The sequence below is a fragment of the Hyperolius riggenbachi genome, chromosome 1, assembly GCF_040937935.1.
Source record: "Hyperolius riggenbachi isolate aHypRig1 chromosome 1, aHypRig1.pri, whole genome shotgun sequence".
In the NCBI taxonomy this organism is placed as follows: Eukaryota; Metazoa; Chordata; class Amphibia; order Anura; family Hyperoliidae; genus Hyperolius; species Hyperolius riggenbachi.
The window spans coordinates 616,185,203-616,473,560 of record NC_090646.1 but is presented as its reverse complement, the minus strand read 5'-3'; the positions used below and the strand labels follow the sequence as shown (position 1 = coordinate 616,473,560).

Genomic DNA, 288,358 nt, shown 5'->3' with positions numbered 1-288,358 from the left:
ACTTAAGGACCAGGGGATTTTCTTCTGATCGTTGCCGCGTGGACTCTCCAGCCCGCAGCACCGATCAGGAAATAGCCAGGGCGATCAGACTTCCCCACTAGGGGGATGTCCTGCTGAGGGGGTCTGATCGCTGCCGGCTACCCGCGCTTTCCGGGGGGGCTCTTCAAAGCATCGCTTTCCGCCCTCCCCGGCTTTCCCTCCCTCTCCCTTACCATCGGAGCGGCGCAGGACGGATATCCATCCTGCACCGCCTATCATATGCCGGCGATCCCCGGCCAATCAGAGGCCGGGGATCGCCGATCTGCTTTACGGCGCTGCTGCGTAGCAGCGCCGTATGATGTAAACAGCAGGGATTTCTTCCCCGCGTGTTTACATTACGTGTGCAAGCCGCCATGGGCGACTCGCACACTGTTCATGGAGACAACCTCCGTGAACTGGCATGGAAAGGCCGTTTCCATGCAAAACCACTAACGACCCGCCGACACCTGTCGGTGTTAGCTGGTCGTTAAGTGGTTAAAGGATACCCAGGTTCTTACCAACTAGTCTATAAGTCTCCGCCAGTGTGATTGTAATGAAATCATTAGGGTGGTTTCCTACTTTGTTGTCAATTAACAAATATAAGAAGTAAGTGGATAATATAAAAGATTATGACCGCATGGGATGGCGTGATCTGCTGGTGACAAGCATGTGTTTTTATTGCAGGGGGGATTTACTCAAATAAAGTGTAATCCTGACATTTACGTTGGTGGAGTACCGGATTATGACGCGGTGAAGAAGAACTCTGGAGTCCTGCGACCGTTCAGCGGCAGCATTCAGAAAGTGAGTGAAGCACCTGCCTTCTAGAGTTAGTGTCTAACTTTAGAACATTTTCACTTCCTCCCCCGGCAGCCAAGCATTTTCTCCATTTCTATATTTGAACATACCGTCACCAGGAGCGTTGCTAGGATCCTAATAGATCTGGGGCACTTTTGGGCACTCCAGTCAGAAAATGGGGGTGGCCACGCACAGGGATGTGGGTGTGGTCATGGGTAGAGCCAAATTTACATGAACTTAACAGCGATCTAAGTAGGCCTGCCCAGCAAAATGTTGGATGAAACCCCCCTCTCCATTAATACAAAAATAACCCTCCAAAATGCAGCATATCACATAAATAGGCAGTGTCATTTAAACATTACTAGGCAGAGTTACCTGGCTTCTGTGCTGGCTGGTCTGGCTTTCTGCTGGGCGGGCTGGCCTGCTGCCAGGTCATCTGGCGGTTCCACCATAGTATTCCCTGACTGTCTAGTGGACCCCCTCCCATGATCCCACAGGCCTCCTATTGAGGCACCACAACTCCCAACTTTCCCCCATAGAAGAGCCACAGCTCCCTGCATGCTCCCATAAAGGCATCACAGCACCAAGCATGATACCACAGAACCCAGTATGCCCACATAGAGGCACCACAGCACCCAGCATACCCCTGATTGATGCACCACAGCTGCACCACAGCTCCCAGCATGCCCGCCATTGAGGCACCACAGCTGACTCTGCCTAGGGGACATCCGGGGCACCCCAGAATAGATCCGGGGCACGTGCCACTGATCTCTGGGGCTAGCAACGCCGAGCAGCAGTCCAAAATATAGCAACGGTGCAAATCTCATACACTCTCTCCTGACCTTGCGCTGCACACAGAGAAAATCACCATAGCAGGCAAAACATGCTTCCATCCTCATCCTGCAAAACAAGGCTCAAAAACCTGAAATTGTTCACGACAATACACCACTCCCGTCTGCAAAATAGGAAAATGGCTACATCTGATCTACCCTTACAAGGCCGGATTTATACTTTTTCTGCCTCTAGGCCAATTGGGTGATGACTCCCCTTCCTTGTGCGGAAGCACCTCTCCCATTCCATGTGCAGTGGCCTCTTCCATGTGTATCCATGTACAGCAGCCCCTCTCTTTCTTGAACAGCTTCCTTGGGCATCAGCCTCCCATTTCCCTGTGTTGATCCCCATTTGCAGCCTCCTCTTTCCCCAGGCCTTTGTGGCCTTTCCAGAAATCCGGCCCTGTACGCTTATTTTCACTTTTTTTCACTCACTATACACAAGGGTGTTTTTAGGCATAGCCATTCCAAGTCATTGCCTGGAGGGCCATTGGTCCTGAGGGGTGCCATGCTACTGGATTAAGCCCTGTCCCCTGAATGTAGCCCTGATTCCAGATTAAGCCGTACCCCCACAGGTGTTCTGTTCTGTGTCCTGAGGAGCAGCAACTTCCCAGGTCCCAAGTTGCCAGCAACCACCACTGTGCCCCTCTGTGTCATCTCTGCTCCCCACAGCTCTGCATCCTTCTGTCCCCCTTCGTACCTCTTTCTGTCCCCTTTGCCACCTCTCTCCCCCTGTGCCTCCTTCTGTCCCCCTGTGCCTCCTTCTGTCTACCTGTGCTTCCTTCAGTCCCCCTGTGCCTCCCTGTGTGCCTCCTTTGGTCCCCCGTGCCTCCTTATGTCCCCCTGTGCATCCTTCTGTCCTCCTGTGCCTTTTTTTGTCCCCCTTTGTGCCTCCATCTGTCTCCTTGTGCCTCTTTCAGCCCCCCTTTGTGACTCCTTCTGTCCATGTGTGCTTCTTTCTGTCCCCCTGTGTGCCTCCTTCTGTCCCCTTGTGCTACCACTGCCCTCCCATGCATCCATTTGTCCCACTGTGCCTAGGCTCCTCCTGTCCCAGGCGGAAGCACAGCACTTGTGAGGGCACAGGTTCTGCTGTGCTATACTCTGCATTTGCACACTCAGGCCCAGTGCCCACCAAAAACCTCTAGCAGATCTGCAAAATGCTAGAGGTTTTTGAAGCAGATTTCAGAGCGATTCTAGGCCTGTTAGAGGTTTTCTAAACATGCCTAGCATTTTTTGGAGCGTTTTTGTAGCAGATTACAAATATTGTTACAGTAAAGCTGTTACTAGACAGCTTCTGTAAAAAAAACGCTTGGAAAACCGCTCTGATATAGCGTTTTTCAGAGCGGTTTTCCACTTTAACATGGAGGCAGAAACGCCTCAGAAATCTAAAAAATTCTGCAGGACAGGAGTTTGCGTTTGGGGAAAAACGAACTGCTCTGGTGTGCACCATCCCATTCACTTTCATTAGCCAAGCGGTTTTCCCCCTGCAAGCATTTTAAAAAATGCTCCAGAACCGCTCCAGTGTGCACCAGCCCTAAGCTGAGAGAATGCAGGAAGGCTTTGTGCAATGAAATGCAACTAGGATCTGTGGGTTTTTTGTATCTCGAGGACTCCCTGTATTAAGCATCCACCTTATACGGCACATGGTTCATATAGTCTTTAGTGTGTGCATTGTTTTATTGCGGGGGTGGGGGGGGAACACAGGACTTCTTGCCTGGAGTGAGAAAAAGACTAGAAACGACTATACAGCTGTCATTGGATTTGCCATTTCTTTGTACACAAGCAAGTTCTGTTTAACACTTATGACTTGTACAATTGAATCAGGCCCTATTTCTCAAAACTTCTGCACACCACTGGTCAAAATTTGTGGGCCAAAGCAGGTTAAATAGGCTTCTATTGTAGATCATAATCAGGGCTGGCTCACTCAAACAGCGCTTTTCAAAGCACCAGCATTTCGAGAAGTGCTTGGAGGCTAATGTAACCCTATGAGGGTGTTCCCACAGCAGAGTTGCGATTTTATTAAAATCACAAACACGCTCCATGTAGAATTTGTTTGGGGAGCGATACAGCTTAAATTAATGTGCAAAAATGCACACATTCATTCAAAAATCACTCTGAAAATTGCTTTGCAAAATCACAGCAGCTAAGGGATTGCGTTTTGTGGTATGATGCAGGCCTCAGCCTATTAATGATGTCTGATAGCAGGCTAGACATAGCTGCTTACCAGCCTACAGGTGGCAACACATGATACAATTTTTAAATCTTTTCAATTCAAGGTTTGCAATTTACAAAAAGATTGAAAACTCAGATAAAATTGCTTGGGAATCCTCTATAATAATCCCTAACTGTCCCTGCGTCATCCTCCTCATGGTTGTGTGTCCTTGGGGTTTTTTGCACTGCGCATGTGCGCAGTACAGACAACCGTTGGGACGGGAGGCCAGGCAGCAGGGCGGTGGGTGCGCGCGCGGCGGGTGGGTGACTGGCGGTGGTGGCACGGTAATTTCACTACCTAGAGCCCCTTTTTAAACGGGTTTAGGTAGACTAGTATATTTAGAAATTCACAATCTACCCTACACCATAACATTTTCATAAAAATCTGAAAAATCCACCACTCCCAATCTACTTATATCACACAAAAAAACAAAAACAAAACAAGGAAATCTGGTTGGATTCCATGCTCGAATAAAAAAAAAATTAAAAGCTTTAGTGAAACTTTGATTAGCGCCCCCCCCCCCATGTTCATACCCCTTCCCTTGCCTCCCCATGGTACCCTTATGGCCTTGGAGACCATCTCACAAGAGTCATTAAACAAGTGTGGCCATCATATTCTTCACAACCAAGCAGCCACAAAAACAGCTGATCTGAAGTACAATCTCCTAGAAGGGAAAGTTAGTAGCTGGGCTCCCCACCACCACCACAGCTCTAGGCCCCCTGCAATTGCAGGGGCTTCTCCCCTTTAGTTACGCCCCTGACTCATTTTATTGTATCGTGTGTGGCCACCTTACCAATTGCAGACTAAAATTGCTGGCCTATATTCATGTGAATTCATGTGATTTGTATTATGTATTTTGTACCAGTGCTATAATAATAATAATAATAATAATAATAATAATAATAATAATAATGTTTTCATACACTTGTGTATGCTGTTATCACATCAGTGGATTTTCCTTCTCATGCAGGTTCCCCACACATCGTCTATATGGACTAATAAATGTCATGAATAGTCACTAGAAGTTGACAATACACTGTAATGGTGCCCATACACTGTACAATCAAAACGGTCAATTCTCCCGTTTCTTTGACCAAAACAATCGAATTAATGGAAAGTCTAAAAGAATCCTTTTTTTTTCGATTAAGAAAAACGAACGATTGTCCCGTTTTTTCAATAAAAATCTGATCGCACAAAATTATCTAATAAAAAAATGAAAAAATTGTACCATGTATGGGCACCATAAGGCAGAATGACTTTTCAAATTACATTTATTTTGATTTTGTATCAGCATGATGAGTGCTTCTGTGAATGAGAGAATGGTCTGAGATGAAAGTAGTATTAATGGTAACTGTATTGTCCGTCTTCTTCTGTTTCAGCTTATAGTGAATGACCGGATCATGAATCTGGTGCACGGCTTGGTTTCTGGGGTGAACCTTGTGAACGCCGTCCACCCGTGTGCCAGCGCACCATGTGCCAATGGGGGGAGCTGCAGACCCCGACATGACAGCTATGAATGTGACTGTCCTTTGGGCTATGATGGGAAGAACTGTCAGAAAGGTAACAAAAATATTCTCCACAGTGTAAATAGGAAACAAACAGACCCTGAACTGCAGTGTAGCATGATGAGCTGAACTTAATTCGGACTTTCCTGAAATACCATTTTGTTTTAGGTATTAAAATCCATTTCAGATTAGACTTTCTCACAGGTGTTCGTACCTGTTCTGTATGACTGCTGTGATTTCCTGATGAATTTTACTCCTGACTCCCTGCTCCTTTCCTCCTGACAAGCGCTTCTTTCACAGTCACACAGATATTTTGTGAACTCTTATCAGGCAGGTATCAGGAAGAGAACAATCAAGGTATAAACAGGGCCGGATTTGTACGCTTTACCGCCCAAGGCCACTGTCAGCAGCCGCCCCCTTCAGTATAGGTAGCCAGATGACCCCTCCAGTGTAGGTAGTCTGATAACCCCTTCCAGCTAGTATAAGAATCCAGATGACCCTCCCCCCTTCCATATAAATAGCCTGATTACCCCCTTCCTCCAGTATAGGTAGCCAGGGGATCCTTCCCCCATACAGATTTCTGCCCACCCGCCCTTGATCCTGTGGTGCCCTAGGCCATGGCCAATGTGGCCTTGCCTTAAATCCGGCCCATACATGCAGGAAGTCTCTGTCCGCTGGGGATGGACTGGGATTTATAACGCAGGGTTATTGACCCTTGGGGCCACATAGGAAAAGAGAAAAGTAGGCAAGTTGAATTCTAACACTATGGAGCATGTGCACAAATGTGTAAGAAGTGCACTGTAATTTTATTGTTACTTGCAGCTACAAGGTAGCATGTGTTGCGCCATTAGTGTGACCCACATTACCTAGTTGATGCAAGCATTGTTAGAGTAATTCTAGCATGTGGTTTGCGCTTATAGTGCAACGCACTACTTTGTCACCATAAGTTACTGTAAGACTGAGTGCACTGCAACTTTCCCATACATAGGTGCATATGCGCCTTTATAACATGTTTATCTTGCCATGCTACGTGCCACTACAGGGTCATTTTCAATAGTCGCAATATTCACATACTGATTTACAGTATGTTTTTTGCAATCTTAATGATATGTGTACTGCATCAGCTGTTTTATTATGCTAGTGATAGTATGTAAAATCAGCTGCAATTGTTACCCAAACATTACCACCAGGTGGCAGCAGTACTTTAAATTAGCTGGAGGGAGTTTATTACATAAACTGTCCTTACCTTTCTTAAAGAGACACTAAAGTGAATTTTTTTTTATGCTATATTTGATTATATATGATTTGTATGTGTAGTACAGCTAAGTATTAAAACATTAGGAGCTGAGACATAAGTCTAATATTGTTTCCAGTACAGGAAGTATTAAGAAACTCCAGTTGTTATTTATGCAAAAGAGCCATTGAGCTTCATGGGCTTGATTCACAAAAGAGTGCTAACTGTTAGCACGGCCGTTTTCGCGCGAATTTTCGCATTGCGCGCGATCGCGAATTTTCACGCGAAACGATAACGTTTCCGCGCGCAGACGCGAATTTTACCGCAAATTCGATACCGTTTTCGCGCGAAAATTCATGTTTGCGCGCAAAAATGTTATCGTTTCATGCGGAAATTCGCGATCGCGCGCAATGCGAAAATTCGCGCAAAAACGGCCGTGCTAACAGTTAGCACTCTTTTGTGAATCAAGCCCCATGACTTTCAAAGTCCCAGAGAGCTCTGTCCTCTTAAGCTTGTTATCTCAACTGTCAGTCATTGTCAATTCTTTTTCTCTGCAGAGGACAGTTCAAAAGCTCACAAGACTGCTCTGTAAAATCATTTACAATGCTGAGTAGTGTGTAAACTGCAAATATTAGAGAATGATGCAATGTTATAAAAAAAACACTATATAACTGAAATTAAAAATATGAGAATATTTTCTTTGCTTCTAATATTCTAGTAATTCTATGTACTACACAACCAATTCATTATATCATGATTTTTTTCGCTCCAGTGTCTCTTTAAATTGTATCTGCGAGTTAAAAAAAGTGAAAGAGTTAGATAACTTAGTGGAAGGAAGCCACTGGATAATCGGTAGGCTTCCCTAGTTATCCCTCCTTGAGCTTGCCGCTCCACCGCTGGGACACTTTGGCATCTATCTGACAAGGACGTTTTTTAATAGGTCTGCATGGGCACGCTCCTACATTACTGCTGCGCAGGAGTGGGCCATCCGTGTGACTATCTATAACTTGTTTCCTTTTACAAGTAACAGGTTTGCTTTACTACACTAAATAGGGAAGCTCTCCCAACGTACTTCCTGCTTCCGATATCAGCAAGTGAGGTGGTGGGGGGACACTAGACACCAGGGAACAATATGGGGACCAGTAGACACCAGATAAGAGGATATGTAGAGAACCTCTAAACACCAAGGAAATGAATAAGGAAATACTAAACACCAGGGAAGCATATAGGGGACCACTAGACACCAGGGAAATACACGGAGGCTCCTAGACACGATTGAAATGTATGGGGACTAGACTCTGGGTAAATGTATAGGGGACTACTAGACACTGGGGAAACAAGCACAGGGAAATATATGGAGGGGGCCGCTAGACAACAGGAAAATGTAAAGGGGACCACTAGACACCTGAGAAACATATGAGGGGGGGGGGGGGGGGGGGGGGGTGCACTAGACACCAGGCAAAAGTATGGGGGACAATTAAACCACCAGGGAAGAATATAGCACTAGACCACCAGGGAAACATTTGGGGGGTAATAATGGGGTACACTAGCAAAAACCCACTTTGATTTCAAAGTCAAATATAATCATTGTAAATTGTGACAGGAATATAATTTTAATTTACCTTCAGTGATGAACAGGAAGAAGAGTCAAATAAACTTCTGTTAATATATAGAAAAAGCAGAACTATTGCCAGGGCCAGATTTACATCTCGGGAGCCTAAACTCCACCAAACCCACAAATCCCCGCACAAATGCAGGTTTACCTGCCCAACTTAATTGCACCGCTGGTGTGCTGGCTGTCCCTGTTCAACCCAGCTATCCCCTCCCCCCCCCCCCTTTCTCTTGCCTGAGGTGCCCCCACTCACCATCCTGGTGCTGATATCACCGGGTCCAGTTAAAAATGGAGCAGGGTAAAAAATGGCACACCATTCCGCCGATAAATGTATCATAAAACGCTATTTACCATTTTACTGTTAACACATTAAAACGGTAAATAACGTTTTATGATGCATTTATCGGCGGAACGGTGCGCCATTAAAAAATTCGGCTGGGGGCCCGATGGCGAATCCTATCACGAATGCAGGTTTGCAGCGGGACACTAGTGTTTGGCAGCGGTGTGAAGAGAGTAGGATTAGGTGGAGGGAGGATGTGTGCATATACATACATTACCTTGTCCCGGCGATCGCTCCTTCACTTCCTTGTTAGTTTTTAGGAGTCCTGCAGCCAGCCAATCACCATGCGGGGACTGAAGCCACAGGGAGATTAGTTGGATGCAGGACTACAGCAAACTAACAGAAGAAGTGAAGGAGCGACCGCCGGCCGGGACAAGGTTATGTAAGCCTATGTACACATTCCCCCTCCACCCCGCTGCCTAACACCAGTGTCCAGCTGCAAACCTGCATTTGTGATGGGATTTGCGCGATTTGTAGTTACACCCCTATTTGAGCTGTCTTATTGAATACAAGTATCAGTGCTTTTTAAATCTACTATAGGATAATTTCTTATTGTCTCTGTCCATTTTTTTTTGTGCTGACTTGTTCCAGAATGTGGAAATTACTGCATAAACAGTAAGTATTGTTCTAGCTGAACATTTGGTCTTAGTTATATAAACATGGGCGTCCGCAGTTAGGGACAAGTGAGGTGCATGAGGGTGTAAGTAAGAGAAACCTATATCGATCTAAATAATCAGGCCGAGGAGGTAGGCCTGACAATAAACACTAATAAGACAAAATTTCTAATGCTAGGTACACACCATACAATTTTCGGGCAGATTTTCCTGCCAGATCGATTATTTCCAACATGACCGATCTGAATTTCGATAGATTTTCTTCTGATTTTTTTTAATTGTTTTTCCGATCATTTTTTTAATAGATTTTCATAGAACTGAATGAAAATCGATTGGAAAATCTATCGGAAAAACTATTTAAAAAAATCGAAAAATAGATTGTCAATAGTTGTCATTAAATCCTCCCTCCCTGTGTCCTGATGCTTGCTATGCCACCTATTCAGCCTGACCCCATCAGCGATCACTGTGCAGGAGAGTGCAAGGCAGCTATCCCGCTACTTACGAATACTCACGTTAGAAACGAAGATGTCCTTGTGTACAAGATGTACTCTACTGTTTTTGTTTATAGAGGTTATTGTAGAAGCTGCTGTAAGGTGGTTAAAAGGAACTGTGCACCAGGAGAAATGTTTTTAATGAGAGTCTGAAGCCCCCCAAAAAAACCTGTTTTTACTGGCCATTTATGTTAAGCAATAAGATCCTAGCTGAAACACCGCATTCCTGCGGCAGAACAATGTATTTATACCCCCGAAATCTGAGGGGCAAAATTCGGGGCTCCTTCCTGGTAGAGGCAGAACTTTGCGCTGTAGCTCTGCCTATGCGCACGTCAATCTCCACCTCTCCCTGACGCTCTCAGTCTTCTTTCACTGAGACGGGCGGGGATAGGCGGAAATTGACTGGACTGGAGGCAAAGCTACAGCGCAAAGCTCTGCCTCCGCTGGGCAGCAAAATCCATGACCTGGAAAGTTGTGGTATTTTGCCCTGGGATTTGGGGGTATAAACATCTCGTTATGCCACTGGGATGCAGCATTTCAGCCTCACTACTTACCTATGGGGTGCTGCTCCTCTGGCGCACGGCCTGTATAGAATTCACCATGTTCTCCACCGAGAGATTGCATATGCTAAATTTTGTAGTTCCCAGCAATATAGCGCCAGGAGATGTAGTCCATGGATTCCAGAACATCCCCGTACTCATATCCACAGTCTACATCTACTGGCATGCATTGCACATGCCGTGCTAGAGACTACAACATTTGTAGGATGCCACCTGTCCATGGAGAACATGGCGGATCCTATACAGGCTGGGGGCAAGATGAGCAGCGCCCCATAGGTAAGTAGTAATGAACTTTACTTATGGGAGGGTTCATTAAAAAAGAAAAAGACATTAAAGCACATTAAAAACAAAAAAAAAATTGTTTATACTGGGGCTGCACATGGAGTGGGTGGAGCTCTTGTTGCACATAGATAAAAGGCAATAAAAAAAGCTTGCCTCGGGGAAGAAAAAGTATAAATCTTGACTTGTGTCTGTCCAAATCCAAACTCGTCTGAAAGTAAATAATTCATCCACACACACCACTCTGTATAATACATGACTGGAACTCTTTCCCACCTTGCTTGCTATATAACTCTTTTTAGCACCATAAGCAAAAAAAAAACAACAAACACTTAAAATAGCCTGGCCCGATTAAGTGTAAGATAATTCTAACACCCTTCCCAGTTCTTCATAGCTGATTATATAAAGGAAGAAAATGTAGCAAGTTACATCATGTTTCTCAAGTTTTTGTGAGACTGTGTTTGCTTTCCAGAGACTGAAACTGTATTATATATTGAAAGTTGTTAGGGATCAAAAAAGTTCTGATCCAGGAATAGTATTTTTAACCTAAGCCCTCCAGTTCCCTCACCCCTTAAAGGACAACTGAAGTGAGAGGGATATGGAGGCTGTCATGTTTATTTCAATACCAGTTGCCTGGCAGCCCTACTGATCTATTTGGCTGCAGTAGCATCTGTATAATAATGCAGCTAATCTTGCTAGATCTGACAATAATAATGTCAGAAACACCTGATCTGCTGCATGCTTGTTCAGGAACTATGGCTAAACGTATTAGAGGCCGAGGATCAGAAGGACTGCCAGGCAACTGGTATTGTTTAAAAGGAAATAAATATGGCAGCCTCCATATTTTACTTGCCCTGTAACCCCCCCCCCCCCCCATATTAACCTACACATGAATCCTTTCCACAGCACCCGGATTAAACTGTCCTGCCCACAATGCCCTGCACTGCATCCATTTAAAGTACACCTGAAGTGAGAAGGATATGGAGGCTGCCATATGTATTTCTTTTTAAACAATACCAGTTGCCTAACAGCCCTGCTGATCTATTTGCCTGCAGTAGTGTCTGAAGCACACCAGAAACAAGCATGCAACTATTCTTGTCAGATCTGACAATAATGTCAGAAACACCTGATCTGCTGTATGCTTGTTCAGGGTCTATGGCTAAAAGTATTATCAGCAGGGGATCAGCAGGGCAGCCAGGCAACTGGTATTACTTAAAAGGAAATAAATATAGCAACCTCCATATCCCTCTCACTTCAGGTCCTTTTCCACTATTTAAGGCCCGGTTCACACTTGCGGTTCTCTGCCAAACGGACCGGATGACCTGACCGGATCCGGATCGGAACCGTATGGTTCTGATCCGGATCCGATCCGGATCCGGTCAGGTTGCATCAGGTGTTCATCAGGATGCGATCCGGATCCGTTTGGAAAAAGAGAGTAGAAATAAAATAAAATGTTGGGGTCTGGGAGGTCAGCAGAAGGTGGACCTGTGGAATCAGGCCCTCCGCTGTTTAGCACTCACCTCCACCTCCGACATACTGCCAACATCTCCAGCACGTTTAAAGTCACTGCTGCTCCACTCCAAAATGCTTGCCCATGTGTCCCCATCCAAAATCGCCGCCACAATACGCATAGGAAGTGGGGTAGAACATCCGGATTTTATAGCCAGTGTGTTGTGCGCTCTCCGGTTCTCATTGGTTTGTATTGGCCGGATGGTGCAGTCCGGCTCCGCTCCGGATACGTCTGCCGGAGGAGCCGGACCAAAAAATAGCGCATGTTGGGTCTTATGCCGGAGTCCGGATCCGGTCCGGATCCGGTCCGGACGAAACGGACGCATGTGAACGGACGCATAGACTTTAATTGCTATGCTGTGCGTCCGTTCCGCATGCGGTCCGGCTCCGGCACGGCGATTCCGGACGGCCACCGCTAATGTGAACCGGGCCTTAGTGTTAAATAAAGCCACAGATGCTATTACTTATCCTGAACACCTTTTCTTTTGTCATATCCAGCCATACAAAAATCTTGCAGGTCAGTGAAGCCTGTTGCCAACTCCCATGCCACTCCTCAACCCCTCCCCAATGATTACTCATGCTGTCTTCTTGTCCAGTTTAGAGACCTGACAGTATGAATCATCAGAAGGGAGAAATGGTGGAAGTCAGAAAACTCATCTGTGACTTGATTAATCAGTAGGTGATTTGAGAATTTTCATAAGGCTGGATAACACAGAAAACCTGATGTTCAGGGTAAGGAACAGAGTATGCCCTTTTATTTCGGGATGTAAGGGCCCAGGCTTGATCAGTCTGCTATGTGTAGTCAGGGAGGGGAGATGTTCAGGAACAAAATGTGTCATAATCGCCCCTCAGGGGCTTTGTTTTGTGTATTGCTGGATAAAAACCTGCCAGGCTTTATGATATACCTGATGGACACGTGTAACTTACCAATCTAATTATGTCGTTGTAAACATTATTGTTTCTCTTAGTTATTACAGAGGCCATTGAAATCCCTCAGTTTATCGGGCGCAGCTATCTTACATATGACAACCGAGAGATTCTGAAACGGTAAGTACCGTATTGTTCGGCATGTAAGATGCTCCGGACTAAAAGACTCACCTACGTTTAGAGTGCAAAAACCAGGGGAACAAATATACTGAATCTGATGCGTCCATGGTCCAGGAGCGTCTTGTAGATGTTCTCCCCAATAATTTGTCCTCCTGTGTTCTTCTGCCCCCGTTTGTCCTCCTCTGGCCCCCATTTGTCCTCCACAACGCACGGGGCGTGTCAGTGGGCATTCGTAAGTCAGGTACTTCCTGTATTTGGCATAGAAGACACAGTGACTTATAACCTCAGGTTCCTTTTAAGTTTGAGGTAACAGGATGACATGAATATAGAAACAGCAGATAGAATACCGTGTGTGTCAGGCAATCACAAATGTTTTTCTATTATACCTTAACACAAACTCCATTTCTCTCCAGGGTGTCGGGATCTCGTACCAACATCTTCATGAGATTTAAGACAACTGTGAAGGACGGCCTCCTGCTGTGGAGAGGCGACAGCCCCATGAGGCCAAACAGTGACTTCATTTCTCTCGGCCTGCAGGAAGGCAATCTTGTTTTTAGGTAATTATTAACTCCCCAAAAATATAAGAGACCCAAACAAACACTGAGCTGTTATCTTTATCCTCTGTGGCTGAAGCCATGTTCTCACCCAAGATCTCTGTCACCCAAAATGATAATTTGTGATTGTTCCTGTTGGTGATCCAGTGAATCGTAAAGTAATCTTTAGTCAGGGTATGCTCAATAGATCAGAGTACAATTAGTATTATGCCTCGTATACAAACACGAGGACCCCCAATTTGGGTCAAGGACTGTACAGACGTAATGCTAGCTTATAAGATAGAGTGGCACAGAGCAGGTGGGATGATTAAGAGAACAATACCCTAGGCAGTGCCGTCTCAACCGCCAGGCAAGTACAAATGTTTGCCTGGAGCGCAGGAGGAGGGAGGGGTGCAGCTTGCACTGGGTAGTGAGAGAAGAAATGCCTCTCAGCTCACTTAGGGATCAGATTACAGAAGCAGCAGCAACAGCAGTGCCTGACTCGACTCATAACTGATTCACTGATTCATTCAGTTTCTTCGGCTCAATGATTCAAAGGAGCACAGTAATGAGTCAGTGAGAGAAGGAACTCCTCTCAGCTCACTCAGTGATCAGATTACAGCAGCAGCTCCTGAGTCCGGACTCTTCACTCATACCTGATTCACTAATTCATTCAGTTCCTTCAGCTCAATGATTCAAAGAAGGTAAGTAAGTCTTGACTCATAACTGATTCATTCATTCTGAACATTTCCTTCAAGCAAGTAACTGGTACCTAGTATTCACAGGAACAGAGGCAGAGCTGTCAGACAGCTAGAGATGTAGCGAACGGTTCCCGAACCGTTTGCCGGCGAACATCTCTGAATACATGGGGCATTTACTACTTCCGGGTCGCTCTGACCCGGAGTAGTACGCCTGCGCTGCCCGGCGAAGCGCGTCCTAGATCGCGCTCCTGTTGCCGGGCACTCTCTGCGCATGTGCGTGACGTCATGAACGACGTCACGCACATGCGCAGAGAGTGCCCGGCAACAGGAGCGCGATCTAGGACGCGCTTCGCCGGGCAGCGCAGGCGTACTACTCCGGGTCAGAGCGACCCGGAAGTAGTAAAAGCCCCAGAGATGTTCGCCGAGCGAACAGTTCGCAACATCTCTACAGACAGCTAGCCTGGTTGCATGCACTTCGCCCACTCTAATTGCTGGCATGTCTAAACTCCCCCTCTCTCCGCTACTGGTAGCTGCATGGATGTAGAGACTGAGTGTAGCAGCATAGTGTTTGCGTGTGTATAGTGTGTGTGTATAGTGTGTGTGTACTGTGTTTGTGCGTGTGTATAGTGTGTGTGTACTGTGTTTGTGCGTGTGTATAGTGTGTGTGTGTATAGTGTGTGTGTGTTAGTGTGTGTGTGTATAGTGTATGTGTACTGTGTGCGTGTGTATAGTGTGGTGTGTGCGATGTAGTGTGTATAGTGTGCGCTTGTATAGTGTGTGTGCATGTATAGTGTGGTGTGTGTAGTGTGTGTACTGTGCGTGTGTATAGCGTGTTTGTACTGTGTGTGTATGGTGTGTGTGCGGTGTGTGTGCGGTGTGTGTGTGTGTGTGTGTGTGTATGTATGTATGTGTGTATGTGTGTATGTGTGTATGTATGTATGTATATATATATATATATATATATATATAGTGTGTACTGTGTGTGTGTGTAGTGTGGTGTGTAGTGTGGTGTGTACTGTGTGTGGTGTGTGTGAGTGCATGCCGCAATAAGTGTATTTTCTGATTTTCTGGTGAAACACTGCTGCATTATGATTATTTTCGGGGGGGGGGGGGGGGCTTTGGGGTGGAGTTCACCACGGGGGTGGGGGGTATGGGGCTGGGGGCAACCACGGTGGGGGGGGGGAATGCGCCACAGGATTTCTCGCCTGGAGTGACAAAATGGCTAGAGGGGCCCCTGACCCTAGGCTCTTTACACACACTAGATTCTCAGCACGAGTGATCCTGACTGGTCAACTCAGTCGAGAAAGATTTCGCATTTCTCTACAATGTGGCCCGCTGCAACTTTCTCTCACTCCCTCTTGTGCTCCTTTCAGACAGAGGGTGATTGGTTTTAAAGAGACACTGAAGCGAAAAAAAAAATTATGGTATGATTTGTATGTGTAGTACAGCTTAGAAATACTGTAAAACATTAGGAACAGAGACATGAGTGTTATATAGTTTCCAGTACAGGAAGAGTTAAGAAACTCTAGTTGTTATCTATGCAACAGAGCTCCATGACGTTCAAAGTCCCAGAGAGCTCTGTCTTCTGAAGCTTGTTATCTCAACTGTCAGTCATTGTAATTTCTGTTTCTCTGCAGAAAAGGGTTCAAAAGTTCACTGGCCTGCTCTGTAAAATAATTTAGAATGCTGAGTAGTGTGTAAACTGCAAACATCAGGGAATGATGCAATGTTATAAAAAAACACTATCTAACTGAAAATAAAAATATGAGAATATTTTATTTGCTACAAATCTTCTAGTAATTATCCGTACTACACAACCAATTCATTATATCATCATTTTTTTTTTCGCTTCAGTGTCTCTTTAACTCACCCAATCCTTCATTCCAGCGGCAGTCTCCATGGTGACGGCAGCGTCATGTGACACGCTGGTACATAATGGCGGCATGCATGTATGTCACATGACGCGGCCATTGCCATGGAGATTGCAGCTGAAATTAGTAATTCGGTGCGTTCTCTGTGGTGTAGCGTGCTGCATACAACTTTTAAAGGATGGCGGGATGGAGACGATGGAGGGAGAAGGTTCCGGCCCGCCTATATAACGGATTTGGCCCGCAGGGCCGTACTTTGCACAGCCCTGCTCTAGCATTGTACAAGGTTTAAAGGGGAACTGCAGAGAGAGGTATGTGAAGGCTGCCATGTTTATTTCCTTTTAAGCAATACCAGTTGCCTGGAAGCCCTGCTGATCCTCTGCCTCTAATACTATTAGCCATAGCACCTGAACAAGCATGCAGCAGATCAGGCGTTTCTGACTTTAAAGTTAGATCTGACCAGATTAGCTGCATGCTTGTTTCTGGTGTTATTCAGATACTACTGCAGAGAAATAGACCAGCAGGGCTGCCAGGCAACTGGTATTGATTAAAAGGAAATAAATATGGCAGCCTCCGTATACCTCTTACTTCAGTTCCCCTTTAAGTTGGTGATATACACTTATGTTTAGATGTCTCCCATATTTTGTAATTCATTCCTAACATTAGAAAACAACGTTTCCCATAATAATGTATGTTAATAATAGTGTTGTGGCATGTCCTCCTGCCATAATTAGTCATGCATAAAAGTAATTAGTAACATGTCTGCCATAATTACTAATGAACAGGTTTGCTTAGTGATATCCTCCCATCAGCTATAATGTGTACCTATTACTAGCAGTCGTATAGACACTGATTGATAATTAGACTGCTATAATTACTAATATAGAACGTATAATAAGCAGTGTGCCTTTGTAATTAGTAATGCAGGTCGATGATTATTATTCTTTATTTAATTAGTAACATATATCTATGTATTGTAAGGGCTTTCTTCCTACAAAGGCAGAGAGAAAATACATAGGGCCTGATCCATTTCACCTTTTCTCCTGAGTTTTCTCCTAGGAGATCATTTTTCTTCTTCTATTTAAAATGCCTTTTAAGCCACCAGGAAGCAAAAAATACTCAAAGTAATTTTGATTGTACTTTTTTAGTTGTAAAGTGCTGGAAAGTTAATTTCAATAGAAGATGAAAAATTATCCCCCCAGGAGAAAACTCAGGAGAAAAAGGGAATTGCATATGGGCCCGAGGTGTGAAAATATCTCCTAGGAGAAAACGTAGGAGAAAAGGTGAATTGGATCTTGACCATTGTGCTGTAACGTGGTAAACCTTAATTTTTGGGCTGCAAGTTAATTCCGTTAAAGTATGCTTTTTCACATTAATGTGTGTGTGGGGCGGGGGGTTGCTTAAATGCAGGGAGTGTCAGTGCATTTTCCTTTTATTTTTGTTTTCAAACTCAACTCGTCAAACTAATAGGAAACTACATTAATATGTGGAAAAGAGGAACAGTATCTGGCACCAAATGCAGCAAGGCAGATCCACTGGAGGTGGGACAAGGAGCGTGCTCATCCACAACGCTTGTCAGATTCAGCAGAATAGAGAAAAGCGGGCCACCACTTCCTCATAAAAATCCCTTTATTTTCCAGTTGGGCATACAGTGGGTTGCAAAAGTATTCGGCCCCTTGAAGTTTTCCACATTTTGTCACATTACTGCCACAAACATGAATCAATTTTATTGGAATTCCACGTGAAAGACCAATACAAAGTGGTGTACACATGAGAAGTGGAACGAAAATCATACATCATACCAAACATTTTTTTAACTGCAAAGTGGGGTGTGCGTATTTATTCAGACCCGTTTGGTCTGAGTGCAGTCAGTTGCCCATAGACATTGAGTGATGAGTGCTAATGACTAAATAGAGTGCACCTGTGTGTAATCTAATGTTAGTATAAATACAGCTGCTCTGTGAGGGCCTCAGAGGTTGTCTAGGAGAATATTGGGAGCAACAACACCATGAATTCAATAGAACACACCAGACAGGTCAGGGATAAAGTTATTGAGAAATTTAAAGCAGGCTTAGGCTACAAAAATATTTCCAAAGCCTTGAACATCCCACGGAGCACTGTTCAAGCGATCATTCAGAAATGGAAGGAGTATGGCACAACTGTAAACCTACCAAGACAAGGCCATCCACCTAAACTCACAGGCCAAACAATGAGAGCGCTGATTAGAAATGCAGTCAAGAGGCCCATGGTGACTCTGGACGAGGTGCAGAGATCTACAGCTCAGGTGGGAGACTCTGTCCATAGAGCAACTATTAGTCATGCACTGTACAAAGTTGGCCTTTATGGAAGAGTGGCAAGAAAAAAGCCATTGTTAACAGAAAAGCATAAGAAGCCCCATTTGCAGTTTGCCACAAGCCATGTGGGGGACACATCAAACATGTGGAAGAAGGTGCTCTGGTCAGATGAGACCAAAATTTAACTTTTTGGCCAAAATGGAAAACGCTATGTGTGATGGAAAACTAACACTGCACATCACTCAGAACACACCATCCCCACTGTCAAATATGGTGGTGGCAGCATCATGCTCTGGGAGTGCTTCTCTTCAGCAGGGACAGGGAAGCTGGTCAGAGTTGATGGGAAGATGGATGGAGACAAATACAGGGCAATCTTGGAAGAAAACCTCTTGGAGTCTGCAAAAGACTTGGAGACTGGGGCAGAGGTTCACCTTCCAGCAGGACAATGACCCTAAACATAAAGCCAGGGCAACATGGAATGGTTTAAAACAAAACATATTCATGTGTTAGAATGGCCCAGTCAAAGTCCAGATCTACATCCAATCGAGAATCTGTGGCAAGATCTGAAAACTGCTGTTCACAAACGCTGTCCATCTAATCTGACTGAGCTGGAGCTGTTTTGCAAAGAAGAATGGGCAAGGATTTCAGTCTCTAGATGTATAAAGCTGGTAGAGACATGCCCTAAAGACTGGCAGCTTTAATTGCAGCAAAAGGTGGTTCTACAAAGTATTGACTCAGGGGGGCTGAATAATTACACACACCCCACTTTGCAGTTATTTCTTTTAAAAAATGTTTGGAATGATGTATGAGTTTCGATCCACTTCTCACGTGTACACCACTTTGTATTGGTCTTTCACGTGGAATTCCAATAAAATTGATTCATGTTTGTGGCAGTAATGTGACAAAATGTGGAAAACTTCAAGGGGCTGAATACTTTTGCAACCCACTGTAAGCAGGTACAAAAGGCACTTGACATCCCCACTGCTTTTTGTACCTGCTTATGCCCAGCTGGAAAATAAAGAGATTTTTATGAGGAAGTGGTGCCCCGCTTTTCTCTGTTCTGCTTACAAGGAAGCTACACCGTACCGTACAAAATGCTGCTTTCTTTAAATTCCCTTTAAACAATCAGTACCAAATTTTGATCTACCTTCCATTCTAGTTGTGGTTTATATAAATGTGAACTGCACCCAGAGCCGTGACAAGGTCATCCAGCACCCAAGGCTGAGACACCAAAGTGCGCCCCTCCATCCCTTCCACCCCAGCTGTCACACACTGATTACTACTAGACTAAGAAGCGCCACAGGCCCCCTAACACCTCCCCCCCCCCCCGCACCAACACCTTTCTCTCTAGTTATCTGGCCTGCAGTCACTGCCATGTATCTTCAAACACAATAGGGGAGTGATAGCTGAGTGAGTTGTGCGCTCCCTCCTACACTGCGCCCTGAGGCTGGAGCCTCTCTTGCCTCTGCCTCGGCCCGGCCCTGACTGCGCCCACTCCTCTCCACTTTGTTTCTTTGTGACCGTAAGGAAATTACCTAACAGGAAGCCCCAGGTGGTTATGGGTGATAAGCTGGGATGATACATGTAAATGCTTTTTTTGTATTTTCTTGCAGTCCATTATTATGACCGTGAGAATGGGTGGGAATTACAGCGGGCCGATCTATGGGAAAGTAAATGACCATGTGAACTGCAAGAACCATGCATCCTGCAAAAACCTACATTAGACACATAGTGGATAGAGATCCTCATATATTGTCATTTTACATACATGATCAAATATTCATTTTAAGCCTCATCTACACAGTACAATTTTCCGTCAGATCGGATCTATTAGATAATTTCCAACCGGTCCAGAGTCGGATGGCGTTAGATTTTGGGTACTTATCAAAGCAAAATCTTTCGCAGAATTGATCTGAAACAATTTGGACTTCTACACACGATGCAATTTCCTAGTATATCCATCTAATAGAGCCGTCTATCTGATGGAAAATTGTACCGCGTAGATGAGGCTTAACATACAGTATTATAGATTACGGTACATTTATCATACATTAATGTATACAGTAGATAGCAATTGCATGGTATTTCCTTACTGTATGCTGCCATCTTGTGGATGTGTCGGTTACTACAAACAGACTATTGCAGAATGTTCAAATGACAAGCAGTGACATTGTGATACAGTCTATCTGTACTCTCTCCATCACTAACTGGCCAGGTTTCAATGTCTGTCTCAGAAGAGAGTACCAACATTTAGATGAGCTGAATGAAACCATTTTTGTAACCCTACCTGTTCACAAGATTGGTTCCTAAACTCTATCTCGTGGAGCTGGGGGGCTACAATTCAGCACATATGTAGTTCAGGGGTCCCTTTCCCTACCCTCCAAATATGAAGTGTATAGGTGGTATAACTGCGATATCATCACCTGCCGTAGTATTGAATGTGAATTATGGCAGCACAATCAGACAGAATTCCACACAAAGTGCTGTTAAAAAAAAAAAAAAAGCTGCCCACAGAAGATCCCCTCACGGGATGATGGAGAGGACATCGCTACCCAGAAGGCTAAGCGCACAAGCCTACAGCCAAGGACCAATGTCAGGTAGGCAGGGCTTGTGCCTTAAGGGGTGAAATATCAGGAAATGCTGGATTTCAACCTTTACCTGGTAAAGTGGACATAAGCTAGCCACTGGTGGCGAGTTATTTTTTAGCTTACAGTTGCTGTTTAACCTATTCAGAGTGCTCCCCTCCACTCTGGCCGGCATCCCCGCTTGCTCTGACGTGTCGGGTCCCGGCTTGATGACGTCATCAAGCAGCGACCCGGAACTTAACGTCAGTGTGAGCCAGGATGCCGGCGAGAGTGGAGGGGAGCACAGCGGCTCATTGCTGGAGCCTGGGAGGTGAGTAAAAGCTGCTGGCTACACAGGGGACACACAGCCCAGCAAGCCACACTCGGGATCTGGCTGCCTGACCCCCCCACCCCCCATGCAAAATCGTCTCGTCCTTAAGGGGGGTCAGGCAGCGGGTCCCGAAAGGGTTAAACACACATGCAAAGTAAGTGTAAAGTGACATTTTTGAGGTGATGATTTCTGGGGGAGTTTTTGCAGTAAAACTTGAGCCAGGTACCTGCTCTTGTTTAATATAATGTAATTGTATTTTTCCCATTCTTTTCCCCTCTGCAGCTACAACCTGGGTAGCGGAATGGTTGCCATAATGGTGAATGGAACGTTCAGTGATGGAAGGTGGCACCGGGTAAAGGCTGTACGGTGAGAACAATGCACCAAGTTGTAACAAAGGGGGGCATAAACTCAAATGGAAAAGGGATCATCAGCTCTGGAGATTTACCAATACAGTTTTTAGGTGACCGTAACAAAAAAAAAAAGCCAGAGTTTAAAGAAAAACTCCAGTGAAAATAATGTAACAAAAAAGTGCTTCCTTTTTACAATAATTATGTATAAATGATTAAGTTAGTGTTTGCCCATTGTAAAAGCTTTCCTCTCCCTGATTTACATTCTGACATTTACCATATGGTGACATTTATACTGCTGGCAGGGGATGTCAGTGGAAGGAGATGATGCTCGTTTTTTTTGCATTTCAAAGTTCTTTATTGGCAGTAAACCTAAACATTGCCAACAATTATGTATACATATAGCAAATTAAATCATGTAATACATAACAATTGATTGTCATAACAAATAGACAATCAAACAAACATTGACCGATATATGTCAAAACATTAATATCAAGAAGATAAAGCATGAAAAATAAAATAATGGTTAATAAATACTAGATTAAAGAAATTATAGTATTGTTAGGCCCGGTTCACATTAGCGTTCGCTATCCGGATTTTCCGGATCTGATCCGGACCGCATACTGTGCAAACGGAACGTACGTTCCGCATAGCAATGTAAAGTCTATGCGGACGTTCACACGTGTCCGTTCCGTACAGTACGGAGCCGGATCGGATCCAGACTCTTTTCCAACATGCGCTATTTTTTGGGTCCGGATCTCCGGCCCACGCCCCCGGACCGGAGCCGGACCTGAGCCTGACAGCACCATCAGGAACACAGAAACCAATGGGGAACGGAAGGCACAGAACACACTACCTACAAAAACCTGACGTTCTACCCCACTTCCTATGCGTATGCAAGTGGCCATTTCGGATGGGGACACATGGGCCAAGCATGTCTGGAGTGGAGCAGCAGTGACAGACGTGCTGGAGCTGTTTGGCAGTATGTCGGAGGTGGAGGTGAGGCCTACAGCGGAGGAACCTGATTCTACAGGTGCACCTTCTGCTGACCCCAACATTTTTTTTTTAAATTTCGCTATTTTTTGCCCACGGATCCGGATGGCAGCCTGATGCATGCCTGATACAAAAGGACCGGATCCGGATCGGAACCGTACGGTTCTGATCAGGATCAGGTCAAGATCCGATCAGGATCCGGTCCGTTTATTTGCCAAAACGCAAGTGTGAACGGGGCCTTAGGGTATAGTAGAGACCACTGACTTTTAGATCATCAATCCATCCTGACCAGATACTATTAAATTTGGGCATACTATCATTTAGCATCGCATTTATTCTCTCACTAATCATAATATTAGATATTTGTGTAAAAGTTTCAGAAACATGGATACGGGGAGACCTCCATCTTCTTGCTATTGTAATTCTAGCTGTACAAGATGTGCTGAACTAATTTCTGTTCACATTTTAAAATGTGTTGAATTTGAAAACCTAAAAGAAAGGTCCAAGGGTCCTTTTTAATACGAATTTTTAAAAGCTTATTAATTTTTTTTATTGATTTCATTCCAAAATTTTGCAATTCTTGGACATGACCACCAAACATGAATGAGGTCTCCCCTTACTCCACAATTCCTGAAACACCGATCAGAGTTGCTATTACTAAAACGATGCATCATATGTGGCGTTATGTATGCTCTATGAAGTAATTTAAGGGATGTTTCTAAAATTGAATAATATAAACTATTGTTAGATAATAAAGTACATGCATCAAACCATTCTATAGAAGATTTTTCCATCCCTAAATCTTCTTCCCATCTAATCATAAGTTTGTGTTTAAAGTCAGGTCTAGGATTGATCATGCTAGAATATATAAATGAGATCTTTCCTTTCCTTAACCCATTCGCGTTCCGTCGTTTTCACTTGAGAAATGTTCACCTCCCATTCATTAGCCTATAACTTTATCACTACTTATCACAATGAACTGATCTATATCTTGTTTTTTCCGCCACCAATTAGGCTTTCTTTGGGGGGTACATTTTGCTAAGAGCCACTTTACTGTAAATGCATTTTAACAGGAAGAATAAGAAAAAAACTGAAAAAATCATTATTTCTCAGTTTTCAGCCATTATAGTTTTAAAATAATACATGCCTCCATAATTAAAACTCACGTATTGTATTTGCCCATATGTCCCGGTTATTACACCGTTAAAATTATGTCCCTATCACAATGTATGGCGACAATATTTTATTTGGAAATAAAGGTGCATTTTTTCCGTTTTGCATCTATCACTATTTACAAGTTTAAAATGAAAAAAATATAGAAATATTTCATCTTTACATTGATATTTAAAAAGTTTAGACCCTTAGGTAAATATTTACATGTTTTTTTTTATTGTAATGTTTTTTTTTTTATATTAAACATTTTATTTGGGTATTTTTGGGAGGGTGGGATGTAAACTATAGTTTTATAATGTAATTGTGTGTCGTTTTTAATTTTTTTTACTTTTAGTTGTTTTACTTTTTGGCCACAAGATGGCGGCCATGAGTTTGTTTACATGACGTCACTCTAAGCGTAACACACACTTAGAGTGATGCAGGGGGGAGGCAACGGCCAGAAAAAGCACAGCTTCCGAGAGAAGCTGTCGCTTTTTCAGCGGGGGAGAGGAATCAGTGATCGGGCACCATAGCCTGATACATTGATTCCGTGGCTACCAAATCCGCGGCCGGGAGTGTGCGCGCATGCACGCGATCGGGCGCGGGAGCACGCATGGTTCCTGGACGTAGTTTCTACGTCCAGGAACCAAAATAGGTTAAAGGTTGTAACATACAAACCCTCTCAAATTGAGTTGGTTCCTGTAAATTTCTAGTTTTCAGATATCGATTCCAAAAATTATAAAAGGCGAAAATTCCAAAAAATTTTCGAAAGACAATGACCACTTTTTCTGTATATTTCTCAATGTAAGCAATTTTCCAAATTTACAGAAATGACGCAATTTCGAGAAAGAAGTTTGTAGATCCAACCTCCATAAGAGATTTTTCAACCAAAGTTTCTTTGGGAGATCTGGGCATCCGGTAATTTTAATTAGTGGGGATACTTTATTTTGTAGATTAAATCTAAACCTATTTGCCCTCCATAAAATCAGAGAGTGTTGAGTACTAGACAAAATATTTATTGAATTTTTTGGGCTATTGGCCCACATTAAACCTTGCCAAGTAAAAGGCGATAATAAAGAAGATTCCATTTCAACTCATCTAGGGGAGTCCACATTAGCTTCTATAGCAGACAATTGAGAAATTTGACATGCTAAATAATATTTTTTCAGGTTGGGAACAGATAATCCTCCAAAGTTTTGTGATAAAATGTTACATTAATATTAATCCTAGGTTTTTTATCTTTCCAAATAAATCTACTCAAAGCATTCTGAAGATCCTTAAGATCTGTATCTTTAATAGGAATATGTAAGGATCGAAATAAATACAATATCTGAGGCAATGAAATCATTTTAAATGCATTCATCCTACCTGTCCAAGATAAACACATTGCTGCCCAATTTTTCATATTCTCTTTAATTTTTTTAAACAAATTTGGATAATTATATCTATATAGGCTATACCTATTATTAGTTAGGTTTATACCCAGATTCTCGCTTTTTTTGGCAGTTGGAAACCGCTGCAAACAGCGATTTCCCACAATGCAATGAGGTTCACAGATGGGAAACTTTCAGGACCATGGTCCTGACATCACACTGTGGGAGGGGTTTCACCACAATATCAGCCATAGAGAGCCCCTGATGTTCCGTTTGTGAAAAGGAAAAGATTTCTCCTAGGAAAGGGGGTATCAGCTACTGATTGGGATGAAGTTCAATTCTTGGTTACGTTTTCTCTTTAAAGCAGCACTGTAGTGTAGTGGTTAGCACTCTCACCTTGCAGCTGTGGGGCCCTAGTGATTTGTAATCCTTCCAGGACACCTGCAAGGAGTTTGTATGTTCTCCACGTGTCTGCATGGGTTTCCTCCGGGCACCCCACTTTCCTCCCACAACCCAAAAACATTCAGAATCATGTTTATTTCGCCAAGTGCAACAAGAGTTGTGCCCGGAATCGATTTGGGCAAAACAGGGTCAGTGGATGCATACAGTAGATACATTAACCTCCTTGCCGGTTTTCCCGACTTGAGCTCGGGGTAGAAAAAATAAGCTGTTAGCGGTGATCCCGAGCTCAGGTAGGGGTAGGCATTGCAGAGCTTTACCTGTAGTTTTGGAGTCCCGCACGCGATCTCGCTGCGCAGCGGGACTCCAGCCTCTCTCCCCGGCAGTGTGGGGTCTTTCCCTGGCCGCCGGGATCCCCCATGTCCCCGCTATTCTTCCGGGGACCCGGCAGCCAGTTGGAGCAGCGCAGCCGTGGTGGCAGCAGCAGAGCGGTGGTGGCAGCGTGACGTTATCGGGGGCGGGGCTAATATTGAAAACGAACTTCTCTATATTAGAGAAATATAGAGAAGTTCGTTTATATGTATATTAGCGCCATCTTGTGGGCAAAGAGAAAACTGCAGCACAGGAGCCCAGGAAGGTACTTTTTTTTTTTTTTTTTGCTGCAGATCTCCCTGCCAGAATGATTTTTTTCAGGTTTCAGGGTCTGAAAGAGTGGAAAAAAATTGCACCGCTTTTAGACCCTAAAATCTGGAAAGAATCAGACCGCCAAGGAGGTTAAGTATACAAGGTATAGAATATAGAGCATAAACAGGAGTATGAAAAGGTGGACCCAGAAGAAGGACCGGGGGGGGGGTTCGTCAGCTGCCATGTAAGGCACACAAGATGCTTCTGCAGCGATACTTTGAATCAGATGCCCCACAGTCGATCCCTGGGGAAGACAGAGAAATAGAGAGAGAAAGATAAAGGAGAGAGAGAGAGGTGAGGACAGTGAAAACAAGAAAGTGAGTACTCTTTTGCCGGGCAGCCATCAGATGGACCAGGCGTCGAAGTGACGAAGGTCGATGTGACTCCAGAAAGGCGGGTGTGGATCACACGGCGAGCCAGGCTGGGGCAGTGAGCCAGAGTGACTTACCCAATTAGTTTATTGGCTCCGCTCTAAATTGAGCCTAGACTATGATGGACATGTGACTGTGGTAGGGACTAGATTGTGGGCCCCTCTTGGTGACAAGACAATATACTCTGTACAGCGCTGCAGAGGATGTCAGCGCTATATGAATACTTATTAATAATAATAAACGTGCTAAAACACTGTCATTGATTATAGATAGCAACTAAAAAAAAAAAAAAAAAAAAAAAAAAAAAGCATTATATTTATTTTTTTTGACTACTATTATTATAAGTGACTTTTGTGTTGCAGGGATGTTCAGTCAGGAAAAGTGACGGTGGATGACTATGGTGCCAAGACAGGGAAATCGCCGGGGATGATGCGGCAACTGAACATTAATGGTGACCTCTATGTTGGTGAGTTCTCCTGGGTAGTAGCTAGAATGTGAGATATGTATTTTAGATCATACGTTCCATATGATGGGAATTCTCAGAGTATTAAGAAGCAATAAGATCTACACAGGCTGCACATCATTATACTGTATAGTCCCATAACTTATGAATCCTTATGTGCTTTAAAGAGAACCAGAGGTGTGTTTGTCAGATCATGTTAGGACACGAGCTGGGTGAGTAACCTCATTTACGATCAGCTCGAGACTCTGCATAAGGAAGGAGGCATTAGATGAGGGGATTGAGCTGCCTTTCCATCATCAGGCCCCTGTAGGCACGTGCCTACAGAGCCTTATGGTAAATCCGGCCTTGGTGGTGCCTAATGTAGTGATCGGGCTGTGCGCCCACATCACCTGTTCTACTGAAATTTGCAGCTGGTTAATTAATTGGCAGCTAGCAAATTTTAGTCCCCCTACAAAGTTTGAGTACAATTCCCAGATCTTCCAGTTACTATGAAGCTAAAACTTTCTCTTCACACAATTATTATTGCTTGACAGAGGTCCAGATTGAGCTTTTCTATTCCAAACTCTTCTCTTGTAGGTGGAATGAAGGAGATTGCTCTACACACTAACAGGCAGTATGTTGGAGGCCTCATTGGCTGCATCTCCCACTTCACCCTCTCCACAGACTACCATGTGTCTTTGGTGGAAGACGCATCGGATGGGAAGAACATTAACACTTGTGGAACTAAATAGGAATGGCCTTTGACATTCCACCTGGCACTCCCAAAACAAAAGGAAGACTTTGCACTGTACGGACAATTTGTAAACTGTGTCATTCCAAATATGCTTTAAGAGGACAACCAAAAAAAAAAATCTTCTACCAGATGTTTCCTTTACCAGGAAGAGAAAACTTGAACTTTTTTGTAAACTCTCCTACAGGTGGGATTCAGAGGATGTGCGACTAAGATGAGATGTGCTTGCCTTCTCCCTTACTTCAGCCACGAAGGTCTAAAATAGTTCCAGACAAAATAGAAGAGCCTAGTGGATCAGTTGGCCCCTCACTACGTCAGTCATTGGGAGGAGTATATGTATAGGATGAAAGGGGATATCAACGTTCTTGTTGATCACCAGTCAACCTCCAGTAAGCTCATTCTTTCCCTCATCAAAATATGCTGAACATGGTTTAGATAACTTGGTGAAGAACAGCGCTTTATAGCTGCCTGGTAAACAGGGCGATATTCAGTATAAATCCTTATGGTCAATGTATTTTGTGGCCTAAAAGCATCTACCTAGTGTTGGGTGCCCATGTCTGGAACCCTTATTAAGAGTCTCTTCATTGTAGTATTTAGTAAAATAAAGCAGTGATTCCTGCTAAGAGAATATCTTAAAGGATAACTGTATTGTGAAAATTTGATTTTTTTTTTTTAAAGTCAGTTTAGCGGTTTTAAAGTACGCCTGAACTGGCTTACAAGCTGTGAAGTAAAACCCATGGTGGGCTAAACTACCTATTAGCCAATGTGGTGCTGCTTGTTATCAATGTGGTCACCCATCCGTCCATGGTCCTCTGCACTCCACAGCCATTCGGAAGATCCTCCTAGTGGTGCAGAGCAATGAATTAACTGTGCAGGTGCAAGTTCAGGACTGTGTCTGTGCAGTTCTGATTCGCTCGCTGAATGGAAAGTTTCTTCAAATGAAGATCCCGTAGAAGAAGAGGACCAGGTAGAGGTGGAGACCTCGAAGACAATGAGCAGCAGCAGCACATTGACTAACAGGTAATCTAGTCCACCATGGGCTTTACCGCACAATTATTTTAATGTAGGGTACTTTAACATACACAAAAAGTCAAAGTACCTTTTTGAAGAGATCTCAAAAGTTTTGGGTCCTAAAACCTATAGCAACCCATAGTTGACTTGACTTTATTTTAGAGCCTGTTTTCTCCAGCCACTAGAGATTGTTGTTTGGAAATAGGAGACAGGAGGCTTATTAGCTCATTGGTTCATCAACAGGGACATCTAGTGGCCGGCTGCTACAGAAAAGGTATTTGGTCCTATGGACAGTTTTAAAGATTCTGCTATGCTTATTATGTGACAAAAAATAGAAATTTTTTACAGTTGTCCTAAAGGCAGATTATTTCAACATGACAAAGACAGCGTACCCAGAAAAAGCATTCAAAAAGATTATGTTCAGTTAGAGACTGCCAGTAATTTTCCCACCTTACATTTCAACTTAGTCCCCTCATACCTCAAAAAACATTTCCCAGTAATGCCCCAGGGCTAAGTCAATAATCTGTGGTGTAGATGGATATAGAAATAGGAGCAGTCAGTTAAGCCATGCTCGGCCAATCAGTGCGCCCTGGGCATCACAGGCGTGGGTTAGTAGGAGGAATCCACAGAGTGCCCCATCTATCGTTGGCGCCTGTCAGCCAATCTGCAGCCACGGGCGGATTTTGTGTAGCCCTCGACATGTGCGGTGAGGGCAGCTGGCATGCGGAGCTTAATGTGCGACGTGCTGGCGGCAGTGGTTGCCTCTGTGGCTCCCCAGGGAGTGCAGCAGCCTGAGCATGCAGTGAATGTATACAGAGGGCAGCTGGGTTGGTGGGCAGGTGCCGGGAATGCTCCGGAGTGGAGAAAGGCGCTGGGGATTGTGTGGGGGACTGAGGAGCCTCATCTGCTACATGGGGATCTGAGCCCAGACATGGGAAGGAAGGCTTCTGCCTATAATGTGTCACTTGTCACTAGCCCAGCGCCAGCCAAGCTATCACCAAGCTAGCCAATCACAACCTCTGCCTGCTGGCTGTGTGTAAAGGGGCATTCCACACAGGTGTGTATGTCCAGTCACAGGAGTAGGACTGTATTGACTCTGTGTCACTAGCCCAGCTCCAGCCATTAGTAGGCCAGCCAATCACAACCTCTGCAGTGTTCTCTCCAGGCTCGTGAGCACCCTGTTGTCAACTGCTCGTCGCCTCATGCTCTTCCTATGCTGTAAGCAGAGTTGCGTAGCCCAGCGTTCCTCTCGTCACGCCCCACCCAGCTACTTTTTTATGCCAACCAGCTGGAAAAAAATTCTGGGGAGAACACTGCATACCCTTTAAACAATGCCTACCCTTGAACATAGCCAAATCAGCTGTTACTTGGTCCTAACTGACAACCAAAACCCTAAGGTTGTGTTGCAAACCCAACGACAGCAGGGTCGCAACAGGGGAAAGTTGAATCGCACGTTATACCTGTGGTGCAACACATACAGTGAAGCATACAGTGCATGCATATAAGTATGCTTCACTGCAGCTGTTAACATGCGCGTTATGGGTTAACATGTTCTGCATGCATCTCGGTATGCCAGCGGTTACTAACGCGCCGATGTGAACATACCATTACAATATAAGTGAATCACATTAGCAATGCGATATTATTGTGCAACGCAATGCACTGCTGCAAACGTAAACCATCTTAGGAAGGTCCCCAAAACATTGCAATATGTCTTGGCATCATGTGCCTCCTGACACCGGCACCCAAATGTGCAGCTTTTTGTATGGTCTATGGCCTGGTACACACCTTACATTTTTTATTGCCCAATCAATGACCAACCTACACAATCTTTTCATAGTATTTAAAGTAGTGTGAAACTCAGCATTTCCTCTTTGCTCTAAAAGGTTATCTACAGCATAAAACCTATAACCACAAAAAAATTGTAGCAGAACCACATTCAAACAGTTAAACACAACACTTTGTTCTTCAGTGGAAAGCTCCTTGCTTCAGTGGGCAGCTTCTGGTCGCATCCTAGAGGTGATAACATAATATATAAACCAGGCGAGGGGCTGTTATCCTATGACCTAATTTTTAATAAAACCAGAGTCACAAGATTTCATAGGATTTCTTACCATCCCTATAAAATCAATAAACCAGGCCCTGCGGATTGATCAAGAAATTCTACCTCGGTCAGAGAACAGTATGTGCAAGATTATTTCCTCATTACCAAAGGCCCAGTATTCAGTGTTCTTTTGCATTCCTTCCGATAAGAGACAGCTGATAAACACACCTGACTTTTATATTGCAGTCTGATCCCTTGACCACTTTGTAGAGTTGACCTAGGACGTTTTCTACCTGTATATATTTTTATAGAACCACATATAGAGACATGACCAAACCCAACGTAAAGATTTAGATGTAACAACTTTTTGCACAATTCCCCGATATGTTTGTTACATGGTTTTGTGTCTTGTCCATCTGACTCCTCCCCTTCCCCATCTAATGCTTTTGTACATTTTTGGTCTATTCATTTTGTTTGTTTTTCAACAGAATAAATAATGTTAATAAGTAATCTTGTGTATCTGGAACTTTTTGTGGTAAATCACCGATATTCGTTATTTTATTAAAGTGGTCTAACACCCAGCATTTCAACTTTGCTTTAAAACATTGCTTACAGCTTAGAAACGATTATGCCAGATTTTTTTTTTTAGCAGAAATTCACTGAATGGATTAAACATGACATTCTAGTGCTGCATTTAGCTAGAAATCCTCCTCCGTGCTTAGGTTTAGTTACAACTATTCACTCCTGCCAGCTCCAATTCTTCAGTTTTAGTTTTTTTATTTCACTTGGTAGACCTTTACGATTGGGCATGACTGTTCCAGTTATGTGAATTTTTTCTTTTAGTAACTCTTGAGCCAATATGTGAGTGGTATAAAATCGATCTGTAAATAAATGGTATCCATGTCCAGCAGTGGCTTGTTTCAGATTTGTACAAAGATGAAGGACAATGCGAGCTGAAAATGGCAAGTCTGGCCTTGGCAAGCTTTCCGTAGTAGCAGATCCATAATACAGCTCAAACGCAAGGAGGTATCCAGTCTCACAATCAGCCATAGAAAACACTAATAGCCCCCACTTGCTTGGTTTCTGAGGATTGTACATCTTGTACTTTGATCTTCCTTTGAAACTAATTGTGCTTTTGTCAATCACTACATTCCTATGGGGTATAAACAGACTTCTGCATCTTTCTTTCATATGTTCTGTCAAGTTCCTGACCTTCCAACCCCTAGTTTGAGGGCCTTCATGACCACTGATGGGTGGAGAAACATGTAGCATCCAATGGATCCGACTAAATGGCTCACAAGAAAAAAATATCTCCAAAAAAGGGGGTATAATTGATCCACCGAGTTGAGAAAAAATCCTGGATAGATCCCCTTTCTTGCAGTGCCAGCTTAAGAATGACTCCAAAGTATGCCTTTATTTCCTGCATAGTAACATCAGTCCAGCTCCTCCAGATGGATCTAGGTGAAGGAGGGTTATTTTCTAACTTCCTTTTGGCATAATCATTTATTTCATTAATCATTTATTCTAAAAGGGCCGGTGTAAAAAAAAAAACCTCAAAAAACCCACTGACAGTTTCTGGAACATTAGCGACAGGCAGTTGTAACCCTGCATTACACACAGTAAAGGGAAAATTATGCAGCAAGCAGTCACTGGTAGGAGAGAAGCTTGCCCATTTTCTGTGATCACCATCACCCTCCCCACTTTCATCAGCTTGCCCACTTTCATCAGCCTCGTCAATATCAGTGTCATCACTGTAGCAATAATCCTCATCAGTGACAGTATAGTCACTGTCATCACCAGAATCCTGCACATCTGATTCTGAGCTGCTCTCATTCATAATCCGCTGTGCCACCTCAAACGCTGTCATTTTTCTTTTACGTGCTGCAGAGGATGCCATTGCTCCGCTCTGTAAGGAATTTGCAAGGAATCTTCAAAAAAATAAACGGAAGGGATCTGCAAGAAAGAACCTGCAAGGGATCATCCAGGAATCCACCAGAAGTAATTTGCCAGGAATCTGCTAAAATGGCCATGCAGAAAAGCAGGAACAATCAGCAACAACAAAGCAGAGTTGATGCTGCTACTTCCTGCCAGTGGTGATCGCCCACTTCCTGTGTGGGGGAGGGGGTTACCACCTGTGTGGGCATGTAGTTTTACATGCCCACTAAGTATAGGGACAGAGATCGGGCTTTCCATGCGGACAGATGCACCACAAACCGCTGCTAAAAAAATGTCCTGCATAGCGGGACATACGACTGGAATGCGGATTTCGTGATGTCCCGCTATGCGAGACATACGAGTGGAAAGGGTTAACAATTTTTGAGGGAAAGTTGGGGGTGTGAGCTTAACAGTGGATGGGCCTATATGCTAGTATATACAGCAAGTCATAAATTGTGTTCATGAATATATCAGCTGTTGTGAATCCACTGAGAATGTTATGCACATTGAACACAGAAGTCTTAGGATTGAGCATGAAGAATGTGTAATAGAGGGAGAATCCCTTCATTCTCCTGCAGATCACTCTTAAGTTATACAATACAAGTCTATACAATTTTGTAAATATCTGTTCAATTCAAGAATAGCAATCAATGTTTCTGACTGATTGTAATAATTAAAAAATCTGACCAATGTACCACACACCTATGTTCAATTTTTCCCCAATCTTAAAGAGAATCTGTATTGTTAAAATCGCACAAAAGTAAACATACCAGTGTGTTAGGGGACATCTCCTATTACCGTCTGTCACAATTTCGCCGCTCCTCGCCGCATTAAAAGTAGACAAAAACAGTTTTAAAAAGTTTGTTTATAAACAAACAAAATGGCCACCATAACAGGAAGTAGGTTGATGTACAATATGTCCACACATAGAAAATACATCCATACACAAGCAGGCTGTATACAGATTTCCTTTTGAATCTCAAAAGATCATTTGTGTGTTTACCTTCTGTCCCCTTCTTCTCTCATGCACTGAACATTACAGGCTTCCTGCAGACAGCTCTGCCTGTGTTTGTAATTCCTCAGTATGTGTCAGCCAGCTACTTTCACAGCCAGCCAACAACAGAGGAGGATTTTTATCCAGCTCTCTTCTACCACTGATAAGATAGAGACACTGCACACACACTGCAGTGTGCATAGAGGGGCCTGGAGACTGTGCATAAACAGATCAGCACGGAAGAGTTGGCAGGCTTCCAGACACAGGCAGACAAGTCTGACAGGGGAAAGATACATTGATTTATTACAGAGACAGTGAGAGTAGAAAGTGCTGCAGTAAGGCAGAGCACATTAGACCAACTTTAGGAACTTGTAGGATGGTAGAAAAAACGTTGTAATTTTTGGTACAGAGTCTCTTTAATTGAAAGTGCAGAAAATAATTGATTGGAACTGTACACCAAGCAATTGACAATCTATCACACACCATACAATTCTTGATAACGTTAGTCTGAAATTTCCAACATGTCCAAAAAATTGAATTGGATCTTTTAATTGTATGGTGTGTGGCCACCTTTAGATGTACCCACAGTTAGATTGCCTAGGGCCCGATCTATATTCTTTGTTCCTGTCTGCACCCTCTACATGTACTTCTACCAAGGGCAGCAATGAAATGCCTTTTTATGTTACATACTTTCAATTCAAAGATGTTTTCCAATTGGAAAAAGAAAACCTTTTTAATAGTAAATATATAGAACGCAAAAAGAAAATCTGCTAAAAACAAAATACACTTTAAAATGAAATATGTATAGAGAGAGCGAGTGTGTGGTGTGTGTGTTTTAGCAAAAAAAACAAAAAACAACAAAAAAAAAACTTAATATTAGAGTGGTTTTCCATGTGTTTTATTGTACTTCTATTGGGAGAATATATCTATACATACATCATACATATATAAACAACTATGTACAGTGCATTTCTCAGGTCACAGAAGAGAAGCACTAAAACAAGTCAGTAGACAAACAACACAATCATAACATAACAATATCAGCAGACTGTGTTTTTAATGCATTGCAAAAAATAAAAAATATAACTTTACATCTAATTAAAAAAAAATAAAATTCTTAATACCTGAATGATTTTAACAAAGTGAAATATAATGGGAATTAATACATGTTGCATATTACACATCTCATTTACAGCAATATTTCCTCCCTTTTGGAGAACAGGCACATTTTATTCTCTTTTTATAAAGGCTAACATGAGCTTTATGCATCATTCAGCTGCTTCTTTATAACCCTGTAATGCTAGACTATGACGCAGCTTATATAACCCCCAAGTTTATTTAGGAACGTCTGACGCAATGACTTGCTTCCAAGCAAATACAATGTAGTAATCCATAATTTGGAATGGTCAATAAGATGGTAATAAGTCATGGTAAATGCTGAATTTACCGCGAGCAGCTGACAGGCTGTGAATTCACCACCTGTGAGCTGCTCCCACCCACTGGCCGGGCGCTTGCTAGCACTGGACACAGGCGGCAGACAGCTCCCACCCCCAAGGAGTTGCTTCTGAGCACAGCGGTTGCATTGCTCAGACGTGACATGAGACTTTTTTTGCTGCCAGGTAACGCTGCTGCATCTCATCGCTTGACACGCAGTGTTCCAAGCGATGCCATTCAACTGCATTTTAATTCAACCCAAATGGCAGTTGGGGGGGGGGGGGGGGAGGCCTTGTCTATCTTGGAACTAGACCAGTTCATTCCCATGCTGCATAAATTTGTATCAACTCTACATTATTCTTATTTCATTGACCATCCCATAATGTTTAATCAGACTCCACTTCATTGTAGTGAAAAATTGTTTAGTTACTGATGGGAAAAAAGTGCCTAGTTTCAGCAGAAACTGAAAGAGAAAAAACTAAAACACTATAAAAAAAAAAAGACATAACGAAACAAACACACTGTCAGTACTCTGCAGTTGCCACTTCATTAGACCCACCATTTCCTGGAATCCACTATAGTGTTGGTGTCCAGAATCGGCAATGTGTGGTTCGGAACCCGAACGCATATGTTCTGCAACCATAACTCCTCCTACTGCTGTTCCATACAGAAATGGTGCTGAAAGCCCAAGTTTGGGTTTTGAACCACGCATTGCAGAATTCGAAAACCAACACTATCCTCCAGAAAGTGAATGGGATTTACTGCAGGTGCTTTACCCAACACTGCACCCGCGTCCTAATTATAGTGCAGCCTTCACTTTCAGATCACATGTTGGTTGAATGGTAGCCAAATGGTGGATGCGCCAAGTATTGAACCACTGGTTTTAAGTGTTCCATTGAAATAAATACTGCATATGTGCGCTATTAATATACATGTGCCTGTGAATATGTAGGAAGTGTGTGGAAGAGTGAAGACCACCCAGCAGTCAATAACTACCAAGGAATAACAAGGATTTGCAGATTCAGAAGTACTCTCCACACAGCTTTTCCAAAAAGGAAAATATTTACCTGAACCTAAGAGATCACATAACGGCACTACAGGTACATTAACACCAGTGTCTGAAAAAGTTTTTTCTAAGGCCTACATATCCCATACTGACATAACAAAACCTATAGGAAGCACTGTCTGTAATAAACACAACCGTAGAAATGCCCCCGTTTCCCATCAGCAAAAACTGAGTATTACATCCATGTGAAATACATTAGTGCTATATGAAAGAATAGTAATAGTATTTTTTTTTTACATTTTCTCTTCAGCCACGCCATTAGCCATTTACTGTGTGAGACACCACACAGCACACCCCCTACCAACACACTTCACAAAGGCTTAAAATAACACTGAAGCAAAATTACATTTATGACATAATGAACTGTATATGCAGTACGTATAATTAAAGGGATACTTAAAGAGAACCAGAGATGAAGCAAACTCATGTATTTTACCTCATAAATCAGTGGGAACATGACAGTAAACACCTAATCTGCTCTTTGTTACATTGTTCTCTGTTTAATTTGCCTGTTATCACCTCTAAGATAAGAATCCCGACTAAGCAGTCGGTCTGGCTTTGCTACAGAATAATTATAGCTGAGACTGTGTTCTTTGCTGTCTTCAAGTCCAAGCCTGCCCCCTGCTGGCTTTGCTCAGGAATCATTATAGCTGAGTCATTATAGCAAAGCCAGACTCAATGCTCAGTCCGGGATTCTTATCTCAGCTAGATAACAGACACTTTTAGCAGTGAGGATGGAACAGAGAGCATGGTAAATGTTTTCTCTAATGTTCCCACTGATTTCTATGGTAAAATACACAAGGGTGCTTCGTCTCTGGTTCACTTTAAGTCTGATGAAAAAAAATACTTTTACTCACCTGGGGCTCCCCTCAGCCCCCTGCAGCTGAACGGTGTCCTCGCCGGGTCCCTCCGATGCACCTGGTCTCGCCGGCGGCCACTTCCAGTTTGGCCGTCACCGGCCAACAGGCTGGGAACGCGGCTGATTATCCGCGTCCCCAGCCGCAATAGCGCCCTCTACAATGCTATTGCGGCCGGGGGCCTGTCGGCCGGTGACGGCCAAACCGGAAGTGGCCACCGGCGAGACCAGGTGCATCGGAGGGACCCGGCGAGGGCACCGTTCAGCTGCAGGGGGCTGAGGGGAGCCCCGGGTGAGTAAAAGTATTTTTTTTCATCAGACTTAAGTATCCCTTTAATAGACCATTAGTAGCAAAGAAAAGACTAATTTTTATTTTCTGTCACATAGCTTTATTTATAAGATTGCATCATTCCGTCATATTCGCAGCTTAGAAACCACACTCTGTATTTTAAGCTGTAAAACAAAGCACAGCGAATGACCCTTTAAACTTTCCTGCATTAAAGGGAAGGTCCAAGCAAAATAAAAAAATGAGTTTCACTTACCTGGGGCTTCTACCAACCCCATGCAGCCATCCTGTGCCCTCGTAGTCACACACTGCTGCTCCAGTCCCCCGCTGGCAGCTTGCCGACCTCGGAGGTCAGCGGGCCGCATTGCGTACGTTTTTACGCATTCCCACTAGGGCAGGAACATTAACACATACGTTTTTACGCATTACTGGTTCAATGCGTAAAAATTTACGCATTGAACCAGTAACGCGTAAAAACGTATGTGTTAATGTTCTTGCACTAGCGGGAATGCGTAAAAACGTACGCAATGCGCCCCGCCGACCTCCGAGGTCAGAAAGCTGCCAGCGGGGGACTGGAGCAGCAGTGAGTGACTACGAGGGCACAGGATGGCTGCATGGGGCTGGTAGAAGCCCCAGGTAAGTGAAACTCATTTTTTTATTTTGCTTGAACCTTCCCTTTAAAGGACAGCTGAAGTGAGAGGTATATGGAGGCTGCCATATGTATTTCCTTTTAAACAATACCAGTTGCCTGGCAGCCCTGCTGATCTATTTGGCTGCAGTAGTGTCCATAGAACACCAGAAACGAGAATGCAACTTATCTTCTCAGACCTGACAAAGTCAGAAACCTCTAATCTGCTGCATTGTTCAGGGTCTATGGCTAAAAGTATTGGAGGCAGAGGATCAGCAGGGCTGCCAGGCAACTGGTATTGCTTAAAAGGAAATAAATATGGCAGCCTCCATATCCCTCTCACTTCAGTTGTCTTTTAAAACCTTATCCCAAGAGGTCTCTCACTATTTCTAAGCCATTTAGAAAACAGGACTGAGTTTGACCAAGTTGGTGTAATAGCTCAGAGAAGCTCTTTTGCATAGATAACAACTCAAGTGTTTAACTCTTCCTGTACTGGAAACAATATGAGACTCTTTTCTTTGGCACGAATGTTCTTTTTGTTATCTGCACTACACAGTTCATTATCTCCTACGTTAATTTTGGCTTCAAATTTGCTTTAAAGACTAATCTGAAGGTATATTCAACATAAAACAGACAATTTTATTACAAATATAAAAGTGAAAAAAAAACTCAACTTCATGAGTCAAATTTAGTGTTCATCAACAATAAGAAAAAAAAAATCATACATTCATAAAATCTCCTGAGAAAAACACAGGAAGACCCATTGTATTTTCACAGAAAAAAAAAGAAGACGCTGAGAATTCAAAACATGTGAAATAGTGTTTTGCAATATAAAAATAAAAACACATGTTCAGGACAGAATGCTACATTACAATCACATTAGGATGGTCACAGCTTGCCTATAGACCTGAATACAACTAACCTCTTCCACTGGCAGGAAACGTGGCTTATTCAGTAAGGCAAAGGAGGAAGCATTATGGGAAGCTTAGGTGCCCACCATCAACAATTCTACACTCCACAGACATTATAAAATGTGTCTTTTTAATTCTGTTTTTTTTTTTTTTGGTTTTTTAAAGGGGAACTGAAGTAAGTATTTTTTTCCTTTTTAATCAATACCAGTTGCCTGGCAGCCCTGCTGGTCTATTTCTCTGCAGTAGTATCTGAATAACACCCGAAACAAGCATGCAGCTAGTCTTGTCAGATCTGACTAAAGTCTGAAACACCTGATCTGCTGCATGCTTGTTCAGGGGCTATGGCTAATAGTATTAGAGGCAGAGGATCAGCAGGGCTGCCAGGCAACTGGTATTGCCTAAAAGAAAATAAGCATGGCAGCCTCCATATACCTCTCTCTTCAGTTCCCCTTCAAAGAGGCCAAACCTTCTCTTCTTCATAGACCAAATTTGAATTAAGTGTGGCAGAAAAAGCATTTTAAATGTTCAAAAAAATGGACATGCAGTCCAAGTATCACGTGATTTGAAACCACAACCCAGCATATAAAATTCACCTCACGTAGCTGCTCCTTCATGTACTCGGCATAGACAAATGTTCATACAATGTATCTATGGACATTACTAGGGTGGGGTCCATCACGGCCCATATTTGAGGTGTTCCTATTCACTTTGCCAGATGCACTATACAGAACTGTATCATTGCCTGGAGAAGAAACAAAGTTTCTAAAGCCTGCAATAAACCATGTACAGTAAGCCATTAAAAATTATAGTTAAAAAAAAAAAAAAAAAAAAAGATATCAGCGGAATCAATGTTTGTTGGTTTGATGTCTGCACTCCCACTCATAAGGGAATTAATAAATGAATCAATCTGGGGAGAGAGCTAAAGGGGTGTGGCCAAACTCCCCAAAGAACAAGTTGTTAGCCGCTATTACACGGTTATCCACATGTGCTTATGTATTGTGTCTATGACGTAAATGGTGCATATGTATTGCCCCTGAAAAAGTGGCAAATATACACACGTTTGATTCCCTGTTCTAAGTTAAAGCATACCTGAAGTGAATTAAAAATTAAAAAAAAAAAAAAATCAAAAATATTTGACGTTAATGCACGAGCTCAGCCGCACTGCAAAGGCTTGTTACTGCGCAGGCGCCTACACAGTGCTGCTACAATGGAACATGCATTATTGAACAAGCAAGGAAGGCCATTCTGGAAGACAGGAACCTCTTATGGCCGCATATACAGCCATAAGCAGTTTTGGGGAAAGGACTACCAGTATCCGTGTAGCCTGAGGGCCTTCTTACCTAGTTTAAAATGATCTTTAGCCTGGCTGCCCCTCATGCTACACAGTCTTTGGTAAGAATGCATGGAAGTTCTTTTTTTACAAAGTGTGTAACCAGAATCAAATGAGAAAATCAATGAGTGTCTGGCCACTCTTAGAATCATAATGACAGACCCATTGTCCTATCATGTATGGGTTTGAAACTAACAATTTTAACCTTTTAAAACCTCTAGTTTGAAAAATAGTTTGAAGGGAATGTAAAGTGAATTTCCATTTTTTTTTTTAATTAAGTAGGCTTAGTGTTACAATATAGATTTATTTTTTCAAAATTTGTTTCCTGCATTTTATAAGCAGAAAAATATGAATTACAATTTTTTTATTTTTAATTCTTGCAGTGTGAAATTTTATTTTGACATTAAGTCTACAAGAATCTGTACTGCTTACAAACGAGCAGGTGGAGCTTAAAGGATACCCGAGGTGATGTGTGACTTGATGAGATAAACATGGGTATGTACAGTGCCTAGCACACAAATATCTAGGCTGTGATAAAAATCACGTATGTAAGTGACAGTTTCTGTCCGGGTCGGGACCAAGTGGGAACCTGGTCGGACTATAGTGTAACCCTCACTGATAATGAATTACAACTATAAAACACTTTCCTAGCAGAAAATGGTTTCTGAAAGCAGGAAAGAGATAAAAAGGGTTCATAGATTTCAGCTCTGGCATACCTCAATGAATGTGCCATTGAGCAGGGACAATGAAACAGTAGAAACTTAAAAAGTAGATTAAAATATAAAATAAGACTGTGGAATATCTTAGAAAAAGTAAATTGTAGGAGAAGGAGGATAGGTACAATTGTTTATCTCAGTTTAATTTCACCTTGTGTGTCCTTTAAGAACCCCCCCACCCCCCTTTCCCCCTTTTCAGGGGAAAAAAATTGCTTGCATATAAATACAATTAAGATATTTAAAAACATTATACATTTCTATATACATTTCTATAAACCGCTCACTAAGCATTTCTAATAAATGTACTGCATACCTTGCAGTAATAAAGGCATATACAGCATAGCCTACAGAAATCACTATTGGGGTTTTCCTACAGGCTTATTTAGAAAAGTATAGCGATACAGGACACTTCATTGTATTATAGCTTGTGGTTGTTAAAGAGAATCTGTATTGTTAAAATCGCACAAAAGTAAACATACCAGTGCGTTAGGGGACATCTCCTATTACCCTCTGTCACAATTTCGCCGCTCCTCGCCGCATTAAAAGTGGTTAAAAACAGTTTTAAAAAGTTTGTTTATAAACAAACAAAATGGCCACCAAAACAGGAAGTAGATTGATGTACAGTATGTCCACACATAGAAAATACATCCATACACAAGCAGGCTGTATACAGCCATCCTTTTGAATCTCAAGAGATCATTTGTGTGTTTCTTTCCCCCTGCAGCTATCTTCCACTGAAGTGTCAGGCTATTTCTTCCTGCAGAGTGCAGACAGCTGTGCCTCTATGTAATTCCTCAGTATGTGAAAGCCCAGCCAGCTCAGAGGAGGATTTATCCAGCTTGTAAAAGATAATAGAACAGAGAGAAGCTGCACTAATCTAAATATCACACAGACAGTGTGCAGAGAGGGGCCTGGATGGGGGAGTTCATAGCAGAACCACAACACTGAAGAACTTGGCAGCCTTCCAGACACAGGCCTGACAAGTCTGACAAGAGAGAGATAAGTTGATTTATTACAGAGATGGTGATAGTAGAACGTGCTGCAGTAAGCCAGAACACATTAGAATAGCTTTTGGAACTTGTAGGATGATAAAAAACAGGATGCAATTTTTGTTACGGAGTCTCTTTAAAGTAAATTGTACCATTAGGGTTAATTGCTTTGCCTTAATTAATAAGACTAACACGTTTTCTAAATGAAGCCTCGGAAAATTTGAGAGGCAAATCTAAAGAGGAACTGTAGTGAAAATAACATAATAAAATAGCTTTTTTTTTCAATATCCTTTCCTACATTATTTAGTCAGTGTTTGTCCGCTGTAAAAGCTTTCCTCTCCCTGATTTACATTCTAAAATATATTACAAGTCAAAATAACCCTAACCTCTCTGTGTACGTTTAAAAGGCCAGTAAAATACAACTACAATTTGCATAAAGATCTAAAGTGGTGTTCATTAAAAAAAAATTGCTATATGTATACAGAAATGTTGGGAACAATTTTAGAAGCTCAATATTACTTTTGACAATAACAGATATGCAGTTTCTATTTTAAATCCCATCTCTGGGCAGAGACTGAAATATACCATCAAATAATCTAATGCAGTAGTCAAAGTGCTGAAATGTTACCTTCATTGTGTGAAAAATGGATGACATGATCATAATCAGCTAAGATGATAAAATGTCTGCTTGGATTGCATCATCCTGCTACTAAAGGTATATACACACACGTCTGATTTTTCCAAACGACCGGTCGTTCGGACGTCAAATCGGGCATGTGTGATTTTGACAGGTCAAAACCAGCCTTATCAGCCGAACGATCGTTTGCACACAAGCCCAATTTGATCTCCAAATGACCGGCTCAAACGACCGGTCGTTTGGAAAAATCAGATGTGTGTACGTACCTTTAAACTGCAAGGGGGAAGGGCACAGACTGAACTTCCTGAGAAGAATACAGTCTACAACAATGGAAGTCTGTGGTGCAGCAAATGGCCAGAGTCTGGGCTGTTGACCTCACACTTTAAAGGTAATGTGATTTATTTGACATCAGATAAACAATGAGTTCCAACGCAGATAAAAAAAAATATTCAGATCTTTCCATTTCTCCTCTTCCTCCCCAATGTTTGTTTTGTATCATCACAGCCATTCACCCTGCTATTTATGCATGAGCAAATCATTTACCTGAGTCACATGATTAGGAGTAAAGGTGCGTACACACGCACTACTGTAATGAACGATGGGTCCGTCAGACCCTCCCGCTCAGCGGATCATTCAGAAACAGTCTTATCAGTCTGCCGACAGACTGTACACACGCTCTGCTGTCGGCAGAACGGCCGCCCAGCGGGAGGGTCTGATGGACCCATCGTTAATTACAGTAGTGCGTGTGTACGCACCTTAAAAAGAACTGTTTAACTACTAGATTAAAAACTAGATAACACCATTATGTATTAACAGATAAGTCTAGATGAATGTTCTACCCCACTCAACTAATATGAGGCTGGAAGAAGAAGAATGCAGGTTAGGTCAGACAGGAAATGACATGCTTAAAGGACACCTCCAAGCAATTTTTAAAAAATACTTACCCGGGGCTTCATCCAGCACCAGGCAGCTATGTCCCTCGCCACAGCTCCAGTGTCCCGGGATCCCCTCCGTTGGAGTTGCCTCTGCGCCTACGTGAGTGAGTGCGCTGCTGTGAAGCTCGCGATCGCACTCGTGGTTTGAGTAGTTCTGTGTCTGCAGTAGTTCTGTGTCTGCGCAGAACGTTCCAGGCCACGTGAGCGTCATCACTAGCAGCACAGCCGTACACAGGCACAGAAGATGCCAACCTGCCGAGGTCGGGATCTTCAACAGAGGTGATCCCAGGACACCTGAGCTGTGGCGAGGAACATATCGGCTGCCAGGGGGCAAGTAGATTTTTTTTTTTAAATAACTCGGACCTGTCCTTTAAAGTAATATGTTTAGATATAATGAAAACCATTTCTAATGCATTTCAACCTGAATACATGGAAACAGATGTCAACGCTGGACATAAGGCAGCCAATTCTTTTAACATGATTTTAAACCACCAATCAGAATAGATAATGACAATGTCTATGGGAACTTAACAAATCAGAAAAAAATAGTTACTGTTAGTATACTGGCCATTTAAAGCGGACCTGAACTCTTGCACAGCAGAGAAGGAAAAAACAGAGAAATCCACCTTGTTTATTTTTATAGAGAACAGCCTGTCTAATTCTACCTTATATGGAATGAATGAGCCAGTGTAATTTGAGCTGTCAGCTGTCTAGCAGATTCTGAGTTTATGTGTAAACACGAGGTTAACTCTTTCTGTGCTCCCTGCAGCACCTCTGTAGGAGACCTATATGATGTAATAAGGAAGCATTTTTAATTAAAGGTATTATGCTGTTGCTTATCTTTTAGAGCAGAGAGGAAGTTCTGAGTTCAGGTCTACTTTAAAAAGGTACTTTCTAAAGAAAGTATCCATGATGGATATATTCAATTTACTCCGTTAATCTAGTTGCTTCAGGTATCTACGGATTAAGACCTGGGGAATAGTAGTGCTCTAATTGTGACGCCAAGTTCTATATACACAAGTTTTTTTTTAGTAAAGTACAAAGATCATGCGGTAAAATGACCTATAGTATATACAATTAAAGCTATGTACTACAGACATAATATATATATCACACAGTGCATATCTGATGGTGCAGGACAGACATGGACAACATCAGAACGTCCAAAGATGGCATTGTCATTCCACTGAGAAGCATTGACATGACTCTCTACAATACTGGGAAGTGCCAGCAGCACAATGGTTGTAGCTTGCTTGAAGGAACAGTCCCAGTGGAAGCTGTACACTGGAGAAGAAAGAGGAGCAGGGGGTGCAGTTCTTACACCTCCAGGCCCTGATCTCATGATGCGGGAGATAGATCTCTTTCAGGGACATCTAAACATAGGCTACAACCTTTGCAAAGCAGCCATAGTTGCATAGTTAAAGGATAACTCTAAGATGTGTTCTAAAATTACATTTTAACGCATATTTCTTTCTTTATTACAATTAGAGTCAAAAGATTGGTAAAATCAATCTTTTTCGCCAATAAAGACTGTAAAAATGTACTTTCAAAAGGGCTTTTGGACTTTTTGCCCTATTAACAATGTAAAGCAATTTCCTCTAGGGATAGCCCAGTATAATCTTTGGAGCTGTTAATCAAGCAATCTGTTCAATGGATCAATTTTTGCAACTAATTAAAAAAGCCAACAGAAAACATAAAGCCACTTGAGTAACTTTAGCCAATTCTGTGCTACAATAGGAAGAAAAGTATAAATATATATATATATATATATATATATATATATAGGTACAAGAGGTTGATCCTTGATTATCCAGGGCTTCTTTGAGATAATAATTAAGAAAGAAACTTGGAATTAAAGCCAAACTAAATTAGATGGTCCATTTGTGGTAAGCAAATAGACATTTATATCTCCATTAAAGGTAAAACTTTTGTTCAACTGCAAGGGTTTCTTCTATATACACACTACAACTCTTTTTTTTTTTTTGCTGGTCTATTAATTTTTTTTCTACTATGATAAAAGAGGCTGTCCTATTTAAACTAAGAGGATTTATTAACCTCCCGGGCGTTCAATTTCCCCAGGATTTCTTTGCAAAACGTGATAAAATTAATTTTTATAACTTTTTTTTCCTGTAACTTGCCAAAATGTGTCAAGCAAGGGTCTAGTATACAGTGCAGGAGAGTTTTGATGTGTATGCACATTTATACTGTTCACAGCATGTTTTGAATGGACGGATAATCTGTCAGTACCGCTAGGGAGGTTAATGGATTAGATCTAAAAAATTGAAAACAAAAATCAGATACAGCATTTTGAATTTCCTGCTGGTCTTTGGTGGGTTTTCTTTGGTAGATCCCCTTTTCTAATGGTTCCAGCACAAAGGGTACATTTTTTCCCTTTTTTAAAAACGGTCCAGGAAAATTTTGGGAGGCATAAAGGTAAATTGGTAACATCGCCCACAGCTCCCTGAAAAATACACTCCAGCAAACAAGGTTCATTAAGACGTTTCCTTTAGCCCACAGGTGTCTAACTCCAGGCCTGGAGGACCAGATCCATGCCAGTGTTTAGGATGGACCGAGAAAGAGAGGAATGTGTTCTGATGGACCTCACCTTTCCGGATCAGACCCATCAATTAGTGCTGTGTCAAAAATGTGTGAGGACTTCAGCCCTCTAAGGACCAGTTTGATATCCCTGCTTTAGCCAAATCAGGCTTTGGAAGCAAAAACTAATTAACACAGTCATGTGTATCAACCAGTCTGGTCCATGAGAAGTAACAGTTATCTTTCACCCTGAAAATGTTTTCATGCCACCGGCCCAACAGCCTTCACTTGTATATCGTCCTATAAACTTTACAGCCCCATATACAATTCGCTCCAAAAATACTGTTCTTTCAAGTCTTGAAAGACTTGACCAAAAAAAAAAAAATAGCTTTAAAAGCTTTAGCCATACTAAGCCACGATTTGCAATGTGGAGCTGGATTTTCGACGGAACATTTATATTTTTATATACATGAATAAGCAATCTCTTAAATTACTTTGCCATTGCATTTGTAGGCATAACTACTAGTAATTTCACATTTTCACCAAAATTGCACCTGCCCACCTGATGTAGTTCCTCTCTGAACCTTTTAAGATGCATGCTGAATATTCATGTTAGATTATATTGCTAACACTTTACAGCATATTTACCAGTGGTTACATTAATGCCTCAAAATAAGAGTTGGATGCTGAGAGATATCTAACACAAGTTAGATAGTTTTTGTCCAGAAGACACCTCATCTCTCACTCTCAATCCCCTTTCACAGCAGAGTCAGTACAAAACACTTAGCAAGAGAAGACCAACTTGCTCGATAGCTTGAGGGACATGCTTGATGATTTACACAGAAGACAGCTTGCTACTCCATGCTCAGTCATCCTGTTTGTTCTGAAAGAGAGAAGATATCGACCATCCTGCATGGGTAGGTTTAAGGGAGTCTTTGTTGTCCACGGATGGAATCAAAAAATGTCTGGAATTAGTAGAGCAAGGGCTCCCAAAAGAAGCATTTTCGCTTCCTATGGATGTAGGAGAACCCGGGGAATCTATAGCCCAGGTGTTAGGATGTCCCTGAGGTCTATAGCCTGCAGTTTCCGCTAAGGTTTCCTCTGAAATAGCTTCAGTGTCCGTGGTCACAGAATTGATAGGTAGCTGCATTTGTGGCTTATAACCACCAACATCTAGTAAGTCATTTTCCGTTTCTTCTTCTGAGTTGGCCTGTGGTTGGTACATAGATTGAATGTCAATGTATATCACCTGGGAAGGAGTGGCTGACTCATCTAGCACAGGATTAGATGTATCATCTTGAGCTGTAGGTTGGTAATAGGAAATAACTATGTGATTATCCTCTGGAGCTTCAGAACCATCTTCAGGAAGATGATCACCTTCCGATGGAGAATTGAGTTCCGTATCCAGTACTTTAGGAACAGCATAAAAGGATTCTACAACTTCAACGTTGTTGGGGGTGCATGGATTCATCTCCAGTGTTTTAATGGTTTTCGTGCCCTAAAAAATAAAATTTAACAATGTAAATGATTGCTTTGGTATTTTCTGAAGCTCGATCAAGAATAAATTCATCATCAAGCAAATTGTGGAGTATTAGTTCTAATTATTGCCATTTACTGGTAGTAATTTCATTTATATAATGCACTCCAAATAAAATAGATAAAGTTACAAAATCAGATTCCTAATTTGAAACCCAAACCGTCAACCCAAAAGTAATATCGACACATGGGTGAAATGCCGCTGGCTCATTCACCCACGATAACTCTTGAAAACTGTAGAATTAACATTTTCCTGTAAAAGCGCCCGACCACCTTGCAGTTTTACCATTCCTACTTTATTTGCCACCATTTATACTAAGAAATATCTAAAAGGAATAAAACCCTTAAGTGAGTGCCACAGCAGACGTGAAAGTCCTGGGGTTCAACATGGCGATCTCACCAGTTGAATTCACAAGACTTGATGAATTATCATCTTTGGATGAATTGCCCTTAAAGCGGTAAAAAACCCTGACATAATATTCAATAAAAACATGTTTTCCTACTTTTTATATGCCATACGGTTATCATATTTGCTTTTGTGCATTATTCATTTCGAAATTATACGTTATCAAAGTACACTTTTTTTCTCAGAGAACTGACTTTGCATTTTAAGTTATAACTGCTTTATCCATGTTCTTTCGGATTGTCTGACTTTGTTCAGCAGAGCCTGCAGTGTCAGAGAAGTGTTTATTTACATTCCTCACGTAATACAATTAAATACAAGATAATATTATCTCCACTTTGGATGCGTCTAGCTTTGTTGGCAGGGAACTGTAGTCCTGTGTGTAACCCTTTGAATGCTGTTCTAGTAAATTAAAAAATGCTGGTTATATATAATATGATGTAAATCTTAGAGCAAAGAAAAAATGCTGGGTTTCAATCCGCTTTAAAAGGAGTCACCAGGCAATAATATATATTCCCTATTTACTTGGGGATTCCTCCAGCCCCTTGCAGCAGTTTTCCCCACCCCGATAGCTCCGTTCGCAGCCGCCAGCCTAAGGGTCCCCACATGGTGCAGAGGACGACCTTGAGGTTGTCCTTACTGTGCCTGCTGAAGCGCCGCTGTCAATCAAGCACACGTTGTCCAAGGCGTACTGCACCTGCGCAGTATGCCGCGGACAACGTGGACTTGATTGACAGCGGCGCTTCAGCAGGCACAGTAAAGGAGGTCGGCCTCTGCACCATGTGGGGACCCCGGGTCCCGGCGGCTGCGAACGGAGCTGTCAAGGTGGCACAAACAGCTGCAAGGGCTGGAGGAAGCCCCAGGTAAGTAAATGCGAGATATATATTATTGCCTGATGACTTCTTTAAAGGGTATGGAAATGGTCTATTTATGCTCCACTTCCTCAACAAGACAAATACAGAGGCTGCCATCTCAATTGTCTAATAGCCAGTGGCCTAACTTCTTAGCTGAAGATCTGCCTCTAATACTGTAAATCACTGGCTCAGAATGAGCATGCAGATCAGATGCTTTGACTCAGGTCTGACTCCACTGGCTGCATGCTCGTTGCATGTGTGTGACGGAAACATCTGAAGCCAAAAAGCTCAACATGACAGCCAGGCAACCGCCATTGTTTATAAGGGAATAACGATAGCAGCCTCCATGTTCCTCTTCCTTCAGATTCCCCCTGATGACGCTCATAGGACCATCTAAATTGGAGTGTCTTCTTTATGCTCCACCTCCCAAATGACTGTTTCTTTCTTGGGTTCTCTAAAGGTAGCCACTAACGATCCAATTTCTACTGAAAAATAGTTTGAGCGATCAGAAAATTCTGATTGGAAGAAAAATCGTTCACTACACCATCAACGAACCAATATTTGCTTCCTATCTATCACAACCAACAAGAAAATCTAAATTCTGATTTGATGAAAATCCAATCGGATGACTATTTTTTATAATAGTTTGTATTCGATTTTGCCTATCAACGGAGATTATTTACAACCAATCAGATCAGAATTGGTGATCGCTCTAACGATTGTTTACTAGAAATTTGACAGTTAGTGGCCAATCTCCAGCCATTTATCGCAGGCCCTGTAGACGAGAAGCAGCGAAAGCTATTTAGACATAAGGGATAACCGCCAGAGACGCAGCTAGCAGAGCATCTCTTTTGCTGGGAATACACAGCTAGATTCTGAGCTGATTAGATGGTTAGACAGATCATTTCTTCTGACATGTCCGATCACCGTTCGATCATTTTGTTGCTCAATTTGTCATTGAAGTGAATTGAAAAAGAGATCAGAAAAACGAGCGGAAGATAAGAGGATCAAGTGGACAAAACGATCGGGCGCAGAATCGAGCCGTGTATTCCCAGCATTTGACCTGATCTTTTCTAAATGGGGCAACGTCATATACAATGTCAGGTTCAGTATTCAGCAGATTTAGGATTAGCATTTCATAACCCTCCCCCCACCAAGTCCTCGCCAAACGTCTAATATCTCGATAATATTAATGAATAGATTTATTCAATCCAATGTTTTCAAATGTCTAGATTACCCATTCTATCAGCTGGATTTATGTAACCTTCATAAATTAGAACATTAGTAACATGGGTCTAAATGGGAACAAACTGAACAGGAGATAGTCTCCAAGCTCTAGCTATCATTTCTTAAACAGCTACCATTATAAAATGAAATTGTTTCAATAGATTTTTGTTGAGAGGAAAGTTGAAAATGTAATAATGCAGACCAAGGGCCTCTATGTAAAATAATCCAAATAATGAGGTGAATGATGATGCCTCTTTTACGCAACATCAAAGTCACACACTTCCCGTAAACATATACAGCAAAGTCCCTGTTATCCGGTACTCAGGCAACCGGAAGCCTCAAATAACCGGAATAACGGAGGGGATAATGGGGACCTTTTTTTTTTTTTTTTTTTTTTGGGGGGGGGGGGTGGCGGGAGGATGGGTTTAGCCGGTCACAGAATACTCACAGGGCCTCCAGTGACGTCAAGTAGCTACTAGCGGCTTCCGTGCAATGCTCCCAGCGTGTCACATGACCTGATGCAGGTCAGGTGACACGCTGGCTTCTGTGCACGAGGGAAGCCAGAAAGCCACTAGGCGTTACAGGAAGTCTCTGGAGGCTCGGTGAGTATTCTGTCCCGCACCTGAGGGGCGATATGTGCTTTTTTGGCTGGTTGCTTAAGCAATCGGCAAGCACATGTAGCGGCATCAGGCGATCCCAGTCGGTGCCAGATACCAGGGACTATGCTGTACATCTATTTTGTGCTACATTCAGTCGAGCAGTTTGCAGCCACAGCGGGGCAACGGCTGAACAGCTTGCAATGGTAAAGGACTTACCTCACTGACGCTCTTTTGAAACTGAAGCGCTTTGCTGTTTTCTGGGTTCGGGATATCTGGATAGAAGGTTTCTTTGATCCTGCATAGAAAGATAGTTAATTGGCTTTACTTAGGAAGGATACACTGCACAGTTCCAAAACCATCTTTAGTGTAACAGCCTACATAAGCTACAGTATCTGTTATAACACGATCGTTAACGTAGCTGCACCTCACACAAGCACAGTTCATGGTGAGTTTGCTCAAGCATCCATGGCCAGAATAATGCATGGACCTCAGCTCAGCTCAGACTGAAGTATTGCGAAAAGTCACCGAGACATGGACCATCTGCTCAGGTGAACCTATTTTCACATTAGGACTTCTAACTACTAACAATCCAGCAGGAGCCCAGAAAGGTCTGAGGAGGCTTGCAGATAACTACGGTACAAGAGTATCTTAGAAGGCCCAAAACCAGAGGCATTCCTTTATGTGGACATCTGCTTTTAAGAAGAATCCCAGAGAGACTAGTCAAATCAACAGCTCCTGAACATTAATATTTAATTGTGAGTCTTTCCATTCCAATGATGGAATAGTAAAGTGTGGAAGGAAAAGTGGGTGGAATTAGGATGACTTCAGGAACAACTTTTGATAAAACTCCATTAGGGCTCTGAAAGTTGTTTGCAAATTCAATCCGGTATCTCTTGCTGTCTTCTGATGACCCAGTGCCTTAAATCCCTCACTAGATCACTTTTAATTTAAATTCTTACAGTTTTATACCTAAAAAAATATATCTGTCTGGCACTTTAACCACTTCACCACTAGAAATAATTTCTTTGGGTGGTATGCTTTGCCAAGAATTACGGTATTTATGCTGTGCTCATTAGTAGCAGTAGATAAAACTCATGCCCGAGGATTTAGATTAAAGCGGAACTGTAGATTCCTATTAAACACATTGTTTCACTTACCTGGGGCTTCCCCAAGCTCCCAGCAGCCGTTCTGTCCCGCGCCGCTCCTCAACGACCCTCCGTTCGCCCGCCGCCAACTACTTTGTTTCGCCGCCGGGTCACTGCGCGGCTCTGGCCACGCGTATCCTTTCTTCGCGTTCCCCGCTATTGCAGAGGGGAACGCGAAGAAAGGATACACTTGGCCAGAGCTGCGCTGGCATCGACTTACAAGTCGAGATACGGGACCGAGCGGCGGCGGGGGAACGGAGACTCAGTGAGGAGCGGCGCGGGACAGGACAACTGCTGGGAGCTTGGGGAAGTCCCAGGTAAGTGAAACACTGTTTATTTTAAATCTACAGTTCCGCTTTAAGTTTGAGAGGACATAAATACACTGTCTTTTTAAATACAGCAAGTGGCTAAAGTGAACTGAGCTCTTGTATTTTTTTTTCTTTAACTGAACCTCCACATAAGGGAGATTTGTAATAGTGTGCCATTGGGAAGAGCGTGGAAGTTGTGGTGAGCGTTATTACTTACCTACGGGGTGCTGCTCCTCTGGCCCTAGGTCCATATGGGATCCACCTTCTTCTCCATGGATAGCCCGCCCTGTACCGCATTTTTGTTTTCCCACATTGAAGTCATGCACTCATGCCTGTCCCAATACATGCCAGGAGATGTACTCCATGTATGCAAGAAGATCTCTGTACTCACATCCATTGAGTACTTCTCCTTGCATGCATTGCTGCGGGTGCACACACACTACTTCATCGGGAAAATGAAAATACAGCACCAGTACGGAAGATGGTGGCTTCCATAAGGACCTGCAGCACCCCGTAGGTAAGTGATAATTCTCACTCCAAACACCCACCCTCAGGCACACTCTCAGGTACTCCTTTGCCTTGAGTATATGAAAACTGTATGCTTTTCGGTTCTTCGAATCCTACTAAACAGTGGATAATAAGCAGATGAGAGAATGGGGGATGGAGGGGGGGAAGTGACATATGTTGTGAGCTCAGCACAGGGTGAGCTGAATCTCTGGCGGCGTACAATATTATTCCCCCTCCAAGGTTTTCGCAACTTGGAGGGAGATGTAGTTTGAGCCAGGGCTGTGGAGTCGGTACAAAAACCATCCGACTCCAATTCTGAATCCTCATTTTGTGAAACCACTGACTCCAGGTTACCCAAAATGGCTCCGACTCCTCAACTCCGACTCCTTAGTCTAATACTTACCAGAGCTGTGGATTTGAAACAAAAATCAACTGACTCCGACTCTCGAGTCTATGAAACAGACTCCCACTCTGACTCCAGGTAGCCAAAATTGCCCCGACTCCAAAGCCCTGGTTTGAGCCATGAATTACCCTTATGCTCCCTGCTCAGTATAACATTACTGTTACAGCGGTGCCTAGCTTCGCTGCTCGACACTAAGCGCCGAAACCACCTGCTCAAGGAAAGTGAAATGCTGAATTTTGAGTGAATTTTCAACTGAGTTAAGGGTTTCAATTGAATCAAATGTCTAATCTGGTAAAACACAAATCTTCTATGGTCAAGCTTTACCTCTGTACTGAGCAGGTTCAAGCCACTTCCTACTTACCATTCTCTTTTTTGGTAGCATATGGTACTTGTCACTATACCAAGCACAACCGCCACTACGATGGGGATCAGGATGGCGAGGATCAAGCCGACAGCTTCAAACGGAGAAAAAAAATAAATTAACTTCATGTCTTTCTAGGATACAGGTCCAAAGATCTTTCTCAAAAACTACACTTGTTACATAAAACGTCACAAAAATGACATTCTTATAGTAAATTATTGCATAGTAATTTGTTTCAGCAATGTTTTCTTAGGCCTCGTTCACATTGCGTTCCGATCGCGTTTGCGTTCACAGAGGACTTTTTTTTAAGCAATTTTTTTCCCTTTCTGTTCTTTGGACGTTTTTGGTAAGCGTTTTTGTATGTGTTTTTGCAGAGCAATTCCGTTTTTTCACTTCCTGACATCAGTCAGGAAGTGAACTCTTTGATCCGGAAAAGAATAAATACAATTTATTTTCTTAAAAACGCAATCGCTGCACAACGATTTTGTGAGTGCTTTTCCTATACCTTCTATTGTAGCAAAATTTCCCAGAAAATGGCCCATGCAGCGCTAATATGAGCGGAAAGCGGATGGATCCCCCTAATCTGAACTAGCGCATAGGATAGCATGGTGTAAACGCTTTCAGGGCGATTTTGAAAAATCGCTGTCGCTTAAAAAAAAAATCCAAAAACGCCTTAAGTGTGAATGACACTGATAATTTATTATCATTACAATTAGTTTTGCCCAAATATAGTCAGACTGCAATTGAAATACATGAACTTCTGACCTAACAAATCGAGGGCACATACTCCATTTATGTCTTTGGAAGTATCAAAAGAACAGAAAAGTTTATCAAACAAGAAAAAAAAAAAAAGGTCAAGTACCCCTTTACTGGAGGTCTGATTATTTTAGTATTTCTAAATGTAAATTCTAAATGTAAAGTGGTGCATTGTTTACTGCTGTACACTTAGAAACAGGGCTGCTCAAATCTGGAACCGGAAGACATCCGGATAGTTGCTATCCGGCTATCTCCCAGTAAACCTGTGCGGGGTGGGGGAGGTCAATCTTACCTGTGACATCTTCTTCGTCCATCCCTCGGCACCTCCCCTGATGCGCCCCACGTGATTACAAACACTTCCTCCTTCAACCCGGAAGGAGGAAGTGTTTGTAATCACGTGGCCACTGCTTGGACCGCATCGTGGGAGGCGCCGAGGGACGGACGAAGAAGACGTCAGACAGGTAATATTGACCCCCGCCCACCCCGCACAGGTTTACTGGGAGACATCTGGATAGAACTATCCAGATGTCTCACGGTTCCGGATTTGAGCAGCCCTGCTTAGAAATACTAAAATAATCATACTGCCATTATAGGTAGCCAGAGAGGAAACCCTGTTATGGGTAGCAAGAAAGGCCCCCCAAGCATAGGTAGCCAGAGAGTGTCCCCCAACCTCATGCAGAATGAGAAGCAGAGGGGTGAACAACTTACCTCTCCTGTATCTGGCAGACACAAGTTACCTGTCTTCATCCTCTTCTCCTAGGTGCTCCATCTCTCTTCATCTGTCATGTGACAGACGGCGCTCGCACCATAGAGATGGAGCACCTAGGAGGAGAAGATGAAGACAGACTGCATGTGTCCAGATCCTGAGGAGGCGAGATGTACACCCCTCTGCGACGCTCTCTGCATATGGCCCCGCCCACTGATCTCTCCGAGTGTGGCTCGGGGTTACCGCTTCTAACACTTTAAATTAACCCAGAGCTACACAGGGGATTACCATCGGGGACGTTAAATATTTCACCATTAATATAAGTGTCTTCACAGGATCCTTTCCCTCCATTATACAATCGGTGGCACAGAGAAGTCTGACTGATCTAACTAGTAGTCCTGTAGAAAGTTCAAGAGGTTTGGTTGGCCCACACCTGCACATCTAACCATTTTCTCCTGTCACTAGTAAGCTTGCAATTAAAAATACTGTAATAATAAAAAAAAAAGTGCAAGTAGTACATACCATTGTCTTTGGTCACGACGCTGAATGCATTAACTGGGCCTTGTCCTCCTCCAGTATAGGCCTGTACTCCTAGCTGGTAGCTTGTTCCACTCTGAAGATCTTCGATCTTTAAAGCCCTCACAGATGGGTCAGTGATATTCTTAACTTTTTTATCTGGGTGATGAGCTTGGATAAGAAAAAAATAAAATAAAGATTGGAAAATGCAATGTTGAGTTAAAAAGTTAAATTGTTGCAGTGCTAAAAGTGAAGCTACTAGTTGATGTGTCCTAGACCAGCACATGAGGTTTCAGAAAGTGACGTTTCAGGCTGCTACATCTAAACGTTACAGCAATTACGAGATTATCTTTGATGACTGTACACGATTTCGTTGCAAGGCTTCAAAACTTTAACCATTTAAAGGGATACTTAAGATTTTTACTCCCCTGGGGCATCCCTCAGCCCCCTGAAGCTGTATGGTGCCCTCGCAGCCTCACTCTGATCCTCCTGTCTCCACTGGCGGCTACTTCCGGGTTCGGCGATAGCCGTCGACAGGCTGGGAACGCGAGTGATTCTCCGCGTTCCCAGCCGCTATATCATCCTCTATGCTGCTATAGCGTATATACGCTATAGCAGCATAGAGGGTGATATAGCGGCTGGGAACGCGGAGAATCACTCGCGTTCCCAGCCTGTCGGCGGCTGTCGCCGAACCCGGAAGTAGCCGCCGGCGGGGACAGGAGGATCGGAGCGGGGCTGCGAGGGCCCCATACAGCTTCAGGGGGCTGAGGGATGCCCCAGGGGAGTAAAAATCTTTTTTTTTTTACTTAAGTATCCCTTTAAGGACCACGGGCTTAAAGGGACTCCGAGCACCTCTTATGGGCATGTCTTAAAGACAGACGACATCCAACAAAGTCGTGCTATGACCCCACTGGAGGAGCCTCTTGCAATGGCCATGCGTGTCACTTCCTCTTCCTGCTTCATTCAGTGATGCACTTCTCTAACAGAGAAGACAGGGGTGACCCGGAAATTATAACATAGCCAAGATGGCAGCCACCATTTTTAAATTGAAATCGAATGAAAATGATTTGGCGTAGAATGGCGATTCAGGCATCAAATGATATAGGAGGACACAAGCTATAGAAAGGTATGCTTCTTTAAGTACTTTGCAGTACTGAGTCTTAAAGGCATGCCCATGAGAGGTGCTCGGAGTCCCTTTAAACCTCCCTAGTGACCAGGCCATTTTTTACAAAATAGGCCACTGCAGCTTTAAGGCTTCGCTGCAGGGCCGTACAACTCAGCACACAAGTGATTCCCCCCCTTTTCTGCCCACCAACAGAGCTCTCTGTTGGTGGGCTGTGATGGCTCCCAGGATGTTTGTTTATTGTTTTGTAAATATTCTTATTTTTTAATAAATTTCTCTTTTTTTTTTCTTTACAACCCTCCCACAACCCCGCCAGCCAATCAGTGTGATCGGCTGTCATAGGCTTTAGTCCTCAATTTGGCTTTAAAGCAAACCTGAACTGAAAATAATTTATAAGACGCAATTATATCCATCAACCTGCCCCTCAATAAGACATTTCAAGAAACCAAAAGTTGTATTCTGTGTTTACTAAAAACTGTTATTGTCTCAGCAAAGGAGTCTTTTAGTATTCCAGAACCACATTTGTGAACTACTGACCTATTTATCCATCCCTCATATTCAAAAGTTGATTTCTGTCAAGCAAGAGTTATACGGATTAAAGTGAACCTGAGGTGTGAGTGATATGGAGGCTGCCATACTTGTTTCCTTTTAGGCAATACCAGTTGCCTGGCATCCCTGCTGATCATCTGCCTCTAATGCTTTTAGCCATAAAACCTGAACAAGCATGCAGCAGATCAGCCATTTCAGACATCATTGTTAAGGTGGCCACACACCATACAATTTTTTAAATATCTGTTCAATTTAAGAATTGCAATAAATTTTTCTGACTGATTGTAACATTTCAAAAATATGACCAATGTACCACACACATATGTTACATTTTTTCCCCAATTATGATAAAAATGATTGGAAACTAACAACATTGCTAGGGTGTGTATATTAATAAATTGACAATCCAACACACACCATACAATCTTTAGAAAGATTGAAGAAAAATATCTGGCAGTCCGGATCGATTAAAATCGAAGAAAACGGGAAATCCGCTTTCGATTTTTTTCGGGAGATACGATAGTTTTTATCGAATTACTGTAAAATCGGATCATTTTATTGCATCGTGTGTGGCCACCTTTAGTTCTGACAAGATTGGCTGCATGCTTGTTTCTAGGTGATACAACGGTGGCGCAGTGGTTAGAACTCTCGCCTTGCTGGGTCCCCGGTTCGAATCCCAGCCAGGTCAACATCTGCAAGGAGTTTGTAGGCTCTCCCCGTGTCTGTGTGGGTTTCCTCCGGGTACTCTGGTATCCTCCCACATCCCAAAAACATACAGATAAGTTAATTGGCTTCCCCCTAAATTGGCCATAGACTGCAACGCATACACTACATGATACATACATAGAACATAGGACTATGGTGGGGATTAGATTGTGGGCCCCTCTGAGGGACAGTTAGTGACAAGACAATATACTCTGTACGGCGCTGCGGAAGATATAGGCGCTATATAAATACTAAATAATAATAATTCAGACACTACTGTAGCCAAATAGATCAGCAGAGCTGGCAGGCAACTAGTATTGTTTAAAAGGAAATAAATATGGCAGCGTTCATGTCACTCTTACCTCGTGTTCACTTTAAGTTATAGTTATCAATGAGAGTTTCCTCCCACATACATACGGTACTTTTCTTTTTACAATCTAGAGCTGTGGCCAATAAAATATCACGAGTCCTCCTTTAACCAGTTCTATATCTGAGCCTGTATGCAGTCCGCAGTTGCAGTGCAGCCGTGTGTGCAGGTCTTACCTAGCTCCAGGAATCTGGTTACCGATGAATCGTTGTGATACTTCACTACGTAGACCAGATAGCCCTGCAGGAAGCCTCGCAGTTCCTCCTCTGGAATCGCTTCCCACTTCAAGACTATAGAGTGGGACGTGGTTTCCTGTATGGTAAAATTTGGTGCTGCTTTGGGAGCTATTAATAGAAAAAAAAAATAAGAATGTCACCACAAAAAATTAAAAATACAAAAAAATTTAGAAAAATAAAAAACCACAATCAATCGAAGCTGAAAATCAAATCGCTAAGGATATCAAATCTAACCCAAAAAAGATTTACAAGTACATCAACTCTAAAAAAAGAAAGGTTGACTGTATAGGACTCCTAAAGGATGAGGGTGGGAACCCAATGGTGGATGACCAAGGTAAGGCAGAGTTATTAAATGCTTTCTTTGCTTCTGTCTTCACAAAGGAAACAGCACTGTTGCAAATTACAGAGGCAGAAGAGTCTCAATCTTCTAAATGTAATATTAAATACTTAACGCAGGGAGAGGTGAAGGCAAGACTAAATAAATTAAATATAGACAAGGCACCAGGCCCGGATGGCATGCATCCTTGGGTCCTAAGGGAATTAAGTTTAGTTATAGATAAACCCCTTTATCTTATCTTTTGTGACTCTCTTTCAACTGGCAGAGTCCCAGTGGACTGGCGTACAGCCCACGTTTTCCCATTATTTAAGAAGGGCAAAAAATCTGATCCAGGAAATTATAGACCTGTAAGTTTAACATCAGTTGTATGCAAACTATTTGAGGGGTTACTAAGACATACTATACATGACTTCATAGTAAAAAATAATCTTATTTCTCAGCATCAACATGGGTTTACTAAAGATAGGTCCTGTTTGACGAACATGCTCAGCTTTTATGAGGTAGTGAAGTCTAATATGGATATTGGGAATGCTGTAGATGTGATATACTTGGACTTTGCAAAGGCCTTCGACACTGTTCCCCACAAAAGTCTGGTGCAAAAGTTGAGGATGCAAGGACTGGGTGTAACATATGCTGAAAAGGCAGCTGCGGTGAACAGCGCTATCACTGCAGCTGCCTCCAGCGCTCTGACCAGCAACGTTTCCGGGCTTCAGGCGTCTAGCACGCCGAGGACGGAACTGTCAGTTGCACATAGGGTTGCCCTGTCGCGTGCGTGCAGGACCTTTATTTGGGGTGGAGGCGCGTCAGCTGACCGGCTGGTCGGCTGACGGCAGAGGAGTCGCTCGCCGCTCCCCATTGGTTGATCGCTGGGGGCGTACCTGGAGGGTCTCCCTCTGCTTCATAAGCCTTGCCATGTCACTCGCAACTTGTCTGCTGTTGCGAATACTTCGTGTTCCGGTGTGCTTTGATCCGGGAGGAAACCGGGGATTTCACACAAGATAGGAATTGTTTGCTAACTTTAAGTATTACCTTACTGTTTATTATTTGTATATGACTCCGGCTCGTTCTGACCACTCTCTTGCTCAGTGACTCTGTACCTTTGCACATCTGATCTTGTTGCCTACTCTGCCTGTTTATATCTGTCTGTCTGTTGCCAAACCCGATCTGTCTGACCACTCTACTCTCACCAGAGGGCCCTTGTCTCTGGTGAGAGGCTCTACACTGATAGTACTCACCAGCTCCTCTGGTGAGGTACAGATCTTATCAGTAATACTGTTGCACCAAACACTATCTGTATTTGTTGTCACATCAGCTTCTGATATACCGTACCAGCATTATAGGTGATTCTGCAGATCACCTTATAATCAGGTATATATCTGCATTATAGGTGATACTGCAGATCACCTAATAATCAGAATTCTGTTCTTTACTGACACAAATCGTTACACTGGGGAAGAGTCTGTGTGCATGGATAGGGAACTGGCTAATGGACAGAAAAAGAGTTGTGGTCAATGGATCGTACTCAAAATGGGAGACTGTTAGCAGTGGGGTCCCACAGGGGTCTGTTCTGGGTCCAGTGCTCTTCAATTTATTTATTAATTACCTAGTAGATGCAGTAGTGAGCAATGTTGCTATTTTTGCAGATGATACAACATTGTGCAGAATCATCAACGCTCAGGAAGATAGTGTCATATTGCAACAGGATCTGGATAGGATGGCTATATGGGCACATACATGGCAGATGAAATTCAATGTTGACAAATGTAAAGTCATGCATTTTGGTCGTACCAATGGTCTAGCACCATACAAAATAAATGGGATACAGTTGGGGACATCAAACTTGGAGAAGGACTTAGGAATACTCATCGACAACAAGTTAAATAATTGTACTCAATGCCAAGCCTTGCATTAAAAGGGAAATAAAAACTCGAGATGCTAGCATAATATTGCCCCTGTTTAACTCTCTAGTAAGGCCACATCTGGAATATGGAATTCAGTTCTGGGCACCACATTACAAAAAAGGATATTGCAGTTTTAGAGCTAGAGAAAAGACGCCTTAGAGGGGATCTAATTAACATGTATAAATACATCAGAGGGCAATATAATACCTTGGCGGATGAGCTTTTTGTCCCTAGGCCTTCTCAGAGGACTAGAGGACATGATCTGCGCATGCAGCAAAAACGTTTTAGCCATTTATTTAGGAAAGGGTTCTTTACAGCAAGAGTGATTAAGATGTGGAATGCATTGCCACAGAAAGATGTTATGGCAAACTCTATACCAGCATTTAAAGGGGGCTTAGATGCTTTCCTTGCGTTGAAAGACATCCATGGCTACAATTACTAGGTAATGCCTAATGATGTTGATCCGGGGATTTTATCTGATTGCCATCTGGAGTCGGGAAGGAATTTTTCCCTTTTGGGGCCAATTGGACCATGCCTTGTAAGGGTTTTTTCGCCTTCCTCTGGATCAACAGGAATATGTGAGGGAGCAGGCTGGTGTTGTACTTTATACTGGTTGAACTTGATTGACGTATGTCTTTTTTCAACCAAAGTAACTATGTAACAAAACACTATAATAAGGTTTTTATGTTTTATATTCTAGAATTTTCAACAAAGGTGCTAAATAGTTGCTGGAAGCTATTTTCACTTGATAAACAATCAAAAAGCTAATTTCTACTTACGTGGGGTTTCCTCCAGCCCCTGGCAGCTTATGTGTCCCTCGCCACAGCAGCGTCCTAGACAGTGGCTCAGGCTCCCCTCCGTTGCAGCAGCTGACCTGGCAAAGTTGGCAGCCTCTTCGCCTGCCTGAGCCCGTGCCTGGGAGTGTTCTGTACCTGGGCAGAACGTTCCCGGGCTACATGAGCGCGGACAGTGCGGCCGTGCGCTTGCGCAGACGCAGAGGCTGCAGACCTCGCCAGGTCAGCTGCTGCAACAGAGATATGTGGCTGAGAGATCCATGAGCATTGTTCGCCTAACCTCTCTTACTCCATTGTGTGCCTTGTGGCATCCTTCTCTGCATTCTGGAGCAAAATAATTCAGCTCATGAGTATACTGTGTAGTATCAAAAAAAGTGTTTTCAATTTGCTTTCAATGTGTTTTTGACTACTTACTGTTTATACAATACTGTAACATGTAACCAAAAAAAAGCAGAGTCCTGGTTAACCGGAGCTATCAAGTAACTTATTTTTGACCCACTTCCACTATGTTGCATGTTGTGACCCAAATCCTAAAGGATCCCAAAACAACCGTTTTGGGATCCTTTAGGATTTCCATAAGTGCGATCTGATTGTAGTGCGATTTCTTTCCCTATTGTATATGGCCACCATCAGGCAGGTGCAGTACACTGCATTGATAACTTACACAGCTCCTTCATGTAGGCAGTCAGACGCTTTGTCAGCTGATACTGGTTCTCGCTGCAGCCGTACACAGACACGTTGTACCGAACACCACCTTGGTTGTGTTCTGAGGAAGAAATCACAGCAACAATAAGTTACAGGATGCTCAGCCTCCTAACATGACATATACAAAGGTATTACTACTACCATTCAAAAAGGAGCAACAGTCTGACAGAACATACTAGAAAAACATCTGCAAAGTCCAATGCCTTGTTAACTATACAAACTTCCTTTGGCTCAAAGGAATGTAATCTGCATTGAAAATTACAATTTCCCCTGGATACATCCAGCAAGTATTGCAAGCAGCCATTTTGTATTATAGTGTAATATCCAGTTCAATCTGTAAGCACCCCACAGTTTTTTTTCCCTCCAGTCAGTTGGTCTTTGTAGCTTGCACTCTGAAGTATCACCTCCTGCATTAGGGGATAAAAGAACAACCTCACCAGCCTGGAGGGATCAGTGTTGTGGCCCAGCACCACACAACTCAATGACTAATAAGACTGGAGGAAAATATGAAAATAAAATTAAACCTCTCAAGACTTTTTTTTTTTATACTTTTAAACAAGAAATGATTCTTAGCACATCAGGTGTGTACACACATACAATTTTGATTTTACCACTTTCATGTAGTAAAGGAGTTTACCTGCACAATATGTTCATAGTATCAAACATCTGTTGGTCCTCAAACTACATGGAAGTGGTAAAATTGTTCCAATCATTAGCCAATCAAAATTGGATGTGTGTACCCACCCCAAGAATAATATGTTGTAGCCTAGAGGAGGCTTAAAAAAATAAAAATCCCTTTAGGAAGGGGCAGAGGTGGTAACTGTCCTAGTGACAATAAGACCAAGGGGTCCAACCACAAACACGTCCGTGCTGAGTAGACACAGCCTCACATGCAGTTCTACCAGCGTGCGTGCGCAGGATGTTCCAGAGGCCGCCGTGAGCGAAGACGCAGCAGAAAGCTCCTGACTTGTGCAGGCGCACCAGTGGCCAGGTGAAATGCACAGGCACGGGGGAGAGACTATGGCAGAGTTTTATTCTGGGGTCACGGACACCAACCCACAGGACGGTCGGGACCCAGTCTGGACGCTTTCTACAGCGATTGGAGGCAATATGGGGCAAAACGAGGATGCAGACCGCATTGCAGAAGGATTATGCATCATGAAAGGTATTTACTTTTTCCCCCCTTGGTCACCTCATGAGTCCTTTAAGATGGACCTTAACTTTGGGAAGGAGAAAAAAAAAATATCAATTTCCGTAATTTATTAGTGCAACGTCAATGACCTCTGCCCAATTTTACTCCCTAACACTAAGCAATTAAAGAGACACTGAAGCGAAAAAAAAAATGATGATATTATGATTTGTATGTGTAGTACAGCTAAGAAATAAAACATTAAGATCAGATACATCAGTCTAATTGTTTCCAGTACAAGAAGAGTTGAGAAACTACAGTTGTTATCTCTATGCAAACAAGCCATTAAGCTCTCCGACTAAGTTAGTCGTGGAGAGGGCTGTTATCTGACTTTTATTATCTCAACTGTTCCAGGACTATTTACTTTTCCTCTGCTAGAGGAGAGGTCATTACTTCACAGACTGCTCTGAAAGAATCATTTTGAATGCTGAGTGTTGTGTAATTTGCACATATTATAGAATAATGCAATGTTAGAAAACACACTATATACCTGAAAATAAAAGTATGAGAATATTTTCTTTGCTGCTAATCTTCTAGTAATTATTCATAGTACACAACCAATTCATTATATCATATATATTTTTTTCGCTTCAGTGTCTCTTTAATAAAATCAACTGGCCATCTGAAGCAGAGAAGGATTTGTTTTCCTTTTTAGAGATAATTGGTCCAGGCCTTGTAAGGTGTTTTTTGCCTTCTTCTGGATCAACTATGATATGTGCGGATGCAGGCTAGTGTTGTTCCATATTTTCTGGTTGAACTTGATTAGACTTATGTCTTTTTTAACCCAAATAACTAGATAACTGGCCATGGGTCCTGCTTGCACCCCAATGATGGCTCTTCCACCAGTGAAGGGTGCTGACAATAGTCACATGAGGGGCAGAACACAGGGGCTAAATTGCCAAAATAATCACTGACTCCTCGTGTAGTGGTGGCACTAATGCAGTCTTATTGTTGTATGGTCCATGGAAACAACTAAGTTTCTACTTACTCAATGAGATGACAGCGTTTGTTGCACGTGGTGAAAACCTCTTCCAGTGCAGGTCAGTTCCTTGGAGGTGAGAAGATGGAATCCATTTCACAACGTAACCACAAGTGAAATTTTCACCTGGATACCAGGATATATTTACACCGGTGTCGTCTCCAACTACTCGGTCCACATCAACTTCTACAGAGAGAAAAGACAGAATTTCTAAACTGAACTTTCCAGGGTATGCAATATATGTATACATAAGAACCAGTTGCACAAAGTGTCTCCAAGTACCTTTGTTGCATTCCAGCACTCCTATACTTCCCCCTTCACAGTCAGAAGGAGGAAGTAGCTGGAGAGCTGAAATGCAAAGCGGAGGGCAGAGCACAGAGGTGGTGACAAGGGAGAGTTATCCCCCCCCTCCAACCCCCCCCCCCCCCCCCCCCAGTGCACATCAGTATAAATTTGAGTTCTGTTCTAAAGCAATCAGCACAGCGGTACAAAATGGAATGCTCATCCCTTCGTGGTTCCCTTACTTACCCCAGTATCGACCCATCTCCCCTTCCCATAGCAACAGTAGGTGTCTCTTGGCTGCAGAGCTACATGTCTGTGTAACACTCGTACCCAGAACCGTCACCTGTAAAAATCAGGACTCAATCTGTAGGGCAAATGTTCCTTATGCCTTATGTGTACGCATCTCAATGACAAAGTTTTGAATAGGTATAACTTTTTATTGGCTAACTAAAAAGATCAAGGGCTCTTTTCCACTATGAAATGCGATCGCGATAGCAAGTCCATTTAAAGTAATAAATAAAAATCAGTGGATAAATGGAAATGCCCACATTCAGCGCTCTCTTAAAGTGAACCTAAAGTCAAAGAAAAAAAAACGAGATTTACTCACCTGGGGCTTCCCTCAGCCCCCTGCAGTCGATCGGTGCCCTCGCAGTTCCGCTCCGATGGTGCAGGACCCGCCGGCGAACACTTCCGGTTTGATCGTCACCGGCCGACAGGCATGGGAACGCGAGTGATTCTTCGCGTTCCCAACCTGTATATCGCCCCCTATGATGCTATTGCGGCATACTTCACCATATACAGGATCTTCTCAAAAAATTAGCATATTGTGATAAAGTTCATTATTTTCTGTAATGTACTGATAAACTTTAGACTTTCATATTTTAGATTCATTACACACAACTGAAGTTGTTCAAGCCTTTTATTGTTTTAATATTGATGATTTTGGCATACAGCTCATGAAAACCCCAAATTTCTACCTCAAAAAATTAGCATATTTCATCCGACCAATAAAAGAAAAAAGTGTTATTGAAACAAAAAAAGTCAACCTTCAAATAAATTATGTTCAGTTATGCACTCAATACTTGGTTGGGAATCCTTTTGCAGAAATGACTGCCTCAATGCGGCGTGGAATGGAAGCAATCAGCCTGTGGCACTGCTCAGGTGTTATGGAGGCCCAGGATGCTTCGATAGCGGCCTTGAGCTCATCCAGAGTGTTGGATCTTGCGTCTCTCAATTTTCTCTTCACAATATCCCACAGATTCTCTATGGGGTTCAGGTCAGGAGAGTTGGCAGGCCAATTGAGCATAGTAATACCATGGTCAGTAAACCATTTACCAGTGGTTTTGGCACTGTGAGCAGGTGCCAGGTCGTGCTGAAAAATGAAATCTTCCATCTCCATAAAGCTTTTCAGCAGATGGAAGCATGAACCCACTTTTAAACCAGAAGCAGTGGCCTGAACTGGGCTACAGAGAAGCAGCACTGGACTGTTGATCAGTGGTCGAAAGTACTTTTTTCGGATTAAAGCAACTTTTACATGTCATTCGGAAATCAAGGTGCCAGAGTCTGGAGGAAGACTGGGGAGAGGGAAATGCCAAAATGCCTGAAGTCCAGTGTCAAGTACCCACAGTCAGTGATGGTCTGAGGTGCCATGTCAGCTGCTGGTGTTGGTCCACTGTGTTTTATCAAGGGCAGGGTCAATGCAGCTAGCTATCAGGAGATTTTGGAGCACTTCATGCTTCCATCTGCTGAAAAGCTTTATGGAGATGAAGATTTCATTTTTTAGCACGACCTGGCACCTGCTCACAGTGCCAAAACCACTGGTAAATGGTTTACTTATCATGGTATTACTGTGCTCAATTGGCCTGCCAACGCTCCTGACCTGAACCTCATAGAGAATCTGTGGGATATTGTGAAGAGAAAATTGAGACGCAAGACCCAACACTCTGGATGAGCTTAAGGCCGCTATCGAAGCATCCTGGGCCTCCATAACACCTGAGCAGTGCCACAGGCTGATTGCCTCCATGCCACGCCACATTGAAGCAGTCATTTCTGCAAAAGGATTCCCGACTAAGTATTGAGTGCATAACTGAACATAATTATTTGAAGGTTGACTTTTTTGTTTTAAAAACACTTTTCTTTTATTGGTCGGATGAAAAATGCTAATTTTTTGAAATAGGACATTTGGGTTTTCATGAGCTGTATGCCAAAATCATCAATATTAAAACAATAAAAGGCTTGAACTACTTCAGTTGTGTGCAGTGGCGTTCCTACCGTCAAGCGGCAGGGGCGGCCCGCACCGGGTGTCTTGATGCTTAGGGGGTGACACCGGGAGTCCTGTGTTGCCGCCCCTGCCGCTGCAGTCAGTGCACATGTTGTGCAAATTTGGGATTTTACACCCCCCCCCGTGGCCGTCCCCGCTGACAACCTATGTGTGTCGTCCCCCCCCCCCCCCCCCCCCGGGCCTTCCCCGGTGACAGGCAGGACTCAGGAGCAGCCCAGCTTCAGACCTCCGACCAGCCGGCGACCAGTATGCGGGCGCTAGGACCCAGCGGACACCGCACTGATATGCGGAAGTGACATCACTTCCGCATATACGGCTTGGTGTTCACTGAGTTCGGTGCGCCCGCATACTGGTCGCCGGCTGATACTGAGGTCTGAAGCTGGGCTGCTCCTGCCTGTCACCGGGGAAGGCCTGTGAGGTGAGGTGAGGTGAGGTGAGGTGAGGTGAGGGGGGGGGGGGGGTAGGTTGTCAGCGGGGACGGCCACGGGGGGTGTAAAATCCCAAATTTGCACAACGAGTGAAGGGCACCTGTCACTATCTAACCTGGGGGGGATCCCTATTACTATCTAACCTAGGGGGTCCCTGTCACTAACTGGGGGTCGCTGTCACTATCTTACCTGGGGCAGTGGGGGGTCCCTGTCACTATCTAACCTGGGGTGTCCCTGTCACTATCTAACCTGGGGTGTCCCTGTCACTATCTAACCTGGGGTGTCCCTGTCACTATCTAACCTGGGGTGTCCCTGTCACTATCTAACCTGGGGGGTCCCTGTCACTATCTAACCTGGGGGGTCCCTGTCACTAACCTGGGGGTCGCTGTCACTATCTAACCTGGGGGGGTCCCTGTCACTATCTAACCTGGGGGGGTCCCTGTCACTATCTAACCTGGGGGGGTCCCAGTCACTAACTAACCTGGGGGTCGCTGTCACTATCTAACCTGCGGGTCGCTGTCACTATCTAACCTGGGGGTCGCTGTCACTATCTAACCTGGGGGGGTCCCTGCCACTATCTAACCGGGGGTCGCAGTCACTAACTAACCTGGGGGTCGCTGTCACTATCTAACCTGGGGGGTCCCTGTCACTATCTAACTGGGGGTCGCTGTCACTAACTAACCTGGGGGTCGCTGTCACTATCTAACCTGGGGGGTCGCTGTCACTATCTAACCTGGGGGGTCGCTGTCACTATCTAACCTGGGGGGTCGCTGTCACTATCTAACCTGGGGGGTCGCTGTCACTATCTAACCTGGGGGGTCCCTGTCACTATCTAACCTGGGGGGTCGCTGTCACTATCTAACCTGGGGGGTCGCTGTCACTATCTAACCTGGGGGTTCGCTGTCACTATCTAACCTGGGGGGTCCCTGTCACTATCTAAACGGGGGTCGCTGTCACTAACCTGGGGGTCGCTGTCACTAACCTGGGGGGTCCCTGTCACTGCCTAACCTGGGGGGTCCCTGTCACTGCCTAACCTGGGGGGTCCCTGTCACTGCCTAACCTGGGGGGTCCCTGTCACTGCCTAACCTGGGGGGTCCCTGTCACTATCTAACCTGGGGGTCGCTGTCACTATCTAACCTGGGGGTCACTGTCACTATCTAACCTGGGGGTCACTGTCACTATCTAACCTGGGGGTCGCTGTCTAACCTGGGGGGGTCGCTGTCTAACCTGGGGGGGTCGCTGTCTAACCTGGGGGGGTCGCTGTCTAACCTGGGGGGGTCGCTGTCTAACCTGGGGGGGTCGCTGTCTAACCTGGGGGGGGTCGCTGTCTAACCTGGGGGGTCGCTGTCGCTATCTAAACTGGGGGTCCCTGTCACTATCTAGAATTCAAATATACCAGCACTCCAGCTTTCTCAAAGAATCACGCTCTTTTATTGATATTGGTAACCACACACGCCTTGAGAAAGGGGGACCCTGCGAGGCCCCGAAACAATTGTCGGTCATTTCTGTGGATATGTTAGCTCAATAAAAGAGCGTGATTCTTTGAGAAAGCTGGAGTGCTGGTATATTTGAATTCTGGACTTATACTTTGGTGGTTTGCCTATACCACAATACCAAGCACCCTACATAAGATGGTGTGCCCAGTCACAACTTTTCCTGTTCCTGTCACTATCTAAACTGGGGGTTCATGTCACTACACAAACTGGGGGGCACCAGTCACTAGCTGAACTGGGGGGCACCTGTCACTAGCTGAACTGGGGGGCACCTGTCACTAGCTGAACTGGGGGGCACCTGTCACTAGCTGAACTGGGGGGTACCTGTCACTACCTAAACTGGGGGGTACCTGTCACTAACTGAACTGGGGGGCTCCAGTCACTAATTGAGCTGGGGGGCTCCTGTAACTACTTAAACTGGGGGGCTCCTGGCACTACCTAAACTGTGGGGCACCTCTCACTACCTAAACTATCTAGGCCAGCCAGCCCAACATAACCACCAGCCAACCAGCCCAGAATCACTGGCAAAAAGGCCACAGCATCACCACCAGTCAGGCCAGCATTTACTTCAACCAGCCAGTCCAGCCACAGCATCACCGCCAGCCAGCCCAGCCACAGCATCACCGCCAGTCAGGCCACAGCATCACTGCCAGGCCTTTCAGCTCACACATCATCGCCAATCCAGACAAAAATAGTATTGCCAGCCAGGCACAGCAGCCAGTAGAGGAGAATTCAGAAGCCAGGTGAGAGGTGTCTACCATATTAATGGGGCATTTTGCCTATTTATTTGAAATGCTGTCTATTTATGTGCCTCATGACTGCTGAATTTGTCTTGTTGGTGGCCTCATGGTTACTGGATTTGTCTTTTTGGGGGCCTCATGATTTGTTGTGGGCCTCAAGATTGCTGAATTTGTCTTGCTGGGGGCCTCATGATTGCTGAATTTGTCTTGTTGGGGGACTCATAATTTATTGGGGGCCTCATGATTGCTGAATTTGACTTGTTGGGGGCCTCAAGATTGCTGAATTTGTCTTGTTGGGGGCCTCATGATTTGTTGGGGGCCTCAAGATTGCTGAATTTGTCTTGTTGGGGGCCTCATGATTGCTAACTGCGAGACTATGGGAAAAGCGGAATCAACCTCATATGAGACAATAGCATTGAGGCCTGGAACCCACTGAAAACCGCAAACGCAAAACGCAACCGCTAGCGTTTTGTCTGAGCGGTTTGCAAGCGGATTCATGCGCGTTTTTGGTCGTGTTTTGCAACATTGTATTTTTTTCCCCAGCGGGTGCCTAGCGTTTTGCGTTTTGCGTTTTTATCCTGATTGGTCCTGTGAATTATTTTTCATTTTGTTACAGTGTGCTGAACCGCAAAACGCTAGCAAAACCGCTCAGTTTAGGTTTTGCTGAGCGTTTCCGCTAGCGGTTCAATACTTTACATTGAAGCGCTAACGCTCCCAAAATGCTGCAGGTCCTGCGTTTGCGTTTCTGAGAAACGCAAACGCTCCTGTGGAAGTTACCCCATCCATTAACATTAGCCCAGCGTTTTGGCAAACTGCTAGCGTATCGCAGTGCTGCCAAAACGCTGCCAAAAGCGCTCCTGTGGGTTCCAGCCCTAAAGGAGTTATCCGGGCAGTTTTAATAAAATTAACCGGGGGCTTCCTCCAGCCCCAAGCTCCCAGGACCTCCCTCGCCGCATCTCTGCTCTCAGCCGTTCGCCGGAGCTCCGACCCGGTCCCCGGCGATGATGTCAGAGCGACCTGGAGGTTGCTCTGTACTGCGCCTGCGCGATCGGCGCTGTCAATCACCGCCACGTGGGCCGGAGCGGACTGCGCAGGTGGTAGTAGTTCTTAGCCTCCGGCGAACGGCTGAGAGCAGAGATGCGGCGAGGGAGGTTTTTTTAGCTTTTTAAAACAGAAAATAAAACTGGGGGGGTTTTAAAAAAAATAAAAAAAATACATTTTTCAGGAGTAGGATGGATGAAATTGTTTATCTTCACAGTTTATTTTCAACTTGGATTTTCCATAATGTTCATGTATGAGTTAAAATGTTTGTATTTAGTTTAAATTGCTGTTGGCACTTTGCGATAGATAAGTGACTTTTCGCCACCACTGTCCTAATCTAATGTCCCACCATTGCTAAGTTCATGTAAACTAGTCTCCACCCGTGACCACACCCACATTTTGGTCTATGACCACACACATTTTTTGCGCAACGTAGCCCCAATTACGGGGGGGGGGGGCAGGGCTGTGGAGTCTGAGTCGAAGAGTCGGAGTCTGGGCAATTTTGGGCACCTGGAGTTGGAGTCGGAGTCGTTGATTTCATAAACTGAGGAGTCGGGTGATTTTGGTACAAAATCCACAGCCCTGTTAAGTATTAAGACTAAGGAGTCGGAGTTGAAGCTATTTTGGGTACCCGGAGTCGGAGTTGGAGTCGTGGTTTCATAAACTGAGGAGTCGGAAGATTTTTGTACCGACTCCACAGCCCGGGGGGGGGGGGGGGGGGGGGGGGTGACTGTGGATAACCAGCACCGGGTGCCAAATACCCTAGGTACGCCACTGTTATTTGAATTTAAAATATATGGAAGTCTAATGTTTATCAGTACATTACAGAAAATAATGAACTTTATCACAATATGCTAATTTTTGAGAAGGACCTGTATAATTGCATATCTCAGATAATTGGCCTCTTGTCAGTGGCGTAGCTACAAGCCTCGGGGCCCTGATGCGGAATTTGAACCCGGGCCCCCATCCCGATGTGGAATTTGGACCTAGGTCTCCCCCACCCTACATTAAATAGCCAGGTATAGGCGCCTCAAGTATAGGTAGACAGGAATAGGTGCCCTCATTATTGTTAGGCAGGAATAGGGGCCACCAGTTTCAGTAGCCAGGTATGGGTGCTCCAGTATAGATAACCCAGAATTAGGTGCTCCCAGTATAGGTAGCCAAGAATACATGCCTCTGTATAGGTAGCCAGGCATAGGTGCGTCCAGTATAGCCAGGAGTAGGCTACCGACTCCAGGTACCTAAAAATTGCTCCGACTCCTCAGCTCCATAGCCCTACCTCTGGGGACAGTCAGTGACTATGTACTTTATAAAGTGACACAGAAAATGTCTGTGCTATAACATAAATATGGTAGGACATCAGGTAACGACTATGCTGGGAATTAAAATGTTAGCTTCTGTGAGGTACAGTTGCTGACATAATTGTGTACTGTGTAAAGCACAGGGGGGTGGGGGGGGGGGGGGGGTCAGTAATCAATTCTATATACAGTAAATTAAGATGAGAGAGTGGAGTGTGAGATGGGGAAATAGAGAGTGATGCTGGAGAAAACATAAGAAAGGAAAAGTCAAGGAAAGAGAGGGGGGACGTGTAGGAAAGTAGGAGAATGTGGGAAAGGGACAATAAAGAGGTATAGAAAAGGGGGAGACAGATTGGGGGGATATGGAGCAAGATTTAGCTGAAAAAACCTGCCACCAACACCCTGCACTGTGGAGGAGAGCACATGCAGAGCCTGACACAGCGTAGACCACATGATGACAGGGGGAGAGAGGGGAGACCAGAAGACCAGAAAGTATACAGCCAGCAGGTTATCTTTTAATCTTAATTGCCCAAACTAGTTCACAGTTCCTTTCTCTGCTCCCGTAATTACAGACATCAGCATGTCATAACATCAGTGTGATAGCCTGTGAGACTTGTGTGATGCCGGGTGAGTAGTGAAGCACAGTGCAGCGGCAGCGGGCTGCGCAGGACTTACTTGTCCACAGCTGTGTGCTCGTTCTCTGAGCATATCTGATAGCCGGAGCCTGGAGCAGGAAGGAGGGGGGCAGAAGTGAAGAACTGCAGACAGCGCTGCAAGCTCTGTGGTCACTTGCTGCCTGCTGGAAACAGGAGAGAGGAGCGGCCATCCCTCGTTTCCGTTTCCTGTGCACAGCAGTCTGCATATGTGGAGTTGCGAGTGCGGCAGAAATCTGACTCTGATGTGGGGAGGACGAGCGAGCCCCTCGGGGCCCTTAGGGGCCCTGGGCCCGGTCGCACAGGCGACTGCTGCGACCGTGGCCCCTACGCCCCTGCCTCTTGTTTTTTAACACCTGAAGTGCTAATATTTCCAAATTGCAGATTTATGTATTTTTTTATGCAAATATATGCAGCTTGAAAATGTGATCAATTTAAACCTGGGTGGGACTTGATTGGTCTATTTTCAAGCTTCATAAATCTGCATTAAAATGTACATAAATCTGGATGAACTTAGAAATATTTGCATCTCATTGATCATCCCCAGTAAGGAATATAAAACAATGTGCCGTTCATTAATTGTGATATTTAGCCACGCCCTTTCCAGGAGGAGGATAAATATTACACAACAAGAGAGCTCAACTAGAAATAAAAAAAAATATGTGCATCTTCTGAAAACCTGTAAAAACTGAGATTATACTGGTGGTAATCATGTAAAACTGAATACAAAACAAAAATACTGCCAGTAGGAACTGTGAGAACTGTAATTTGGCATATAACCAATTGACTACCGCCAACTAGTAACAGCTGCAGGATTTGGAAGGACCACCCACGACATGGCACACTGCATTGCCTGAGCCGCACATCTGCTACCATTTTCCCAAAATGAGATATTTAAGCTTCACTCTTCACCAAAGCTCGAGGGGAAATACTGTAACGCAATACGACTTCATGGTAGATTTTGCTTTTTCTAACTTCGCATAGGCTTTAACTGAGATCCAAGCCTGAGACAATACTTTACAGTTCAAATGAGGTGAAGGAATACCCAGAATTTTTTTTTAAAAAAGTATAAATAATTTATATAAGCATTTACTTAACATGAGGTATAATGGGCATGGTCTCACTAGTAAAATTACTACTGTGCAACTAGGTTTTGGTACAGCCATGGCAACATGCTATATTTTTTTAACTCCAAATGAAAAAAGGTCTACGTTACTGCGTATTCTGCCAATAAGTGCCTTAGGACGGTCTCCTGACATTAAATGCCCACCATTGTGGTGTGTATAAAATACATATTTGTTCCAGAGTAAAATGCACTATAAATTACTTTTTTTCCAATCTCGCTGTCGCCATAGAAAAAAAAATTACACATCACGTGTAATTTAATTTAAACCACATAAAAAAAAAAAAAAAAAAAAAAAAAAAGAATCTGACAGGGTTTGGACTAGTCCCTCTTCTCATGAGGATCTTCAGAGTTTTCGTTATTTCCAAAACCACTTGCTGAAAGGCAACTGTTCAGTCTAACTACCAAAATAGCATGCAAGCAAGTATATAGATCTCATGAACAAACAAATCAGCAGCTGTACAGTAGTAACTGAGGGCGGAACATACCATTTAGCAGCTGTACTGTAGTAATAACTGAGGGAAGAACATAGCATTTAGCAGCTGTACTGTAGTAATAACTGAGGGAGGAACATACCATTTAGCAGCTGTACTGTAGTAATAACTGAGGGCGGTACATACCATTTAGCAGCTGTACTGTAGTAATAACTGAGGGCAGAACATACCATTTTGCAGTAATACAGTAGTAATACCGGGGGGTAATCACTGAGGGCAGAACATACCAATGTTCTCCCCAGGCTCTTTTAGCTGGGTGCTCCACCCGGCTAGTTTTGGTGAGCACTCGGCTGTCACTGGCTCACCTCCTCCTCTGCTGTAAGCAGACTTGTACAGAGAAGCACCTGCCCTGCATTCTCGCATCTCACCCCACCCGGATACTTTTTCATGACACCCAGCTACTTTTTCATGCCACCCGGCTGGAAAAAAAATTCTGGGGAGAACACTGCATACCATTTAGCAGCTGCACAGTAGTCATCACTGAGGGTGGAACATACCATTTTGCAGCTGTACAGTAGTAATCACTGAGGGCGGAACATACCATTTAGCAGCTGTACAGTAGTAATGACTGAGGGCGGAACATACCATTTAGCAGCTGTACAGTAGTAATAACTGAGGGCGGAACATACCATTTAGCAGCTGTACAGTAGTAATAACTGAGGGCGGAACATACCATTTAGCAGCTGTACAGTAGTAATCACTGAGGGCGGAACATACCATTTAGCAGCTGTACAGTAGTAATGACTGAGGGCGGAACATACCATTTAGCAGCTGTACAGTAGTAATAACTGAGGGCGGAACATACCATTTAGCAGCTGTACAGTAGTAATAACTGAGGGCGGAACATACCATTTAGCAGCTGTACAGTAGTAATCACTGAGGGCGGAACATACCATTTAGCAGCTGTACAGTAGTAATCACTGAGGGCCGAACATACCATTTTGCAGCTGTACAGTAGTAATGACTGAGGGCGGAACATACCATTTAGCAGCTGTACAGTTGTAATAACTGAGGGCGGAACATACCATTTAGCAGCTGTACAGTAGTAATAACTGAGGGCGGAACATACCATTTAGCAGCTGTACAGTAGTAATCACTGAGGGCCGAACATACCATTTAGCAGCTGTACAGTAGTAATCACTGAGGGCGGAACATACCATTTAGCAGCTGTACAGTAGTAATCACTGAGGGCCGAACATACCATTTAGCAGCTGTACTGTAGTAATAACTGAGGGCGGAACATACCATTTAGCAGCTGTACAGTAGTAATCACTGAGGGCGGAACATACCATTTAGCAGCTGTACAGTAGTAATGACTGAGGGAAGAACATACCATTTAGCAGCTGTACTGTAGTAATAACTGAGGGAGGAACATACCATTTAGCAGCTGTACAGTAGTAATAACTGAGGGCGGAACATACCATTTAGCAGCTGTACAGTAGTAATCACTGAGGGCGGAACATACCATTTAGCAGCTGTACAGTAGTAATGACTGAGGGAAGAACATACCATTTAGCAGCTGTACAGTAGAAATGACTGAGGGCGGAACATACCATTTAGCAGCTGTACAGTAGTAATCACTGAGGGCGGAACATACCATTTAGCAGCTGTACAGTAGAAATGACTGAGGGCGGAACATACCATTTAGCAGCTGTACAGTAGTAATCACTGAGGGTGGTGAAGATCCTGCGGAATTGCTGGCTGTTACGGTAATCTCATAGTCTGTATTATTAGTGCCAGTTAGATTGATCAGGGTCCTATTGAGGTTTCTAGGCAGAGTGATGAGCTGAGGGCTCTCATTACTGTGAAGAGGCCTCCATTCTACGTTGTACGAGATCACATCTCCATTAGCTTCTCTCGGCTGCAAATGCTGGAAAATAAAGTTGATACTTAATTGTAAAAATAGTTCACTTTTGATAGTAAAAAAAAAAAGTCGATTCAGTTCACATTTATACAGTGCAAGATATTTTAAAACAGGTTTGATTTCTTTGTGTATGCAATAACGGAACAGGCTTACTGGGGGACTACTAACAGAAATGGGTGGGGTGGTATGCTGGTTAGTGCAAGTACAGGTTCTCTTTAACTGCTTGAAGACATCTGTTTTATCTGCAATGTGCCAATTTTACACCAGGCAGCTGAAAATAAGTTAATTCTCTAGAACCGGAGTAATTAAAATTAGTCTCTAGCTTTAATTAGCTAAGCTTTCAGCAATCCTTGCAAAATTCTGATATGACCCAGAAGGTTTGTAAACCTTTGCTGCCTAATAGCAGACGTTTCCAGGGTTATTGGATCACTCATGTTTTCTTGTGTCTTCATATAGTGGGACAAAAAACTCTGACATAACATTCAATCAAAATGTGTTTTACAACTTTTTATTACCCATTCAGTTATCATATTTGCTTTTGTGCACAAGTAATATTGTATGTTTACAAATGCTCAAAGTACAGTTTATCCGCTCTGAAAGAGGCTATTGCATTTTATTGCATAGCTGCTATATGTATATATTAAAAGTGCTGTGTTTAACTGAATGCTGTTCTGCTACAAAATATTTTTGTGCGAGTAGATTTTATGCTAGATATATTTTAGAACAAAGAGGATATGGAAACGTTTCATATCACTTTATGTTCTCCAGCCTAAGTAAATTAAGGGCATTGGATCAGTAGATAATTGGTAATAACAGAGGCGCCAAATTAGAATAAAATAATTCAAATCCGTTTAAAAGTAGGGGGGTTGGTGGTTACCACCCTCAGGTATATAATGACCAGCCACTGAGTCGTTATAAATAAACAGTAACATTTATTCTAAGCTCTCCATAGCATACCTGGAGAGCTTAGAATAAATGTTACTGTTTATTTATAACGACTCAGTGGCTGGTCATTATATAACTGAGGGCGGTAACCACCAACCCCCTCCTTTTAAACGGCTTTTAACTATTTTATTCTAATTTGGTGCCTCTGTTATTACCAATTATCTACTGATTTACTGATTTAGTCCACCCTTGGTGGAGGGGTGTATCCCCGTTCTTCCTGTCTCAGAGAGCGACTTCTTAACGCCTGAGTGGGGTCAGGTTATAAATTCTCCCCACCTGCACATCCAGTGGTTGTCTTTGTGGTAACTCAGACTTGTGAGTATATTACTCTTATACTTTATATTATACCCCTTCTATCGTGACATACTACACTATATTGGGCTCTCGGTTTCACTTTTTGTATCCTTCCAAGGGCATTGGATGACTGGAACACAGGGAGGAAGTCCGCACACTCGCTGGTATATTCCAAGGGTTTTTATTTCAATCCAAATCGCACATACAGAAATTGGCTGACATGTTTCGGAAAGAATCCTTACTCATAGCCAGGCTATGAGTAAGGATTCTTTCCGAAACATGTCAGCCAATTTCTGTATGTGCGATTTGGATTGAAATAAAAACCCTTGGAATATACCAGCGAGTGTGCGGACTTCCTCCCTGTGTTCCTGTTCTGCTGTCTGGTTTCCAGCACCTTGCACAAGGTATCAGAGGTTGAGCGGTCTTTTTCTACTATATTTCGGCATTGGATGACTGTTGAGACATCCTCTTTGCACAGTACAGCAATCCATATGTAATCTGTTACCCCAGCAGAGTGCAGCCACAACTGTGCCTGGTGTATGTGTACAGGAAGAAAAACAGATGAAAGCAGCCAGCCAGGGGACTGATTCATTTGGTTTTCTTTCATGTATGTACTGTATATTCTGGCGTACAAGACTACTTTTTAACCCTTGAAAAGCTTCTGAAAATTCAGGGGTCGTCTTATACGCCGGGTGTCATTGATGCCGGCTGATATGCCCTATCCAGTTACCGACTCTCAGATCTTACTGCTGAGGACTGTAGTGAAGCGGTGCAGGCTCACATGTGCGAGATCTGAGAGGCGGAGAAGGAGGTAAATAGGATACAAGGGCGGGCCAGAAGGGCGAAAGAGGCGTGTGCTATGGGCACAGCGCGATCTATTCTTCCATACCGCTCTGATAAACAGGGAGAGCTGACCAATCCACTTATGGAGAGGGAGAATTGACCAATACAACTGGTCAATCACCTGTATACGATTATATACTGGGTACCACATACAGTACAGTACCAGTATCTGTTCATACATAGCACCAGTATATGATTTTTTTTAATTTTTATTTGTTATGCGTTGGAAGAGGGGTAGTCTTATACAGCGAGTATATCCCAAACTCCATATTTTAACTGGAAAAGTTGTGGGGTCGTCTTATACGCCGGAATATACTTGTTATGATCATGTCTGCAGCGTTTACTGCTGGCTGCAGTGGTATTGCAACCCAAGCAGTTCTGATGTCATTACATGCATTTTCTTGCATAGTTTGGTTTGCACTTAAACTAGTTGCTGATTCCATCTGCAGTCGCTCTGAAGTTAATGACAGTTTAACCACTTCAGGATCACAGGTTTTCTTCCCTTAAAACCAAAACAACTTTTACATTTCAGCGCTCCTCCCATTCATTCACTGATAACTTTATTGCTACTCATCACATGTGAATGATCTATAGGTTGTTTTTTTCGCCACAAATTAGGCTTTTCAAGGGTGATATTTTATTTTAGTAATAATGTTATTCTCTATGCATTTTAAAAAGAAAAAAGAGAAAAAAATGAAAAGATACACTATTTCTATATTTCCAACCATAAAAAAAAAGCAAGGGAGGCTAGGATTAGATCAGGGTTGATCAGGGTTAATCAGGGTTGATCAGGGGTATATAGTCCTGGTATATTTATTTATAAGTCCTGGTATATTTATAAAATCCTCTAGGTGGCAGTCAGACTACAAGAAAAGAAGATCCAGTTACCTTGTAATCCTCTCAGGAGTGATTACAAGGTAACTGTATCTTCTTAAGTGCTGGCAACATTGTTTGTAAACCTCACAAATGAATGAGCACTGCTATTGGCTTATAGCAGTGCTCATTCATGGTTACAGGCATCTGATTGGTGATGGGAGTAATTACTCCCATTCATCAATCCCACCCAGAAATAAATGAAGCTGGTGCACGTGCACGCACGGGGGCGCGCACCCGCGGGCGGGAGCGCGGGAGCGGGGGCGCGCGGGAGCGCGCGCGTGCACGCGCGCGATCGCGCCCGCACAGCACAATAGCGGCAGGGGCGTTTATAAACGCCCCTGATCCGCTAATTAAGTCAATAGGGGCGTAGTTATGCGTCTGGGAAATCCGAAAGTGGTTAATATGCTTTTGTGTAAACAAACATTGTCTGCTGCAATGGAGGGGCAATCCCTTTCCTGCAGGCTGCATATCATTGTCTGCCTTTTCCTGCTGTCAGCCTGTGATTAATTACCATTCACTTGTGTGGGAATCTGCAGGTCTGCTCCCATTGGATGACCTCAGTATAAAGAACTGCTTCCTGCAATGCTTGATGGGCTACCATAGTTTTAGATTCTGTCTGTTACTCTGCTCGTGCCCCACCTCGTTCCTAGTCCGTGTGGACTGCGCTGACTCCTGCGAAGGGGTCACCGAGTCCTCCTAGTTCTGCTCTTGTTCTAGAAGTTGTTACTCTGCTTGTCTTGTGTCATATATTGGTTCATCGCCAATATATACGCATACTTGCGCATTTTGTTATTTTCCTTGTATTCATGTTACGTTGATACATCAGTGTTGCTGATATATACGTACACGAACTGTTTATATCCTGTGTGCAGTTAGTCAGCCTTCCAGCACGTTTTGGTAGTTTGCGCGTATCGTGATCACCCGTGCTGAGCTAGTATCCTGCTCCTGGTCCTGTTTGTGGATTGCGTTCATCTCTGCGAGGAGATAACGAATCCTTCTGAATCCTGTCCTGTTACCGTTTGTGGATTGCATTCATCTCTGCGAAGAGATAGCGAATCCTTCTGAGTCCTGTTCCCTGTATTGCTCCAGTGCTAGTCAGTGTTCCTGCTTATGTCATATATCGGTTCATTGCCGATATATACATATGTTAGTCAGACGTTACAAATAGTTTCATTGATAGCTGTAATTGTAATACGCTAGGAAAACATACTTATTGTATATTTGTCTGTGTTACGTTCATCTATCTTGATCCTGCTATTTCCTGACTATCCTGTCCTGTCTTTGTGAGGCACGCCATCGCTGCAAACGCATTGGCTGCCTCATTCTAGTCTGTCTTGTTGTGGACGCTTGCTGTCACTAAGTAGTGGCTAGTTAAGCAAGCGTTCATTCTGTCTACTTGCCCTGATCTCCTCAGTTCTGGTTTATGCGCTCAGCGCTACTTTGCGCTGAGACGTTATCACAAAAGTATTGTTTGTGGCTGTTCGGATCTGCACCGGCTCTGTGCGCCACAATCTCCTATCGGAGTCAGTCCTCTCCTCCACTAAACTGGGGATATCCTGATTCCTTGTGCTGGTGTGTGTATCTCCTTCCCGTCAGCTTATGCATCACGTGCTGACCATGGAGAATACACCCCCAAGCCTAACAATACTGTATGTTAATTCTCATACTCCAAAACAGAACCCAGCGCATTTTTTATGAGGACGATTGTGCAGCGTCCTGGCCGCCTCACCGTCTTCTTCCCAACTTGGATGGGAGGTCTCTCTCCCCGTCCTCCAGCCAGTCCGGCATACTTATTACAGCACACCATTGGGCACAGACCGAGCCTCTGCTTCCATTCGAGTAGCTGGACACCATATCCATTGCAGGCACAACTCCTGGCTACATCACGAGCAGCGTTCATGGCTACATTGCATCTCAGCATTTCCATTCTGGATACGTGAGCAGCCCCACGGGCATGACTTTTGTTTGTGTATGTGGACTGCCATTATCAAGCTGACATTGTGTGAGCACTTGCCTTATCGATATAGTACATATAGATGCTTTGATTATTGGAACCTGACAATTGCATTGGCTGGCTTGAACTGCTGCATGTGCCATTAAAGGGACTCCGAGCAGTGCAGAAACTATGGAAAGATGCATATCATTTTAAAGTTCTCTTTCTCCTCTTTCCAATGATATATAAATCACCACCCTACGCCTTTTAGTTTTCGCTATTTTCGCGATTGAAATTGCCGCGGCCACGATTTCAATCGCGAAAATAAAGAAAACTAAAAGGCGTAGAGCGACGATTTAGGTGTCGCCAGAAAGAGAGAAAGAGAGCTTTAACCACTTCACCACTGAGGGGTTTTACCCCCTGACCACCAGAGCAATTTTCACCTTTCAGCGCTCCTTCCATTCATTCGTCTATAACTTTATTATTACTTATCGCAATGAAATGAACTATATCTTGTTTTTTTCGCCACCAATTAGGCTTTCTTTAGGTGGGACATTATGCCAAGAATTATTTTTTTCTAAATGTGTTTTAATGGGAAAATAGGAAAAATGTGGGGAAAAAAAAATTTTTCAGTTTTCGGCCATTATAGTTTTTAAATAATGCATGCTACTGTAATTAAAACCCATGAAATTTATGTGCCCTTTTGTCCCGGTTATAAAACCGTTTAAATTATGTCCCTATCACAATGTTTGGCGCCAATATTTCATTTGGAAATAAAGGTGCATTTTTTTCAGTTTTGCGTCCATCCCTAATTACAAGCCCATAGTTTATAAAGTAACAGTGTTTATACCCTCTTGACTTAAATATTTAAAAAGTTCAGTCCCTAAGGTAACTAATTATGTATTTTTTTTAATTGTAAATTTTTGATTTTTTTTTTAATTACAAAAAAAAAAAAAATGGGGAGTGTGGGAGGTAATGAGTTAATTTTGTGTGTAAAAGTCATTTATTTGTATGTGAAAAATGTGTAGGGTGTAGTTTACTATTTGGCCACAAGATGGCCACAGTAACTTTTTGCTTTATTGCGACCTCCAAGCCTCCTTCCGGAAGCTTGGAGGAAGAATAAGGAGGCTGGACACGTGAGTTTCTTCTCACAATGATCGCGCTGCCCATAGGAGAGCAGCGGGTCATTGTGGGGCTTAGATCAACGAACGGGAATGGATTTTCCCGTTCATTGATCTCCGGGCGAGCGGGCGGCGGCGGTTTTACTAGCGGCGGGCGGCGTGTTTACGAGCGGGAGCGCGGACAGCGTCGGGAACGCGGAAAGTACGTGTTTCTCCGTCCCTGGTTTTTAAAGGATGGAAAAAGGGGCGGAGAAATACGTACGCGCGGGGGTAAAGTGGTTAAAATGATATCCATCTTTCCATAGTTACTTGTATTACACAGGACGACACTTTCCCCAGTGTCAGCAGCTCCATTCAGCAGAAAAAGTCGGCCTGTGTTATATGCTGATCAACTGGCCTGGCTAAGGTTAGCCTGTATGTTGCATATATACTTATACTGGAGAAATATCTCACTCAGAGGCTGGACTAACCTCTTGCTGTGCTCATATTGCATGTTTCCGGATGGACAATCTCTTTGCTTATACTAACCTGACTGACACATAAGAACTTTATGCATGAGTGAGATCTATGATAACTACTAACACATCTAAGATTGGCTCAAGTGCATATCATTTTTCTGGATCCAATAACAGGGAAAAGGGAGAAAAGAAATTTATTTTTGTTCTTTTCTGAACGTTCAGGGTCATTTTTTGGCAATCCGGATTTGCATGCATGTTTTGTGTGTGAGATTGTGTGTGCTGTGGCCGGCTGGAATACTATAAACATCAGAGGCAAGAGGGAGGGGGCTGTGGTGGCGGCCAGGGGGCACATTTTTAATCTTTTCTACTATGCAATTAATAATAAAGTTTTTGTATTTTGATTATGTTTGGTGACCACTAGATTTTTGTTCGCTCGGTTTATACCCACCTCTTTCTTGATCTCACCTTGTTTTGTGCATTTTTTATTTATTTGGCTACATTGAGGAAGCCTCACAACCTTTGTCAGTGATCACAGTAATCAGGGCCGAGCCTGGGCGGGTGCTGCGGGTGCAAGGCACCCAGGCGCCTGCCTCTGAGAGGCGCCGCCCGGCCCCGCTCGCCCGGCCCCGCTCTCCCCCTGTGGCCGCCGCCGCCGCCGCCGCCGCCGCTTCAAGCTCCCTCCCTCTAGCCGCCGCGTCAGACCTCGATCAGGCGGGCGGGCGCTAGGACCTAGCACGCCGCACTGATATGCGGAAGTGACATCACTTCCGCATATAGAGCGGGTGCGTCCGGCGCCCTTTTCCTGGTCGGGTCGCCCGCTGATTGAGGTCTGAAGGGCTGCTGAAAGGTGAGGGGGGAGCGGAGGAGGGAGCGGCGGCGGCGGGGCGCGCTCCTGTCACTCACTACCTATCCTGGGCGCACATACCCCCTGGCTACCTATCCTGGGCACAGATATCACCTGGCCACCTATCCTGGGCACAGATACCACCTGGCTACCTATCCTGGGCACAGATACCCCCTGGCTACCTATCCTGGGGCACATACCCCCTGGCTACCTATCCTGGGCGCACATACCCCCTGGCTACCTATCCTGGGCACAGATACCACCTGGCTACCTATCCTGGGCACAGATATCACCTGGCCACCTATCCTGGGCACAGATACCACCAGGCTACCTATCCTGGGCACAGATACCACCTGGCTACCTATCCTGGGCACAGATACCACCTGGCTACCTATCCTGGGCACAGATACCACCTGGCTACCTATCCTGGGCACAGATACCACCTGGCTACCTATCCTGGGCGCACATACCCCCTGGCTACCTATCCTGGGCGCACATACCCCCTGGCTACCTATCCTGGGCGCACATACCCCCTGGCTACCTATCCTGGGCGCACATACCCCCTGGCTACCTATCCTGGGCGCGCATACCCCCTGGCTACCTATCCTGGGCGCGCATACCCCCTGGCTACCTATCCTGGGCGCGCATACCCCCTGGCTACCTATCCTGGGCGCGCATACCCCCTGGCTACCTATCCTGGGCGCGCATACCCCCTGGCTACCTATCCTGGGCGCGCATACCCCCTGGCTACCTATCCTGGGCGCGCATACCCCCTGGCTACCTATCCTGGGCGCGCATACCCCCTGGCTACCTATCCTGGGCGCGCATACCCCCTGGCTACCTATCCTGGGCGCGCATACCCCCTGGCTACCTATCCTGGGCGCGCATACCCCCTGGCTACCTATCCTGGGCGCGCATACCCCCTGGCTACCTATCCTGGGCGCGCATACCCCCTGGCTACCTATCCTGGGCGCGCATACCCCCTGGCTACCTATCCTGGGCGCGCATACCCCCTGGCTACCTATCCTGGGCGCGCATACCCCCTGGCTACCTATCCTGGGCGCGCATACCCCCTGGCTACCTATCCTGGGCGCGCATACCCCCTGGCTACCTATCCTGGGCGCGCATACCCCCTGGCTACCTATCCTGGGCGCGCATACCCCCTGGCTACCTATCCTGGGCGCGCATACCCCCTGGCTACCTATCCTGGGCGCGCATACCCCCTGGCTACCTATCCTGGGCGCGCATACCCCCTGGCTACCTATCCTGGGCGCGCATACCCCCTGGCTACCTATCCTGGGCGCGCATACCCCCTGGCTACCTATCCTGGGCGCGCATACCCCCTGGCTACCTATCCTGGGCGCGCATACCCCCTGGCTACCTATCCTGGGCGCGCATACCCCCTGGCTACCTATCCTGGGCGCGCATACCCCCTGGCTACCTATCCTGGGCGCGCATACCCCCTGGCTACCTATCCTGGGCGCGCATACCCCCTGGCTACCTATCCTGGGCGCGCATACCCCCTGGCTACCTATCCTGGGCGCGCATACCCCCTGGCTACCTATCCTGGGCGCGCATACCCCCTGGCTACCTATCCTGGGCGCGCATACCCCCTGGCTACCTATCCTGGGCGCGCATACCCCCTGGCTACCTATCCTGGGCGCGCATACCCCCTGGCTACCTATCCTGGGCGCGCATACCCCCTGGCTACCTATCCTGGGCGCGCATACCCCCTGGCTACCTATCCTGGGCGCGCATACCCCCTGGCTACCTATCCTGGGCGCGCATACCCCCTGGCTACCTATCCTGGGCGCGCATACCCCCTGGCTACCTATCCTGGGCGCGCATACCCCCTGGCTACCTATCCTGGGCGCGCATACCCCCTGGCTACCTATCCTGGGCGCGCATACCCCCTGGCTACCTATCCTGGGCGCGCATACCCCCTGGCTACCTATCCTGGGCGCGCATACCCCCTGGCTACCTATCCTGGGCGCATATACCGCCTGGCTACCTATCCTGGGCGCATATACCCCCTGGCTACCTATCCTGGGGACATATATCCCTGGCTATATATTCTGGGGACACTGTCTGTTTGTCATTATGTGCATTTACTGGTGAAAATCTCTCTTATGTGCATTTGCTGGTGAAAAGCTGTCTTATTATGTGCATTTGCTGGTGAAAAGCGGTCTCTTGTTATGTGCATTTGCTGGTGAAAAGCGGTCTCTTGTTATGTACATTTGCTGGTGAAAAGCGGTCTCTTGTTATGTACATTTGCTGGTGAAAAGCGGTCTCTTGTTATGTGCATTTGCTGGTGAAAAGCGGTCTCTTGTTATGTGCATTTGCTGGTGAAAAGCGGTCTCTTGTTATGTGCATTTGCTGGTGAAAAGCGGTTTCTTGTTATGTGCATTTGCTGGTGAAAAGCGGTCTCTTGTTATGTGCATTTGCTGGTGAAAAGCGGTCTCTTGTTATGTGCATTTGCTGGTGAAAAGCGGTCTCTTATGTGCATTTACATGGGGAAAAGCTGTCTCTTATGTGCATTTAGTGGGGAAATTTTGTCAGTAAAAATAATCTTTTGTCAGTAAATTTTTAGGTATTTGTCAGTAAAAAAATAACGTGAAAGGTTGGCAACACTGGCAGGCTGCGCGGCGCAACGGGAAAGATACAGGCAGCCCACCTCACGCTTGGGCTTGGCGGGGGGAGGAGCCTACGACAGCGAGAGTAGGGTGGCCGCAGGCAGCCATAAATATGCAGTGTGTGACTGCGTCGCACTCGCAGAGCCTCTCAGCCTGAGTCAATCCAGAGACTAGCAGACTCGCAGGAAGCCAAAGCCAGCCAGGAGCAAGCCCATGGAAGAGGGGTAGGAATGGGGTATCACATGCATGCGGAAAGAGGTGGAAGGTGTGGGTGTGATTAGGCAAGACATGGGTGTGATTATGTGGTTGGGCGCGGTTAATTTAACCACTCCCATAGGCGCCAGAGAAAATCTTGCACCCAGGTGCCAGGCACCCCAGGCTCGCCCCTGACAGTAATTGTACCATGTATGGGCACCATTTTTTTTCATCCAATCTTACCATTTCTATGGAATATAAGGGAACTGCCTAAATTATCCTCTCAGTATATTCACTTAATTTACAATAAGTCATGAAGCATAAGAAGCAGGGATGCCGGCACTGCAACACATACAACACAGCAGTTGGAGGGGGAGAGAGAGGAGGGCAGCACAGTCACAGGCTAGGTATGCAAGCAAGGGGTCCTCAGCGTGCTCAGGCAAAAGCAGTGTCTATATTGAAAAAGGAGAGAACGCCGGCACTGCTGTCAATCCTCTTTTATTCATAAATCCAGACATAAAACAAGGCATGATAGCATGTAAAAAATCATGGCACATACCATTGGTGACTGTGGATGCGGTGGGTGCGTGGGGTGTAGAGCCTTAAGCTGGCCACTAACGGTCCAATTTCTAGCGAAAAATCGTTCGAGCGATCAGAAATTCTGATCGGACGAAAAATCGTTCACTACACCATCAACTAACCAATCATTGCTTCCTATCTATCACGACCACCAAGAAAATCCAAATTTTCGTTCGACGAAAATTCATTCGGGCGACATTTTTTTCACTCGTTCATAATCGATTGTGTCCACCAATGGAGATTATTTACAACCAATCTGATCAGAATTTCTGATCGCTCGAACGATTTTTCGCTAGAAATTGGACCATTAGTGGCCAGCTTTACAGCTGTTTCACGCTCCGGCGCTTCTGTAGAAGCCCTCAAAACTCACCTTTTCACTCTGGCCTACTACCCCTCACAAGTGCCCTAAACCTACAGCTGAACTCTGGTCCCCTACCATTCGTGTCCTTACCTCTCCCTCTAGATTGTAAGCCTTTGGGCAGGGTCCTCCTCCTTTTGTGTCCTACCTAATCATGCACCTTCATTACTGTGCACCCATGGTACGCATCTGAGTGAACCTAACTGGCCTAATCTCCATGCTCCCCTCCAGTGACTGACTAAGCATTACCTTGTACTCATACTGTGCTGTGTGATCTGGTTTTCTTGTATTCATGTATTGTCATTTTGCTGTATGTCACCCCTAAATATTGTCTGTAACAAACTAATGTCCAGCGCTGCGTAATATGTGGGTGCTTTATAAATACAATAAATAAATAAAAGAGGATTGACAGCAGTGCCGGCGCTCTCTCCTTTCCTTTTTTAATTTACAATAATACTGCATAGAAATGGTAAGATTGGATGAAAAAAAAAAAAATGTACCAAGTATGGGCACCATAAAAGGGACACAATCCAAACAAAACAAGAAACTGTAAAGAAATACCTTCCAATAAACTATGATGGAATGTTTTGCGTTCGGCGCCGGCTCTGCCCAGATATCCAGCTTCTTTGAAGGAGCTGCAAAAAAGAAAAACGCAAGCATAACAGTTCAACATGCCATAAATAATAAGGTTGAGGCAAAGAGTTGCAGAGTATGTACTGTTCAAGCAGAATTAGGGCTGGTTCACACATGCGACTGATGACGGCTGTGCGAGTCGCTTGCAGCCCATACAACTATGGGATCATCACTGAGTGCAGGGCTACTTTGAACTTCAGATTGCAGATTTGACTTGGTCGTAGGCCCATGGATGCTTTGTGTACGGTGTGCCTCTGAGGAAGCGGCTTTTGGCCGTGAAACACGTGTCAGGCATTCTTTGACGTGAAGTGAAAGTCTGATGTTTTGTATCTACATGTATTGTCCGCAATTTGAAGAAATAACGTATGAAGAATAAACAAGAGAATTCTGGTTCAAAAAAAGTCCCCGTCTTTTGAATATTGAACTTTGGCATAATGCACATTTAGTTGTGGTACCGCACTACTTTTTATCCTGTTAGTGTGCAAATCGATTACCGCTGGGATTGAACGCGCCCCGCACAGAGACTGATGGCAGCATCGATTCCAATGCGTATAGTGTTGTGTTTCGCCGATTCTGAGAACATTGCAGTCTATTGAAATTCCTAATACGCTGCATGTAGAGTCCAGCGGCGATCATGTTCAGTGGTTCAGTACCCCCTATGCCCCATAGGGTGATGCCCTGATGGGAACCAAAGCCAAATGCTTGTCTGTGCGGCAGAAGAAATGTATTTAGAATCTGCCAAATGAGCCGCCGCCAGCCGTCTGTCTGAACCAGACCTTACATGATGCTTGGGCACAGTGGTGTAGCAGAGGAGCTCGGGGCCCCAAGCACTCTACTGATATGAAGTCCCGAAGCCTACCAAGGATGAGAGAGGTGTAATCAGAGTAAGGAAACAGGTAGTTAAGGATTACTACTATTCAATGCACATATAGAAGTGATCATAACCAGCATAGCACCAATGAAAAGTTATGGTCCAGGCACCCCGGTGGGGTCGCCACCTCTGCATCCCCTATTGCTATGCCGTTGCTTAGGCAGATCAATTTACAGCTAAACTAACCAGAACTGTTTAAACATTTGGCCATGGAGGAAGGATTTCAGCATCCGTGACTTTGTTTAACTTTGTCCACAATCATTAAATGTATTGTTCTATCCAGCTGCAATAAGTAAACAAATCTGCTTGTGTAACTGTCACATGTAATAACTGTCACATGTAATAACAGGCATAACACTAAAGCATTGTAAGTACGTTAGACGAAACCCAGCTGAGGTGGACTTTTTTCTTTAAAGGATACCACAACTGAAATGTGACATAATGAGATAGACATGTGTATGTACAGTGCCTAGCACACAGATAACTATGCTGTGTTCCTTTTTTTCTTTCTCTGCCTGAAAGAGTTAAATATCAGGTATGTAAGTGGCTGACTCAGTCCTGACTCAGACAGGAAGTGACTACAGTGTGACCCTCACTGATAAGAAATTCCCCTTTTTTACCTCTTTCTTGCTCTCAGAAGCCATTTTCTGCTAGGAAAGTGTTTTATAGTTGGAATTTCTTATCAGTGAGGGTCACACTGTAGTCACTTCCTGTCTGAGTCAAGACTGAGTCAGCCACTTACATACCTGATATTTAACTCTTTCAGGCAGAGAAAGAAAAAAAGGAACACAGCATAGTTATCTGTGTGCTAGGCACTGTACATACACATGTCTATCTCATTATGTCACATTTCAGTTGTGGTATCCTTTAAGTGACAGTCATGGTCCCTCCTTACCATGCCCGCTGGATTGAGTCCTGATGCCGACAGTAGGCAGCTATAGGGTGTGTGTACACGCCTTCAGACTGAGTGAGAGAGGAGCTACATTGGACTGCAGGTAATAGAGAGACCACGGTGATGGTATATTTGGTATGATTTTGCCCAAGTCCAATCAAAAATTTCAATGAATGAAAACAAAAATACTCATCTTTTTTTAGTTCTGTAAAACATATTCTCAAGGAAACAAAACACAAAAACAAAAATCATTGGGGTCACATGGCCCCAGGCCACACTGACTGGATCTCAGGAATGAGAGCAGCATAGCTTCTGTGGATTTTGCCTGTCCTCAGGGCACAGCATCGGTGGATTTTGCCTGTCCTTGGGGCACAGCACCCGTGGATTTTGCCTGTCCTCGGGGCACAGCAGCTGTGGATTTTGCCTGTCCTCGGGGCACAGCACCTGTGGATTTTGCCTGTCCTCGGGGCACAGCACCTGTGGATTTTGCCTGTCCTCGGGGCACAGCACCTGTGGATTTTGCCTGTCCTCGGGGCACAGCAGCTGTGGATTTTGCCTGTCCTCGGGGCACAGCAGCTGTGGATTTTGCCTGTCCTCGGGGCACAGCACCTGTGGATTTTGCCTGTCCTCAGGGCACAGCAGCTGTAGATTTTGCCTGTCCTTGGGGCACAGCACCCGTGGATTTTGCCTGTCCTCGGGGCACAGCAGCTGTGGATTTTGCCTGTCCTCGGGGCACAGCACCTGTGGATTTTGCCTGTCCTCGGGGCACAGCACCTGTGGATTTTGCCTGTCCTCGGGGCACAGCACCTGTGGATTTTGCCTGTCCTCGGGGCACAGCACCTGTGGATTTTGCCTGTCCTCGGGGCACAGCACCTGTGGATTTTGCCTGTCCTCGGGGCACAGCACCTGTGGATTTTGCCTGTCCTCGGGGCACAGCAGCTGTAGATTTTGCCTGTCCTTGGGGCACAGCACCCGTGGATTTTGCCTGTCCTCGGGGCACAGCAGTTGTGGATTTTGCCTGTCCTCGGGGCACAGCAGCTGTGGATTTTGCCTGTCCTCGGGGCACAGCACCTGTGGATTTTGCCTGTCCTCGGGGCACAGCACCTGTGGATTTTGCCTGTCCTCGGGGCACAGCACCTGTGGATTTTGCCTGTCCTCGGGGCACAGCACCTGTGGATTTTGCCTGTCCTCGGGGCACAGCACCTGTGGATTTTGCCTGTCCTCGGGGCACAGCACCTGTGGATTTTGCCTGTCCTCGGGGCACAGCACCTGTGGATTTTGCCTGTCCTCGGGGCACAGCACCTGTGGATTTTGCCTGTCCTCAGGGCACAGCAGCTGTAGATTTTGCCTGTCCTTGGGGCACAGCACCCGTGGATTTTGCCTGTCCTCGGGGCACAGCAGCTGTGGATTTTGCCTGTCCTCGGGGCACAGCACCTGTGGATTTTGCCTGTCCTCGGGGCACAGCACCTGTGGATTTTGCCTGTCCTCGGGGCACAGCACCTGTGGATTTTGCCTGTCCTCGGGGCACAGCACCTGTGGATTTTGCCTGTCCTCGGGGCACAGCACCTGTGGATTTTGCCTGTCCTCGGGGCACAGCACCCGTGGATTTTGCCTGTCCTCGGGGCACAGCAGCTGTGGATTTTGCCTGTCCTCGGGGCACAGCACCTGTGGATTTTGCCTGTCCTCGGGGCACAGCAGCTGTGGATTTTGCCTGTCCTCGGGGCACAGCACCTGTGGATTTTGCCTGTCCTCGGGGCACAGCACCTGTGGATTTTGCCTGTCCTCGGGGCACGGCACCTGTGGATTTTGCCTGTCCTCGGGGCACGGCACCGGTGGATTTTGCCTGTCCTCGGGGCACGGCACCGGTGGATTTTGCCTGTCCTCGGGGCACAGCACCTGTGGATTTTGCCTGTCCTCGGGGCACAGCACCTGTGGATTTTGCCTGTCCTTGGGGCACAGCACCCGTGGATTTTGCCTGTCCTCGGGGCACAGCAGCTGTGGATTTTGCCTGTCCTCGGGGCACAGCAGCTGTGGATTTTGCCTGTCCTCGGGGCACAGCACCTGTGGATTTTGCCTGTCCTCGGGGCACAGCACCTGTGGATTTTGCCTGTCCTCGGGGCACAGCACCTGTGGATTTTGCCTGTCCTCGGGGCACAGCACCTGTGGATTTTGCCTGTCCTCGGGGCACAGCACCTGTGGATTTTGCCTGTCCTCGGGGCACGGCACCGGTGGATTTTGCCTGTCCTCGGGGCACAGCACCTGTGGATTTTGCCTGTCCTCGGGGCACAGCACCTGTGGATTTTGCCTGTCCTCGGGGCACAGCACCTGTGGATTTTGCCTGTCCTCGGGGCACAGCAGCTGTGGATTTTGCCTGTCCTCGGGGCACAGCAGCTGTGGATTTTGCCTGTCCTCGGGGCACAGCAGCTGTGGATTTTGCCTGTCCTCGGGGCACAGCACCTGTGGATTTTGCCTGTCCTCGGGGCACGGCACCGGTGGATTTTGCCTGTGCTTGGGGCACAGCACCTGTGGATTTTGCCTGTCCTCGGGGCACAGCACCTGTGGATTTTGCCGGTCCTCGGGGCATGGCACCGGTGGATTTTGCCTGTTCTTGGAGCACAGCACCTGTGGATTTTGCCTGTCCTCAGGGCACAGCACTGGTGGATTTTGCCTGTCCTCAGGGCACAGCACTGGTGGATTTTGCCTGTCCTCGGGGCACAGCAGCTGTGGATTTTGCCTGTCCTCGGGGCACAGCAGCTGTGGATTTTGCCTGTCCTCGGGGCACAGCACCTGTGGATTTTGCCTGTCCTCGGGGCACAGCACCCGTGGATTTTGCCTGTCCTCGGGGCACAGCAGCTGTGGATTTTGCCTGTCCTCGGGGCACAGCACCTGTGGATTTTGCCTGTCCTCGGGGCACAGCACCTGTGGATTTTGCCTGTCCTCGGGGCACAGCACCTGTGGATTTTGCCTGTCCTCGGGGCACAGCACCTGTGGATTTTGCCTGTCCTCGGGGCACAGCACCTGTGGATTTTGCCTGTCCTCGGGGCACAGCACCTGTGGATTTTGCCTGTCCTCGGGGCACAGCAGCTGTAGATTTTGCCTGTCCTTGGGGCACAGCACCCGTGGATTTTGCCTGTCCTCGGGGCACAGCAGTTGTGGATTTTGCCTGTCCTCGGGGCACAGCAGCTGTGGATTTTGCCTGTCCTCGGGGCACAGCACCTGTGGATTTTGCCTGTCCTCGGGGCACAGCACCTGTGGATTTTGCCTGTCCTCGGGGCACAGCACCTGTGGATTTTGCCTGTCCTCGGGGCACAGCACCTGTGGATTTTGCCTGTCCTCGGGGCACAGCACCTGTGGATTTTGCCTGTCCTCGGGGCACAGCACCTGTGGATTTTGCCTGTCCTCGGGGCACAGCACCTGTGGATTTTGCCTGTCCTCGGGGCACAGCACCTGTGGATTTTGCCTGTCCTCAGGGCACAGCAGCTGTAGATTTTGCCTGTCCTTGGGGCACAGCACCCGTGGATTTTGCCTGTCCTCGGGGCACAGCACCCGTGGATTTTGCCTGTCCTCGGGGCACAGCACCTGTGGATTTTGCCTGTCCTCGGGGCACAGCACCTGTGGATTTTGCCTGTCCTCGGGGCACAGCACCTGTGGATTTTGCCTGTCCTCGGGGCACAGCACCTGTGGATTTTGCCTGTCCTCGGGGCACAGCACCTGTGGATTTTGCCTGTCCTCGGGGCACAGCACCCGTGGATTTTGCCTGTCCTCGGGGCACAGCAGCTGTGGATTTTGCCTGTCCTCGGGGCACAGCACCTGTGGATTTTGCCTGTCCTCGGGGCACAGCAGCTGTGGATTTTGCCTGTCCTCGGGGCACAGCACCTGTGGATTTTGCCTGTCCTCGGGGCACAGCACCTGTGGATTTTGCCTGTCCTCGGGGCACGGCACCTGTGGATTTTGCCTGTCCTCGGGGCACGGCACCGGTGGATTTTGCCTGTCCTCGGGGCACGGCACCGGTGGATTTTGCCTGTCCTCGGGGCACGGCACCTGTGGATTTTGCCTGTCCTTGGGGCACAGCACCCGTGGATTTTGCCTGTCCTCGGGGCACAGCAGCTGTGGATTTTGCCTGTCCTCGGGGCACAGCAGCTGTGGATTTTGCCTGTCCTCGGGGCACAGCAGCTGTGGATTTTGCCTGTCCTCGGGGCACAGCACCTGTGGATTTTGCCTGTCCTCGGGGCACAGCACCTGTGGATTTTGCCTGTCCTCGGGGCACAGCACCTGTGGATTTTGCCTGTCCTCGGGGCACAGCACCTGTGGATTTTGCCTGTCCTCGGGGCACGGCACCGGTGGATTTTGCCTGTCCTCGGGGCACGGCACCGGTGGATTTTGCCTGTCCTCGGGGCACAGCACCTGTGGATTTTGCCTGTCCTCGGGGCACAGCACCTGTGGATTTTGCCTGTCCTCGGGGCACAGCACCTGTGGATTTTGCCTGTCCTCGGGGCACAGCAGCTGTGGATTTTGCCTGTCCTCGGGGCACAGCAGCTGTGGATTTTGCCTGTCCTCGGGGCACAGCAGCTGTGGATTTTGCCTGTCCTCGGGGCACAGCACCTGTGGATTTTGCCTGTCCTCGGGGCATGGCACCGGTGGATTTTGCCTGTGCTTGGGGCACAGCACCTGTGGATTTTGCCTGTCCTCGGGGCACAGCACCTGTGGATTTTGCCGGTCCTCGGGGCATGGCACCGGTGGATTTTGCCTGTTCTTGGAGCACAGCACCTGTGGATTTTGCCTGTCCTCAGGGCACAGCACTGGTGGATTTTGCCTGTCCTCAGGGCACAGCACTGGTGGATTTTGCCTGTGCTTGGGGCACAGCACTCATGGATTTTGTCTGTGCTTGGGGCACAGCACTCATGGATTTTGCCTGTCCTTGGGGCACAGCAGCACCTGTGGCTTGTGCCTGACCTTGGGGCACAGCACCTGTGGCTTGTGCCTGTCCTCGGGGCACAGCACTCGTGGATTTTGCCTGTCCTCGGGGCACAGCACTCGTGGATTTTGCCTGTCCTTGGGGTACAGTAGCTGCAGATTTTGCCTATCCTTGGGGCACAGCAGCACCTGTGGATTTTGCCTATCCCCGGGGCACAGGACCAGTGGATATTGCCTGTACTTGGAGCACAGCATTTCTAGAGTCTGTTTGCCCTCAATTTATAGAGTAAAACCACAGGGTTTTGTTTTATATGGACATTTGAGGCAGTAAGCATTACAGTGACTATTGAGAACAATGCAGCAACTTTGGTCTAAATCCTAACCTACTCCCCCTTCACTCCATGAAAATCAGTGTCCTCTAGTTCAGCTTATTTCCGTGTAACATTCCTCCAGTTATACAGACAGGTAGAATTAATAAAACGTTAGAAAATTTGTTTTTCTTCTCCTGCAGCTGACTCCAGAGAGAGCTAACTAATCAGTACTTTCAAGAACTTTATTGATACATGCAGACAAACACATGGAGGTCTTATTGATAGATGCCGACTTGGCACATCCATATATTTATGTATGGTCTTCTTTACCTGCTACTGCAGTCTTGTGAGACCTCTCTTTGCTCCAGTGACTCCACTTCCAGAAATGATCATGTGAAGAGCATCGAACACGGAAATTATAGTCAGTGAATGGATGTAGGTTGTATAAAGTATATGTGTAGTATGCACCGTTCGCTCCATTGACAGTCATATTACGCTATAAAAGAAATACAAGGGAAAAGTCACTGCTTAATACACATACATTATCAAAGTTACTTGCACAAATAAGTTCCTTTAGCTAAATAAATAGAATGTACCGTTTACATATTTATGCGAGTATGACAGCCCATAGGCTGCAGTGACCCAATGCTCATTTATGGAATTCTTCCTGTGCAGCAGCTGGTCCTCCCCACCAGAGGGAAGCACTGTTCCAGTCTGCATCAGCAAGCAGTCTTCAGTTTTTCAAGTGGCTACCTCTCCTGGAAGCCAAAATTATCTACCGTTTCCACTATCGCGAATCCGCATGCTGATTCGCACAGCCTATACAAGTGGATAGGCCTGTTTCCACTTGTCAGTTTTGCTGTGTGTTTTTCTGTGCAGGATTTTTCTGCATGGCACAGCCCTCAGAATTCGCCTGCGTGTGGAAGGCGAATCGCACACAATGTATTTAATAGGGAAATCGCATGCGTTTTCCCCATGCGTTTTTTGCCGCGAATTCTCATGCAATTTCGCATAGGTACCCATGTTAATTCACACAGGCAGTGACATGGTTAAAATCGCATCACCCTAACCTATGCGAAATCGCATGCGAAATCGCGCATGCGGTGATTCGCCGGCGATTCCGCAATGCTATAGTGAAAACGGGCCCCGAAACTCTCCAAAATGAACTTGAGTTGATTCTCTCATATCTAATATAGCATAGGGTCCCTTTAGCAAGGATCCCCATATGTTTCTGCTTGGATACAGGCCTGATACTATGAAACATGCCACCCACCCATAAACTGATCCAGCATATTGTGTCCTCTGCTAAAGTTTATATTGCTTTGCAATGGAATCAGCAGACCATTAGCTTTAAAGCAGTTTTAGACAGAATTGACAAGAAACTTGTCTGAGCGTATAAACGCTAGAGTTGCAGATACAATGCATCATTTCGAAAAGGTGTGGAGACCGTGGGTAGACTATTGATTGGTTGAGCTCAACTCTGAGAGACTACTCCACGAAGTGGTGAGAGGGGTTTACACATATTGTCCCTCAAAACTATACTTATATGTATTGTGTAGCCATTGCCCAGAATATACCAGTTGCACTAGTACTGTTTTTACTATGTGGTTGTAATATGAGGAAAAACAACTTGTATTCACAAATGCCTTGAAGTCTATGTTCCAAACATGTTTATTTTGTTGCACTAATGTCCAGATACTTCGTTATTGCTGTATGCTTATTAATACTGTATATTTTGATCTCGGTTACTGTTTTTCTATGTCGCTCTTACTTACAGTAGGTAGTTAAAATCTAACAGATCTGTCAGGTTTTGGACTAGTCCATCTCCCATGGGTGATTCTCAGAATTTTCTTTATTTACAAAAGTACTGAATTGGCAGTTGCTCAGTCCAACTGCCAAAATAGTGTGCACGAGTAGGGAAGCTGGCTGGCATCTTCATATAAATCCTTTCCAGGGAGCGATTTTGTAAAGAATAAGGAAATACAGAGAATCCCCCATGCGGAGATGGACTAGTCCAAAATCTGCCAGATCTGCATTTTACTACCTACAGTAAATGAAAGAAACAGGAAAATTGTTATTCATAGTGCATTTTACTCTGTAAGAAATGTACATTTTATTTACATGAATTTAACATTTTACAATTTTTCATGATAGTGGTAATCTAAGTAAATTACACACAAACAAAAAAGTAAGTTAAAAGAAACATTATTACCCTTTCCATGTCTCCATGGATATTATGGATTTCTGCTTCACACAAGAGATTCACAGACTGAAATGTTCCGGGTAGGAACCAGGAAATGAACACGCTGGTTGGACTAAGGCCACGGAGACTGACTTCCTCCACACGCAGGGGATGAACTGAAGAGACACAACATACAGAGGATGAGCAATACCATCTGCTGAGCTACACTTCAGTAAGAAAGACACATAAAGCCCCATGATGTATCCCAAATCTATACAGCCACTGCGTGGCAGAGCTTGTTTCTGCCTGTGTCGAAGCTCCTTGACTAGCTAATGTTAAATCACTATGGCACCTGGTCAGGGGCCCAGACACTGCCTACAGACTGTATTGCATCAAGCTGCAATCTTCTCAGGAAGTTAAAGGAAACATCTGGCAATCTGAAAAATAAAGTGTCACTAACCTGGGGTTCTTCCAGCCCCTAAAAATCTGTTAGGTCCCATGGTGCAAATTCCCCCTGGGCCAGGCCTCCGCTTTCCTCTTCGTAAGATCGTGACCCACAGCTGGTTCGAGATCTTCTGCTCCTGTGAGCCTCTTGTCAATGGGAGCGCTCTGCGCTTGTGCAGTTAAAAGAGAATTGAACTGCGCAAGTACAGAGCGCTCTCAGAGACAGGAGCGCGATCACAAGAGGTGCCCCTGCGCTGAAGATCATCGACCCTGTCACAGGTCACGATCGTACGGAGAGGCGGGTGGAGGCCTGGCTCAGAGGAGAACTGCATGGTGGGACCTAACAGACTTCTAGGGGCTGGACGAAGCCCCAGGTGAGTGAAACTTATTTTTCCGATTGCCAGATGTGTCCTTTAAGTGTGAGAAGAATAATGTAATCCAAGCAAGCAGCAGCAACCTGACACGCAGAGCCATCTACAAATTATCTGGATTTTTAAATTGGTTATTCAAATATCCCAGAAATGAGAAAAAATACTGATTGAAGCCCATAGTGCTCTAGACTGCCTTCTACTTCGTCTCCAGATGCTGCCCATGGTCTTCTGGGTCCCCCTCATTCCTTGAGTTTTCTTCTCTCCCGAGCCTCCAGGAAGTTCCTCATGGACGTGTGTTTACTTTTGCTGTGCATGCACAGTTCTGAATCACTTGGCACAGCTTGAGGGGAACTTCCAGAAAAGTATTCAACAGAGGGACCCAGTAAAATTCTTAGAGGACCAGAGACAAGGAACGGGAGGGACACCAAAGACAACAGGCAGCAGCAGGGGTCTATGGATGAAGTAACCTAGTCCACCATGGGCTTCATTCAAATTTGTTTCCTCCAATTCAGGGGTACCTTAAAGAGAAACCGTGACCAAGGATTGACATTCATCCCAATCAGTAGCTGATACCCCCTTTCCCATGAGAAATATTTTCCTTTTCTCAAACTGATCATCAGGGGGCTCTGTATGGCTGATATTGTGTTGAAACCCCTCCCACAGTGTGATGTCAGGACCATGGTTCTGACATCACACTGTGCGAGCCTTGTTGCATTGTGGGAAACAACAGCTGTTTCCAACTGCCAAAAAAAAGCAAGCAGCAGGTACATCCACTGACATCACCTGCCAGCAGTAAAAATGTCACCATTAATGTCAGAATGTAAATCAGGGAAAGGAAAGATTTTACAATGGGCAAACACTGACTAAATCATTTATACATAATTATTGTAAAAATTAAGCACTTTTGTTCATTACGTTATTTTCACTGGAGTTCCTCTAAGTTAAATTTGTTTTCAGTACTGTGGACCTTCTTCCAAGGTGACCAGTTAACCTTTTCAACAGTTTTTCTAGGTTTTGTCAGGTGCTTAACTAACTTCCCATGCCTATACAGTGGTTGGACAAAATAATGGAAACACCTAACATTTTGGCATCATAATCTTTGAGCATGTTTTAAGCAATCAAAACTTGACATATATTACATTTTTTTTGTTTATTATTTTTGTTATTTGATATGTTTAATTAAAATAATTTTTTTTACAGACATTTAAACCAAAGTTGGTTATAATTTATAAAAATGGCAGATCTTTCAGACTTTCAAAGAGGCCAAATTGTTGTTGCTCGTATGGCAGGCACTACTGTAACAAACAGCCCAAATGCTTGGCATTTCAAGAGGTACTACCTCAAAAATTAATGACTGCCTTTGAAAGAGAAGGAAAAACGTCCTCAGCAAAGCACAGTGTTGGCCAAAAGTCAAAGTTGTCTGAGAGAGACCGTCGGACTCTAAATCGAATTGTTAGAAAAGCTTGCAAGACCACGGCTCCTAAAATCACTGCAGAGCTGAATGAACACCTACAGAGTCCAGTTTCCACAAAAACTGTTCGTCAGGAGCTGCACAAATCTGGATTCCACGGAAGAACTGCAATTAGAAAACCTCTGCTCTCAAAAACAAATGTTTCAAAGCGTTTAGAATGGTGTAGAAACCACCAGAATTGGTCCCTTAAGCAGTGGAAAAATGTGATTTTCTCTGACGAATCATCGTTTACCTTATTTCTGACCTCCGGCCGAGTGTACGTTTGGAGACAGCCGAAAGAAGCATTTTATCCAGACTGCCTTCTCCCAACCATAAAACATGGCGGGGGTTCTGTGATGATCTAGGGTGCTATTTCTTGGAAATCCTCCAGGCCAATGATTTCCCTTCATGGAAGAATTAACAGTCGAGACTATTTAGGAATTTTGGCCGACCAAGTTCATCCTATGGTTCAAGAACTGTTTCCGGAGGGAAATGCCACCTTTCAAGATGATAATGCCCCAATCTGTACAGCGAGAATTGTTAAAGAATGGCACAAGGAACATTCTAATGAAGTTGAGCATCTCATCTGGCCAGCACAATCCCCAGACCTCAACATTATTGAGCATTTATGGTCATTATTAGAGATTCAATTAAGAAGTCGATTTCCTCCGCCATCATGTCTAGAAGAACTGGAGCGTGTTTTACCGAAAGAATGGGCTAAGATTCCTTTGGAAACAATTCACAATTTGTATGAATCAATAACTCGGAGAATTGAGGCTGTAATTGCCGCAAAAGGTGGACCTACACCATATTAAAATATATTTTGTTGATTTTCAAGGGGTTTCCATTATTTTGTCTAACCTAAGGCACGCTGTTGTCTCATTACAGTATTGAGAAAGAACGCGTTAATGCACAAATAGATACCAATTTTTATTTCCCTGCATTCTGGCATTACATTAGTAACCATGCGTTTACAAGAGGAAGACTTCAGTTCACAGGAAGTAGGCAGTAAGAAGCTGCAAGACCTCAATACATTAAGTATAATAAAATCTTGAAATATAAAATCAAAACTAAATTTCAAAATGACTCCCCAAACGAAATGTCTGATCATTCACACTCCTGGGCTGCAGCTGCTCAACCTGCACTTATATGAATGTAAAGGTGGCCATACATCTAGCGAAGATGGGCAGATTCGACCAAGAGACAAATCACTCTCTGATTGAATCGGATTGCAGAGAGATCTATTGGCTGCCAATACATCGCAGGCCGATTCCCTGTGAATACAGCCTGTTACACAATTTCACTTTTGATAGGCCAATTTTACCATAAGGACCAACAGATTTTGAATAGTATGAGCAGATTGTGTAGGTAAGCATTGTGTGGTTGACCAATAAAAGTTGGATGTATGTACCAGGCTCAACGGATTTTCATTTCCTGACTTCCTCATTCCACTTACTCTTTTCTCTGATGTTGAAGAGCAGGGAAGTGTTTGCCGATCCCAGAGGATTTGTCCCAACAAGCAGGAACTCGTACAGATCTTGCTCCTTTTTGGCGTCATAGCTGCAGTTATGTTCATCAAGATCCTCATTGTGACCAGAACAAGTCAGGTTAATTCCTGAGAACCTGGAACAGAATGTGACGTGATCATTAAGAAAGTGAGAATTTTCAGGGGCATGTAGTGAGGCAGTCACAGATTATATTTAAGATGAGCTGTCAGCCATACTATCTCAGAAAAAGACAAAAAAAAAACAAAAAAAAACAACAACACATATATAAGTAGATAAATAAATACTTGCTCTACTTACATAACATATGTATTGCACTGTCCACATTTTGATTTTACAGTAAAAAAAGAGAAAATCCTTAGCATTTCCCATTTTAAATGTGGCTATTTTGAAGCCAATACTGATGTCATTTCCTCCCTTACTCTCCTCTGCCTGATTGTGTATGCATTGCCCACCTTCCACAACAGAAAGTGCATTGTCTTAGCATGATAAATATTGGCCAATCAGAGAGGTACAGAGGTGTGGGAGGGAAAAACAGGAGGGAAAGAGGTTTCTGCCAATCAGGCTGCATTAGTTAAGTATGTGGGGATCTAAAGGATCAAATAAGGACAACCCAGCATGCCCTGCAACTTCCTTTTTGTCTAACAAAAAGAGTCAGGTAAATTGGGGAATGATAATTTATCAACAAGAAAAGTAATAGCGATTTTAGCTTTTGGATTGCCTGATTAGCATTGTTATTACTTGTTTACCTAATAAAAATAAAGAATTGATTTTTGATTTTATGCCCCACAGTTATACTTTAAAGCTCTTAAAAAATAGTATTTTTTTATTTTTTACATGGACCTGAAGTAAAAATACAACATACGAAAAACATTTTAGATTACTATATTCCTTTCTGAAGAAAAAAAAAATTAAAAAAAGATAGACTGCACATAATCAAATATAAATTCACATTAGTGAGGGTCTAAATTCGGACAGCTGGCATACACTAGTCTAGGTTACATATACTCTGGAGAAAGACTAAGCTTTCAGCGAATACGGTTCACCTTCTTCAGACTATTCCTATAGCTTGGAAATAGAGTCTGAAGAAGGCCTATTAGCCGAATGCTTACTGTTTTCTTTTACGTTAGCCAATAAACTATATCCTCTTGGTTCAAAACTTCCTGCTTCACTGACGGATAACACAGTACAATGCTGTTCGTTTTATATGCTCTGTCATCATACATCATATAATTTATAAATGTAAAATAATCCTGAGCCGAATGGCACCAAAGGATTTTTACTTTACCCAGGGCTTCCTCCAGCCCCCTGTAGTCCATCTGGTCCCCTCTCTTGCTCCGGTGTGAGGCCCGCAAAGCTGGGTTGTGGGCCACTGCACATGTGCGGTCCACTGGTCATGTCCCGTCCCCTGGTCATGTGGCCAGGTCAGCCTTAAAGTGGGATTGTCACCATAAAAATTAGATTTCAACAGCAACTGGTCTGTGCGTATTAAGTGATAAAGTGCTAATCCTGCATTCCAAACTTTTTCTGCTGTTATGGTTTGGAGTTATCACATACCTTAGGAGCTCTGGCCCTTTAATTGCCATCGACTGGCAAAACAGTTGCATGCTGGGAGGTCTTTTTATCTATAATATATTCCTCCTCTTCCCTTTATTTCCCCATCCTGCTAATGAAATAAGACAGTGCGCTTCCTAGTGTCTGAAGACTCTGGGAGGAGGGCAGGTAACGAATACACAATTAACAAGATGAGGAAAGAAAAAAAAGGAGTGAGGGAGGAAATTATGTCAGGATTAGCTTCATTTAATGGCAACTAAGATGGAAACTGTCTAGAATAGGATTCTCTGCTTTTCCTTTGTAACATTCACAGGAATAATAACGTGGACAGTGTAATACATCAGTTATGCAAGTAGAACTAGTATAAGTGTTTTATTATTTCTAGGTTAGCACGGGTGTCAAACTTTATGGGGTTGACAACGCCAACACCAAAGGGAACCGAGAGGGAAGCAATGTAGCCAACAGGCTACAGGGGGCTGGAAGAAGCCCCAGGCAAGTATATATCCTTTGATGCAAATCATTTCCGTTATACCTTAAGTCAGAGACCATCCCTAATTTAAACGTGTGCAGCTTTTCTGATTCTGGACCAACAAGTGTATCGGTTTAGCTTCAAGCTGGGGGAAAAAAAATAAATAAAAAAATAAACAATAGACTGTACATAAAAAGAATTTACTTCTCATATATAGTGTATCTAGTCCCACGATCATCTCCATAGAGTCCGGTGGAGTTGCTTCTCCAGGTACAGTTGATAATGGAGAGGTCCCGCGCCTCACAGCTGAATCTCTCTGGCTCATCTGGAGGGGCTGCGAAAAAGAGACACGGATGAGCTCTAGTACTGGTGAATAGAGGGGGCCAATGAGATACATTTACGTACATAGATACGTAATCCTGCATGAACATATTTGCATGCAGCTTGAAAATGGACCAATCAATTTAAACCTGGTCTTTTTCAAGCTGCATAAATTTGCATATTTACATAATCCTGCATGAACTCGGAAATATTTCCATCTCATTGATCATCCCTACTGGTGAATAGAGGTGGCCAATGAGATCCTAATTCCTGTTCACACTTCATACAGTTTGGAACTCGGCCCATCCAATGATCTGCCTGATGATTTAGATTAGTACTTTTTCAAGCTGCATACAATGAGTGTGGAAGCCAGAATTATCAGAATCTCTTCGACTGCCCCCTACTGGTGAACTTCAACAGCAATAAAACGGGACCCTATTTGTAGGAACAGATACAAACGCCCACATCACACAGTATGAAGATAAAATCCATGTTTCTTTATTGGTACATCCAAAAAGACAGGTAAAGGGTAGGGTGTTTTTAGTGTTTTAATGTTTTTTGTTTTTTTTAGTGTTTTAATAGAAATTTAAAAAAAAGAGGTAATCACTTACCTCTCCACAAGATAAAGACATTAGTTCAACTGGAAAAATGTTCATTCAAAAAGCAATCTGACAACGCATTTCATGAGTCATGGCCTACTCCCTCAGGTCAATACAAAATGCCTTGAGAGGATAGAGTGTAGGCGCCTCTTTAGTAGCCCCCTATGCTATCCAGGCATTTCGTATTGACCTGGGGAAGCGGGTCATGACCCGCGATACGCGTTGTCAGATTGCTTTTTGAATAAACATTTTTCCAGTTGAACTGGTGTCTACATCTTCTGGAGAGGTAAGCGATTACCTCTAATTTTAAAACACTAAAATAGAACACACATTGTGTGCCTCCATCTTACCCATTACTTGTCCTTTGGATGTAGCAATAAAGAAAAGTGGATTGTATCTTGATACTGTGTGCTTTTCTACCTGTTCTTGTGTTGCTGCCCCGTGGAGGTATTGCCTTGCACCCCTCTTATGTGAGGGGGGTTGCAGTTATGCCGTCACTTTATGACCTATTTGTAAAGTAGATATTTTCTGCACTGTCTGGCAAGACAATCCATACAATCTTCTATGTAAAGAGAACCTTACTAAATACCAATTAAGTAAACTTTAGTTTAATTTGCGAAAGGTTTGAAATCGTTAGGAATTGAGATTGACTATACAAACACAGACACACCCTTTTCGCTCGAAGGTTGTACGCTTGTTCCTTTAATTAACTAGTTTTGATGCAAATCAGCACACATACTCTGCTGCATCACCATTGTAATCTGATGTACACTTGCTTTCCATTCATAAACACAGCTCACTTAGCTAAAGAGACTATAAAGTCAAAAATCAACATTGGACTGGAAGGTTGATCATTTGCTAAAATTGTATCGTTAATGGGCACTTTAAAATGTACCGGAGACATTTACAACTGCAGCATTTACAGTTACCTGGAGCTTCCTCCAGCCACATGCACACCGTGGGCTCTCTCACCATCCTTTCTGAGCTGCTCCGTTGTCCTGAGGTAAAGTTCGGTAATTTGGCCAGTCATGCTCTGTCACACCCCTACTGACCTCCCGCGGCCAGGAGTGTTTTAGCTTTCAGCAGCCAGGTAGGATGGCGTGGTAGCCCATGGCGTGCATGGGTCTTGAGGACGGCCCAGGCAAGTATAAATGCTGCCGTTGTACATGTTTTCGTTAACAAGGATTGGGCAACATCTGCTCCTTAAGACAACATCGCTTATAACAGGAGTAAAAGGGAACTTGAAGTGAGAGGGACATGGAGGCCAACTTATTAAGTTTCAAATTATCCAAATTGCTTGGTGTCCTGCTAATCATCCGCTTTTGTTAGATTTAAGGTGGCCACTAATGATACAACTTGCAGAACGATCGTTTACAAATTATTCTCCTAACCAATCCAATCAGATTAATACATTTGATCCTTTTTGTTCATTAGTGGTCCCAAACAATAATTTTGGATTCGTTCGTAAACAATTGTTCAGAAAATTGTGTGTATGTAAAGAGGTGTTGTGGCAACATTTAGCCATAGACCCTGAACAAGCATGCAGATAAGGTGCGCTGACTGAAGTCACACTGGATTAGCTGCATGCTTGCTCCAGGTGTGTGATTCAGACGCTACTGCAGCCAGAGAGATCAGTAGGACAGCCAGGCAACTGGTATGGTTTAAAAGGAAATAAATATGGCAGCCTCCCTATGCCTCATGCTGCTGCCGTCTTGAAAGGCCATACACCGCACCACATTTCTAAAGGACTAAATGCAAATACAGTAAATTTATGCAAAGATGTACTTTAAAAAAAAAAAAATCACTTTCTCTTTAAAAACAACAGACTCACTTCCAACAAACACAACGCTTCCGGCGATGACATCCATGTCCGGGGAATAGCAGACCACGTTATCGCCGCTGGTCCCGGAAGAGAGGTTCATGTGAAACAGCTGAATGCCGTAACTGCCGGTCCCCAGATCCACTAACGGGTAATCCGTGATGCCAAACTGTATGGACCCCACGCTGCTGCTATTATTACCCTTCAGCTTACAACAGAACGTCATATTGGCGCCAACAGGGACCACCTTATCGGTCGGATACACCGCGTCTTCTTCAGAGCCATCTACACCAGCAGAACACAAACATAATTAAAGTCAACCTGTAAATTAGAAAAATTTAAAAAAATAGATACTTGCCTCGGGAAGGGGAAGCCTCTGGATCATAATCTTCCTCCGACAGAAAGATCCAGCGCTGGAACTCCGAACACAAAGCGACAATAATATCTGCGTTTGCCTGACCATGCAGACGCACTAGTGGGTTCCTGCTCTGACTCTGGTGGAAATAGCCAAGCCTAATCGCATCTGCTCTACTGCTTAGGCTGCTTACGCAGTAGAATAAACATACATATATCCAGGCACATCGCCTCTAGTTAGGACATTAAATAAATTATTAGGGAAAGGGAGGTGCTGAAGGGGGTGTGGCTAGAAACAGCAAAAATCAATTAACCCTTCGCACACTCACATGCAAATGTTCAAACAAATGCATTCACAGATTTACTCATCCAGGCACAACTGTTATCCCTACAGCTAAATTAAAAGCCAGGGTTTTAGTTCACAGAAGAATGCATTCTTATGCTTAGTCACCTATACTGCGCAGAAGTACCCATGTAAACATAGGTGTCCTAACTCTGGCCCTGTAACATGCATAGTGCAGTGCTTGCGCAGTAGAGCAGACCCGATCGGATTCAGCTACTTCCAACGAAGACCGAGGGAAAGCCGCTACTAAGCCTGCGCAGGAGCAGCGACAATCAGATTTTCAGGGAAGCCAGCGCTGGATCCCCTCTGCAGAGAAGGAAGGAGGAAGCCTCTTAGGATCCAGAGGCTCATCCTTCCAAGGAAAGTACCCCTAGGGGCACTTTTTCCCTTCAGGTACACGTTAAATAAATTTCCAAAATGTTATAGCCAAAGAAGGAAAAAAAAAGGTATTTTCAACAAGAGGAAAATGTTTCATGATCAAGAATGATGTAGATCATTCTTACGGAAATTATCGCAAACAGCCAGTCACAAACTTAGAGTTTGCTCGCTCAAGAACTCGCTGTACTTGAGTGCAGTCAGCAGAAATGATCACATGATCGCAACCAGCCAATCTCAAACTTACAATCACTCACTTGGAAATTGGCAGCACCTGAGGGCAGTCTACCGAAATTATCACATGATCACTAACAGCCAGTCACAAACTTAGAAATTGTTAACTCAGGAACTTGCTGTGCTTGAGTGCAGTCAGCAAAAATAATCACATGACTGCAAACAGACAGTCACAAACTTACAAATAGATCACTTGGGGATTCTCTGTAGCTGGGTGGAGTCAACAGAAATGATCACATGATCGCAAACAGCCAGTCACAAACATACAAATCGATCACTTGGAGATTCTCTGTAGCTGGGTGGAGTCAACAGAAATGATCACATGATCACAAACAGCCAGTCACAAAATTACAAATCACTCGCCCGATCAATTCAGTTGGGCTTCTCTATGAAATCACTTCCAGGAAAAAATGACATAAAATAAAGTGATTATCCCTAAAAAGCATCCAGTGTATGTAGTGGATGTCCTCTCTATTATTGTCATTTACAGGTTTACCTGCTATAGTGCTGATGGCGCTCCATTCACTGGGCCTGATCTCTCCATAGTAGGTGTCGTCATTGATGAAGCATCGGATCTTTACAGAGTGCGACGTGCAAGTCAATGGAAAGTCTGCGCTCCAATTCCAGCGGAATGTGGTCTGCCTGAGATCCCAGTGTACTGTGAAGGTTTCCTACAGGCAGAGAACAGAATGCCTCTGAGTTATCCTGGCTACTCTAACAGGCAGTCATGTGACATCAGCAAAGACCATCACCATAGCAAATATTCAGTTAAACAGTAAAATATGGGCAAAATACGCAGATCTATGACAAATGTAATATAAAACACATAAATGCACGCTAGAGGCTAGATTTCAAAGAATGATGCAAAACAGGGTAATTTAAAAAAAAAAAAAAAAACCATTTTAACTGCCCAGCTCATTCCTGGCTAGGTAGAAAGAGGACCTGTCACCTGTCACAAATCTACAAAGTTAAAGCACAAATAAACGGACGACAGCATCACAACATGTGAATGTTAAAACATTATCTCCTTACAAATAGCATCCTTCAAGGGGCAGGGTATACAAGAAAACAAATGAATAGTCATAATTAGAAGGTGATGTCATGAAGGGATCAGAGCAAGTGTGGCCAATAAACCAACCGCTTCAGAGTATCCCAGCGTAGCAGAACAACATTGACCCACTACAGCACTGGGTCATGTCTCTTCCCTTTCATAGGATGAGCAGGCCACCCTGTCCTCCCTTCTCCATTCCAACGTTGTAGGTGTTATAGTTACACTCTGTTAAAGTGAATGGGAACCGCATTTAAAAAAAATGAGATCAGATACTTACCCAAGGAGAGGGAAGGCTCTGGGTCCTATAGAGCCTTTCGGCTCCTCTCCTGGTCCTGTCGTTCCGGTGCTGGCTCGCTCGGTAGCAGCATTAACTAAATTAGTCAAATATTGCTTTACCCGGCCGAAGGAGGCTTCAGAAGTCTTCAGGGAGCCCAAGTTCTTCTGAAGAAGCACGGCTCTGTACTGCGCCTGCGCAAGCACGGTCTCTTGCATGCTCACGCCTGTGCAGTATGGAGCCGCACGTCCTCGGGAGGACACGGCTCTCGAAGACTTCCAAATACCCTTTCGGCGGGGGATTGAAACGGGGGGGGGGGGGGGCAGCGCAGGATAGAGGGCACCGAGAGAGGGGACGGAAAAATCTATACAACCCAGAGCCTTCCCTCTCCTTAGGTAAGTATTTGCTTCATTTTTTTAAAATGCGGTTCCCATTCACTTTAAGACACATGATGTACAGTACCTCCAAATGAATATTACATATTTACCTCGTCATCAGTTCCTCTCTGAAGCTCACCATTTTCTTCAAACAATTCCTCCCAGTTCCGATTAAGTCTAGTTGTACTTGTTTCTCCGCAAACTGGAAGCCTTAGGCCCCATTTACACTTAATCAGTTGGTATGCAGTTTTTTTCTTCTCCATAACAGTGCATTATGAAAAATCTTTCAGTTAAAAACGCGTGTAGTGCAAACTGAGCCATTGGAAAACATGGGCATTACTTTGAAAATCAGTTGTACTTTCAGTTATAACTGAGAGCAACTGATTAAGTGTAAATGGGGCCTTAGGACCCTTTTCCACTTTATGAGCTGCTGAAAGGACAACTGATGTGCAAAGTATTATCCATGTTTCCCTATGGCTCAAGTCGGTGATATTACTAGTTAACAGAGCGCTGACTTGGAAGCCATGACGGGTCATCACCATTTTTAAAATGGAGCGTGGAGAATTCCATGGATCACAATGAACAAACGGCGCAGGAGAGGAGAAAGATTGCTGAGCAGACTATGCAGGACGCAAGTAACAGGGAAGTTGGTGTGGACCAAAATACTTAGCAAATATCTTCTAATGACCATGAATACAAATGAGGTTTGCAGCACACACCATAAACATAACGTACGTTTCTGACAAGATGCAGGTTTTCTCCCCGTAACACATGGATCTCCCACGTCACAGACGTATCGGAAACAACGCTGGAGGAATCCACTGTCCATTCCACATACAGGATGTCAGACTGATCATCGCCAACCAAGGAGAGGATCTGCGGTGTGTGTGGGACGTAAGCTGCAGGGCAGAGATGCAAACACTTAGCATAGAGGAAATACAGGGAGTCCATAATGTGTGCACTGACATCACTCTCACAGAGTCATACAGTACCGTCCATCAACTACCAGCACCTTGCAGTGCCGCCCATCCATCATCCTGCTAATGAAATTACACGCAGGAAGATGACACTAATGATAACACGCATTACAGGAAACATGCAAGAGGCAGATAAACCAGCAGAAACCCCTAAAAGCCTTTTAACGCTCAATTTCAGCTTCTACTGTTTTAATGCATGTGATAATACATTGACATTAATTAGCAATCCATAATGTTTCCTGTATTACAATTCTGTACAGCTTCTTTCCGCAATACATTTGCATCCATCCTAGAGCATCTCTTCCTGCTGAGACTAAGGTGCAACTCTACTGGATAGAAAGCTGTCCAGACTCCTCCCCCAGGAGGTACCAACAAGTCTCTCCCTGAGAGCACATCACAAGTGTAGGTAATGGCAATGCACTCCCTATGGTGTAGCCTAATGTGTCAGTGCTTGGACCATAGACCTCCTATAAGTCAGTACTATCATTAAAGAGAATCTGTACTCTAAAATTCTTACAATAAAAAGCATACCATTCTCTTCATTATGTTCTCCTGGGCCCCTCTGTGCTGTTTCTGCCACTCCCTGCTGCAATCCTGGCTTGTAATTAACAATTTTAGGCAGTGTTTACAAACAGCTTACTGTGTGACTCGTGCAGAGCTTGGAGAGGGTGTGTAAAGCTTCTGCCAATGACAAGCAGTGTTGCACATTCTGCACATTCCACACATTCCAGCCTCAGCCCAACAGACAGGACAGAGGAAAGGAGATAATATTTATTACAGAGACAGTGCAACTAGAAAATGCTGCAGTAAGATAGACCATATTAGAACAGGCATAGGAACTTATAGGATAGAAGAAATAAGGCTCACAATTTTGTTACAGAGTCTCTATAAGTAAAGGGGGTAGGCACTCCAAAAGTAGTGCTTACTCCTTTACTTATTGATCCCTGTGAGCACAGGTAACATGAGCTCACCCACATTCTCCCTCCATGGAGAGATGAACTATTTGCAGCTCATATGTATCTGCTAAGCTGCAGTGCTGACCACAAAGAGGTAACATGTAAACAGCAGAGGGAGGAGCCTGTGATGTCTGCTGGGAACCTCACCTCTCTGCTACCTATCCATGGGTGATATACCGGGTGTGGCCTGTGTGCAGGGGGGAGGATGCAGGTAACGTGTTGGAGTTTGGAGAATCTTATAGAAGGTTCAGATGCTTGTCAGTTTTCCAGTTTGCTTCCTGTACAGCTTCTGAAGCTGCTTACTGTGGTCACATGGCTGTGAGTCTAGTAATCTAGCGGGCAGTTCCTGCACGGACGCGAGAGGACACAGGCCAGATCAAGAACAGGTAGATATACATTCTGTAGTATGCTCCAACTCGCAGTCTCCACATGTTGGAACGCTGCATATGTGGGTGGAAGGGGGGGGGGGGGGGGGGGCACTGACTTCACTTCAGCACATGGAGGGTTGGTGTATGCTCAAGAACGCTTATCTGTGCGTATATACAGTAAAATAAATTTACAAGCAATCTCCTTGACCATCTAGGTTAGTGACAACTACAGCATGTTTTCATCATGGGATGGAAAGACAATGAAAGGAACTTACGGACATCTCCCATGTACTTCTCAAAGCTGATCTGCGGTCTCTGTGGGATGTTCTTTGCTTGGACCTTCACAGTCACCGGAGCGTACATGTGAAACTCAACTTGCAGGCTGTTACCGCGAGTCTCATAACAACTTTCTGGTTGCAAAGACCTGCATGGAAATCAGGACATTGGTTTAGAATGTAAAGCGCTGTGAGGTCTTCTGCGCACGCTGCATGTCTATGTTACTTGTAGGTCTACAGATGATCAATGGGCTACTGCTATCTTATGTTTATGTGTTCTGAAGCAGAGCAGATTCCAGATTGAAAGCCTGTATGACCAGATGCGATCCTCAGACATGCAAACTATCCTCATATTTACCAATCTGTATCATGCGCTGACAGCTGCTACAAAGTACATGCCCTGCTTTATATTACATTGTTTATTCAGGTTTGGTTAAATAGAACCAGTCACAAATAAGTGCTCAAAATCGCACAAGCTCTAAAGTTAAACTTAGAAGGAACTTTTACCAGCCTGGTGAAGGTATTAGTTCTGGTGTTGTGTTGCAGTTTTTCCTATCTTCTACAGGCACCCCAACGTGAACAGACACGACTCCCCCAAACCTGAACAGAGGCTACAGGGGGCACAGGCTCCCCAAACCTGAACAGAGGCTACAGAGGGGCAAAGGCTCCCCAAACCTGAACAGAGGCTACAGAGGGCACAGGCTCCCCAAACCTGAACAGAGGCTACAGGGGGCACAGGCTCCTCAAACCTGAACAGAGGCTACAGAGGGCACAGGCTCCCCAAACCTGAACAGAGGCTACAGAGGGGCACAGGCTCCTCAAACCTGAATAGAGGCTACAGGGGGCACAGGCTCCTCAAACTTGAACAGAGGCTACAGAGGGCACAGGCTCCAAAACCTGAACAGAGGCTACAGGGGGCACAGGCTCCCCAAACCTGAACAGAGGCTACAGAGGGGCACAGGCTCCTCAAACCTGAACAGAGGCTACAGAGGGGCACAGGCTCCTCAAACCTGAACAGAGGCTACATAGGGGCACAGGCTCCTCAAACCTGAACAGAGGCTACATGGGGCACAGGCTACCCAAACCTGAACAGAGGCTACAGAGGGGCACAGGCTACCCAAACCTGAACAGAGGCTACAGAGGGGCACAGGCTGTCCAAACCTGAACAGAGGCTACAGAGGGGCACAGGCTCCCCAAACCTGAACAGAGGCTACAGAGGGGCACAGGCTGTCCAAACCTGAACAGAGGCTACAGGGGGCACAGGCTCCCCAACCCTGAACAGAGGCTACAGAGGGACACAGGCTCCCCAACCTGGACAGACAACAGGAGGCAAAGGTATCCCAAACCTTAACAAAGGCTACAGGCTCCCCAAACCTGAACAGAGGCTACAGGGGGCACAGGCTCCCCAAACCTGAACAGAGGCTACATAGGGCACAGGCTCCCCAAACCTGAACAAAGGCTACAGAGGGCACAGGCTCCCCAACCTGGACAGACAACAGGAGGCAAAGGTATCTCAAACCTTAACAAAGGCTACAGGCTCCCCAAACCTGAACAGAGGCTACAGAGGGGCAAAGGCTCCTCAAACCTGAACAGAGGCTACAGAGGGCACAGGCTCCCCAACCTGGACAGACAACAGGAGGCAAAGGTATCCCAAACCTTAACAAAGGCTACAGGCTCCCCAAACCTGAACAGAGGCTACAGAGGGGCACAGGCTGTCCAAACCTGAACAGAGGCTACAGGGGGCACAGGCTCCCCAAACCTGAACAGAGGCTACAGGGGGCACAGGCTCCCCAAACCTGAACAGAGGCTACAGAGGGGGCACAGGCTGTCCAAACCTGAACAGAGGCTACAGAGGGACACAGGCTCCCCAACCCTGAACAGAGGCTAAAGGGGGCACAGGCTCCCCAAACCTGAACAAAGGCTACAGAGGGCACAGGCTCCCCAAACCTGAACAAAGGCTACAGAGGGCACAGGCTCCCCAACCTGAGCAGGTGAAGGCTTGTCTGAGGAACCTCAGTTCCTGCTGAAACACACAACTGCTAATCCCGGCATCTGGTGGTTTGGGATGAGGCTGAATGGGGGATCTTTAATATGAATGTGCAGCTGACAAATTGTGCAGGTGCAGTTGTGTCCACATAGGGCAGAATCTCAAAAGAACGTATCCAATACCTTGTGGAATGCATGCCATGAAGAATGTAAGAGAGGTCTTACCTGGCCTCAATATAGAGTCCTGAAGAAGTGCTCCAGTGACCGTATACAGGATAGCAGTGATGTAGCTTAGGAGCTGTGGGCTCCGATGCAAGTTTTACATTGGGGTCCCCCAAGCACTCTATACATAACAATTGATACGGCGCACCAAATCCTGCCAATAGCAACTACAGTGTCAGAGGTGCAAGAAGGGGATGGGGAACAGCTTGTTAATGATTGCCACTATTCAAAGTATCTATAGAAGTGATTATTATGAGCACAGGACCAATAAAGAGCTAATATTGCAGTTGAGGGAGGACCCTTCGGGGTCCCTCTGGCCCAAGGGCCCCGATGACGTCGCAACCTCTGCAACCCCTATTGCTACGCCCCTGCAGGATAGTAATCAGCCTGCCAGCACTATTGAAATGTACTAAGTATGCTAGTCATGTGCAAGACTCACCTGGAGCAGATCTCATAACGTATGGCGGATCCAGCAAAGCCTGGCGTTTCCCAGCGACAGGACAGATTTGCAAAATCATGGGTCACACATGTCAGGTTCTGGTAGAATTCTGGAGACTCTAAAGAACACAAATCACAGACAGACATCAGTCTCCCTAAACAGAAGGGAGGGAAGAGGTTATTACATACATGTTTCCTGGCTTTTCATTTCAGCAGCAATGAGGGTTTGTAGGAGACAATATGAATACTGCTCGGCAAAAAGTGTATACCTGAAGGATACCTGGATACCTGAAGGACTTGTTGCAACTGCATCACACCCCCCACAATCTTAGATCAAAAGGACGTAACACCTTGGTCACCCCCAGAGTCCACCTCAAAACCTTTGGAGACAGACCCTTTTGCCATGCTGCCCCTACACTTTGGAACTCCCTGCCACACCCAATCAGGACAGCTCCATCCCTGGAAGCATTTAAGTCTAAACTGAAAACCTACCTCTTCAGTCTGGCATTCATGAACACCTGACTATCTCCTCTGTAACACAACCCAGCCTGCAACCCTGTATTAATCTGAGGCACAACTATGCGCTTTGAGTCCTATGGGAGAAAAGCGCTTTACAAATGTTTTTGTATTGTATTATTGTATTGTAAAACTGTATAGGTGAATATCTGAGCAGAGCTCCGTTCTTCCTTATCCCTACTTATCCTATTGTTCCTTTATCTAAGCAATGACGGGATATTTTAAAAGGGTTAAAATCTTGGCCAAGACCATTTGCATGGCACACTACACAGATATCAGCATGATATCTCGCTAAAGCCCTGTACGGCCAATAACGACCGCCTCAGCCAACAATCAGGTGTGGGTACAGCAGCTGATGACACCCAACCCACGAACAATCGGTCTGGTGGATCTACTGAACCCCAGCGACGACGATCTCCTTGCTGATCCCATTGTTTGTGCCTCTCCCCGCCAGCCGCCACAAATCTGCAGCTTATCGTCCCCCTGCCCCCCATAGCTGACACACACAGCTGACACACGTGTGCACCTGGGGCGAGTGATGTCGCCCAGGGGATCAGGTCCTGATCCTCGATGGGCGACATATGTTGGGAATGTGTACACGGCCTAATAAGGGGGGGGGGGGGGGGGGGAACTAGGAAAGCACTAGGTGGTCTCTGTCTCTCTCCCTCCCCCCACCTTCCCCAAGATAACACTGTTCCCCTGTAAAACACTGGCTGCTGGCCACCCTAGGTCCCATGCCCCCCACCCAAGCTGAAAGTGCTCTTCCGAGGCCCTTTCAGAGTACTAGCGGCAGCGGAGTGCACCTTTCTGGAAGGCATGCTACCTCCAGTCTGTGTCCTTCCGCCTCCATCTCCCCAGCTCCTGTTATCATAACATAAGTGCATGCATGCCTCTGAATCACAGAACGGGTGCCATGGAGATGAAGGCGGAGTGCGCTTCACTGTTGCTAGTACTCTACAGTGGCCCCAAGAGAGCACTAGCGGGGCCCGCCACCAGCTGTGAGGTCCTATGCAATAGTCTACCGCCACGCCAGAGCCCCCTTTCAAGCTTGAGCTTCCATCTGATCGATAATTTAAATTTCGGATGGAAATCTATCAAAATTAAGATCCGGTGGGCATGTTGGGGTCTCGCTCTCCAGCAGATTAAGTGTATGGGCACCTTAGTGCCCCCCACCACCAACCCCCATGACAATGACAATAGACTATGGTATGGACTCTCTCAGCACAGTCAGAAATAAGAGAATGGACGCTGCAGAAGATATCAGTGCTAAATAAATACATAACCAAAGTAATGATAAAGAACCATAGGAGGTGCAGCCAAAGTAAACAAATATGTAATCTCACAAATCTGAGTTTATTTCATTATGTATCAGTGAAAGCTTGAAATCCTGGCTGCATGGGACTGTAGACAATACCCCTTAACCACTTGCCGACCAGGGCTGTATTGGCTGATCTGTGCTGCGTGGGCTCTCCAGCCCGCAGCACAGATCAGTATTATGCCAGGGCGATCAGACTTCCCCCCCCCCTTTTTTCCCCACTAGGGGGATGTCCTGCCGGGGGGGGTCTGATCGCCGCCGGCCATCTGCGTTTTTTCGGGGGGGGGGGGGGGGGGGGGGCTCCTCAAAGCCCCCCTCCGCAGCCATTTCCACCCTCTGCCTCCTTACCTCCCTCCCTCCCTCTCTCCGTAATGCGCAGGACAGAGTTCCGTCCTGCGCATTGAAGGATAGGCTTCCGCCTATCAGATGCCGGCGATCCCCGGCCAATCAGAGGCCGGGGATCGCCGATCTGCCTTACGGCGCTGCTGCGCAGCAGCGCCGTATGATGTAAACAGCGGGGATTTCTTCCCCGCGTGTTTACATTTTGCCGGAGAGCCGCAATCGGCGGCTCTCCGGCTGTTCACGGAGACACCCTCCGTGAACTGACATGGAAAGGCCGCTCGATCGAGCGGCCGTTTCCATGGTAACCCGCAGACGACCAGTTTACGCCGATCGGCGTTAGCTGGTCGTCAAGAGGTTAAACATAGCTATAAACTTAACACTAAAATAAAATACCAAGACACTCCAGACTGGCGAAAATTGGCCGTGGCCATCTTTATTAAGGAACGTTATAACTTTAATAATAAAATAAATAAATAATTGACGGTCAATATCAAACTTTATTATCAAACAATTTATAATGATAGATAATAAATAACAGTTGCGTATCTGACTACCACAGCCCAGATACGGTTGATCAGTAAATAAGATCCCAAACGTTCCAATAAAGATTTTGACCACGACGTCTTAAAGAAGGGGGTGGGGGGTGGGAAGAGCTCACCTAGTAGCCACTGAGGTGACAGGCAGCTAGTGCTGTACGGACCTTACTTATATATACCTAACTCAGCCCTGATTGGTCGCTGAACTCTGCCCTAAGCACTAGTAACACCTGCAAAAATAAACCTGCCTGACAGCCGACCAATCAGGGGTGACCAACCTGTGTGACACATTTACCACACACACACACTCTCTGCACCAAAGCTCAGCCAATCAGCTCTGACTTTACCTCATAGTGAGGGAAATATGAATCACCCTCATGACAGGCTGTATTGAACCTATTTAGGCTTGTCACAGACCCATGCAGGGCCTAATTTATGGCTTAGGCCCTTTGTATTTCACTTCAAGACAGATCCATCTCATTTGGGTTGGATTGTTATTTAGACACTCAAATGCTGCTTAAATCTTGAAATTGTATTTATGAAGCTCAGTTCCAGCAGATTTCTGGAGAAACCATGGGGAACATCTTGTTTCAAGTAGTCAGAAAACACAGACAAAGGCCGGAGTTCAGTACAATCTCAGTGAAAGACTTTTCGATGTTGTGGTTTGGGAAGGATGTGTGTATTTTCTCAGCTGCTGTCTGTATACACAAAACATTCTGCACTACATTAATAAACTATAGAGCCATGTGAAAACAGGCCAAGCATGGTCCTCATTAGCAAGTAACGAGACACTAGAGGAAACATCCACACACTACAACATGGGGGTAAAATGTTCCAGGGAAACCAGTGTAAAAATAAAGCTGCATTGATGGGGATGTTTTATATGGGGATATAAGTGGCTGGCTGTGGTTCATGGACAATCGGATGAGCGACATTTATGACTTTTCATGCTTGAAGCACAAGCCACAAGAATGTTCATATAGCTTGTATCCTCCGACACCTCCACAATGACGGCTTCATAATGGAACTGCCAGGTGAAGGCAATACATCAATGGTACACAAGAGACTACACAGGCACACAGAAAACACAATTTTAACCTTGTTGGAGGAGATCAAGAATGATAGGGAGAGGGCAACAAAGGAAAGAGGGGAGAGTGGCAAGGAAAGGAAGGGGCAACAAATGAGAGAGGGGAGAGAATGGCAAGAAGAGGAAGGGGCAACAAAGGAGAGAGAGGAGAGTGGCAAAAAAAGGAGAAAGAGGAGAGTGGCAAGGGGAGGAAGGTGCAACAAAGGAGGGAGGGGAAAGAGGCAATGAGAGGGAGGGGCAACAAAGGAGGGTGTAGCAAGGAGAGTGAGGGGTAACACAGGAGAGAGAGGAGAGTGGCTTTAGAGGAAGGGGCAACAATGGAGAGAGAGGAGAGTGTGGCAAGGAGAGGAATGGGCAACAAAGGATAGATAGGAACGTGTGGCAAGGAGAGGGAGTGGCAACAAAGGAGAGAGAGTGCCAACAAAGGAGAGTGTGGCGAGGAGAGAGAGGGGCAACAAAGGAGAGAGGAGAGGCTAGGGGCAATTAAGGGGAGAGAGAGAGAGAGAGAGAGAGAGAGAGAGAGAGAGAGAGAGAGAGAGAGAGAAGAGTGGCAAGGAGAGAGAGGGGCAACAAAAGAGCGAGGGTGGGAAGAGTGCTAAGGAAAAGGAGGGGTTAGAAAGGAGAAAAATGAGTGAAAAAGGACAGATAAAAGCAGGAAAGGAAAAAGGGGCAAAAAAAGTAAAAATAAATGGGGGGGGGGGGGGGGGGGCGAGGAGAAAGGGGAGAGAGAGAGAGACACACACACACACACACACACACACACACGATGAGAAAGGCAGACAGTGAAAATGAAAGGACCAGCAGTCTCATGAGTTTCTTTCCATTTGCACTGTGCCTCTATACTGGAGTTTACAGGTTTTCAATCTGCTTTCATGGTCGATTGCACATTTACAGGGGTCATATAGTTTACTGGACCCTGGCTGAGGTCCCACTTCTGGCTGCCACAAATTAATAACCATACAGGCTGCAGTCCTCTGCAAACACTGGCCTGCCTTCCCATCACTGCTTTCCTGATTACATGTCCATCAGGCTGCATTACAAGAGAACAAGCTTTCACAGCATTTCCTACTATTCTTTCTAGTTGTTGCAAAGCCGTCATTTAATGTTGGAAGCTGAACATTCCTACACAATCTTCTCATGAGGTCTAGTCTAGCAATTCATCCCATAATGCACTGCAACACTGCCATATATGTAACTCTCAGTAAAATCACACATCACGTGAATGAAGGACATGTGGAAAATAAGGAATTGCAAGTGTGGAAATATGTCAGAGTCTTGTGACTAGACCGGATGGCCCATGAAATGCAACACATTTTTGTGGAAACACCCCCACCACATGTGTTTTTACAAAAATTATTTTTCCCACAAATTTGGATTCAGACGAAAATGTAAATTTCAATGTGAAAATGACTGGCGACAAATTAAACCACTTCTATTCCCTTAAAAACCAAAGCAATTTTTCTCATTTCATGCTCCTCCCATTCATTCTTCAATAACTTTATCAATACCTATCACACCTAAATGATCTAGATCTTGTTTTTTTTGCGGGACAAACTAGGCTTTCTTAAGTTGGGACTTGTTTGCTAACAATTATTTTATTTCTTATGTATTTTAAAGGGAATAAGGAAAAAAAAAAAAAAAGAGAAAAAGTCATTATTTCTCAGTGTTCGGCTATTATAGTTTGAAAATAAAAAAAAAGTGCTACTGTAGATAAATCCCACATATTTTATTTGCCCTGGTTATTACAACATTTAAAGAGAGCCTGAGGTAGGCTCATAAAATTATTATTTTACGGATCAGATTGCCGCCATCCCCGCCACTCCTGTGGGCCGCACTCTGGGTCACGGCGCTGGAAAGAGATTAATTCTCTCTCCCAGCGTGCAGGGAAGTGGGGGAGCAGCAGGAGGCGCAGCTAGGGATAGTGAGCTCTAGAAACCCTGCAGGAACGCCCCTGGTGGGAGTTTTGAACAGGGAATCCCTCTCCCACATGTTTACCATTCAGATAGCGACAACTATTGTCACCAATATCGGGGGGGGGGGGGGGGGCATAGAGCAGCGGTTGGGGGACACAGAGGCATGTCAGGAGGCAGAAAACATCTGTGTCCCATCTGCACATCTGCACCCCCCCCCCCCCCCCAACCACCTCAGGTTCTCTTTAAATTATATCCATAGATTGCTGTAAATTGCTATCTAACCCTGCCCTCCCAGTAATACGTAGCATAGGCTGTTTAGTAATGCAGAATTTTCCACCCAGAGCATTCTGGGAGACCGGTATTATTTTCTCTGGTTTCGGAAATTTTAGTACACAAAGATTACGCAGAGCTGCACCTGACAGGACTAAAAAGCTGTCACCACCTGTGATAAATTTCAGAATAAAAATCAGGGTTTACAACGGCAAACACTAAATAATTTATGAATGAATAATGTAAAAAAAAAAAAAAAAATTCACTACAGTTCCTCTTTAATATCACTCTGCTCTGTCCCCCTCATGGGCACAGCATTCTTTTTGAATACGGTATGAATATGGTATGAATATGGTTTGAATATGGTGGTAAAAGTCCAGGTGGGTAAGAAAGTACAAGGACTCACCAGTGGCCTGGCTGCGGACATGGCTCAGCAGAGTGTAGACAACAGCAAGCAGACTGCTGAGGCACAGCTTATTCCACATTCTCTGCTGCTCGACTCCCACCGGATCCTTCACGGCTTATTTGAGCAGCTGCATGTCTCAACGACAGGTACAAGCCTGCAAGACAATATAAAGAAGTCATTAGATCAACTGGAACTTTACTCCAGAACGGCAAGATCAGACCGCTCCAGCCAAACTCTTCCTAGCTCTGGATACCCCTTATCCACCTTGGTCACACAAATACAATTTTTTTTCTGATTTAAGAATTACGATTTGATGCAACTTTTAAAAATCTCACCAATGGATCTCATGAAAAAAAAATAAATAAAAAGTATGGAAAAAAAAAATGCTTGGGTCAAGAAATTTACCAACTATCATATATCATTTTCAGCTTTAAAGCAAACATGAAGTGAAAATATTATGAGATAGTACTAGTATATAAATAGCGCCTAAAGACACTTTGCTGGAGTTCCATAGTCTTAAGGTGCCCATACACTAACGTGATTTCCCGCCAATAGGCAGCAGAATCGATCACTGATCAAATGTGCTGTGAAATCGATAACGCAAATGCGGACCAACGGACCGATTTCCATCCAAAATTGATCGATTCTGTCGATCTGCCCAGACGGAAAATTTTGCTCGATCCCTGGCGGGCCGAGAACACGTCGTTAGTAGCATTCGATATGGCGACGACCAACGCAGCAATACATCACCTGTCCAGCCGGCGCTAGTCACCGGGTCCTTGCAGTCTCTCACTTCTTCCAGCATCTTCTCTTCACTTCCAGTCAGTGTCCCGTCCTGTGAGAAAGCAAAGTTCAAACAGTGGAGAGCTTGTGACAGGACGGGACACTGACAGGAAGTGAAGCAAAGATGGAGGCGTACGCTGGAAGAAATGAGACGGTGGGGACCCGGGGGACTCGCGCCGGCGGACGGGTAATGTATTGCGGCTGGCCGGGGGAGCACAGGGGGCCAAGGCAGGCGGCAGATCCATGCTGAAATCGATTCAAAATCTGTTTGCAGTGTATGGACAGCCATTAGATCCCTCTCTGATCGAATTTGAGCATGAAATCCATTTACACCCTGTGGAACTGCAGCTGTCTCTGTTGGCCGATCTGGTGGCAATCGACCAGCGTATGGCAGCCTTTACATGGTACCTGAAGTGACATGATGAGATTACCACAGGTGCATATAGTACCAGCCCTGCTAATAAATAGCCTGAAGTCCTTTGCTTTCCTGTACAGCAAGTGTAAAGGTGGCCACACACCATACAATTTATTTTGATTCGAGCATTCTGATCAAATTTTTTTGATTGATTGGAAGGTTCGATCAGAATCTTCGAGGTACCACACATGTATTTTCGAGATTGCCACAATGTCAGGATAAAAGATTGTAACCTCAGAAAAATTACTTGGTTAGAAAAATCAAGAGGAAAAAAAAAAAGGAATACAAGTTTGGTATGTACTGAATAGTTACATACAATGTTTTTCTGGTTGCATACAATTTCACAATCCATCACACACCATACAATTCTTGATAAAATTGGTCTGATTTTTCCAAAATGTCCAATCTCCAAAGATTGAAAAGGACAATCGTATTTAGCAAATCGATGTAAAATTGGATCTTTTAATTGTAAGGTGTGGGTGCCTTTAGCGGCTATTCCCACTAAAGCGGTAAATGGACTTTTTTGTCCGTTTTCCAATCATTGCTATGCAAAGAGAGAACAGCTGTCACCGTTCACACTTGTCACGCTACTACGGATCCTCGGGATCCAATGCAGTAAGCGGGCCACACTTCTGTGCAGTGTACGATAATCCCAGGCCAGACGGATGCGTTCCGGCATATAGAATATGGGGGAGCGCATCTGCCCCGGGCTCCAGCAAAATCACTGCGGAAGATTGGCGGGGACATTATACTGTCCGCTTCCGCGTTGCAAGTGAGAATGTGGCCTTAAAAACTAGTTCTGTTGACTATGCAAATAGGCAGTCTAACAGGAAGTTGGATTTGTCCCAATGTGCAATTTGAAGGGTCAAAATTAGAATGCTCAAAACACTCTTATCTGGCTGAGGAAATGATGCTGATAAGGTTTCAGTTCTGAAAAGTTCAAAGGGTCATCACTTATTTAGTTTGCAGCCCAACAAAGATTTTTCATCAGACTGTCAAGGCTGCTGTTCAGAATTCTGTCTTAAAAATTCAGATAAACTGAAAATAAAAATAAGAGTTTAAGTTCTATGAAATGACGGTCGTATTTACGAGTAGTACTACACATACAATTAAATATCTCATAAGTTTATTTCCACTTCAGGTTTGTTTTAAAAATGTTGAAAAGCCATGGTTTGTGTTTTGAACAAGATTTAAGGTTATGCTGACATGCCTGCTGTTGATTCAGCTTTCAAACAGATAAATCATGGCCTACTGAACATTTAATCTCTGTTAGGAGCGCTTGCTCAGCCATGCAGAAATTTTATGACCTCTAATTAGTTTTCTGAAGAGTTGCTTCAACTGCACAGATAAAGCATCAGGGTCATTAACCCCGGCAATAAAAAAAAAAATACAATACAAGGCAAGTATTAAGAGGGGTTCTGTCGAGGGTATTAAAAAGAAAAAATGGCCACTTACCTGGGGCTTCTATCGGCCGCATGCAGCTGTCATGTCCCACGCCATCCTCCTACGATCCTCCGTTCCCAGCCACCGTTCCCAGCCTTCTAAAACAACTGCGGCTGCTTGGCCGTGGCTGCGCATGCTTGCTCCCGCTCGCGTCTCCGGGAGCTTACTGCGCAGTACAAGGTTTTCTCGTACAGTAAGCTCCCAGATCTGCAAGCGGGAGCGAGCAGTATTCGTCTAGTTAGACGAAGAATTAGCCCGGGACCGGCGGTGAGGGAACAGAGAATCGTAAAAGGATGGCGCAGGACATCACAACTGCAGGGGGACGATTAAAGCCCCCAGGTAAGCAGCAGTTTTTTGCTTTTAATACCCTCCACAGTACCCCTTTAATCATTTATGCCAGTTAGAGCACACTAAAGCACACCTGAACAGTCACTAAAACTGGACTTTTACATACATGAGGCTTCTGCCAGACCCCCTGTTATTGTCATTCGGGTCCCCTCCATTGTGCTGTTGCCCTCCTCAGAAAAACCTCTGACCAGGCTGCATTGTGTCTTCCCTGCATGAGTTGTCACAATTAACGCACCTCCATCAATCGCTCTTCCATTGCTTTCAGCGTTCTGCGTAAGTGTGGTTCACAGAAAAATCTACCCTGCATGCGTATAAGCTGCAATACAGCCTGATTGGAGGTTTTGTTGAGGGGGGTCAGAAGCACAAAGGAGAGGAACCAAAAGACACAGACAGGCCTCGAGGACTATGGGGGCTGAAAGAAGACTGAGGTAGGTAAAGGTCCATTTTTTCATGACATTTCAGGTGTGCTTTAACCACTTCCCGACCACAGGTTTTCTCCCACTTAAAAACCACAGCAATTTTCACATCACGCACCACCCATTCATTTGACAATAACTTTATCACAATTTATCACGCCAAAACTATATATCTTTTTTTCGCCACAAATTAAGTTTTCTTTGGGTGGTACTTTATGCTAGAATTATTTTATTTTTGTATGTATTTTAAGGAGAATAAAAAGAATTTTTTTTTTGTAAGACATCTCTCAGGTTTCAGCCATTATAGTTTTAAAATAAAATGTGCTACTGTATGTAAAACCCACATTTCATTTGCCATTTGTCCCAGTTATAACAATTACGGTAAATGACGTTCCTAGTACTATAGTACTAGTATGGCTATAATATTTTATTTGGAAGTGAAAATTAAAAAAAAAAAAAATCCCTAGGTTAACTATTTGTTTTTTTCTTTTTTTTGTTTTTCAATGATGTCACTTTACTTTTTGAACACTAGATGTCCCCAGACTTTTTTCCTGTGTACTGTACTGTAACAAGTACACAGGAAGTGCTGTGTATGTGTTTATACTTTCACTTTGTGAATGAAAATTGGCATCTCACTGATGCCAGCTTTCATTTACTACTGGCCCTTTAATCGGCTTTGGGAACACTTGTTCCCATTAACTGACTAGAGGGATGGCGACGAGAACGCGCACAAGGGCGTGCTTGATTGTGAGCGGTGATGATCACCATTAGATGCACATATCTACCGTCCGATCCGCAAGTGAGGTTTACAGGGGCATAGAGATGAGTCGCAGAAATCTGCAAGTGTTTCAAATATGAATGTCCAAAACAAGGCAACAAGATCCCAAAGTTAGCATTTAAATTATTTTTCTCAACAACCCCGTAAAAAAACAACATTCCCTGCTTTTGACTAAGGGTGTGATGGAAAGCTATAGGCTATTCCCATACTTATACAGCTGTACATTTATTAATAGCATTCTACACACACAGACAGCTAGCTTCAAATCACAATGTAGCAGCCAGGCCTGGGTCCAAAAGAGCGACTTTCAGTGGATTTGCTGGCTTCCTCTATTCATGCTGCAGAAGTCACACAGCAGAAAGAAACAGATTCCCTTGCAAGCGCAACCACCATGGAGCAGGTTATTCCATTCTGCAATCACTATCTGGAAAGGATCCAGCTCTGAGTCACAAACAACGGCCGTAAAGAACCTCATGCCAGAGGGCAGTTAAACTGTCACAGCTGATTGCCAATAAAGCTTTACTGACAGGCTGTCTGCAGTGATATAGGAGGCACACGGGGCACACAGGAAACGGCTTTGTGTAAAAGTGGCCCTATTAACATTCACGCACCTGCAGCATGAGACATTTCTAAAACACTTTGTCTTGTTTACACCGTACAGTAGCTAGCTTCCCCCTCATAGGACATCAACCATTTTACTGACTTTAATAAGTTTATTAGGTACTTGCGTATTATACAGTCTGAAGAGTTTGGCAGTTCCTTGTTTAAGTTCTGTTTGCTCCACTACCAAAATGTAACCCTTTTTGAAAAGGGGAAAGTCCTGGCTTTCCATTACCCCAGGTCCCGTGTCAGTGTAATGCTCCGCTGCCAAGTTAATGGGTTGTGAAGGAGGGGTGTCCCCTGCATCTTGAGAGGTGAAGAGGGTGTATAGCTGGGATGAGCCTTTGTCTTAATAGTCTCCAGCCCCGGCCAGAGCGGTCAGGAGGGTGTATAGCTTGTCTGCTCCTTCGTCTTCTGTAATGAGACCGCCGCGACAGAAGACGACCGCCCGGAGGTGCTGCTGATCATCAATGTCAGGTTTGTCCGGTACTTCTGCAATCACGCTTTGTGCAGCCAAGATGCAGGGGACACCCCTCCTTCAAAACCCTTTAACTTGCCAACGGAGCATTACAATGACACGGGATCGGGTGTAATGGAAAGCCAGGACTTCCAGCTTCTCAAAAATCTTGGTAGTGGAGCAAACAGAACTTAAGCAAGGAACTGCCAAACTCTTCAGACGGTATAATACGCAAGTACCGTTTATTGTTTGGGTTCGTTTGCCCCTCTGCTGGCCACCACTTCCATACATCACCACTTCCATAAATACATCGATCTTCACATTAAATTTCTGGCAGATTCAATCCCTTGGCTTCACTCCCCGCTGTGCAGAGATGGATTAGGATGTAATGGGGCTCTAGGCAAGGTCGTTTTGCCGCCCCTTGTGGTCATTTTTGAGTAATCTGAAATAAAGAGGCCAGAGAAGGTGGCAGATGGACCCCTTGAAACCCACTAGGCCCCAGGCACCTGCCTAGGTTGCCTGGTGGACGATCCTGTTCTGCTGCTGTGTACAAGTGCCGCCGAGCCAGCACAGTAAGCCATCGCCACTGATTCATAAGAGGAGTGCGAACAGGATCTTCAAGAAGATCCCAGGCAGTGGTGTGGAGGACCACCTTGGAAGCCTGTTGAGGCCTGTTGGTAAAGTATCTGTTTATGTTCAACATCTGCCTCAGATTTTCTTTAAAGGACACCTGAAGTGAGAGGGATATGGAGGCTGCCATATTTTATTTTAAAGTGAACCGAGCACATTTTACCTTGTATTTTACAATCAAAGTAGGTTTATTAGCCTCTTTCAGCAGACCTGACAATCCGCAGAGCTCTCAGCAAGCCAATCGTTTTCTTGAGCCAATTACCCAGAAGTAAACAATTCCTTTTCATCAACAAAGGGGGTGGGTAATTAGGACTGTTTCTTCAAAGACATTGTGTATGTCAAACAGTCCTAATTACCCACCCCCTTTGTTGATGAAAAGGAATTGTTTACTTCTGGGTAATTAGCTCAAGAAAACAATTGGCTTCCTGAGATCTCTGCGGACGGTGAGGCCTGCTGAAAGAGGCTAATACACCTACTTTGATTGTAAAATACAAGGTAAAATGAAAGTTTATTTTAATAATGAAACAGATTTTTGGCATGCATTTTTCATGTGCTATAGAAATGTCCTGAGTGCTAAAAAGGTGCTCGGTTCACTTTAAGCAATACCAGTTGCCTGGCTGTCCTGCTGATCCTCTGCATCTAATAGTTTTACCCATAGACCCTGAACAAGCATGCAGCAGATCAGGCGTTTCTGACATTATCACGATTAGCTGCAGGCTTGTTTCTGGTGTTATTCAAACACTACTGCAGCCAAATAGTCCAGAAGGGTTGCCAGGCAACTGGTATTGTTTAAAAGGAAATAAATATGGCAGCCTCCATATACTTCTCACTCCAGGTTTCCTTTAAAAGAAACGTTTGCTATTATGTTGCCAAGGGGCAGACATACATTGCCATGCTGCCTCAATACCACAGCCTTTGGTTTTAATCTTAGAGGGCATTCCACCTACAACCGCAGCCAGGTTCCATCCTCATAGCAGAGATCGTATCCTGCCTAGAGGCAGGAAACATCAGCACAGAAGGTAGGACTAACGGTAATTGTAAAGGGGAGGTGCTGATATTTCCTGTGTTGGGGAGGAGCCAATTTTGAGTACGTGTCCTGGAAGAGTACTGGGTGAATAAAGGGTGGCTGTTACAGTAGTGCTACGCTCTGCACAAGGCCGTGAACAGGTGCCAGGCTACCGTCATGAGAAACATGTTTGGGGCAAACAGACGCGCCTCTGTGTTGGTAACAATGAAGACTTCTTATTGCACAATGTCATTTGATCCGGAGTTGTGGCTACTGTATGCAGTCACCATTCCTGACGCTGGGAAGTCAGGTTACTGCAAAGTCAGAGCCACTCCTGTATGTGTATGGAAGCCTCGGGTTCCATCTCTGCCAAGTCCTTCTGCCACCTGAGCAATAGCTACACAAAGGGCTTATTTATAAAACACTTCAGATCAGCTATCTGCTTATACTACACAACAACCTGGGAACACCAAGCCACTGTTTGTATAACCAAAGACTATTCAAGGTTTCAAGAGATTTTATTTTTTACAGCAATGTTTACCTGGAAGCGATTTTTTGAATGCATACATTTGATGGTTGAGTAAAATCATATGTTGTGTACAAATTTGTAATAAGGTGTGTATGCACACATTGATCGGTATTTCATGCTTGTGTTTGCACCTTAACCACTTTGCATCCAGACCTTGTTTTCCCCTTATGGACCAGAGCAATTTTGAAGCTTTAGCCGTGTCCCTATTTAATCAGCCATAACTTCATCCCTAGACAGATGCGCCTCCAGGAATAGCGCCCCTCTTTATAGCCATATGTGTCCCCGGGATCAGCGTTACCCCATTATAGCCAGATGTGCCCCCAGGATTTGTGCTGTACCCCCTATTATAGCCAGATGTGCCCCCAGTATTAGGGTTTTCCCCCAGGTGCCCAGAAGTGCCACATAATTAAATCCCCTCAGTTATCCAGGTGTCTCCCAGTGTGATCACCAGCCCCCAGATCCGGTTCTGGACAGGCACATATAAGGAGGTATTCAGAAATGTGAAGGGGGCACATGTCTGAGAACAGTTTTGGTAGATATGGTGGTGCGGCGCGCGAAGCGGAAAAAATAGGCGTGGTCATCATGACATCATGTGGGCGGGGCTAACTGTTATGTAGTTACATAAAAAAAATGACGTAAATGCATGTAATGAGAGACAGCCTTTCACCAGTAAATGCAAAAAATGACAGACAAACAGTGTCCCCCGTATATGTAGCCGGGTCTATAGGTGTCCCCAGTATATGTAGCCAGGCGTATAGGTGTCCCCAGTATATGTAGCCAGGCGTATAGGTGTCCCCAGTATGTGTAGCCAGGTGTATAGGTATCCCCAGTATGTATAGCCAGGTGTATAGGTGTCCCCAGTATATGTAGCCAGGCGTATAGGTGTCCCCAGTATATGTAGCCAGGCGTATAGGTGTCCCCAGTATATGTAGCCAGGCGTATAGGTGTCCCCAGTATATGTAGCCAGGCGTATAGGTGTCCCCAGTATATGTAGCCAGGCGTATAGGTGTCCCCAGTATATGTAGCCAGGCGTATAGGTGTCCCCAGTATATGTAGCCAGGAGTATAGGTGTCCCCAGTATATGTAGCCAGGCGTATAGGTGTCCCCAGTATATGTAGCCAGGCGTATAGGTGTCCCCAGTATATGTAGCCAGATGTATAGGTGTCCCCAGTATAGCCAGGTGTATAGGTGTCCCCAGTATATGTAGCCAGATGTATAGGGGTTCCCAGTATATGTAGCCAGGCGTATAGGTGTCCCCAGTATATGTAGCCAGGCGTATAGGTGTCCCCAGTATATGTAGCCAGGCGTATAGGTGTCCCCAGTATATGTAGCCAGGCGTATAGGTGTCCCCAGTATATGTAGCCAGGCGTATAGGTGTCCTCAGTATATGTAGCCAGGCGTATAGGTGTCCCCAGTATATGTAGCCAGATGTATAGGTGTCCCTAGTATAGCCAGGTGTATAGGTGTCCCCAGTATATGTAGCCAGATGTATAGGTGTACCCAGTATATGTAGCCAGGCGTATAGATGTCCCCAGTATAGGTAGCCGGACTTGCCGTGTCCCCAGTATAGCCAGGTGTATAGGTGTCCCCAGTATATGTTGCCAGATGTATAGGTGTCCCCAGTATAGCCAGGTGTATAGGTGTCCCCAGTATATGTAGCCAGGTGTATAGGTGTCCCCAGTATAGCCAGGTGTATAGGTGTCCCCAGTATATGTAGCCAGATGTATAGGTGTCCCCAGTATATGTAGCCAGGCGTATAGATGTCCGCAGTATAGGTAGCCGGACTTGCCGTGTCCCCAGTATAGCCAGGTGTATAGTTGTCCCCAGGAGGGGTGGCAGCGTAGAGAAGAGGGAGCGATGGGCTCAGTGGTGGGGAGGGGGGGGCGTCTCCCCCCCCCTTCCCTCACCTGGGGCTCCTCCTCCCCCCTCCAGATATGAGCAGCCGGCAGGATTGTTCTTTAATTGGCTTAAAGGGAACATGTTCCCTTTCACCAATTAGTACTGCAGCTGGCAGTTCCGGGGGTGCACTCAGGAGCTGGATCAAGAAGTGCTTGTTGTCAGGGTGACATCACTGGATCCATCTATGTAGCTTTAACAGTCAGACATGCAGCTTGTGTCAAAGCTTAGAGTATTGCCTTGGCTCTCCCCTGTACGCTGCTCCAGATCTGCGCTCAGTGCGTGCCTTCGGACCTCTCACACTCCAAACTTGCGCCGCAGGTTCTTGAGTGCTTTATCCTATTTTAATCATTACAATTCAATAAACTCTCTGCACAATGTTGAGACACTGGCCCATACGCAATTAACTTTCTCCTGAGTTTTTTCCTAGGAGAGAGGAAGCATTAAAAGGAATTTCCGGTCATGTGATCCTAAAGGATCATTGAAGGGAAAAATACGTGGTTTTATTTGGATTGCAATTATAACCCGTGATCCTAGAGTTTCACTTTAATAATGTACATTATTAGTACTCATTTTAGTAGCGTAAGCAAGCATTAGTATCCCTCTGTCGGTGTCACATCCAGGAAGCTCAGGAGATTGTACAATGTGACCGGAGAGGAGGGTGTTAGTGACAGAAGGACATAGCTGTTTAGCCCGTTTCCAAGTGGACCTGCTCAAGTAGGGAAAAGGGTCGGCAGAAAGGAAATGTCAGGTCAGTTAGATCATTAGAATGTTTCCATGCAACTTCCCAAGTATTTCACGTGCCCTGCGCTCTGTCCCAAGAAAGCTGTACGGTTTCCTCTGAGGCACATGTTTTCCGCCCACAAATGTGTCCTCTCACTGGATAAGAGTAGAGCGATTCTGCCAAAACATGATGTTTCGTGCCTGTTTACAGCAGTCCGGTCCTAAAAATAAGTGCAGATTACTCTGCGGTTCAAGGAGAATGCCTCCACAGTTCCTTCCACACAGCAAGCTCATCTCCTCAGTATATGCTTATCCATTATGAATGCATGCACAGAATAGTTGCCATATATATCTATGCAGACTAGGAAATCATAAACAGGGCACACTTTGACCATGAAAAAAATGATAGAATCATTTACAAGGCATCACATGCTATTTGCAGATAACTGCTCTGGTGGTGACTAAATCTCTCTGTATCAAAGCACACTGCAGCCCTTTATAAGGCGGGTTTAACCACTTCACCCCAAAGGCGTTTTCACCCTAAAGGAAAAGAGCAATTTTCACCTTTCAGTGCTCATCCCTATCATTTGCCAATAGCTTAATCACTACTAATCACAATGAAATGATCTATATGGCCTGGTGCACACTAAAAACCGCTAGCAGATTTTGAAACGCTTTTTCTTATTTTTCTGTAGCGTTTCAGCTAGCATTTTGCGGTTTTGTGAAGCGTTTTTGGTGTAGTAGATATCATGTATTGTTACAGTAAAGCTGTTACTGAACAGCTACTGTAACCAAAACCGCCTGGCAAACCGCTCTGAAGTGCCATTTTTCAGAGCGGTTTGCGGTTTTCCTATACTTAACATTGAGGCAGAAACCCGCAACCCAAAATCTCCAGCAGCCCGGGAGTATGCGTTTCTGCAAAACACCTCCCACTCTGGTGTGCACCAGCCCATTGAAATACATTACCCTAGCGGATCCGCAAGCGGATCGCAAACCGCAGCTGAACCGCTCTGGTGTGCACTAGGCCTATCTTGGATTTTTTCACCACCAATTGGGCTTTTTGGGGTTGATATTTGTTTTCAGTAATTACTTTATTTTCTATGCATTTTAAAGGTAAAAACAAGGAAAAATGAAAAAAAATACACTATTTCTCCAATTTCATCCCCTATAGCTTTAATATAAACACTGCTACTGTACATAAAACCCACACATTGTATCTGCCTATTTGTCCTGGTTATCACAAGATTTTAATGATGTCCCTAGTACATAGTATGGTGACAATATAGCATTTGGAAATAAAGGTGTATTTTTTCTTTGGTGGGCTGTTTTTTTGTTTGTTTTTGTTTTTTTAAACTGCCATCAATTACCTGAGATAAGTGGGGGAAGGAAAAAAAAACAAAAAAAAAAAAACTTTAACCTAAATAGCACTTAAAACCTGACATAGCAGACAGGCTTTCGTATTTCGGCAGTTAGACTGACATTTAGGAAATGCTTTTGAAAACAAAAGAAAACACTGGGAATTGCCCATGTTAAAATGTTGAGATTCATGTGCCTGCTCCATCTACAGTGACCCACGTGGGTTTCTATGGCTAACACATCCGCTCATCCGGAAACATGGTGCAGGTCGGGACTTTGTATTACGCTAAGTGTACCGGCTATAATTTGTTTATCAGTGATGGGTACTTTATTCCCCAAAAGCTACTGACAAGACAGAAGCTGACACTTGCCTGCCTGAAAATTAACTCTTTCAAGGCAGCAAAATAAAAGGAAAAAAAAAAAAAGATGAACAGCCTGGTTGTTAAGGTCTTGCACTGTGTACACACACACACACACACACACACACACACGTTTATCTCATGTCACTTGGGGTACACTTTAACGTAGGGTCTGCTTGAGCGTCAATTCCTTCACTGATCTCCGATCCGTAAACTGGTGCTTTTTGGCTTTCAAGAAAATCTTTAAAGAGAACCCGAGGTGTGTTTAAAGAATTTTATCTGCATACAGAGGCTGGGTCTGCTTATATTTCCCAGCCTCTGTTGCTATCCCAAACCCCCCTAAGGTCCCCCTCCACTCTGCAATCCCTCATAAATCACAGCCGTGCTGTGCGGGCTGTGTATACATCTGTAGTGTCAGTCTCGGCTGCTCCCCCGCCTCCTGCATAGCTCCAGTCCCTGCCCCCGTCCCTTCCCTCCAATCAGCGGGAAGGGGAGCGACGCAGGCGGGGACCAGAGTTCTGCAGGAGGCGGGGAGAGCAGCAGACTGACACTATAGAGATAAACACAGCCCGCTCTGACAAGCTGTGTGTCAGCAGCACGGCTGTGATTTATGAGGGATTGCAGAGTGCAGGGGGACCTTAGGGGGGTTTGGGACAGCAACAGAGGCTGGGCTGTATAGGCAGATCCAGCCTCTGTATGCAGATAACATTCTTCAAACCCACCTCGGGTTCTCTTTAAGTTTAACTACTTGCTGCATGCCGTGCAGTATATTCAAGGCCCTGGAAAAAAGACAGGATGCAGCAGGGCCGTGAAAACAAGTCTGCAGCGGCATGCAGCCGCCGCTCGCTTCCGTTCGCGCGTGCGTGCGCACCGCCGTTACCGCCGCTTAGAGGGGAAGTTAATGAATGGGACCGCAGGTCCCATTCATAAATCTAAGTCCCCGATTCAATGAATACCAGCGTCTACGAGACGCCGGCATTCATTGTATCTTCCTGTGTTACACAGCCACGGATTACTTCCGATTCACGTGCTTACGTACGTGAATCGGAAATGACGACTGAGGACATCTTGTTGCCAAATAGTATATTGCACCAAAATTGCTTTTTATTTAATAAAAATCCCCACACTGACTGATATAATTAACTATTTCCCTCCCACACCCTCCCATAATACCCAAACTTTTTTTTTTTTATTTATAAAAAGGGGGGAAAAATTACATAAAAAAATATATATATATATATATAAGTAGTTACCTTAGGGACTGAACTTTTAAAAAATTTATGTCAAGGCAGTATATTACTATTAATTTTTAATTTATGGGCTTGTAATTCGTGATGGACGCAAAACTGAAAAAATGCACCTTTATTTCCAAATGAAATATTGGCGCCATACATTGTACTAGGGAAATTTTTTGAACGCTGCAATAACCGGGACAAAAGGGCACATAAAATATGTGGCTTTTATCCACAGTGGAATGTTTTATTTTAACACTATAATATAAAAATAATGCATTTTATACATTTTTTTTCTTATTATTCATGTTAAAATGAATTTAGGATAAAATAATTCTTGGCATACTGTACCTCCCAAAGAAAGCCTAATTGGTGGCAAGAAAAACAATATATAGATCATTACGCTGTGATTAGTAGTGATTAATTTATTGGAAAAAGAAAGGGAGGAGCGCTGACAGGTGAAAATTGCTCTGGTCCACAAGAGGAAAAATGCCTCAGGTGTCAAGTGGTTAAAACTGAGAAAAATCAGATACTTAGCTCAGCAAAAAGAAGGCTCGGGATCCCCCAGAGGCCTCCCACATCCCCCTCCAGACCACCGCTTCTCATATGGACCCTCTGAAAGTTTGTGGCCATGCTCCCATAAGGAAAGTGTGCACTGTGCAATAGCAGAGACACTGGTGGGGTGGGGGGGGGGGTAGTTCCCAGCACTGAAATAGTGAGGTGGACAAAGGGCAAGTCTCTGGATTGTCCATAGGCTTCTCTCAACTAAGGCAGCTACCCGATTTTTTCCTATAGGCACACTTTAAAGCAGGATTGTCAACCATAAAATCTAATTCCATTTACCCACTGCACTGTGTTTATTATGCAGTCTACAACCTGACCATGCACTGCAAGCATTTAAACCTAATCAGAAATGTTTCTGCTTTAATAAATCTTATCTCAGTCAACTGGCTCTATTTGGTACATTGCCGGCTAGAAGAAAGCTAGTTATCTCCCCTCTCGCAATCTTGCTTCTCACTGATTGGCTGGCCCCCAATACAATCTATGCTGTGCTCACATGTCTTTATAAAGCAAGCTAGATATGACAGTGCAGTTTCTAGGAGGAAAAAAAATAGTAATGGAGGACATGACATCAGGATTGGCTTCAGTCAGAGGCAGTAAAAATGGAAAATGCCTGAACCAGTTTTCTCTTTATTTACTATATAAAATTCACTGCAATCAAACCATAGACCATACAATACAAATGTTAAGTAGAACAGATATGTATCATACTTATGTGTTTTTCTTTCAAAGTGTTTGATTCTCATGTTATGCAACATTTCTGCCTACATTTAAATTAGCTTCCTCTCAGTTTATATAACCTTTTAGAAAGTTTGCTTTACTGGTTGTTTCATATTAAATCAAAAGAAAGTAACTGGAGACATTCCCATGTTTAGCCCTCTGAGCTTCACACCTTGGTGACACACATAGCAGTTATTGTGCTGCCATGAGTGGGAAGTTGGACAGGATAAGCGCTGCAGAAGACAGACGTGATTCAGCTCCGGAGAACGGTCGGGTATCCTGGGACACTTGTGAGGGCGGATCTCGCTGTTTGCGGAGCCTTTCTCTCTAGAATTGCATAATTAACAGCTGGAAATACCAGGCGGCAATGAATGATTCCCGTTACTAAACAAGCTTAATAAGGAAGGGAAAATATGACGTTTCCGTGTCCCGCAATGTACTAGAACATGTGTGTTAATCCGTCTCCTCATGATAAATGTCTCAGAGGAGCGTCAAACCAAAGACTTCTAAGACGATGAATGTTCTAGAAGACTAACTAGCAGCCAAGAGCCACACTTAGAAGCAGAACAGTCATTACCATAAATCAAAGTAAATAGAACTGATGTTTGGTGTGGAGCAGTCCTGCGATGTCCCCTTGACGACGGTTGTCAAGCGACACTTCTTCCTGCTGGCAGGTATGCACAACGTCACACGTCAGGTGCAAACGAGAGCAATCGCGGTACTTTGTGCAGGAGTCGTCTGGGATCTTAGCGATCCGGTCATTATTGTGGCGCAATGCTAAACGACGTTCGCGTGACTGAACCCACGTCACAATATCACGGAAAAGACCACTCGGCACTCAAACGATCGTTGGGAAAATCGCGACGTGGGTACGTAGCTTAAGTGGACATTTTACCGTAGTGTCTGAGTTATCCAGCACTGATGGGGATTGACTGATGCCGGATAAGTATACTTTTTGGTTGCTTGAGAATAATCTATAGTCTGTCCTGCTGGTGGTCAAATGGCCTCTGCCCTGCCCAGTGGCCTCTTGTGATAAGCTCTGTCTTGCCTGGTGGCCTCTGTAAGGAGCCCAGGTGTTTGGGAGCAGTTTGCAGTACACAGGCAAGATGCCTGCAGTAATTGAGTAAATTGCGGCCTAGCAGCGAGACTATAGTCGAGGCCTCGATTTATTTGCATAATTCACAGTAGTACCTAGTACGGCCGGCAGGCACATTTTCATAAGAGAGAATTTCCCCAAGGCTTCAGTGTGTTGAGGAGAGGTGAGGGAGCCTTGGGAACAAGCTGAGATGAACTCCACACAGCCTTTCAAATCAGTGGAGCAGTCAGAAGTCAGCTTTCCCACGTTTTTGTGCCAGTTGCTTGAGACTGACGGTTAGTCGAGTTCCGGATAACTAGGACTCTAATATGGACAGTTTGTCATATTCAAGAGCATTACTAACGCTCCCATTCGGTTGCATTATTTTACAACTGGAAGACGTTTGACACCAGTGTTAATCTGCAGATAAACAATGTGTTTAACACATGGTTTTTGCTGTTTATCTGAAACAGGCATTAGGGATGTGCAATTTTCCTCACAGAGCGACCGCAGTGAGCAGCATTTCTAACTCCCCAGCAGTCTCTTGTGCATGCTGCAGTGCATGCTGGGAGATGTATTCCGTGGATACGAGTACTACTGCCATAATAACAAAAGCAGTACAGTTCTTTCTGTATACGAGGACAACTTTGTATGCATGAGACTTTATAACTCCAGAGAGTTTGTGAGTAGAGGACTGTCTGTACTTCCACTTTCTGCTAACCTAGGATAGGATAGGATAGGGTCTGTTTTGCCTTACGACATGTATGTCAGCCTCACACCGCCCCCCTGTTTTTTTTAACAAAAAGAGAAATGCATACATTGATCATCTGAGTTCACTGCAGGTTACATTGTCCGCCTAAGTTTGGTAAATCAGCTCCAACTGTCACAACTTGACAAGTTGCACTCATGGGAATCGTGCTCTCACCCTGTTTTTGGGAACCGCGCCAAAAAAAGGGTCAACTTACTGACTGCCAAAATAAGATGATTAACGAATTCTTCTCCCAGAAGAGAAGAAAGATATAAATGTTTTCTACAGAAGCGTTTAAGAAAGGAGATCAGTATGATCTACACAGTATGAAAACGTCCAAATTTCAATCACCATCGATAATATCTACATCAACTGCTCAAACCTGTTCTGTGCATGTATTTGTTATTACTCCTTGTAGTAGAATACAACAGCCTCACCCAAATGAGATCTTCAGTTTTGTACAACTTTTGATCATGGGTGGTCTCGATTTTATCCTCTCAGAATCATTATCCATCATTTCAGTCCAACAGGAGAAACGCCTGGTTCTCAAACAGGAGATTTCTGGGGTTTTACGCCACAGCAACAAGTTTGAAGGGGACCTGAACTCCTGCACAGGACAGAAGGAAAACAGAGAAATGCACCCTGTATGTATTCAATGAGTTCAGCCTGTCTAATTCCCCCTCATCTGTGACGAAGAACAACAACTGTAATTTGATCTCTCAGCTGTGCCTCGGGAAAGCAGCGAATTTGTAAACACAGGATGTTGACCCTATGTCTACTTCCATGAAAGCAGGAAGTAGACACACTGCAGATTTATTGCAGGATTTGTATCAGCTGTTTAAAAAAAATGTTTTTCTTTAAAGGGGAACTTCAGCCTAAACAAACATTCTGTCATTAAGTTACATTATTATTATTATTTATTGTTTTATAAAGCGCCAACATATTACGCAGCGCTGCACAATAGATAAATGGGTTAACATACAGGTAGAACATACAGAAACTCACAACAAAACAAGATCATGCAAATGATTTGATAACAATACAGCGTCATAGGTCAAAATAGAGACTGTTCGAGTCTACAAGAGGGGTGATTGTGAGTAAGATTGCATAATGAAGGTGGATACATTAGGGAGAAGGGCCCTGCCAGAGGCTTTCAATCTAAAGGGTGGGGTGGAGACAATAGGTGCGTCTTTTGAGAGGGGGTCTAACAGAACATATGGTGCTGGTGTAGGGGGGTATGCGAGCGTAAAGAGGTGAGTCTTGAGAGCTTGTTTGAAGGTATTAAAGGTGGGGGCGAGTCTGACGGCTGGTGGGAGCGAGTTCCAGAGAGTAGGGGCAGCCCTGGTGAAGTCCTGCAATCGTGCGTGTGACTGAGTTATGCGTGGTGCGACTAGGAGGCGCAGGTCATTGGAGGATCGGAGGGGGCGGGCTGGTATGTGCCTGTGGACCAGATCAGAGATGTAGGTCGGGCAGGTCTTGTGCACTGATTTGTAGGCCAAGCACAGGATTTTGAAATTGATCCTAAAGCTGATGGGGAGCCAGTGTGGTGCTTTACAGAGCGGAGTTGTAGAGGCGCTGCGGTGAGAAGAATGTATCAGTCTGGCTGCCGCATTCATTACCAATTTAAGTGGGTCAGTACGGTTAGAGGGGAGGCCAGATAAAAGAGAATTGCAGTAGTCTAGGCGGGAGATGACAAGGGCGTGGATAAGGAGCTTAGTGGTGTCAGGGGACAGGTAGGAGCGGATCTTGGAGATGTTGCGGAGGTGGAAGTTGCAGGATCTGACAATACCTTGGATGTGGGCTGTAAAGGAAAGTTCAGAGTCCAGAGTAACGCCTAGACAGTGGGCTTGGGAGGTAGGGTGGATAGTAGTATTTTCAATAGTGACGTGCAGATCTGGGAGGGGTGCAGCTGCGCGGGGTGGGAATATTAGAAGCTCAGTCTTGTCCAAATTAAGCTTCCGGTACCTGGCAGCCATCCAGGAGGAAATGGATGTGAGACTTTGTAGAGGAGGAGAGATCTGGGGTGTGGAGATATATCTGGGTGTCGTCAGCATACAGGTGGTAATTGAAACCCATGGAGAAGATGATTTTGCTAATTGAGCCAGTATAGAGAGAACAGTAGTGGTCCTAGGACAGAACCTTGAGGAACACCAACTGAGAGGGGTGTAGGAGTGGATGAGGAGCCATTGTAAAATGTTGTGAAGGAGCGGTTGGAGAGGTAGGAGGAGATCCAGGCTAAGGCTAGGTCCTGAATGCCCATTAGCTGCAGGGAGTGGAGGAGGAGGGAGTGGTCGACAGTGTCAAATGCCAAGGGGAGGTCCAGGAGGAGCAGGATGGAGTATTTACCTTCGGCTTTGGCAAGGTCGTTTACCACTTTGGTGAGGGCTGTTTCTGTAGAATGGGCTGTGTGAAAACCAGATTGCAGGGGATCGAGAAGGGAGTTGGAGTTAAAGGGACTCCGAGCTCACGAAAAAAAGAAAAGTTGTACTCACCAGGGGCTTTCTCCAGCCCAGTGCTGGTCGGGAGGTCCCACGCCGGCGTCCTGGCTCCTCTCCTTCTCCCCGCTCCGGTATAGCTGACAGGCCGCAGCCCGGGCGACACTCGGTGGAGTGTCGGGCTGCAGCTTCCGCGTATGACGCGGATTACGTCACACGCCGGCCGCCTCGCGTCATCACGGCGGCCGGCGTGAAAGTACTGCGCATGCGCGATTAAAGCGCGCATGCGCAGTACTTTCACGCCGGCCGCCGTGATGACGCGAGGCGGCCGGCGTGTGACGTAATCCGCGTCATACGCGGAAGCTGCAGCCCGACACTCCACCGAGTGTCGCCCGGGCTGCGGCCTGTCAGCTATACCGGAGCGGGGAGAAGGAGAGGAGCCAGGACGCCGGCGTGGGACCTCCCGACCAGCACTGGGCTGGAGAAAGCCCCTGGTGAGTACAACTTTTCTTTTTTTCGTGAGCTCGGAGTCCCTTTAAGGAATTTGGTCAGGCGTTGGTGGGCCAGGCGTTCAAGAATTTTTGAGGCAAAAGGGAGGAGAGAGATTGGCCGGTAGTTGGATGGCAGAGCAGGGTCAAGTGAAGGTTTTGCAATGTATGCCATTTGTCAAAAAAACAAAGATGTTAGTACGCATAAATCAACCCTAATACAGTAAGCAGCCATGTATGAATCATGGGGGAACTCACAGACTCTCCCTCTTTCTTCTTGGTTATTCCAGTGTATGGTTCTATAACGTTCAAGTGGTAAAGCTGCCGCACAATGGACAGAGCACACGACTGCGCAGCCAACTTCTTGTTGGAGCCATGTTCACGGGCGGTAATTCGCCGTCCAAGTTATTTAACAAAGAGGGTCATTTCTGCTATAAAGCTCCTGTTGTGATCAGGCCCTACTTGTGAATACTTATAGTCAGCTTGAGTCTTTTCTTTCTGGAAAAACTGATGGAGGCGAGATTTGAAATTCTCAAGTGTCCAGTTCCCATGCAGCCCTGCATTCAAGTCCACTGTTTCTGACTCCAGAGTAGCTTCAGTCTCCTGCTCGTCTCTCTTGGAATATTAGTTATGTTAATTAGAATAGATCGGTAATATAATGTTTTACCCACCCTGTTTTAAAGGAACAGGCAAATGTTTGTGATTCATTGGGGCTGCCATCTTTGTCATGGGGGCAGCCATCTTTTGGTTGAAGGGAGGTGACAGGGAGCATGAGACAGTTCCAACTGTCCTGTGTCCTGATAACCCCTCCCAGCTGCACACACTAGGCTTCAAATGTCAAATTCAAAATGTAAAAAAAAAAAAAAAAATTTGCACCAAAACAGCAGAACGAGAACAACATCAGAAATCCCATCATGCTTTGCACAGCATCAGGGGAAAAAAGCCCGGGCAGTTTTCTTCTGTGCAGCTAAAAATGAGGCTTGGATAAGAGAAACAAAGTTCTGATGCTGTGAAACTGTTAAAGAAACACCAAGCCTTTCCAGTGCTGCTGAGTCGATTTTTAGTCCGGATGTTCACTTTAAAGGTTATGACGTTGTGTATCTTTTAGAGCAGAGAGGGAGTTCTGAGTTCAGGTCCGCTTTATGAGAGAGTCCTTATATTGCGCATGACTGTTTAGGAGGGCAATGCTAAATTTAAATGCAACCTGTAATCTCAAAACAAAATCTGAAACAGCTAGTGGCTTGGCAAAACTACTAAGTGCATAGTGCAGTCTCATTGGGAACGATTGTTAGATCACCAAGCCAATTAAAAAATGTACAAATAGATATAATTTGCAAAGTAAAACTTCCTATGCCTGTACATTTTTAGGGTTGGTCTAGAACGTCCACATAGTGTAATTACTAGCCAATCCCCATTCCCACTGGATGGATCAGCAGAGGAGTATTACTCTTGGTAAGCAACTGTTGGCAGTACGGAAAAGTAAGTGAATGCTCCGCACAATGGATAATGGTTGATTACTTCTTTAAAACTGCACCAGGCTTTTGATGTCGATTGTAGGCAAAGCAAGTAAAGGTGGCCATACATTAGAACGATTATGGGCAGATTCGACCAAGAGACAAATTTATCTCTAATCAAATCTGCCCCTACACCACAGGCCAATTCCCATCCGATTTCAGCATGAAATCATCAGGGCCGCCGCTGTCCGCCCCTAAAATGTATAAATGTATGTAATGTAGTGCATTTATACATCACCTGTCCTGTAGCAACTCGCTGGGTCCATCCGTCCATCTCGCTGGGTAGGCCGCATACACGCTAGCGGTGCATAGTGTCTGACGTCAGCCCCTATGCGCCTTCGTGACGTCAGAGCACCGCCGGCGTGTATGCGGAACCCGGAGATGGACGGAAACTGCGTGGAGGTCGACACCGGACAGGTAATGTATAAATGCACTACACTACATACATTTATATATTGCGGCAGCAGCGGCGGGGGTTTCGTCTCGTCGTTCGTTCACAAATCGGCCGCCGTACCGCCGCGCACCCGAGCAGCCAACCTCGGCCCGAAATTTTCCAACATGCGCGATCGACTGTGCGGCCAATTTCTGTCCCGATCGGGCATGCACTTGGCAGCACCAATTTTCATCCAATTTGATTATAATAATCGAATTGGACGGTCGATTGGTTGGTTGGTCGCCCCTATATGGCCCCCTTTATGCGTTTCAACTATTGATCATGCTACACTAGTCAATGTGACCAACAGATCTGTCTCCGATCATTATCTCATCAGAGAGGGATCTATCTGATCAAATCCCGCCATACTCTGCACACAAGTTGTCACTATATTTCAGCATGAAACCTGTGTGCACTGCCTGCCAAGTGCCTAAAGCCTCATATGCACAGGCCTGATTTAAAGGGAACCTGAAGCGAGTAAAATTATTTAAAATAAACACATGAAGTAGCTGCAAATAAATATTACATACTAACCTCACTGTCAGTTCCTCTCAGAAGCTCACCACTTTCTTTTTACAGTGAGCCCTTCCAGTTCTGACAATATTTTGTCAGAACTGATATATACCAGTTGCTGTCGGTTATATATCAGCAGCTGTCAGTTACAGCTGAATGTGCAAGGTAATGTCCATGTTTCCCTATGGCTCAAGTGGGCGATATAACAGGTTTAACAGTGTGCTGACCAGGAAGCCGTTATGGGGTAATGGCCATTTTTAAAATGGAAGACCGAGAATTCCATTGATTTCAAACTTATCTCCACAGCACTCACGTTGTCATATGTGGCTTACAAATCCTCCACCAACACCCTTCAGTGATACGCTCACCAAATGGGATGGACCATTATTGTAGTGGTCTCTGCTCGCATATGGGGCATAAACTGGGCTCCCCTCACCTCTCGATCAGACCCTCTCAGTCTTCCTACACATATCTTCTCATCTATACTGATCAGCACAATACCTCAGAATAATCATAATAAACCATCATCGCGCAACATTGCCTTAAAATCAATTGTGTTTATTCATATATTGCACTCCCGTTTCTTTGAGGTGTCACAGAGCTTTGAGTTTTACAGCGGGCTCTTCCCCGCGTGGTCTCCCGGTCTAACCGCCGTGGGATCACTCACCGCTGCACACTCTCGTCCCATGTGCCTCTCTCACTTCATAGAATCGCCGCCAGAGACTTCGTCCTCGACTAGTTTCATTATAAACACATAACTCATCAGGAGATCTGATCTATAATGAAACTAGTAGAGGATGGAGTCTCTGGCGGAGATTCTATGAAGTGAGAGAGGCACATGGGACGAGAGTGTGCAGCGGGGAGTGTTACCACGGCGGTCAGCCTGGGAGACCGCGCGGGGGAGAGCCCGCTGTAAAACTCAAAGCTCTGTGATTATGGATATAATCATCCTTTGCACACGGTTACAGCCAATGGGTTTTGTGTGTATGTATGTGCATGCTAAATAATACAATAATACAATAACATTTCTATAGCGCTTTTCTCCCATAGGACTCAAAGCGCTTAGGCTCTCTCAGATTCAGTAATTAGTAGGATGAAGTATTCACACAACAAAAGTTACATTTCTGCAAATGCCAAACTGAACAGGTGGGTTTTCAGTCTGGATTTAAACACGTCCAGGGATGGGGCTGTCCTGATCTGTTGAGGTAAGGAGTTCCAAAACGTAGGGGCAGCATGACAGAAGGCTCTGGGACCAAAAGTTTCTAAGTGGACTCTGGGTATGACTAGATTATTAGAACCTGTGGATCTGAGAATGCGGGGATTGCTACGCAGCTGTAACATATCTTTCATGTATCCAGGGCCTAGATTATTCAGGGATTTAAATGTCAGTAGGCCGATCTTGAATAGGACCCTCCATTCTATAGGTAGCCAGTGAAGGGAATGCAGGACTGGCGTTATGTGGCAGTGACGGGGTTGGTTGGTTAGCAGTCTGGCAGCAGTATTCTGTATCAGCTGTAGGCGGTACAAGGCCTTTTTTGGAAGGCCAGTGTAGAGAGCATTGCAGTAGTCCAGTCGGGATGTGATGAAGGCGTGGACTAAGGTTGGCAGATCTTCTGGGGGTATGAGGTGCTTGATTTTTGCAATGTTCTTCAGGTGAAAATAGGATGATTTCACCACAGCAGAGATTTGAGTTCTGAAGTTTAAATCCCCATCAATTAGAACTCCCAGGCTACGCACATGATCAGAACTGCGTAGATCCGTGCCTCCTATTCCCAGTGGTGAAGACTGCAAGTTAAGTTGTTTTGTTATCATGCTCTGCCCTCCAATCAGAAGGACTTCAGTTTTGTCTGCATTTAGTTTCAGCCAGTTGTCATTCATCCATTGCTGTAGTTCACGTAAGCAGGCGTTTATAGTTAGAGTTGGGTCTGTCACACCAGGCGTGAAGGAAAGATATAGTTGGTGTCGTCTGCATAGCAGTGGTATGTCAGGCCATGTTTTTGGATTAGTTTTCCCAACGGTAGCATGTAAATCGTGAAAAGCAGGGGAGAGAGGATTGAGCCCTGGGGCACCCCATACCTAAGTGTTACAGGGGTGGACAGGAAGGGCCCCATAGACACTTTGTGGGTTCTGCCACTCAAGAAGGATTGGAACCACTGAAGTACTATGCCATCAATGCCGCAGTATTCCTGTAGCCTGTTTATCAAGATGTCATGGTCAACTGTGTCAAAGGCTGCAGAAAGGTCTAGCAGTATGAGGATCGAGCACTCTCCTCTGTCTCTTGCCATGAGCAGGTGGTTGCATATTTGGATGAGGGCAGTTTCAGTGCTGTGGTGTTTCCTGAAGCCAGACTGGAATGGGTCATAACTGTTATTTTGTAGGATTCTGGCTTCTAGCTGGAGGTATACAGCTTTTTCAATTAGCTTTCCCAGAAAGGGGAGGTTAGAGACAGGTCTGTAGCTGGTCATTGCTTCTGGGTCCAGGGAGGGTTTTTTGAGGAGAGGCCTGATGATTGCTTCCTTCAGTAAAGCAGGAAATATCCCTGATTGTAAGCAACAGTTAACAATTTTGAGGAATACCGGTACGAACAGGTCGGGGCAGTTCAACATGAACTGTGTTGGGCCAGGATCCAGGTCACAGGTAGTTAGGCGGACGTGAAGGAGGATGCTTGATGTGACTTCTTCATCAATTTCTTTGAAGTTTGACCAAGGTGTTACGTTGTCTCTGCTAATGGTCTTCGGCGCTATATTAGGCTCAGATGCTGTAAGTTGGATGGCGGACCTTATAGCGGAGACTTTGTCTGTGAAGAAATGGGCAAATTGGTCACAGAGGTCCTTTGAAGACTCGATATTAAGTTTTTGACATGCTGGGTTGCAGAGTTTTTCCACTGTGCGGAACAGTTGGGCTGGTTTGTTAACTGCATTTGCAATCTCTTGTGATAGAAAGGATGATTTTTTTCCCGTGATTACCTTTTGGTAGCTCTTCAAGTGGAAGATTAAGGCATGTTTGTCTTCTGGGGACTGAGATTTGCGCCACAGCCTCAAGTTTATATAAATATATTGTACATCCTTGCATTTTTGAATGCTGTGCCGGGAGTATGCAATATATAGGTTTTCTGCTATTTCCCTGGAGTAATACTTAGGGTCTTTGTACACTGGTGCCTCATACGTTTCCACTAATATATATATATCTTTCTTTTTCTATTTTTCACTGGGTAATATCTGCCTATTTTCCCGTATATTGCATAGACTTGGGACAGTTTTGTCTATATACTAGGGGCAATACGTCCTTTTTAAAGCTATTAGGATCAATATGGCCTTCAATCCCTTCCCACACAAAGCCAATTGGTTGCCTTCCAATGAAGTTTTGATTGTGGATGCTATACAATGAATTGTTTCTCTCCAAACTGTGGATTTATGACTTGAAAAAGCGGAAGGTGCTCCTCTGTTTTAATAAATTTGTACTTTTATCATTGATCTTAGCCCCCTTGTCTATACCGCCTTCCACGGCGGTTACTACTGCATACACTGTTATCCCCCACGTGATGAATTAGGCACCGCTCATCGCGTAGCTGTAGTGCGAGCAGAGCGTGCGCCCTGGTCTCCATAAAGACAGCCACGAGAAGGGCCCAGGAGAGTGACGACACTTCCGCATTACGAACCTGGAGAGCCCGTTCCCCGGCTCGGTATAGAGGGACGCAGGCGAACCGTGGCTGAGTACGCTGTGCCAGCCAAAAGAAAATCAGGTGAGACCTGTCCTGTGGGAGTGTGTCGTAACGCATATTTGAGTCTCAGAGCGCCCCTCTTTTTGTATGTTTTTCTTCAAGATAGCAAGACACTCACCTTAACCGCCTAAAAAAAAAAAAAAATTATCGTCGAACTTAACCTTATATTAAATTGAAAGCCCATTATAATACACAGTACATCTTTCAGTCATGTGAGCCCACCAAGCCACAATGGCCACATTGGAATGGTTTGAGGCCTCTTTTCCACGAACTGTTGAACAAAGAGTTGTGGTCAATGGATCGTACTCAAAATGGGAGACTGTTAGCAGTGGGGTCCCACAGGGGTCTGTACTGGGTACAGTGCTCTTCAATTTATTTATTAATGACCTAGTAGATGCAGTAGTGAGCAATGTTGCTATTTTTGCAGATGATACAAAATTGTGCAGAATCATCAACTCTCAGGAAGATAGTGTCATATTGCAACAGGATCTGGATAGGATGGCTATATGGGCACATACATGGCAGATGAAATTCAATATTGAAAAATGTAAATTCATGCATTTTGGTCGTACCAATGGGCTAGCACCATACAAAATAAATGGGATACAGAGGGGGACATCAAACTTGGAGAAGGACTTAGGAGTACTCATCGACAACAAGTTAAATAATCGTACTCAATGCCAAGCCGCTGCAGCTAAAGCTAACAAAATTTTGGGATGCATTAAAAGGGAAATAAAAACTCGAGATGCTAGCATAATAATGCCCCTGTTTAACTCTCTAGTAACACATCTGGAATATGGAATTCAGTTCTGGGCACCACATTACAAAAAAGATATTGCAGTTTTAGAGCAGGTGCAGAGACGAGCAACAAAATTGATACGTGGCATGGAAGGTCTCGCTTACCAAGAAAGGTTATATAAACTGGGTTTATTTAGTCTAGAGAAAAGACGCCTTAAAGGAGATCTAATTAACATGTATAAATACATCAGAGGGCAATATAATAGCTTGGCGAATGAGCTTTTTGTACCTAGGCCTTCTCAAAGGACTAGAGGACATGATCTGCGCATGGAGGAAAAACGTTTTAGCCATTTATTTAGGAAAGGGTTCTTTACAGTAAGAGTGATTAAGATGTGGAATGCATTGCCACAGGAAGTCGTTATGGCAAACTCTATACCTGTATTTAAAGGGGGCTTAGATGCTTTCCTTGCGTTGAAAGACATCCATGGCTACAATTACTAGGTAATGCCTAATGATGTTGATCCAGGGATTTTATCCGATTGCCATCTGGAGTCGGGAAGGAATTTTTCCCTTTTGGGGCTAATTGGACCATGCCTTGTAAGGGTTTTTTCGCCTTCCTCTGGATCAACAGGGATATGTGAGGGAGCAGGCTGGAGCTGTACTTTGTACTGGTTGAACTCGATGGACGTATGTCTTTTTTCAACCAAAATAACTATGTAACTATATGTGCTAAGCAAGCAGTTACTAGGCAGCAGCCAGCAGTTACCAGGCAGCAACAAGCAGTTACCAGGCAGCAGTCAGCAGTTGTGAGTTTGAGAGGCATTTCACTGCCTTTCAACAGTTCATGGAAGAGAGGCCTAACAGTGAATACAATTACTTACATACAACTACGCAAGGCAACTTTCTAGCACAGTGTTTCTCCAACCTGTCCTTGTGACTCCCCAACGATGCTCGTTTTGCAGGCCACCTCACCTATGCACAGGTGAGGTAATTAGTTTCTCTGCTAGGTGGATTCTGTGTAGCTCAGACACTAATTTCCCCACCTGTGCAGAGGTGAGGTTGCCTGCAAACCGTGCACCATTGGGGTCACGAGGGCAGGTTTGAGAAACACTGGTCTGGCATATATTCAGGTCCACCAACGTTAGTGGCCTACTCTTCCGCTATCGGCCATGCTGGAAAACCCTTTGACGACCGATATTGTAGTTCTACTCATTTTCTCCTCTTTCCTGTATAAAAAGAACAGAACACGCTGCTTTGTAGAAGTTTAAACTATCACCAAAAAGATCAGGAATGATCATCTTGCCCAACATTAATCCTAAAGGTGGCCATACACTGGTCGATTTGTCATCAGATTCGACCAACAGACAGATCCCTATCTGATCGAATCTGATCAGAGAGGGATCGTATGGCTGCCTTTACTGCAAACAGATTGTGAACCGATTTCAGCCTGAAACCGTTCACAATCTGTGGTGGTGGTGGTGGTGCTGCCGCTCCCCCCCCCCCCCCCCCCGCCTCATACATTACCTGCTCCGCCGGCGCGAGTCCCGGGTCTCCGCTCTTCTTCTCCGTCTCCGCTCTGGTCTCCGGCATGCTTCCCTTCATCACGTCTGGGGGAAGTTTAAACAGTAGAGCGCCCTCTACTGTTTAAACTTCCTGCCGGGACAGGAAGAAGGGAAGCATGCCAGAGAGCAGAGCAGAGCGGAGACGGAGAAGAAGAGCGGAGACCCGGGAGTCGCGCCGGCGGAGCAGGTAATGTATGCGGCTCTATTGCGTCGGTCGTCGGGCATTCGAACGCCGCTAGCGATGCGCTCTTTACCCGCGGGCGATCGACTGTTATTTTCCGCACGGCACGATCGACGGGATCGGACGAAATGGATCGAAATTCGGCGTGTAGCGTGAACGATTGGCAGCAGATTCGATCCCAGTGATCGAATCTGCTGTCGAAACGGCGGCAAATCGGGCCAGTGTATGGCCAGCTTAAAAGTAGTCATACATGTAGTGAGGATGGGCAGATTGAACCAAAAGACAGATCTCTCTCTGATTGAATCTGATTAGAGAGCGATCTGCTAGCTGCTCATACACCGCAGGCAGATTCCCGATCCATTTCAGCATGAAATCTCTCAGGAATCGGATGCGTCCACCACCTAGCTACTGCCCTCCTAGTGTATAGATGTGCACCCCCGTGTGTATTTATACATTACCTGATGTCACACGTGCTATACGCCGGCGTATATAGCGCTAATGGAGGAGCGGGATTCCGAAGACAGATGGGCACCACATGGTGGGCGACACAGGACAGGTAATACATAAACGCACACACAGGGGATCCATTTATACACAAGTGGGAACAGCAGATATCGCTCATCACCGCTGAGCACCGATCGACCACGACAGCCCGACATAATGCAGCATGTCCGATTAATATACGCAACTCATTTCGGCCCGAAATGGTCACATAGTCGATGTTCTTGGCAGCACCGATTTTTATCCAATTCAATAATTATCAAAACGGATGGTCAATTGCAGGGACGGATCAAGACCAAGTTGCGCCTGGGGCAAGGTCAGGTTTTGGCGCCTAAACTGCCATTCATTTTGCCGCCTTTTTAAGATTTCAACAAACTGTGCCTGGGGCAAGATACCCGCTTGCCCCCCCCCCCCCCCCTAGATCCGTCTCTGGTAAATTGGCCTCCCAGTCGAGAGATGCAAGGCCATCTTAAATGAGTTTGTAGTGCAGCAGTAATTTTTTTTCTCTTTTTAAAGATAACCAGTGTTGGTTTTGACACGCATAGTATAATGTACTTGTCCAGCCCATCCCCGTCTTTAGCCTGTGGCACACGTACACAGGATTAGCTCTTACAGCACAGAAAGAGAGATCTGTGTGTGCTGTCAAATATTTACCCTCGCAGAAGAGTGCCAAATGAATTAATTCCCAGAGTACCAAAAAAATAGATATATAAATAAAGCAAGGCAGGCATCTCTGCACTGCTGCAGACCTGCATTCCTCAGCATTGCTATAGCATTATAGAACTATGTGAACGATGACATTTACCAAATGTGCTCTGAGCTGGGTGAGGATAACTCAAGCACCCCTTGAAACATGTATATTTGTTAAGAGTACAGGTTGTCCCGACTTACTGAAAAGTAAGAAGAAAAAAAGAAGGACTATCATTTTTTGAGAATATGGTTTGAAAAAATAAATTCAAAGAAAAATGTTTTCTAAACTTTGTAAAATAACATTTTGCTGCGGAACACTGTACTATATAGAGAGTTCCAAGCTCTGTATACACATTTAGATTGCAGCGATGTACAAATTATTGCCTTTTATTCCCCTACAGCCGGCCAGCTCTGATGGCGGCTGGCAGGCTGATCACGGATCCCCGCTTATGTCACAGCAGGGAAGACGCGCACATGCATTCCCTGCTAATCTCCGACTTCAGGACTTGACGCAAATCAGCGTTAGGCGATCCTGGCTGTGCTACCCTCCCACCACCCATCGGCGTTAACCGGTTGGGAAAAGGTTACCCGTATATACTCGCATATAAGCCGACCCGCATATAAGCCGACCCCCCAACTTTTCCCTGAAAAACCAGGGAAAAATGATTGACCCCCATATAAGCCGGGGGTAGGAAATGCTGGATTGGTGCAGCCCCCCAGTGTGTCCCAGTATAGCTAGTATAGTGCCCAGTATAGGTAGGTAGTGCCCAGTATAGCCAGTATAGTGCCCAGTATAGCCAGTATAGTGCCCAGTATAGCGCCCAGTATGGGTAGGTAGTGCCTCAGTTTAGCTAGTATAGTGCCCAGTTTAGCTAGTATAGTGCCCAGTTTAGCTAGTATAGTGCCCCAGTATGGCTAGTAAAGTGCCCAGTTTAGCCAGTATAGTGCCCAGTATAGTGCCCAGTATGGGTAGGTAGTGCCTCAGTGTAGCTAGTATAGTGCCCAGTTTAGCTAGTATAGTACCTAGTTTAGCTCGTATAGTGCCCAGTTTAGCTAGTATAGTGCCCAGTTTAGCCAGTATAGTGCCCCAGTATGGCTAGTAAAGTGCCCAGTTTAGCCAGTATAGTGCCCAGTTTAGCCAGTATAGTGCCCAGTTTAGCTAGTATAGTGCCCAGTTTAGCTAGTATAGTGCCCAGTTTAGCTAGTATAGTGCCCAGTTTAGCTAGTATAGTGCCCAGTTTAGCTAGTATAGTGCCCAGTTTAGCCAGTATAGTGCCCCAGTATGGCTAATATAGTGCCCAGTTTAGCCAGTATAGTGCCCAGTTTAGCTAGTATAGTGCCCCAGTATGGCTCGTAAAGTGCCCAGTGTAGCCAGTATAGTGCCTAGTTTAGCCAGTATAGTGCCCAGCATAGGTAGGTAATGCTCCCCCCTCCCCCCACGACCGCCGCTGCTATTACCTGTTTAGGCAGCGGCCGCTTCATAATCCGCGTTCCCTTTCTGTTTCAGAGTGTATCACAGCAGCGCGCCCGGCGCTGCTGCTGTGACGATGCAGAGTGCAGGAAAGAGCGCGGCTCCCTATAGCGGCGATCTGTATCGCCATTACCAGGGGAACCGCTCTTTCCTTCCCCTTCTGCATCGTCACAGCAGCAGCGCGGGGCGCGCTGCTGTGATACACTCTGAAACAGAAGGGGAACGCGGATTAGGAAGCGGCCGCTGCCTAAGCAGGTAATAGCAGCGGCGGCCGCGGGGGGGAGCGGGGAAGCGGGGCGCGGACCACCCACCACTAGACCACCAGGGAAGACTCGCATACAAGCCGACCCCCCAACTTTTGACCCCCTTTTTGGGGGTCAAAAAATCGGCTTGTATGCGAGTATATACGGTACTTTCTAAATGTTTATACAGAGAATAAAATTGCAGGATTCTAGATTAAAATTAAAATAAAAAGAGTAGGAGGTAGGTGGACAGTTTATTTTCATCTCGGTTTCACTTTAAAAACAGATCCAGGTTAAGAATGACCCTACAGTCCCTATCTTGTTTGTTAACCGGGGACTACTTTCCAAAACTTCCTTTATGTTTTTAAATAAATACTAAAAACACTCATGCATGCTGATCACATATATCCTAACAAACAATATACATAAATGTTTTATTAAAAACATTTTTAAAATGTTAAAATGCTTTTAATACTAACAAACTAGTAATTTTTCTATTATCCATAAATCCAAATATTTCTGAAAAGAGACTAACATGACTACACTAACACGTGTAAATAATCAAAAAACAACGTGAGGCAGCAGATTTACAACCAAAAAAACCTGACGCATTTCGTGGTCACAGTCACAGGGGATGGGCAATTTAAAGTGGATCCGAGATAAACTTTTACTCATTGCATAATTGTGTTAGTTTCATATAGTTTATAGGGCATTCCTCAAGCCAAATTCTTTTTTTGTTTTGTTTTAATACTCTAATATATATAATATAAACTAAGCAAGCCTCGCCCACAGCTCCTTTTGTGCCTTGGCTCTGTAGCAAGGGCTTATGGGAGCTCAGTCTGGGCAGGAGGAGGAGGAGGGAACTAGCCATTAATTTCAGAGGCAGAGGGGAGGAGGGAGGAGGAGAGGGGACTGAATTTACACACAGGCAAGCTGATAGCATCTCCAGCCCTCAGGCCTGTGACAATGTGACAAAAAGAACATGGCTGCCCTCATTGTATCACAGGAATAAATAATTATACACTTTTGAAGCTGTTTGCAGCTAGATATGATGTGTAAACTATCTAAAAACTTTAGATAAGATATATAGACAAGCTACTTGTTATAGTTAGTTTTTCATCTCTTCATCTCGGATCCGCTTTAAAGGCCAGAGAAATAAACCATTTTCAGCCTTGAGTGATATGGAGGCTGCCATACTTTTCTTCAATACCAGTTGCCTGGCCGCCCTGCTGATCTATTTGGCTGCAATAGTGTCCGAATAACAGCAGAAACAAGCAGCGAGACAGCCTGGCAACTGGTATTTTTTTTTTAAAAGGACATAAATATGGCAGCCTCCATATAACGCTCACCTCCAGTTCACTTTAATCCTGATACACACATCTAATTAATATTGGCCAAGGACGGACCAATTCTACCGGCTCCACATTGCATGACGTCCAATAGATTTTAAATACTATGAACAGATCACTTAAGGTAAGCTCTCATACTATATGGAAGTGGTAACAGTTTCTTGTACTAGGCTTAAGACCTTGTTTAATTATTACAAGGAAAGGGCACCTAAACAGAATGTAGAGAAGAGAAGTTACTAACTCAGCTGTACCTTTTCCACTAGCAATCACTAGCGCTTGCACTAAACGCTAGCGATTGCGATTCAGCAAGTCGCTCATTTTTTTTCTGCAATCACGATTTTGCTATCCAATGCATAGCACAGCAAAATCACGGTAAGAATCACTCCGCAGCACGATTGCGCATTGGTAAAATAGAATTGCGGTAGTGGAAAATACCTACTGCAATTCCTATGTTATTTAGCAAACCCTATCAATTTAAAAATCAGCATTGCAATCGCCGCAAGTGGAAAAGGGCCCTTACACACGTCCCCATGTCACTTACAACCCTTCCTCACTCCACATCCCTCTACTATACAGTGTGCCCTTTATGGCTGAGCCTCTGTCCACCCATACAGCTTCCATCCCTGGTGCTCTAGTGTCACCTCCTTACCCCGCCCCATTGCTATCACTCTATGGTGCATACAACTTGCATTATTCATACATTGCAAATATAAATCTAATCATAAACTGCCCTCATTCTTAAGGTGGCCATACATCAGAACGATTATGGGCAGATTCGACCAAGAGACAAATTTATCTCTAATCTGATTAGAGATAAAATTTGTCTCTAGTCGAATCTGCCCATACACTACAGGCCGATTCCGACCGATTTCAGTATGAAATCAGGGAATCGGCTGAGCCGCCGCGTCCGCCCCGCCGCTGCCCCAAAATGTATAAATGTATGTAGTGTGTGCATTTATACATCACCTGTCCTGTAGCAGCTTCCGCACGGTGTCCGTCCATCTCGCCGGGTAAGATGCATACACGGTAGCGGCGCATAGCGTCAGACGCTATGCGCCTCCAGAGTGTATGCGGAACCCGGCAAGATGGGCGGAAACCGGGTGGAGGCTGACACCGGACAGGTAATGTATAAATGCACTACACTACACACATCTATACATTGCGGTGGCAGCGGCGGGGGTTTCATCGTCTCATCGCTCGTTCGCAATTCAGCCGCCTTACTGCCGCGCACCCGACCAACCAACTTCGGGCCGACATCTTCCAGCATGCGATCGACCATGCGGCCAATTTCTGTCCCGAAATTGGTTGCTTTGTCGGTCGGGCATGCACTTGGCAGCACCAATTTTCATCCAATTAGATTATAATCGAATTGGATGGTCGATTGGTTGGTTGGTCAGCTAGTGTATGGCCCCCTTTAGTATTAAAGTAACATGCATCAGTGCAATCAATCATACAACTTATTCATTAAAGAGCACCCCCAGCCAAAAAAAAGTCTGAAAGGCAATACATATACCGTATGTAGTCTAAGCACTGTGTACAGTTAGATGAACATATAAAGTTTACATCTGGTGGATAGAACAGACTCGCATCTATATCTGTAGTAGCACTTCCTTATTTCTAAAGTACAGCCTCCGCATGTGTCCTCCCCTCCAGCCTGTTTCCCTCCCCTGCCCCTCCCTCCCCCTGCTCTCTGCCTGCCTGGATCAAATGACTTCTCTTTTTACAGTGTGTAGGAGAGAGAAGAGACAGGAGAACTGCTGCAGCCCGTCTTATCCTGACTGTTTGCTATAATAAGAAAATCACACTTTATTATGTGTGATTTTATATATCTTGTCAACTAATTAGGTTTAAAGCAAACTATAATTTAGGTACTCTTGAATTATGCATATACTGTAGAAATAAATCTATATTAAAATACCCTCGCCCTGAGGCTATGTTTACAGTAGGAGTTTTTGCGTTCCCTGTGTAAAAAAAAATATATATGCGTGCAACATCAAGGAAAAGTCACACCGCACGGTATATGACCATTACGCTGCATTGAGTGAATCATACAGTCAATGAAAATCATGCTTTGCTGCCACTGTTAATGTGCACGTTATGCAGTAACAGTGCATTGGGATGCCACACTCTGTTGGACGCACAGAGAGTTGCATAAGTTTCACACACTGCACTGTAATGTTACACGTTTCTACGCCTCCTGAACGTTTCAACCCAGTTGTGAGCACAGCCTTGCTGTTTAACATACAATCACTGCAATCAAGCAAAAACATAAGTTTGTATAAAACTTGCATTATGCATACGCAACAAAGAAAGTTCATAAACGCTCTAAACCCCCAAACATCATATCGGTGATATTGAGGGAAAAAAAGAAAAAAGAAAAGAAAACTGGCACCAGTATGCGGCAGGGATGGAACGGTCACAAGTGGGCTTACCTGCAGCGTGCACCAGTATGCCACAGCGTCTTGATTACAAAAAGAGAAGAGTGGGCACTGCTGCATAAAATCCCTTTATTGTGGCCGGGTTACAGAAGGTCGCAGTGGGGGGAGAGGGTTGCCTGACAGCTGTTTCGCAGGTGTGCAACCTGCTTCTTCAGAGGCTAAAAGAAGCCTCTGAAGAAGCAGGTTGCACACCTGCGAAACAGCTGTCAGGCAACCCTCTCCCCCCACTGCGACCTTCTGTAACCCGGTCACAATAAAGGGATTTTATGCAGCAGTGCCCACTCTTCTCTCTTTTTGTAACCAAACATCATATCAGTCGGTGCAGGATCAGGTCAGCCAGGCCATACGAGATAAATGAACAAAAAAGGGATCCGCAAACCAGACCAGATTGAAGTAGAAAAAGGCTAATATATTTATTTGAAAAATCCACAGACAGTGCAATAAAATCACAGGATCAACTCACGCGTATCGGGCTTACCATCTGCCCTTAATCGTAGTTGGTAGGCAGATGGTAAGGCCGATACGCGTGAGTTGATCCTGTGATTTTATTGCACTGTCTGTGGATTTTTCAAATAAATATATTAGCCTTTTTCTACTTCAATCTGGTCTGGTTTGCGGATCCCTTTTTTGTTCATTTGCATTATGCATTCATTGGAAATATAAATCGAATAATAAAGTGCTCACATTCTCATACAATCAAAGCAATCAAGGAAAAAACAGTTTGCATACAACTTGAAATATTCATAAATGTGTAGATAGCTTACATTATTCATAAATTGCAAAGATAAATCCAATAATAATGTGCCCTCATTCTTAAGGTGCGTACACACATGCGACTATAGTCGTTTGAAACGATCATTCCCCGATCATTTCAAACGACGATTGTCTAAAAAAAAAAAGCAGCCAACGACTATTAAGTCTAACGACGGACGAGCTAGATCGTTAAAAACGAACAATCTAGCTTGGTGGATTTTTTCCAACGAAGATCGTTTGCAAAAGTAGTACATCGTTGGAGAACGGTCGTTCGTACTAGGCGTGACATGCGCATTTCACTATTTCTCCATGGAACTTTTCATTTTTATGCGCAGGCGCAATAGTTGCTTTACGTGATGTAACGTTCGTTCTAACGATCTGATCGTTACACACCTTTTAAAACTAACTTTACTTAGGTCGTTCTTTCATCAATTAAAAGTTTGTTCGTCGTTGACAACGAACGATCGTTGTCGCATGTGTGTACATAGCTTTAGTGTTCAATTGTTTATATCATCATATGTGTAACCATCAATCTCATTACTCACATATTCACATTGTGCTAGGAATACACCATCAGTTTTTTCGGCATATAGATGGCTCGATAGATAATTTCCAACAGGTCCCATCAGATTTCAATCATTTTTCTGATCGATTTTCTCATAGAGGTGAAAGGAAATCAATCAGAAAATCGATTGGAAAATAGATCGGAAAGTAAATCTGCCAAAAAAAAAATCGTGTATTCCATGCATTAAAGCGGACCTGAACTCCGAACTTCCTCTCTGCTCTAATAACCTTTTAAGAAAACCATGTCTGTTACAGCTGATACAAATCCTGCAATAAATCTGCAGTGTTTTTACTTCCTGCTTTTATGGAAGCAGTTATAGGGTTAACATCCTGTGTTTACAAATTCACTGCTCTGCTGAGGCAGCAGAGATTCCAGAGCGGACAAAGAATAGAGATCAAATTGCACTTGTGATTAGTCACAGAAGAGGGGGAATATGGCTAAACTCTCTAAATACATACAAGCTGAATTTTTATATATTTTCCTTGCAAAAGTTCAGATCCACTTTCAGGCTTTGTTGTGGACATACACGTGCCTAATGACCCATACTCACGGGCTACAATTGTCGCCGCAACCATGTGGCACGCGCGTGTTGCGGCGACGGGTCGCCCGTGAGTATGGCGCGCGCCCCGAACCGCCGCTCGTCGCTGCTGTAGCCAGGCGATTGGCGCGGTCAATCACCTGGCGACAGTTGCCGCCGCAACTTTCGCTAGGACTAGTGACAGCAACCTGCAGCTGAGTGCACTGAGTTTCCGGCGGGGGGGAGGGACGACGGCGACAGCTTCCGTCGCATGCCTAATCCCTCTTCCGCAGTGTGTATGCGGAGGGACCTGGCGACGAGCTGTCGCCGAACTGTTGCGCACACGTTCCCGTGTGCTAGCGACAATCTACAAAAGTAGCCCGTGAGTATGGGCCATAACAGGCACTATTTTGTTAGTTCTATACAAAGTTACAGGCATCTAGTATGCATTAAGAAGGCCAATGCAGGGTGGGAGAAGAAACTGTACCACTCCTGACCTCAATTATATAACTTGTTACTATTAAATTGTTATTTAAACAAGGAAATAACTGATTATATAAAGTATGGAAACATGGCAGAGAGTATCATTCTGAATAATGCAATCCTGGCGTGAATTCCTCAGGCATTACATTCAGCATTTACTGAAACAACAATTGGATTTATGAGGTGCCTACTAGTTTGCCAAGACTCGGCTCATTGCATCCCTCAGCAAAGTTCTCTAAATCCAGATGTGAGAGAGACCCTGAAGTAGACCCAGGAAATTCAAGCCGAGATTTCTATGAAGATCCTACTCTGAAGCAGGCGTAACTAGAAATTACTGGGCCCCCCTTGAAACATTGAATGGGGCCCCCTCCTCTCAGGACAGAGCACTCGGGGAGGGGTAGAGAGGTTGGGGGTTGGATGTTGTACAGAAGAGCCTGCTGCACAATGAATAGGTTCTGTCTACAAATCTTTGTGTGCAAAACTTTGTATGATCCCTTATCAGTGGCTGAGCAGATGCAGTCATTAGAACAATTTTACAGAGAGCAGAACATATTTTTCTCTCCTTGCCCTTAGTGGTCAGTCTCTCAGGATGGGGCCCCCTGTGGCTTCTGGGCCCCCCTGCGGCTGCATCCTTTGCAGGGTCTATTGCTACGCCCCTGCTCTGATGTTACCTTCCGTACAAATTCCCACAAAACCATTTCTCAGGCACCTCACAAGGACAACTAATAAAGGAGGCCACAGGTTGGGTTTACACTGAATGTGCTGCCTCAGCTTCTCTCTGAGGCCCCATTCACACCTAAAAACACAAAGGCAATCGTTTTGCGTTTTGTGCGCTCTTTTTTTCCCTCCCGGCGCTCCACTACATGCTGCATTTTTGGTAAAAGCGCTTTTGTCATTAACTCCCGACGCAAGTTAGGAAGTGAACTCTTTGACCCGGAAAATAATAAATACAATGTATTTATTCTAAAAAACGCGAATGCAATCACCACATAAAGCGGTTTTGTGAGCGTTTCGTGCTCTTCCTATACCTTCCATTATTGCAAAAACGCCCCAAAAATTCTACAAGCACCACTTTGCGGAGCGTAAAGCGGATGCAACGTGCTGATATGAACCTTCTATAGATTGATTGCACAAGCGTTTTGTGGGTGATTTTGAAAATTGCCTGCGCTGGGAAAAAGGGCAAAAATGCCCTTCGTGTGAATGAGCCCTGAGACTTTGTGCACAAGACTTCGTGCCTTGCTGAATGGAATGGCAAAGAATCCATTGTGCACTAATGCAGCAGAAAGGGATTACACTGAATGGCACAACATCTGGAAGGCGACACATTGCATTCACTGTAGACCTAGCCTTTGGGTTAGAGATAACCTAGGAGGATTAGGTCTCTTTACACAGGAGGCTGAACTTGTTGGGCAGGCCGGGCAGTTCAGCCTCTCACGGGTTGGTCAAAAGCACCTATCAGGTCCAATTCAAATGCAGCCGAATAACAACATTTGTAACACCAGGCAAGTCATAGTTTGACACAGAGTGGGTTACCCAGAGGCAAGAAAAGGTCTACATATCTGACTGTGACTGTATATATGATGTGTACACAGGAATCTCATATATACTAAATAACATCTATGCTGTAAGAATAAAGCCTGATGTGTAGCTGTGTCACTAATAGAGATGGTCAATGAGATGGAAATAATTCTGCATTGATGCTGATTTATGCAAATGTATGCACTCCCTTTGCTTATGAAATCAAATAATTTGATATGTTAAAATTTGGTTAGGTGACTACAAATTAAAGGGTACCTGAGACGAATGAAAAGTAAAGTTTTTTTATACATACCTGGGGATTCCTCCAGCCCCCTTCAGGCCAATCAGTCCCTCGCTGTCCTCCTCCACCACCTGGATCTTCTGCTATGAGTCCTGGTAATTCAGCCAGTCAGCGCAGTCCAGCCACCTGCCGCTCCCACAGCCAGGAACATTCTGCACCTGCGCAATAGTGCTGCGCAGGTGTAGCACGCTTCTGGCGGCAGAGTGTGTGCATGCGCACTATGCCAGACTGGCTCAAGTACCTGGACTCATAGCAGAAGATGCAGGTGGTGGAGGAGGACAACGAGGGACTGATTAGCCTGAAGGAGGCTGGAGTATGTATAAAACTTTAATTTCATCTGTCTCAGGTTTACTTTGTTACACAGTAGTACTATACTCTACATATGCACTCCCCACAGAGCTGCAGGGAATCCACTGAGAATGTTGTGCACATTGAACAGAGAGGTGTTGTCTGTCACCCATAAACCTGGTTCAGATTGTGCATGAAAAATGTGTAATAGAGGAAGAATCTCCTAATTCCCCTGCAGCGTACCTGCACATCACATTTAGATGTATCACAGTTACATTGCCTAGGGCCTGATCCATGTTCAGATTGTACATGAAGAATGTGTAATAGAGGAAGAATCTCCTCGTTCCCCTGCAGAGCACGAGCCCCTGCACATCATTCTTACATGTACCCACAGTCACATTGCCTAGGGCCTGATAGATGTAAGTACTCTTACCAAGGACTAGTTTTAGTCTAAAGGGAATTAATATAGTAGTCTACATATCCTTCTCACTTCAGTCGTCTTGTAAAATTCCTAAGCGTTGGCAGTTAAGAGACGAATTTCACATTACATACTTTTAATCAACAAAATTGTAATATGAAAATTAGAGGAGTCGGAGTCGAGGAGTCGGAGGAATCCTAAACAGAGGAGTCAGAGTCGGTGGATTTTTGGACCGACTCCACGGCCCTGCCTTACCGACTCACAGGGCTCTGTCATAGAGACAGGCAGAGCAAGTGAGCTGCGACAGGACACGGCGGGGATTCAGCGGCGAGATTGGCGGAAGCGACGAAAATGGCGGCTGCGCTCTGTGGCAGTGAATTGAAATCTACGCCCTGCCAGCCAGGTAACCATCAAAACAGGGCATAGATTTCAATTACCTCGGTCCTTAAGTAGTTAAAAGGCTATCCAAACCCATTGTAGAACATGATTACTTAGAGCAGATGTAAAAGGACACAAGACCCATGTTTTTTTCACCCATGTAGTACACACGATTTCCTGATGCATATAAGTCTAGCCAGTATCAAGATTTGTGGAAATCTTCATTACTGTACTATAGTGCATATAGTTCCTGCTTGGCCTAAGTGCCAGAAGGACAACTATCTGATTTCCGAAGCGGACACATACAACTTTCCTGTTCCAAACATTCTGTTTACTGCATGTCAACCGATTCTGCCAAGCCATGGCACCAATCCCAGAACCAGCCGTGGAAAAGGACCAGCCCAAAATTATAAAGCAAACAACAGACATGTTTGTGTGCAAGGAGAACACATACTCTGCCTGTCAAACCTACAGTTATTTATTAAGACAGTAAAACCGAGACTTGTTTAATTTAGCATGACTGTTCTAAAGGAGCCTATTGACTGAAGTTGGCAGAATATCCATTTTGCATTTCTTAACTCTGCATACTATGTCACAGCAGCTATCCTCACCACAATCTTTCCAGAGACTGTATGGGGGTGGAGGGTGATCAAAGAGTACCCTAGGAGAAAACAAAAACACAGAGACAACAGAAGAACCAGTGGTGCAGTATGTCACAAAATAATGAGAAAATGTAAGTGGTGGAACGGAAAACTCAAAAAGGAAAAGTTGCAGATGGGCAACTAACCAATGCAGGCAGGTGGAGATCAACAAACACGACACCACTCGGGTATCCAGATGAAGGTCGCACGCTAATAAAACGAGACTAGATGGTCCACTGGGTGGCAGTGCCACAGGGTGCCGACTAGAACACCAATCCAATTCAATGGAGGGAAGAGGTGCCCAGATTATGATACAGGATTTGTTAAAGGGAAGGTCCAAGCAAAAAAAAAAAATGAGTTTTACTTACCTGGGGCTTCTACCAGCCCCATGTAGCCATCCTGTGCCCTTGTAGTCACTCACTGCTGCTCCAGTCCCCCGCTGGCAGCTTTCTGACCTCGGAGGTCAGGGCCACATTGCATACATTTTTACGCATTCCAGCTAGTGCAGGAACAAAAATTTAGGCGTTGCACCACTAACGCGTAAAAATGTATGCGTTAATGTTCCTGCACTAGCGGGAATGTGTAAAAATGTACGCAATTCGGCCCTGACCTCCGAGGTCAGAAAGCTGCCAGCAGGGGACTGGAGCAGCAGTGAGTGACTACGAGGGCACAGGATGGCTGCATGGGGCTGGTAGAAGCCCCAGGTATATGAAACACTTTTTTTTTTTGCTTGAACCTTCCCTTTAAACACAATAAAATGATAAAAACATGAGGTGGCTTACCTCAATTAAAGACATTCATATAATCGATGAATTTTTATTACGCAATGAATAATAAAATGATTGATTATATGAATTTTTCTTTAAGTGAGGCAAGCCACCTCATGTTTTTCTTATTTTATTGTTTTTAATAAAATGTTATCATATTCTGGGCACTTTTTCCCTCCTTTGTTCCCAGAGACTGGTCTATTCTGTGGCAGGATCAGTCCATAAATATAAATGAAGCTCCTTGCCAGAAACACCACCAGACCACATGTGGCACCCAGTGACCTTGGCTAAATAACAACACACACCTACGAAATCTTCACTTGATTGACTTGACTCATTTTTTTCTCATAAAACTGATAAATAAATTCCGAACCAAACTAACCAGCGTTAACTTTTCTAAGAATTTTCTATGCCAACACCCAGAAGCTAGCATATAAACCCACTTACCGTACCTTATAGGAACAGAAGTCCAGTGAATGGCTATTTTTACCACTGCCATGCAGTATGAAAGCTTACCTACATAATCTACACACATAGTATTTAGAAGCTGGTGGCCCTCATATTACATCAAAGTGGTAAAATTGGCCAAACAGCCGCCAATCAATGGTTATGTGTATGCATCCTAAACTTTTCTTACCAGGTCTCATATACTTCCCCCAGAACTACCAGTCTTCAGATTGAAGCCACAAGGTTCCCTGAAGCAGTGTCGCTTGCGAGTTTTCACCAGTCATTTTAGCATCAAAAATGCGATTTTCAATTTTGGGAAATTTTTTTGAAAAATAGGCTTGTGTAAAAAAAAAAAAAAAAAAAAAATTATATATATATTTTATATCATGAAAATTCACAAAAAGGGCAAAAAAAATTTGATAGAATTTTTGCTCGATAATCATGCCATGAAGATCGCATGAGCAGGAAGTAAGGGAAGATCTCTTAGAATGAGACACTTCAACTTAATACTTTCAGGGACAAGAAAGAAAGTCCCTGAACTTTGACTTCAAACATCTCAGTGAAATGTGTTCTCTCACGCAAATCCAACTATTGCAGCATTCTGCAAGTTAAACCCCCTGTAGCACAACACTTCAGAAGTCCTGCTGTAATGGCAACTGAGGTAGTATAATTCTTTACACTATTTGTTTGCACAAATGTCAACTTGTACTATCTGGAAAAACAAAAAATGTTTTACTAACTGACGAAGAGGGAATCCTCTGGATTGTCCTGAAGCTTCCCATCGAATTGACCCACCATTGCAGCACAGGGACCCTCTGCACCTAGCTGACAAAAGCTTGTCAGATATGTTCTCACCGCTGTGATGCCCTTAGGGACGGAGCACACTGGCATGCTTCTGTCTGCTTTTCAGCAACACATCAATGTTACAGATGTTGAAAATCAAACACAAGTGGCAAAGCTGCGCAGGCATGCTCACTCATGTACAGTACAGCCGGGCTTGTTCATGAAGGAGAGCACGGTCGCGAGCTAGAAGAGTGTCCCAGCCAGTGGTGGTGGGGTTGAGAACAACATGGGAAGCCTCTGGACTCTCCTCATGCAAGTATCTGACTTTTTCTCACCAATAGTACAGGGTTGGCAGAAAATAGCCAGTGCTGCTGATCTCTGGACATCGCTGTAACTGTTCTCTGATCAGATTCTGGTCTTTTTGATAAACTGAAGTAGAGAGGTTCAGCTGCCGGCCACAAGCGCCGCTCGGCTGTAATTACATGCAGCCAAAGGGCAGCATTTAGTAACACTGCATGTGTCACGTGTGAAACGCAGCGGCATTACCCAGCAGCAAAAACTCATGTCGTGTCTGAGAACAGCGGTACAACTACATGGAGCGGCCGCCTGTCCACCATCTGTGCCAAGCTTGTCTATATAGCTGTGAGGCAATGTCAATGCATGTATGCTTTGTAATTTTCTTGTTTAACACTTTAGCGCTATGGCACTTTGTTATGGTCCCCTGATGAAGCCCCAATGTATATGGGATGAAACATGTTGGGTTGTTGTGGTGGGGTGGTGATGTATGTATGGTAACATTCAATTGTGAGCAGAGGGAATAGTACCCTTGCACACTTTTGGACCTCAGGCCATTTATGGGATCTTCTACTTAAAAGTCCTCCCTCTTTAGTTTGGAATACTGAAACACTAATTATGGGAGATAGAGACTCCTTTTTTCAGTCAAAGTAAGTTTTATCAATGTTAGTCCTCTTATGCTAGCAAACATTGTGTTTAATACGCCAAGCCTTATCAAGCGCCTGGCCAGTGGACAAGAACAGCTGACAGTCAGAGAATTCCCCACCTTCAGCTTCTTGTGGAAAAAAGGCCTTAAAATCGTAGTAAAATTGCCCCGATTGCAATTTGAATGCAAGTCAATGGGAGCATTTAAAAAAAAAAAAAACCAAAAAAACCACAAAGCTCTGATGGTCAGAAAAGCTCTCAGAAAGCGCTCATAGTAGCACAGTAGCTAGTTAGGTTCGGGGTGATTGCTGGTATCTGTTAACCTTTCTGTGAAATCTGTGACTGGTTGTGAGCAGCAATCACAGGTAACCTGCAATAATCCGTGCTGCCACCTTTCATCATAATTTGACCAAACTGAACTAAAATCCACTTGTTATAGGCCTCTGTCATGTTGCGGGTATCATACTCAGCAAGTAATTCTTACATCAGCCAGCTTATTCTAAGATTAGCAGTGCTTTGCTGCTGATGGCAGCTCCGATGAGCTGGAAATAGCAACGCAGACATCTCCCCACGGCTGACAAGTGTAGATTTATATGAGACTATAAACGATTTATTAGGGATTACGTGGATTTCCAGTCTACATTTCCCTCCTGTCCATTAAGAATTACCCTCATTTCGACGGCACTACTTTATATTTTGTCAGGTTCTGTGCCAGACCTCCTCCACACAACACACTTTTATATCCTCAGCAACTGTGGATGAAACGTGTATTAGAAATGATTCAGTAGAACAGGACAGTCCTCTGTTTAAAGGCCAATAACAAAAATGTAGAGATTTCGAAGCAAACCTAAGGGGGAAAAAAAGGAGTTATTCACCTAGGAAAAGGTAAGCCTCTTGATCCTCCAGAGCAGGGGTCTCAAACTCAATTTACCTGGGGACCCCTGGAGGCAAAGTCAGGATGAGGCTGGGCCGCATAAGGGATTTCACAATCGCGGCACATCGCCGCCTCTGCCCGCCCCTCTCACTCTTCCTTCACAGAGAGGGGTGGGGAGAGGCGGCGATCTGTGCGGCGATTGACGTCAGGAGGGGCAGAGCTGAAGCTGAAAGCTCTGCCCCTTCCAGGAAATGCCGGCGGATTGCCCCCCGGGCGATTTGGGGGCTCTTCAGCCCTCGTTTAGCGGCGAGGATGCGGCGGATTACTTGGGAGCACTGAAGCGAACTATAAGGAAGCTTTTGCCAGCGAGGGCCACAAAATATTGTATCGAGGGCCGCAAATGGCCCGCGGGCCGCGAGTTTGAGACCCCTGCTCCAGAGGCTTCTCACGTCTTCCTGGTGACCGCCACTTCTGCCCTGAGTCCACCTTGAAGATTCAGTCTGCGCTAGTCATGACACACAAGCAGGCCCAGATTTACCTCACAGGAGCCTATAGGCACAAATGTTCTGGCACCCTAGACTTCGCTCTCCATGAACCAATAAACCCCCGCTGAACCACAAAGCAAATGTGCTGGCCGGTCAGGCTGACACTTCTCCCTTACTTCCCCTGCCCATCATAGGTAGCTACAGGGGTTACTTAGCATTAGGTAGCTAGAGGAACCTCAGTATTAAGTGACTAGAGGTGCCCCCCCAGGTATTAGGTAGCCAGAGGTGCCTCAGACTGAAGGGAGTCCTCATGAGTGGAATGCCAAGATGCAGGTAAGTAACCTCTCATTTACTCTCAGCTCAGGACTCTGCATAGGGAAGGAGGGAGGGAGGCACTTGGGGAGGGAGTGAGCCACATTTCCCTCATCAGGCGCCTGTAGGAACGTGCCTACAGTGCCTTATGGTAAATCTGGCCCTGTGCACAAGCATGGCTGTGCTGCACCCGTGCAAGTGTGGCTCTGGCTTACTGTGCATGTGCATGTGCATGAAGAGGAACACTTGCCCCTTTTAAAAGGAATGGCTATACAGAGTCCCTTAGCAGGTGATCCACCACACTCAAATTCAAAAAAATGGAATGTCATGAGACTGGTACTATGATCAGCCAGATCATAGTATCAGTCTCATGACAGTCCTCTTCTGTTGTTCAGTCCATACGATTTGTACCATCTAAAATTGGTTCTTTATTAGGCTTTTCTTATAAGGATAACAACATTTTAAAAAATTTCATCTGTAGGTAAGTCAAAAAAAAGTCCTCTTTTGTTGCTCATGGATATTGTGCTCACAGAGATTTTATGAATATGCCAATTTCTGGATTTTGAATTTGTGTCAAAGTTTATTCAAGTATTTGTACTGCAAGACTGTTAAAGTATTTTTTCATAAGTCCTTTCTATAAGAAATATTTTCTTGGGGTCGGCATCGTGGTGTATAGACAGGTTGTAATTCTTGTGGGTAAAGTAACCCACCGCTTGGGGTGGGCATTTAACACAGGATCGTTCGCCTTGAGTCTACCAACCTGGCAAGGTTTATGGACTTGGATTCTACATGGTGGTTGTTTAAAGAGAATCTGTATTGTTAAAATCGCACAAAAGTAAACATACCAGTGCGTTAGGGGACATCTCCTATTACCCTCTGTCACAATTTCACCGCTCCTCGCCACATTAAAAGTGGTTAAAAACAGTTTTAAAAAGTTTGTTTATAAACAAACAAAATGGCCACCAAAACAGGAAGTAGGTTGATGTACAGTATGTCCACACATAGAAAATACATCCATACACAAGCAGGCTGTATACAGCCTTCCTTTTGAATCTCAAGAGATCAGTTGTGTGTTTCTTTCCCCCTGCAGCTATCTTCCACTGAAGTGTGACAGTGCAGACAGCTCTGCCTGTATGTAATTCCTCAGTATGTGAAAGCCCAGCCAGCTCAGAGGAGGATTTATCCAGCTTGTAAAAGATAAGAGAGAAGAGAGAAGCTGCCCTACTCTAAATAATACACAGGCAGTGTGCAGAGAGGGGCCTGGAGGGGGGAGATGCATCACAGAACCACAACACTGAAGAACTTGGCAGCCTTCCAGACACAGGCTGACAAATCTGACAAGAGAGAGATAAGTTGATTTATTACAGAGATGGTGATAGTAGAACGTGCTGCAGTAAGCCAGAACACATTAGAATAGCTTTTGGAACTTGTAGGATGATAAAAAACAGGATGTAATTTTTGTTACGGAGTCTCTTTAAATACGTTGGGCCCGATTCACAAAAGATTTTCTGTTGAATTATTTCACCTTATTAACTGACAATTTATATCTCTCCTTATCGAACAACTCATGGTTTAGCTCTCCTTATTTATCTCATGAATTATCTCTCCTTGTTTATCTCATTGATTAGCTCTCCTAAAGGTCCGTACACACGTCGGACTGGAGGCAATGACGGGTCCGTCGTTGCCTCCCGCTGGGTGGGCGTTCCAACGACAGTCCGGCGTGTGTACGCACTGTCGGCGGACTGATACGGCTGTTTTTGAGCGATCCGCCCGCCCAGCGGGAGGCAACGACGGACCCGTCGTTGCCTCCAGTCCGACGTGTGTACGGACCTTTAGAGTTACAGTGAAAAATAAGTACCCTTTGTGAATCAACCTCTTTGTTATTTATTTGAATAAAGGGATGGCTTAAAAATATAAATAAAATAACGGTTTTATGGTTAACCCAACTTTAATCCTCTGAAACCCAGATAAAAGGCAGAGGCCTATTTTCATCCACATACTGGTGTCTGTCTTTATTTTAGGAAAAGTTTATTATTCAAGTTATTGCTAAGCTTATAGGGGTGACCATTTACAGACCCATGTGGCTGCCTGATGCTGTGATGAGGAGGAGAGCTCAGAGCTATTACTCCATCAAGCCTCATTGAAAAGCACTATGCTATTTACGGAAAATATTCTAAAAATACCTAGCCTGGGGTCTGACTCGTCTGCTATCAAACCACTGCAAGGTTCTATTTCTAGAGTTGCATTAATAAAAGCAGGAAAATCATATCATCCTCCTCCAGATCTCCTATCAGTGGAGCTGGAGAGCTCTGAACAAAGACAAATTCCCCAGAGATCTGACCGGATGGAAACCAAACACAGAACGGGCTTTGCGACAACAGTATGAGGTCTGCACTGGACACTACATCCCAAAGGATCACATTCAGGCTTCCTATAGGAGAGACCAATATCCATATTAGCATTTACTTATTAAAGTGAAGGTATATTAGTAATATCATTGTTTATCTCATCAGTTTATTTTCACTTTGGGTTCACTTTAAAGGCATAAATGCACCCAATAGCATCTCACACAGGTGCTATAATTAACACTAATGGAGGATGTTTGCTTCCAAAACAGTTCTCCCTGCGGTGCAAGTAATTATTTGAGAACTGATGAGTACAAGAACTTCATAGCAGGTTGCAAATTGAAATCATTTTTAATAAAACTTTACCAGCAAAAAGTTTCATAACAAAAGGCTAAATCTCTCCCCTCACAGTAGGACAGCAGTCAGCACCGCTTCTGACTAAACACTGCGTGCAAAACAAAGCGGAGAATGCCGACATGTGACTAATCTGAGATGTAGCTAACTCAGCTCTGCGACAAAACTAAAAATCCAGTCCCTGCTATAATACCCACATAGAGGAAGTCAAAGAAGCCTCTCCGGCTCAAAATAATGTCCCATCTGGCAACGCTGACATGTGCCCAAGTGTTCCATGTGACCTCTGGCCCATTAACTTATAGCGTAATACATGTCTGCATCTAATCTATATTTAGCTAGGGATTTGCTCCTGGGCGGACTTGTGTTATGACTATCAGCAGTATTTGGCATTATCAGGAGGGCTGCTGCGCATACAAGCAAGCTATTCCTGGAAGTGCTGTTTTCAGCTCTGAACAAACGTCACCTCAGACAAACAGCACGGGAATTAAATGTCCCTGTACAGAATGAATTAACATTAACGCAGCAGTAGCTCAATACAGGGCCGTAGCCACCACACACAGAAAATCAAATCTTTTACTAGAAAGTGAAAACTCAGCACGGCACAATGGCCTCCCCCTGCAGCCAATTCCTAAAGAAGACACAGGGGTGACTTCCTGGAGGAGGAGAAGCAGGACAGAAGTGTGCTGGTGTCCATGGCAAACATTCAGTCCTGTTCTGAGGAATTCCTGGTTTATTCATGCCTGGCTGTTTGATTTGGAAACAGACTCCCTTTATTGCCCTCCCCAAAAAGTCCCCAAGTATTTAGCACCACAGTGCTCAACAAGCAAGAAGAATGTGCAGAGTGCACAAGCATTCAGAATACTGCAGTGAGCTGAGAGGTGATTGCTGAGGCTTCCCTCGCGGCCCTGATCAAGGTCCACGCTCTGCGACGGGTGACCAAAGGACAGCCAGGGAAGCCTCATTAGGATCCATAATGAGGCTCTCCTCTTCTTAAAGGGGCACTATGGCGGAAAATTTAAAAATTTAAAATATGTGTAAACCTATACAAATAAGAAGTACGTTTTTTCCCAGAGTAAAATCAGCCATAAATTACTTTTCTATGTTGCTGTCACTTACAGTAGGTAGCAGAAAACTGACGGAAATCTGACGTCAGGGATTTATTTATTTTCAAAAGCACTTCGTTAATGGCAGTTGCTCTGTCCAACTGCCAAAAAACTGTGTAGGGAGCAGGGAAGCTGGCCGGCATCATGGTTTAAATCATTTTTAGGTAATATCTTTATAAAGAATAAAAGCCTTGCCGAGAATCCCCTATGAAGAGATGGACTAGTCGCTTCCGTCAGATTTCTACTACCTACTGTAAGTGACAGCAACATAGGAGAACATTAATGGCTCATTTTACTCTGGAAAAACACACACCTTTAAGTATGTGATTTTGTACCCGAGCTCCAGCTCTGGTACACTTTTAGTTTCTGTTCAGGATTGAAATTGTAAAGTGAACGTGAGGTGAGAGGGATATGGAAGCTGCCATATTTATTTCCTTTGCGGAATGATTATTTTCGGATTTTAGGATCTGAAAGCGATGCAATTTTTTTCACAAGCTTTTAGACCCCAAAAATCATACCGCTACATCTGCAGCAGCCCTGCACATTACTCACCTCCCATGGATCCAGCTCGGGGTTACCGCTTTGAGCTGCGGATTTCTGGCCCGAGCCTGACTCGGGATTACCTCTAAAGGAGGTTAAGCAATACCAGTTCCCTGGCCATGCTGCTGATCCTCTGGCTCTAATAAATGTAACCATAGGCCCTGAACAAGAATGCAGCAGATCAGGTATTTGACATTATTATCAGATCTGACAAAATTAGCTGCATGCTTGTTTTTGGTGTGCTTCAGACACTACTGCAGCCAAATAGATCAGCGGGGTTGCCAGGCAACTGTTATTGTTTAAAAGGAAACCAATATGGCAGCCTCCATATCACCGCTCTCCTCAGGTTCACTTCAAATTTGGCTGAGGCTTAAGACTCTGCCAAGCGTTGCTGCCTGCCAGATCATCTCGGCCGAACACTACCCAACGCCACTGTACTCCCTCCCGGCCTTGTCATGGGTCGCTCATCATCCCTCTAACCCCATCCTTAGTAACAGAACGCGTTACTAGCCTGTAGGCTCTTGTCCCTGGCAGTTCGGCTGCTGAAGCAAGTAATAAGTTCAGAAGAATAGTTCAGCAGTCCGGTGTATGAGCCCTTCAGGAGAACTCGAGTCATTGCAATGAAGCTTTCAATATTTTTCTTTTTTTCTTGCCTATAATCTGCTTTTTAAAATTGCAAATGCAGGAGCAGATTTACCAAACCAGTGCAAGGAAGGCTGGAGAAAAACAGGTGGAGAAGTGGAGCAGATGGCCAGAGGATGGATTCGGATTGGTTGCTGCACTTGTTTAGCTCCATTTTATTTGCTTGCTTTGGTAAATCTGCCCCACAAGGTATCCTGTAGTGAGTAGGGATGGTCAATGGGATGCAAATAATTCCGAGTTGATGTAGGATTATGCAAAATGATAATTTGAAAGTCCCCCACAGGACAGCCCAGTAGTCTGTCCGAGTCCGCATGTGCAGCCTGGCTGTGCGCGCTCCCCCGTCGCAGTCCGGTGACCAGGAGAGTTTAGCGCCTGCGCAGGAACTACTACAACTAACTACAATAACTACAGAGCACTCCCAGCCGCGAGACAGAGTACTGGGCCATACTGCAGGGGGCAGGAGTGGCCCAGGGACCGAGCGGCCTCAAGGGGGATGGAGGAAGCCCCAGGTGAGTATAAAACCTGCAACAACTTTCGTCTCAGGTGCACTTTAAATTCACATTCAGAAGATGTTGTTACACCGCCTGCCATGCTATTAATCATAAATAGCTTCTCCCAGACAACAGCCAGCTATTCTATTGTCTTAAAGGAGAACACTATTTTAGATCCTGGCATCCCTGCAAAGGATCAATTTCTCTAGTTATCGGGTGACTCATTCAGACAGGATGAGTCAGCCGAATGGCTGGAGGGACACGTGCAGCTATTAGCATCTCAATGACAAACATGGTTTTTAAACTATACATTACAGATGTAATTCATACCAATGATATCCCCCATGGCTTATTCCTTTAGACAGATGAACAGGGAGTTCAGAGGGTCCCCTGAGGTCTGTGTGCATTTCCTGTGGTGGCTCTGCTTTGCTCCCACAACCAAAAATATTAAGAGATTTGTTTGAAGTACTGACATTCATCTTGATATGCACTATGGTCCTGTGCAGATTCATCAATGCTGCACTGACAACTGCATAAACACTGGGGTCTGTGCAGAGCTTGGGAACAGGAAGCACAGGTTAGAGAAGCTGGCTGCCCTATTGGATAAGAAATACTCCCCCATTTCTGTCCCCAGGAGGGACCTCCTACAGCAAGAAATGGTCTCCTTTATATGGGCCCTGCAAAAGTAACAGGATACCAACTAAATGTATGTACAAAATGGAAGGGGGCTTGTCAGTTCCAAAATATTATGTGGTGTCACAGCTTGCACAAATGCCCCTCACATATACTGGGTCCCCCTGATCTGTTTGAGAAAAGCAAAAGATTTCTGGTAGGAAAGGGGGTATCAGCTACTGATTGGGATGAAGTTTACCCTTTGGTTACAGTTCCTCTTTAAAAAACTTTAACTGGAAAAAAAAATGGACAGTTCCTTATCTGGCGTTTCTTCCAGCCCCCTGAATTCTTCCTGGTCTCTTGCAGTCATCCCGCACTGCTCGGTTCCCTCAGTGTCCCCACTCCAAACCCTGGATGTGCAGCCCCATGCCTCCTCAAAAGCAAAGTAAGGAAAAATTGCTACTGCGCACATGCAGAACATTCCCAGACCATAAGCGGGCACTCGAAGAGGCGTGCGGACAGGACTGCGCATGTGCAATGGCAGTGACTTGCCCGGCTTACACAATGGGGACAATGGGAGAACAGAGCAGCACAGAATGATGGTGCGGGACAAGGAAGACTTCAGGGGGCTGGGAAAAGCCCCAGGTAAACCACTGGCAATTTTTTAAGTTATGTATCTCTTTAAGGCAGGAGTGTCAAACGCAAATACAAAGTGGGCTGAAATTGAGCTCTGGGACCATATCACGGGCTAACCTCAATGTCTAGTGGCCACATCCCTCCCTTATAAAAAGTGTGGTGTCTAATAGCCCTCCTCCATCCCCTATACAGTTCCCTGATGTTTAGTGGTCCTCCCTCCCCTATACGGTTTCCAGGTGTCTAGTGCCCCTCCTCTCCTTTACAGTTCCCTGGTGTCTAGTGCCCCCCTTAACTCTCCTATACAGTTCCCTGGTATCTAGTGCTGTCCACCTCATATAGCTTCCCTGGTGTTATAGGGCTTACCCTCCAATAAAGCTTCGCTGGTGGTCCTGAGTGGGCCAAACATAATGCAGAGTAGGGAAACCACCTGAGGGCCAAATCTGATGACTCCGGGGGCCAGATTTGGCCCACAGGTCCGATACTTTGACAAGTATGCATTAAGGCTGGTACGTAAGCTAGATTAAACTCAGCCAAGATTGCCAGTAGCAGCCCCCTCTGCCAGGGATCAAACATGTGTACAGTGGCCCCCGACCCCTCTGGGCATTTCAGCAAGTGATCCGTCAAGACAGGTTACCCTAAGGCCCGACACACTGCAATGCACCACCTATGCAGCGTGACGTATAAGAGCATGCGGCATGCAGTGCGCTACCACAAGACTGATGCGTTACAGCCTTATGGATTTATATGAAGTCCAATTACTGAGCTAAACATTGGTAAGATATGATGTAAGCGCCTCTAGTAGTGGTGAAGCGAAAAGGAATGCAGATCTGTTCTGTGCCAGCATTGTCTGCGAACAGCAGAGGTGCAGCAAGTTTACTTACCGGAAAAAGAGAGGCGTGTTCGAGCTGCGAGGAGGAATTAGCGCAGAGATGGGAGTACACACATTCTTTGCCTTATCTTTAATACAGTTAGATTTCTAAATAGAGAATCCTTCATAACAGCAATGAGAAGTAAACAGAACTCTCCTCCATGCAAGCTGAACCCGCAAATGACTGTGAACCACTCTAAGTGAACACAGTGAAACACTTCAGCTACTCGCATGGTACATGCATGTCACATTGCATCAGGAGGGGTTGGCTGAGCACCAGCATATAATTAGAGGCCTTCTATCAGAGAGCAGCTGCTCAAGGCAATAGAAAACTCCTGATACTACGGCAAGACTGAGTACCGAATATTGCCTCTGTCCTACCTTTCTTTTGTTAGGCCTCTTTTCGGCAACTGGTAGGCAGTAAAAATGCCTCTCAAACTCTCCCAACTGCTTGCTGCTGCCTGGTAACCGTTGCTGAGCACACAGTTCAACCGTCCGTGGAAAAGAGGCCTTAAGGCTCATACACACGGGGTACGGCCGTCGCCGCAACCACGTGGCACGCGCGTGTTGCGGCGACGGTTCGCCCGTGTGTATGACGCGCGCACCCCGAACCGTCGCCCGTCGGAGCTGTCGCCAGGCGATTGACATGTTCAATTGCCGGCTACAGCCGTCGCCGCAACCTCGACGGAACTGTCGCTAGTCCCACATGTGTATGCGGGCTAGCGACAGCTACCCACACACGGAACACGGAGTTTCCGGCGGGGGGGGAGGAACCTCGGCGACAGCTTCCGCCGCATCGCTAATCCCTCTGCTGCCGTGTGGATGCAGAGGGACTTGGCGATGAGCTGTCGCCGAACTGTCGCCGAACTGTCGCGCACACGCTCCCTTGCGCAGCGACAGCTACAATTGTCCCCCCGTGAGTACTTAGCTTAACAGACTACCCAGCAAGCTCATGGTGAACCAGAACTCCTAGGATTGTGTGAGGGGCTACAAAGGACCAAAAAGCCCTCTTACTAAAATGTTACGCAAAACAAAAGTTTGCCTTCTCAAAACGGACTGTATTTGCGATAATTCAGGTTGGAGTGAGCGCTGAGGTGTCCCACAATGCATCACTGCTGATGATTTGCATATTCAGCAGTGAAGCATTGAGGGAGACATCATATGCTCACTCCAACCTGAATTATCGCAAATGCCTTCTGTTTTAAGGCGGCAAAGTTGTGTTTTGTCCAGGGCTGTGGAGTCGGAGTCGGAGTCGTGGAGTCGGAGTCGTGGAGTCGGGCAATTTTGGGTGCCTGGAGTCGGAGTCGGGGAAAAATGCACCGACTCCGACTCCTAATGAATTTGTAACTGTAATTAAAATAGAAAATATGATAAAATGTTCTATTTCTCAGATAAAAGTCATTAAAAATAATGTATATATACAGTATATATACAGTAATAGCTGTGCTTAGTCTACAAAAATGAAATAAACCAATCAAAATTAGTTACTTGTGCTGCTTCAATAAAGCAGTCCCCGTATTTTTAAAGTCAGATATACATATCTGATTGTGACTGTATATATGAAGTGTACACAGGAATCTCTTTTATACACTAAATAACATCTATGCTGTAAGTATAAAGCCTGATGAGACGGATGAAAAGTAAAGTTTTATACATACCTGGGGCTTCCTCCAGCCCCCTTCAGGCTAATCAGTCCCTCACTGTCTTCCACCACCCGGATCTTCTGCTATGAGTCCTGGTAATTCAGCCAGTCAGCGCTGTCCGGCCGCATGCCGCTCCCACAGCCAGGAACATTCTGTACCTGCGCAATAGTGCTGCACAGGTGTAGTATGCTCCTGGCGGCGGAGTGTGTGCATGCGCACTACGCCTGACTGGCTCAAGTACCTGGACTCATAGCAGAAGATCCAGGTGGTGGAGGAGGACAACGAGGGACTGATTATTCTGAAGGCAGCTGGAGGAAGCCCCAGGTATGTATAAAACTTTAATTTCATCTGTCTCAGGTTTACTTTGTTACACAGTAGTACTATACTCTACATATGCACTCCCCACATAGCTGCAGGGAATCCACTGAGAATGCTGTGCACATTGAACACAGAGGTGTTGTCTGTTTACAATCTCCTCATTCCCCTGCAGAGTACCTGCACATCATTCTTACATGTACCCACACTTACATTGCCTAGGGCCTGATAGATGTTCTTTGTTCCGGTTTGTACCTTTTACAAGTACTCTTACCAAGGACTAGTTTTAGTCTAAAGGGAATAAATATAGTAGTCTACATATCCTTCTCACTTCAGTTGTCTTGTAAAATTCCTAAGCTTTGGCAGTTAAGAGACGAATTTAATGTTACATACTTTTAATCAACAAAATTGTAATATGCAAATTAGAGGAGTCGGAGTCGTGGAGTCGGAGTCGGTGGAATCCTAAACTGAGGAGTCGGAGTCGGAGTCGGTGGATTTTTGGACCGACTCCACAGCCCTGGTTTTGTCCCACTGTTCTTGTGAGCAATATCCCACCAGAGTGGCCAGTTTACCATTCAATACAAAGATTATGAAAAATAAATGATTAGCCCTTATGAAGAACAATTATACAGACATCAGAATCCACAGACAGGTGGATCATTCTGCAAACTAAACATCCACATGCTGGGACTGGGGTGGGCAGGGAAAAATCCACTCAGAAGGTGGGCAATACAGAGGCCTGAAGAGACCATGCACTGTGGGAATCGTCGAGGGAAAAATGTGCATGCAGATGCGAATTTCGCATGCGGGTCTATGCGAATTTTCATGCAAATTCGCATGGATGACGATGTATGCGAATTTAACCATGGCAGTGCTGGTGTGATTTTTCATTGTTTCTATGCGAATTCGCATGAAAGTTTGCATACCCAAACCGCATGCGAATTTCCTATGTCAAGTACCTATTCAGTAAGGAGTTCAAGGCAAGACTCCCTAACACTGCAGGGTGGCCTCTTGAGCACATCACAGTGGCTGCAGCTCTTGAGCGCTTTGAGTCCAACAGGAGAAAAGCGCTATACAAATGTTCGGATTATTATTATTGAATACATTGTATGTGATTCGCATAGCGGTATGCGAATTCTAATGGCTCTGCCATGCAAAAAAAATTTCTGCACAGAAAAACGCAAAGGAATCCTGACAAGTGGAAACAGTCCCATTCACTTGTATTGCTATACGAATTCGCCCTAAAAGTCCCTAAAACTACATACACACATAAGATTAATGACATTGAGAGCAATCAGGACTCAATCCCTCAGGTAACAGTTCAGGGCCGCCTTCTGTACAGACGCAGGACTAGTCTGGGGGAAAGTCTGTTGCTATGGAGGAAGGAGGCGGGACAATGGGCATTGCAAGGTGAAACACCTGACAGGAAGGGATGAGTGAAAGAAAAATGCAAATGGGTTTCGCTAAAGATGCCCCTCCCCATCCACTTGTATGCTAAACATAAAGCAAATTCACCAGCATCAACCACACCCACAGACCCTGAAGCTCAGTCCCTGAATTTAATGGTTTCTGTTCACATTACAAGACCAGAGCTGTTTTTAGGCATAGGCAAACTAGGCACATGCTTGGGGTGACACTTACCAGAAGCAGCACCATAGGTAATCCTAGCACACTGTGTATAACCCTTAAGCCTAATACACACGGTACAATTTTCCATCAGATCAACGGGACATCTGATAAGTTGCATCGTGTGTAAATGTCCAAATTGTTCCCGATCGATAATGCAATCTACCCTAATCGATCTTATCGATCGGAACCCGATCCGACCGGTTGGAAATGATCTGGTCGATCTGACGGAAAATTGTACCGTGTGTACCCAGCTTTATGCTGGGAATACACCATACGTTTTGTCGGCAGATAGATGGTTCAATAGATCATTTCCAACATGTCCGATCTTATTTTCGATTGTTTTTCTGATCGATTTCTCATAGAAGTGAATGGAAATAGATAAGAAAAGATAAGAGACTCGAGCGGGAAGTAGAGCGGAAAAGGGAATCGAAAACCGATCAGACGGAAAATCGACTGTAAAAATGCATCATGTATTCCCAGCATTATACACAATTCCTAGTTCCAGTAAAGAGAGAGACACAAATGGTAATTTTCACACCTAAAGAAGCAGTGCTGATTAGCATAGCTAAGCTGACCTGAATAGCACAATGATATGGCAGCGGCTTTCAGTGTTCTAATTCAATTGTCATTGCTACTTCCAGGACAACATGGTTATCTGTAAGGACACAGGCTGTACAGAAACAGTGGCCACACAACCCTATTACCTATACACCAGGGTTGTTATGCAGGTTTGGAGGTGCATTTGGCCTGGTAATAATTCGTGTATACTTTATAGATTGGTTTTGAGAAATAACATCATTTCTGTATATAAACTATCAATGTGTTATTGGTGCCTGCAAAACTAAATGAAATACTGTTTGGGGAGGAACAATATCTGCTTTGCCTGGGGCATAAAACAGCCCTAGACCAGACTGTAAAGACAGGAATTCTAGCTGGAGAAGCTTCAATTTACATCTGAGCACTTTGACCATTAAGCTATTATTCTTTTTCCTAAGATCTGTGCCTGAAGCAGCTCTATTGTTTTCAATTGGAAATGTTCCAAAACGAATGGAAACTGTAATTAAGCACGTTCCTAGGACCTGATTCTATACTAGAGAAGGAACACTTGTCAACTATAGAAGACAGACATGATAAAAAATACATTTATTACCATTCCTATCAAAATCACCACGAGTGCCAAGTCCTACCGAAACTGTGATCTTTGAATTACTGGCAGGGAACAGAGCAGAATCGTATTAGTTTTCCCCATAGCAGAGTGGAAAAAGCATGCGATTCTGCTGGGTTCCCTGCCTTAGGGATCAAACCCACTAGCAGCCTTGTCATTTGAAAAGCTCTTGCTAATGTAATGCTGTGGGTGTCATCCAAGTTGCGCAATGTGATTTTATAAAAATCCCCCATAGCATTGCATTAGCAAGAGCTTTTCAAATCACTAGTGCTTAGAAAATGCTGCTAGTGGGTTTGAGCCCTAATGGCTTAGTAATGTACTGCTAGTGGGTTCCAGGCCTTACGCTTGGTTCACACAAAGAGGTGTCCAGTCAGTTATCGATAGTTGGCATCAGTTTTGTATGTTTCTATGGCTGTGTTCACACATAAAAGATGTACATTTCCGGCCCAGTCAAGTAAAACGTCTAGTAAACTGAAGCAAAACTAATGCAAAACTGACAGGACAGGCTAATACTGGACCAGACGTGCAGATTTATGTGTGAACCAGGCAGCGCTGTATGCATGATTCCCAGTGCATTTGCGATTTCCTGATGCTTGAAAGCGCTGTACAGTAATCTGTACAGCAGTTCCGATTTGCGATTCATGTTTTTATTTTATTTTTATTTATTTTTTTTAATAAAGCTTTATTATACTTACCAGGCGTCCTTCTGTCCGTAGCCCCGCCCCCTAAAAAAGAGGTCATGTGTGCTTCTCTAGGACCAATCAGAGAAGCGCCTGTGGCCTCCTCCTTTAGGGGGCGGGCCTATAGACAGAAGAAGGAAATACAGAGACCAGGTAGGTATATTAAAGTTTTTAAAAGGTAATCGCTTGCCCCCTCCCAAATCACTGCATAACCGCTTTGATAATGCGCTTATATACTTAGCATTGAGCGCACAAAATGCTGCATGTCCTGCGATTGCCCCTAATTGCAATCGCACTATTGGGTTCCCCCCACTCACTTTCATTGGAAAAAAGTGTTTTTGGGAATCACCAGTAATCCCAAAAAGTTGTCAAAAACGCCCTTGTGTGTTTCTACCCTAAGGGCCCATTTCCACTTAGTGCGAATTCACAATTCGAATATTCACATTGAAAACTAACCAGTGCATGTCAAGTGAATCATTTCCATTGAACGCGAATTTGCCATTATGGTGCGATGGATTATGTTAACATTCACGGAAACAATGCGGAAATCCACATCTAGAGATGCAAAATGCAACATGCTAGTGGAAATAGGCCCTTAGGGAACACACACTTGTTAGATTCATGCACAATTTGGTCAATGGGAATCGCATGTCGTTCGAGTTCTGTGTTCGAATTTTTAACCACGATTTAAAATCAGCTTTTTTCCCCCGCATTAAGAGCTCATTTGCAACTACAATGTATTCCGCTGCATCCAAGAATATTGCAAATGAACATCGTGGAAAAATCACACGTGGGGAAAACATGATCATTAAAGCCGGCCTGAACTCAAAACTTCCTCTCTGCTCTAAAAGATACGCAACGGAATAATAACCTTTATAGAAAAACATTTCTTTGTTACAGCTGATACAAGTCCTACAATAAATCTGCAGTGCGTCTACTTCCTACTTTCATGGAAGCAGACACAGGGTTAACATCCTGTGTTTACAAATTAGCTGCTCTGCCGAGGCAAAGAAGATTCTTGAGCTGACACAGCTGAGAGATCAAATTACTGTGGTGATTGCTTACAGATGAGAGGGGGATTAGATAGGCTACATTCTTTAAATATATACAGGGTGCATTTCTATAGGTTTTCCTTCTGTCCTGAGGAAGAGTTCAGGTCCAGTTTAAACGCAGAATGATGAAAGTCTGGGAATCACACAGAAAAATGCATATTCAACTACAGAGCAGGTCAGGGAAATTGCTCCTCTGGTGCAGATAGCTGTTTGCCAGGCACTGAAGTATGTATAACTGCCGGATCTGGGCCATTCAGTAACCAAAATTAATGATGCATGCGGGTAACAGAACTGTGCAGATGTGCATACCTTACTGCACCGCCATGTGACAACTAAGCACAGCTAGGTTATAGCAAAAATAATGGAATGACAAGTAGAAAAATACACAATTTCTCCTAGCGAGCGCCTGGGCTGATAGACGGGAGGAGCTGACAGGCGGTGAATTCACTGCCATCAGCTGCTTGTGGGAAAACAGGCCTAACAGACAATAAGGAAAGGCAAATTACGGTACATGGAGAGAGACCACCTGTTCTAGATTAGTATCCCCACTCCTGTAAGGCTGCATTTCCACTTGTGCGGTGCGGATCGCCGCGGTAAAAATTCCATGCGAATTTTCATGTGAGTTCGCATGTTCAATGTATGCAAATTTTACCATGGCAGTGCTGGTGTGCTTTTCCATTGTTTCCATGCGAATTCGCATGAAAATTCGCATGCCCAAATCTCATGCGAACTTCCTATTAAATACATTGTATGCGATTCGCATAGCGGTATGCGAATTCTGATGGCTCTGCCATGCGAATTTTTTCTGCACAGAAAAACGCAAAGGAAGCCTGACAAGTGGAAACAGTCCCATTCACTTGTATTGCTATGCAAATTTGCATGCAAATTCGCAATAGTGGAAATGGGCCCTAAGCAATCCATTCCTGCCATTCACGGGTGAATAGAGTGAACCTGTCCTGCCTAACTTGTAAATTTATTGCAAATTGTATACAGTTTGGTATTAAAGGAGAATCTGAACTCAGAACTTCCTCTCTGCTATAAAAGATAAGCAACAGCATAATAACCTTTAAAAATTATCTTTGTGTTGATACAAATCCTGGAATAAATGTGCAGTGTTCATGGAAGCAGACAGAGGGTTAACATCCTGTTTTTACAAATTAGCTGCTCTGCCGAGGCAGCCAGCTGACACAGCTGAGAGATCAAATTACAGTTGTGATTCATCACAGATGAGGGGGAATTAGACAAGTAAACTCTCTAAATGCATACCAGACAAGTAAACTCTCTAAATGCATACCAGACAAGTAAACTCTCTAAATGCATACAGGGTGCTCTAAATACATACATGGTTCCTCAATGGGACTCACAACCTAATCTCTGCCATAGCCACATGTCCGTCCTTCGGTGAATGCCGCCCATCATCCGCTCTCATCGGGCGTCATCGCTGGGCTGCACAGACGCATTGTGTAGCCGACGACACGCTGTGTTTCCATGTGGGGGTGGAGGAACGACAGAGGTGGGCTGGGGAGCAGCATGCACAAAAGAATCGGTTGTTGCTGGGGGTGAGGTGATCTGCTGGGCGGATTGCTTACGGGTTGGGAGCCTCTGTACACACGCCTGATTATCAGCTGAGGCAGTCATTCTTTGGCCGCTTCAGCTGACTTGAATCATGCGCGAGTACAAGGCTATAGTCTAGGGCCAATTCTAGGGACAAGCCATTTAACTTATCTGTAGGTTTTTGGGATGTGGGAGGAAACCTGAGTGCCCGGAGGGAACCCACACAGACACGGGGAGAACATACAAACTCCATGCAGATAGTGCCCTGGCTGGAATACAAACCGGGTTACCCAGCGCTGCAAGGCGAGAGCGCTGACCACTACACCAACATGCTGCCCACCAGGGCTGTGGAGTCGCTACAAAAAATCATCCGACTCCTCAGTTTATGAAGCCACCGGCTCCAACTCCAGGTACCCAAAATTGCTCTAAGGCAGGGAACACACTTGACTTTCAGTTTTCCGCGCGCGTTTTTCTGCATACTTTTTCTGCACACCAAGTGTGTTTCCATGCAGGAAAACGCGCACGTTTTTTCACAGCAGCTGATATAAATGATAGAGGAAACTGCCAAAATGTGCAGAGTCATCATGCAGAATGTCAGTTTTTTTTCTGCGTGCGATCAACACAGTAAGTGTGCACTAGCCCATTGATTAACATGAGTTCTCAGTTTTTCTGTGCAGAAAACGTGCACGAAAACAGTCAAGTGTGTTCCCTGCCTAACACCTCGACTCATCCACAGCCCTGCTGCCCACAGAGATCCCATTTATTATCACTCTCCTTTCCTGCACTACAAAGCCCAGCATTCATGCCATACCTGCCTGCCGTCTCCCCATGCTCCAGCTTGCTTTATTCCCTAAAGAACAGTATTTTCTGATCAATGTTGAATCAACAGAACAATTGAATATTGATCAAGTTGCCCGCCACCCTCTTTTTTGTCAGGTTTTCATTAGTTTTTATGTATCAAAAGCTAAACTAACTACTCAATGAAAATAGTCTTACAATTTATCCCCCGCTTTAAAAGGTGGCAATCGATCAATCAAAAACGTTGGTTTGGTCCCACTAACAGAAGGATAGCTGCTATCCAATTAGATCAGATTAATGGAATCTATTCGAAAACCAGATCAATGCGATCGATGTTACGACTGAATCGGAGAATCATATCATTAATGGCCACCTTCAGATTGACTTCTCTATCAACAGAACTAGCCAGTTATTCTTCTGAGCCCAGCAATCTGAATGGCCATACGTAGCAGAACTTTTTTTTAAATTATTACATGTAAAAGATTCAGTTGTTAAAGGACTAATATCCTGCGTAGCCGTCTTGTATCTTCAATTTTTGTTTTATTATTACTAGTATATACGGTAGATACTGACGGCTTCTGTAGCACCTTACAGACAACTGAAAAACCCATGATTCCAAGCGTTCTGGTTCACCATGAGCTTGCTGGGCAATATGTAACCCCGTAATGTCTCCACTGTTTAGTCTTATGCTGGGTACACACGGTGCGATTCTGAGCGGGATCGATTAGATTATTTCCGACATGTTCGATCGGGTTTCGTTTGATACAGCTGTCAATTTTGCATAGTTAACATGCAAAATCGACGGCTGTATCGATCAAAACCCGATTGAACATGTCGGAAATAATCGATCCCGCGGGAAATCGCAACGGGTGTACCCAACAATAGTCTAATATCTAAAGGTGGCCATACACTGGCCCGATTCCCGGCCGTTTCGACAGCAGATTCGATCCTGGGATCGAATCTGCTGCCAATCGTTCGCGGTAAACGCCGCCGACGATCCGATTTCCTCCCGAAATCGGATCGGTCCGTCGATCGCGCCGTGCGGGAAATTACCCTCGATCGCCCGCGGGTAAAGTGCGCGTCGCTAGCGGCGGCCGATCCGATGAAAAATACATTACCTGATGCGGGCTCCCGGGCGTCTTCTCCGCATTTTCTCAGCGCTGCACCCGCTCCATCCCGGCGCTTCCTGGGTCACTGCAGTGATCCAGGAAGTTCAAATAGAGGGCGCTCTATTTGAACTTCCTGGTCACGGAGTGACACAGGAAGCGCCGAGATGGAGCAAGAACAGAGCGGTGCAGCGTGGAGAAGATGCCCGGGAGCCAGCGTCAGGTAATGTATGCGCGGGGGGGGGACAGGCGGCAGGAGCAGCTGAACAGATTGTGATCGGTTTCAGGCTGAAATCGATTCACAATCTGTTTGCAGTAAAGGCAGCCATACGATCCCTATCTGATCAGATTCGATCAGATAGGGATCTGTCAGCTGGTCGATCTGATGGCACATCGACCAGTGTATGGCTGCCTTAATGTTTAGAGCCACTGCAGAGAGGGTGGGAGGGGTCAATTAGCCTACCAGTATGTTTTTTGGGATGTAGGAGGAAAATGCCTGTAGTGTCTAAATCACACACCGGAAACAAGCATGTGGCTAATCCAGTTAGACTTCAAACATCAAATCTGAATGCTTGTTCAGGGTCAATGGCTAAAGCCCCCGGACACACGCATGACTAAAGTCGGCTGAGACGGGCAATATTATCCGATTGCCACCCCTCAAGCGATCCGGCACACGTGTTCTGCTGCATGCTTGTTCAGGGTCTCTGGCCAATTTATAGTTAGAACAATTTTTGGGTACCTTGAGTCTGAGGCGGTGCCTTTGTAAACTGAGGGGTTATAAGATTTTTGTACCGACTTCACAGCCCTATGTTTACAGCGGCAGGTATACTTACATTGTACTGCAATGCTTCACTGTGTCGTTACACCGCACGTGTAACACGTGGTGTGACTTTTCAGCAGCATTGTAATTATATTGCAGCACAACCTGCACAGTGTGAGGCGAACCTAATGCTGGGTACACACGAGTAACAAATGTCTCTCAGAGACGAGAGACACAAAAAAAAGAAGAAAAAAAAAAAAGGCGACAGTTCGCCGCCAGGTCCCTCTGTGCAACAGCCGTACACACGGCGCACAGAGGGACAGAGATGCGGCGGAAGCTGTTGCCAAAGGTTCCTCCCCCCCGCCGGACGCTCCATGCATTGTGTATGGGGTTGCTGTCGCTGGTACGCGTGGCGGACTAGCGACAGTTGCGGCGAAGTTGCGCTGACAGCTGTTGCCGACGATTGCTCTGAGTAGCGACGATTCGGGGTGCGCGCCTCATACACATGGGCGACCTGATGTCGCAACACGCACGTGCCACGTGGTTGCGGCGACAGTTGTAGCCCATGTGTATGTACCATGAGGGAGCACTCCACCCCTCACCATATGGCAGCATGGATGAAGGTGTGAGCAGCTACATGTACCATACAACCACAGCAGAGTGCATCTCCCAGCAAGCAGACTGAGTGACGCCCATGTGACAGCTGTACACGTTACACATACCTGCACTAATCTCACTCACACTGCTGAATGGCGGTGAGTGAAGATCTTTATTAATAATTCCCCAAATGAAAGCAATGGACAATGTTATAGTTGTGCTCCGCCAGTATAATGGGACACAGCAGCCAGCTGAGGTGAATGAGGAGAGCTGCTCCCAGGCGCTCAGCCATGTCTGTCAGCTCAGGTCATATAACAGGTCAGATTGCACTGGGAACATACACTGCCAGTGCCAACACAAGCACAGGTTCCACATCAGCGAGTCTCTGTATAGCTACAGTAACTACCGCTAATGACATCAAGAAATGATCTCCATGTTGCCCCACTGTTGTGAAGTGATGCATTATGGGCGCTTTCTTCTGGCTCACATGAAGTCATATACTTGAAAATACCTTTTGCTTCAAGAAAGCCAAATTGTACTTACGGCATGAGTGTGCGCAGGGAAACGAGACCTTACAAAGCTGCTGTGCGTAAATCGATGCACAAGTTTTACATTTGGCCCCCCTAAGCACTCTATACATAACAATTGACACGGTGCACCAAAATCTGCCAAGGACAACCATAGCATTACAGGGGCAAGCAGTGGATGGGAACATTTTGTTAACGATTACCACTATTGAAATTATCTATAGAAGTGATCATTACCAACACAGTACCAACAAAGAGCTAACCTTGTTGAGGGAGGGCCCCTCAGGCCCAAATACCCAGGTGCGGTTGCAACCTCCTCTATTGCTATGCCACTGTCACAAGCAATCATTTCAGGTAAGGGAGGGATCACACTTGTACCTGCGGAGCAAGCATTCTGCTGCATGCTAGAGCATTTTTTTGTGTGCTATTTGACTTAGGGCTGGTGCACACAGACTTTTGCTGGCATTAAACGTAGCGGTTTAAATAATGTTTTTAGGGATCTACCGCTGTCCCATGCAAGTGAATGGGAGCGTTCAGTACAAGCTTTTGCAGGCTGTCATGAAAGCCTGGCAGTTGATCCCAGTCTCAAAAGCAACATGCAGCTCCTAGAAGGTATTTGAAAGCCAGCAAAAGCCACTGAAAGGCACTCAAAGCCAAAGACAGCCCATAAAAGCCCAGCCTTTCCCTATACTTCCTGCAAAAGTCAACAAAAGCCCCAAAAAATGCTACGCTCTCCTGAAAGCCATTAAAAGCCTTCAAAAGCCATTAAAAGCCAAGCTGCTAAACGCGGACATAAAAAAAAAAAAACGGTTTGAACGAGGTGCTGGGCAGAAGCCCGTGTGAACCAACTTGCAGTTTTTTTTCCACAGCAATGGCTGGACAGTGTACTGGTTAAATGGGAACTTCAGCCTAAACAAACATACTGTCATTAAAGAGACTCTGAAGTCTCTTGAAAATCCTTTTTATTATTAGGAGAAAAGCGCAATATAAAAGATATTTGTCTTGTCTAGCCAGCATTTTCAATGAGGAATCGCGAGCTCTGTGCAGACAAGTAGCACAGGTTGCATCTTATTGAGTGGTATGGTGAATTGTAGATGCTTCTGAAAATGCAGCAGCCCCATAGAAAATCATTACAATCATTTTCGCATGCGATTTCCAATTGTGGCAAAATGCTGCCGACCTGCAGAAAAGTGATCCCTCTCTAAGGCTGGACACCCACTTGCGACTGCAAAATCACTCAAAATGCTGAGAGTGATTTTGCAACTTAAAAACAAGCGATTACAGAACGATTTGGAGGAAAGAGATTATGGACTATCGGTATTAAATGCTGCAGATTTGGGCAAACCGCAAATTTTCTGTGGGTTTTCACTCCATTTACCTTAATTAGCCTAGCGTTTTGAATTTGCCAGCAATTCCAAAGCACGACTAGAAGCACTCTAGAGGCCCATAGCCCAGACAGTTTTTCAGCAAACGCTGTAAGGACACGCTAGCTATGCAGTATATCCTGTCCTATGGAGATGGAGGGACAAATAGAAGATGTCCGTCTGGCAGCCATTAACAGGAACTACAATAGCAATAAGCCAAATAAATCCAACATGGGAAATGGCTGAAGGGGCAGCAGCCAGGAGTCTGTGCAGAAAGTAAGAAAAGGGGTGGAGATGGACAGATCTTGTATAAAACCTTTCATGTCAACCAATAAAGCAAAAAGTAATGCACTTCCGAAAGGGAGGCAGGCTTTATTGGTCTATACATGAAATGTTTTACACAAGCTCTGTGCGCCTCCATCTATTTTGCTTCTATTAGCAGAAATTCCCATTTGTTTCCTTGGGGGGGGGAGGGGGGGGGGGGGGAGGCTGCTAGACTGAGTGACTTTCAGTATACAGGAATGGTTTATAGACAATATGGTAAATTGACTCCTGTAAGCTCGTAAGGCCTGCAGTCCAGGTATTCCACTGCTGGTTCAGAGGATCGGTTTCTGATTGGTCAGTATGATTAATGATGCAAATTTTATGTAAAGGTATACAGCTTGAAAATGGACCAAAGGCAGAGACCTGTTGGATTTGATTGGTCTGTTTCCAAGCTACATTTGTTTGTATGAACACGGACATTACATTTCTTGGAATGATCTCCTCGACCATCTCTATTGCTCGGAACAGACAGAAGCCATCGCCCAAAAAAACCTTCAGCAAGACATCTTATTCGTATTCAGAGATAAGCAGGAAATGCATGTTTTTCTTGCACACCAGGAAGCGGAGTTCAACAGAGCTGAACCGGAACGGTTCACAGGGCCAACCAGATTAGAAAACTTGATTTAGTCGACAGTTGATTGACATCAATCATTATGCTGAATACACACGGTGCGTTCGCGCACTCGATTTCCCGTTCGATACGTTTATATCCAACATGTCCGATTTGGATTTCAATGGATCGTTAGGTCGATTCGCATGCAAAGTATGCCAAATCGACCTAACGATCCATCGAAATCCAAATCGGACATGTTGGAAATAAACGAATCAACGGGAATCGGGGGGGAAATCGAGTGCGCGAACGCACCGTGTGTATCCAGCATTACCCTTCTGAATCTCCTGGCTCCTGTGCAGGCATCTAATCAGCCTTGGAGAAGTTCATGCTCATGGTTAAAGTGGATCCAAATTAAAAACACAAGATTTCAGAAATAAAATCTATTTTCTAAATGATAACAATAAATAGCAGCCTTTTTTCAGCTGCATGATGATAAATATAAAATATTTTACATTTATTGGAGGAACCCCTCCCTTCCTTTCAGTTTGCCGGGACCGAATCCAGCAAACTAGTGGAGTAGGTGGTGTCCGGCAAAGGAGGAATTGCTAATGGCTGCCCCCAGTATAACCCTAGTTATGAAAAGAGAAGGGTGAAAAGCATGCACTGAAATGCTCATAGGCTTGAAGGAGTTTTTATTTATCATTGTATGTGTCAGAGTGGTGCAACTAAATATTTTGAATTAAAAAAAGTGTTTGGTTTGGGTCCGCTTTTAGTGAAAAAGGTCTGTCTGTACACACATCCAATTTTTCTCTGCAGATGATTGGCTAATTTTACCACCTCCATGTAGTAGGAGAACATATCTACAGTCTGTTCATAGTATTCCATATCTGTTGGCGCTCATACTGGCAGTGGAAAATTGGCCAGCCATCTGCAGATTAAAATTGGATGTGTGTACGGAGTCTAAGGGCCCTCTCCCACAGGCAGGACAAAAGGACGATGGGATTGACCCGTTTTTTACCGACAGGAAAAGCCGGTACCCAAACTTAAAAAGTGCAGTAAGGTTCTGAATGGACAGCACCTCAGTGGTGAATGCCGGGATAAACTCCAGTTCAGGAAGGGAAGACACTTATCTTTCAGTTTTCTGCGTGAGTTTTTCTGCACACCAAGTGTGTTTCTATGCAGGAAAGCAGGCATTTTCACAGCAGCTAATGTATGATTACTTCAAGATTTTATTGTAGAAAAGCGGTTCAATTTTTTCACAAGCTTTTAGACCCCCCCCCAAAAAAAAAAAATTAAAAAAATAAATAAATAAATCACTCCTAGATCAGGGTGTCAAACTTAGGGCTCGTTTCCACTATTGCGGTGCAGAATCGCCTGGATTCCACCGCTGTTGAAATTCCATGAATTAGCATGCGGATGCGAATTTTTGCGCGTTTTTTGCCGCGAATTCGCATGCGAATTCGCATAGGTGAGGGTATATGCGAAATTAACCAGGTCACTGCCTGTTTGAATTACATTGGTACATATGCGAATTCGCATGCGAATTCGCATGAAAATTCGCATACCATAGCCGCATGCGAATTTCCTATTAAATACATTAGCGGCGATTCGCATGCATTCCACTCGCAGGCGAAATCGTTGGCTCTTTTGTGCGTTTTTTACCGCTGAAAAAAAACGCACCTCAACAACGCTACAGTGGAAACAGGCCCATCCACTTGCATTACATGTGCGAATCTGCATGCGTTGGACGCATGCAGATTCGCGATAGTGGAAACGAGCCCTAAAATACAAAGTGGGCCAAAATTGTACACTGGGACCTGGTCGTGGGCCAACCTCAATGTCTGCTGGCCACCTTCCTCCATTATAAAGTTCCCTGGTGTCTATCGGTCCTCCCTCCCCTATACAGTTCCCTGGTGTCTAGAGAATCCCCAAGCCTCGCCTATACAGTTCCCTATTGTTTAGTGCTTTCCCCCTAACTCCCCCTTATGGCTTCTCTGGTGTTCTAGGGCTTCACCTCCAATATAGCTTCCCTGGTGGTCTAGCATGGACCAAACATAATGCAAGGTGGGGAAACCACTTGAGGGCCAAATTTAATGGCTCTGAGGGCCAAATTTGGCCAGCGGGCCGGAGTTTAACATGTATGTCCTAGATAGATAATACCAATACCTCCCATTTATCCAACTCAGGATTACCACTCTGAGCTACAGATTTCCAACACAAGCCTGACTCGGGGTTACCGCCAAGGAGGTTAATGTACAGCATGCTGTGTGATGCTCTGTCAGAACTCACCGCAATGCACTCAATGTAAAAGCCCCATAGGAATATTATTTTTTATTTATATAGCGCCAACATCTGCCATAGCGCTGTACAACATACAAAACATACAATAACGGGGAACATAGATACATGAGCAGTTCAACATACTATACTATCAGGAAAACCAGTGATACAAGTACAGATACATGCAACTAATGTGTAGTTTGCAGGGCTATGGAATCGGAGCAATTTTTGGGAACCTGGAGTAAAGGTGGCCCCACACGATGCAATAAAAAGATCAGATTTTACGGCAATTCGATAAAAAAAAAAAAAGATTGGATTTCCTGAAAGAACAAAAGGGGTTTTTTTTGTTTTTTGTCTCTCTCGAGCAAGAAAACCGATCAACTTTACAGTTTTTATTCAATAAAAAAAGTTGATTGGGAATGGTGGATTTTTCTGATCAATTTTTATGAAAATTGAATGGCGTGTGGCAGATTGTCAATTTATTAATCTATATAGTCAAGCAATTTTCTCAGAGTTTGCAATTATTTTTATCATTATTGAGGAAAGATTGAACACAGGTGTGTGTGGTACATTGACCGGATTTTTGAAATGTTACAATCTGTCAAAGAAATTTGATTGCCATTCTTGAATTGAACAGATATTTTAAAAACTGTATGGTGTGTGGCCACCTTAAGATTTTTGGAAAAAAAATTCCACTGACTCCTAATAAATTTAAACTGTAATTCAGGCCTCTTTCACAGCAGGACGTTGCAGTTTGATGCGGTGTTAAAGTCGCAACGCAAAATACACCGCAACGCCCCAAAAAAGTCGCAACTTCATGCCCAGTTATCGTCGCATACAGGCAATGAAAAGTATGCTTCCGGGTCATTACTGAGCATGTGCAACACAAGTAACGCAGCAGATTCATTGCTAAATGCACGGCATGCAGCACTTCCTAATACCGCTACACGTTACACACAACGCAACGTGTGCACTGTGAATGTCGCACAGACTTAGTCTGCTTTGAAACATTTTCTAACGTGCAACTTTAACGTCGCACTGTGAAAGAGGCCTCAAAGAAAACATGATAAAATGTTCTAAGATAATATTCATCATAATTAACATACTGAGTATGGTTATAACCGTGCTTAGTCCACAAAAATTATATAAACAATCAAAAAAACAAGTTATTTGTGCTGCTGCAATAAAGCTGTGACCACATTTTTAAATTCAGATATACAGTACCTATCTGATTGTGACTATATATTTGTGTACACAGTACACTGAGGAGTCGGAGGATTTGCGCACCAACTCCACAGCCCTGGTAGTTTGAAAACCATCACCACTACCGTCTTTCGGGGAGGTGTGTGGTCTCTTACTGCACCTCCCTTGTGGCTGTGTCCCCTTCCGTTCTAAGCAAGTTCCCCGGTGTCAGCGGGGGCCTATTATTCAAGCTGTGAGGGCGCCCTTTGACCCTCACGTTGCCACTATGCAGTATGCGTTGCCGGCTCTGCGCTGGCGCTCTCATGTTATAGTCATGTGCGCCTGGAACGCATCAGCCGGGCGCACATGATGACATAAGGAGAGCGCCAGCGCAGAGCCGGCAACGCATACTGCGTAGTGTCAGCGTGAGGGTCAAAGGGCGCCCTCACAGCTTGAATAATATGCTGCTGCTGACCAGGGCTGTGGAGTCGGTACACAAATCTTCAGACTCCAACTCCGACGCCTCAGTTTCTGAAACCACGACTCCAACTCCGGGTACCCAAAATTGCTCAGACTCCGACTCCTTAGTCTAATACTCAACAGGGCTGTGGATTTTGTACAAAAATCATGCAACTCCAACTCCTCAGTTTCTGAAACCACGACTCCAACTCCGACTCCGGGTGCCCAAAATTGCCCCAACTCCGACCCCTCGACTTCCAAATCCAACCCCACAGCCCTGCTGCTGACACCATAGAAGTTACTTAGAACGGAGGGGAACGCAGCCACAAGGGAGGTGCGATAAGAGCCCTCCCATACACAAAGTGTCCCAGCTAGGTCTTATTTTCGGGGTAGGTCTTATAATAGGGGAAACACGGTAGGTATTCATTTGATAAAAATGCACAGAAACAGGAAACAAAAGCGAGCATACAATCTAGAGGGTAAGGAGGTGAAGACACAGGAGGAGTAGACATCACGCAGTGAGCTTTCCAGGCTTGAAGCAAAATAGACAGGCTGTAGGGGAGAGTTCCAAAAGAGAGGTGACACTCGTGAGAAGTCTTGAATGTGAAAGTGAGAGGAAGGGTCACCAAGCGGGGAAAAAACAAAAACAAACAAAAATGGGCTCTTGGGAGGAATATCCACGCATCACATCGCAATGAAATTGTCCATTGCAACACAATGGACACGGTGTAAAAGGGCCTTAGAGAAAAACTGCCTTGTCAGATTTCCCTTCATGTCTCAAGACATACAGTATTTATAGGCATTTGTGCTCTATTCTAGATAATTAATTTTGGCTCTTCAAATTTGATTCATCACAGTTCAATTGTTTTATGACTTGATTTTTGCATATTGTCGTAAAATGTACACATACTGCTTGCACTGTGCCAGCTCTGGAGGGTGGAACTGTTCAATATATCAGCCATAGAACGGTGCAGATTGTCTGTTCTATATGACTGTCCCTTCTTGTGCAGGTTCTCCCCGGAATTTTGTTCCAGCCGGGTGGCATGAAAAAGTAGGTGGGTGGGGCGTGTCGGGGGAATGCAGGGCCGGCGCAACTCTGCTCACAGCATAGGAGGGATGAGGAGGCGAGCGGATGACAGCCGGGTGCTCACCAAAATTAGCCGGGTGGAGCACGCGGCTAAAAGAGCCTGGGGAGAACACTGGAGCAGCAAAGGATGTTGTCAGCTTGTATAAAATATAATTGTTCACGCTCAATGTAAAGGTCAAAAAATAAAAAAATAAAAACTTGTACGTTTAAAAGGACAATTTTCTATTGAGGTACCACGGCACACTTTTGCAGTAAAAACTTGATACAACTTTATTGACACAAAAATACAAAAACAGTGCTACCATAAAACTCTTATCCGTAAGTTCAATCTTCATGAATAGCAACAGGGCATATCAAAACACCTTCATGAGGCTGACATAATAAATCTGGCTTGAGGTGATGAGCAGTTTCAGGAAAACGACTGTCCTTTTAAACATACAAGTAAGGATGTTGACAGACCTGCAGGAGACACAGAGTAGTGTACAGGCAGAGACTGCCATTCATAAAAACATAAAAGTGTAAACAATCAGCAAGAAGAAATATCATGTATGGATCATCACTGATCAATGCACAACTGGGGGTTAATGTAAAGAGAAACCGTAACCAAGAATTGAACATCATCCCAATCAGTGGCTGATGCCCCTTTCCCATGAAAAAAAACTTTTCCTTTTCTCAAACGGATCATGAGGGGGCTCTGTATGGCTGATATTGTGGTAAAATCTCAGCTGTTGTGAAACATTCCTTCTTTCACCTAAGGAATATTGCAAGGATTAAACACCTAATTCCTTCAGAGGATCTTCCAACCCTAGTTCATGCCTTCGTCACATCAAGGTTAGACTACTGCAACGTCCTCTACACAGGCCTGCATAAGAAAGACTTACGCCGCCTGCAATTAGTACAGAATGCCGCCGCAAGGCTGTTAACGAGCCAACCCCGCCATTGCCACATAACACCAACCCTGAGCTCACTCCACTGGCTACCGATAAAATGGAGAATTCTGTTTAAGATTGGCTTACTGACATTCAAATCCTTGCACAATCTGGGCCCTGGATACCTGAAGGACTTGTTGCAACTACATCACACCCCCCACAATCTTAGATCAAAAGGACGTAACACCTTGGTCACCCCCAGAGTCCACCTCAAAACCTTTGGAGACAGAGCCTTTTGTCATGCTGCCCCTACACTTTGGAACTCCCTGCCACACCCAATCAGGACAGCCCCATCCCTGGAAGCATTTAAGTCTAAACTGAAAACCTACCTTTTCAGTCTGGCATTCATGAACATCTGACTATCTCCTCTGTAACACAACCCAGCCTGAAACCCTGTATTAATCTGAGACACAGCTATGCGCTTTGAGTCCTATGGGAGAAAAGCGCTTTACAAATGTTATTGTATTGTATTGTATTGTATTGTATTGTATTGAAACCCCACCCACAGTGTGATGTCAGGACCATGGTGCTGAAAGTTTCCTGTCTGTGAACCTCATTGCATTGTGGAAAATAGCTGTATACGGCTGTTTCCAACTGCCAAAAAAGCAAGCAACATCTCCTTCCAGTGACATCACCTGCCAGCAGTAAAAAATGTCACCATGTGATAAATGTCAGAATGTAAATTAGAGGAAATATTTTGCAATAGGCAAAATCCCGACTAAATCATTTATACATAATTATAGTAAAAATGAAGCACTTTATTACATTATTTTCACAGGGGTTCCTCTTTAACATATGTGTATTCTATTATCCTATAACACCTATCAACTACTGTGGCTTGTACACACGGTCCAACTAAAGCGCTTGACCAACCCAACGACATGATTGATTGCACGACTTGTATGTTTCACGCACCAACCAACTAAACAAGCAACTCATTTTTGCATACTGCGCACGCAAGCAGAACATCAGACTGCAGAATATGGCCGCATTCAAAACAAGTACAAGTCGTTCAGACAATGTTGTACATATGTGGCCAACTGCACGATATCAGCCTAACACTTGTGTGAGTTGATCCGCCAGTTGGATCGGAAAAAACACCTGTTATCCGCCACCCCTCTAGTCGCTTGTGACACTTACACACAACCAACTATAAGTTTGGACGACAGTTGGGCGGAAGAGTTGCACATGTGTACAAGACTTTGCACCGCCCTACAAGGATTCTCCACAACAGTAATAAGAAGTGATTGGTAGAGGTATTTCCACCAGCACAAGGACTTCTTGGTCTTGGCTGGCAGGTGGCAGTTTAAAATCTTCCGACACCTGGGCTGGGCAGCCAGACTCCTGAATATCTCATTAAAGGACAACCGATGTGACATGTTGAGATAGACATGTGTATGTACAGTGCCAAGCACCTTAATGACTATGCTGTGTTCCTTGTTTTCTTTCTCTGCCTGAAAGAGTTCAACATCAGGTATGCAAGTGACAGTTTCTGTCTGCGTCGGGACAGAGTCAGACTATAGTGTAACCCTCACCAATAAGGAATTACAGCCATAAAACACTTTCCTGACAGTAAATGGCTTCTGAGAGCAGGAAAGAGAAAAAAATGGTCAATAGTTCATAAATTTGAGCTCTGGCATACTTCAATGAATGTGTCATTGAGCAGAGACAATGAAATTGTACAAACTTATAAACTAATTTAAATAAAAAATAAAACTTCAGGATATCTAAAGTCATTTGTAGAAGAAGGAGGATAGATACAAATATTTATCTCATGATTATTTATCAGTTTATTTTCACCTTTGATGTCCTGTAACCCCTCGTCCTCTGTTTTCTTGTACATGTTACAGTCCCCCTGTCAGTTCTGGCTTATGTACAGAGCTGACACAGGAGGAACAAAGTGTTCCAAACTATAATTCAGTTACCCGATGAGGCTTCTGTGTGGTCTATTCAGAAATGTCAGAGGAGGGGGGGGGGGGGTGCATTTACAAGACAAAAATCTTACAAAAGCAAACCATACTTCACACCAAGAAGCCAGCTAGATAAAGGTTCAGTAAAGCCTGGATGCACAAAATCAGAATACACTTATCACAGGTTTCTGACAAACAGAGAAAAAAAAAACATAATGTACGTCTATTATGATAAGTGTACATATGCAAACAATTTATGAAAAATATATATATTTATAGGCATCACTTGACTTTGTAACCACAGGCCCTGAATCATTTATAACAGCAGACTATTATGCACATCACTTTATACTGAAACCTTCAAAGCTAAACGAGGGAGTAACAGGCATTTATACAACACTGAATTCTTATGCCTAACACACAACACTGAGATTTTCTATCTGATTTTTTGCCATATTGATTATTTCCAGCATGTCCGATCTGATTTCCGTTCGATTTTCCATTCACTTCTATGGTTCTCTTTAAAGGACAGCTGTAGCAAGAGGCATATGGAGGCTGACATATTTAGTTCTTTTTAAAGAATACCTGTTGCCTGGCAGTCCAGCTGGTCTATTTGGCTGCAGTTGTGTTTGAATAACACCAGAATCAAGCATGCTAATCTTGTCAGATCTAACAATAATGTCAGAAACGCCTGATCTGCTGCATGCTTGTTCAGGGGCTATATGGCTAAAAGTATAATGCTGGATACACACGGTGCGTTCCCGCACTCGATTTCCCGCTCGATTCGTTTATTTCCAACATATCTGATTTGCATTTTGATGGATCGTTAGGTCGATTCGCATGTAAAGTATGCCAAATCAACCTAACAATCCATCGAAATGCAAATCAGACATGTTGGAAATAAACAAATCGACGGGAATCGAGCGGGAAATCGAGTGCGGGAACGCACCGTGTGTATCCAGCATTAGAGGCAGAGAATCAGCAGGATAGCCAGGCAACTGGTATTGCTTAAGCCGCATCTACACGCGTAGATGCGGCTCGATTAGCCGCCGGATCGCCTCTTCCGCGTCGCCACGCGTGCGCCTAATTCGATTCCCCGCCGGCGCCGATTATCTTCCGCTCGATTCCCTGCCATTGTCCCCTTGCAGGGGAGCGAGCAGGGAATCGGCGGTGCGGAGATCCGTCCTGACGGATCTTATCAATCGAGCCGCATCAGCGGCTCGATTGATAAGGAACATCGGAGCCGCAAAGCGGGATTGTCACCATAAAAATCAAATTTCAACAGCAACTGGTCTGAGTGTATTAAGTGATAAAGATGCTAATCCTGCATTTAAAAAAACTTTATCTGCTGTTATGATTAGAGTTATCACATACTTAAGGAGCACTGGCCCTTTAATAGTCAGTGCCAAACAGTTGCATGCTGGGGGTTCTTTTTATCTAGAATATATTCCTCCTCTTCCATTTATTATTCTGCCTAGATGCCTAGCTGAAACATGATCCCCTGCTCACTTGTGTTTACAAGCAAGGCTGAGGTGACTCAGTGATTGTAGGAAGAAAAGAAAAAAAAAAGTAAAGGGCAGAAATGACATCAGGATTTAGCCTAAACTGTGGGCAAAAGACATGATTCCCACCAAAAACGGAATTCTCTTAATTTACTATATAACAGTCACCGAAATCAAAACATGGACAGCACAATACATGCGTTATGTAAGTAGATCAAGTATTTATCTATATGTGTTTTTTCCCTGGCATTGTATGGCTAATCCTCCTGCTTTAAAGGAAATATACTGTATATGGCAGACTCCATATCCCTTTCACTACAGCTGTCCTTTAAAACATCAAGGAATTCTTGAAAAAGCATTTATAATCATGGAGCACTTCTGTTGAGGGGTTCTTGAGATGATGCTACCCAAAGTAGGGGGAGTACTTGAACAATGCAGCCAAAGGGCTACACGCTATACTAATGTTGAGAAACACTGCTGTAGATCACTGCGTTCCCTATCAAAACACATCACATTCTCAAAATAAAAAGAATGCAATCAGAAAAATATCTGAGCGATAAAAATACAGACGGCAAGATACAAAAGCACTTTGCTCCAACTTTGTTGTCCTCTCTCCGCCATACCGTTGGGTTTTCTTAGGGGAAATCCTCAAGTAATCCCTTATTACAACTTGTTTGCAAGAGCTAAATAAAGCGCACAACACTCGGGTATGCCAAACATCTCACGTCGTGCTCATAGTAAGAATATCAAACAATAACGTATAAGCACATGCAAGGAAATATTTTCTTATCAAAGACCCCCAAGCAGCCTGGGGTCATCCTGCAGGATCCAACAAGTATAGCGTTACATAGTGATCCCCCTGTGCCAACAGTGAGGAAAAAATCCATTTTGTTCAGGAAAGTTAAATTGAACCCGAGGTGAAAATAAACTGATGAAATTAACAAATTCTATATATCCTACTCTTAAAAATGACTTTTTAAAGTATGCCATGGTTTTCTTTTATATTTAAAGATTTACAAAGCAGGTTGAATGTTTTACTGTCTCTAATCAGTGGCAACGTATTAAGCGTCCCAGAGTTAGAAAAAGGTCAACAGATCATGTATTTTCTCTCTCCTTGCCCTCAGAGGTTGTATTCCGCCAGGAAAACTTTTATGGCCGTAATTTGCTTATCAGTGATGTTTACTATATTCCCGACAAGGTACTGACAAGACAGAAGCTGTCACTTCCATGCCTAGAAATTCACTCTTTCAGGCAGCAAAATAAAACAAGTAAAACAGCCTGGTAAATATTCATATGTTTGGCACTGAACATACACATTTATCTTATGTCACATATCGCCTTAAGTACACTTTAAATGCTCTCAGTTTGGCCCTATATTATTCCAAGAATTACCAGCAAATAGGTCAGCTAGATTACTTTCATTTTATGTGCAATTCAAACACTGTCACTCCCGTTGGTTTCAAACAGAACCTGACAGATGGTGTCAACATGTATTCCCAGTCAATGCATTAGTTAGGTTGTTAAAAATGAGCAACAACGCCTCTTGCTTTGTGCAGTCATTACTCTTGCAGCAAGGTGAGTTTCTGGGCACTCATAGCAACAGTACTCCAAGCACCATACTGTTGCCGAGGGTGCAAAGGAGAGCAAATTGAGCTGTCACTCCATAGGGAAAATCAGTTTTAAGAATATTAAATCACAAAAATACTTGTGCAGTGATTTATAGATATGGCGACTTTCTAACAAAAATTGAATTTCCCTTTAAATTTCCAGGGACACAGCACTGAGCCGGTATAGCGAAGCTCATCTTCTGCGGATTGAGAAATTCACCGAATTCTAAAAACGGACTGAAGCAAGCAGAAAACTGGCGATTTCACGGTACGCTTAGTGAATAATAGAAGCCAGTGACATTTCCAGAAACAACATTTTCCAGGGACACTTAAAAATCGGGGGCTGTTCCTGGAAGCCCTTTGGCAACAGGTAATTATGCATAATGTATTAGATTATATACATTATCATAATGTGAATATATTGCTGCAGGGTCCATTCTGTTCAGGTGTCCTATATTCTGTTTGCTACATTGCTTGCTATAGCCAGCTGTGGCTGGATACTGCCTCTGATACAGGAGACCAGAGGTTTGACTTTCGGCTCTTCCTGTTTAGTAAGCAAGCACCTATTCAGTTAGGAGATCTTGGGCAAGACTCCCCAATACTGCTACTGCCTATAGTGTATGCCCTAGTGGCTGCAGGTTTGGTGCTTTGTGTCTGCCAGGAGAAAAGCCTGATATAAATGATATTTGTCTTGTCATATTAGGCTACTTTTACCATGGGGTGTTGCTTTGCGTTCCCTGGATCTCAACAGGAGAGAAAGTTTCCTCGCATGTTGTGCATACGGTGTGATATGATGCATACAGTATCATGGTATGCTTCACTGCAACTGTTAACGCGTGCGTTATGGGGCACTGCACTGCTAGCACATCAATGTTAAGGTACCATTACAATATAATTGCATCACAACAGCAATGCGATAAAATTGTCTGAGGCACCTCAGCAGTGTAAAAGTATATAGTCATACCACTAACTGTCCCTCGGAGGAGCTCACACTCTAATCCCTACTATAGTAGTACATCATTCTTATGCTCCTATTCTAGTTTAAGACCAATGAACCTATCTACCTTTTTGGCATGTGGAAGGAATTCGGAGTACATCTGAAAGTTTTTAACATTCATTTTTATAGGATTATAGTGCATAGCAAATATTGGTTATTTATGAAAGATAAGAAATTAAAATGTATGAGGGGAGCATACATTTCTATAAAAGAATTGAGAGCATGGTAGTGTGGAGGCATAGCGGAGTTTCTGTTTCTGTTGAACCACTAATTCCCAGGCTTGTCAGTTGGGACAGTATCTGCATGGAGTTTGTATGTTCTTCCCATGTTTGTATGTGTTTCCTCCAGATACCCAAGTTTCCTTACACATACAAAAACATACTAATAAGTTAACAGCTTCAAACACCCCCCCCCCCCCCCCCCGCTCCCCCCCCCCCCCCCTCAAAGTAAATAAATAAAATGGCCTTTGACTAGAGCTCCTGTGGAGAACAGTTTTTTTACTGACATGACTTGCTCAGCATACTCTGAAGCACTGGGAGAGAGGGATCACACTTGTGTCTGTTGGAAGCTCAGACAATTCCCCACAAGCGTTTTTGCCGCACAATATGTGTGTTTGTCTGCGATTGAACACAGGCATTTGATTTTTACAGTAGTCAGTAAATTTTAAAAAGAAATCACATGTGTTGTGCAGAAAAGTAATGCAGGTTGGAACTTCATAGAGTCGCAGATAGCTCCTGAAAAACACAGAATGTAACGATAGATGTAAACAGAAACAATGCATTACCCAGCTGCACGGAGACCACAAGTACAACACAGGCAGCACACATATTCCACTGTGTTACAATTATGAAAGAAACACTTTGCAACAATGTTTCAGCTCAACCCATCAGACAAGCAACTCTGTCCTGAGCCACCTCAAACCATCATCGATATCCAATAAATAAGAAAGCCACTGACACTTCAATTGCCGAAAGATAGTTTACGAAAGATTATTCATATGAGTGATCGGAAATGATGGTTTGGGACCCCTAACAGACAAAAATCTCCTAACCAATCTAATCCAATTGACGAGATCAAGAACCACTAAAATACAAAAATCTAACCAATCCGATTGATGCAAAAATCGGATCATGTTCATTACTCTGATCAGATTGGTTAGGCGATTTTAATCTGTTATTGGTCCCAAACAATCATTTCCGATTGTTCTTACAACGAATCATACATTTATACTTATTCATTCCATACCTACATTCTTCTATTACATTATTTGCATTCCTAAATCCTGCAAGTCAATGACAATCAGAATGAATGGAGATCCCACTTTACTGCTGTGGATAATGGATAACCATGCTGGAAAGAAAGTGTTGGAAGGGGGGTAGTTTGGGGAAATGAAGGCTGATCAGTGTTCCTGGAAATGAGAGCAGCTCAGCCATGCAGATGTGAAGGAGCATGCAGTGGAGGATGAGGATGAGGATGAGGATAATGGGGGTGACAGCAGAGGGTACTGAGTGGAGGATAAGGATGATGGGAGTGACAGCAGAGAGTGGAGGATGAGGATGATGGGGGTGACAGCAGAGAGGGGAGGATGAGGATGATGGGGGTGATAGCAGGGAGTGGAGCATGAGGTTGATGGGGGTGATAGCAGGGAGTGGAGCATGAGGTTGATGGGGGTGATAGCAGGGAGTGGAGCATGAGGTTGATGGGGGTGATAGCAGGGAGTGGAGCATGAGGTTGATGGGGGTGATAGCAGAGAGTGGAGGATGATGGGGGTGATAGCAGAGAGTGGAGGATGATGGGGGTGATAGCAGAGAGTGGAGAATGAGAATGATGGGGGTGATAGCAGAGAGTGGAGGATGAGGATGATGGGGGTGATAGCAGAGAGTGGAGGATGAGGATGATGGGGGTCATAGCAGGGAGTGGAAGATAATGGGGGTCATAGCAGGGAGTGGAAGATAATGGGAGTCATAGCAGAGAGTGGAGGATGAGGATGATGGGGGTGACAGCAGACAGTGGAGGATGACGGGGGTGACAGCAGAGAGTGGAGGATGATGGGAGTGGCAGCAGAGAGTGGAGGATGATGGGAGTGGCAGCAGAGAGTAGAGGATGATGGGAGTGGCAGCAGAGAGTAGAGGATGATGGGAGTGGCAGCAGAGAGTAGAGGATGATGGGGATGATAGCAGACAGTGGATGAGGATGATGGGGATGATAGCAGACAGTGGATGAGGATGATGGGGATGATAGCAGACAGTGGATGGGGGTGTTAGCAGACAGTGGATGAGGATGATGGGGGTGTTAGCAGACAGTGGATGAGGATGATGGGGGTGTTAGCAGACAGTGGATGAGGATGATGGGGGTGTTAGCAGACAGTGGATGAGGATGATGGGGGTGTTAGCAGACAGTGGATGAGGATGATGGGGGTGTTAGCAGACAGTGGATGAGGATGATGGGGGTGTTAGCAGACAGTGGATGAGGATGATGGGGGTGTTAGCAGACAGTGGATGAGGATGATGGGGGTGTTAGCAGACAGTGGATGAGGATGATGGGGGTGTTAGCAGACAGTGGATGAGGATGATGGGGGTGTTAGCAGACAGTGGATGAGGATGATGGGGGTGTTAGCAGACAGTGGATGAGGATGATGGGGGTGTTAGCAGACAGTGGATGAGGATGATGGGGGTGTTAGCAGACAGTGGATGAGGATGATGGGGGTGTTAGCAGACAGTGGATGAGGATGATGGGGGTGTTAGCAGACAGTGGATGAGGATGATGGGGGTGTTAGCAGACAGTGGATGAGGATGATGGGGGTGTTAGCAGACAGTGGATGAGGATGATGAGGGTGTTAGCAGACAGTGGATGAGGATGATGGGGGTGTTAGCAGACAGTGGATGAGGATGATGGGGGTGTTAGCAGACAGTGGATGAGGATGATGGGGGTGTTAGCAGACAGTGGATGAGGATGATGGGGGTGTTAGCAGACAGTGGATGAGGATGATGGGGGTGTTAGCAGACAGTGGATGAGGATGATGGGGGTGTTAGCAGACAGTGGATGAGGATGATGGGGGTGTTAGCAGACAGTGGATGAGGATGATGGGGTAATAGCAGACAGTGGACGCGGATGATGGGGGTGATAGCAGACAGTGGACGAGGATGATGGGGGTGATAGCAGACAGTGGAGGATAAAGATGATGGGGGTGATAGCAGACAGTGGAGGATAAAGATGATGGGGGTGATAGCAGACAGTGGAGGATAAAGATGATGGGGGTGATAGCAGACAGTGGAGGATAAAGATGATGGGGGTGATAGCAGACAGTGGAGGATAAAGATGATGGGGGTGATAGCAGACAGTGGAGAATAAGGTTGATAAGGGTGATAGCAGACAGTGGAGGATAAGGTTGATAAGGGTGATAGCAGACAGTGGAGGATAAGGTTGATAAGGGTGATAGCAGACAGTGGAGGATAAGGTTGATAAGGGTGATAGCAGACAGTGGAGGATAAGGTTGATAAGGGTGATAGCAGACAGTGGAGGATAAGGTTGATAAGGGTGATAGCAGACAGTGGAGGATAAGGTTGATAAGGGTGATAGCAGACAGTGGAGGATAAGGTTGATAAGGGTGATAGCAGACAGTGGAGGATAAGGTTGATGGGGGTGATAGCAGACAGTGGAGGGTAAGGTTGATGGGGGTGATAGCAGACAGTGGAGGATAAGGTTGATGGGGGTGATAGCAGACAGTGGAGGATAAGGTTGATGGGGGTGATAGCAGACAGTGGAGGATAAGGTTGATGGGGGTGATAGCAGACAGTGGAGGATGATGGGGTGAGCAGACAGTGGAGGATGATGGGGTGATAGCAGACAGTGGAGGATGATGGGGTGATAGCAGACAGTGGAGGATGGGAATGACAGCAGAGGACAGAGCTGATCCCTCCTGCCCCGCAGCCCATGTGTGACCTCCCCCTCACAATGCCTGGATTATGGATGGAAAGATCCTCCCCTCCCCCAGGCAGGGCTGCAGCTGCCCGGCCAGGACCCATCTGCCCCGCTGACTCACCTCCGCACGCTGCCCGGCTCCAGTCCCCGCAGATGTCCGCACAGCCAGGGGAGAGATGCGTCACTCCCTTCCCGGCCGCTCACAGCATTCTCCCAGCCAAGCCACAGCAGCGGGAGGCAGCGTGACGTCACCGCCCGGGACACACATCTGGCACGCCTACTCGGGAGGAGTAGAGAGAGCGGGAGGGGCGGTGTGTGTTTATGTGAGCACGCAGGAGAGCGGCTCTGTGCATGGTGTGTGCAGATACAATGCTCCAGAGCTCACTCCCCCTGTGGGCTCTATTCATAAAAAAGATGTGGCGAAAAAACTCCTGGAGGGAAAATACCGCAGCAGTATTTCACACTTCTGGGTGGTCATTCAAAGAAATCTTGAAAGCTGCGATGCAAGTGCGGAGATCTCCCGCTGAAAGCTGGCGGTAAGCTGTCGGAAGGCATGCGGAAACACTTCAGCCGGCAGAGTCCCTCCGTGCACTGCTCTCTCTGGGAGGTCTGTCCCATTCACTTGTATGTAATCCGCAAAATCAGAGGAAGCGGTATTTCCCGTCCACATACCGCTTCCTCTAATCTTTATGAATGGCCATTTTGTTACTTTTTTCTAGATAAATCTAGAAAAACACTGGAGAAGGCGGAAATTTCTCGCTCTGCTGGGGGATTGTAGATTTTCATGCGGGAACAGCTTTTTTGAATGCCCACTTTGCTAAATGGACGGGAAAATCCGCTGTTTTGAGCGGAAAACTTGCGGGAAGGTTTTATGAATAGAGCCCTGTGTGTGCATCCACACAGGGGCGTAGCAATAGGGGGTGCAGAGGTTGCAACCGCATCGGGGCCCTTGGGCCAGAGGGGCCCCGTAGGGCCCTCCCTGAACTACAGTGTTAGTTCTCGATTGGTCCTGTGCTTATAATAATCACTTCTATAGATACTTTGAATAGTGGAAATCCTTAACAAACTGTTCCCCATCCCCCTCTTGCACCTATGACACTAGTTGCCATTGGCAGGTTTTGGTGCGTTGCATCAATTGTTATGTATAGATTGTTTGGGGGGCCTCAATGTAAAACTTGCATCGGGGCCCACAGCTCGTAAGCTACGCCACTGCATCCACAATGTAACAGGCTGCATCCACAATGGGCTCTATTCATAAAACCTTACCGCAAGTTTTCCGCTCAAAACAGCGGATTTTCCCGTCCATTTAGCAAAGTGGGCATTCATAAAAGCTGTTCCCGCATGAAAATCTACGATCCCCCAGCAGAGCGAGAAATTTCCGCCCTCTCCAGTGTTTTTCTAGATTTATCTAGAAAAAATAACAAAATGGCCATTCATGAAGTTTAGAGGAAGCGGTATGTGGACGGGAAATATCGCTTCCTCTGATTTTGCGGATTACATACAAGTGAATGGGACAGACCTCCCAGAGAGAGCAGTGCACGGAGGGACTCTGCCGGCTGAAGTGTTTCCGCATGCCTTCCGACAGCTTACCGCCAGCTTTCAGCGGGAGATCTCCGCACTTGCATCGCAGCTGGCAAGATTTTTATGAATTACCACCCGGAAGTCTAAAATACCGCTGCGGTATTTTCCCTCCAGGAGTTTTTTCGCCACAACTTTTTTATGAATAGAGCCCAATGTGTGCCTGGCAGGGTGTGCATACACAATATACCAGGGATCATCCCCTGTGTGCAGGGGCAGACTGGCCAGCGGGGAAAGGGGGATAATCTCCCCCAGGTCGCCTTTCATTCAGTGATTTAGGGCTTGTCCAGTGTCTGGTGTATTCAGGTTTGTTGATATAAGGCAATGTGACACACTTGGCTAGCTGATAAAAGTGCAATTAGAGGGCAGGCAAGCTGGTAAATATACACAGCATGATGCAGAGCTTGCCTGGAGGGTCCATGGGCAAACATCTGTCTTGTTTCTCCCCATTGTTCTAATGAGTGCATGTGTGGACAAGGCTTTAAACAAGTTAAAAAGTTTTTGACAGTCCCTAGACTCCAGGAGGGCTGCTTTCTGACTTGTGTAAGAGACTGGCAGGGACAGGAGTCATATTATAGGCAAGTAGCCTCTGTGTGATGTGAGACTGCAATACAGCTCTGCTCCATCTCAGGCTATTCTCAGTCTCTCCACTCCTCCTCTCTCTGGGCTAGTGCACGCCAAAATCACAATAGTAATCGCTAGCAATTTGCAAGTGCGATTTTGTGAAGCGATTTTCAGAGCGATTTTTGAATGAATTGCTCCAAAAAATGCTACATGCAGTGTGTTTGCGATTTTTAAATAATCACAATGCTGCTGTGAGAATACCGTCAAAAGGTAACATTAGCCAATCGCTTTTCAAATCACTGTCGATTTGAAAATCGCGCAGAAGCCCTCTTGGTGTGCACCAGTCCTCCCTCATTCACCTTTGTTTCCCTGTTCCCTAGTGCTGGCTGGCTGTGTCTTCTTCTTATGCAGGAAAGCTAAATAAAAGTGCAATCCTGGTGAGGCAAATTATTGATATTATTATTATTATTTAGTATTTATATAGCGCCACCATCTTCCGCAGCGCTGTACAGAACATATTGTCTTGTCACTTAACTATCTTCTTCCTTCTCTTTCAGCTTTTCTCTCCTCACCGTTTCTCCCCTTCTCTGCATAAGGTCTCAGACACGCTATAAGCGCTTTCCTGAGCGATTTTACCGCGATCATGATTTTACCATGATTTTGATGTAAGTCAATGGAAGCCCTTTTTAAAAAGCTCTCAGGAAGTTCTGATGGCTAAAAAGTGCTCATAAAAGCGCTTATAGTGCGTCTGAGCCCCTAGTATTTGTATGCTGCCGGTAAGTTGGGCGCCAGGAGCGCCGAATGACGGCTCTTCCTGCTGCCACTAAACTCCCTGGTGGTGTTAAATACTATTCCCCCTCCGAGTCGTTGCAACTCTGAGGGAGGTGTAATTTGGGGTACAGCTATCACCGGAGCCCCGAATTATTTGAAGGACCAGATAAGGTCGGCTGTGACCTTGGACTACTGCAAGATAGGGCTATGTTTTTCCTATGGTGCAATTGCTTATACATGAGCCGTTTCCTCTGCAATTATTCTAAATAGCCACTTTCCCATCCCCCTGAAATCACCCCATAAGTTTTGAGGGAAAGTAAATATTAATTAGTAGTATTTATTTAAATAGCACCCTCATTTTCCATAGTGCGGTACAATATAATAACAAGATATGATGCATAAGAGAAAGGAAGAATGACAATTACTTAAAATTACTATACCTTACAAAAACAGCAGTTGTAAGAAACAATAGGGGAGGGAACCTTGCCCTTCCAAGCTTACAGTCTAAAGAATAGGGATGTAGACGCAAGGTGGCAGTGAATAAGCTGTATTAAGAGTTCCATATTATGCAGGAGATAGACCTTGGTCAGGGTGTTCATTCAGTTAAAGTGGCAGTATAGTAAAACAACCACAAGATATCACTGTGTGTAAAATGGGATGATGATCTCTATGGTATTGTTATTTCCTGAATTCACTCTGTGTTCCTCTCTGTTCTAAGTATGCTACATTATCCGATGCTGGTGTATGATATATCTCAGCATGTTTTTCTTCAGTAAAGAGTTGTAAACTTGTTATACTGGGTGCCTATCTGTATGTACTGGCCACTCTATTCCATCGTGAACTACGAAAACAACATTCAGAGGCCAATGAATGGCTCTGGTGATGAGAAAAGGACCAGCAGTTAGCTTAGGTCAACTTTCATGTATTGATAAGGAATCTTCAGATTGGTGGTGGAAAGCCATTGGTCATCCTCTGGGTTAAAGTTAAGGTTGCTTCTGCTTTGTTTACTGAAGCTTAATTTTGTTTTAGCTTCAGGGGTAATAATCTGAAGTAGACTATCTGTTCTTCAAATTATTATTATTAACCACTTGAGGACCCACCCTTTACCCCCCCCCCCCCCCTCCTTAAGGACCAGCGCTGTTTTAGCTGATCTGTGCTGGGTGGGCTGTGCAGCCCCCAGCACAGATCAGGGTGCAGGCAGAGCGATCAGATCGCCCCCTTTTTTCCCCACTAGGGGGATGATGTGCTGGGGGGGTCTGATCGCTCCTGCCTGCCTGGGTGTTGCGGGGGGGGGGCACCTCAAAGCCCCCCTCCGCGGCGAAATTCCCCCCCTCCCTCTCCTCCCTCCCTTCCCCGGAGATCCGAGGCTGCACAGGAACGGATCTGTCCTGTGCAGCCTCTAACAGGCTCCTGCCTGTCATGTGACAGCAATCCCCGGCCACTGATTGGCCGGGGATCGCTGATCTGGTACAATGCTGCTACTGTTAGCAGCGTTGTACGAATGTAAACAAAGCGGATTATTTCCGCTTGTGTTTACATTTAGCCTGCGAGCCGCGATCGGCGGCCTGCAGGCTATTCACGGAGCCCCCCGCCGTGAATTGACAGGAAGCAGCCGCTCACGCGAGCGGCTGCTTCCTGATTAATTAGCCTGCAGCCGGCGACGCAGTACTGCGTCGCTGGTCCTGCAGCTGCCACTTTGCCGATGCGCGGTATGAGTGCGCGGTCGGCAAGTGGTTAATATAGGGCTGACATGTTCCACAGTGCTGTACAGAGTATATAGTCTTGTCACTTAACTGTCCCTCAGAGGGGCTCACAATCTAATCTCTACCATAGTCCTATGTCTATGTATGTATTGTGTGGTGTAAGTATCGTAGTCTAGGGCCAATTTAGGGGGAAGCCAATCAACTTATCTGTATGTTTTTTGGAATGTGGGAAGAAACCAGAGTGCCCGAAGGAAACCCACGCAGACACAGGGAGAACATACAAACTCCGTACAGGTAGTGCCTTGGCTGGAATTCGAACTGCGGACACAGCCTGCAAGGCAAGAGTGCTAACCACTATGCTAGTGTAGTGTGCTGCCCTGTGCTGCCCCATTGGTCTGTTGCAATCCAATATGAAGATTGATGGACTCAAGTTTAACTTCCGGTCATCAAGTCCCCAGAGTAGAACTTGGGAGGCTAGCATGGGGGAACCTCTAGTTAGCTAAAAAAAAAAAAAAATGGGCACTGAAGTGACTGAATGGCAGGCATTATTATAACCTCACTCCATTCTTCCAGTTAAAGTGAATGTTTACCGTATTAAAAAATTAAAAAAGTCAGATACTCACCTAAGGAGAGGGAAGGCTCGGTCCTAATGAGCCTTCCCCCTCCTCTCCCGGTGCCCGGTCCCGCGCAGGATCCCCCGTGGCAGTATTCGACCAGTTCGGTCAAATACTGCCACTTCCGCAGCCGAAGGGAGCTTTCGGAAGCCTCCGGGAGCACTCGGGCTCCCGATGACGCGGCCGCTCCATACTACGCATGCGCGAGCGCCCTCTATGACGCACTCGCCCATACGTAGTATGGAGCGGCCCGTCTTCGGAAGCCCGAGTGCTCCCGAAGACCTCCGAAGTCCCTGCGGCGGCGGACGCGAACGGGGGAGCCAGCGCAGCACCGAGGGCACCGGGAGAGGAGAGGGAAGGCTCATTAGGACCGAGCCTTCCCTCTCCTTAGGTGAGTATCTGACTTTTTATTTTTTAATACGGTACCCATTGGCTTTAACTGTGTTTTCAGAATAGCCTTTAAAGGGTCATTGTCACCATAAAAATACAATTTCAACAGCAACTATAGTCTGAGTGTATTAACCTCCTTAGCGGTAATCCCGAGTCAGGCTCGGGAAGGAAATCCACAGCTCAGAGCAGTAATCCCATGCCTGAGTGAGTATTATGCAGGAGCTGCTGCAGATCTCTCTATGGTATGTTTTTTCCTTGTTTTGAGGGTCTAAAAGTTTATGAAAAAAATGCACGGCTTTTATAAATAATTGTAATGCCAGGGAGGTTAAGTGATAAAGATGCTAATCTTGCATTCAAAACTTTCAGAACGTTTTCTGCTGTTATGGTTTGGAGTTATCTCATACCTTAGGAGCTCTGGCCCTTTAATTGCCATCAACTGGCAAAACAGTTGCATGCTGGGGGGTCTTTTTATCTATAATATATTCCTCCTCTTCCCTTTGTTTCCCCCTCCTTCTAATGACATAAAACAGTGCACTTCCTAGTATAGAACACAGTGGGAGTGTCTGAAGACTCTGGAAGGAGGGCGGGTAACGAATACACAATTAGCAAGAGGAGAAAAAAGAACGAGGGAGGAAATGATGTCAGGATTAGCTTCATTCAAAGGTAACCAAAATGGAAACTATCTAGAATAGGATTCTCTGCGTTTCCTTTATAAAATTCACAGAAATCATAATGTGGACAGTGCAATATACCTGTTATGTAAGTAAAACTAGTATGTATCTACTAATATATACAGTACGTGTTTTTTTTTTATTTCTAGGTTAGCATGGGTGTCACTTGTTCTTTAATACTGTGTGGCGAAGCTGATCAGCTGATAACATTTATAATTGCCATATATAGTAAAGCCTCACTTTTCTAATGGAATCATGTTATCTGAGCATGGAGAGAGAGGAAGTACTGGTAGAAGCTGTTTCTGTTTAATGGCCTGAGAACTGCTATTTACATTGCACTTCAAGTGCTGCTCATTAGAAGAAGTGCAGGAGAGATCTCTTAACAAGTGAAAACTCTGATGATAGAAATATCACGGACAGTTGGAAAATGATGAAATAATAATCCTGTCTCTTCTTTTCACATCTGTCATCGAAAGGCAATGATGAGTTTTTAGGAAGACATCTCAACTGGGCTGATATTTCTTTACATCATCAGGTTAAAGCAGATCCGAGATGAAAAACTAACTATAACAAGTTACTTGTCTATATAGCTTATCTAAAGTTTAGATAGTTTACACAGCAAATCTAGCTGCAAACAGCTTTAATAAAATATGATTATTTCTTCCAGTGATACAATGACAGCAGCCATGTTGTTTGTAAACATTACAAACAGGGAAGCTTATCTGCATCTTCTGTGAAAAAAACCTAATCCCACCTCCTCCTCCCTCCTCCCCTCTGCCTTTGAAATCTCTGGCTAGTAATACCTCCCCCTTTTCCTGCCCAGACTGAGCTCCCATGAGCTCTTGCTACTGCCAAGGCTCTCTGAAAAACTGTGGGCGAGGCTTGTTTAGTTTATAGGGAATTAGAGTATTAAAACAAAAATGAATTTGGCTTGAGGAATGCCCTATAAGCAATAGGAAAGGAACACAATTATGCAATGAGCAAAAGTTAATCTCGGATCCACAGTTTTCTCTTTTAATAATTGGTGTTTTTATGATAGGAACACACTAGGCAGTGCCGGAAAGGTAGTGTTTTGCTGCATATGCGTCTGAGCGGTTTTTAGTGCATTTTCTGTGTGTTTGCTTTTGCGTTTTTTTCCAGCACATGCGTTTTTCTTGCGTTTTGCGTGCGTTTTAATGAGTTTGCGGTTCACATATATAAATCACATATGCGTTTTGTGTGCGTTTTGCATGTTTTTTTAATGTGTTTTATGCAAAATCACTTTGAAGTCAACAGGAAGTGGAAATACATCATCAAATTTGTTTTTGATTTTTAAATGCACACAAAATGCATACAAAATGCACTAAAATTCAATAAAATGCAATACCTCTGCATCATCATTGACTTTTATGTGCATTTTAGATGTGTTATGGAAAAATATGCAGAAAGACCAGCGTTTTTAAAAACGCACATTGCAGAACACAAACATATGCGTTTTTTCATGCGGCCTGTTGATTTGCACTATGTACGTTTTCGATGCGTTTTCAGTAACACTGGCGTTTCTGTCTAGTTGTTCCTTCCCGTAATCTTCTTTCAAATTGCCAATATTTTTTTTTCTCATAACTAGGTAGAGGTTGATTGACTTACAAAATTGTATGTGCAACTACCGTGCGCAATGTTTACTGCATGACAGCAAGCAAAACTTAGCATAAGGTACAGAAAGCCAAGATTATGGATGGTCAGCAATGATGAGCAAAAATGCAGATAATCTCTGCGCTTTCATTTTCACAGAAATAATGTAAAATTTAAATTTCCAGTGGAAATGACTTCCAAAATCATTTTGTAATACGTTTATGATTTTTCGCATTTTTAGCGATTGTTCGCTTTAAAGGGTAATTTGCTCTTAACTCATGAATTGCAATTTAGGCAAAAATTCTGGCAAAATGAACGTTGCGAAAATACAGTACACCAATGATCAGTGAGATGCAAATAATTCTGGTTTAGGCAAATTTTGGGTGCAAATTTACAGCTTGAAAATGGCTCATTTAAATTCAACCTTGGCAGGCTACATTTGGACTCTTTTCACATTTTCAGACTGCATATATTTGCATACAAATGGCTTTTCAGGTTTGATTTCAATGTGTCCAGGGTTGGAGGTGTCTTGATTACGTTTGACAAGGCATTTCAGAGGGTAGGAGCAGCATGACAGAAAGCTCTGGCTCCAAAGGTTTCTAGTTGAACCTAGTACGGGGTAGGGGGTGGTCAAGTTATTTGATCTTTTTGATCTGACGTTGTGGGCGGTGTGACGCAGTGGCAACAAATCCTTCAGGTGTCCGGGGCCTAGGTCATGTAGCGATTTCAATGTTAGCATGCCAATTTGGAAAAGTATTCTCTATTTCATGGGTAGCCAGTGTAGTGAGCAATGGATTGGTGTTATGTGGCAATGGCGGGTTGGCTTGTCTTGTGGCGGCATTCTGTACTAGCTGCAGGCGGTGTAGGTCTTTATTTGGAAGACCTGCATATAGGGCAATAGTCCAGCCATGATGTGATGAAGGCGTGGGCTGCTAGATCCTCTGAAGGAATGAGGTGCTTAATTTTTGCAATACTCCTTAGGTGAAAGAAGGAATGCTTCACTACAATTGAGATTTCTGACACACACATCATTGTTTGCATCAGACATATAGCCCAATATCGGCCACAAATGTTTTCAAAGATCTATGCAGGTACTCAGTTGCAGAGCTTATTTTCATCTGTGCAAAAGCACTTTCATTACCTTGTCAGCAGTGGCATAGCTACCGAGCATTGTTGCCCAGTGCTGAATTTACGTTGGACCCTCCCAGCACTGTATCTATACCAATACCAAGTCCCAAAAACCTTCTTTTCAAGGCCAGCCAGAGCATTAGAGAAGTATAAGAACAGGGAGGGAACCAGTTAATGATTAACACTATTCAAAGCACACATCACAAGCATTACAATAGGCAGCCAAATTAGGGCCCTGCCAATATGACCAGAATTCAAGTCAAGATACGAAAAAAGATAACTTAAAATAAAAGAACTGAGTAAAGTTGTATACCAGGTGATCACAGGCATCTAATAGTGGAATGCCTGGCAGTTCTCCTGTTCAGCCACTATACTCTTCCCTTTAGCCACTATACCCCAATCTACTGCCGTAGCTCTGAGCTCGGCCCACGGTCTTCACCTATAGACAAGCCCCCGCTTGAACAGGACACTGAATATGTCTCCTGACTTTGGTTGCCTTCAGGTCTTAACGTGCAAGGTATAGCGGCTGAGCCTGAGAAAACCAGAGTACCACCAGAGCAAGCGAGACTATGCAGCTGGGTGATATTAGGTAATAGAGCGGATGCTCTTGTGGAGGAGATTGCACAGATCACACCAGGAGCTATGAACAAGGGAGCAAGATTGCTCAGAGCGACCGCAGCTCTGAGCTTCTGATAACCGCCACAATAAACAAGACACAATGATTGCTCAGTGCGACCACAGCCCTGAGCATCTGATGTTCACCACACTGAGCAACAAGGACAGACAATAGACAGACAGACGGAATGCTTGCCAATCTAATCGCTGCCCCCGTGGTAACAAACATCCACACTGGCATGGATAAGACAAACAAGTAGGACCGTAATGTAATAGCAGCTGATAGTTACATCCACAGGAACAGGACTAACAAGAATACTGTAAGTCACCAGTGTGGTGAAGGCAGTCTCCAAACTATTTGCATAGGAAAAGATTTCACTGTACCCCCGCAGGTGCAGTGAACGTCCAAGCAGGCAAGGCAAGATAATGCAATGCAATATTCAAACTTCAAACCACAAGGAACCCAGCAATCAACTAAGGCAAAGCTAAACGCTATGACGGGCAAGGTGTGAGAGGAGAAGCAGGCTTTTCTATGGACGTCAGCCAATGAGACCAGACATGTAAATTCCCACACAGCTGAATGGTAATCACGCAATCCTGTGTTAGGTTGATTGAAGGTTGCAAGCTGACTGTGAATGGAAAGGACTCTCATTACAAATGCATGCCAAATTATGCAACAACATGCATGTAAGAAATCCATAGCTGTCTGCCATAGGTGGATTCATGACAACACCCTGAGCTACTCTGAACTGCAGAGTGGTTGCAGATGGCAATGAGACTTATTGCAAATGCAGTCGAAACTATGCAACCAAATGCAAGCAGAGAAATCAGAACTGCTCGGTTGCAGCTCCACCGCAACCGACAGGACATGCCACAGGAGGGATCCTTACAAATAGAACAAGTGTCCAGAGTCCATGTTGTGTGATGGCTGCTGATTGGTTGCTGTAGACAGGAGGCCTAGGCATTTTTAATCCAAAGTCTAGGCATTTTTGATCCAAATATAAAATATTTGGTGCAAATTTCATTTTAAGCTGAAAAGGGGCAATAACACTTACAAAAACCTTTGGCTCTCTTCCGCTTAACTTCCCCAACTTTACTAATTTCAATGCAAAAAGGGCGTAGGGAAAAAAAGGTGCGTGGTGTAAATGATAAGCGGTAATAGCGTTTATAAAAATATTGCGTTGCATTTCGTTAACAATGTTTTACAAATTAAAAACCATTTAATAATGTGTATGTAATCGCAAATTGTGAAAACGATAATCTTTCCTGTTTTAAAAGTGAAACTTATAATTACATTTGTTAAATAACGATAATATATGTATAATCGTTATAATTGTATAATATTGTGTACTAGCCGACCCGCGGCGTAGCATACGCCGCATAAGAGGGTAGAGGGCAGGAAGGGGGTATTGGGCACAGCGGCGGGGAGGGGGGTCAGACCCCCCCTCAACTGGACCTCCCATGTGTGCTCTACCTCCAGCTTAAGTTTAGCAAGAACCTCCCCCTCCTGCTTAAGCAGAGTAGCAGCCCCCACTATTAGTAAGAGGCAGCGGGCGGGGATGACTCACCTCTTCCGTGTTACATCGTGCGTTCCACTGTCGTCACTTCCTGCAATGTCGCACAATGTATTGGTGTAATTTGCCTTTTTAAAACAGAAGGGAATCTGCAATAATTCAGCTATAAGTGAATATTTGTGGTTACCCACAATGCACTGTTACTAAATATGCAAATTACCCCTTTTCCCCCTTGGTAAGCCAAGCAAGCATCCAGAGCTGCTGGTGTATAGCAAGCATATAGCTTTAAATTTTACACAGTCATACCAAACCCACATGTAGAAAGCCTGTTTCAGACTTTTGGTCCTCATCAGTACATGGCAGGGATTGATACAGCTGTATGAGATAGGGCTTGGACCAGTACAACAGAGTAACCAAGCAGTTCAGGGTAACCAAAACCACTCAGAATGTATAGGGTAGTGTTGGGCGAACACCTAGATGTTCGGGTTCGCGAACGTTCGCCGAACATCGCCGCGATGTTCGGGTGTTCGCGCCGAACTCCGAACATAATGGAAGTCAATGGGGACCCGAACTTTCGTGCTTTGTAAAGCTTCCTTACATGCTACATACCCCAAATTAGCAGGGTATGTGCACCTTGGGAGTGGGTACAAGAGGAAAAAAAATATTTGAAAAAGAGCTTATAGTTTTTGAGAAAATTGATTGTAAAGTTTCAAAGGAAAAACTGTCTTTTAAATGTGGAAAATGTCATGTTTCTTTGCACAGGTAACATGCTTTTTGTCGCCATGCAGTCATAAATGTAATACAGAGAAGAGGTTCCAGGAATAGGGACCAGTAACGGTAACCCAGCAGCAGCAGCACACGTGATGGAACAGGAGCAGGCGCAGGAGGAGAAGGCCATGCTTTTTGAGACACAACAACCCAGGCCTTGCATGAGGACAAGAAGCGTGCGGATAGCATGCTTTTTACCGCCATGCAGTCATAAATGTAATAAAGATAAGAGGTTCAATAAACAGGGACCGGGCGTCAACGCTAACCCAGCAGCAGCAGACGTGATGGAACAGGAGGAGGCGCAGGAGGAGAAGGCCACGCTTTCAGGTGCAACTCAGGCCTTGCATGAGGACAAAAAAATGTGTGCGCAAAGCAATGCAATGAGTAGTTTTCAGGACACAATGGGCTATTCGGAGGAGCTATTCCCACCCCCACAATCTTCTACCTGTGAAAGGTCAATGGAACAGCCACAAATGTTGTGCCCGGATTCACAACCTTTTTCTGTGGAAAATGCACCTCGCACTGAAATGCAAGGCGAGGCCGAGGATGAACATGACGTCAACAACTCAACATGACGCAAAATGGGGGGCGGAACAGAAAGCTGCTTTCAATGTTTTGAAGGCCTTAATTGCCTCCGGTGGCCAGTTAGATGCATCATTCATCACACCCAAATCCCAGAGCAATGTGTGCAGGAATTTGAATCTCAGGAGGTGTACCGAGATCATCTGGACAAGTGACCAAGTGACAAGTGACAAAGTGACCAGTGACAAAGTGACAAAGTGACAAAATGACAAAGTGACAAAATGACAAAGTGACAAAATGACAAAGTGACAAAGTGATAAGTGACAAAGTGACAAGTGACAAAATGACAAAGTGACCAGTGACAAAGTGACCAGTGACAAAGTGACAAGTGACAAAGTGACAAAGTGACAAAGTGACCAGTGACAAAGTGACAACTGAGAGGTTGTTCTGGGGAGCTCCACTGCACTCAGTCGCATATGAGGAGAGGTCTCGTCGGGACTGCTGATCCTCCTCAGCTTGCTCAAAGCCTTGAGGGTTCCTGAAGATCCTCTGCTTGGAGTTCGCCGGGGTTCAGCTTGGTGTCGGGGTCGGCGGCGTCCTCCTCACTCCAACGTGGCAGATCTTCTGTTGAAGGAAAAAAAAACAAACATTGTTAAAAGTCCAGTACCGCTTCTGAAGGACTCACCAAGAGATGCAGGAGCGCTTCAATCTAGCGCACCATCGCTCGCTGGGTGATGTCCCTGCCTACGCGCTGGAATTCTACGCTGCACATGCTAGCACGCTTTTGCGCAGTGCCGAGGCGCATTCCAGCAGCTAGTAGCTACCAAGCTTCTGTGGATCTGATTGGGCCACCATGTTGGATCTCTGCCAAGTCCTCCAAAATTTTGAGCAATCCACGTTGCGTGACTGAGCAGTGACAACTCTACAGTCAGCATTACAATACCACTGCTGTGTTTACTGAAGAAATCAATGTTGAAGATGGAAACCGCTGGCATGATGCAAGTGGGGGATTCTGAAGATGAAAACGATCAGCGTGATGATACCAACATCAGGCAACCTGCCTCAGGAAACTCTGGTCCCAGCTATGACAAAGAACAGGACGAGGAACAGCTGGAGTTGGAGCAGGAATTGGATGCCCCCACTGCCGAGGGACAGAGCGGTGCACGTTGGACTTCCACAATTTAGCGGGAAAGGACAGCAGAAGAGGAAGAAAGTGATGCTGGTGACGAATATGGTGCATCACAACAATCACAACGCTTACAAGAACATGAAGATAGAGGAGTCTGGCAGGACTCTCTGGCACACATGGCTCAATTCATGCTAGACTGCATTGAACGCGGCCCGCGCATTATTCACTATTCATTATTATTCATTATTCTGGAATCTGGACAACACCAATTACTGGGTTTATACAAACACAATGTTAAAAAACTGATTGAAGAAAGTGTCAGACAGGTCAAAAATGGAACAATTCCAGCAGGCCCTTGAGGATGGAGACTTTAGAGAGGAGATTGACATCCTCCTCCTTCTCTAGCCAGTTGTACGCCGACAGACTGACTTCAGCAAACCCAGGAGGACCAGGAGGGCAGCAAAGAACACAAGCTGCTGCTAGTGCCCAAAAGGGAATGGTATTGGCAGTGTCCTTGGAGTGGGAACATTTTCTGACACCCATGCAGCAGCCCACAGAACAGCAATCAGGCAGTTCCACGTCCTCCAACACCAATCGCCCAGAGAAGATGGTCAAGGTCCAGGACTACATGTCAGATGGCGTAGCTGTGTTGAACAATCCATCTGCATACAGACGGTGAGTGTGACAGGCAGCACAGAAGGACCATGGTAACTCACTCATAGTACCACAGTTTGATAGTGCTGCCCAAAAAATTATATGGATCCGTGGACCCGGGCACTGCGGGCAGTACTGGGAAGTGGGAACGCAGATTTTAGTACCTAAACACACGATACAACATGTTTTCCGGGGTCGGACTCTGAGGCACATACAGATGGTCCCGATCATAATCCTCATCATACAACTCTTCTCCTGAGTCTGACCCACCCACCACCTCTGCCACCCCAACATCCCCAGACACAGACCCCTCATCGTCCTCAACATTAACTTGGGATGCTGGCCTGAGCCCGACCTCCTCCTCCACATCAGGCCCCATCATCTCCTCAATGGCAGCCCTCATTAATCGTTCTGGCGATGGACCGATGGACACAACATTCTCCTCCGGAGAGGGCTGCTGCTGACCACTGGCTGCTGGGGTGGATGTTATAGCTTGCGTGGGGCGTTGGCTGTTGCTGTTGTTGGGAGTGCTGCTCACAGCGGAGGTCTCTGAGGAACTCATGGTGAGCTCATATAGTGGTTGGCGGTGAGTGGAGTATTACTGATCCCAGCAATATACACACTGACTGGCAGAGTACGCAATGCTATATAGTCTGGCTGAGCGGTGTACACAGAGTGGCAGTACACACAATGCTATATAGTCTGGCTGAGCCGTGTACACAGAGTGGCAGTACACACAATGCTATATAGTCAGGCTGAGCCGTGTACACAGAGTGTCAGTAAACAATGGTATATAGTCTGGCTGAGCGGTGTACACAGAGTGTCAGTAAACAATGGTATATAGTCTGGCTGAGCGGTGTACACAGAGTGGCAGTAAACACAATGCTATATATAGCGTGGCTGAGCGAGGTGCACAGTGGCAGTACACACAATGCTATATAGTCAGGCTAAGCCGTGTACACAGAGTGTCAGAAAACACAATGCTATATATAGCGTGGCTGAGCGAGGTGCACAGTGACAGTACACACAATGCTATATAGTCTGGCTGAGCCGTGTACACAGAGTGGCAGTAAACACAATGCTATATATAGCGTGGCTGAGCGAGGTACACAGTGGCAGTACACACAATGCTATATAGTCAGGCTAAGCCGTGTACACAGAGTGTCAGAAAACACAATGCTATATATAGCGTGGCTGAGCGAGGTGCACAGTGGCAGTACACACAATGCTATATAGCCAGGCTAAGCCGTGTACACAGAGTGTCAGAAAACACAATGCTATATATAGCGTGGCTGAGCGAGGTACACAGTGGCAGTAAACAATGCTATATATAGTGTGGCTGAGCGAGCGGTGTACTACTGTTCCCAGCAGCGACACACAATGACTGGGGGGGACCCTGGCTAGCGTGGCTGGAGAGCGAACTACCCTGCCTGCCTACCCAAAGCTAAACCCACAGAGAAATGGCGGAGATATGACGTGGTTCGGGTATTTATTTACCCGAACCACGTGACCGTTCGGCCAATCAGAGCGCGTTCGGGCCCGAACCACGTGACCCGTTCGGCCAATCACAGCGCTAGCCGAACGTTCGGCCATGCGCTCTTAGTTCGGCCATGTGGCCGAACGGTTTGGCCGAGCACCGTCAGGTGTTCGGCCGAACTCGAACATCACCCGAACAGGGTGATGTTCTGCAGAACCCGAACAGTGGCGAACACTGTTCGCCCAACACTAGTATAGGGGGATAAAAGGGACCAAAAAGACCTCCTACTAAGAAAAGCAAAGCTTGGTGTAATTTGCCTTCCTAAAACAGAAGGAAATCTGCAATAATTCAGCTATAAGTGAACATTTGTGGTTACCCACAATGCGCTGCTACTAAATATGCAAATAATTCCTTTTCACCCTTAGTTACCCTTAGTTGGTGTATAGCAAGCCTATAGCTTTAAAGTTTACACAGCCAGTGGCATAGCTAAGGAGCTGTGGGCCCCGATGCAAGTTTGACAATGGGGCCCCCCAAGCACTCCATACATAACAATTGATACGGCGCACCAAAACCTGCCAATGACAACTACAGTGTCAGAGATGCAAGAAGGGGATGGGAAACACTTTGTTAATGATTACTACTATTCAAAGTATCAATAGAAGTGATTATTATGAGCACAGGATCAATAGAGAGCTAATACTGCACTTGAGAGAGGGCCCTTCAGGGCCCCTCTGGCCCAAGGGCCCCGATGCGGTCGCAACCTCTGCAACCCCTATTGCTACGCCCCTGTACACAGCCATATCAAACCCACTTGTGACAGCCTGTTTCAGACTTTTGGTCCTCATCTGTACATGGCAAGGATTGATATGGCTGTATGAGATAGGGCTTGGACCAGTACAACAGAGTAACCAAGCAGTTCAGGGTGACCCAAACCACTCAAAATGTATAGGGGGATAAAAGGGACCAAAAAGACCTCCTACTAAGAAAAGCAAAGCTTGGTGTAATTTGCCTTCCTAAAACAGAAGGAAATCTGCAATAATTCAGCTATAAGTGAACATTTGTGGTTACCCACAATGCACTGCTACTAAATATGCAAATAATTCCTTTTCACCCTTAGTAACCCTTAGTTGATGTATAGCAAGCCTATAGCTTTAAATTTTACACAGCCATATCAAACCCACTTGTGACAGCCTGTTTCAGACTTTTGGTCCTCATCTGTACATGGCAAGGATTGATATGGCTGTATGAGATAGGGCTTGGACCAGTACAACAGAGTAACCAAGCTGTTCAGGGTGACCCAAACCACTCGGCATGTATAGGTGGATAATAGTGTTGTCCGGATCATGAACGATTCGGATCTTTGATCCGAATCTCTTTTGTGAGTCGAATCATCCGGATTATCAAAATGAACAGATTCGGATCAAAAGGGGTGGAGCCAGGAGCGGCATGCCCCCTCTCTCAGCGGGCACCGGGGTCCTGGAAGCAGAGTGGAGATGGATCGCTCAGTTGGAGGGGAGCCAGCCAGCCTTGCAGGGACAGGTAGTTGGGAGAGGGGACATGGGTGCCACTGCCAGATATGTGTGGAGCACACTACTGGCTGCAATGTGCTGCTGATTATAGTCTGTCTGTTGTAGTTGTGAACAAATGGGAAACTTTTGGCTGAGAAGCACAGCTCAGTAACTCTGCAGACAGCTTGGAACACAGGCACTGTGATTGCTGTGCAATATGATCCTCCTGCACTGCTCTAAACAGCTGCACTTATCTTCTCCCTAAATGTATGGTGTGTTCGAGGTGAGAAAAGGGGAATGCTTTCTTTTACTGTTAGACGTTTGCATTCAGAGTATACAGATGAACATATAGGTGAAATATATGTAAAGCATATGATTGCAATTGGGTATTGTGTGCAAAAAAACATTTCTGCTCTCTGCTCACCCCTCTTCGTTCACCTCCTCCCTTCTGTTCACTCCCTGCCCGTCTCTGTCCACCATCCCCCTTTTCTATCTGTCCACCCCTCTCCCCTTCTCTGTCCGTCCGTCCACCCTCCCCTTCTCTTTCTGTCCACCCCCCTCCCCTTCTTTGTCTGTCCACCCCCCTCCCCTTCTTTGTCTGTCCACCCCCCTCCCCTTCTTTGTCTGTCCACCCCCCTCCCCTTCTTTGTCTGTCCACTGCAGGGGAAAGTCCTGTCCTGCTAGTCATTTCACCCCCCCCAATGCTTCCCTAGTAAAATGATCCGAGATTTGGATCAAAGATCTTTTCAATGATCCGATTCAAATCATCCGAATCATTGAAAAGATCCGAACTTCGCATCTCTAGTGGATAAAAGGGACCAAAAAGACCTTCTACTAAAAATATCAAAGCTTGGTGTAATTTGCCTTCTTAAGGGCTGGTGCACACCAAGCGGCTTTTTCAGCGTTTCTGCAGCCGCTTGCGGCTGCGGATCCGCTTGGTAAATGTATCTCAATGGGGTGGTTCACACCAGAGCGGGAGGCGTTTTGCAGAAACGCATACTACCGGGCCGAGGCATTTTTTGGATTTTTTCAAAGCAAACTGCTCTGAAAAACGGCAGTTCAGAGTGGTTTTGCAGGCGTTTTTGTTAGAGAAGCTGTTCAGTAACAGCTTTACTGTAACAATATCTGAAATCTACTACACCAAAAACGCTTCACAAAACCGCAAAATGCTAGCTGAAACGCTACAGGAAAATAAGAAAAAGCGTTTCAAAATCTGCTAGCATTTTGCGGATCTGCTAGTGGTTTTTGGTGTGCACCAGGCCTAAGTGAACATTTGTGATTACCCACAATGCACCTCTACTAAATATGCAAATTATTTCTTTTCACCCTTAGTAAGCCAAGCAAGCCTATAGCTTTAAGTTTTACACAGTCATATCAATCCAACATGAGACCTCATCAGTACACAGCAGGAATTGATACGGCTGTATGAGACAGGGCTTGGACCAGTACAACAGAGTAACCAAGCAGCTCAGGGTGACCCAAGCTACTAAGAATGTATAGGAGGATAAAATAGACCAAAAAGCCCTCCTACTAAAAAAAGCAAATCTTGGTGTAATTTTCCTTCTTAAAACAGAAGCAAATCTGCAATAATTCAGCTATAAGTGAACATTTGTGGTTACCCACAATGCACTGCTACTGAATATGCAAATTATCCCTTTTAGCCCTTGATTTGATAGGACACTACTTCTTCTTCTTGCTTGGACCAGCCCCTTCTTCTTGCTTGGACTGGCCCTGGGGGCGGGGCGCTACTTCTTCTTCTTGTTTGAAGGTTGAGGCACTTACTCTATTATATATATATAGATAACCTTCATTTATCGTTTCTTCATGTAATAAAATCTGAAAATATTGTTTATAACGATGAAAAAAAAAAAAAGTACGTTCGTAATAACTGTTGTAAAACATTAGTAAATATTACTAACATTTTACTACAACTAAACCTAACCCTACTCTCACACATAACCCTCCCTCTACCTATCCCTAATCCTTAGACCCCCCTGGTGGTGCCTAACCCTAACACCCCCCTGGAGGTGCCTAATCCTAAAACCCTCCTGGTGGTGCCTAACCCTAAATCTCCCCCATGGTGGTACCTAACCCTAAATCCCCCCCTGGTGGGGCCTAACCCTAAGACCCCCCTGGAGGTGCCTAACCCTAAGACCCCCCTGGTGGTGCCTAACCCTAAATCCCCCCTGGTGGTGCCTAACCCTAAATCCCCCCTAGTGGTGCCTAACCCTAAGACCCCCCTGGAGGTGCCTAACCCTAAGACCCCCCTGGTGGTGCCTAACCCTAAGACCCCCCTGGTGGTGCCTAACCCTAAATCCCCCCTGGTGGTGCCTAACCCTAAGACCCCCCTGGTGGTGCCTAACCCTAAATCCCCCCTAGTGGTGCCTAACAGAGGCGGGACAAGGTCCTCCAGCACCCAAGACTGAGACACCAAAGTGCGCCCCTCCATCCCTGCCACCCCAGCCGTCACACACTGATTGCTATTAAACTAAGAGGTGCCACAGGGCCCACAACCTCTCCAACACCTTAATATCTAGTTATCTGGCTTGCAGTCACTGCTATGTATCCCCTTTTCTTATTTCTTTCTGCTTCAAACACAATTATGAATGACAGCTGAATGAATTGTGCGCCCCCCCCCCTACACTGCGCCCTGAGGCTGGAGCCTCTCCAGCCTATGCCTCGGCCCGGCCCTGGTGCCTAACCCTAAGACCCCCCTGGAGGTGCCTAACCCTAAGACCCCCCTGGTGGTGCTAAACCCTAAATCTCCCCCATGGTGGTACCTAACCCTAAGACCCCCCTGGTGGGGCCTAACCCTAAGACCCCCCTGGAGGTGCCTAACCCTAAGACCCCCCTGGAGGTGCCTAACCCTAAGACAGCCCCTGGTGGTGCTAAACCCTAAATGCCCCCTGGTGGTGCCTAACCCTAAGACCCCCCTGCTGGTGCCTAACCCTAAATCCCCCCTAGTGGTGCCAAACCCTAAGACCCTCCTGGTGGTGCCTAACCCTAAATCTCCCCCATGGTGGTGCCAAACCCTAAATCCCCCCTAGTGGTGCCTAACCCTAACCACCCCCCTTAGTGATCGCTTAATTGTGTGGATAATAATGTTTTACAAATAGTGACTGTAAAAAATATAATACAATTTACTTACTGATCGCTTTATTATGTGAATAATAATGTTTTACAAACAGTAAGGGATAACATTTTAAACATCGTTTTAGTTAAATACGATAGATATGTTTAGTATTTTTGTAAACATGATTCGTCACGGGCGCATTTTGTAAACTTAAATCATCACAAGCGCAGTTTGAAAACGTTAATAATGTCCGGGCGCCCTTTTTTACTGTTCGGCGCTCATCAAAGGACATTTATTATGGGAGTGAATGGCGGTGCCCTTTTTGTCCACTTGTCTCATGCGCCCAAGTTTCCTGCTTCCACTTTACTAACTCCTAACTCACCTATATACTATGCATATATGCAGTATGCAGTATAAGATAGCTTGAGCTCTGGATGCCAAAGTGACATGGCACCAAAGTGAACTGCTTTGTCTTTAAAAAGAAAAAATGTCCCCAGTTTAACTTACCTAGGGCTTCTTCTAGCCCCCTATAGTTCGGGTCCCTCGCCATCATTCTATGTTGCTTCCTTGAGCCGTTGTGTCCCTCGGAAAACTGGTTGACTCAGTCAGTCGCCAGCCACTGTGCATGCGCCTCCTTGATCGCGCTCTCATAGCTGGGAGTGTTCAGTACTTGCGCAGTTGAAAATTGCAACCCTTAGGGCCCGTTCACACTTAAAATCGCAGAACGCCAGCGATTACCGCCGGCGTTTTGCGGGATTGATTTTCCCGCGATTACCACGGAAAAATCACTGGACACTGCAGCGGTTTTGGAGCGATCGCGATTAGCGTGCTATGCACGCTAATCACGATCGATAATCGTGGACCGCTCGTCACCGGCAAACCGCTGCATGCAGCGCGGTTGCGGTTATCGCTAACCGCAACCGCGGCAGTGAGAACACTGCCACTTGCTACATTGTGTACGCTAGCGGTTTGCCATGAGCGGGAATCGCACGATTCCCGCTCAGGTGTGAACGGGCCCTTAGGAACTGCACCAGCGTAGAATGCTCCCAGCCACAAGAGCGCAAACAAGAAGGCGAATGGCCCAGAGCGGCGCATGCAGCTTTCCAAGGGGTACAGCGACTGACGGGAGCAGTGCGTAAAGACGGCAAGGAAACAAAATGACTACAAGGAACTAGAAGAAGCCTGATGGTGCCCATACACGATACAATAAAAACGTTCGATTTTCCCGTTTATTCGATCTAAATGATCGAATTGAATGAAAGTTGAAAATATTTTTTTTTTCGATCAAGAAATTCGAACGATTATCCCGTTTTTTCGGGAAAAATGATCGGACATGCTGGAAAAATCTTTATATTCGATCTAACAGAATAATCAAACTAAATTATCTAATTGAAAAATTGTACCGTGTATGGCCACCATTAGGTAAGTTAAACTAGGTAAAATGTATCTGTTTACGTTTCCTTTAAGTCCTCATAATTTACCAACATTCAGTTTACCAGTATTAGGAGGCCTTGTCCCGTAATAAGCCCTATTTCTGCCTATTTCTCACTCCTTCTGAGTTACACGAGCTCTTGCTTCTTGGTTTTGTCATGTTTCTCGAAACAATAGAGGAGTGGAAATCACAGCAATTTCCTACTTCCTTCCTTTGCCCAGTGCCTCGCTCCCCTGCATGTTCTGTACTGTATCACTAGATTACACTCTTGTATTGGGCTATGGGTGTAACACTGGAGATTTAGGAAGTCAGCTATGAAATATCTGTCAGCCCGCGATCATGTACTATAACCGGAGGCCACTGATCTCCTGCAGATTCATTCGCTAGCATGGACTTTGACCTCACTTCTGTTGCACTATTTAAATTAAATATTTCTTTTTTGTTATTTTAAATATTTATTGGGATTACTACAAGAATCAGGAAAATACTAAATGTGTTCATTTTGTTTTGCCCTCCAGGCAAGCTGTGTAAAGCTCCATAAAAATGTCTGACTATTGTTGAGCAAAATGATCATTACTGATTATTTCATGTGACTGAGCAACACACTGCGTGGCTTTCTGCTGTGCACTTTAATAGGCAAAAATAAGTGAAGTGAGGAGCACCCAAGCATAAAAGGGTGTGCCACGACCCCGTCCCAGTGTCTCTTGGGACCAGTGCAGTCAAAAAGATGAATGGGTCGGCACCACCAATAGTAACTAAAGGTCTTTAATGAATTAAAACACAGCGGCGGTGCCGACCCATTCATCTTTTTGACTGCACTTTAATAGGCAAACAGAGTAAAGGATGACTGCCTCTCGAATACATAGAATCAGGGATGCTCATCCGGATCCGGGTACCCGGGTATCCGACCATTTTTCCGTTATCCGGTGGAATCCGGATTCCGGATACCTGGGCAAATATCCGGATAGCTCTATGCGGTTATCTGGCCGCATAATCCGGATACCCGCGGATACGGGTACTGTAACAAGGGAGATGATGTCATTGAGCCAATCAGAGGGCTCCCAGCCAATCAGAGGGCTCCCAGCAGAAGCCCTAGCAACCAATCACAGAGGGGAACTCTGGCCAGCCCCACCTGACCTCATTGAGCCAATCGGAGGCCTCCCAGCCTAAGCCCTGGCACCCAATCACAGAAGGGAACCCTGGCCAGCCCCCCTGTGTAATAAGGAGGGATGGCATGATGAGACAGATCGTCCTTGCTTGTGTGGCTGGCTGGCTGGTCACTGACAGACTTGCTCCAGTGCTGTTGGCTTAGCAAGTGCTGCCTGTATACAGTGATAAACCCAAAGCTTTTAGTGCTAAACACCTTCACTACATTATTGTACTATTGTTTTTTAGCTAGCTAGTGTAATTGTTTGATTTCATTCACTCAGTTAGGTCCTGTCTGTGTCTGTGTGTGCTGTGCAGACCAGCAGGACATCTGTCTAAACTGTCACACTGACAATGCTCAGCACAGCAGCACTGCAGTAATCTGTAGTAAGCTAACACAGTACTACTCTCTCTAACAACTAACTGCAGTACTAACTATATAATACAATACAATAACACAGTAATCCTATTCCCTAACCCATATTGGCCTCGATTCATCAACACTTAGCAAATTTGTTAACAACAGTTTGGTAAAATACCGAATTTGTTAACTTCATTTCAGGATTCATCAAAGTTATCTACAGCTGTTAGCGAACATTCGGTAACGATTCGCTAAAACGGAAGAAAGTGCAATTCATGAAAAAGAAAGTGGGCGTGGTTTAGCGTTACATTTAGGATTAGTTATCTCCTTCACTGCTCTGTCGTTATTCCTGTCAGATCATTGCTGACAGAGAAGATGGAGCCTTTTGAAGTGGTTATGTATCAGCTGAGAGTGATTCAAAGGGGCAGAAGGGCAAGAATAAGGTCTGCAACCATATAAATTTGTAAGAGAATAGATTTATTTGCTATAACAGGACATCTGCATTTCTCTTGAATCATCTTGTAAGAGAACACAGGCAGTGCCAGGGTTAACTAATTTTGCTAGCTGCACTATAATTTTTTTAGAAAAGGCTCCTATCAAATTGTGGGATTGTCCCAACCACTTCCAGAATCCTGGTCCAGGTGTTAAGCCCTATTCAGAATGTTGCTACGTAGTGCTCAAAGGACTGCCTTTTACCCACAATTCCATGGGAATCTTATGGCCTTGTGTTAAATTACCGCTGTAAAATGGAAATATCGACACGTTACCGAATGGTTACCGAATTGTTATCGAATTCACACCGAATGCCGAAAAACCTTGATGAATACAACTAGAAATCGCTAAACTTCGAATTCGGTAATTTAACAAACTGGAAAAAGTTATCTCAAAGACAATGATGAATCGAGGCCATTGGCACCTACAAATTCCTTGTAGGTGCAAACTTACTTGGCGAAATAAAATTGATTCTGATTCTGAATGCGGGACCCACCACATCCTTCTGCCGCTATCACCAACCGCACCACTCAACCCCCAACCGCCACAGGGAGTAAAGTCGCAGCATCCCATTCAGGCCGCAGGGGAATCTTCACCTCCCCAATCTGGCGGTTTTTCACTCTGCCCTCATTGGACAGCAAGCTTGCCATATGCAATGTGTGCAAACTACAGATGAGCAGAGGTTGTGACCCCTACAAGTATGGCACCTCCAGCTTCATCACCCATCTGGCCAAAAAACATGTTGTTGAGCATGAGGAGTTCAAGAGGCTGAAGCAAGCTGACGCTGGCTCCCACCGCCACGGTGCCACAGGCCACTGCTGCTGATACCACCACCTATATTCAACCCAAAACACAATTGCAGTGTCATTTTTTGGAGGTGTCTGGGCTGAAAACTGTCATGTCCCAGTTGTGCAATTGGACTTTGGACACAATGTGGGCTGCACGACCGCTGTCTGGAACCTAGTCCTGATGTTAATTGACAGCTTTTTTTTTCTTTTTCATTTTATGTCCACCTAATAATAAATGAGTGTTTCCCTTTAAAAAAACATGATGCTACATGCATCATTTACCCTAAAAACCCTTTTTAAAGCTATTTAAAGGGCAGTTCCGGTTTTTCTATCCGGATACCCGAATAGGTCGGGTACCCGCGGGTAATTTGGTCGGATATCCGAATTCACTCGGATATCCGCAAGGTCAGATCCGGATATCCGAATCGGATACGGATATCCGAATCGGATACGGATATCTGGGTACCCGGATACGGGCGGGTTTTAAAAAGTACCACCCGAGCAACCCTGCATAGAATATATTAGGGTTGCCATCAGAGATTTCTAAGCCCCATACTGGGAAAACCTACTAGGCCCCCCTCTTTCCCCTCCCCCCATATATTTAAGGTAAATACCCTGTATTTAACCACTTCAGGACCATAGGCTCCCCCCCCCCCCCCCCTAGTAACCAGGCTTTTTTTTACAATTTAGGGCTCTGCAGCTTTAAGTGCTCGCTACAGAGCCATACAACCGTGCACACATATAAATCCCCCCCCTCTTTTTTGCCCACCAATAGAGATTTCTGTTGGTGGGCTCTGATCGCTCCTGCAATGTTTTTTTATTATTATTTTTTGTTTTCATAAATTTGCCCATTATCTTTATTTTTATTTTTATTTTTTTACACCCTCCCTCCCCCCGCCAGCCAATGACAGCGATCGGCTGTCATAGGCATCAGCCTATGAGAGCCGATCGCTCTTCAGCCTCTCTAGGGGACAGCCGAGTGACATGGATTCAGGGTCAGACTGGGACACCAAGGGCCCACCAAGGAAGATTCAGCCTGGGGCCCGCCCCCCTCTCCTCCTTCCCCCCCCCCCCCCCCCCCCCCCAATTTTGGGCTCACATACACATGTACTCTAGAAATTTTGCATGACTTTATGGTAGGGAATAGATTTTGAGCAATTCTGAGGACAGTCTCCAATAGGGATATGTCTAAATGCGCCACAGCGACACTGAATGGGTGTCACCACGCACTGGAACATCGGCGTGGTCATGATGAGTCATGGGCAGACTTAAAAAAATAATAATTACAAAACACGAAATAAGTAGCGGTGTTATTCACAGAGATTAGGTCTGACCAGATACATTTTAGATAAAATATTCAAGTAGTTACATGCCTCATGATAATTCATAAAGTAGTCAAATGGCAGCAAATACCCCCACAAAATGCAATCAGGTTGACGGCAGATGCCCCCACAAAATGCAATCAGGTTGGCGGCAGATACCCCCACAAAATGCAATCAGGTTGACGGCAGATGCCCCCACAAAATGCAATCAGGTTGGCTGCAGATACCCCCACAAAATGCAAACAGGTTGGCTGCAGATACCCCCACAAAATGCAAACAGGTTGGCTGCAGATACCCCCACACAATGCAATCAGGTTGGCTGCAGATACCCTCACACAATGCAATCAGGTTGGCTGCAGATATCCCCACACAATGCAATCAGGTTGGCTGCAGATACCCCCACACAATGCAATCAGGTTGGCTGCAGATACCCCCACACAGGGCAATCAGGTTGGCGGCAGATACCCCCACAAAATGCAAACAGGTTGGCTGCAGATACCCCCATACAATGCAATCAGGTTGGCTGCAGATACCTCCACACAATGCAATCAGGTTGGCTGCAGATACCCCCACACAATGCAATCAGGTTGGCTGCAGATACCCCCACACAATGCAATCAGGTTGGCTGCAGATACCCCCACACAATGCAATCAGGTTGGCTGCAGATACCCCCACACAATGCAATCAGGTTGGCTGCAAATACCCCCACACAATGCAATCAGGTTGGCTGCAGATACCCCCACACAATGCAATCAGGTTAGCTGCAGATACCCCCACACAATGCAATCAGGTTGGCTGCAGATACCCCCACACAATGCAATCAGGTTGGCGGCAGATACCCCCACACAATGCAATCAGGTTGGCTGCAGATACCCCCACACAATGCAATCAGGTTGGCTGCAGATACCCCCAAACAATACAATCAGGTTGGCTGCAGATACCCCCACACAATGCAATCAGGTTGGCTGCAGATACCCCCACACAATGCAATCAGGTTGGTGGCAAATACCCCCACAAAATGCAAGTCCCCCCCCAGCTTGGAAGGGGGGGTCAGCGGGCACAGATCAGTGGGGAAGCCTCCTCCCCCCTCCCTCACCTAGGGTCCCCCCCTTCCGTGCACCCCCCTCCTCCAGAAGTGCAGCCAGCAGCGAGCGGAGAATAGCTTACCGAACTTCAGATGATGCTATCTCTGCTCCTCCGCATGCCGCTGCCCTGCTGGTCTCTGTCTCCTGTAGTGACACTGTCCAATCACGCTCTCGCAAGAAGTACTGTGAGAGAGTGATTGGACAGCGTCACTGTAGGAGAGAGAGACCAGTAGGGCAGCGGCATGCGGAGCGGAGATAGCATCATCTGAATCTCTGTAGCTATTCTCCGCTCGCTGCTGGCTGCACTTTTGGAGGAGGGGGGTGCGCGGAAGGGGGGGCCCCTAGGTGAGGGAGGGGGGGGCTTCCTCCCCTCCCTGCCGCTCTGTGCCCAATTTCCCCCCTTCCAAGCTGTGCCCCCCTCCCTCTTAGCTCTGGGGCCCCCAGGAGGCGGGGCAGTCGAGGCCCACCGATGGGACTATCGGTGGTTCGGTGGCTCAGTCCGAGCCTGCATGGATTGGTGGATCGCAGTGCTGTACAATGTAAACAGACGGCGGTTTCGCTGTCTAACAGTCTCCTAGCAGTGATCACTGCTGGGAGACTGATGACCGAGCTCCGTCATTCAAGCGGACATACACGCGCATCGCCGTCTCGCCATCTCCTGCAAAACCCCGCCCCAGGACTTGACACCTTTTTGGTGTTAATTGGTCCTGGAGCGGGCAGCTTCACGTTGCATGCAGTATTTTCTCAGCAATTGCATGCGTTTCTCATTTACCGAAAGGAGAATGGCAAAGCACAAGCATGGCAAAATCACAAAAAAAATCGCAATTATTATATTTGGTAAAACAGCCGGATGTAGTGACATGTAATTAAGTCCATGCCATGTTGATAACAGTAAATTGGCCTAACACATATTTTGCGGCTTTTAAATGGCCGCTTCTTCAGAGACAATCAGTTACAGTCTGAAGAAGCGGCCATTTAAAAGGCGTGAAATGTGCGTTAGGCCAATTTACTGTTATCAACGTGACATACGGACTTTAATTACATGTCACTCACTACATCTGGCTGCTTTTCAAATTTTGTAACAAAAGCTATGTTTTATAAATGCAGACTATCTATACAGACCAAATTTGGTCTTGCCCTCCATAACAGATTCTCATTAAAGGATTTAAAGTTGATTCATCTCATATACAGCAGGGCCTCGAAAGTCCTCCTGTATTGTTATTTTTTGTCACTACCTCGTGACGTGCATGCCATGCCTGCTGCCTTCCTTGGATGTGTGGTAGCTGTTCCTGCTCCTTTGCCGACAGCGTGCCTGCTGTCTTCCTTGGATGTGTGGTGGTAGCCATTCCTGCTCCTTTGCCAACAGCGTGCCTGCTGTCTTCCTTGGATGTGTGGTGGTGGTAGCCGTTTCTTAGGGCTGGTTCAGACGGACGCTTGCGGAGCGTTTACCGCAAGCGTTCGGAACGTCGCGGTAAACGCTCCCATTCAAGTGAATGGGAGCGTTTACACCGAGCTTTTGCGCGCTTTTACCCGAACGCGGCATTCGGGTCCCGATTTTCGCGAGCGTTCGGGCTTCCCCTGGAAGCGACATGTTGCTTCCAGGGAGCGGCCAACCGCGACGGCTAATGTTCTCCTAGGGAAAGAACAAAACGCGACCGCATCACGACGCGACCGAAGGCTACTGAAAGCCTGACCGCGCAGCCGCCGCAACGCCCCCAGACGCGACGCCACGCAGACGTCCGTCTGAACCAGCCCTAAGGCTCCCACTCCGGTCCGGAATCGAACCAGGATTCCCCGGCCATTACCCGTGGTCACCATGCTACTGAGAAAGTACCATCGAAAGTTTCACATAGTTGAATACATGGCAGACTTGCCCTCCATAACAGATTCTCGTTAAAGGCAAGTGGTGTCATCTCTGGTACACAGCGTTGGGTCAAGGGTCCATCTGACCACAGATACCTGGTCTACAAAGCACGGTCAGGGCAGGTACATTACTTATACAGCAAATGGGTCCTTACTTGGATGTGTGGTGGTGGTAGCCGGTTCTCAGGCTCTAACTCCGGACCGGAATCGAACCCTGATTCCCCAGCTATTACCCGTGGTCACTCACAATGGCAGACTTGCAGATTCTCGTTACAGGTACTAAACAGCCAGCAGAAAATGTAATTTAAAAAAAAATAGATGTAAGCTTTAACAATGGCAGAGAAAGAACCATCGAAAGTAATAAGGCAGTCAGACATTACTTGATATCACTGAGGAAGAGCAATCTCGCCATGGTGCGCACCAGTCCAGCACAGCCGTCACAACATAAACAGCTGTTTGCGGTGCGTTAGACAGTGAGTTGGGTGCGTCAGTGTGAAGCAGTACTCTAATTACACTCCCTGATTGATGTATACACATGCAAGAAGTTTTAAAGCACTTCAGGCCTCCAATTTAGCATTCAATGTGATTTCTGCCCTTAAAATGCTGCTTTGCGTCAAATCCAGATTTTTCCCCTAACTTTGGGCTTCTATCCCACTCTGCCATGCAAAAATTTAGATGTTAGACCCCTTAAAACACCTTTTCCATCACTTTTGTGGCCAGCATAAGTGTTTCTAGTTTTCAAAGTTCGCCTCCCCATTAAAGTCTATTGCGGTTCGCGAAAGTTTGCGCGAACCGAACTTTTGCGGAAGTTCCCCCAGTTCACAAAATGAAAATCGGAGGTTCTCTACTTCCGAGTTTCCGAGTTGACTCGGAAGTATTGGATCGATCAGAAAATGCATAATTTTATGTAATAGTAATACCATGGAAATTTTAGCTCAATCACAAGTCTTGGAAATACTTGGTAGTATCCGAGTCTTGTGATTGGCTCATTGTCATGTGACCGCAGTGAGCCTGGAGCTCTAGCGGCAAGTTCAGAAGCTACACCAGACTCTAGAGGAAGCAAGTAAGAAACTATGCATTCTGCAGCCCGCTCAAAGGTGCACTCTGCATATGGGGGCCACTGCACATGTTGCCCACAGTATGCCCCCCACAGACAGCACACACACACGCACACACACACACTTTAAACTCAAAATGTGGCAGTCAAAAAGTTGCCCTATACACGGCAAGAACAGAATTTTGCTTCTATTTTCCTTTTTTTTAAAAAAAAAAAAAATCTGAGTTTTGTTTTTTAAAAACTTTTAAGAAACGCAAAATAAATAAACTAAAACAGTGAAAGGGAAAACAGTGGAAACCTTCCTTCCCCTTTTGCATAACATGAAAAACAAGTGATGTTAAGTGGTATTTAGAATACGCCTCTCTCCCTTTGAGCATGCTAGTGAAACAATGAAAGTCGTAACCTTGTCTTTGCCTGTGAAAATCCCCCCACTGTGCATCTTCCTTTAAACCGACTGAGCAAGTTTATGGGCAAGGGGAAGATCTTACACTAGAAAAAGGACAATGGTGAAAGAATGTTATTTTTCCTTGGAAACTTTCCTATCCCAAGAATAACATTTTAAGGCTGAACTCCAGGCACAAAGCTCTCCAGGTCCTGTGCGGGCAACTAGAGGAGTGTCCAGGCCTGTATTCATCTGTGTAGAAGCTTCTTGATGAACTGAATATTAAAATAAATAAATATACTTTGTAAAGCACTGACGAGGATGTCAGCGCTATAAAAAAAATTAAATAATAATAAATGTACCGTCTTTTTCGGACTATAAGATGCTCCTGACCACAAGACGCGCCAAGGTTTAGAGGACAAAAACCAGGGGAAAAAAATATACTAAACCTGGTGCGTCCATGGTGAAGGGGCATCTTGTGGGTTATGCCCCCTTTGTACCTCATGCCCCTTGTACCTCTTGTGTCTCCCTGTGTCCTCCTCTGTACCCCTTGTGTCCTCCTGTGTCCTCCTCTGTCTCCCTTGTGTCCTCCTGTGTTCCCCATGTGTCCTCCTCTATGCCCCTTTGTGTCCCTGTTTCCTCCTCTGCAAGGACAGTACAGGGAGTCCCTGATATTGCGGCGGGTTGGAGATTTGTATTGGCAGCCGTTCACAAGTCAGGAACTCCCTGCATTTGGACTATAAGACGCAGTAACTTTTTTCCCCACTTTTAGGGGAGAAAAAGTGAGTCTTATAGTCCATAAAATACAGTAATTTAAAGTAAACCTTAAGAGGAATTAAATATAAATGACTATACTCAGTTATTTTCTCCTTAGCCGGAGCAGAAAGCCATTACTGCACCTGTGCACATCGACGGCTGAATTATTTTTGTTTAAATGTGTCCAGGGGTCCCAGTAGTGGAAGGACTCTGCGAGGGATGATGGGGGAAGCCTCTTTAGGATTCAGAGACTTCCCCCTCCCGAGGTGAGTACTCTCAGTCTCTAGGGGAGAGTTTTCTCCTCACAGGATTACGTTAACTTGGGATGGGAAGAGGAATGGACAGAGCTAGGCTTGGTCCACAACTGTCCATTTGCAAATCGGAATGCATTTTAAACAGATTCGTTTTGCAAGATAGCAGCATCCGTTTACGCTTCGTTTTTTACTCACCCTGGTTCTCCCTGCTCTGCATCCCAATGCCCGGCAACAGACAGATTAGTGTGGCCCGCAGTGATAATAAGAGAGGCGAGCAGTGTATACAGTATACTTCCTGTTTATGTGCCGTCACCGCTCACCTCCCTCATCATCAATGCGGGCCACGCTAATCTGACTGCTGAGTACGCTGGGCATTGGGATGCAGAGCGGGGGAACCAGGCTGATGATCTGCAAGTGACGGGGAAGTTACTGGGAAGCAGAGTGATGGGAAGAGATTTGCCCATGGTCTCCTCACTAAATAGGTACTAGCTTACTGACCAGGATGAGCCAAGATTCAAACCCAGGTCTCCTGGCATCTTAGGCAAATCCCCTAACCAGTACTCTATCCAACCACAGGGAGAACAGGAGGAGACATATGTACGTGTAGGTGTACAAACTACATTTTTAATAGGTACATAGTTATTTGGGTTGAGAAAAGACATATGTCCATCGAGTTCCACCAGAAAACAAAGTACAACACCAACCTGCTCCCTCACATATCCCTGCTGATCCAGAGGAAGGCGAAAAACCCTTACAAGGCATGGTCCAATTAGCCCCAAAAGGGAAACAATTCCTTCCCGACTCCAGATGGCAATCAGATAAAATCCCTGGATCAACATCACTGGGCATTGCCTAGTAATTAATAGTTACATAGGTATTTGGTTTGTAAAAACAGACATACAGTATGTCCATCGAGTTCAACCAGAAAATAAGGTACAACACCAATAAATTATGTGTGTGTGTGTGTGTGTGTGTGTATACGGTATATATATATATATATATATATATATATATATATATATATATATATATATATATATATGTTATTTTTTTACCACACCAGATATGTTACCTAATCCCTGATTAGTATTATTGGATTTGTATAATATCACTGTGCTAATGGCAAAACATGGAGTTTAAGTGACTCCATATTAAACATTTCTGCAATTGATAAAGAGGCTGACCCCCACTACAGATGGATATTTCATTTTTAATGGTATCCCAGGAGTCCCTCCCATGATGCCCTGGGCCCCTTTAAAACCCACAATCAGAGGAAAGTCTGTGTTTGTTCAGCTAGAAATAACATTCAGAAGAGGTTGGTTAATGACCTCTCTGTTAAATTTTATGAACTGGAAAAGAAGTCTGAGCCCTCAGCTCCTCTACAAACTGAGAAACGATTATGAGATATTGATGAGAATCACTTGATTCGATGCAGAATTCTGCAAATTTTGTAGTAAATGTATGCAAGTTTAAAATGGACAAATTAAATCCCACTGTGGCTTCATTCGAATGGTACATTTTCAAACTGCATCAATTTACATAATCCTACATCAACTCAGAATTATTTGCATCTCATTGACCATCGCCAGCAGACAATCAACACTCTTTGTGAAAAAATATTAGTGATGCATTGTGGGAGACATCATATGCTCACTCCAACCTGAATAATTGCAAATACCTTCTTTATTTATCCAACAAGTTATTCCAGTAATATCCAAAAAGTATGTCAGTACAAAATATTAATACACCTGTGAGAAAACGCGGAAAAGCCGCCGCATATGACAAGAATGAGGCGGCTGATTCCGCGTCCAAAGCGGCGGTTTGCACGCATGGACACGCGTCTGGTAGTATGGTGGAATGCGGAAAAGCCGCTGCATGTCCTGACAGCAAAGCGGCTGCTTGCATGCGACGGCGTGTGCTTGGTGTGGCTGGGTCTGTTAGTGCACCTAGACAGATGGAGAGCTATGCACGCGCGGGCCTGAATGCAGGACCTTTATACCAGCAGGGGAAGTGTCAGCTGATCAGGAAGGTCAGCTGACTCTTGTAGGACTCATGATTGGCTGAATGGTTCGGGCGGGGCAGCAGAGTCCAGCAACTATATATTCTGCTGCTTGTCAGTTGCTGGTTGTCTGCCATTGCTAACACTTGCGTGAAGGCACTCAGACCTTAGCTAGACCCGACAGTGTGCCAGAACCGGCTGGAGCTGGGAATCCACACTGAGTCAGATTCTTGATAGCTTAAAGTACTAATTGTATGGTAATATTTGTTAGACCAGTTCCAGGGTGTTGAGATCAAGGCCCTCACACCCCAGACTAGGAATACTGTGTATCCTCTGTGTATTCTCTAGACTAGTTCCAGGGTGTTGTGAATACGGACCTCACACCCAAGACTAGGGAACTGTATTATCTTTTATGTTATGCTCCAGACTAGTTCCAGGGTGTTGTGAATACGGACCTCACACCCAAGACTAGGGAACTGTATTATCATTTATGTTATACTCCAGACTAGTTCCAGGGTGTTGTGAATACGGACCTCACACCCAGACTAGGTTGTGTTATTACTGTGTTACGTTAGCCCAGTTCAGGGCAAAACCTTACATATTAGCAGCAGGGCTTCCTGCGCCCCAGCCTTGGTCCCTCGCTCAGGGGTCCACAGGCTACAGGAATCTCACCCACCGCTCAGGGGTGAATTCCTCGGGAGTATAGGCCACCAGCTCCTCTGGTGGTCTTTACTCAGAGTTGTTACTGTTGCACCAAACACTTACACTCTCCCTGGTGTCTAGAGGTTAGACATATCTGATTATTGACGATTCCGCAGATCCTCAATAATCGGGTATATCTGTATTCTTGGGGATACTGCGGATCGCCAAGGATCAGATTCTCTCTCTGGTTGCTGACACCGATCGTTACAGAATGGCAGACCGAACCCAAATGGACGCACTGTATAGCCATGTTGAAGTCCTGACCACCGCGGTAAACCAACTTTCCGCGGCAGTTTTGAACCAACAGACCCAGATATGTCAGATTTTTGGGGCTATTTCAGGACTTCAATCAGTGCGATCTCCTCTTAGCACAGACATACGTATGCCTGTACCTGAAAAATTTTCTGGCGACAGATCTGATTTTCGGAACTTTAGAAATAGAGTGTTATCATACTTTGAGTTAAGGCCTAATTCGTCTGGAACCGAGGCACAGAGAATTACGTTCATTAAGACTCTGTTGTCAGGGGATTCCCAGACCTGGGCATATGGTCTTCCTATTGGGCATCAGGCCCTGACATCGGTCGATGAATTTTTTGAGGCTATGGCTATGATTTACGATGACCCAGACATCGCCTCGACTTCTGAACGGAAGCTCAAGCTTCTGCGTCAGGGCAAAGGTCCGGTGGAAAATTATGCTGCGGAGTTTAGGAGGTGGGCAGTCTCGGCTAGATGGGACGCATTCGCCCTCCTAGACTGTTTTTTGGCCGGATTGTCAGATAATATTCATGAGGTAATGATAGGCCATCCTGAGCCCGAATCATTGGATGAGGCAATCTCTTTGGCCATACAGATAGATCGCCGTTTGCGCCACCAGAGACAGATTCGTGGTAGAGTGGCCAGAAGGTCTATCTTACACGACTCTTCTCGGTCTCCCTCACCTCCAGGCGAACCTATGCAAATTGGGTACACAAGGTTGAATCTGGGGGAAAAGAGTCGCAGGAGCCCAAAGAAGAACTCTTTACATGGTTCCACTAGGCCAGACAAAAGCTATCGCCTAGGATTAGTCAAAATCATAGGTGAGCAGGGTTCATCCCTGAACGATGGTCGGCTGATCCTTCCTTGTTCGGTTACGTGGGAAGGTCGGACCAAGTCCGCAGAAGCCATGGTGGACTCGGGTTCGTCAGCGAACCTCATCGATTACGATTTTGCCAAAAGTCTGGGGATACCGTTATCTGCACCCGACCGGCAGATTTCGGTCACTGCAGTGGACGACTCTCCATTGCGCAGTGCCCAGTTTCTTTCCCAAACCCCCCTACTGTCATGTTGTTTAGGGGCAGTGCATGAAGAGAGTTTACAGTTCCTGGTCCTGCCGATGAAAGGGTCTGCTGTTGTTCTCGGTATGCCCTGGTTGCAACTCCACTCTCCACTGATTGACTGGGCTTCAGGACAGTTACTGAACTGGTCAGCTCATTGTCATGAGCACTGTTTAAAGAAGGGTGAGGTGGATAAAACCAGGATACAGGTCGCAGGAAAGGCAGGACAGTGTACAGTTATTTCTAATGGTTCCTGTTCCTCACGGTTTCCTCTCATGCATAAATCTGATAGCAAAAGCCCCAAAGCAGACACTTTAGACAGGGGTTTTTGGCCCAAAACCATTCTACCACCAAAAAAACAGGCTGACAAAAAATCATTTCCTGTGTCCCCGCCTGGGGCAGCGCTGCAGGTGGATTCCACTCCCTCCCTCCCTGGGTGGATTGATGGCCGGCCTGAGTATGAGATAAAAGGAAAATTCTCTAACTTACGTCCTGGAAAGCCAGGAAGGAGATGTCCGGAGTCCACTCCTCAGGGGGGGGGTACTGTGAGAAAACGCGGAAAAGCCGCCGCATATGACAAGAATGAGGCGGCTGATTCCGCGTCCAAAGCGGCGGTTTGCACGCATGGACACGCGTCTGGTAGTATGGTGGAATGCGGAAAAGCCGCTGCATGTCCTGACAGCAAAGCGGCTGCTTGCATGCGACGGCGTGTGCTTGGTGTGGCTGGGTCTGTTAGTGCACCTAGACAGATGGAGAGCTATGCACGCGTGGGCCTGAATGCAGGACCTTTATACCAGCAGGGGAAGTGTCAGCTGATCAGGAAGGTCAGCTGACTCCTGTAGGACTCATGATTGGCTGAATGGTTCGGGCGGGGCAGCAGAGTCCAGCAACTATATATTCTGCTGCTTGTCAGTTGCTGGTTGTCTGCCATTGCTAACACTTGCGTGAAGGCACTCAGACCTTAGCTAGACCCGACAGTGTGCCAGAACCGGCTGGAGCTGGGAATCCACACTGAGTCAGATTCTTGATAGCTTAAAGTACTAATTGTATGGTATTATTTGTTAGACCAGTTCCAGGGTGTTGAGATCAAGGCCCTCACACCCCAGACTAGGAATACTGTGTATCCTCTGTGTATTCTCTAGACTAGTTCCAGGGTGTTGTGAATACGGACCTCACACCCAAGACTAGGGAACTGTATTATCTTTTATGTTATGCTCCAGACTAGTTCCAGGGTGTTGTGAATACGGACCTCACACCCAAGACTAGGGAACTGTATTATCATTTATGTTATACTCCAGACTAGTTCCAGGGTGTTGTGAATACGGACCTCACACCCAGACTAGGTTGTGTTATTACTGTGTTACGTTAGCCCAGTTCAGGGCAAAACCTTACATATTAGCAGCAGGGCTTCCTGCGCCCCAGCCTTGGTCCCTCGCTCAGGGGTCCACAGGCTACAGGAATCTCACCCACCGCTCAGGGGTGAATTCCTCGGGAGTATAGGCCACCAGCTCCTCTGGTGGTCTTTACTCAGAGTTGTTACTGTTGCACCAAACACTTACACTCTCCCTGGTGTCTAGAGGTTAGACATATCTGATTATTGACGATTCCGCAGATCCTCAATAATCGGGTATATCTGTATTCTTGGGGATACTGCGGATCGCCAAGGATCAGATTCTCTCTCTGGTTGCTGACACCGATCGTTACAACACCATTACTTTAAACATCTTTAAAAAGTACTTTACATCCTTGTCCCAAAGGGCATCCTTCCCCCACCCCCGTGTCTTCCCTCTCCTAGTCCGACCCATCTCCTCTGTTACCGATAGGATTCACCTAATAACACATCATTCGAATCCTTAGGTCAAGCCACTCCTATTTTATTTTCTCTAAAATGGCGTGTAACGGGGAGCACACCCTCTGGTGTCTGGCCATCCCAAAGAAAGCCAAGCAAAGAATAAGAACCACCACCACTAGATAGAAAAGAAATCCATAGAGTGTGAATAACCACTGGTCCCACTGGTCGCTCCTTCAGGGCTGTCCCCAGCTTCCCAATCCCCTCACCTAATAGGCTAATACTTCATTTTATGCCTTCCTGCCCATGGTTTAGTTTCCTACCTCCCTCCACTCCTATAGTCTTCCGTTTCTCTGAACTCCAACCACTTGTCCCATCCCCAAATTTCCTTCCCATGGATTATACACGAGAGTTCTTCCTTTGAGTGGATTTGGTCGATTTCATCAAACCATTCCTTTAGCGAGGGAGCCTGTTGAGACTTCCATTTTCTTGTGATCAAGATCCTTGCCGATTGACCAAGTGCCTCCCCAAGGAACCTCTATAATTTTTAATCCCTTTCCCCACCAAATGTAACAGGTACACCTCTGGGCTATCTGCCTCAGGTATCTCTGCCAATTTCCATATGTATGATTTTATTCTCTTCCTGAAAGTGGCAAGGCCCTCACATGTCCACCACACATGCATAAAATCCCTTCTTACCTTCTGTGTTAAGAAGGCAAACATTTTGTTTTACTTAACATTTTAGTAAGAGGGCTTTTTGATCCTTTGTAGCCCCCTTACACGCTCCTAGGAGTTCTGGTTCACCATGAGCTTGCTGGGTAATCTGTAACGAAAAAATATTAGACAGAGAATAAAGATAAGGGGAAATCCAGCTAATGCAGTCGATAATGATTGATAGGTAAACACCAGAGACCTGAAAGACATCTTAAATATTATTATTTTTATTATTACTACTAAAAACTCTCTTATTGTATTGCTAAACTCTTTTATGGAACAGTTTCTCAAACACATAAGTTTTAGATAGTTGTGAGTTAATATTTTTGGATGCAGACCAGCTAGAGGGTTTGATCTCTCCCATAACACAGACAGAAATAGCATGTGAAATTAAACAATTAAACAACCATGATACCCCAGGTCCCATGGGTCTCACGGATACAATTGGTTAAAGCATGCCCCACAAAAAAATTTAAAAAATACTTGCAGCTCATTAAGTTTCATACCGAGCTCGAGCCTGTAGTGCCTACCTAAACAGATTACGGTATACATTTCCCCACATTACACCTAAAACGTTGTCATCCCTAAACCCTAGAATCATCAGACGAATCACTAAAACCTAACGTAACTATGAAATATGGATTTAAAGATTTGTCGTAAATATTTTCTGATGAGGCTTCACCAACGGATATAATCAATGTGATGCCAATTCTCCTGTGGAGTGGGGAAAAAAGACCTTTAACCAATTTAGGGTGCATTTATACTATGTATGTTGCCATTAGTGATGGTCATAGTGGATGAATAGTGTAGTGGTCGTGGCTGGATAGTGTACTGGTTCAGGGTTCATATCCGGGCTCTTCCTGTTCAGTAAGCTATCACCAGTAAGGAGACATCGGGCAAGACTCCCTAACACCGCAACTGCCTAATTAGCGTGTCCTAGTGGCTGTAACTCAAGTGCTTTGATTCCGCCAGGAAAAAAGACTGGAGAAAAACTGTGTTTTGTCTTGTCATTTCTAGGAGAACTCATGGAGAATGGGGATGGATGATCAGAGATATGCAAATACTTCAGAGTTTATGCGAATGTATGCACATTTTTATGCAAATATATGCAGCTTGAAAAAGGACCACCCAGGTTTAAATTGATTGGTCCAATTTCAAGCTGCATATATTTGCATAAAAATGTACATAAATGTGGAAGTATTTGCATATCACTGATCATCCCTAATGGAGAAGCATGGGATTTGTTTGATCAGCTCATAGATTTGTAAAGCTTTGAATTTCTGGGACCGCATCCTGCTTTAGCACGAACTGATCACATGCTTCTCCATGAGTTCTCCTAGACATGACTATCGCTAGTTTCCGCGCACTGTGTTGTACAAACTGTGTTGTGGCACACTGTGTTGCCATGCATTGTGCTGTCGTGCACTGTGTTGTATGAACTGTGTTGTGAAACACTGTGTTGCCATGCATTGTGCTGTCGTGCACTGTGTTGTATGAACTGTGTTGTGAAACACTGTGTTGCCTGAACTGTGTTGTGAAACACTGTGTTGCCATGCATTGTGCTGTCGTGCACTGTGTTGCTATGAATTATGTTGTCTCTTGCTGTGTTGCATCGAAACTGGGTTGTTGCGCACTGTGTTGTTACGAACTGTATTGAGGCACACTGTGTTGCCACGAACTGAGTTATCATGCGCTGTGTTGCCACAAACTGTATTGCCTCTCACTGTGCTGCTTCAACCTGTGTTGCCGCGCACTGTGTTGTCACAAACTGTGTTGCCGTGTACTGTGTTGTCACAAACTGTGTTGCCGTGTACTGTGTTGTCACAAACTGTGTTGCCGTGTACTGTGTTGCCCCAAAGGCCCTCTTTCAATTCACTTTTTCTCCTATTATGAGTTTTCTCCTAGGAGATACTGTTTCATCAGTTTCAACAATCGAGAAAGTACCAAAGTAGGTGAAAAAAAGTCTTGTCAAAATTATTCTGAGTGCTTTCTTGCTTCCTGGTGGCTTAAAAGGCATGTTATTGATCAGGTCTTAGGAGAAGATCTTAGGAGAAAAAATGAACTTATCATGGGACATACTGTGTTGCCATGTTTTGTCTACTTTCTACAGCGTGTTTCTGGATAATGTGTGTGATAAGGAGCACGTTACACAGCAATTCTGTATGCTATGAAAAATAATGTGCACCTTATAACATGCAGAGTGTACATTGCGCTATGCCCGTGTTGCAATACAGTCGCTACACAACGCACACAGTGTGAACTTAACCTTAAAGAGAACCCGAGGTGGGTTTGAAGAATATTATCTGCATACAGAGGCTGGATCAGCCTATACAGCCCAGCCTCTGTTGCTATCCAAAACCCCTCCTAAGGTCCCCCTGCACTCTGCAATCCCTCATAAATCACAGCCACGCTGCTGACAAACAGCTTGTCAGAGCTGGCTGTGTTTATCTCTATAGTGTCAGTCTGCTGCTCTCCCCGCCTCCTGCAGAACTCCAGTCCCCGCCTGCATCCCTTCCCTCCCTGCTGATTGGAGGGAAGGGATGGGGGCAGGGACCGGAGCTATGCAGGAGGCGGGGGAGCAGCTGAGACTGACACTACAGATGTAAACACAGCCGCACAGCATGGCTGTGATTTATGAGGGATTGCAGAGTGCAAGGGGACCTTAGTGAGGTTTGGGATAGCAACAGAGGCTGGGCTGTATAGGCAGATCCAGCCTCTGTATGCAGATAACATTCTTTAAACACACCTCGGGTTCTCTTTAAACAATCAACTGAAGTAGCAAAGCCAAAAGTTGTGAGAGAGAAGGAACTGGGCTGTGCACAATGGATACCTAATGCCTGAAGCATGTGGGAACAGCATCATGTTTCTGATAAACTTTATTCTTACTCTAGATCCAGCATAAACATTATTTTTCCATTCATAAAAGGGATATAAAACAATTTAACCAGTATCCGACCTCTAGTAGTTTTAACACATCTAATTTGTCCCTCTTAACGGACGTTTTAAAATGTAAATTGCCGCTAAAGTGGCCGTGCATGCATGCGCCCTTCACGCATACCTGTCAGCAAGTGGAACAATTGTTCACTGAACCAATCAAAGTGCCTTTAATAAAAGATCACTGCTTCAATGATCTTTCCTGTTACAACACTGTCCTGTGTGCTTTGAACTCTGATCAAAGCACACAGAATAGTGTGCATGGGGACATCTAGTGATAAAAAAAATACATAAAAATACACATTTTACACTACATTTTACACCTTATACATTAAATAAAAATAAATTAATCCCTTCTTCCCCCTCCCCTTCCCCCATAGTTACCAAAATAAAACACTTCTAAAAAAAAAATACATAAATCGTTACATTACATTTTTTTAAACTATGTATGTCATGAGGGCATATGATTGTTACTTGCAAATAAAGGCTTGTAATTATTTATCGGGTACAAAAAAAATAAAAACTGAAAAAATATTCCTGTATTTCAAAATAATATATTGTCACCATACATTGTACTAGGGACATCATTTAAATGTTGTAATGGGCAAATAAAATGTGTGTGTTTTATTTACAGTAGTATTGTTTTAAAACTATAGTGACTGGAATTGGAGAAATAGTGTATTTTAAAAAAAAAATCCCAAGTTTTCCCTTTAAAATTTATGGAAAATAAAGTAATTACTGAAAACAAATATCACTCCAAAAAAGCCTAGTTTGTGGCAAAAAAAAAAAAGGTATAGATCATTTTGGTGAGTTAAATAGTGGTAATGTTATTGGCAAATGAATGGGGGAGGCTGATGGGTGAAATTTGCTCTGGTCCTTTATAGTAAAAACCCCTTGGTGGTGAAGTGGTTACATTTTGAAAGTCTACTGTTAAATAGGAACTGGAGTCAAAAAACATATAATGAATAATATTACTTTTTTTTATTTTATTTTTTTTAATTATTCATTTATAAATTCTTTAATCAGTGTCTGCCCATTGTAAAATCTTTCCTTACACCGATTTACATTTTTTTAATTAAAATTCTTTAGGGGTGGCTGCACCTGTAGTCCTGTCAGGTGCAACTCTGCGGAATATTTGTTTCTGAAAACCCCAAAGCCAGTGCAGTCCCCAGTCTGGGAGGTGAATAATCTTCAGTACTGGCAGGCGATCTCAGGGGTGGTTCTGATGCTGAAACCAGAATATTTAAAGCGTACCTGAACTCAGAACTTCCTCTCTGCTCTAAAAGATAAGCAACAGCATAATAACCTTTAAAGAAAAAATAATTTCTTTCTTACAGCTGATACAAATCGTGCAATAAAGCTGCAGTGTGTCTACTTCCTGATTTCATGGAAGCAGCCATAGGGTTAACATCCTATGCTTGCAAATTAGGTCTCTGCCAAGGCAGCCAGCTGACACAACTGAGAGATCAAATTACAACTTGTGCTTAGTCACAGATGAGGGGGAATTAGACAGGTTAAACTCTCTAAATACATACAAGGTGGAGTTCTCTATGTTTTGTCCTGTGCAAGAGTTTAGGTCCACTTTAACCACTTAAAGGAGTTATCCGGGAAATTTTAATAAAAGAAAAGCTACTTACCGGGGGCTTCCTCCAGCCCCAAGCTCCCAGGACCTCCCTCGCCGCATCTCTGCCCGCAGCCGTTTGCCGGAGCTCCGACCCGGTCCCGGGCGATGACGTCAGAGCGACCTGGAGGTCGCTCTGTACTGCGCCTGCGCGATCGGCGCTGTCAATCACCGCCACGTGGGCCGGAGTGGACTGCGCAGGCGCAGTAGTTCTGGGTCCTGGGAGTTCGGGGCTGGAGGAAGCCCCCGGTAAGTAACGTTTCTTTTATTAAAATTTCCCGGATAACTCCTTCAAGCCTATCTAGACGAACATTCGTCCCGCGCGCACTCCCGCCGCCGGCTGTTAACCCAGCGATCCATTAATGGGATTATAGATCCCATTCATTGATGGAATCCCCCGCAGAAAAACCGACAGCCTCTTATCAGAGGCTGCGGTGTTTTGAGTTACAAAATGTTTCCCGTCTTCCTAATGCGTGATCGTACGCTTCCAGGACTTTTTGACTGTGGCCATCTTGTGGCCAAATAGTAAAACTACACCCACATCCATTTTTTATTAAATAAATACATTTTTTTTACATTTAAAGTTAGCTGTTTACCTCCCACACCTAAAATTATCCAAATAAAATGTTTAATAAAAAATGAATAAAAAAATGACAATAAAAAAAACATAAATAGTTACCTAAGGGTCTGAACTTTTTAAATATGCATGTCAAAGGAATATATTAATATAATTTTTTAAATTATGGGCTTGTAAATAGTGATGGACGCAAATTGAAAAAAAATGCACCTTTATTTCCCAATAAAATATCGGCGCCATACATTGTGATAGGGACATAATTTAAATGGTGTAGTAAGCAAGACAAATGGGCAAATAAAATACGTGAGTTTTAATTACGGTAGCATGTATTAATTTCAAACTATAATGGCCAAAAACTGAGAAATAATGGTTTTTTTCCATTTCTTTCTTAACCACTTGAGGACCCACCCTTTACCCCCCCTTAAGGACCAGCGCTGTATTATGTGATCTGTGCTGGGTGGGCTCTGCAGCCCCCAGCACAGATCAGGGTGCACGCAGAGCGATCAGATCGCCCCCCTTTTTTCCCCCCTATGGGGATGATGTGCAGGGGGGGTCTGATCGCGTCTGCGTGCAGGCATGTTGCGGGGGGGGCACCTCAAAGCCCCCCTCCGCGGCGACATTCTCCCCCTCCCTCTCCTACCTCCCTTCCCCGGAGATCCGGGCTGCACAGGACGCTATCCGTCCTGTGCAGCCAGTGACAGGACGTCCCCTGTCACATGGCGGCGATCCCCGGCCGCTGATTGGCCGGGGATCGCCGATCTGCCTTACGGCGCTGCTGCGCAGCAGCGCCGTACAATGTAAACAAAGCGGATTATTTCCGCTTGTGTTTACATTTAGCCTGCGAGCCGCCATCGGCGGCCCGCAGGCTATTCACGGAGCCCCCCGCCGTGATTTGACAGGAAGCAGCCGCTCGCGCGAGCGGCTGCTTCCTGATTAATCAGCCTGCAACTGGCGACGCAGTACTGCGTCGCTGGTCCTGCAGCTGCCACTTTGCCGACGCACGGTATAAGCGTGCGGTCGGCAAGTGGTTAATACTCTTGTTAAAATGGATTTAGAATAAATTAATTCTTAGCAAAATGTATCACTCAAAGAAAGCCTAATTGGTGGCGGAAAAAACAAGATATAGATCAATTCATTGTGATGATGAGTAGTGATAAAGTTATTGGCAAATGAATGGGAGGTGAAAGTTGCTAAGATGCAAAAAATAAACAACCCTGTGGGCTTAAGTGGTTAATGTAAAATTGAGTATCCTGAATAATTTTCTGCATTATACTATATGTCATGATGGTACCTCTTTATTTGTGTTATAATTTTGAGCAAATAAACACATTTTGTATGTGCATGATGCATATACAGTGACTCATATGCCATTCCTATGTATTGTTTTAATCGTTAGGCAATTGGCTTTTACAACAGTGTACCCTGTGTTTCCTGTTATGAAATGTCTTCCTTTAATGACTTCTTATTGAAAATAAGGTTCATCTTAGGTCTTGCATAATCAAGTCATCCTATATGTTCACTGTTCACTTCTCATAACATCTCTACTGCCGTCTAAAAGAATTGAATCTGAAGTGGAACCAAACTTCAGAAGTGTAACTTCTTCCCAAATGGTCCGTCCTCCGTCAGAGCAAGGATGCAAACATTTTTAAAAAATTCTATTTAACTGTCGGCTTACACTTACTTCATCCCCAACCTTCCAGCTTCCTGCTGCCTGCCTAACCCTGTCCTACATCCTCCAAATGCATACAATAAAAAATGTGGGTACGGCATAAACCGAAAGTAAAAATTTGGTTAAGGGCTTAATATAGCAGTAGTAGAATATCATTAAATTTACCGATATTATACCACTTAGTTGATATAGCGAAATATCGGTAATATTTGCCAATATTTCACTATGACCTAACCCAGGCATGGGCAAACTTGGCCCTCCAGCTGTTAAGGAACTACAAGTCCCACAATGCATTGCAGGAGTCTGACAGCCACAGTCATGACTCATAAAGGCAAATGCATTGTGGAACTTGTAGTTCCTTAACAGCTGGAGGGCCAAGTTTGCCCATGCCTGACCTAACCTCTCTGTACTCTCACACAAAACACTTCCCTGGTGAGCAACTAATAACCATCCCTCATTCCAGTAAATGAGAATTGCAATGTAATTGCTTGGAAAATGCTGCATGTAGCGTGTTTGCAATCAGCGATAATCATAAATGTGCTGCAGTCGCTGCAGTAACAGTAATCCCATAGGATTACTTGAGCATCACTTGTGCAGCTGCACTTTGCTAATTGCCAATGAACAGCAAAGCGCAAATTCCTGGAGTGTAAATCAACCCTAAAGCATTCTTACACATCTCAATATATGTTGCCCCCAGCTATACTTTGTCCATTATTAGCTTAAATAGGAACTCCAGTGAAAATAGTGTAATAAAAAAGTTCTTCATTTTTACAATAATTATGTATAAATGATTTAGTCAGTGTTTGCCCATTGTAAACTCTTTCCTCTCCCTGATTTACATTCTGACATCTACCACATGGTGACATTTTTACTGCTGGTAGGTGATGTCTAAAGAAGGAGATGCTGCTTGTTTTTTTGGCAGTTGGTCCCAGCTGTAAACAGCTGTTATTTCCAACAATGCAATGAGGTTCACAGACAGGAAACTCTGACATCACACTGTGGGAGGGGTTTCACCACAATATCAGCCATACAGAGCCCTCTGAAAATCCGTTTGAGAAAAGGAAAAGATTTCTCATGGGAAAGGGGGTATCAGCTACTGATTGGGATGAAGTTCAATTCTTGGTCACGGTTTCTATTTAAAGTAATCCTGTGAGTTTTTGGGGAAAAAAAGGATACTTAGCTGGGGAGGGGGAAGCCTCTGGATCGCCCCCATACTCCTCCACCAGGTCGATCTATCACCGGGACCCCCGAAGGGTGGCTGCACTGCGCCTGCACAGTAACACATACCTGCTTGGGCTTCACTGAAAAAAAAGCTCAGCCTGAGTGAGTGGGTGGGTCTGTGCACATGGGCAGTGTAGACGGCTTGCACATGGGCAATAGCAGGGACCCAATGGGGTTCAGCTTTTTCTGCTGAAGCCTGAGCAGGTCTGTGTTACTGCACATGTGTGAGCCATCTAGAAGCACTTGTCAATGGTTTTTGGCTGGACCCAGCAGAGGAACGGCAAGGAGGAGCGGATGGGGGAAGTCTCTGGATATCCTGCGGCTTCCCTCTACCTAGGTGAGGACCGAAATTGGGTAATTTTCTTTTCCTACAGATTTCCTTTCATGTTTCTGGGAATGAGCACTGCATATGTTCTGTGCCTAAAGCTGAGCAGTGTGTGTGCTGCTGGATGGGGAAAGAAACATTGGCCTTAATTCACTAAGCTTATCTCCTGTCTTTAATAATGTTTCTAGAGTTGTCACCATGGCGATAAGGCATGTAGTATTTAGGAAACATTTTACCTCAGGCAAACCTAAAGTTAACTCTTCTGTCTTTAAGTTAACTCTCTAATCCTTAAAATAACTCCAGAGTTAAAGACAGGCTGTTAATTAACTGCGTGTGAAAATAACTACAGAGGAGGTAAATTAACTACAGAGGAGGTAAATTAACTACAGAGGAGGTAACTTAACTACAGAGGAGGTAACGTAAGGAATGAAGAGATAAGATAACTCTCTCACTGTGTGGAGGTAAGTTTTCTCTTGCCTTATTATCTCCAGCATGATCTTTAGTGAATTGAGGCCATTGTATGTCAAATCCCTCCCTAGCCCAAAGGGCAGCACACTTGTATCACACTGTCAGTGGCGTAACTACAATTATGGGGCCCCCATCGAAACTTTGATTGCCCCTCCCCCCAATGTTCGCACCTCTTCCCTTACCTCCCCTTGGTGCCCTCCATGGTCTTGGCGCCCATCTCACAAGAGTCATAAAACAAGTGTGGCCATCATGATCTTCCCACCCATAACAAGTGTAGCCACAAAACCACCTGATCTGAAGTATAGTCCCCTTTGTCAGAGGAAGGGGAGGTTAGTAGTTGGGGGCCCCCCACAGCTCTGGGCTTTCCTACGATCACAGGTACTGCCTCCCTCTAGTTACACCCCTGCACACTGTAAATAGTTCCAAGGTAAAAAATTCAGCTGTTCATCCGTACCACAATACGGCTAGGAAACTGTGAAAAGGATTACCGTACGACTTTTGCGGCAATGTAATGCATGGAAGTCAATGGCCGATGCAGACATTTTAAATTTGTTGAAACAAAGTACAAGTAGAAGGCTGCGCATCCCTGACCCAATACTGTACAATTGAATGGTTAATCGCTGTGGCGCACACTGCCCCCCCCCCCTGGACTGAAATGTACGCCCGCATTCAAACAATGCAATACTGGTCTATGGAGACATTTTAGCTTCCATCATAGTTTTGCATGCAAAAATATAGATATACTGGACATCTGCACCAACGTTGAGGTAAATCTCCAGAGCAGATATCCTAACACTAAACTGACCTAAGTTAAAAGCATATGTTACCCTGGTAGCAGCTATGCTAAAATGTGTAACTTACATTCAATACAGACAGCAGAAAACAAAGCAAGCGCTCACCAATATGGGCCGCATCTGAATGACTCACCACCTCATATGCACTGCTTATTTGCTTTGTTTTTTGCTGTCTGTATTGAATGTAAGCTACACATTTTAGCGCAGCTGCTCCCAGGGTAAAGACATTTGCTTTTAACTTAGGTTAGTTAGTGTTAGGACATCTGCTCTGGAGATTTACCTCAACGTTGGTGCAGATGTCCAGTATATGTATATTTTTGCATGCAAAACTATGATGGAAGCTAAAATTTCTCCATAGACCAGTATTGCATTGTTTGGATGCGGGCGTACATTTTAGTCCAGGGGGGGCGGTGTGCGCCACAGCGATTAACCATTCAATTGTACAGTATTGGGTCAGGGATGCGCAGCCTTCTACTTGTACTTTGTTTCCATAATTCTGTAACTACCAGGCTAGCAGCACCCATTGTGCTATCCTGTTTTGCATGGTAAGTATTTAGTTATGCATATGTTTTGCATCTGTCTGATTGCTGAGTGTGTATTTGAGCTATATAAGCGCTGCATATGAGGTGATGAGTCATTCAGATGCAGCCCATGTTGGTGAGCGCTTGCTTTGTTTTTTGCTGTCTGTATTTTAAATTTGTTGGCAGTGGCGGTGCGGCGTGCATGCGTGGAACATTGCAAATATGACAGGGAAGCCAGGAATACCAGCGACATACTTCCTGTTCCGTTCATCACTGGGCAAGGGGCAGCGAAGTGTGTGTGGGGGCGTGCGAGCAGCATGTGGGGGCCTCATTATGCATACAACCCTGTCGGAGCACTCTGCTGCAGCGTCATATTAATCTAGTTTTGGCGTTGCGGTCAAGGCCGGATTTATACTTTCTGTGCCTCTAGGACAAGTACTCTGTGGCTTCCCTTTCTTGTTCCGCAGCACCCCTCCCATTCCATGTGCAGACTCCTCTTCCATGTGTTTCATTCATGTATGCAACCTCTCTCTTTCAAGAACAGCTCCTCTTAGCAGCAGTTTCCTTTTTCATGTGTTGCTTCCCATTCTCACCCTTCTATTTCATATGCAGCAACCCCTCTTTCATGTCCTGGTGCCCCTTGACCTGCAGGCCTTTGTGGCCTTTCTAAAAATCCTGCCCCGGTTGCAGTGTGACGTGTAAAACCGGCCTGAAGGTCACCAGCAGAAGCCGGCTCCCAGGATACTGGGCCAGTATCTACTCTCTGTATCTCCAGTTCTGGGAACTCATCCTTGCCAAGTACTAGTGCTGCCTTTCTCTTGCTCTGCATTTCCTCCATTTCCTGCGCATCCTCCTGATACAGTATCAGCAAGCTTTCCTAACCTACTGTTTTGGTTGAGCCTGTAATTAATAATACAATAAATAAGCATATAATTACTATTTTGCTCTATCTAATCATGGACTCCTGGTTCCAAGATCTTAAATAATTAAAGCAAGACTGTAATCTGTTCTATTTTCAGTCTATATATTACAGAGCAAACAATCAGCCATAGAAAATGACAGTGACCATGGATATGCAACTGTGCTTCTGGTCTTCACAGGTTCATGCAGTGAGTGCGTCCCTTTTGTTCCGACGCAGTCATTTGAGAAGATGATGAATAGCACATTAGATCAACCGTAATGAATAAAATGTAAAATAATTCCTGCAGATGTGAGTCACCTGAAAAGTAGCATTACAATATTTCAAAGAGTTTTGTTGTCGCATAGATGGTGACCTTTCAGAAGAAGAGGTAGCAGCTGGTACTCGCAGATGAGATTAGGTGGCAATCTTCTGTCTCTGTGGTCCTCACAGGAATCACTGGACTTGTACATTCAACAGTGAAGCTGATTGGGTGCATATCTCTAATCTGCTCTCCTCAGTGGAAATAGGAGCACTTGGTTGACTTAAACAGGTAGTTGGCAGCATATCCTATGAAACTGGATCCTGAGAGGCAGATATTCTGTAGGCTTAAAGTCATTGGGAACCTTTAAAAAAATAAAAGCCAGACTTACCTAGGGAGAGGGAAGGCTCTGGTTACTATAGAGTCTTCCCTCTCCTCTCCCGGTGCCCATTCCAGCGCTGGCTCCCCCTAGCAGTATTTAACTAAATTAGTCAAATACTGCTCTTTCCGCAAACAAAGGGAGGCTTCAGTAGTCTTCGGCAGCCCGAGTGCTCCCAAACACAGGCTGCTCCATACTGCGCATGCGCAAGCACCCTCTCTCGAAGCACGCATGCGCAGTATGAAGCCGCCTGTCTTCTGGAGGACTCGGCTCTCAAAAACTTCCAAAGTCCCCCGTGGCGGGGAGCCAGCGCTTCACCGAGGGCACCGGGAGAGGTGAGGGAAGGCTAATTAGGACCCAGAGCCTTCCCTCTCCTTAGGTGGGTATCTGGCTTTTTTTTTTTTTTAAGACTCCCAATAACTTTTACTGTAAAAAAAATTGGCCAGTTACTCATCTTGGGCTTCTTCCAGCACTTTAAAGTCCTCTAGCTTCCTTGCTGTGATTACTTGCTGCGCCATTTCTCCACTGCCTGCCTCCGAAAGCCAGCCAACGCGGCTGGTCGGCGGCTACCGCATATGCACAGCCCTGGCCGCGTGCCTCCTTGATCCGATCCTGTAGCCGGGAGCCTTCTGCGCATGGACAGGAGCAATTTTTACTTGCTTTGAAAATGCAGAATGTGATGGAGGAGGGAGACAGCAGACCATCAGGCAAGCTATATAGGGACGGTTAACACCGGACAACCAAGGATGTCACATGGGGGGCACCACAGGACCACCGGGGTTGTCATATGGTGGGGTACCATTACCACAACACCCTCTCAAATCTGCCCCCCCCCCCCCCCAAACAAGAACTTTACGTTGACTTCTGAAAGAAACAGACATAGCTAACAACTGTCCCTCTTTCGGTGGGACAGTCCATCTTTGGGAACCAAATCCCTCTGTCCCTCTTTCTTCCTCATTTGTCCTTCTTTACGTACTGATGTACAGATATGTGTAAATATATGCATTTTTCTACTGAAAGTATCTATTTTTATCATTCAAACCTCACTGGTCCTTTCTATCAGGATTATATTTGTTATTTTGAAATGTTAAAGAAAACCTGTAACGAAAAAAAAAAACCTCTGGGGGATACTTACCTCGGAGGGGGAAGTCTCTGGATCCTAACGAGGTTCCGCCTGTCCTCTGGTGTCCCGGCAATGCAGCGATGTGACCCCCCCGAGGTAAAAATTTACCTACCGCGATCCAGCGCAGGCGCACTAGTGGCTCTGCATTCAGGCTAAGGCGAAAATAGCGGAGCCTGATCATATCCGCTCTACTGCGCAGGCGCGAGCCCTTTGCGTCTGTGCAGTAGAGCAGATCGATCAGGCTCAGCTATTTCCGCCTTAGCCCAAAGGAAGAGCCGCTACTGCGCCTGCGCTGGATCGCGGTAGGTAAATATTGGCCGTGCAGCCGCAGTCCTTGTCAGGCTTTGTCGAGGGACTTTCGGCTGAGCTAGCGCTGGATTCCCCTAAGCTTCAGAGGTCGGGGAAGCCTCATTGGGACCCTGAGGCTTCCCCCTCCAGAGGTAAGTATCCCCCAGAGGGTTTTTTTTCTCACAGAGTCTCTTTAAAATAAAGAAAAATCAACAATTTAATAGATGGGAATAAAGTTTAGAGTCAGTTAAACACATTGATTCTGAATCCTTTGTGACATGCCTGGTGAGGGGTGTGATGGGGGTGTGGCAGGGGCATGCCTTAAAGTGTACCTGAGATGGGGTCCAATAAAAAATGTATTCATACCTGTGGCTTCCTCCAGCCCCCTCCGGCCTGATCACTCCCTCGTCGTCCTCAGTCGCCACCTGTTTCATCTGCAACTGGTCCCAGCTGACTACTATAAGGGAGCGAACACAATTGCTAACTTCCAGTCAGAGCAATATCCTGCCTCTATCTGGCCAGCAGACGCTAGTCAGCCAATCAGGTGCACTGTCATACACCCTTTGCCTGCTGTACCATACCTAGCAGGAATTACATAGATTAGCATTAGGGTGGGAGGCTTCGGTTGGACGCAATCGTGAATTGCGTCGTTTACAGGGACCCCCCGTGTAGGCACATCTCCCACACGGTCCCCTCCCTAACCACTCACCTGTCAACCGCATCCTAGAAGCTGCAAAAAATAAATTTAAAATCACAAACACTGGTCCACATGACAGCCCAGGAGACCTGGGGCCCCTGGGCTGTCATGTGGACCAGTGTTTGTGATTTTACTATAAGGGAGCGATCAGGCCGGAGGAAGCCCCAGGTATGTATACATTTTTTATTTGGCTCCATCTCCGCTTCATTTTAAAAGAGACCTTTTTCTTATCTCAATAAGTTGAGCATTATGAAGCAGAGCTGGATACTAGTTCAAATGCTGGATTTGGAGAAAGCAGAGTAGCTCTATTTTGGTTTTGTTAGCAAATGACCTTTTCTTTCCAAAAAAAAATGTAGCTTACCCTCCGATTCTGGAAAACCACAAGTTTGGTTCTAATTTCTGATAAACGGCATTGCTGGGAGTCCTTCCTTCTGATCTTCTGGAAGCGAATCCCAGCAATTCCAGCAATTATTTTCTGATTCATGAGTTAAGAATAATAATAAACATCTAAGGTCATATTTGTCAAGCTGCGAGAGGTGACAATGAAGTGACACTCCTCAGTTATACTTTCCCTTGAGCAGTAATTCTGCAACATTTACAGTATAATGCCTCTGTAATTACACACTGAGCTGCAACTACATAAACCGAGCGCACAAAAAATAAGTCTAGACACCCAGGGCTTCTGACCTCTAGTTTAACCACTTCACCTCCAAGGGGTTGTCTCCTTAAAAAAACAAAACAGAGCAATTTTTTACCTGTCAGCGCTCCTTCCATTCATTTGCCTATAACTTTATTACTACGTATCACAACTAAACAATTTGTATCTTGTTTTTTCATCACTAATTATGCTTTCTTTGGGGGGTACTTCTTGCTAAGAATTATTTTATTCTAACTGTGTTTTAACAGGAAAAATACGAAAAAATGGGAAAAAAATCATTATTTCTTGGCCATTATAATTTTAAAATAATACATGCTACTGTAATTAAAACCCACACATTTTATTTGCCCATTTGTTCTGGTTATTGCAACATTTAAAATTTTTCTCTAGTACAATGTATTGCGCCAATATTTTATTTGGAAATAAAGGTGCATTTTTTCATTTTTGCGTCCATCACTGATTATAAGTCCATAATTTAAAAAGTAACAGTAATATACCCTCTTGACATGCATAGTAAAAAAAATTAAATCCCTAAGGTAACTATTTATGTATTATTTATTAATTGTATTTTTTTTTACTTCTTTGGGGGGAGTGTGGGAGTTAAGGGGTTGCTTTTAAATGTAAAAGAAAGTCTGTTAATGAAAAAAAAAATTTGTAGATGTAATTTTACTATTTGGCCACAAGATGTCCTTGGGCATAACTTTCCTGTGCGTAGTATTACTACGCAAACAGGAATTAATGCGTGGACGTGTAAATATCGGGTTCTTGTAAATGACGACACCATCTCGTTGATGGCGGCAGTCATTCACATGGGGGCTTAGATCAATAAATGGGAACTGTGTTCCCATTCATTGATCTCCTGTCTAACGATCGGCAGAGATAACGAGTGCAGGAGCACGCGGAGAAGGCAAGCGGGAGTGTGCGACAGGAAGAGACTTAGTAGCCACGTCCCTGCACGGAGAACAGGGATTTTGCGGGGATGTAGTTATTCGTCCCGGAGGAGGGGAAGTGGTTGATGACAATGTCATACTGATGAAGAATGCCCAGTTGTGTTATAGGAAAGTAGGCCTGCAGTGAACATACATTTAAAAGTGCCATGTGTTAATTTGGGCACCGATACTGACCCATACTACAGATTGTAGAATATCAGTAATATTACCGGTATTCTACTATCCTCCTATCTTAACCTATCCTCACACTAACCACCCCCCTATCTATGCCAAATACTAACCTACCTGTCTATCCTGAAAAAGGAACAAATGAGGAAGAAAGACAGAGAGAAGGATTTGGTTCCCACAGAGATGGACAGTTGGGAGTTATGCATATCTATGGCAACCACAGCCTTCATTGCTATCCGGAGTTTGGCTACACGATAGCAAGTCTCCAGTGCTACCGCCAGTTATTACCGCCGTTACCCAGAGTGCTTATCCAAATTTCACTGACGCTTTCATCCTATCCACAGTTTGGCTATACTGTAATCCTACACTGTAACCTAACATTAGCCCCTTATATCTATGCCAAAGTCCACCACCACTTACAGGGCTATCCGGAGTTTGGCTACACTGTAGCCTATCTCCAGCGCTACTGCCATTAATCACCACCATTACCCAGAGCTCCACCATCGGTACCCGGCGTGTGTCCACAAACTCCACCACTGCAATCTCCACTGCTACCCAGCCCAGCCCCGGCACAATCACTGCTAATCAATTCCCAAGTTACCAGCTGGTAATTGAACAGTTTAACATTGGCGCCTATGGCACTGCCCGATTTCTCGAAAGTTAATTGCACCTAAATTACCTGATCCACTACAGGAACCTAGAAACCTGCTTACTGAATAAGCCCTGCAAATTAAAAAGTAGCTGTTTTAAAACAGAAGGTATTTAAAAAAGTTATTACTTTTGGGCATTCTGAGAGCAACACCCATAATGCATTTTCACAGGATGTGGGTGGAGCAATGCAAATCATTCCTCTAAGCCCCTGTATGCCAGGAGAACATCTAGACCTAGCTTTCAGTTTTATAGAGCCACAGAATACATCTTGCAGTCAGCTGATTGGGGCTGTTTCGGTCTCTGTGTATGTAATGTATGGAATTTTGACTCTTTGGAGCCCATTTATCAAGTTTCCAGAAGCTGTTAGAGAGATGCTATCATTTCAGTAGAAATCATTGGAACTTCTCAGATTCCCATATTTGATAATGTTCAGATTACTTAGAAATGATTGGCAGATTTATATGGGATCAGCACTTTTCACATTCTTACAAATACAAATTCTTCTTAAAGTGTAACTGTCGGCATAAAATCAAAAAATCAAAACAGGGGATGTCTCGATAAATTCCATAAATCCCAATTTGGGATCTCTGGCTGGATAACCCTACTGTATCTAATGATCAGACTGAGTAACGGAATGTAGATTATAGATATTAATGTTTCTTGATATTGCAGAACATTATCCTTTTTCTTCCTTCTCTTATGTACTCATTAATAATAATCACAGGCAATAGGTGGATGGTTATGTTAGTGTTTATTGAACACATTTATTGGTTACTAGCTGTTTGCCCGGCGTTGCCCGGGTATGTATTTGGCTGGTGTCGGCTCCACCCACTTTTTCTAACCCTAACACACAATTACTCAATGACCAAGTTTGTGAGCTTTGCGGTCTTTGGCATCAATAATTTGCATTGAAATGAAAAAAATCTTATGGGTTGTTTGTGGCTCCACCCCCTTTTCGGAATTTGAACCCCAGTCACCCAATGACCAACTGTACCAGGTTTGAGGCCTGTGCCATTAACAGTGCAAGAATGGTAGCAATTAAATATTCCCTTGAAAAGCAATAGGTGAAGCTGTATACACTTTTGTAGGCTCCACCCAATTTTCTGAATATTAATCCCATTCACTGATTGACAAACTGCGCAAAGTTTAAGAACCCTCCCATTAACAGTGTAAGAATGGCTGCAGTTTACATTTTCCCAGTGAAATTTGTATTTGTCTCCACCCACTGATGACCCGGCGTTGCCCGGGTATGTATTTGACTGGTGTTGGTTCCGCCCACTTCTTCTAACCCTAACGCACAAACACTCAATGACCAAGTTTGTGAGCTTTGGGGTCTTTAGCATCAATAATTTGTATATTCCCATATAAATTAAACAAATTAGATTGGCTGTTTGTGGCTCTGCCCCTCTCCAGCATTTGAACCCCAGTCACCCAATGACCAACTGTAGCAGGTTTGAGGCATCTGCTATTACCAGTGTAAAAATGGCAGCAATTTAAATATTCCCCTTGAAAAGCAACAGGTGAATTTTGATTGGCTATTATAGGCTCCATCCACTTCCCTGAATATTAATCTCAGTCACCCAGTGACCATCTGGGCAAAGTTTGGGAACCCTGCCATTAACAGTGTAAGAAGGCCTGCAGTCTACATTTTCCCAGTGAAATTTGGTTTTGGCTCCGCCTACTTTTTGTAACCTGGACATACAGTCACTCAATGATCAAGTTTGTGAGCTTTGGGGTCCTTGTCATCAATAATTTGTATTTTCCCAAGAAATGGAACTGTTTGTGGCTCTGTCCCCTTTTCTGAATTTGAACCCCAATGACTAACTGTACCAGGTTTGAGGCTTGTGCCATTAACAGTGCAAGAATGGCAGGCATTTTAATATTCCCCTTGAAAATCAACAGGTGATTTTGATTGGCTTTTTTAGGCTCCATCCACTTTTCTGAATATTAATCCTAGTCACCCAGTAACCAACTGTGCAAAGTTTGAGAACCCTGCCATTAACAGTGAAGAAGGGCTGCAGTTTACAATTTCCCAGATTTGCTAACTTCCAGCAATTGTGTTTGTTGCAGTTGGCATTCAGTTTAGAGGTGGTGGGGTGAGTTCCCTGGAGGTGAGAGGTCCAGGGCTTGCCCGCACTTCCCTCTAGGTGTCGCATGGTGGTTTGGGGGCCCCAGTGAGTGAGAGAGACCTGGGGCCCCTGGGCTGTCATGTGGACCAGTGTTTGTAATTTCCCAGATTTCCCAGAAAAATCTGTTTTTGACTCCACCCACTTTTTGTAACCTTGACACACAGTCACTACTCAATGACCAGGTTTGTGAGCTTTTGGGTTCCTGGCATCAAAATTGTGTGAAGGGAAGCAGTTTATCCAAAAAAAGAGCAAATTTTATTGGCTGTTTGTGGCTCCACCCCTTTAGTGAATTTGAACCCCAGCCTCTTGATGACTGACTGTAGCAGGTTTGAGGCCTCTGCCATTAACAGTGTAAGAATTACAGCAGTTTCAATATTCCCCTTGAAAATCAATAGGTGAATTTTTATTGGCTCTTGTAGGCTCCACCTACTTTTCTGTATATTAATCCTAGTACCCCAGTGACCAACTGCGTCAAGTTTGAGAACCCTGCCATTAACAATGTAAGAATAGCTGCAATTTATATTTTCACATGTAAAAAGTTAGTTGTTTTTGGCTCTGCCCACTATTTCTAACCTTGACATACAGTCACTCAATGACTAAGTTTATGAGCTGTGGGGTCTTTGGCATCAATAAGTTGCATTTTATCATTGAAATTAAACAAATCTGATTGGCTGTTTTTGGCCCACTCCCTTTTCAGAATTTAAACCCCAGTCTCCCAGTGACTGACTGTACCAGATTTGAGGCCTCTGCCATCAAGAGTGTATGAATGGCAGCAATGTAAATATTCCCCTTGAAAATCGAAATTTTGATTGGCTGCTGTAGGCTCCACCCACTTTCCTGAATATTAGTCCCAGTCACCCAGTGGCCAACTATGTCAAGTTTGAGAACCCTGCCAATAACAGAATGTCTGAAATCAATCTAAAAAAATCTGATTTGCTGTTTGTGGCTCCACCCACCTTAGTGAATTTGGACCCCAGTCACCCAATAACTGACTGTATCAGGTTTGAGAATGGTAAGAATGGTAGCAATGTAAATGTTCCCCCTTGAAAGTCAATAGGTGAATTTTGATTTGCTGTGTTTAGGCTCCACCCACATTTCTGAATATTAATCCAAGTCACCCAGTGGCCAATTGTGTCAAGTTTGGGAACCCTGCCATGTAAAAAATTAAGTTGTTGGCGCCGCACACTTTTTCTAACCTTGACATACAGTCACTCAATTATCAAGTTTATCAGCTTTGGGTTCCTTGGTATCAATATTTTGTATATTCCCATTTAAAAATAAACAAATCTGATTGGCTGTTTGTGGCTCCGCCCCTTTCTGATTTTGAACCCTAATCACCCAGTGACCAACTGTACCAGGTTTGAGGCATCTGCTATTAACAGTATAAGAATGGTAGCAGCTTAAATATTCCCTTTGAAAATCGAAAGGTGAATCTATTGGCTGTTATAGGCTCCACCTACCTTCCAAATTCTTAATCTAATTCACCCAGTGACCAACTGTGCAAAGTTTGAGAACCCTGCCATTAACGGTGTAAGAATGGCTACAGTTTATATTTTCCTAGTAAAATTTGTTTTTGGCTCTGCCCACTTTTTGTAACCTGAACAGACAGTCACTCAATGACCAAGTTTGTGAGCTTACAGGTTCCTGGCATCAAAAATGTGTGAATGGAAGCAGTTTATCCACCAAGGAAATCTGATTGGCTGTTTGTGGCCCTGCCCCTTTAGTGAATTTGGACCCAGTCATCCAAAGACTGACTGTAGCAAGTTTGAAGCCTCTGCCATTAACAGTGTAAGAATGGCAGCAGTTGAAATATTCCCCTTGAAAATCAATAGGTGAATTCTGATTGGCTGTTGTAGGCTCCACCCGCTTTCTTGAATCTTAATCGCATTCACCCAGTGACCAACTGTGGCAAGTTTGAGAACCCTGCGATTAACAGTCTAAGAATGGCTGCAGTATACATTTTCCCATTTAAAATTAATGGCTGAAATTTGATTGGCTGTTGTATGTTCCACCCACTTTTCCTGGATTTGTAACCTCGGTTACCAAGTGACCAACTGTGCCAAGTGTGGGGACTCTGGCTTGATTACTGTGAGAATGGCAGCCTTTTTCAATTTGTTCCATTGACTTGAATGGGTGAAATCTGATTGACTGTTTGTAGCTCCGCCCAAGTGTGCAGGGGGGCCGCGACAGCCCCAGAACATATCATCCCAGGTAGTAAGGGATCTGTATACCAAGTTTCGTTCAACTCGGTTAAGGGGTTTTTCGCGTGACCGCGACACACGCACACACACACACTTTTATATATATAGATACCTGTATAATGTATCATTGAATAGCAGAGTCTCCATATGTGTTTAGATCTATCCAGTTGGACTTTCTCTTTTGTTCTATATGATCATTACCATCAGCTGTATTGTGTATAATCTTGGAGATACTTCTTTGTATCCGTCTCTGAACCATCTGTTATGTATGCAGTGATTTTTTTTTGTTGTTCAATAAAACGAGTTTAAAAAAAAAATAAATCAAAAATCAATTCTTTATTTTTATCTGGTAAACAAGTAACAAGGATGCTAACCAGGCAATCCAAAAGTTAAAATCTCTATTACTTTTTTTGTTGATAAATGATCATTCCCCAGTTTACCTGACTCTTATTTGGTACACACAAAATTTAGTACACAAGAAGGAAGTTGCAGGGCATGCTGGGTTGTCCTTTTTTGCTTCTCTGCTTTCCCCTCAGACTTAACTAATGCAGCCTGATTGATTGAAGCCTCTTTCGCTCCTGTTTTCCCTTCCCACACCTCTGTTCCTCTCTCATTGGCCAATATTTCCCATGCTGAGACATTGGCCTCAATTCACTAAGATCATGCTGGAGATAATAAGGCAAGAGAAAACTTGCCACAACACAGTGAGAGAGTTATCTTCTCTCTTCATTTCTTAAGTTACCTCCTCTGTAGTTAAGTTACCTCCTCTGTAGTTATTTTCACATGCAGTTAATTAACAGTCTGTCTAGAATTATGGTTATTTTAAGGATTGAAGGGTTAACTTTAGAGATCTCACCTTAACTTAAAGACAGAAGAGTTAACTTTAGGTTTGCCTGAGGTAAAATGTTTCCTGAATACTACATGCCTCATCACCATGGTGATCACTCTAGAAACGTTATTAAAGACAGGAGATAAGCTTAGTGAATTGAGGCTAATGTACTTTCTATAGTGGAGAGCAGGCAATGCATACACAATCAGACAGAGGAGAGTAAGGGAGGAAATTACATCAGGATTGGCTTCAAAATAACTACAGTTAAAATGGGAAATGATAAGAAGGGTTTTCTCTTTTTCTACTGTTGAACGTGTACAGCAGTAATGATAGGATACCCCCGATCACGGATTCAAATTATTTGTCTGTGATTAAAAAAAAATCCGGATAAGTTGTGATTTTTATCCGGATTTGAAGCTGACTTACTTTTCTGTGATTGCCTCTAATATCTGGAATCACGGCTGTGATCACGGATTAGCCCCCATACATGCTACAATCCCCAAAATTGCATGGATTATAAAGGTGATCAGGTGAACATTTTTTTTTTCAAAAAGACTGTATAGTTTTTGAGAAAATCGAAATTTAAGTTTCCAATGAAAAAGTATTGGTGATTAAATCCCGCCAAAACCTGCCGACTTTAGTGGTTAACAGCAAAGCCTCCTTACATGCTATAAACACCGAATTGCAGGATATGTTAAGTAGAACAGTGGGAACAAGGGGAAAAAAGTTTCCAAAAAGACCTTATAGTTTTTGAGATAACCGAGTTTACAAGGAAAATAGTATACATTTAAATGCGGTAATGACAGTCAATGTATTTAGTGCATTTACATGTATTACTCTTTTCCTTTGACATTTCGTTTGAACCTTTAAAATCGATTATCTCAAAAACTATAAGGTCCTTTTGGAAAAAGAAAAATGTTCCCTTGTTCCCACAGTTCTACTTAACTTAGTGATGAGCGTAATGACCTAATTACGATTACACAAAATTTTGTGTAATTCGCGAAATTACAATTATGGTCGTAATCGAAATTTCATGAATTTCACGAAATTACATGAAATTTTGTGTTCATGGGGAAGTTTGTATTTACGATCGTTTTTTTCTAATTACAATTGTTTACATAACACAAACAAATGAGAATTTTGTGTTAAACACTGAAATGCGGCCATTCTCGAAATTGTGTTCCAGTCCAGAGCCTCCTGATACATTTAAAGTAACAGCACTTGCAGGGACCTTTGCATTATCAGATATTGCAAGGCTCAAAACCAAGTGTCTCAGCATGCATGACCGCTAAGTGCACCTTGACAAAGAGCACCTGTCTTAGAAGTGGCTGCAGATAGAGCCTCCTGATACATTTAAAGCAACAGCATGTGCAGGGACCTTTGCATTATCAGTAATTGCAATCAATAAGTGACTTTCCTGAGTTTGTCACTACCTAAATGTGCATAATTACTATTAGAAACTAAATTACGTCTGTTTTCGTAATTAAAATAACTTTCTATAGAAAACACAAAGTTTTGTGTTAGAAAATGGGAATTTTGCTTACGGAATTACGTATGATAATTACAAAAATATGAATGCATGTCGTATCGGCAAAATTTGCATCTGTAATTCAGGAAACGCGAAATTACGAAAATTCTGGCTCAACACTACTTAACATATCCTCCAAATTTTGTGTTTATAGCTTGTAAGGGGGCTTTGCTATTGACCTTTAAAGTCCTCTGGTTTAATCACGGTTTAATCTCAGCTACCGAATATTAGTAATCACGGAAAATCCATGACTGAATTCCGTAATCCAGAATCGATCACGGATTTGAATCATGGCGTCAAATAGTGGAAAATCACGAGGTCATGATGAACATCACTAGTGGGCATTGTGATACTTATGTTATGTAAGTAGAGCGAGTATTTATCTACTTAAAGTGAACCTCCGGACTAAAAATCTACTCAGCAGCACTGAAAAGGCTTGGTATTTCTTTAACAGTTTCACAGCATCAGAACGTTGTTTTTCTTACCAAAGCATTATTTTTAGCTGTATTTTTACCTAAGCTCCACCCATTAAAGAAAAAAGCCCGGGCTTTTTTCCCCTGATGCTGTGCAGAGCATGATGGGATTTCCTATGTTGTTGTTGTTCACGTTGCCTAGTAACTGGGAGGGGTGATCAGCACACAGGACAGTTGGAACTGTGTCTCATGCTCCCTGTCACCTCCTTTCAACCAAAACGATGGCTGCCCTCATGAAATCAAACATTTGCCTGTTCTTTGAAAACAGGGTGGGTAAGAGATTATATTACCTATCTATTTTAATTAACATAACTAATGTAACTTAATGACAGTATGTTAGTTTAGGCTGGAGTTCCTCTTTAAATATGTGTTTTTTTTCTGAGATAGTATGGCTGACAGCTCCTCTTTAAAGAGTAACTGTCAGGCTGCAGAAGCTAATTTAAACCTCTATTCTCCTGTGTTAAACAGTTTAGAAGGAAGCCAGAAAGCCATTAGTGAAGATAAAAATCTCAGTTACCTTTGATGTGTGCTTATCTTAAAGGCTGTTATAGACCCATAAGGACACAAGCCGCATAGTAAACTGCAAAGCATTCTGGGGCCCTCCCCTCGGCTGCTAATGAGACGTTACAGCAGCTTTCTAATCAGTCCAGCGCAAAGCACTGATAAATCTCGGGGCAGAGTACACTGCAGGAGTCAGCTATTGTTCCGAGCCACATGGCTCATTAATATTCACTGCACACTGTGTTATTCTGTACGAGCTCCTCTGTGATCAGGAAGCAGGCAGGACATGACGACACATTTGGCAGAAAAACATGGAGCCTGCCATGAGCTGTCAGGAGCATCTATCTCTGCATATACTATATACAAATTCTGTGAAATCCAAACGTGGACAGTGAAATGCATATGTAATGTAAGTACAGCCAATCTTTAGCTACTGATATATGTGTTTATTTTCTCTGAGACCTTATACCTAACAGCTCCTCTTTAAATGGAACCTGAGGTTAGAAACACATAGAGGCTGCCATATTTATTTCCTTTTAAATAATGCACATTGCCTGGCTGTCCTGCTGATCCTCGTCTCAATATTTGTAGCCACAGACCCTGAACAAGCCTTCCGATGAGATGTCTCTGAAAAGATTAGACACAAGCTTGTTTCAGGTGTGCAAGTCAATCACTACCGCAGCCTAAGAGACCAGCAGGATGGCAGGCAAGTGGTATTGTTTGAAAGGAATTAAATATGGCAGCCTCCATATATCATTCACCTCAGGTTCCTATTAAACATTAAAGAAATGTTTTAAGTTTAGCGGAAGCCGACACCAACTGACCCCCTCAAGAGGATCATTTTCCTACTCACTTTGCTAGTGGGATGCTGCTTCGTTGTGTGTTCTCTTCCCCCTCCATAGAAACAAAAGTGTCGCTAGTCTCCAGGCTAGTAACACGTCTGTACAGAAATCAGCCCCAAACTGTTGACCAAAAAATCGAATGCCTTTCTCTGCAAGTGACAGTACTCATATATGTGTGTGCAAGTCTTCGGTTAATCAGGGCCACAGTGTGCAATGCAATATGTATCTGTGAAAATCGCATGTCAAAGGACCACCACAACCTGCTTTCCAGGGACAGCCATATTGTCAGAGGTATTGGCCGGGGGAAGGGGACTGTTTGTTAACGGGATACTGAGCAGGTACCAAAAAACAGAATTGTGACATACCTAGGGTTTTCTCCAGCCCACCGTAGGCCGCAAGGTCCCCCTGGCTCCTCTCCCGGTCCCGCTGGTCAGCTCCATTAAATGCATGGTTCTGTAACTCTGAACCGCACATGTGCAGGACTCTCACGCTCGCCGGCGTGGTGACGCGTAGCGGGCGGTGCGATTACTTGTAACGTCGCCAATTAACGGAGCCACCAGCGGGACCGGGAGATGAGCCAGACGGACACCGGGGGACCTAGCGGCCTACGGTGGGCTGGAGGAAGCCGCAGGTAAGTACCATTCTGTTTTTTGTACCTGCTCAGTATCCCTTTAATGGTTGCCACTATTCAAAGCACATTTAAAAGTGAACCCGAGGTGAAAATAAACTGATAAGATAAACAATTGTATTTATCCTCCTACTCTTAAAATGATTTTTTAAGTATCCCGGGTTTTTTTTTTATATTTAAACATTTACAGAGTAGGTTGAATGTTTTACTGTCTCTAATCAGTGGCAGCCTATTAAGTGTCCCAGAGTTAGAAAAAGGTCAATAGCTCATGTATTTTATCTCTCCCTGCCTTCAGAAGTTGTATTCTGCCAGGAAAACGTTTATGGATGTATTTTGCATATTAATGAGGTTTACTATATTCCTAACAAGCTACCCACAAGACAGAAGCAGTTACTTCCAAGCCAAGAAATTAACTAGTTCAGGCAGCAAAATAAAACGCATAAAACAGCCTGGTTATTAATATGTTTTATACTCAACATACACATGTTTATCTCATCATGTCATATATCGCCAAACGACCGCCTAACGCCGATAGGCGTCGGCAGGTCGAAGTGGTGTTTCCATGGATGTCAGTTCACGGAGGGTGTCTCCGTGAACAGCCTGCGAGCCTCTGATCATGGCTCGCAGGCTAAATGTAAACACGCGGGGAAGAAATCCCCGCTGTTTACATCATACGGCGCTGCTGCGCAGCAGCGTCGTAAAGGAGATCGGCGATCCCCGGCCTCTGATTGGCCGGGGATCGCTGACATCTGATAGGCTGAAGCCTGTCAGAGGCGGCGCTGGAAGGATCACTGTCCTGTACCGCCCTTAGTAAGGAGGGGAGGAAGGGAAGGCGAGGGAGGGCGAAAATCGCTGTGGAGGGCGGCATTGATGAGCCTCCCCCCGCTCGGCCACACAGAGTGGCGGCGATCAGACCCCCCCAGCAGGACATACCCCTAGTGGGGAAAAAAGGGGGGGAAGTCTGATCGCCCTGCCTCATTCCAGATCTGTGCTGTGGGCTGGAGGCCTGGTCCTTAAGTGGTTAAGCTGATCATTATTATTATTATAGCACCAATAAAGAGTAAATGTAGAGACTGCAGGACAGTCCTCAACGGTCTCCTTGTTTAATAAATGAATTGGTTAATTCCAACATTTGTATAGCTTTTTTCTCCTTTCCGACTCAAAGCACTTGAAAACTGAAGCCACTAGGGGGACCACCCAAAAGACATTAGTATTGTTAGGGAGTATTGTCCAACGACTCCTTACTGAATAGCTACTGGCTTACTGAATAGGAAGAGGCAAGAATTGAAAGCTGGTATCCTATGTCAGCGGTGGTGTTGTTAACCAGTATACTATCTAGCCACTGGATCAGATATTCAGAAGTGGTGCAGGCTCTGTAACCCCTATTGCTACACCTCACGTTTAAGGTGTGCATACTTTAAAGGTAATATGTGTACACACAAGGTGGCTTCTGCCCCTTTTCAGTATTTTTTTCTTCATCTTAGTACTACATTAAAAATGTTTGTTAGTGAACTTTTGTCCAGTCTGCATTTCTCCTTTATTGTCACGCTGTTATTGTACAGTACACTGTAGTATCCTATTACCGGTTCCCAGAAGGCTGGTCGGATAACTTGAAAATGATAGCTTTAGATCTCAGTGACTTTGAATGTGGATAGTTTGTGCATGGCTGGAAGAAAATGAAAGCTCTTCAAATTATAGGTTAGTCTTTCTATAAAGCAGCTGCTTAAAGAAAATTGAGGAAGAAATCTGCTGCATCTGCTACTGCTGTTTCGGTGATTTTTTTATATTTTAATATAAGTTTTATATTGATGTAATGACTCAACCTCTCCTCTCAGATTAGTACCACCAACACTGGAGCCCCCCTGAGGGCGTGTACTATCTTCGATCCTGTTCTCCTTGTATACAAACAACTGTACCTCATAAGATGAAGAAGTTTTAAATCAGGATGATACCATTTATTGGCTAACTACAAATGAATAAGAATAAACAAGCTTTCGGCCTTGCAGCCTTCGTCAGGTTTACATCCTGTTAGTTTGCAAGCTGGTGGTACAGACAGCTTATATACATGCAACATCAAAAGGGAAAACAGATATTTTTTTCAAGCATAAATACGTCATTAAGATGCCTTAATACAAACAGACCATCTAAATGGGGTAAGATAAGGATCCTTGTTTACTCTATTGCTCACAGACCTGGTATTAGGATTGACCCAGAGGTATCGTAAATTCTTAGTTCACAAGTTCAGCTAGAGTGGCTTAGACAGTTCATATATCATCAATCTCATACCAATATAGAAAGTTGTTGTCCTAATTCAAACCCTTCTGCACAGCTTTGAACCAATTTATAAATTTTGTTTCTGCTATTAATCGGTCATTTGACGTTTTGAAGCCGCCCTTCAGGGCAGTGACACGAAGATCATCCATGCTGTGTCCGTTGGACCGAAAGTGTGTAGCAACTGGGAGTCCACATTTGGTATCATTAATAGTGTGCCTGTGTCCATTCATACGTTTGCGCAGTGTTTGTCCAGTATCTCCCACGTACATAACATTGGGGCATTTAGCACACATGATCAGATATACCAGATTGGTGGACCCACAGGAAAATTTACCTTGTAAACGTATGAATGGACACAGGCACACTATTAATGATACCAAATCTGGACTCCCAGTTGCTACACACTTTCGGTCCAACGGACACAGCATGGATGATCTTCGTGTCACTGCCCTGAAGGGCGGCTTGAAAACGTCAAATGACCGATTAATAGCAGAAACAAAATTTATAAATTGGTTCAAAGCTGTGCAGAAGGGTTTGAATAAGGACAACAACTTTCTATATTGGTATGAGATTGATGATATATGAACTGTCTAAGCCACTCTAGCTGAACTTGTGAACTAAGAATTTACGATACCTCTGGGTCAATCCTAATACCAGGTCTGTGAGCAATAGAGTAAACAAGGATCCTTATCTTACCCCATTTAGATGGTCTGTTTGTATTAAGGCATCTTAATGACGTATTTATGCTTGAAAAAAATATCTGTTTTCCCTTTTGATGTTGCATGTATATAAGCTGTCTGTACCACCAGCTTGCAAACTAACAGGATGTAAACCTGACGAAGGCTGCAAGGCCGAAAGCTTGTTTATTCTTATTCATTTGTAGTTAGCCAATAAATGGTATCATCCTGATTTAAAACTTCTTGCTTTTACTGATGGCTAACAGGGTACAATACCCTACTGCTACTCATAAGATGACTCAATCAAGTTCATCAGATTCGCTGATGACACCACCATCCATGGCCTCATCGATGAGAAAAAAGAGCACACATACCGAAACGAGATTGAGCAAATCTGCAAATAATGCAACAACAACAGGCTCGTTCTAACTGTAAAACTAAAAAACTGTAGAACTAACCATGGACTTCAGAAGAAACCTCCTGCACCAAAGTCACCAGGGTATCAAATGTTTGGTTCCTGGAGACCATCATTACCAAAGACCTGATATGGAGTGATATCACTAGGGGCGTTGCTAGCCCCAAAGATCAGTGATACGTGCCACGGATCTAATCTGGGGTGCCCCAAATGTCCCCCAGGCAGAGTCAGAGCTGTGGAGCCTCTATGGGTGCATGCTGGGAGCTGTGGTGCCTCAACAGGGGGTATACTGGGTGCTGCGGTGCCTCTATCGGGGCATGTTGGGTCCCGTCAGTGTCATGCTGGGTGCTGTGGTGCCTTTATGGGGGTATGCAGGGAGTTGTGTTTATTCTGTGGAGGCATGCTGGGAGTTATGGTGCCTCCATGAGAGGTCCATTGGAGGGGGTTCACTAGAAGGTCAGGTATTGCTATGGTTGGACTGCCAGATGACCTGGCAGCAGGCCAGCCTGCCCAGCAGAAAGCCAGTACTGTCATCACAGAAGCCAGGTAACTCTGCCTAGTTATATTTAAGTGGCACTGCCTATTTATGTGATATGCTGCATTTATTTATTTTTTGCATTAATGGGGGGCTTCTTTCAACATTTTGCTGGGCAGGCCTACTTAGACCGCTGTTAAGTCCATGTAAATTTGGCTCCACCCATGACCACACCCACATTCTGGTGCATGGCCCCACCCATTTTTCGTCTGGAGTGCCCAAAAGTGCCCCGGATCTCTTAGGATCCTAGCAACGCCCCTGGGATCACCATCAAAACCCAGGGAAAGGCGCAACAAAGGATGCTCTTTATGCAACAGCTGAAGAAATTTGGAATGCTATGGGAGCTACTGTTTAGTTTTTACTCCACCACAATCGTATCAATCCCCTGCTCCTCTATCATGGACTGGTTCACTGGCGCATCGTCAAACAACAAGTATTAACTCCAAAGGGTCATCAACACTGTTTAGAGGATCACTGGCTTCCCATACCAATGCCTCCTCTACTTCTATAGACTGAGGATGAGGGCAAACAGATTTATGAACCACCCATCCCACCTGGCAAGTGTTACTTTGAACTTTTCCCATCCCCACCAGAACCTCCATGCACAGGAACTCCTTTATTCCTCAAGCGGTCCTTCTCATGAACTCTAGCCTACCGCCCCTCTTTGTGGGATGGACACTGGCATCAGCTATGCAACACAATGATGTAACAATAACCCTCACCACCCTTGCCATCGAAGGGGGACCCTTGGGCTAAGGGACCCCGCTCCTGTGGTGACTTGCAGAGTAGTACAGCAGAACCCAATACTTTATCTGCTTCCAGCACTGGGACAGGTCCTTACATAAAGCAACGCGCTATACACCCTAACACCTTGCGACTCCTGATACCCGTCACATGACATGCAGAGCTAGGAGCGGCAAAGAGACTGTATGGCCCGGATGTAACAGCCAAGCAGCAACATTATAATACAGTATTTTTAAAATTTTAAAGAGGAACTGTGACCAAGGATTGAACTCCCAATCAGTAGCTGATACCCCCTTTCCCATGAGAAATCTCGACCCTTTCTCGAATAGATTATGAGGGACATCTGTATGGCTGATATTGTGGTGAAACCCCTCCCACAGTGTAATATCGCACTGTGGGAGCCTTATTGCATTGTGCCTTATTGCATTCCAGCTGCCAAGCAACCAGTATCTTCCTCTGTGCATGTGTATATCTATAAAAGAAAACTTTTTAGAATATCGCACTGTTAGGGGGTGTGGCTATAAATAATGGCAGTTGGTGCTGTCTAGTTTTTTTCTTGTCTGCCAGTAGTTAAGATGATGACCTACAGGCTCATTGTGGATCACACAACATGAAAAAATTACATGGCGAATATCAATCATTTCTTGATCTCTCTTCTATTTTTTAATGTCTCACTTTGCAATGTATTGATTTATTTTTTCCCCTGTTTTACTAAAGTTACTCTTTAACCACTTATCCACGCCCTTGTCATCTCCCGCCTAGACTACTGCAATTATCTTTTGTCTGGCCTCCCCTCTAACTGTACTGCCCCACTTTAATTGGTAATGAATGCGGCAGCCAGACTGATACATTCTTCTCACCGCAGCGCCTCTACAACTCTGCTCTGTAAAGCCCTACACTGGCTCCCCATCAGCTTTAGGATCAATTTCAAAATCCTGTGCTTGGCCTTCAAATCAGTGCACAAGACCTGCCCGTACATACCAGCCCGCCCCCTCCGATCCTCCAATGACCTGCGCCTAGTCGCACCACGCATATCTCAGTCACATGCACGATTGCAGGACTTTACCAGGGCTGCCCCTACTCTCTGGAACTCACTCCCACCAGCCATCAGACTCGCCCCCACCTTTAATACCTCCAAACAAGCTCTCAAGACTCACCTTTTCATGCTCGCATACCCCCCTACACCAGCACCATAATATGTTCTGTTAGACACCCTCTCAACAGATAAACCTATTGTCTCAACCCCCACCCTTTAGATTTTAAGCCTCTGGCAGGGGCCTCCTCCCTAGTGTTTCCAGCTTGATTATGCAATCTTACTGACAATCACCCCTCTCCTGGACTAGAACAGTCTCTATTTTGACCTATGACACTATTGTTATCAAATCATTTGCATGATCTTGTTTTGTTGTGAGTTTCCTGTATGTTTTACCTTGTATGTTAACCCATTTATCTATTGTGCAGCGCTGCGTAATATGTTGGCGCTTTATAAATACAATAAATAATAATAATAACCACTTCAGCATCCTTGCTACATATACCTATGCTCCTGTATACTTGTGGATCAGGGGCATAGATATGCGTTTTGTTTACTTACCGCCACCATCTGTGATCCCCGCGCCATGTCCGATCACCTCACCATTGCAATCCCCTCCTTCTGTGCACAGTGTATGGGTAACAGCTGTTCCCAAACCCAATCACTGTGCCTGTGATAAACAGAGCCTGCAGCAACTAGAGGCAGGCTCTCACTCAAAAAAATGTGTTTCTATTTATAGAACATGGTTAGTGTAGGAGAATTAGTGGCCAAAAAGTAAAAATACACCCAATGCACCTTACACACTTTTACATAGAACATTTTTATTTTGTTTTATTATTTTTTAACCCCTTCCACACCCTACCCCATAGTTACCAAAATAAAACACTTGTTAAAATAATAATAAAAAAATAAACAAAACTAAATAAAATAAAAATTACATAATTAAAAAAAATTACATAAATAGTTACCTTAGGGACTTTTTTTTAATATGTATGCCATGAGGGTATATTACTGTTAATTTTGCAAATAAAGCCTTGTAATTAGTGATATAGTATTAAAAATCACTAAATGGAAAAAATAGACCTTTCTTTCCAGATAAAATATTATCCCCATACATTGTACTAGGGACACGGTTTAAACGTTGTAATAATACAAATGGGCAAATAAAACGTGTTTTTTATGTATTTAAGCACATTTTCTTTTTACAACTGCAATGGCTGAAAACTGAGAAATAATGGTTTTTTTTCTTATTATTCCCTTTAAAACGCATGTAAAATAAAATAATTCTTAAGCAAAAAGTACCACCCAAAGAAAACCTAATTGGTGGGAAAAAAAACGATATATAGATCATTTCAGTGTGTTTCAGTGTGATAAGTAACAATAATGTTATTGGTGAAGGAATGGGAGGAGCGCTAAAATGTAAAACATTTTTCATTTGTAAGGGGAAAAAACCTGTGATATTGAAGTGGTTAAACTCACACCATTTTGCTATGATTGCCCTTAGTGAATTCCTAGAAAAGTTATTTTACATTATACTGTACAGAATCCTCATAAAGTCTTCTGCAGGTGGGTGTGGGAAAATGTGAAAAATAAAAGAATAATTCCATTCCATTAAAGTAATACAACCTTCTAATGTACTTTGAACAGTCCGGCCCCACCTAAGCCTCTGGAGATGTCACACAGAAGAATTAAACCCCGTATTTCAAGGAACGATGATTACCAGCTCTTATAAAAGAAAATACAGCACATCTGTCTATCCCACCACACCCTCCTATTGTACAGCTGACTGATAGCTGCGTTTGTGTTCTCATGGGCAACCTCTCACTGCAGTTAACACTTAACAGGTTGCCTATTCTAAGTGGCTAATACACAAATACAAAAACGAATATGCTGCATATTGTAAGATCTAAATCCATTGTTATTATATTTCAGTGTAAACTTTGCATTATCGCAGTTATTGTGTGATCCCTCCCTCATAGAGATTACACACAACAGAGATAGATACTTTTAAATAGATGCTTACCTAAGTACTGGGAAGCCTCTGAATGCTCAATAGGTCTCCAAGATCTTCTGCGAGCCCGCCACTCCAATTGGCGTCAAGTCCTGGGGCTCTGTTTTGCAGGAGATTGCGCGCATTACATAATAATATTATAAATATAAATATATAAAAATATATTATAAAAAATAAATAAATAAACACAAGGGGGGCGATCAGACCCCACTAACAGTGAGCTCTGTTGGTGGGGGGAAAAGGGGGGGGGATCAATTGTGTGCTGTGTTGTGTGGCCCTGACGCTTGGCCTTAAAGCTGCAGTGGCCATTTCAGCAAAAAAACTGGTCTTTAGGGGGGTTTAACACTACAGTCCTCCAGAGGTTAAACCGATGTTGTGGGCACAGGATGCCTCCAGGGGGCTGGAAGAAGCCCCAGGTAAGTTAAAAGTCAAAATAAACATATGCACATCATACTAACCTCCCGCGTAGTCTAATGTAACACCTCTGGAATGTTTAAACTGTAATACCTCCAGAACACTTTAGCTGTAAAGAAATCCTCCAGACACCAATCAAGTTCTTTTTAAGAAATATTTGTAATAAATCATAAATATAAACATTTCTGTGACAAAGCACATTAATAAACCTTTTTTTTTTTCAGCAAAGACAAATAACACCTTTCTGAGCACTTTTCCACACTACACAGTCTCAGTCCCTTGCTTCAGTTCATCTAAGTGCTCTATTTCTGCATGCATCTTTAAATGGTAAGAACAAAGCAGATATATTCATTTCTATTCACTCTAACTCAGAAGACATCTTCCATGCTCAATCCTTCCAGGAACAAAGCCTCTGTTTTCCTGTCGGCCGATCAAGAATTGTAATAAACAAGGAAATATAGCAATCCGCGCATCCTGTGTAAGCAATCGTTTCTTTCTTTTGCAGATAAACAGCTCCAAAACTCCAAGGTTCATCCAGGTAAGTGTGATTCAAACCTGCAATCCTTAGTTCTTGGTATTGAATGAGTATTTGATAGAAACTTTCAATGTTCTTATTTTTCTCAACAGGACTCCATCCAAGTTACTGCAGATTATCATATAGGTAGACTCCTACTTAAATTAATTGAACTGGTTTGAATAAAATCTCTAATAAACTTCCTTCTCTTTCAGAAACTCAGAACATCACTTCTGCAGGTAAGTATACTTTTCTTTATATGAACAACTATAATTCAGAGAAATGACTTCAGGGTTCTCATAATAACTTCTACACATAGACAGTGCATATAGTAGAGAGGCTGTGAACACTTTCTTCAAATTCTCTTATAGACTCATGAGGCCTCTTGGCTGCAGTTTGATTCACTTCACAGATAGAAAGTCTTTGGGACTCTTTTACACAGCTTATAAACTAAAGAGAAAACCTGAACGCTTGACTTTTGCTAGGAGCAATTCATACATTAATACTTAGATAGTTCAATTAGCCTTCTTTACATTAATTTTTCCACAATGTATCTTTTGTCACAAGTTTATCTTTGCCTCTCTTACATGCTCTCTCTTTAATTATAGATTCTGTCTCACTGTATACAGGAAATCATCTCTCCAGCTTTACTATCTTCTCTCGTATCTTCCTGCTTTCTACTCTGAATACTTCTTAATCAGCTGATTAAGCTGTCCACTAACGGTCCAATTTCTAGTGAAAAATCAATGAATGAGAAATTCTGATCGGACGAAAAATCGTTTACTACACCATCAACTAACCAATCATTGCTTCCTATCTATCACGATCAACAAGAAAATCCATATTTTGGTTCGACGAAAATTCAATCGGACGACATTTTTTTCACTCGTTCATAATCGATTGTGTCCACCAATGGAGATTATTTACAACCAATCCGATCAGAATTTCTAATCGCTCGAACGATTTTTCGCTAAAAATTGTACCGTTAGTGGCCACCTTCTTCCTGCCTCTCTCTCTCTGCACAGTCTCCAGGTTCACTGTACCTCTCTGCTGCTCTCTTAATCACTGCAGCCAGCTTGGCACATCATCTTAGCAGCGCCATGTCCTTTCACAGATCAGTTTCTTCACAGCTAGCCAAAAACCTGCGACACCACAGCTCCAACCAGCTCAAACCGGTTTTCTCAACTGCCACTCCGTACAGAAAAGTGCAAATCCATTCCTAAACTGCTGCAGATTAAGAAGTGCTCATTAGCAGTTCTACAGTGTAGGCTAGATGTGATTTGTGAAGGGCTCCTCCTCCTCACTCAGAGCTTGCTGACAGCAGGTGTGTTGGTTACCTCAGCAACAGCAATTCCCCTCACACACTGCTCTGTCTGAGAGACCTTCCTAGCTTCTTCTATTCCTTACAGTTTAAGAAGGAATCTGCACTATCTAGTGATTTCTTAGGATGCCGGAGACAGTTCTGCACTGATTTCTAAAAAACCTCCTAATATTTTGTCTCAGACACTCTTGATAAATCTGGCCCTCTGTGTCCACCCCCTGGAGGCAGGTACTCTTCCTCTCACAGCTCTGGTTCCGCCTCTTCTGCAGCTGGTGGCCATTTTGGATCCTGGCTTACCCAAATTCTGCAGCCCTGTGATTCAGTAACCTGTGCTAGCAGCATCTGACAGGTTGCAGCTGCTGGCCAGGCACGAAAAGGCTCTTCGCTTTCTTCTAAACTTCTGGCAGGGCTAAAATTCCCCCCCTTTTTTTCCAATTGTAGTCCTCTACAATTCTGTTATAAGCAACTTCATCTTATTTACATTGATCGTTCTATTTCAGCTCCTACGAGTTCTTTTGTACTGTAGGTTGAAGTGCTCCCAATGAACACTGTTGCTTTCTTAATCACTGCAGCCAGCTTGGCACATCATCTTAGCAGTGCCATGTCCTTTCACAGATCAGTTTCTTCACAGCCAGCCACAATACTGCGACATCACAGATCCAACCAGCTCAGACCTGTTTTCTCAACTGCCACTCCGTACAGAGCATGCTCAGAAAAATACCAGCTGAGTCAGATGCAGGCTCTCTGTGTCCACCCCCTGGAGGCGGGTACTCTTCCTCTCACAGCTCTGGTTCCGCCTCTTCTGCAGCTTGTGGCCATTTTGGATCCTGGCTTACCCAAATTCTGCAGCCCTGTGATTCAGTAACCTGTGCTAGCAGCATCTGACAGGTTGCAGCTACTGGCCAGGCACGGAAAGGCTCTTCGCTTTCTTCTAAACTTCTGGCAGGGCTACACTACTCATCAGTCTCTTTCACCTCTCCTGCATCCTGTTTGTCCACTGTGATCATTGAAATTCTCAGTCCTCCATTTTGAAAATGCCAATGACCCTCTAACAGCATCCGGGGCAGCACACTGCCAAACTGTAATATCGCCCACTTGAGTCATAGGGAAACATGGACATTACCTTGCTCATCAGTTGTCCTTTCAGTTATAACTGACAGCAACTGATATATAACTGAAAGCAACTGGTATATTTCAAACTCTTGTCAGAACTGGAAGGGATCGTTGTTGGTAGAAAATAGTGAGCTTCTGAGAGGACCTGACGGCGTGGTAAGTATGTAATATTCATTTGCTGGTGCATCATGTGTAATTTTACTCGGTTCAGATTCACTTTAAGTCAACTTTTTATAAATGTATTTGCTTTTGGTTGGCATATCCATATAATTATTTTTTTAAGGAGTTCTCATTTAACTGGACACTTCTACTTTAGTTGAGAAATAAACAGTCTCTTCAGTTCAGCAAAACATATTGTTAGGATTAGAGTCCTATGTTATTTCAAATTGGTTTAAATTAACATGTGGCTTTAATTCAAAGTGTATATAGCATTTGGACTCATTTGTACCTTGTATAAATAAATACAAATGTTCAGCTACTCTACACTGATTGTAACAGACTTTGTCCAGCCTGGAAGTGTCAGAGCAGCTCCCAAATCTTCCTGCTCTGTACAGCTAATTACTCACAAAGAAGGAGGAATGTAACTGGGCTGTAAGTACTGAAACTGAGTGCAACACATACTACAGATTTCAGGCTGGAAATGTGATATAGCCTTAGCTTATATAGTCAGTCGGAAAAATGTATAATACGCTGGAAACTGAAACTTCAAGCAGGAAAACTTAGGTATATTTTTGCCCTAAATGCTGTGATCATAGAATATAAAAAGACCAGAATGAAATCTAAAATGATACCACAAATGCACTGATGTTATCCAGACTGTACTGCTCAGCTACAGAACTACTGCGCCTGCACAGTACAGTCCGGATGACGTCAGCGCGACTCTGAGAGCCACTGCCACAGGCGCAGTGGGAATCTTGCGCCGGAGGGGACCGGGCCACTGACGGGGAACGGAGCTGCAGTGAGGGCACAGGACGGCTGGCAGGCGCTGGAGGAAGCCCCAGGTAAGTGGATTTTTTTTATTTTGAAGCGCCTTGAAGGTGTCCTTTAACCACTTAAGCCCGAAGGGTTGAAATTTTTTTACATCCGAGCAACTTTCACCCCCCATTCATTTGCCAATAACTTTATCACTACTCATCACAATTAATTGATCTATATCTTGTTTTTTCCGCCACCAATTAGGCTTTCTGTGGGTGGTATATTTTGCTAAGAGCCACTTTACTGTAAATGCATTTTAACAGGAAGAATAAGAAAAAAATGGAAAAAATTCATTATTTCTCAGTTTTCAGCCATTATAGTTTTAAAATAATACATGCCTCCATAATTAAAACTCACGTATTGTATTTGCCCATATGCCCCGGGTATTTCACCGTTAAAATTATGTCCCTATCACAATGTATGGCGACAATATTTTATTTGGAAATAAAGGTGCATTTTTTCCGTTTTGCGTCCATCACTGTTTAGAAGCCCATAATTTATTAAATCATATTGATATACTCCTTTGACATGAATATTTAAAAAGTTCAGACCCTTAGGTAACTATTTATGTTTTTTTTTTGTTTTTTTTTATTGTAATTTTTTTTTTTTTTAATTTAAACTTGTATGTGGGTATTTTTTGGTGTGGGAGGTAAACAGGGTTTTTTTAAATATATTTATAGGTTTATTCTTAAACATTTTTTTTTTGGGTGTAATTTGCTATTTGGCCACAAGATGGCCAGAATCAAAAAGTCCTGGGAGCGATCGATCTCGCTCCCAGGCAGAAGAAAGGAGACCAGAGCTCAGAAAAGCCGCAGCGTCTGAAGAGACGCTGTCGGCTTTTCTCCGGGGGGGTCCGATCAGCGAAAGGGATTTATAATCCCTTTCACTGATCGGTGGGCTAGCGGCCAGTAGCGGGGGCGCGCACGGGGGGGCCCGCGGGCGCGCGCGCGACCAGCGGGAGTGCGCGCAGCCCAACTGGACGAGAAATCTCGTCCAGTTGGGCTTAAGTGGTTAAACAAACAAGAAAGACTGAGAAAAAGGTTGAGATAAGTGCTTAACCTATTTTGGTTCCTGGACGTAGAAACTACGTCCAGGAACCATGCGCGCTACTGCGCGCTCCCGCAGCTGATCGCGCGCGTGCACGCGCACTCCCGGCCGCGGATTCGGTAGCCAAGGAATCAATGTATCAGGCTATGGTGCCCGATCACTGATTCCTCTCCCCTGCTGAAAAAGCGACAGCTTCTCTCGGAAGCTGCGCCTTTTCTGGCCGTTCCCTTCCAGATGAGTCACTTTAAGCGTGTGTTACGCTTAGAGTGACGTCATGTAAACCAACTCAAGTAAAACTACAACTAAAATTAAAAAAAAATTAAACATAACACACAATTACATTATAAAACTATACTTGGTCCCCCGCAGACATCCTGTGCCCGTGCAGCCACTCACCGATGCTCCGGCCCCGCCTCCGGTTCACTTCTGGAATTTCAGACTTTAAAGTCTGAAAACCACTGCGCCTGCGTTGCCGTGTCCTCGATCCCGCTGATGTCATCAAGAGCGCACAGCGCAGGCCCAGTATGGTCTGTGTCTGCGCAGTACACTCCTGGTGACATCAGCGGGATCGAGGACACGGTGTGCAGGCGCAGCGGTTTTCTGACTTTAAAGTCAGAAATTCCAGAAGTGAACAGGAACAGGCCGGAGCTTAGGTGAGTGGCTGCGCCAACACAGGATGTCTGCGGGGGACCATTAGAAGTCCGGGTAAGTTCAGCTCATTTTCCCCCGACCCCCCCTACAGTACCCCTTCAAGAAAACAGGACTGTCTTCTACCCAAGTTGGGTTGGAGAGCTCAGAGAAGCTCTTTTGTATAGATAACAAGTGAAGTTTTTTTTAACTCTTCCTGTGTAGAGATGTAGCGAACGGTTCGCCGCGAACGGTTCCAGGCGAACTTTGGGGGTTCGCGTTCGCCTGCACCAGGCGAACTTTTGCGGAAGTTCGATTCGCCCCATAATGCACTATGAGGGTCAACTTTGACCCTCTGCATCACAGTCAGCAGGCACATTGTAGCCATTCAGGCTACACTAAGCCCTGGAGCCCCCCCCCCTCCTTATATAAGGCAGGCTTGCCGGCCATTACACTCACTCCTGTGCCTGCTAGACAGACTAGGGACAGCTGCTGCAGACTTGTTCTCCTAGGGACAGATTAGTTAGGCTCTTGGCTTGCTCCTGGATGATTGTTATTGCTAAAATAGCACCCCTCAGCTCTCTTTTGAGAGATAATGTTTTCCTGATGTGTTTTTTTTTGTGTGTGTGTTGCTCACTGAATTATACAGCCCTATCTGTTGCAGCTGGACCTTGGTAATTGTTATTACTGAGCCAGCCAGGCCCTGCCTAACTATCTATACTGGGACACCTACCTATGCCTACCTAACTACTGGGGCACCTACTTACCTATACGGGGACACCTACCTACCTACCTATACTAGGGGACCTACCTATGCCTACCTACCTATACTGGGACTCCTACCTATGCCTAGCTAACTACTGAGGCACCTACCTATGCCTACCTAACTATACTGGGTCTCCTACCTATGCCTAGCTAACTACTGAGGCACCTACCTATGCCTACCTACCTATACTAGGACTCCTACCTATGCCTACCTACCTATACTGGGTCTCCTACCTATGCCTAGCTAACTACTGAGGCACCTACCTATGCCTACCTACCTATACTGGGACTCCTACCTATGCCTAGCTAACTACTGAGGCACCTACCTATGCCTACCTACCTATACTGGGACTCCTACCTATGCCTACCTACCTATACTGGGTCTCCTACCTATGCCTAGCTAACTACTGAGGCACCTACCTATGCCTACCTACCTATACTGGGACTCCTACCTATGCCTACCTACCTATACTGGGACTCCTACCTATGCCTACCTACATACAAGAAGATAATAAGGCTGTTGCTTCATTGTGGACAGACCAAATTCGATCAGCTGGACAGTCACTGTTGTTCTATCATTGAGCTACCACAGCCCGGCGACCATATGGGCTGGAAAACTGCCACGGCCTGCACTCTGGCCATGGTGCGCACCAGTCCAGCACGGCCGTCACTACGCAAACAGCTGTTTGCGGTGTGTTACACAGTGAGTTTGGTGTGTCAGTGTGAAGCAGAACTCTAATTACACTCCCTGATTGATGTATACACATGCAAGATGTTTGAAAGCACTTTAGGCCTGCAATTTAGCATTCAATGTGATTTCTGCCCTTAAAACGCTGCTTTGCGTCAAATCCAGATTTTTCCCCGTGGCTTTTGGTGTCTATCCCACTCCGCCATGCCCCCCTCCAGGTAACTTCTCCGTGTTATTTAGTTCCTGGATGCGAGATCGTTCGAATCCAGGAATTTTTTTTACTTTGGCCATCTTGTGGCCAAATAGTAAACTGCACCCACATACATTTTTAATGAAACAATTCTATTATTTTACATTTCAAATTAGCAGTTTCCCTCCCACACCAAAAATTACCCACATACATTTTTTTATTAAAAAAGAAAATAAAAAAAATACAATTAAAAACAAAACAAAAACAACATAAATAGTTACCCAAGGGTCTGAACTTTTTAAATATGCATGTCAAGAGAGTATGTTAGTATATTATTTAAAATTATAAGCTAATAAATATTGATGGACGCAAATTGAAAAAATGCACCTTTATTTCTAAATAAAATATCGGCACCATTAATTGTGATAGGGACATCGTTTAAACGGTGTAATAACCGGGGCAAATAAAATACATGAGTTTTAATTACGGTAGCGTATATTAATTTCAAACTATAATGGCCAAAAACTGAGAAATAATGAATTTTTTTCATTTCTTTCTTAAGCTTCCTGTTAAAATGGATTTAGAAAAAAATAATTCTTAGCAAAATGTACTACCAAAAGAAAGCCTAATTAGTGGCGGAAAAAACAAGATATAGATCAATTCATTGTGATAAGTAGCAATAAAGTTATAGGCGATAGAATGGGAGGTGAACGTTGCTCGGATGCATGAGATTTTCGGCACTGCGGTGCTGAACCGATTAAGGCACCCAACATTTATTTACGTTTGCAAAAGAATGTTTCTCCTTCCGAATGTAGAGTGTAGTATATAAGCTGTGTGTTTTAACATCTAGTTAATATACAGGAACAAAGTCCGAAGAAGGCATATTATTAGCTGAAGGCTTACTTGTTATTCACCTCTAAGTTAGCCAATAAATGGTATCATCCTGATTCAAAACTCATAGATACATAGCGCAGTAGATAATTTGATTATTTTGTGTAATCTACGAGTATTTTTGCAAGTGATGCTAGCACAACACAGAGATAATCTTACCGGCATAATACAGAGATGAATCATATGGACCTTTCTCTTGGGTATTGCCTAGGAAACACACATCACACCTCGGCGGTGTGGAGGATTTCTCAAGCCGTATCAGGAAGCACCAGTCTGTCGTTGCGTGATTGCGATGAGGGAGAACATTTGCAAAAACAATAATGGCATTCGCAAGGCAAGTACTCCTTCTTGGCAGACTGTGCAGGAATACCCTGTGCACTCCATTGTTCCAGCACAATCCTGTCTCGGAATGTTAATTATATGCACTTCTGGTTACTGCATTTCTCTCGACTACTAAACCATTTTCACACCAGTTTTCCTCCTTAGATGTATACGTTGCACCCACAGGAACTGCTTTGTTATAGCAAAAATATTTTTTTAGTTCAGTGGCAAGATGTAAAGAAAAGCTTTAGCGAAAAGTGGAAGAAATAAATCAATACATTGAAGGTGAGAAGTTAAAAAGGTACTTTTCCGTTAGCCGGGCGCATCAAGCAGGTGGCGCAAATTACATTAACACTTCACGTAACTAAAGTGTTAATGTAACCGATTGTATTGTGTTTGAAGTGGCCGTTTCGCTGCGGCCAAATGTATTGTAATAAGTGAGTTAAAGGGAAGGTTCAGGGAAACGCTTAAAAAAATAAAAATCCATATCCACTTACCTGGGGCTTCCTCCAGCCCGTGGCAGGCAGGAGGTGCCCTCGCCGCCGCTCCAGAGGCTTCCGGTGGTCTTCGGTGGCCGACCCGACCTGGCCAGGCCGGCTGCCAGGTCGGGCTCTTCTGCGCTCCAAGGGCGGGCTCTTCTGCGTCCCACGCGGGCGCGCTGACGTCATCGGACGTCCTCCGGGCTTTACTGCGCAGGCGCAGAACTACTGCACCTGCGCAGTACAGCCCGGAGGACGTCCGATGACGTCAGCGCGCCCGCGTGGGACGCAGAAGAGCCCGTCCTTGGAGCGCAGAAGAGCCCGACCTGGCAGCCGGCCTGGCCAGGTCGGGTCGGCCACCGAAGACCACCGGAAGCCTCTGGAGCGGTTGCGAGGGCACCTCCTGCCTGCCACGGGCTGGAGGAAGTCCCAGGTAAGTGGATATGGATTTTTATTTTTTTAAACGTTTCCCTGAACCTTCCCTTTAATGGAATTAAAATTAAGCCGGCGGCAATGTAACAGATGAAGCCGCCGGCTTCAGCTCTCGCTCTCCTTCCCCTTGCCCTCTCTCCTATACAATACTGGCAGCCAGCGGGACATGCGTGTCGTCCCCAAAGTCGTTTGTCGCGGCAGGGATTCCTGGTTGTTTTCTTGCGATGAACGACTCTGGGGGGACATGCGTGTGTTCCCTTCCCCCCCCCCCCCCCCCCCCCGGCTGCCGGTGTTCTATAGGAGAGAGGCAGAAAAGTGTCACTTGTAAGAAATTAGCCGGCGGCTTCATCTGTTACATTGCCGCCGGCTTAATTTTAATTCCATTAACTCACTTATTACAATACATTTGGCCGCAGCGACCAGCGGGTCAGCTAACGCGCCTTCTCCCAGCATAAAGGTCCTGTCTACGCGTGCGGCTGCGCGATACAGCAACCCTATGTGCAAATGACAGTTCCGTCCTCGGCGTGCCACACACTAGAGGAACGGCTGAACCCCCCGAGCAGGAGAGTGAGGCGGCTGCGGAATCACCAGGCGTATCCGCAGCCGCTGCTTCAATACTCATTACAATAAGTTGGTAAAAAGTACTGTGAAAGTATTTTCTTGCTTTCAGGTGGCTTAAAAGGCCATTTTATTCATAAGATGTGAAAATCCTTGAGGATTCGTCTTCTTACTGGGAGCCCCAGCAGAAGCATCTTAGAATGTCCCACTGGGGCTCCCCAATTCTTCCACTAGGTGGGCAAATGACAGTCATCCTGATTCTCTTTGGGCCAATGAGAATCAGATGATTCTTACTGGTCCACCTAGTGGACGAATAGGGAGCCACAGCAGGACATTCAAAGATGTTTCTGCTGGGGCTCCCAGTAAGAAGAGGATGGCGGTGGTAGCGGTGAAGATCCCAGCTGGCAGGGGTGTAACAATAGACCCTGCAAGGGATGCAGCTGCAGGGTGGGCCCGTGGGGGGAGAAGTTTTTTTCCCCTGTCCTTAGAGACTGACATGACTAAGGGCATGGAAAGAAAAATATTTCTGCTCTCCGCACAATTGTTCTAATGACTGCATCTGCTTAGCCACTGATAAAGAATCATACAAAGTTTTGCAGATTTTTAGACAGTCCCTATTCAGTGTTCAGCAGGGCCGGGGAAGGTGGGGGGAGCATTCAAAGTTTGGTAAGGGGACCCAGTGAGTTCTAGTTACACCACTTCCGGCTGGTCCCGCAGGCAGTGAGGAATGGCGGGTAAGTGTTGCGGTGGACATCGGGTGCATGCGTATCTCCCAGGGGAATGAGGCAGCAGTGCCGTGGTGCTGAAGGACAGCTCCATGGCAAAAATGCCTCGGTCCCCATCGCACAGGACACTGGAGCTTCACTCAGGCGAATACCTAGTATATGCTTGAGTTATACTCTTTAATACTCCAACATCGCTCAGGTGAAACTGGAAATTGAATTTGCCGGTAATTCCTGAGCGATGTGAGGTGATAAGAAGCTCGCACGTTTTGAGGTTCTTATCACTTCGAATTGCATATGGCCCCTTTTGTTCAAAGTTTCAGCAATCTGAAATTGAAAACATGAAAAAGAAGGTGAAAAGTACTGTCAAAATGATCCTGAATATTTTCTTGCTTGCTGGAGGCTTAAAAGGAATTATAATGATAAGGTATGAAAACATCACCTAGGAGAAAACTTATGAGAAAAGGGGAATTGAATAAGATCCCCGAGCCCATAAGCAATTACATTTTTCTCCTGAGTTTTCTCCTAGTCAGAGCAGGATCATCCACCAGGCAAACTAGGCATGGGGCTTGGGGCCTAGTGGGTATCAAGGGGCCCACCAGCCCCCTTCTTTGAGCTCTTTTTACTTCAGCTTACCAAAAGGACCACAAGGGGGGCCCAAATCTACTACCTTACCTAGGGCCCCATTACATCTTAATCCACCTCTAGGTGATATATTATATTATATTTATAGTACTTTTTCATCTACTTTTTGGTACTTTTTCTATTGCATATGCAAAGGTCTGAAAAAATATTTCAAAAAGAAGTTGTAAAATTATCTCCTAGGAGAAAACTCAGTAGCTAAAGTTAATTGCATATGGGCCTCTGTCTCCTTTGTGTATAAAGTTTCAGTAAAGTATTTTTTTTCCTTAAAGGACCTCTATTGCAAAAATCTTAAAATGTAAAATAAATGTATGCTCATACAAATAAGAAGTATGTTTCTTCCAGAGTAAAATGAGCCATACATTACTTTTCTCCTATGTTGCTGTCACTTACAGTAAATAGTAGACATCTGACAGAACCAACAGGTTTTGGTCTAGCCTATCTCCTCATGGGGGATTCTCAGGGTTTTGTTTAGTTTCAAAAGCGAATAGTGAATGTCAGTTGCTCTGTCTAACTGCCAAAAAAGTGTGCAGTGAGCAGGGAGGCAGACCAGCTCATTGTATAAATCCTTTTTCAGGAAATGTCTTCATAAAAAAAAGAAGCCTTGATGAGAATCCCCCTTGAAGACATGGACTAGATCAAAACCTGTCAGTTCTGTCAGATTTCTATTACCTACTGTAACAGACAACAACATGGGAGAAAAGTAATTTATGGCTCATTTTACTCTCGAAGAACCGTCCATCTTATTTGTATGTGTTTACATGTACTTAAAATTTTAAAATTTTTGGCAACAGTGGTCCTTTATATTCATACCGACTAGTGGTTCTTTTATTTCTGATTAATTGCTAGGAGTGGGCACGACGCTACTACTTCCTGAGCTAATAAAGCCATGTGGTATTCTACCAGTGACAAAAACACACTTTGATGCCAAAATATGAATTGTAAAACTATTTACTGATATGTTTAGCCGCAGTTCTAAAAAAAGCTTCCTTGGGTAATAGAGTCAGGAAATAGGCCGGCCTCCCAAAGGTCAGAAAATGAATTTCTCTCTTTGCCTCCTATCAAGGGAAATGCAAGAACAATAGCCCATCATCAGGAAGTATAGATCTGCCATTTCGGGAAAGTCTTCGTTCCATAATCCCCCCGTCTACTACATTAATCAATTAAATTCCAGTAAATTGCTAAAAGATCCCTCCTCACAAGAAAACCCTATTAGCAGCTGCTAATCTGCATGATTGTATATTAATGCACATAGCATGTTTTATTGGTTTTAATATTTATAGAGCATTAAAGCTGTTTAAAAATAAGATCAAGTAAAAAATAATTTTCTTATTTTATTAGCTGAATTTTAGTTTTGTTTTTAAATGTCTTCCTTTTTTGTTTAGTTTAATAAAGAATGTATTTTACTCCTAAAGTGAACGTTACATGAAAATAAACTGACAAGATAAACAATTGTATCTTTACTCCTAGTCCTAAAAATGGAAACAAAACAAATTATTATTTTTGTTTTTTAGTTATCCCACATTTTTATGTTATGCTTAAAAAGTAGATTTGTTTTGTGTTTACTCAATGACACAGTGTTTCTGTCACCCAGAGAGCTAAAATATTTGAACTATTGACATTTTTTTTATCTTTCCCCTGCAGTCAGAAGCTGTTTCTGACTGGAAAGTTATATGGCACTAATGGCAAAAGTGAGGATTACCTATACTCCAACTGGAGAGAAACTGTTATTTGCATACCTGAACAGTAAACTCTTTCAGGCATAAAAAGAACAAAGGAACACAGCCTAGTTATTTGTATGCTTGGCACTGTACATACTTATGTCTATCTCATCACCTCACTTAAAGTATACTATTTTTCTTTTAATTTTTATAAATGTTGATCTCCTGTGACAGAAAATAGACTGTATGTCTTTCGGTATATCCAAATTATATCAATTCATTTCTGAATGGTTCAAGCATTTTAAAGAGAATCTGTATTGTTAAAATCGCACAAAAGTAAACATACCAGTGCGTTAGGGGACATCTCCTATTACCCTCTGTCACAATTTCGCCGCTCCCCGCCGCATTAAAAGTGGTTAAAAACAGTTTTAAAAAGTTTGTTTATAAACAAACAAAATGGCCACCAAAACAGGAAGTAGGTTGATGTACAGTATGTCCACACATAGAAAATACATTCATACACAAGCAGGCTGTATACACCCTTCCTTTTGAATCTCAAGAGATCATTTGTGTGTTTCTTTCCCCCTGCAGCTATCTTCCACTGAAGTGTCAGGCTGTTTCTTAGTGCAGAGTGCAGACAGCTCTGCCCGTATGTAATTCATCAGTATGTGAAAGCCCAGCCAGCTCAGAGGAGGATTTCCAGCTTGTAAAAGATAAGAGTGAAGAGAGAAGGTGCCCTAATCTAAATAATACACAGGCAGTGTGCAGAGAGGGGCCTGGAGGGGGGAGATGCATCACAGAACCACAACACTGAAGAACTTGGCAGCCTTCCAGACACAGGCTGACAAGTCTGACAAGAGAGAGATAAGTTGATTTATTACAGAGATGGTGAAAGTAGAACGTGCTGCAGTAAGCCAGAACACATTAGAATAGCTTTTGGAACTTGTAGGATGATAAAAAACAGGATGCAATTTTTGTTACGGAGTCTCTTTAACAAACAAGCCAACTTGTCATTATGCAGGATTTTCCTAGGCCACTGCTCTGGAGCTCTGTATATGCTTCACTGTAAAAGCTGCCTTGGTTTGCTTTCAGCTTACTGAGAAAGGAATGATTCCTCCAGCTGCTGTATATGCAGAGCTAGCATCCTTCCAAATATATAGGATTCCTCTTCCTTGAGGATAAAAGGTGCTGTTGCAGCAACTTTTGCAAAGACATTCATATAGGACCACTAATACGAAAAGGAGAAAGGGCCATGAGATACTGCTCAAGCCCCAACTGACAAATTGTGAACCTCCCTGAAACACCCCCCCCCCCCCGACCCGACTCATAGCAGTGAAGGGGGTGCAGCGGGCACAGGGGCACAGTGGCGGTGAAGGGGTGACATCTCCCCCCCCCTTCCCTCGCCTTGGGACTCCCCTTTCCTCGCTCCCCCCTCCAGAATTGAGCGACTGAAAGCGGGCGGCAGAGAACACTTCTTCCTATTCCCGGCATGAGAGGGAGATTTGTACGCCGCTGGTCTGACGTCACTGACAAGACCAAACCAGCGGCGCACAGATCTCCGTCCCGCGCCTGGAGAAGAGGTAAGTTCTTGCCCGCTTCCAGCCACCCACAATAATAAATTAAGGAGGGGGGAGCGAGGAAGGGGGAGCCCCAAGGTGAGGGAAGGGGGGAGAGGGCTCCCCTTCTCCGCCGCTGTGGCCGCTGCTCCCCCTTCACTGCGCTGCCACCACTCCTGCTGGTGGGACACCTATAGACCTGGCTATGGCTACCTATTTGGGGGACACCT

The 288,358-nt window shown here is 44.7% G+C and overlaps 2 protein-coding genes and 1 long non-coding RNA gene across 4 annotated transcripts; 2 read left to right on the top strand and 1 right to left on the bottom strand.

The window, feature by feature from the left end:
* Positions 1-736: 736 nt before the first annotated feature.
* LOC137528846 (pikachurin-like) lies at positions 737-31,417 on the top strand. Of its 2 annotated transcripts, XM_068250502.1 has the most exons (8): positions 737-819; positions 5,235-5,415; positions 9,138-9,161; positions 12,968-13,046; positions 13,460-13,603; positions 21,620-21,703; positions 27,022-27,125; positions 27,699-31,417. In XM_068250502.1, the coding sequence occupies exons 2-8, from the start codon at positions 5,256-5,258 to the stop codon at positions 27,851-27,853; spliced, it is 750 nt and encodes a 249-aa protein (XP_068106603.1). In that variant the 5' UTR covers positions 737-819; positions 5,235-5,255; the 3' UTR covers positions 27,854-31,417. The 2 variants fall into 2 exon arrangements, with proteins under 2 accessions (XP_068106603.1, XP_068106614.1); XM_068250513.1 differs by lacking the exon at positions 9,138-9,161.
* A 14,236-nt stretch (positions 31,418-45,653) lies between these two features.
* LIFR (LIF receptor subunit alpha) lies at positions 45,654-168,773 on the bottom strand. Its single transcript, XM_068271809.1, has 20 exons — positions 168,727-168,773; positions 120,092-120,245; positions 113,708-113,825; positions 111,061-111,209; positions 109,220-109,383; positions 107,279-107,453; positions 105,489-105,761; positions 102,942-103,071; positions 100,666-100,832; positions 96,975-97,120; positions 95,093-95,258; positions 87,703-87,776; positions 75,840-76,068; positions 64,375-64,551; positions 62,157-62,258; positions 58,401-58,568; positions 55,487-55,651; positions 53,503-53,596; positions 50,995-51,073; positions 45,654-47,657 (listed from the first exon to the last, which is right to left on the bottom strand). Exons 2-20 carry the CDS (start codon positions 120,168-120,170, stop codon positions 47,025-47,027), a joined length of 3,288 nt encoding a protein of 1,095 aa, XP_068127910.1. The 5' UTR covers positions 120,171-120,245; positions 168,727-168,773; the 3' UTR covers positions 45,654-47,024.
* Positions 168,774-274,129: 105,356 nt separating this feature from the next.
* On the top strand, positions 274,130-282,083 carry LOC137559447 (uncharacterized). Its single transcript, XR_011029799.1, has 3 exons — positions 274,130-274,164; positions 274,356-274,379; positions 281,969-282,083. It is a non-coding gene; the product is annotated as an uncharacterized lncRNA (long non-coding RNA).
* Positions 282,084-288,358: the final 6,275 nt, after the last annotated feature.

Coding starts and splice junctions, on each gene's coding strand:
- LIFR (XM_068271809.1), bottom strand. CDS start 120,170: ATGTGGAATAAGCTGTGCCTCAGCAGTCTGCTTGCTGTTGTCTACACT. Junction 107,454..109,219: donor ACCTGCATCTTGTCAGAAAC/GTACGTTATGTT, acceptor CTCTGCCTGTAG/GAAACCTTCACAGTACACTG. Junction 64,552..75,839: donor TACTGTACAGCTGCTAAATG/GTATGTTCCGCC, acceptor TTCTCTCTGTAG/AAGTTGATGTGGACCGAGTA.
- LOC137528846 (XM_068250502.1), top strand. CDS start 5,256: ATGAATCTGGTGCACGGCTTGGTTTCTGGGGTGAACCTTGTGAACGCC. Junction 9,162..12,967: donor TGGAAATTACTGCATAAACA/GTAAGTATTGTT, acceptor TGTTTCTCTTAG/TTATTACAGAGGCCATTGAA. Junction 13,604..21,619: donor GAAGGCAATCTTGTTTTTAG/GTAATTATTAAC, acceptor TCCCCTCTGCAG/CTACAACCTGGGTAGCGGAA.